Source organism: Hetaerina americana, unplaced genomic scaffold, assembly GCF_022747635.1.
Source record: "Hetaerina americana unplaced genomic scaffold, ioHetAmer1.1.p SCAF_11, whole genome shotgun sequence".
Lineage (NCBI taxonomy): Eukaryota > Metazoa > Arthropoda > Insecta > Odonata > Calopterygidae > Hetaerina > Hetaerina americana.
Genome location: NW_027286181.1, coordinates 37,118,604 through 37,406,961, shown reverse-complemented (window position 1 = coordinate 37,406,961; position 288,358 = coordinate 37,118,604). Strand labels below are relative to the sequence as shown.

At 37.2% G+C, this 288,358-nt stretch overlaps 6 protein-coding genes and 19 non-coding genes across 25 annotated transcripts; 12 read left to right on the top strand and 13 right to left on the bottom strand.

The window, feature by feature from the left end:
* The first annotated feature begins 21,799 nt into the window (after positions 1 to 21,799).
* On the top strand, positions 21,800 to 54,419 carry LOC139701131 (cuticle protein 19.8-like). Its single transcript, XM_071599708.1, has 5 exons — positions 21,800 to 21,821; positions 27,680 to 28,036; positions 50,408 to 50,581; positions 51,706 to 51,927; positions 54,258 to 54,419. Exons 1-5 carry the CDS (start codon positions 21,810 to 21,812, stop codon positions 54,417 to 54,419), a joined length of 927 nt encoding a protein of 308 aa, XP_071455809.1. The 5' UTR covers positions 21,800 to 21,809.
* Positions 54,420 to 59,024: 4,605 nt separating this feature from the next.
* Positions 59,025 to 59,098, bottom strand: TRNAT-AGU (transfer RNA threonine (anticodon AGU)). The gene has a single exon. It is a non-coding gene; the product is annotated as a tRNA-Thr (tRNA).
* A 21,951-nt stretch (positions 59,099 to 81,049) lies between these two features.
* LOC139701130 (uncharacterized) lies at positions 81,050 to 84,910 on the top strand. Its single transcript, XM_071599707.1, has one exon. It carries the CDS (start codon positions 81,050 to 81,052, stop codon positions 84,908 to 84,910), a length of 3,861 nt encoding a protein of 1,286 aa, XP_071455808.1.
* Positions 84,911 to 86,426: 1,516 nt separating this feature from the next.
* LOC139700859 (uncharacterized) lies at positions 86,427 to 95,949 on the bottom strand. Its single transcript, XM_071599291.1, has 8 exons — positions 95,816 to 95,949; positions 94,662 to 94,764; positions 93,870 to 93,957; positions 90,973 to 91,090; positions 89,270 to 89,335; positions 88,745 to 88,768; positions 87,398 to 87,655; positions 86,427 to 86,937 (listed from the first exon to the last, which is right to left on the bottom strand). Exons 1-8 carry the CDS (start codon positions 95,843 to 95,845, stop codon positions 86,782 to 86,784), a joined length of 843 nt encoding a protein of 280 aa, XP_071455392.1. The 5' UTR covers positions 95,846 to 95,949; the 3' UTR covers positions 86,427 to 86,781.
* Positions 95,950 to 103,027: 7,078 nt separating this feature from the next.
* TRNAV-AAC (transfer RNA valine (anticodon AAC)) lies at positions 103,028 to 103,100 on the bottom strand. The gene has a single exon. It is a non-coding gene; the product is annotated as a tRNA-Val (tRNA).
* Positions 103,101 to 114,435: 11,335 nt separating this feature from the next.
* Positions 114,436 to 114,508, top strand: TRNAV-AAC (transfer RNA valine (anticodon AAC)). Its single transcript has one exon. It is a non-coding gene; the product is annotated as a tRNA-Val (tRNA).
* Positions 114,509 to 115,472: 964 nt separating this feature from the next.
* On the top strand, positions 115,473 to 115,545 carry TRNAV-AAC (transfer RNA valine (anticodon AAC)). The gene has a single exon. It is a non-coding gene; the product is annotated as a tRNA-Val (tRNA).
* A 511-nt stretch (positions 115,546 to 116,056) lies between these two features.
* TRNAT-AGU (transfer RNA threonine (anticodon AGU)) lies at positions 116,057 to 116,130 on the top strand. Its single transcript has one exon. It is a non-coding gene; the product is annotated as a tRNA-Thr (tRNA).
* A 3,369-nt stretch (positions 116,131 to 119,499) lies between these two features.
* Positions 119,500 to 119,573, bottom strand: TRNAT-AGU (transfer RNA threonine (anticodon AGU)). The gene has a single exon. It is a non-coding gene; the product is annotated as a tRNA-Thr (tRNA).
* Positions 119,574 to 120,084: 511 nt separating this feature from the next.
* Positions 120,085 to 120,157, bottom strand: TRNAV-AAC (transfer RNA valine (anticodon AAC)). Its single transcript has one exon. It is a non-coding gene; the product is annotated as a tRNA-Val (tRNA).
* Positions 120,158 to 121,121: 964 nt separating this feature from the next.
* Positions 121,122 to 121,194, bottom strand: TRNAV-AAC (transfer RNA valine (anticodon AAC)). The gene has a single exon. It is a non-coding gene; the product is annotated as a tRNA-Val (tRNA).
* A 4,369-nt stretch (positions 121,195 to 125,563) lies between these two features.
* On the top strand, positions 125,564 to 125,637 carry TRNAT-AGU (transfer RNA threonine (anticodon AGU)). Its single transcript has one exon. It is a non-coding gene; the product is annotated as a tRNA-Thr (tRNA).
* Positions 125,638 to 127,112: 1,475 nt separating this feature from the next.
* Positions 127,113 to 127,186, top strand: TRNAT-AGU (transfer RNA threonine (anticodon AGU)). The gene has a single exon. It is a non-coding gene; the product is annotated as a tRNA-Thr (tRNA).
* Positions 127,187 to 128,750: 1,564 nt separating this feature from the next.
* On the bottom strand, positions 128,751 to 128,823 carry TRNAV-AAC (transfer RNA valine (anticodon AAC)). The gene has a single exon. It is a non-coding gene; the product is annotated as a tRNA-Val (tRNA).
* A 7,437-nt stretch (positions 128,824 to 136,260) lies between these two features.
* TRNAV-AAC (transfer RNA valine (anticodon AAC)) lies at positions 136,261 to 136,333 on the top strand. Its single transcript has one exon. It is a non-coding gene; the product is annotated as a tRNA-Val (tRNA).
* A 12,780-nt stretch (positions 136,334 to 149,113) lies between these two features.
* TRNAV-AAC (transfer RNA valine (anticodon AAC)) lies at positions 149,114 to 149,186 on the bottom strand. Its single transcript has one exon. It is a non-coding gene; the product is annotated as a tRNA-Val (tRNA).
* Positions 149,187 to 151,813: 2,627 nt separating this feature from the next.
* On the top strand, positions 151,814 to 151,886 carry TRNAV-AAC (transfer RNA valine (anticodon AAC)). Its single transcript has one exon. It is a non-coding gene; the product is annotated as a tRNA-Val (tRNA).
* Positions 151,887 to 159,574: 7,688 nt separating this feature from the next.
* TRNAV-AAC (transfer RNA valine (anticodon AAC)) lies at positions 159,575 to 159,647 on the top strand. The gene has a single exon. It is a non-coding gene; the product is annotated as a tRNA-Val (tRNA).
* A 4,122-nt stretch (positions 159,648 to 163,769) lies between these two features.
* TRNAV-AAC (transfer RNA valine (anticodon AAC)) lies at positions 163,770 to 163,842 on the bottom strand. The gene has a single exon. It is a non-coding gene; the product is annotated as a tRNA-Val (tRNA).
* Positions 163,843 to 165,472: 1,630 nt separating this feature from the next.
* TRNAV-UAC (transfer RNA valine (anticodon UAC)) lies at positions 165,473 to 165,545 on the top strand. Its single transcript has one exon. It is a non-coding gene; the product is annotated as a tRNA-Val (tRNA).
* Positions 165,546 to 166,880: 1,335 nt separating this feature from the next.
* Positions 166,881 to 166,953, bottom strand: TRNAV-AAC (transfer RNA valine (anticodon AAC)). Its single transcript has one exon. It is a non-coding gene; the product is annotated as a tRNA-Val (tRNA).
* A 4,145-nt stretch (positions 166,954 to 171,098) lies between these two features.
* On the bottom strand, positions 171,099 to 171,171 carry TRNAV-CAC (transfer RNA valine (anticodon CAC)). The gene has a single exon. It is a non-coding gene; the product is annotated as a tRNA-Val (tRNA).
* Positions 171,172 to 183,357: 12,186 nt separating this feature from the next.
* LOC139701028 (arrestin homolog) lies at positions 183,358 to 196,829 on the bottom strand. The gene is made up of 8 exons (XM_071599589.1): positions 196,547 to 196,829; positions 195,510 to 195,631; positions 194,452 to 194,583; positions 193,651 to 193,857; positions 189,696 to 189,884; positions 188,599 to 188,787; positions 188,015 to 188,183; positions 183,358 to 184,380 (listed from the first exon to the last, which is right to left on the bottom strand). The coding sequence occupies exons 1-8, from the start codon at positions 196,611 to 196,613 to the stop codon at positions 184,232 to 184,234; spliced, it is 1,224 nt and encodes a 407-aa protein (XP_071455690.1). The 5' UTR covers positions 196,614 to 196,829; the 3' UTR covers positions 183,358 to 184,231.
* Positions 196,830 to 205,628: 8,799 nt separating this feature from the next.
* Pex7 (Peroxin 7) lies at positions 205,629 to 216,941 on the top strand. Its single transcript, XM_071599587.1, has 8 exons — positions 205,629 to 205,759; positions 205,859 to 205,981; positions 206,068 to 206,243; positions 206,364 to 206,477; positions 206,664 to 206,772; positions 210,310 to 210,506; positions 212,633 to 212,718; positions 214,980 to 216,941. The coding sequence occupies exons 2-8, from the start codon at positions 205,876 to 205,878 to the stop codon at positions 215,152 to 215,154; spliced, it is 963 nt and encodes a 320-aa protein (XP_071455688.1). The 5' UTR covers positions 205,629 to 205,759; positions 205,859 to 205,875; the 3' UTR covers positions 215,155 to 216,941.
* Positions 216,942 to 217,954: 1,013 nt separating this feature from the next.
* LOC139701129 (probable tubulin polyglutamylase TTLL2) lies at positions 217,955 to 284,034 on the bottom strand. Its single transcript, XM_071599705.1, has 8 exons — positions 283,963 to 284,034; positions 234,662 to 234,793; positions 232,296 to 232,399; positions 226,562 to 226,681; positions 226,366 to 226,423; positions 224,316 to 224,592; positions 223,593 to 223,798; positions 217,955 to 218,782 (listed from the first exon to the last, which is right to left on the bottom strand). The coding sequence occupies exons 1-8, from the start codon at positions 284,032 to 284,034 to the stop codon at positions 217,955 to 217,957; spliced, it is 1,797 nt and encodes a 598-aa protein (XP_071455806.1).
* Positions 284,035 to 288,358: the final 4,324 nt, after the last annotated feature.

Here is a 288,358-nt window from a genome sequence, read left to right as displayed (position 1 = left end):
TGATTATTAAGGAGTTAATTCTATTTGTTTTTTGGTTCATAACAGTGATGAACAAGTGTCACGGCCGGACACTTGGGTCGTTTATCGATAGAGGCACGGAACGGTTGCCAATAAAAACCATATCACGTGGCATGGGCAAGCAGTTGAAGGGCGAGGAAGTTGGCAAACAAATAATGCTGGCTGCCACCTGAAAATCAGGGCTGGCCGCCAAAGTTCAAGGTTAACTACCAAATTTCACATCCAGTTGCAAAAATCTGAGCCGATTACACATATTCAGGTTCAATGCCAACAATTTAGGACCGTTTTCCAAAAATCAGGTCCGACTGCTATCCAGGGCTAAAATTTATCATCAAAGCTAATTTTATATACCACGTCACCTCAAATATCTTTAGAAACTTAATAATTAGGAATGAGTGGAGTTTTCACCTTCAACAATATAGATAATTGATTGAGAGTTAGTAGCAGTTGATTGAGATTAGTATCACTCAACTTTAGGCGAGAGGAATAATAGTCTACTTACTACTTTATATCAAACTAAATGCGTTACGTGGATATTTTGATGAATCATTTGTGAGTAAGATTTCAAAATAGGAGTTCTGACTATAACAATGCCGAAATGATATGCTAGACATTAGTATAACTACAAATATGCATTCGATAATTTTTGCAAACAGAAGTGTTTTAAAGTCATTTTTGATCTCGTCAGCACTACAAGTACATTAGTGTACCCTACAACATTTGTCACATCAGAGGGAGTCGGACTATATTTATGGAAATAGTTCATTAGACTTTAGAATATATATATAGTTTATATATATATATATATATATATATATATACACATATAAACTCGAAGTTAACCGCAATGAGTCAACAATGAGTCGACTGACCACGACTTAGCTAACTTCAAGCTATGCTTTTACGAATACCTATTTTCGGAGTTAATACACTTTTCCTCCCACCAATATTTCTATACTGAAGATAATCATCTTTGCTGAAATACAAGACTTACGGTATTCGAGTATTTTTACTACATGTTTAATCAGGTGTATTTATTTTTAATTTATGCCATAATTACCTTGAAATCCACAACAGTATTTTTAGAGATCTTTAAAAAGTCATAAAAATATATTCATATTAAAGATTTGAATATGCAATCATACACTTCCTAAACCTCACAGTTAGTTGAGAGAAGAGGATCAGAGTAAAATGCAGGCTTTTGAGATTTGGTTATGGATAATAATGAGGAAAAGAATTGGTCTAAAGAGGAAGATAGGCGATGAAATTTATACATAGACAGGAAAACGGGAAAATTTGTTAGACAAATTAGAGTAAGGGTTGATGCAGGAGCTTCTGATGCTTAGTGTGATGCTGAAGGTCTTGATAGAAGGAAGAATGTTCGGTGAGGGGATAAGAGCTATGGAAAGCTTTTCTGATGGCAGGTCGTTTGTCAGAAAGTATGAAAAATTTAATAGAGCAATAGGAATTACGAGGATGGGAGGAACTGATTTAGACACTCAAAATAACGTGGAACAGCTTTCACATACCGTCGATAACGTACCCCTTATTGGTCTTGTCCTCAACAAGGCTCGTTCGCGTGCATTTTATTCGCTTTAATAGCATGTATATTAATATTATAGTATATTAATAGTATATATATATATGTATATATTAGTTATAATATTCTGAATTTTACTAGAATTTATCACAGGTACAAAGATAATAATGTGCTAATTGAAAATACAAAAATTAAACTGACTAGCATACAGCTTGTATTATGACAAAAACTATAAGAAAATGCGTCTTCTACCCAGATTAAAACTAACTAATCATTCTTAGCCACTTTATGTAATATGTAACTAATATTTTGGAATTCATTAGGAAAGATATTTTATAAATAAGGAAACTTCGATTAATATCTCTTAATGAAACTAAAAAAACTAAACCTAATTAATAAACTAATTAAACTGAGAAAAACCTTAATCAAGCTAAAGTAACTAGTCCAGGCAACAATTTCGAAAAAAATATTTCCAATTCGAGTCTAATACCCTCGGATGTATTTTTCCTACGAGTGAGATGCACAACTTCATGAATGCTATATCAGGATCATTTTGGAATGTGTACTGTAATCACAGCCATTGGTATGAAGAGATCGAGAAAGGAACTGAAAAGATACGCGTCTCACGTAGACGTGAGACCCTCGCGAGCGGTGTGTACGTATAGTTGTCATGAAGTAATCTTATAGATCAAACTATGAGTCGGAAAAAATCTTAATTACCCTTATCCAAGAATAAACTCTTGAGGAATAATAATATATTTATTCTCTCGTGATTGCAGTCACGCTATTACTTAGCAAATAATTCTTCATTCACTTTCTCCAGGTTACGCGACTCTCACATTTCTCAAGCGGTCCATTCACGGTGCGAGTAAGGAAAATGTTTCCAGTTATGTGAAAAAACAGATACCTTTCAGATACCCTTCCACAATAGGAGGAATGTGACTAAATCTGCCGTTCTAAGGTATTTGTGACGCTGATACAATATGCCAGACCAACACCTCGTGATTGAATGCTCCTTGTAGACTATTTTTATTAATGGAGTCATTGTAGAAGCCATAATGGCGTTGGCAATGTAAAGCTTGACCACCATAGTTGAGGGATGTATAAAAATGGAGTAAACAATTGGAAGCCTCAGAGATACTAGAAATAAATTAAACCATAAGCAGTTGAATAAATTTGAAACATTATAAGAGTGGAAACATGTCGTCCTATCATTTTATTTAATATTTGCACAATTTCATGCGTTTTTTAAAATGGATGGTACAGGGTGTTTTGAGTTTAGAAAAACTGCACACATAGGTGATTTTATTATATATTGTATCAACTTTATTGAATATTATTAACTCAATTTTAAAAGAGATATGGACAGGTAGTGACATGTTGAAGGTTTCAATTAATGACAAAAGTTTCGATATTATCGGTATATATTGGTAAGAAAGAAAAACTGAATGAAATAGTAAGCGTTCGGGAGTAACAAACGGGATGAGAAAGTATGAAGGACTTCTGAAAGAAATATTGCAGAGAAAAAAGGTTTATCTTACTTAGAAATGCTTAAAACTCATTGACAATTTTTTATTTTATAGAGAGCATCCATAAATTTAATTCTAATTTGTAAAATATCTATGATAACAAATGAGTATTATAATTAACTTAATAAATAAGAGCTTGAAAGCTTGCCTTCATTTTACTTTTGACTTTTCCAGCCAAAGCTGGGGAACATTCTTTTTATTTCTAAAATCCTCGATATCTTCATGCCCAAAGGGATTATTTATTATTAACCCTTATTAAAATTCCGTTACACTAGACTCAAGCAAATTACTTTGCTCCATATTTTACAGCATTTTTCCTAACTTTAGTCAGAGATTAAGGAGTCTCAATTTAACTTGAAATTAGTACATTAAAGAGCAGGGAACTCGTAGTTTAGTCGCTCTGCATCTATGATTCCGTTGTCATGCAGGAAACACTTTTAAGTTATTCTTTTGCATTCATCATCATAACTGAACAGTATCGCGTATTTTCACATGGAAATTCATGGTTTAAAGATCAAGTACTCATTTATTTTTATTTTTCATGCTATTATCAAACTCTCATACTAAGAATGGGCTTTAGCAAACCACCTCCAGCATGAAGTAGTACATATTGAAACAACTGAAAAAACTGAAAAAACCTTTGTGGAGAAAATGAGTCTTAACGGCACTTTAAAAGACGGTTTGAAATTCGGAATAAAATCTTGCATTGATTTAATAATTTTGTTATTGTGGTCAAATATGATATTTCAATATTCAATATAAAACAAATACAGAGCCAAATACCATAGAAAAACTTAGAAACCATTTGACTGAGTTTGAATACAATTGCTCAGATAACTTATTGTAAACAGTTTTGAATAGCTGCGAGAAACTATGGATAGCAATGTTAATGTTTGATCGCTGTTAATTTTGATAAAATATTTTATAATACGGATTTTAAATTAATAATGTGACTTGAGAGTTTTGAAACCCTGGCGAGGTTTTAACTTTAAATGCAATATTTATCTGCTAAATAAATCATAGCGATTTCCATCTACGATTGTACAAGAAGGATGAATATTTTATCTCGAACGACGGTGCTAAAAGGTTCAGCAGTTGTAATTTTTGCAGAATTACTGCTTATCTTTAGATAATTAAAAAAATGCTTAAGTCCCCTCTGCTTATAAACAACTTGTATTTTGGATGTCAAATTGGCGTCCTTGTTTCGATGAAAGTTTTCAGGGATGCCAAGACAAAAAGGATACGTCACTCCTGCCCATTCTTTCGTCTGCATGGAGGAAAATAATGATACCTTATGGGGATTTAAAATAATCGACTGAGTCCCATGTACTTTTATATAAATTTCCATATCGGGTAGAATCCAATTAAGAAAAGCGCCAAGTCCGTTGGATCATGGTGTAATTTTCGATTTCAAAATATGAGTTTGCGAAGTTCACCTAAGGGAAATACGACACGGATTGATGAACACCGGTGTATTAAGTCTGGTCTTGAATTGTCTTGGAATAAAGTAGATCTGGAATCAAAAACGTTTTTATATTTTTGTGCATCCAAGTTTGTTGGCTCGCATTCATTTTAAGCCAAGTTATGAGAGCGTAAAGGAGAAAAGTGAACATGTATATTTATTATTTGTATACATAACAGAATCTCGTTTAAGTAACATTTCAACTATGGACATGCTTACAGCTCTGTTCATGACAATGGATGTTGATTCATTTGGTTAAATGTTAATTTTGGAACCTTTTAACATTTCTATCTGTAAAGATGAAATTTTCAAAAAGAATTTTCCGTAATGTGTTTTCTGTTATTTTCATTGATTAAAAAAATTATGCAATAATGAAAAATTAACGACACTCACTCCAAGATACTAAAATTTGAATCAGAATTGATAGATGAGGTACAGTACTAACACCGTCAGCAAAAAGACCTCTGTTCTTCATTCAACCACAGTTAATTAATGTGATTATTCGCGAAGAAATAGCAATTTCTAGGCCCAATGTAGAAGCAACAATTGCCTCCTCCTAATTAATTTTAGGAGCCAGATTTCATTCCATGTCTGAGAAAACTGCATTATTTCATTAAAAAACCGCTTTATCCGTTCACGCAAAAACTGTAATATTTCTATTAAATAAACTCCTCGTTATAATAACATTTTATTTTTGCATAAAGCTTTTCAATTGCAGATAAAATACTTGATTTGTGTTGACTTAATGCCACTTTGCACATTTTTTGTGAAACTATAGCCTTATTCAAATGTTTATTATTTATAATCACTGATGTGCTGAAAGGTTTGCAAAATTAACAGAGAAAATACAGTCACGAGAGTGAAGGTTATTAATTATACAACTGCATAACTGTCCACACAAGGGGAAACTTTTCCCCAGAGAATGCCGATCTATATGAGCTTCCATTTTGATGCAATTGAAATAATGAGCTTTCTCTCGCATAGAATATTATCATCAAAACTTTCAGAGGGAACCTCGGCACATCTCTCTATTTTGTTTTTGATTGGAACGTCAGTGGTACTCTTGAATTTTGAGTAAAATTTTTCCACCCAATTCCATCAAACTGAAAGTGAATTATTCCCATGTCATGGTTAATATCACATATAAATGCATTACACCTTTGTTCCTAGCGCACAAATGTTAACTAACACGGTGAAACACTTTGCAAAATTTGATTTTTTCGTGAAGTTTCTAAGTCCATGACTATGCATTTTAGTAAATCGATTTTCAATTCTTCTATCTGCCTTACGAATTGAGTTAAAATTATAAAAAATACATATCCTGTTTATCCGTTATTATCATGAAAAGGGGCTGTGTAGTAATCGCTTTGCGTGGAAATGCTATTTACTCAAGTTAGGAAATCGTGTTTGTCAGCTCACCATTTTCTCATGGTATTGATACATTTTTATCCTTTCCCTGGGGATTAAGCTCGGTCTGCATCAATGCTGAAATAAAAGAAAGCGGGATAAGTAACGCAATACGAAGTTAAGTAGGCATGTAAAGTAAAATATTATACTCCATAAAGTTAAGGGCCAATATTTTAAGTTTGGAATGATCAGGATACTCTTTGAAAGGTTCAGTTTTAGTTTGATTTCAACAAATTAGTTTATTCAAAATCACAGTGGCACAGTGATTTGCAAATATTTGAATTCGGCTCTTCGGAGTGTTGGCTTTTCAAAAAGAAGAAAAAATGAAAAAAAATTAAAATTCGAATATTTTTATGAAATTTCATATCCAAGGGCGATTGTCAATAGACTGTTATATATTTGGCGAGTGCTTTTCCTTGTTTAATATTCTAAATCTAATTGTTCTGGTGTGAATTTTATATTTCATTATTAGTTTTATTGCCTATGTATGCCTACATTCATAAACATTAATAAATCCTTATAAACTATTCCATAGCACTAATTAACAATTGGGATGAGATACGCAGTTGAGGCTGAAAATTAGAGAAACTCCGTATGTAATGACAAGAATGTAAATTAATATCCAGGCTTGCGTTTCATGGAAAATAAATTCATACTTTAACCAGTTCCTCTACGCTGTAGTATCTTCTAGGATGAATATTCTGTTGAAGAAATATACTACCACGCCTTAGAGTATCACAGTGTAGTTGGAGTAAGTATTGTAGTGTCATTTTATTACTTTCCCCTTACCTGTATGGAGTGCACCATTTGGAGAGGAGTGGTTTAAAACTCCTTCTTTGGTATTCTGTTGAAATTCTACGAAAGAAAGGGATTCAAAGTTCGAAATTCTTATACAAAAACATAATTTCTTTGCTTTCATTACATGAATACATCCTCTGATGCTTCTCGAGTTTGATACGTTTCTTTGTTAATGACAGTTCTTTTCTGTAAGCCGTTCATTTTCCGATGGACTTTGTCCTTCGAAAAATATTTGTGAATTTTTCGAAATAAATTATGTGATGTGATCCTTCGCTCTCAATCCCTTTCCCTTCTTCCGTATGATTTTATTAATAACTTCAAGCAATCTTGAAATTATGTTTCTTTTTCAGAACGGTTTATATTGAGTTTGTGAATTAGGCACTATTTGTAGTTGTGGATTTCAGTAGTATTGAATTGGTACTCAGTGATATTATGAGACTGATACCTTTGTACGTGCTGATGGTTCTACGCAATGTCAGATTACATTAATTATGGATTAGGGTAGATGAGGTAGGTGCAATAGGGTAGCCTTTTTAGGTAATTGAATGTTAACTTATGAAGAGGACTGTTTTAGGAAACTGGACAAAATTCTCTCCCCCACTCCAAGATTTCCATTAGCAGCTAAGTTCACCTATTGTAGGCCGATCTATGAAATTCAAGCGAAGGGGAAAATTTCAAACGATTCAGTTGACGGGTAAACTGTGCCAAGTTTCGAAACAAAAAATCGTTTGAATTTCTGAATTTTAATTTTAAATTTGGGAAAACCTTTTTATCCTCAAGTTTTGGAGGAGATTTCGGTCAATTAAGACTTATTTAGCATCTCAAGCAATTTGAAACACTCGCTCGATTTTTTTTCGTTTCGTCACTTTCAAATATCACCGCCTTACTGGCGCATGCTATTTAATCGAGCGTGAATAGTTGGTATCCGCCTCTATCTATCGTCCCCGCAGTTGCTCCCGCTGACTGAATAGGTAGATCTGAATTGTCCTAGTTTGATAATCAGTGCTCTCGGAAGATAAATTAATGCCAGGCAATAAGTCAGTATTCTAAAACCTACTTGAAAAAGTGAAGCTTTACTTTCTATCTTTCAAAACGGATGATTTGATATAAATCGCTCTTGATCAAAATTTGTATGAGGATTTTTCATAAAAATTGGACTCGGTCACATAAACGATCATGGAGCATGTTTTAATGCTCCATTTGTTTCCAAGATTTCTCCACACTTGCTAATATAAGGGATGGGGTGAAAATCGTGATTGAAGGCAAATACCCGCATCTTTATTATAGTTCATCATGTTTATTCTATGAACCCCCGAGCTGGGTCATAAGATAATATCTGATGGAAGGTCTTGCTAGCGAAGGGTCAGCGGTTTGAATCCTCAGTCGAGCATTGCTCTTCATTCGTCATTCTTAGACTTTTCTAAGATGAACTCAAAGGGACTGAGCAAGGTGTGTCTAACAAATAATGGGAATTGAGATTTGTAGAAAGAATTTTACGAGTTTTACGATCTTTTCTCGTATTTATTCGTCCATGTTATCCCTTTCAAAGTAGTCCCCATTTGATATTAAACCGTTTACGCCAGCGCTTTTTCCAATCCTCGGAACACTTCTGGAACTTGATCTTTGCCTCTAGCTCTCTCAACGATGCGTTTTAAATCTAATCTATACTTGTGAAACAGCGTCCCTTTAAAGGTTCTCTTTATTTTTGGAAAAATAAAAAAAGTCATACTTGTCATAAACCATGTCAGACGAATATGGAGGATGGGACATCATTACAGTGCTGTCCAGTGCTGTGCAGTGTTTTTCGTGATTTTTTTGGCCAAAAAAATCACGAAAAATTGGTGAGCAATGTGAATAGTTGTATTATTGAGGTGAAAAAGTCGTGAATTGTTTTACTAAATATACGGGCGTTTTTTCGTATTACTTCACACAAAATGTGTAAAAATTGTAAGCAGTATTACAAGAAACTGGGGGAGATGCCGCGACAGTAACTTTTTGACGGTCATCCGCTAATATGCATTGTAAGTAGTACTTTTTATTGGTCATTTGACCTTGTGGCAAGAGCTCATGGTGCACTATGCCGTGCACTATGCGAAATTACAAAATTCCCGTTACGTTTTGGATACACCTCGTATGGTTTTGGTCGCCAGTGAGCCTCAGGAAGACACTGCTTTTGCCAAAGGTTGATTAGAAGCAGCTCTTCATTCTAATCTTTCTTCTGTTAATTTATTCATTCATTTATCGTTTACCTCATGGATTTAACCTGGCCAGTGCACCTTCCAAAACTCTCTTGGTCTCATTTTATTTTTCAACCATCATAGTATCGCTTTAGGCAATTTAAAAGAAAATTTGACCCTCATTCCATATAAATAATTAAACATTTATGTGGAGTTAAAACTATGTTTTCTTTAAACTGTATGCCTTTTTCCCGTTGCCTCCAAGTTACTCGTGAATGAGTGAATTCTTTCTTCAGTTAGCCGTTTCTCTTGAGAATACTTATGGCTTCCCTTCTGTGAAATTCAAACAACCGTTATTTTTTCCTCTATTCAAATAATGACATTAGAGAGGCGGGTTGTCAATGGCGCGTTAGTTGATAACTTGCCTAATCTTATTTACAATTGGCCCATTCAGATTTATTCGAATAATGGTGGACATTTTTCGAGCTGTCTTTTTGAGAATTAAAAAATCATTCTTAAACAAAGTGATGAAAATTAATTTAATTAAATTCTTCAAATGATTGATTAGTACGCCACGGGTTAACTGACGTTGCGAAATTTTCTTGCACACATTCTTACATGGTCTAATATGTATGTAGAGCTGGAGCAGGATGGGGAAGGAGAGAGGTTACGGAAGTTTTACAGTTGACTAGAAAGTGGGCTAGAGGAAATTTGTTCTTCTTCAGTACATTTCCATTTCCTCTAGCCCATTTTCTAGCCAACTGTACACCTCCCTTCTACCTCCTCCAGTTCTCTCTATGTATGTACGTGTACTATGCTACGTCAGAAGATGTCACGATCTGATGAAACCCGAGTCGTGTCCATAAATAATTAAGTGAATTCAACTAAGTTTTCTTTCATTATCTCCGTGAAGGATAACCTCCACAAAATAAGCCTGAAGCAGTTTCCTCCATCATTCCTAAACTCTTAAACCGTCTAAATTTATGAAAGCATTTCATTTATGCCGACACTTAGCTCTTTAAAAACTATGAAATTTCGAAGTCAGCCGCCTTTCTATTTCCGAGGGGATGTATCTCGTGCAGCCACATAACTGATCCCTCTACTGTGCCCTTGAAGAAATGACACTGTTATTAGTCCCTATATTTCTAAGCGCCAGTCATAAACGCGTTCGTACACTTCACTCCGTAGGAGTAGATGATTTTTTTCGGTCACAATAACACCTTTCCCTTCACCCCTCGCGGTGGAGATCGAGTCGATTAGAATTTCCCCCACTTATGTCTCACAAAACTGCCCGTCGTGGTGGACGTATCCATCGCCAACCGTTCCTCTCCCTTCGGAAATTCGACCTCGGAACCATGGCGGGCCGCTCGGATCCGAAGGGGTAGGAATTAACCCCGTGAAAGAGTAGTCTCTTTCAGGGCCACACGGGTCCCGCTCCCTCTCCCCCCAACCGTCACTTCCCCACCCCTTCTCCTCGACTGCTGCCGCGGCCCACACCGAAGGCGGCACGAGGTGCGGTCACGGCAGGGGTGGCGGCGACCTGCCTGGCTCTCACTCTCTCGCCCGCTCTCTCCGCTCGGTCGGCCATCTGTCCGCGGAGTCTGCATGCACGCTACTTAACCCCTCCCCCCCGTGCTTTTCTCCTCGCCTCTCTCTCTGCCCGCTCACATCTACCGTTTCCTTCTCCCTCCCCATTTCTTTCCCTCGCGTAAGTCGAGCCCATTTGGAAAAAAAAGATCGCTTTCTTGACGTCCACCCTCAAAGGTTTGACCCTTTGAATGTAGGTAGGGGGTAACGGGGGCAAGTGGGGGGGATGAAAGGATGTTGAGGGTACCCCCAAGAGCAGTTTTGTCTCACACTCTCTTCTTTGAAAATGGTGAGTTATTGGTTTTTTGTTCATTATTTTCTTTATTTGGTCTTACTCTTCCTCTCCGTGGTGTGCTCGTAGTGGTAGGGTGTTTTGAATATATAAATAAACCAGCGTGAAATTTGTTTTATTATTTTCAGTCTTCTTGAAACGCTTTATTTCCTGCGTGACATCTTTGAAATCGAGAGTTTAGACCATAATATTGGCATTAAAGAATATCTTTATGTGCCTTATCAGTAAAAAGATACTTTTCAAAGATTAGTTTTTTTAAGAAATTGAAAAGAAATATAAAGATTAATGAGTTTACTTTCTTTTCTTTGTCAATTTCCTTCTCTTGACATTTTTTGTCAAAAATATCTAATTCAGTGCTTCAGTACTTTACAGAAATGATAGTTTTTGGGGGCGTAAATAACGTGATTCAGAATTTATTTGGAGCAAATTACCATCCTCAGTATACTATATATTACCTTTCCGGGATATATTACTGTTCCAACAACTGCATTGTGCCTAAATAAATACGAAATTGATACTAGGGACAATTATGTTATCGTTAACATTAATTTATTTTTTTCAGGATGTGTAGTAAAAAGCTGAACCCTTTTATCTTCTATCACATAAAATAAGCATAGATTATTTTTGACGTAATTATTGTTCTATTTAGGTAAATTTTTTAACTCTCAGCCTAGTAATAAAAAAAGAATTTCAGGTTTTGAAAACAAAGATAAGCCAAATAATCCGAGAAATATCATTGGAAAAAGCAAGGTTTACTCCCTTCATTTTCCTCTGAAAAACAAATTGAACACCATCATTCCAAAACATCCCCATGGTGCCTAAGAACTGTTATCATTGGTCGTTCAATCATAATATTGGTTGACTGCAGCCCTCCATCCTATCATATCTGATGCTAATTGGCTTAATTCCTGGTATTTTTTGCAATGCACTTTCTTCTTTATTTGTCCCATGTGTTTATCCCTTAGCTTATTTTTCTCTTGGGACATTTCCCTCTATTTTTCCTTTTATTATATTCTTTACGAATCGATTGTGCCTCAGGGTGTGGCCAATCCATCTGGTTCTTTTTTTCTCAATGGTGTTTCATAAGGTCCGTTCTTCGTCTACTCTTGTGTGTACTTCTTCATTTCTTATTTTATACGCCCATTCGATCTTAATTATCCTCCTCCAGCACCAGGTTTCGAAGGCTTCTAGTCTTTTCTGGTCTACTTTTCCGATGGTCCATGCTCTGATCCATAGAGTGCCACACTCCATACGAATATTTTCACGTATTGTTTCCTCGTCTGTAGTTCTACCTTCTTTGAACATAGCAGTTGTCTTTTCATTATGAATGCTCTTTTAGCTTGAGCAATCTTTCTCTTGATGTCTGTAGCACTTCTTCCGTCCCATGTGCCTCATTTTTCTACGAACTGTAATTAATATTTAATCTGACCATTATCAGTAATAAACTCAAAGGTTGGTTTAATAGATAGATGGGCACTTGGTGCTAAGCTCTGCGGTATTAGAAATTCACATATCAGGTTAGGATGGCCAAATTCTTTTCCTGTGCCGGCTGAAGTTTTGTAGAAAGATCGCGCACTGAAGAAAGATCACGCGATCGAAATAACTCAGACTGAGCAACATTGAGGATTATTTGGATTCATCCGGTTTTTAACTAGGGCCATCCGGTCATAAGCTGCAAGCTCGACTTCTGCGAATGTAATTCCCTTTTAAACATTGTTTTCTAGACATTTATATCTTCATATTAGTGACAGATTTTTTTGTGATCGCGATGGTAGAATGCACAATGGTCTTATTTTCATAGCCAATGGAATATTAAATAGCCGTCCGTTGTTCACGAACGTACGATACTCATTGCAACGTGGGCTATGGGCAGCGAAAAACCTCCTTATTTGGTTGGGCGACTAGCAGAATAACAAATAAACAAAATATGTGTCACATGAAACCATTATAATTCCGAATAAGTAAAAATGGACCCTTTCCTCTCGGTACTCCATACGCATCTGAGTACTCAACCATATTCAAGCTAATTAGGGAAATTGCTTACTGTTCAATCCAGCTGATGTTTACTGCTTAGCTAGTTAGATGCATGACGATACCTTCTGCATTTATCTTACATTCAAAGAGTGGGGTAATTAATTTTATATTTCTGGATAATTTAGCGTAAAGATGTTTTAATTTCCTTTAGTGTATCACAGAAATAATTGAATATTGCACCTTGCTGTAATTTATAGTAGTTTTTTAGATATCTTGCTTTAGTTTCATTGCGGGAAAGATATTACTACCCTTTTGTCAATCAACATATAACATTATTTCGATAGATTTAGAACCAAAATATCAGAGAAAATTGAGAATATTAGGTTACAGAAATCTAGGAAGGCCAGGGAAATCGATAAATTCCTATCTCCATTAACCTATCCTCGAAAGCATTTGAACACCTCAGCAAAGGCCAGAATATTGGATGAAAGTCATTTTGCACTGATTTTGTTCCTTTAAATGTATGCTAGTTATCGATTCCCATAAAAAAGTGAACGCTGTCAATCTGATGGTTACCTCACTTACCCGCCCACTCGGCGATACTAGTTCGAGTCCTAGCTCTATTATGGAGTTTGGCTAGTCAGGTCATGATAGCCATCTGTCCGAAGGTTGTATTGAGGGGCGGGTTATGGAATTGACCTCGAAGGAAGCTCACCGGCGCGTGAAATCATGCATCCAGGCTACAGGGGTAGACTGTGATTCGCCTTTCCCTGAGGTGCCTTTGGCTTTCCACAAATACGTGGTGCGCAAGAAATTGTGCCGAAGCTAAAAAACTGAATGATTTAAAATCCTGAGGCACCGCCAAGATTTTTGCCTGGTATTTCTAGCAGGAAGCCTAGTGCTGCATTCCCCTAGCCTGGGTGATACTTCCCAACGTATTGATCCAATTGTGTTTACCACCTTTTCATTCGAGCTGCAAGCTTTCTGCAGGTACGTGGTAAATCGTCGTACAAATAGTAAAAAATGCTGATACATTAGTTTTTAAATTTTAAATTAATATTAATATTTGTGTAAAAATATAGAAATATAGTAATGTGTGCATATTATATATAACTATGATTGTATGTATATATATATATATATATATATATATATATATATATATATATATATATATATATATATATATATATATATATATATATATATATATATATATATATGTTTATATACACGCAAGCATTATTGAATTTGTTGTATAATTGTAAATAAAGAAAACACCATAAATACTAATCAAACCGTAGGTCATTTTGGTTGGTGATGGTAGAGTTCACCCAGTCCTAACCCCGATGACGTGTGAAATTCACGCATCAGGGTAGTGGGGCCGTTTCCTTTCCCTGTGCCGGTTATGGTTTCCCACGAAGATCTGGTATCCGAAATATCACATAGCTTGGGTGGAGCTGCTGGTGCCTAGAGAGTTCTACCCGGGAATCAAACCCCGGCCCTCAGGTCAGTGGTCCTATGTATATATATACGCATATATGGTTATAATTATTTATGTATAAATATGCAAATATACATATATATAATATTTATATATGTATGTTTTTGTGTGCTTAAATACTTCTTTCTTTTCTCTCTCACAAATGTTGAAGTTTTGCTAAATATCCGTCAGTGATTTTGAACGATAGTGCTTCATTGTTTCAAATATTTTCTTGTTGTAGATTTCCCCATGAGGAAAAACTACGTTCAAATAACACAGCGCTCTTGCCCTAGGCTTGCTTCGAGTCGATGCCGACGGACGCGATGCCTCCCGGAAAAACCCCACACTTGCTGCGCTACCTACATTCTTCAGGCAGTTGCTCAAGAGGGAAAGATTATGGTAAACCAGTACCTGCCTAAAGATCATGGGTTGAACTTTTCCAAGGAAGGCAATAAAATTTCGGCATTTTCAGAAGACGCATACAAAAAGGTTTGCGAGCAGTTTGTGCGCTCGTGCTTTGACCGAGGGCTGAATCCGTGAGGTGACACTTGGACACGATCCATTAAGCATAACATTAACGGCTTTTTTGTAATGTCACAGGGGTCATTTCATAAAGAATATGTGTGGTAAGCCTAATTTTCTGCCTAATTCTGTCTACTCTCGCTAACTTCCGCTGTTAGATGTTGCCATTTTTTTCTTTGAAAAGCAGAATTATCCTCCATCCCGTCTACATTTTGGATCTACATATTAATTAACCTCTTGAGAATTTCCCAGGTGAATACCTCAATAATAATGAAATATTTTTTAAAGAGGAATTAGGGAATAGTTTTGGTTTGAATAAATGAATTAATTAAAATGAATATTACTTAAATGCTCATCACTACTTGTGAATACCTCTTGCCTACCGAACATGAAATTATCCACCGTAGGTTACGTCTCGGTCTATAAATTATTAAAAATTGAACATGACTTGCAACTTTATTCGTCGGAAAAAGGTTATAAAATTAATTTTGTTCAGTTATGATAGTTTTTTCCCGCCCTTAGAGGTTTTCTGGATTCACTTCTGACTGGAGCTGGTCATTATTTTTTATGATTATCTTAGAAAATGTGAAATAGATCGGTATCGGTAGTGTCATCTGCATGATCGGATTTGATAATAGCCGCATGATCATCGGAGAACGTGGATCGATAAATGCTACGGCACGGAACTTGATTTTAAAGATATCAAAATAATAATTATTTGGATAATTTTACAATCTGACTGTCTTTTGACTTAATTTTAACGTAGGAAAAACTAACACACATTGCCAGGTTGAAAATGAACTCATAGGGTTTAGTCAAGAGGATATCGAGTCATTGACGCAGGAAAGTCTTTGGATTGATGCCGAAGAGATAACTCTTGCCTCCATAGGGTTCCTGCCCTTTCACGTCCTTACCTCTCGCTCGGTACATCTAATTTTTTTTATGGAATACATTCTGATGATATCGCGAAAGAAAAAAAGGGAGATTCGAATTGGAGAAGTGATGCACATTTTATTTCTATCCTGCACTTAGCCTATTTCTTATGCGATCCTTTTCCGATATCCCATCCCCTTTCTTTCTTCAATATGCTTTCCACTTCACCGTGACCTTTCGAATGCTCACCATTTACATCCATCGAGGTTTAACCTTGGAGTTATAACCGATAGTTGCTTTCCCGTTACAAAACGCTAAACTCATCCCTCCCTAGCATTCAGTCGAGCGGAATTAATTAGACTTCTAGCATATAGCCGGGAAAAAAATGGCACAAAAAACCTTTTCATTATTGTAAGTTACGTGTTTTTACGAATTTAATATTATATTTTGATCCGCGATTTGAATGGCTGATTCCTCACACTGTATTAATGTACAACTTGTAATTCTAGCTACCCATTTGTGACTATGAGGAGAATCAAAAGGTTATCGTACAAATATATTCAAATAAAGTTTTTATCATTACAATTAAATTTACCATTGAAACGATATTTTGAGCGCCACTATAAAAAAATATTAGTGCCTGGTTTTGGAGTTATAGGGAAGATGTTTCGATGAATATTCAAAATCTCTAATCTAAAGTCATAGTTTCTAGAAATGAAGATTTTATCTTCCGATGGAAATATGAAAACCTTTCACTAAACCAATTGGTTAAGCAGTGAAATTAAAACAAAACCATGGTTCTGCAGCCGTTACCAGCAGAATTTGCTGAAAAAACCCAAATGCTTTGAATTCCAGAAACAGGCAGTCTTTACTGTTACAGGTTTTCATTACATTGATCAATAAGTACATTTTAAATTAAAAAAATGAATATAACTTCCTTGGCTCTTTAAAGGTATTTATTTGTCATATCATATAGGTATTCCTATTTTGCCATGATTTAAAAAATATTGAACGTAAACTTTTTTACTGGAGTATTTCATTTAATCTTCAACAACCGCGTGGACGTTAATTGCAATTCCAACAATGTTTCGTACTTCTATTCCTTTTCTTACTTTTCCTGGCCTTCTCAGTTTAATTTTTTCTGTGGTATGATAGTTAATAATATACAGAACTCATATTTTGGGCATTTTATGGAAGCTGTCACCACTAATTATATACCATCAGTGCTAAACTCTTGGCATCAGGCAGTTATGACACTATTATTATTCCAGTTCCGAAGTAAAATATTGTTAAATTTGTGAGCTACTGCCAGACTCAGGTTAACAAATCAATTTTCGTTTATCTTCAAAATCCCACAACCTCGATCGATTCGGATGTTTTTCAGCCACATCATGCTTAATTCTATATTTATGAGGACAAATAAAGTATAAAAAATCATAAGGACACATTTTTTATGCAGATTAATGTGGAGTATTGAAAAATTTGAAAACAGCTCTAATTACGCCTGGGCAATTACTTGAAAAGGATGACTACAAAGGCAAATTTTACAGAGTGAAGCAAGCATTATCATGCTAGGATTTCTTCAGGCTGATAATTTATTTTCGTTTCTTTAATTTTTCCGCGCACAGCATTTGCCAAAAATAATGTGTTAGGCTCTTAATCAAATCTTAGTAAGTGCCATATTTTTGAAATTAACTTTTTGTTAAGGTTGAGGCATATATCTTTATGGACAGTCCCTGGAAATCACTCAGTCACTTGGGAATCGTGTTTAGAATGGGAATTTAAAGAAAGAATATGCATATATTCTGCCTACCAGCACTTTGTTGGAAATTGAATCGGGGTTGGAAATACACTAGTCCCCCTCGGTGAATGCTATTTTTAAACACTAGGGCTTAGTGGACAGTGAAATTAACTCTGCACTGCTCTGCAACTAATCTTCGGGAAGTCAGTGTCCGTATTAGTTTGAGTATTAAAACATTCATGATAATATGTGCTAAAATTTTTGAGATAGATAAACAATCCAACATTTTACCTCTGTGATCTGGCACTTCCATTCCATTGGCCACTATTTTAACTACGTGATAATGCGTTTTCTGGTGCGCTATTTCGTACGGATGTCGCAATATACTAGGCTCGGAATATATTTTATAAATTTGGCTGCTCGGGATTTTACGTTTGCGAATTTGAAGATTATCATTCGTATTGCAGCTTGTGAAGATTGTTTCTTAGGATATGTATAATTAGACAAGTCCCTCGTTCCATGGCGCTGCATCCTATATTAAACACGAAAGTTTTACATCCTTTGGATTTTTAATTCGTTTATTGGACGTTGTTGTTAGAATAATTTTCCGGACTAGAGTCGGAGTAAGAACCCAAAATAAGTTTGAAAGGTTATTATGAAAAAAACATTTCTAACGTAAGCGCAAATAAAACTATGTCAAAATATTGCGCAGATGAAATTAACGATACGGAAATAATTAATAAGTCGAACTGTAAAATGAAATAGAAAAACGAATTTTGCTATTCAGATTTATGAGAAATCGAAAAAGCTTAAAGAATCTTCCAATCGATTGAGCAGCCAAAAAGTGGAAAGGGGCATTATTTGTTCACTTTTTCGTTCATTACGTACAAGTTTCCCAGGTCTTGCAATGCAAAGTGAACTGTTTAGTGGTGGTAAAAAGTAAAAATTGGGATATATGGAAGTGTAGTACAATTGAAAATTACAGAAGAAAATGAAGGAATTTTGTGGAGTAAATGCACCTACGTAGCCACAGTAAAAATAATACTTCCCATTATTTACTCTATAATTCCGATGTATTGGTTATTTCGCTGCAATACTATACCAATTAATAAGATTTTTTTGGTAAAAAAGCGTTCTACTGGGATATCTTCCATTCATGGGCGTTGCTTGCTCAAGAGAACTATGGTGATTGCCTCTGAATAAATCGCGTGTGACAAAACCTGTGACCTGTTGTCGTCATAAAAATCAATTGTCGGTGTAGTTGGATTCTCCTTAACCCTTCATTGCCTCTGTGTCTCTCCCTGTGTTCATGACACGCCCTATATTATTTGCAGCGAAAGTTTGCCTCTGGCCATTACACACCTGATCTTCAGCGATAGATTTCAAAAAGAGATCAGAATGCGTTTCCATTAAATCTTCAAGAAAAGAAAGCTTCTTACATCGTGTATTTACGTACTAAGGTATCTCATTTATGAGTACATAAGAATTATTTAGGTATTTATGTCGTCACAGATCGACCTGTAGAAAAGTGACTGCAATTTATACCATCGCAGTGTACATATATTAGATAAAAAACTTGTTCATACAAATGGAATTTGTGAGGAATATGGTGAATCTGTCTTTAAAAAATTCAGTTATAAAATCACCAAAAAGCACAATAAGGAAACATAATATCGATTTGTTGGGTGAAGGTAGATTTCATCTGTTGAAAGGCCCTACGATGTGTACGATCCATGCTTCATAGAATCCTTGATAGTTCCTTTTCTCATGTCGTCTGATGTGCCACAAGGAAGTTGTTGTACACATATACCGCTCAATAGTGGTACGCTCTACTATTTGAGCTGCCATGTCTCCCATACATGTATTATTTTAAATAGGTAATCTAAATGTATGGGTGTTAATTTTTGACGCTCCCAAGATACTGATGCATTCATTAGGACCTCTTTAATGCATATTTGAAGAACAGTAACTTCGATGAATGACTCAGAGATTGAGTTTAGAGTTGATCTTACTGTTCAACCAATGTAACCCTAGCATGCAAAAAACAGATTTGACTTTGAATTGACATCTTGACGCTGTCATAGCAGTAAAAAAAAACAAAAATGCCTTCTTAAATTCCTGTTAATATACAAATACAAATCTTTCTTCCTGATTGCCTGCTTTCCCTTCTACGCTAGATTTCAATCACACACAAACGCTATCTATTTATATGCATGCGCATCTTCATCATGTTATTATACCCCAAAGCTGTGCTATCGGGAGCAACGGTAATTGCCCCTGGTTACTCATGTCAGTTAGATCGAAGGGTAGGAGCCAGACGAAAGGTAGTCCCCCCAGTGTCTGCCCCTCAGTAAGGTGATTGTAAAGAATGCAACAATTTAGAGTGTAAAAACCATCAAGGCGAATGATTTTTACATTATGAAAATGTTGCATTGAAATGCATATTAGTATAAGTTACTGTTGCGGCATGTCCCGCAGTTTCTTGGAATTCGGTTGTAAAGACTTCTCACCTCAGCGGGGTGGCCTTTTCCTTGATGGAATCCCATTAAAAATATCATTGAGGCAAGCAATGGGTAGCTACCTCAATTATTTATCATACGACAATGAAAAGTAAAGTTTGTTTTAGCGAGAGGCTCAGGGTGTCTAGTCAGAGGAAGTTAAGAAAAGTAGTGATGTTCAGTCTGTGTCCACTCAAAGCCTAACTCAAAAGGAAGACTACCAAATAATGATACTCAAAACATCAACGTCAATACAACGGAATTCTTCTAAAGTAGTCAAGGCTATCTACACTATTACATTGGATTTCTTAATGCCTTGAGTGAACGAAGGCGTACGTTTTTCCGACGTGCACGGGAAAAAATGCTAACTAATGCTTTCGCTCGCATTCCAAAAGCCTCTCTTGATAGGTATTAAGTCGATGAGTATAAATGAAAAATTCTCCCCCGTTATTTCGGTAGGGTGGACGTGCCCAACTAGGTTGGCCTACATTCATCATCAATTTCTTGTTGCACCTAAACCAAATCACAAGTACACTTTGCGCCGGGATTTCCGATGAGAGTGGACACGTATTTGATTCGTTTTCCTCAGCGAGGACAGCGGGCCCACTATGAACGTATTCGTATAATGCATTCAGCCAAACGAAATCTGTAACCATATTCTACTTTTTCCGATAACACTTGCGTAATTTTCATGAAGGCTGGACTTAGAGCGGATGGGCTCACATCTGGGGTGCAATCAGTTATATACGTGTACCTTAATCCTAAAGCTATAGGTATTTGAAAATTTGAAACGAAACGGAGCGCTAGGGATAAATATGGTGAAACTAATATGTACGCTTAAGAACACATAATCACACAAGCGAACGAGATAGCTCCGAGTTTTCCCTTTATATTCACACTCCTTTACCATCACTTTTGTTTCTTCCAACCGATGCTTTGAACCGTTGGGTGGCTAGCCTGAGAGCAGGAATTGTAAAAGACAATATGCTATTCCGTTCGCGGTAAACAATATTCGTCTTCGCATAGTTTTTCCACGGATGCTTCGTTACCCATTGTTACAGGAATGTAAATTTTACTAGCCCAATTGAGGGATCACGCACGAAAGAGTCCTTGATAACGAGATTTTAATGTAGATGTAGTCGAGTATCAGAGGGTCACCAAAGCTCCGTAGCCGTTCTGATTGCCGAACAGAGAATTTTCCTTTTCTTTTACCCTTTCTCTCTCTCTCTCCATATTCAATCTCACACCTGTAAATTCACTCCCCTCCACCTTCCCTCTTCGAACCTTCCCCGAAACCCTCGAGTCCGGACCACCTCCTCCACTTTCCAGCCCTCCCTCCCCGCCCCAACCACCCACACTCCCCCCCCATCCCGCGAGAATACCCCTCTCCGCACACGAATTATTTACCTCCCCGCCCTCCCACTCACCTCTCCCCACTCCGTCATCATCATCATCGTCCTATACCCCCATCCCCCTTCCTTCCTCCCCCCTAGAGCTCCATCAACCCTCCACACGCACGCCTTCCCCTGAACTCCCCTCCTCCCATCACTAACTGGCTGTCTTGCTCCCCTCGCTCTCCCCCGCCGCTACACCTTTCTCACCCCCACACGCCTTCCCTTTTCAACTCCTCCGTCTCCCCCCCCCTTTCATCCCCAACCTCTTCCGCGGCACGGGTTAAGGCGGGACCACCTATATAAGACGCCGCTCCCTACCAGGACTTTCAGTCAGCTAAACTCCGGGCTCGTTCGAGGCGCCCAAACGTAAAAATTTAAAGGGACTTCGTTCGCAAGAGATTTTTTTAAAGAGGGTAGAGCTCTCTTCTCCACCTGCAGTGCCTGAGAGGTTGAGATAAGAGAGGCCCAGTCAGAATCTTTCTTTGTACGGTCCAAGGAGGAATCTACACTTAAAATGTTTTTCAAGGTAGGTTTGACAAGCGTTATTTACTTCCACTTTTGCTCACTGGCGTATTTTTTGATGTAACACAAACTGAAACTGGGGGTTATGAATATTTATGACAGTGATAATTCAGGCGCGTTAAAATTGAACATCCGGCCATAAGTAAATATTTCCGTCTCTTGTATTGATGACAATATGAATTTCATCAACTTATATGGGCCGTAACTTTATTTATTTTTTGGAATGAAAGTCATTTATCATTGGGTGAGAGTGTTTATTTTATCATCCTAATTCATTGTTAAGAAATGAGTCTGAACTATGTAAATTTAATTGCTTTAGTGCTTTTTTTGCTACTAATACTTTTTCTAAGTACTTGAATTGGCTATCATCATGAAAAATTGAGCCGTTGTCAATTAGTATGCCTATAACTATAGAAAAAGCAAAAAATCTTTTATTTTTACTCTCAATTATTGGTGCGGGAAGCGAGTGATAAGCTCACAATTTTTTACTTCCTTTTCTTTTTCCAATGACTTCCACAAGTAGAACGTTCCCTTCTTATGCCAGAATCACTGTTCCTCTCCAATATTTTTTTCCAATGCATGAATAAATCTGCTTCTCTTTAAACTCTCAATTCAATTTGACTTTCACAAACTTTTTACTCCTAACGGACGCGATGTTTTCACCATGGGGTGAAATGAGCGTATGCATGAGCTATTTTAGCTTAAGGGGCTTTAAAAATTCCAACTATTTTCATAGCGAATCTGTAAACACTTTATAGTCCACGTTTTATTGGAAAGAGGAAGAGTAATGATTTATTGAGTTCACTTTACGCAGTAAGGAATCCAGCCCACATGAGCAAGTTCATTGTGCATGATATCGGATTCATCTTCTGATGTACTTCGCTTAGCACGATATTTATCCTGTCCATCAATTTAGTCATTAAAAATTAGTGTTTTTCGTTGTATTACATTTTTTATTGTATCAAAGAATATCCATGTGGTGATTTTCGAATTTTCTACTTTTGGAGGAGACGCAGTCAAGATCAACCTCAGAACCGTTGAAAAAGGCCTAAAGCTAGTAATCCCTAAGCAGCTTTTACTTATTTTTGTTTCCCAATTATTCACACATACACATATTTGAGTCAGAAGAATTGAAGATTCCTGATTATTGAATGTTATTTCTTCAAAGCATATATTTGAGAGTTTTAGATTGGCGTAGACGGTCCAACCCCCATTTGCGTGTTCACTGTTCATCGGTAATCCGGTTCTCTCCCGGACGAAAGTAGTCCTCTGTCCTCTGCTATGAGATCTCCAGTGCAATAGAACGTAGTGCGAAGGACATTCACTTCTCACGAGGGAGAAGAACGACGAGTGGGGGACCACTCCTCATAGGAAGCCCCGTTTCACGCGAATGGACCTATGATAATTTTCCCGGATGTCCCAATTAATCTCTCCATGTTATTCGAAAATCCTTTCGCACGAGGCGTCGACTACCACGCGAAATCAAGGGACGCGTTTACAAGTATGAATGTCAGTATGATGTACCGCTTACCTAAATGTACAAGCATTTCGCTAGTCCGCTACTCCATAGGTCACAGGATCGAGTCTCGCCTCGGGCGTGGGCGTTGTGTAAACTCTGGTGTCCCTCCTGGCTCCACTCTCTAGGGAAACTAGTAGTTCAAAAAGAAAAATATATGGACGAGTAAAGAGCAGACACAGTGATATCACTGTGTATTAAGAAGTGGTGGTTTAATAACAAATACATCACCGAGACTTGCGTGAATTTTTGGACGCGCGATAGAAGTCCGCTCTTGTGAAAGTAACTCAAGGGCTCACATTTTAAGATAGCATAATACGACTTCAAAAAAGTGACATTTGAGGATATATTTAGTTTTTTCGGGAAAAAATCCGATTTTTCTAGTATCTCTATAGGAGGAGCGACAAAAAATATTTAGGAACCGTTTAATACAAAAATAGTAGGTCACCGGAAATTTTCGTCTCAGACGTCCGCGTAGATGTGATCATTTTCCATTGTATCATTGATTTATTATTTGTCTATTTTTTAGTTTATTTTTTGTTCATCCCGATCAGAGACTCAGATTTTCAACCGTGCGTTTGATCGCGATGGGTTGGGAGGAAAAGTTCGATATAAAAAAAACCACAACGGAACGTTTGACGGGCCCAGTTTTCGACATCAAGGGGGCTAGAAATTTCCCGTGGGTGAATTTCTCTCTCCGGATCCTGTCCCTTTTTTCCAAACGACCTTACCGGAAGTCCAATAGTCCGGGCAGGAAGTAGAATTAATCGCATCGGGCGGGTTGGGGAGGAAAAGAGAGGGAGAGAGAGGGAGAGAGAGAGAGAGAAAAAAAAGGAGGCTGCGAGTCGGCGAGAATGTGGGGTGGTTGGTCATCCGCTGAAAGTTTTTCGTGGGCAACCGGAAAGGAGTGTTAGCCGTCCCTCCCCTTCTCTCGCTCACTCACTCGACGAGAGAGAAATGTAGGTTATTGCACTCGGGGGGCAGCCGCTCTCGTCTTGGGGGAGGGAACAATAGCAGGGTCGGCGATTTTCCCGATTTTTCGTGCGGCCAAGGAGGCGAAAGTGAAAAAAAAATCCTCTGGCGGCCTCGTGTTGACACGCAGCTCGTGTTTCCGCACGTCCTTTCCGCAGCTTGTGGTGACCACGACGTGCGTCACGAACCCCATCCTTTCCCGCCGCGCGGCTCTCCGTCGCCCCACTCCGTCTCCTCGAGGCCGCTTCGTCGCCGTAATGATATCGCTTGGATGGGTCGGGCGTTAAGCTCACTCATCCAAGGTTGCAACGGTCTTGTTTTCAGTGGTCGGGCGCGTGTCGAAAGATTTTGATTTTTGGGTGAGTTTGCGAGGGAAAACCATTGTTTGTTTCTTCACCGCGGAAACAGCTGTGACATCGTGCATTATCATGCAAACATTTAACGAGAGCTGTGATGAAAAAAATCATTGCGAAGACACGTGTCTGGAACCTTCCAAATTCGTTTCTGATGACCTGGTTCCCACTGAGCTCAACTGGCCCCATACACAGTTTCTCGAAGGGCTTCATATTCTAATAGTCTCGCCGATGTTTTTTACCGAGTAGATCTCCGGAAGTAAGATATGAAAAATATTGTTTGTGGAGAAATTTGTCATCGGTTTACATCAAGACTTGGAAAAATGCTCGTTTGCATACCCGTGGCATGTGAAAATGTTTGGTCGGCAATATGTTCAACACTAAATAAAAGTTGAAGTTTTTCTTCTAGTTTTGAGGGGACAGTAAATACTGTATCTATCAGGTCATAGTTTGTAATGTCGTTGTCCCACAATGTGGTGTTTCACATTTTTTAGGCCGTGAATACCAAGTCAAATACCACGTCAAATGGAAATTTGAATTTATTTAGTCTTCCATTATTCTTTTATTAAGTTCGAGTGCTCTAATGCACCAGTGTAGGGTAAGCGATTGCTTTATGTAAACTCAAATTTAAACTCCTGCTCAGCTTTTACATTTGGGTATCAGTTTTCCAGGCCTAACAAACTCCTTAAGTTTAATAAACAAGCCGTCAAAGAGCATCTTTTAACTATGGCATAACCAGTTAGTAGTCGCCATTGTTTGTATTTAATACATTCTTTAATACCCCTTAAGTTGTCCAGAATGTAGCACTTTATTCAATGAATAGTCTCTCTTTTACTCACAATATTAGTCGCATTAATGGTAGTGCAACTTTTAAGTTTTTTTGATGAGACCCGTGACTAAACTTAATGTGTCAATACTTCCAGAGGAGAATTTGATTCTAATTCGCAGTATTTGTAGCAATAGAATATCTGATTATAAGTCTCGAAAATAAATCACGACGTCTCTTGGACAAATTATATGCGTTGCACAACAATTTGAATCCATGGTATTGCATTCTTCTTAGGAGCTCTCTCGGAAGAACATTTGTTGGAAGTTGCTTACAAATCTGCCAAAGTAGAGAGAGAACTTTAGAACGCACATTCAACTGGAATCTGCATCGTGAAATTCAACGTCTTCCCCATAAAATTTGACGCAAGGGAACGTTGTGAGTTAATATTATACTGCCTGAAACTAGGCTTTAGTGAGACGCAGAAAAATTCGTAAGCAATTGGAACTACCAATTTGAAACGCCCCTGGCTTGCGGAATTTCATCACATGCAGAAGTTAGTGAATAAGGGTAAAAAAAACCCAAATTTTTCCATTGCACTCATAAATAACTTTAATTATTTATTAGTCAAAATAAGTAATCACTAATGAGGGCAGATGACAAGGCCACGAAAATAAATATTTCATGGGTGTCTCCTTATATCACTATAGAATCCTGTGGAATATTGACTACATTTGTATTCATTTTTAAATTATGAAGTAAAAAATAAATATCATAAATTTTATGCATGTCTTTTTATGTAAAACTTTTACAAAGTCGAAAAATTTGCGATCCCTGTTCTTGGTAGTTCTCGTTGCTGTTCTACTCGAATCAAATTTACTATCTTTCTACTCACGTATTTGGAAATTGTTACAGTATGCAAAGAACGAGTAAACCTTTCATGCAGCATTATATCGAGTTATTTGCAACTTCGAATAAATATCATGTGCCAAATCCAACAACGAAGAAATATTTTATGATACTTTCAGCAAAATAAATGTTAACTGAAATTCATTTGGAAGAAGAAAGGAATTTTTTTTGAGAGATATTCATCCGTTTGGCGAAAACAAAATTATCTGTGCTCAAAACCCCTGGAATGTGGAGAGGAAGATAGTAATTAACGGGCTGCATATTTATCAGTTCCACGTGGCATCCTCCGTGATCTCATTTCTTTAAGTGATTGTTTTCTCTTTTTTTCGGATTCTTCCATTGAACATGTCCGCATGTTTCATTGAATTCATTGTGCTCACTTGCTTGCAGCGAAAGAAAGGGAGAATGGAATTCTCGCAACTGACTAGAAAGTAACTCGCACTTTGTTCCGGCTCTTCATGAATTTACGTAATAGGCCAGGCAAATTAAGGTTTTGCCTCTCACTGCTCACCACCCACATCAATCACTTCCGGATGAATATGTGGCGGGAAGGAAAGGAAAGTAGTGATAGAATTGATTGGTCAGCAAAGGGGATGAGGGAGGGGAAACCATTAGCCTCAATCCGAAATACACCCACGTATATTTGTTATTGGTCGTTGTTACGATTTAATCAACTCAAACAACCGGGCAGTGCGATCATTACACTCAATGTTGGGACTTATATTTAAAAGCAAGCCTATTAAACAATAAAACAATCATTTTGTAAACTTCGCACAATTTATTAAGGCATATACTATCGTTTTCAACTCATGAACATTATCCCCCAGCATTTTTTTTTATCCTGATACACGTGCATTAAGATTATTGATAACTTTAGATTCTTAGAATGACTAACTTAGATTTAATCAAAAAGAGACTTTATTTATCCACTGTTGTTTCGAAGTTTGGTTTGATAGGAGAGGATAAAGGTATTAGAAAAATCTCGGCATTCGAAATCCACTTATCAGGGTAGGGGGCCTAGTCACGGGGCCAGTTCCCTGTGCCGCCTATGGTTTCTCAGTAATATACAACACGGCACCCAAAAAACGCAGATGTAGTGAATCTGAGGGTGACGGGAGGTTTGACCAAAAATCAAACCCGGGCCCTCCAGTCTAGCGGGCTACTTTATTGCAATACCACGCACTAGAAATCGGCAGTACCTACATAAAATGTGTGAAATATAGAGAATGATATTTTTTAATTATTCAAAATAGAATTTCACAAGTTTATCCGGAAACTATCGGTCGACGGAGCCTAAATTTTTACTGTGCATCTTAAGGAACCATGACTGTCTTTTCATCCCGCAGGTCGCATCTCTTGTGCTCCCGTGGCTGGCGATAGCCTCCGCCGTCTCCCTAACTCAACAACAGCAGCAGCAACTCGCATACGCGGCGGCCTCTCAACAGCAGGCCCAGCAGTTCCAGCCTCAACCCCAGTATTACACAGCTGTTGCTCCCGGACAAGGCCAGTACGTTGACCAAAGGGCTACGATCGCCGCTTACCAGCCAGCCCCGCAGGCCGCCGCATACCAGCATCAGCCGAGGCCAGCGCCCATCGCCTTGGCTCCTCAGCAGTATCAGCAAATCCCTCAACAGCCGTCGAGGAAGGCTCCTCGCCCCATCAATCCCAACTCCCAGCAGCCTCTTCAGGAGGAAGACTATGACGTGAGTTTTAGAATTATATTCTAGCATGCTTCTAAGATAGGGTTCGTGCGACAACATTTTACGGTGGAGACTATTTTTTGTGGATAAGCCAAAGTCCCGAGGATGCTAGTATTGCGAAATCATTTTTATAACGAGCTCCATGGTTCATGTGCCACCCATGGTAGTATTTGAGCGTTCGATAAACTCTTTTGATGTACAATTCTTCATTAAAGATAATTATTTTAATGATCCATCATGGAATACTGTAAGCTTTGTGCCTTTACTTAGGAATCGTTGATTTAACGTTGCGCGTATTTTTTCGTTACGTATGCACGTAGAATGATTAGATGTTGACTTATTCGAGCTACTCCAAGCAATGAAGATGCGTAAGATAAAAGGAATTTCGAAGGTTAATAAAATTATTATTTAAATAGAAGCACCCAAACTCGGTTCATATTTCAGGTCTATAAAACTATTGCGTTCATTTTGAAAATATTATTGATGTATCTTTTGAATAAATTTTTCGCTCAACCTTATAAACGATATTGTCTTCAACTTCGTTGGCTATATCCTGTCAAAAGGCATTGATACTAATTCCATGCTATTATAATGATTATATTTACGGTTATGTTTCCTTCAAGACGCCACGCAATCTGAATAATAATATAACGGTATATTATCTTCATCAAAGACGTTGATAAGTGGTTATGGATTTCCCTATCATGGATCACGATGCATTATCTCATCTGAAAGTGAAAGGTCGGGTTATTCCGAGAGCATGGCTCATCCTTCTTCTTAACTGATGAATGATTCAAGGTGTTCTTGCCGAGAAAAGAAAGAATCGTACTGCAATTGTTGCCCACAAATACGACTTGCTACCCACGATAACTCCTCACAAACGGCTTTCGCAGTCGTATTCCGTTCTATAGAAAGCATTCTTTATGTATTTATCCACTCGTAAAAGGTAGGGATGCCCGCGAACAAGTAAATACAAGTATTTGCCAATAAATTTGTTGGAGAAAATTTGCTGGGGAATGCCTATGCTTGTGCACTTAAAGTTCATAGAAAATGTTGTTATCCTGGCTCATTTTTCCCACTATCCATTTCATATGAATCGATTGAGATTCTACCATCATCCAAAAGTCATACAAATACAACGCATTTCCCAGGATTGAGGCTCTTGGGGATCGAGATGGTGCGGGGGCTAACGTACTGGCTTCCCACCCTGAGGGCGCGGGTTCAAATCCCGGCGGTGTTGAATATTTTTCAGAGGTATCTCGATCCCTACTTGAGGTGCTTTGTGGAGGGCACTTTGAGTGAGTACGGCGTCCGTCGGATGGGACGTTAAGCTGCGGACCCCTTGGCGCCTTTCGTAAAGAGTAGGCTAATGCCGACGCCGGGTTTCTCTCCACCCTTCATCCTTTCCTGTCCATCCCCTATGGCGCAAATGACCTTAGCTGTCGGTCGCCTCCCCTCAAAACTACTACTTGAGGCTCTTTTCATTTGAAAATTAGGTGGTATTCCTGAGGATTTTAGACCCTTAGCTTTTGCATTAATATGCATCGTATAAGGGTTAAATGCATATAAAAATCCTCTCCCGCTGGAAGAACGTAGTGATACCCATCTATACCCAAGCATATTAAAGATAAAAGCTCGAAGATAAAATGGAAGAAAGTATAATTCCGATTGCATCAGGCGAATGCAAATATTTCCATTCTAAAGATGAAACCGTGCGATACTTTCATATGCTAAAAATCTATCTGTCCTGAAATTACATGCGCTTATAAGCTCTCTTATTTGGACGCCTGTTGGAATCAGCTCGACGTGGCCGAAGAAAGGAGAAAGTATCTCCTATCAACTTGCTCAATGGAGGAAGAGGCCGAGCGACAACCTGAGCCCAAAATAATTTGAAAATGAAAGTCATTCATGGGAGTGGTTTGGCAAATGGAAGTGTAGGGCATTTTATAAGTTTTTTTCTGTGAGAACATTTCGATTACAAATTCGGCCGGCGATCACATACAAAAAAAAGACTGCCTTCTTGGGTGAGGCAGTAAAAAAATCATCATTCTTGTTTTCTGCCGAGTAAGCACGTGTTATGCGAGATGGAATGCGACTAGTCCTCGAGTGTTTTGAGCACGAAAATGGCATAATCATTGGCTGGAAGTTTTGAAGTGAAATTTTAACCTCAAGATTTACCTGATTATCCATGTATATCCAAAGAAAATACTTTTATACATTCCCAATTACATTCGCTATTGGAATAGGAATCCGTCATGATGGAAACTGTCAATTATTATAAATAAAAGTGAGATCTATTTCTCCAAACTATCAATACTAAGCATCAGATATCAGAAGTAGAATCAGAGACCAATTTTATTTCTTTGCAGTTTATTTGTTTATCTATATAACATCCTAATAAAAAACCTTACTTAGGGTTTCGATATTCCACTGTCTAGCTGATGCCTGGGATACTTACGAAGACGGTTCTGTAGTCACAGAGCCATAACAGCATCGACTAGGGGAATTTTTCATGTATGTTTTATAGTTATTTTCTCATTTTTAACTTAAAAATGGACATAATGTATTATTACTCTTAATATTAATAGCGACAACACTATTTAAAGTTTTATAATCATGATTTATTGCTGTCTATCTGTCCTCCATTTAATGTCCAGCATTTCTGTATAAGTAACCGCCTTGGTTCCCGCGGTCGGAGAACGTTGAGAAATTCAAAGTTTCTGGTCCTAAGTCCGTGTCGTCCACAAGATCTAAGGGATTCTTTCTCGCAAATGGTGGAGCGACCTTCGTTACCGTACGCGTACGTTAAATGAAAGCTTACACACGGTCGGGATCAGCGCATTAGCCGATAGCTGAAGTACCACTCCGCTCCTCGTCAGAGGCCGTTTACGGTTACCCTGTTACGGAGCCGGGCACTGTGGAGGAAGGGGCAGTAGCGGGCTGTGTGAGAGGAAATAAATGTGGAAAAAAACACTCTCACCTTCAAAGATATGGACGGCAACGTAACTTTCCCCCGTCGTCCATCTCTGGACCATCCCCCAAGCTGGAGGCGAAGGATGAAAGGGAGAGGTAGTTTGTGAAAGGGGAAGGAATCGACGGTTTATGTTCAACTGGGAAGGTTGAAGGATGGAAGGGAATGTTGCCTTGTACGAAGTTGGGCTCTTACACGCGTAACCCGTTTATTCATTCGGAAAACTAGAATCATGGGCGACGCGTTGTTTTATTTTTCGTTGGCGCGTGATCGAAAGGTAGAGCTTCAGTCGTTGCCTCGCGAAGTTAATGTTCTCCTGTCTAAACGAACTACAATTATTTACGACAACATTAATCAGTACTTGGGTTTCCGTTCTCGCGGACTGAGGAATGGAAAGTTTTCCTTGTCTTGGAAGAGTTTTCAGGATTTGTGGATTAAGGTGTACAAATACCAATTTACACCCCTTCTGCGTTCTCCATTTTCAGGTAGTAGTTCTAGACTTTCTATGGATTGACAAGAACTAGACTCAGAGCAAAAATGACCCAAATGTCAACTTTTTTCAGTTCATACACAAACCTGTGAAATGATAAAAAGATTGTTCTTAGGGTTTTCATTAAAAATTAGGTCGACAACATGATGAGTACTGTCGTTTGCATAGATTGGTCGGGTAGGTTTTTTAAACGACGTGAGCTGTTCTACGTTGATGAATCCCAATCTAGCAATCGGCGCAAGCGTGGAAAAAAATTAGAATCTAAATAAAAAATCTCAATTAACTTTTCCTTCCCCTTTACCAATCATACGTTCACTATAAATTTTGTTGCATCTAAGATAAAAAGACATATTTAGTAGTGTGAATTCTCCTGATCTTTATAATTTTTAACAAGTTTATCCGTTATACTTTTACGTTTCTGCTGAATCGAATGATGAAATTTACCATTGTTCAGAAAATATATTTGCATGGTAATATTTTATTGAAATCATAAAGTAATCATCAAATTGATATTCAATAAAGGTTTCAGAAGAATGATGGATTGTCTAAGAGGGGACCCGTCATCCAATGGACGAAGCGTAACTCGTTGACATCTTAAATGGATTTGAAATGCTTGCACGAGAGAGATTTTTCTTCAACTTCTCTCCAGTCAAACATATCCTAATTTTTATGAGGTGGATACCGAAATATTTCCAATGCCCCAGAAAGGTTAGCGGATATGTCTTTCTTAGATCCAAGGAACGGAAAGACAACATCCTTCCAGACCACCCCGGAGCCTCGATGAGCCAACGGAAACACTTTTTTGCGGTCAAAGCAATCACCTATAGCTGTGAAACATGAATGTTAGGAAAGATTTGTGGGGAACACAATGGAAACAATTTGGATGCAATGATCTGAGCGTGACTTTTTCGTCTGCGAGAAGGTCAGACCCAAGAAAGAGAAAGATCGCAGACGAGTCTTCCGGGATCCATCACAACGGGGTGGTCGTGGAAGGGCAAAGGTCCATTACTGACTTCATCCTTTTCATCCCTGCCAATGGGGCAAGTAGAAATGAATCACTTGCTCTCTCATCCGTGATCGGCTCTGTTGCTGTTAGGGACGGGAGGCTTCTTCTCGCGGTTGCACAATCAACCTCGTTGTTGTAGGCATACTATTAAATGAAGTCACGTTTATCGAGCTTGATAGACATCAGAACGCACATTTATGTTAATGTGCTGTTAAAAAAAGGGCTTATACATCTTGATGTTTGGAAGAATAATTTTAACTTAAATGAGTGAGCGGTGGACCTTAATGTATCTTTGGAAGCGTATAATTTCAAAATTCGTTGTTTTAACTAGAAAGGAGACTGAAGTTTTTGCATTGTGACGACAATTTCGTGGAGCATGAAACAACTTATCGATGAATCTCAAGGAGCTTTATTAATGCTATCACTGTGAAGTTACTTCATCTGAAGCAAAATATTGAAGGAATCGTGTACGTGGAGAATTTGCGAGTCGGACGGATTTTCATAAATGGTAAGGAAGATACTCGTAGTTTCCCTTGGGTGTGATGATTTATTTTTCAAAGCTAAACTGATGGTATGATCAACTTTTAAAACTTTATTCATATTAGGCGTTTGACGTGGTAGTCCAGTGGGTATAGTGCTGGGATGCTTACCGGAGAGCCCTAGTTCGAATCCTTGGGACGACTCTGAGAACCCTCAGCTTCTCCAAATCTACGTGATTTTTCAAGTAGGAAATCTTTCTAGGAGACCTTAGGTGGCGCAGAGCGAGTAACTGCGACCCCAACCCTGATGAATGAATTTCACACATCGTTTAGCTTAGCTTTCTTCTCCTATCAAACAAGTCTTTGATTTTATGACTGTGGCGGTGCATTAAGCGTTTGTAAACCAGCATTAATGTGAATTCGTACATTTCTATTCGTACTTAGAAAAAAACATTTCATAGCTATACCTCACGAGAACCTACGAAGTTACTTTTATGAAAAATAGATTTTTTAGATACTTAGTGTAATAAAGAAAATATTGGCTCCTTTATACCATCAGTAATACGTTAAAAACACATTTACAGTCCAAACGTTTGTTAGGCCGACTGAAGGAATTGGTGTAGCCAAGTTTTTTAAGTTTATGTTTTGAGTAAATGTGTGATTTGATGACAGAATATGGCAGGGTGGAAGTGGAATTAAATCAATCGGATGATTGTTTATTTCTTTCAATTACATTTTACGAGCTGTATTTTTCAGCTTACCACTGCTTTACGCATTTATAGACTTAATTGGAGATCCGCAGGAAGCGCTTCAACGAAATTTTCGAGATGTTCTGTAGCCGGAGTGGAGCTGGATAGAATGCGAAAGTTTTGAATAGTAAAGGCATCGGGTCTCAGTAAGGCATACATATTTCGTCATCATAGCTAGTTTTTCTGGAGTGAATTTTTGTGGTAAAATATGAAGGTTGAAGGAACAGAGATGATATTTCCAAAAGTATTTTAATATTTATCGAATTTATTTTTCTGAAATTTTATATTTTATTGTGATGTCTTAGGAATCAAAACATTTTGGACCCTTTGAGGACACCATCCGTCCTCCATATACGTTGCTAAAAATCTACCTTCTATCAAACATGATTTGCAATTGATGAAAAAATAAACTCTGAGAACTCCTAGTAGTAGTAGTTTTGAGGGGAGGCGACCGACAGCTAAGGTCATTTGCGCCATAGGGGATGGACAGGAAAGGATGAAGGGTGGAGAGAAACCCGGCGTCGGCATTAGCCTACTCTTTACGAAAGGCGCCAAGGGGTCCGCGGCTTAACGTCCCATCCGACGGACGGCGTACTCACTCAAAGTGCCCTCCACAAAGCACCTCAAGTAGGGATCGAGATACCTCTGAAAAATATTCAACACCGCCGGGATTTGAACCCGCGCCCTCAGGGTGGGAAGCCAGTACGTTAGCCCCCGCACCATCTCGATCCCCCTGAGAACTCCTGTCAATTTCTTAAATCTCCCTGGATGGTTGGAGGTGTCGGGATTTTCAACTGTCCCACCCTTCCTGTGCTTCTCGTCATCCATATTCTCGCAAAATTTGTCGACTTCTCTTTTCTTGCCGAGGAATTGGCCTCATTACACGTGGGTGGGATCGAGAAGTTTTCCAAATGCCACCTTGACGGCGTGGGAAAGGATACATGAGTCGGCTCGCCCTAGTGAAATCTACCCTGAGAGCTCAATTAATTTTTTTATGCCCGTTGGTCCCGAATTGCGCAAGGTTTCTTATTTCATACTGCCTCGTTCCTCATCCTTTGGTATATAAATAACAGGAGAAGGTGAAAGTTTTCTTCCAATATCGGTGATAGAGAGGTAAGGTGGGATGAGTGACAGGGGGGAAAGGAGTTCTTGGAAGGAAAATATAACGTTGAAGAGAGGGAAGGTGCTGAATCCTTTTTCCGTGTTTGTCTCAAAACCAAAATTTGTGAACAAAGATTCCAGGCCCTCAGCAAACAGTAGGTTCTTTTCTCGTGTTAATTACAGTCTCTTTCCAATATCTTAGTTCAATTTTCTCAACAGACTTTGTTTATTTTTTTCTAGGGAATCCAAGTTTAGTGAAACATTCTTCCAATTTTCAAGCATTCTGTTGACACTACCAATAAACATTACCATAAGTTGTCACTACCAATAGATAGATTTTTTAGAGCTAAATCTGAAACTTGTATTGTAGTTATTTCTATATTAGATGAATTAGGTTTAACATTCTCAATATAACGGTATGTAAGGTAACGACATAAAGATCCTTTTCAACCAAAATTAAAATAATCAATGATATTACCTTGGGAAAGATTCATCGGATTCTTTGTTAGTTTAATATTCTCAAATCATTACAACAAATAGTATGTCTAATCAGTCACACAAAAATCAATATTGAGTTGATTGCGTTATTTCATTGAGTGTGCCTCTAACCATTTCAAAAAATTTTCACTTGATTCTGTTTTCTGCATTTAGTTTACATGATTTTATTTTGCCCTTGCGTGAGTCTGTTAAATTCATAATTTAAAAGTCTTGAAAGAGAAAATGAAATAATCTGTGAAACTAAAGAATTATTTTATAAAAATGTTCCCATCAGTCAATCACGAGACTCAGGGCTAATGCAGTTTTACTCTTCCCATTTTTAACGCCAAAAATGCAATCACGTATAAGAATGATCCACCCGATAGCATCCGTAGTAAAGCTTGTAATTACTAGTTTAATCGTGTTCGCAGAAATAGCGGATGAACTATAAAAAAATTCGATTGCATTTGCATGCCCTAGATTCTCAATTCTGTTATCCGAGAGAAACAGCTCAAGTTTATTGACCCGAACGGTCATCACCTGCATAAACGGCACTGGTAATGACCGTGAGAGCTAGTGAGAGAAAACCAACTTCTACATCCTTTGGGAACACCGACTTCTCACTTTGAAACATCTGTCGCGCGGCAGAAGAGGTTTTTCCCACCTCTGTGTGTACCCGAACAATTATATTTTGGGAAATCATCTTCTTTTTGTCCTAAAGCCTAAAATAAAATAGCCTGTTAATTTGAAGAGAGACTGAAACTTGAAGTAGGAGGAGTGGAAAGTGTCCCTACCTGATTTTAGGGAAAGTTTAACTTCGGTGATTTCTAAAAGATACACGTGGGATCATATCACTTCGTAATATTAGAATTTCATTTATTAAAACATGTAATGAGTATTCTCTACGTAAAGAAAGGCATTACGATGCCTTGACACCAAATGTCAGGGCACGGCAAAAGGAGTTGTTTGGGTCATGGAAACGAAAATAAATGTGTAAATTGTGATTTAATTCCTCAAAATGAACTAAAATGAAATGGTCAGTGACATTCAGAAGACCCTTTGAAAGACGGGAAAACTTGAAAAATTATCCGGCCCAAATTTTTAGTCTTAATATTCCGAATAAAATTACCAAACTAAAGATGGATTATCTAATCAATCGTGAATGATACAGAGCGGGCAATTATTCTAATAGTTATTCGTGGAAAAAAGCTGTGTAAATTCAATGGAAATAAAAGAAAGAAATACAGAGGAAGATCACGGGAGAAGGTCACGAAGCAGACAATTACAAACGTGAAATAGAAAATCTGCATGAAGGGGTTAATCGAAAACATAAATTGTGACAACCTATTCTAGAATTGACTACCTTCGATATTGTTGCTGTCTGTTAACAATTTAGAATTCATATATTTAATTATTATTTGGTATTCTACCGGTGAAGGTAGGATTTGAATGGACGCTGCCTGTAAAATTGCATTATGGTATCCATCCTAACGGTAATGGGATGAATTATTTAAGGTGGTTTCCCATTGTCTTCCTCAGCAGTGTTTCTAACTTTACCCCATCATTCAGTGACCACCCCACTGGGATCAGGCGCCTTTGCATGCGCCTTACTGAGGGACAGACGCTGCGCCGACTTGCAAATCGTCTGGCCACTACCCTTCGACCTATACATGGGTGACCCTACTAGCAAATATTATTGCTTCCCCTGGAAGGCTTTGTGCGTTCTGATGACCCCTCTAGGGGGTCATCAGAACGCACAAAGCCTTCCACCTCATCAAGCCTATTGTCCGTATCATATATAATGCGATTAAACAAATACCGAATATTTTAAGTTCGGTGCGTATCGCAATGGAAAGAGAGATTTCTAGTTAATGTTTGAGTTTTGTAAAATTTAAAGGTATTAATTTCCCTCGCTTGACCCCTCAGGCTTGCCTCCGTCCATGACAGCTAATACATTCATGACAAATGATAACAGTGCTTTGACATTTATGGCAATGGTTATAAGTGCTTTCGCAAGAGGGTTTCGAGAAGCCAGAGAGTATAAAGGTTATCAGATCATCCCGGAGAAACGGTCATCGTGTCCCCGAGTGAAAGGGTGTTTGCAATTTGAACAGGAAAGGAGACATTGAGAATAAAAAGACGAAAGTGGTTCGAAATTCGATGCGGCCGTGGCTTTTCCCATGCACCACCGCACGCCCGGCTCACTTTTTAGCCTTGGCCATCGGAGAAGGCCATGGCTTGGAAAGTCATCCTTCCAGAAGCCACTGCTGGACGAAGCGTTGCTACGGTCAACGAAGCGTTGCTAAAAGACGACGGTGATTACGAACAGTCTTTTCTCCAAAGGTCGTCGTACTTTGGTGCAGTTTCCTGCGAAATTGAGTCAACCGGGTCAACCACCAATCCTTGACCGAGAGAGGAAATGACGAATGGCCGTTTGAATGGGAATTTTCCACCAAAGATTAGTCCAACTAATCCGAGGAAATTAAACTGATTTACTGTCCTTTCATATTCTCCAATTAATTCTATTTCTGCACCGCAATTTAAGCATAATTTAATTTTCTATGCTATTCAGAGACAAAAAATGGAAGTCAATTACAGAATCACGTTTGTATCATGATGGCTTTATTAGAAAAACATTTCAATTAATTTAAACGAATATCTGAAAAGAATTTTGAATACTTTTAGCTTGAATACTTTTATTTTTTTAAAGTTTTTATTTTATCTCCGATTTAAAGTTTAACGTATGCTTACTCAATATAGAAAATTATTGCTACTGATTCACTTCAGTCTTTTGTACAAAGTATACTTATGTACGAGTATAGGTTTTAGTTTTTCTGTTGAGAACGATTTTGTATTAGTGACTTGTTATATTAACAGCATTTTTTAAAATAAAAAGCACTATATTCAAATAAGGCTAAAAAAAATATCTTCATAAAATTCCCTAAATATATTTATCGCCAAAATACTTAACTATTTTAACCAGCCGTAAGTAAGAGTGGTTATGATGCGAAATACTCTTTGCTTTTTTGCCTGCTAAAAACCTATTGAAATGCATTTATGCTCACGTTAATGCGAAAATATGTAACATTATATTCGGTAATATTTTCATGTCAGGTTCGTACATCATAATATATTCGGTAATATTTGACTTACGTCTTTGAGATACTATATTTTTTCCTTTTTGGTGGTCACAAGCAAAAGAAGTCAATTAGTAACCATGGTTTACTTTGACGATTAATAAATCAGTCGGCTAGATTTATGAACGCTGAGACAGACATTGTAGTATTTAAACGTATTTTGATGTATATTAACCATAAATACGGAAATGATTTCGAGTCATCCAGCTGAAAATGTGGATTTTCAAATATAATACGCCGCCTTTGTACCAGGAACCATCAATAGGTTTCTGAAGCATTTTTTTGCTGATGATTTTGTTCGGTCGAAAGACTGAATTATAGTTGTGTTCCGGTCTAATACTGATGTTAGAACTCGGTTTTTATTCGAAATTTGTGCTCGCTTTCTTATTCCGGAATCCGCAGAAAAATGCTGTAACACAGAAAAACCTTTGAGGTGGATTTGAAACAAAAAGTGATTACAAAAGCACTCGGATAATACTGATATTACGTATTTGCGTCGATACAGAAGAATGGACTTTGAATGAGAGCTACTGAACTATGAAATATCAGCTTCGGATTCAATTACCCCTTTTTTGCAAAAAATCTATTCTATTATAATGGAAGTTTGAATTTCCATCAATATTGACATCTTGTTCAAGTACCTTGTGACTGTTGAATTGATGAATTAAACAATTATACAAATACTCAAGTTAATATTACATATATATGTAATATTATATATATATATATATATATATATATATATATATATATATATATATATATATATGTTTCGCCGAAGTTCTTGCGAGCTTCTTCAGGTTGGCAGTCAAAGGACCGTAAGTCTGACTTGAAGCCTAACCCCATATGGTTCTAGTAAAACTATGAAGTCATTTTTACGACACCGAGGAAGCCTTATTTGCAAATAATCGAAATTATTGTGATTTTCATTTCTTATATTTCCATGGTTCCATTTTGATTAATTTTTAAAAATGAAACGGAGAATGTGTGATGATTTTCTAATTGAAAACACCACTTTTTACAAGTGTATCTGTATCATAGAACACATCCAGTACCTCACTTTTCACTCATTTATCTTGAGTATTTAATGAATTACTATCGGCGTTAATTGATACATTCTTACTTAAGAGTCCAGTCGACCTTACATGACCTCGAGACAGATTCGAGGGCATCAATTCCTTTAAAAACTATAATTCCTCGCTTCCTGCCTCCAATTTCTCGCTTTCGCAGGCCATTAATTACTTTTTAACCAAATGTGCTGCTGAAATTAACGTAACTTCTTTTTTAAGAGCATGGCAGCGTGAATAATTGAAAGTATGGGGAGTACGAGCTCGCAAACCAATGACAGCGACTCATGTGTTTTCAAGAAGAACAAAAATATATGGTAGGATATTCAGTCCAGTGGAGTGATCATATGATTCCTACAAAATTTGTTTCATATCGAAGTTAAAAAATTGATTCCTCATCCCGGTTAAAAATTCCTTATTACTCGTGGGGGTGTTTCAATTTGATAATGAATCGTACTTTCTCAAACTTGCGACCCCATACTGGGATAAGTAACGGAACGGTGTTTAGTCGCACACACAAATTAACATCAGAGAGTCTTTGTAAATCGACGCAGAAATTGCTTCGTGTGATTCTCGCTGTAGTAGCATTTTACCAATGCGGTTTTATGACCATTGGGTAGATTTATTATTGCTCGATTTTTTCAAATACATTGGTTTATCTTGAGCATTCAAAACTCGAAAAGAGGTTAAAAATTTGACCGATAACTGTATAAATGCAGACTTTTAGCCCTGACCCTTCGCCACCAAGAGTTACCAACAAAGATATTGGTACATCAGATTATCAAAGTATAAAAAATATTCCTCATTAATGACGAAAGTGGCTCCGGAATGGGATAGACGTACGCATCTTTGGCAGACATGATAACACAAAGGTGAGAAATTCAGTTTTAATGATGCTTAATATTTTAATCGGAAATAGTTTCAATAACATTAACTTGGCAATGATCGGTATTTAGGGGCAGGAGAGCATAACTGAAATACGTCATAAAAACAAAGACTTATTGGTAATATTTCACACATTTTCTTATGGTACTACTAATGTCGACGTCATTTGACTTTCATCATCAAGGTGCAATAATAAATGTTACCATGATAATGACAGTGGAAACGTGCGGTTGATTACTACATACAGTATATTCGTTTCTATGATGTGTGGCGATTCCACAATATTAATCCCGATTCCGTTAATTTTGCACCTAAATATAATGAGTTCGCTTCATGGGGAATTACCAAACGAAGACCCTTCCACGTGAATTGTGGGGTGGTGGTGGTGGAAGCCCTATCTCTCCGCTTAGTATCATTCTTTCGATTGGGCTATCCTCGTGGTCCACCACTCTCACCAGCAAGTCTCGCGGTTGCGTCACGATTAGCAAGTCACGAAGTCCGCCTCTGCAAACGGAATAGGCTCCCATGCACCCGAAGTAAAAAGCAAAAGTCAAAGCTTGTATCTAGTATAGATCTCTGTGGCGACACACTTGGCCTATTGTCGCGGGGGCCAAACGAACCGTGAGAATTTCTTGCCGCTAAGTGGTTGCCTTTCCCCTCAAGTCTTTATTTTTTTTCATCTTTTCGGAACGCTCGATTTCTTATCGCAAATTCTTTTACTTGGATTGGCCACGCGGTGAAATTTCTGTAGGCGTTGTCGTAAGCCATTGCAAAATCCGGGAGCGAAATATCCTCTTTATGATCTTGTAGTTTGGGCGATTGCGCTCATTGTGGTTTCTAGTGGACCGGAAGAAATTGACCCAAAATTGATGGTGGCAGGACATTAGCAGAAGGAAATTCGTTTAGCCCTTACTCTTGCTGTTGCATTAGTTGTGTCCATTCATCGAAAATATTGAACTCAGTTTAACGCACTGTTTGATACACCCGCGTTTTTACTTAGTTGTTGGTATCCCGATCAATATCTCATAGAAATAATACATGGAAATTTTATTACAAAAGTGTAGTGTTCGGTGGAGAAATTGTATGATATTTTGAATTAAATACTCGAGGAATGTTAGAGTAGCTCGCAGAATTGTTGTTGTCGGAATATTTGGTCATTTTAAATCACACCGATTTTTATGATGATTCTTCGACCGCCTTTGATTCCTTCGTTGATTTTATCGTTTCAATATAAATCATCTACATTGCCGGCACATCTTGTGCAATTATTGTGAAAGTATCCGATCTCATTATTTCTGGCGTTTAGTCTCGGATTCCTTTGTTTCTGATCAAACGTGTGATTTTTTCTATGACATTTTGAAAGAGAGGCTGAATCAAATGTATTTTACAAAGGAAATCCGCCCAAAATTCTATATTAAATTCCCAACCAAACCATAGGAAATGCTTTTTGAAAACTTAAAGTTTAATTTTTATATTCTTTCACAAGTTTCGATTTGACTTCCAGGTTATTGACCAAGTTAATTCAGCTCAAGACTCGAACAAAATTTTTCATACAGTATCCAGGTCAATAGGTATCGACACCCACTCCCCAGCTGCCCTGGATTTTGGGTCAAGACCGCCCGTCCAACCGCTCCCGAGTTCTCCCAAAGCTCTTGCAACGAAATTTCGCAAAGTGTGATTTATTTGACCGAGTACGTGGACGCACTTTATTAATTGACTTGGGTCACTGAGGCGTCGATATTCTTGTCTGACTGGTTCCGCTTTATTGTCACTGGTAAATACATTTGTGGTTGCAAAATGTTGAGAAATAATTTATGCACCCTTTTAGTCGCATTGGAAAGCATGCCAAAATGTGATCCCAAGCGGAAAGGTTGCTCATGCAACACAATTCTTCTATTTTATCTAGTGTTCATCGATATGGAAAGCAATGCCTAGTCTTCCAATCTCTCTATGGATTACTGACTTCGGGGGCGTGGTTCCAATCGCCCGTTGTCAGACCAAAAGTCATTGACGGATGGCCAATAATAGTAACAGGGAATTGGAAGAAGTTACGCCTTAAATTTGTGGGATAGGTCGTGTTCCACAACAAAATTGACTTCTACATGCACAGCGATATGTGCTGCTTGTACAACCAATTCCCCACCAAACTAGAATTAATAGAACAAGAGTCAACAGTGACTTTTTTATTGCAAATGTATCTAGTGCAATGAAATTAAAGCAAAGCAAGTATTTAAGCAAAGGCATGTATTTATTTCAATAAATTTTAATCAATTTCTTTTTCATAGAAGATAATTAAAAAAAATTATCTCCAGAGTTGCAAAAAACAACCCTACTCAGCTGGTTTTTGCGAACACTCAATGGAAAAGCTCATTACTTTTGATCGATCAACAACAAACATAAATGCATTTAGAGGTCAATATTTTGTAGCTAGAAATAGAGTTTATAATTTCCGCTAGCCATTCATGGTTTCAAGTTAATTCTCTAAAAGAGGTCGTTAAAGTGACGTTATACTTTGAATTTCTGACCCTTGAAGATTGGCGTTTATGCAATAATTAGTTTCTGACGAGAAGATTGTGCGCTAAAATAAACGAATCATCCCACTTTTTTCTCAATGTAGTTTACATTAGAGAGGATACATTTTCCAAATATGTCATTTTCGGTGAATCTGAACGCAATTCTTTCGGAATCTGGATGGTTCTGTTAATTGAATCCTGTAATCATCAATAATAAGTATATTGCATCGATACTGGATAAAAGTTTCAACAACCGTAGTTTGAGTAATGGTATGAAACAATAAAATCAATTTTAATAATTTAAAATGATCCTTAGTTTGGAACTCTTTACGACAACTCTGATATGAGTCGACCACTACTATTCTATAGTCACTACTACCTATTCTACCCGACCACTACTATTCTATTTATTTTCTGGCTCGTATGGAAAATACTGGGGCGTAACTTTTTCGCTTAATGAGCCTCCTCGCTTGAGTACATTTTGAATAGTCTAAGACAGGGGAATTATCTTGTAATTACGTATTTGGTGCCTTCGCAGCCTTTCGTGTTGAGTTAATGAGCGCTGTCGTTATAATACAATTCCGCACATCATCGTTATATATATATATATATATATATATATATATATATATATATATATATAGTACATTACACAGTAACACACAATATAGAAACACAAAAAAAGGAACACTCACTCGTTATTTCTTGATAATTTCGACGGAATTCTACTCATTACTTCTTTTTCTTCCGATGAAGACGGAGTAGAATTCCGTCGAAATTATCAAAAAATAAAGTGTGAGTGTTCCTTTTTTGTGTGTTACTGTGTAATGTACTATTCGGCACTTCCGTGTTACGTCTACGAAAGCATATATATGTATATATATATATATATATATATATATATATACACAAATAATTGTAACCGTATCACTCGATACTCATGTATCAGAGGCGTTATGAAACCACTCCTAGGTCGTGGACGTGGACGTGTTCCGTCGGTCAGAGAAGCCGGCTCACCTACACAGCAGTCTGTTACCTCCACCCCCGCAGGGCAGGGTCCCTCCTCATGTCGGCATCCCATGGAAATGTGAAAGGGATATAAGAGGATCCAGCAGGTAAGGGCGGGGCTGAGGCATTCAGGTCGGAATCGGGGCGGCTGGGACCCGGGGCGCAGGCGGGTCAGACGGGGCGGGGGTGGGCGTGGCGTGGGCGGAAACCGTCGCCCGGCCCAGAGTATGGTGGCCCATTTATCCTTGCGCTCCGGAGGGGGTGGTTTGAGGAGTTAGTGCTCTCGGGTACCCGATGACTTTAGCCGTCGCGTTGAATATACTCGGTGCGATGGGCACACCTTGTAGCCACGCCGATTCAGTGGCTTTCCAATTTTTTTTATCCTTCTCCCCGCCCCCCCCCCTCACGCTCTCGAAACTGGATTGTTAAATTCTCCCCGTGATATTTTGGTCGTACCCGCTTTTACGGAGCATGTTCTATGGAAAGTGGCCGAGCAAGTCGCAGGGCAATTGCTATTCCATTTTAATTTCGTATTCCTGCTACTGATATTCCCACTTTAAGTGTTGGGTTTTATTGGAAATAATACGCACTCGTATAGCCTGTATTTAAATGTAAATGAAATGAAAAATCTACAAGGTTGTCATTGTAGACCATGTCCCTTAATGCCTCACGGGTTACGACAATTCGTATCACTCAGCTCGTTCCGGCGTGGGAAGTGTTTGAACATTTAATTTTGGCTGTCCCTTTCATAGTCTGGATGATTTTAGTTTTCATCATTCTAGAGATTATTTTATTCTGTACTAAAGTTCACTGAAAGATAAACAGGGGTAAATAAGAAAATTGTCTTGAATTAAGAGATAGTGGTGGCGATTTAATTGAGAAAATTAATTATTTTCTCCAAACCAAGATCATACGAATATTGTTCTGTGCAATTTTGTTCAGATTTTTTAAATTTAAATAGTAAATTGTTTAAACAATAGTTAAGTGTCATAATTAATACTTCTTCAAATGAAAACATTCCTCATTTGAGTTCTATATGGTTTGCGGTGACTTTTTTCTTTACCTAGTCAAAATCAACATTTACTTTTCACTTTGATGATGTCCTCGAGAGCGAGATGAAAGCATAGATATCTTCGAACAGCTTTGGCAACACCACGGGTAAGAGGTTTTGGCGTCAAGAGTGTAACTACCGCCATAAGCCTTGGGCAGTTTCCTTATTGAGATGACCCAAGATCATAGCTTTTCCGACGCTATATGGATAGAAACAGATCGCGGGCACTTCAGTATTAACTCCACACGGAAGCAATCTGTCTTTGGAACTTCTATCTGGATAGTCATGCCGTCGATCGTAAGTAGTACAGCGGTGCAAATGATAAAACCGTTCACTCTCGGCTCATGTACTTTCCATCGGTGTAGTAAACAATCTTACTTGCAGTTCTCAGAGTACTGTTAGACTCTATTTCTTAATAATATTTGGAAAATTAATCATTAACATATATTAAAACTTACGTGGACAGTCAGTATGGTACACCTTGCCGCGACGGTAGGTCTTACTATCAAACTTAAGGATGAAGATAGTCTAATGTTAATGAGTACCTTTAGCACACATTTTGGGTGAAGCTAAATGTGTTCAAAGTGACCAGGACTCGAACTCGAGCCCTCTTGTCAGAAGCTGGGCGTTCTACAGCGGGTATAGTAAACCCCGGGCCAGAAAATTAATTAGAGGGAATAGGGCGTCCATACTATTGATATCAACGTTTTTGATCGCTAATTATCAACGTATTGTGACTGACTTTACCGATACATAAAACATAAAATAATACATATAATATCTAAATTCATAAAATTGGGTCCAAAAGTAAAATTTGAATCTACTATTAAAACGGCATTTGAATCGATTCTTCATTATTCCTAAATTACCCTTCCATTATTTCCTAAATTCTATTCTCAATTTTCCGGAGAGCGCAAAAGCATATGTGCGGTGTGCCATGCCATTCCAGTTTTTAATACTGATGGTCCTAGGGAAGTGCTCATAGTCCTGTCAAAGAACGGTGATATTTGACTTAGTTATTTTTTATAGAGAGGAAAAGTGTTAATTTGCCAGGGGCGATCTTAGATTCAGGGAGGGGAGAAAGGTATCCTAAGGCTTGAGCAGGGGGTCAATCTCTCATATTATTTAACTACAGGTAGCATATGAATAAGTTTTTTCTGGTTATTTCAGTACTATTTTTACCTTTAACTAAACAAAAACCGCTTGCGATGAGGCTTAAACCGCTTAACCAACTGGTACGGAACGGGACTCTCCTTCCGGGAGTTAACACTCATATCTTGGAAACGATTTAGAAAAAAAGTAGCGAGAAATAAGCCAGTTTCTTTTATGGACCTTAGCAAATACTATATTTGTGTTTAGTTATGACCGTTTCACTTATATTGGAGTTATAATCATGACAAACCGGTCTTATAACCTCTATCTCGTTAAACTCCATAAAAGACCCACGAATCCTCTGAATTTGGCGATAAATAACTTTTAAAATGGTCAAAAATTTACTTTGATGTATCAGTAAAAGATATCGTTTTAAATATTTTTTTTTAAATACTAAGCGGATTCTTAATATACTGAGTCGGAAATAGAACTATATTAAACGAGTTTGAAACGTGGATTAAATCTCAATTAGTGGAAACCCACTATTTAATTTCCTTGCTGTATTAATTTTTAAATTTTCGTGGATAATCGATTTAATCGATATTTTGAGTATCCATAAGCGGAATTCCAGGTCAGCTGATCTGGAAAGGAATGGCAATTATCATTCTTCCGGGCTTTATACCGTTTCACCGGGGAAAAATACGCTTCTGATAGGACAACCTCTCGTCTCGTGTTACCGCCAATACGCTTGCAAATGTGCCTCGTGATCATCGAATTCAATATCCACTGATAGGATGATTCAACGAGAGATTTGCGGATTCAAACGGATGAACCTCCTCCATCACACTTCACGATCTCCGCGATCGCGGTCAGGAGACACGTCAGACACTCCCTTGGAGTAACGTGCGTGGGCAGAAACGGTTTGGAGGGGGGTGGGTGGAGGGGAGGCGCGGATTACGGTTCAAGTGAGAGTGAGGCGATGCCTGAATAAGTAACGAATCGAGGATGTGAAAAAAAAATCAAAAGACGCCCGTGTGCCCACATATTCGTGCCGAGCCGGTTTTGAAAGAGTTCGGAGCGGTGAAAGTGGTGAAATTGCCCTTCACTCCCATTTCACTCTGGTCAACTCCCATTTGGTCGATCTCGCCGCTCTCCCCCTCCCCCTCCCTCTTCCCGCCGCCTTTGTTGGCTTCGTCCCACAAGCCCAACGCCCCCGATGTGAAAACGAGAGTGATCTTACTCCCCCAAAGTCGGTCGGTTGGGATGGCTATTAAATAGTGCGTGGATATCTTATTACTTGATGAAAGGTGATGAAAAAAATATTGTCACTCTGGCTCCATTCCAGTCCACATGGGAATTGGGCATAATCAGTCCTTATTGACAATGCACACCTGAGTTCTTTTGAAAGGTTGTGTTTAAGCTTTCGAATAGAACAATGGGGCAAAAAACTGACGTACTGCATTGCTTGGAAATAGTCGTGACAATCTTAAACGTGCTAATAAGTCGAACTGAGAGTGAGAGTTTGTTTCTTAGTCACAAACTTTAAGCCTGTAGTTAATTGTAACCTACACCGAGTATTTAAGTTTTTTGTTTCATCTAAATATACAGTCATCTTTCAGTAACGAAACAATATATTTTTGCTTGGCTTTTGAAAGAGGTTCAAATGTCCAATAGTTCTGCAGAAATGTCATAAATATTATATAAAATATAATAAATTTCACATCCATTGTTCCCTTTTGGTTATTAATTGATTTTTTCGACTGGTATTTTCTCATTTTATTCAAATGTTTATATTTATGCCCATATGATGGAGTTATTAATTGCAACGAATACTGTAATTTTAATGACATAAATCTATTTAGGAACGAAAATTGACATCTTATTTTTATTATGTTTTGTTTAAAAAGTTTCATAAGTTTTGAGGCTGATACTACCGAGTTATTGGATGCACTAAATCTACTAAATGTTCTTATATATTTCTCCCTCGTGCTAATTGTAATGCATGGCTGGGATGGGTAAATATGGAATGAAAGAACCCTCTCATGATTTCATCACATCCTAAGGATCTTAGATGGCTATATCATTTGCATTTATGTTTTGGAATTTCATGCATTAAGAGTTTGGAATGCATGCATTGGTAAGGATGAAAATCACTGGAAGGCTGCGCAGTAAACTTAAATTAAAGGAAACTTCGGATTATAATTGATTGAAATTCTGCTTCCAAAATAACATCAATACGTTTCATGGAGAAATGCCCAAGAAAACTTACTATTGACAGAATTATATCAATGTTCGGGAGGTTCAAGCACGATCCATTTTGTCAGGCAGACGGAAGGTATAACTTTCCAGTTAACTAGTACCATCTCAATCTTTGAATGTTCATTGCATTTTTCGAGCAATAGATCTATTTCACAAAGCTCAGCTGTTTTTTTAAACTATTGTTTAAAGGCCATTGAAATATATTTCAAATAGAGGATGGTTTTTTTCGTTCTGCTCTGTTCCATTTTTCAACTATGAGAAATTGATTTTTTAAATATTACTCGTTCTGGAAAAGAGTAGAACGTAACTCATTCTCATTTAAAAATTTTCAAAATTTGGTTTGTTTCTGTGTATTTGTATTTACGTACGATGGCTTCGTTTGTGTGAGGAAGAGTTGATTTTTCCGTAAGTAAAAGAGTTATAATTACTCTGAACGCAGTTATTTCAATGTTTCATTACAAAATCTGGCTAGTTATATATAAATGACTAATGTTCTCTTTCCTGTCGTCAGGGCCTTTTTTTCTTCATCTCCAACCGTTCGATTTCCGATGATGCTTAATACTTTCTCTTTTGGCATTAGGTAAGAAAACATTATAAGAACCTCTTAGATCGTGATGACTTTATTTGAAGATACCGCTTGAGTGACTAAGGCTTTTTTTCTCACCGCCGGATGAGCTCGTTTTGACATACCAAGCCCAAGCGACGTAACGATCGGAGAATAAAAAATTTATCGCCGCCCTTCTTAGTCATATCTCTCTCAACCCGTTAACTTTCAGTTTTCTCACTCCTTGACGGATCGGCTTCATCCCTTACGTTTTTATATGGCTGTGCAAAGCGGTACGCTTTACTCTAAACGTGTTCAGAATTCTCTTAGATCCCTTTGGATTGCAGGGCTTCAATGAATGCATTCCGCTTTCTCACTTCTTGGAAATGAAGTCTACTCACGTATTTATATATTACGTAAAAGACTAGCTCCTTATATTCACATTTCCTTCTACAATGAGTGGAATGAACTCCAGATCCTTTGGATCATTGGAGCGGATACTATATGTATAAACTGAAAAGTGGAACATGCATGTTGTATTTTTATCCTTAAAATTATAGGTGAAAAGTCAAAATGGCTCTGCTGATAAATGGATGTGTCGTGGAACAAATTGGAGCCAACGTTATGCTATACAGCATGTGATGTTTATCAAATAATAGTTTTCGGAGTTCGGAAACGAACTGAATAATAATTTATTAAGACAAAATACTACTCTTTAAGGTTTAATTTGAAAGGTGTCAACAATTTTTGGAAAAAAACTATTTTTCCCCCTCCGTCGTGCTCATAAAAAGTTTGGTATTTTTTACACACTTTGTCTGTTGGCGAGAGCTAAAAAATCCTCTCAATATGGTGTGTAGCACAGGAGTACATATCAAGGGTAGTGATATAAAATTATTTATGGCATCATTACGCATATGACATGCCGTTATACAAAAATTCAAGTAAATATAAATTTCAAAATAAATATGTTTCATCATGATCTTGAAAAATGTTACCTTAAAAACTGTAATTAAAAGCAGTTGAAAGGTCGTGAAGAGGTGAAGTAATAAAATAAAATACGGAACGGAGTCTTAAATACATACAGCTTTGCTTCATGTATTATTTATTCACTTATTACTTACTTCACTAATTATACTTTCATCATTTTTTTTCTCATCCCCACAGATTTCTTAAAATTTTGATGTTTGTTAATGTTAAGAAATGTTGAAAATAAAATTAAGATTATTGATTTAAGCTCCCGGATAAAGAACCGAGACAATGGATATTCTAAGTTGATTTTATCTTTAAATATTTGACAGTATACGTGCAATTAATGGAGACATTAATTATCTATAAGTAGGTATTTTGTACCAAGAGTCATCACTAATCAATTAAAGTTATTTTCATTATCTGTTTCTTAAAATGACACGCATGGTATCAATTTTTGTTTTTCTGAACTGTTATGAAGCCTTAAATTAGTTTATCGTGGTGTTTTTATTCTGCTGATCATTTTATGACAGAGACCGAAATACATTTCTTTCTCTTCTCTCTTCCTGAACGATATAGCCAAATCCAGCATACAACTTCTCGTTCGATGTAAAGGACGACACCTTCACGAACTACCAGAACAGGAAAGAACAGAGGGAAGGAGATAAGATCACCGGTTCCTATAGCGTGGTCGATTCCGACGGTTTTATTAGGACGGTGACATATACTGCTGACCCTCTGCAAGGATTCAAGGTAAGAAACATACTGGGTCATACCTTTTACGCTGTTATGTGAAGAAAATGTTGAAAGGCGTACTCTGGTCAGCGTCTTAATTTTTGCTTCGAAAGACGTGCGATACATTGTTGTCCGACAAAGTAAAGAGTACATTTTAAACTCAAAAATTTACATCCTCCTTGAAGAATGTTCTTTACCTATCCCCGATTGCTTCTATTAATTTGCAAAGCTTTCGTTGTCAAGGGTAGATAATGTATTCATTTACTTGGTCACTATTTTGATAGTGGTACGCTCCTCTTATTACACTTTTTAAATAATGGTTTTTCCGCAGAAATATTAATAATTGAAATTATTCAACCCTTGTGTGTTAATGGAAAATTTGGAGTAGAATTTCCCCGATATAAGAATCAACTTTTATGAATTCATTTCCCTGGTGGGCTATTAATTAATATTATGGCTATGATTTTCGGTAGCTTGGTATTTATCACGTCTATTTTTATTTCCCATTGTATCTCGTTAAATCCTTATGACTAACTAAACTATTAATTTTTATTTTAACGTTAATTCGAAGGCCTTAACGATTCAGTGTATTTCTATTAGAGAAGGATTTTGAATATCCATTTCCTTTTTTTCATACACATACATAAGCGTATGTGTAGCAGAATGCAATTGATCTGTTGCTCAAATTATTTCTCGGTGTGCGGCCTACATACCTGTAAGTTTACAAAAAATGGCAATTATTACGTAAAACTTTGAAGTGTAAAAACCAAAACTTGGAATATTCTATCAAAAATGACAAAGTTTCAACGGTCTCTCCGAGTACCAATGCCTACAGTGAAATAATGTCTATTGTATAACGTGAGGGAAATTTTTTTCTAGACATGATGAAAAATGTTACGGAATAAGAAATATGAACACATTATGAAATTCATCCATGGTGAATCCATGGCCTTTTTTTTAATTAACATGGAACGATTCTAAAGCTTAATTCCGCACTACAAGTAGAATACAAGTAGGAGTTCACATTTTAAGACTTTTAATTCCCCAGAATGGCACACGATACTTATGCGCGTAAATGATAGGGCAAGGCGAATCCCTTTTTACCCTCGACTGTTATTTACACGTTCTTATTCTTAAAACAGGCTGAGGTCGTGAGGGAGCCAACTGACATTGTGGTCAAGCTGCCGACCCCCGCCCCGCCCACCGGCGGCCTTCGCTCCGTCCCCAACGGTGCCTTCGCCTCTCAGCCTGCACCCCAGCAGCATAGACAGCAGTATGTCGCCATCCCCTCTCCTGCACCCCAGGTGAAGCAGCGCCAGCAGGAACCCGCACCCCAGTACGTTCAGGCGGTACCCCAGCAACAGGTGAGTGGATACACATCTCCTGGTTCTATCGAGTTCACAGAATTTGCTGCGAAAATAAATTACGGCTCCTAAAGTTACATAGTGATGCTCATCATTTGTCTACATCAGTATTCGCTAGTTTCAGGATTGAAACTTGAAGCTTTCAATTTGTTTTCATAAAAATTGAAAGCAAACTTATATGCATGAATTAAAGTAACAGTTCAAAGTATCACACTACATCAACACAATAGCCCGCAAGCCAACTCAAGGGTGTGTGGCGGTAGGGTTAGTGCACCAACCATTCATGCATAAAATGCGCTTACATATACATAAATAAATAAATATATTATATATACATAAATATGTGCACATAAACGCACCCGCGTACCCTTATACGTACAGGTATATGCAACTTTTATGTGTTGAATGTCCGAGAACATCATGCAATAATGGGTGTGTTCGAGGGACAATTAAGAATGTTCTTTTTGAATTAAGAAGTAGGCGTGTCTGATTTAGTTATGATTATGCATCGTGCGATTGAATCTGCCATGGGTAACTTAATCTTATGTTATCCTGGTGGTCCATGACGGAATCTCTTTTCTTGTTCGTGCTATTTTTTCATTTTTCTTCGCTTACTTGCAGTAGCGGCTCCACTTGGAGGATAAGAAATTGTGAAAATTGATATTGATAACCATTATCATTGTTGACACGGTACATTTATAGAATAGAGATTTCCGTATTTACAAAAACCTTTATATTTGACTCCCGAAAGAGGTATGAAAAATAAACAACTTTTCCCCTTTCAATACCTTCCTAAGTTTCTAATAGTTTCGTTGTTTCTGCACCCCACGACCGATCCCATTCATATCCGTCCTTGGGCTGTAGGGGTACTGGAAGTTGGAAATATGAACGCGGGGTTCGGTTTTGTGACTTCACCCATAATCCCGATACATTATTCCTGTTTCTCCTTCGATATTTTTCTTTGTAATCAAGGGGAGGTAAGAAGTGACTAACGAAAACTGCAATTTTCAGAAAGGAAAATATATGTGGAACATTTTCATTAATTAGCAAAACTAACTTGGTCAGCAAGTTGAAAAAATATTTTTTCAAATGGCAAACTACACTAAAGAGGAATTTACTTCATGTAACTGTATCCTCGGTCCAAAGAAAATTTCGGAGTGTAAAAAAACTGTCTAAAGCACTTGACCGGATATCGAGGAATCCGGGTTTACCCTGAAGCTGAATTATTTTTACACTATGAAATTTTAGCATTTCATATCTTCCCTTTAAAATAAATCAAAATATCTTTCTCCATTTCTTCGAAGAACGTCTGCGTCATGTCACATGAATCGGCCAATTACGTTTTAATACAAATATTTGCTATTAAAGGAAGGTGGGATAAACTTTTTATCTGTGTAATGTCTGTTCCTATCTCGTACTGTTTCAGTATGCACTTGCATCCTATTCACCGCTCATGAAACCATGTACAGTCTTATTTGCAAAATTATATATTCCGATATGTTCTAATAGAAGCAACAACAAATTTAGATTCGAATGAATTCAGACTCACCAAACCGTGTTTTTAGAAACTAATGGATCTTTTAGTAAATTTAACTTTTTGATAGAATTCGGTGTTGTTTGAATAGTATTCCTGTTCATTTTGCTTTGAAATTTAAACGTTTTCTTTTTTTTCATAAAGAATATCCATCATAATGCTATTAAGTTAACGAAATCCCTTTAAAATTGGAATAAAAGGTATAGGATTAACAGTAAGCGTGCATTAAAATACCAATCGTTCTTTAAATATATTTTGGTCGGGTTTCTGTACATTTAATGAATAAATAATTGCCTTAAATTTTATTTTTATTGAAAAAATGATAACCTAATGGTCTTTACGAGATTAATTATCTATCACAAGTAGTAAATTTTATCAGTTTAGTATTACGGCTGTGAAAAAAATATTATGTGACATTAGATTGCGCTTTAAATGAATTATGTAACATATTCAATTACTTTACTGTAGAGGTTGGAAAATTACACGTATAGTGGCTATTCGACGGTTAATAAAACTGGTTTACGTTACGTGCATAGAGCAAGCTTTCTAGAAATCATCCACTTTCATTTTCAACTTCCTGTTTTAATTCATTTTGATCTGTTGATACAAAAATATTCTTCCTGGTACTCTGCGACGCTTATTTGTCGTAATTTTCAATTTTTTTTTGAAGGAAGAAAATTTTTATGTTTCTTAAATTTATTTCAATTTATTTGTGTTTTTTAATTTTTAATTTTACTTTTCATTACTTTTATGTTACTTGTGTTCTGAATTCTTGGTTTCAATTTTCCCGCAATAGTACACATTGGCTCGCCAAGCCCAACAGCTCCAGCAGGCCCAACTCCTTCAGGGCGCTTACCGACCTAGTTCCGGAAAGGCCGCTGCGCGCGTTGCAGTCCCCGTTTCTGGTGGCCTCCTCTTCCAGCCCCAGCACCAACTACAGCAGGTGTATCAGCAATAGATTTCGCACTGCAAGGACGTGTGGTGGAAAATACGAAAACCAGCGCATCGAAAGCGATAATTTCCTAGACTTCGTCGTTCTCATTGGAGGAAGTCTCGCTTAATTGATTCCATTGGTCGCCATCAGATCGTCGACATTTCAGAAATTCCACAATTTGGTTATTTATCGCGTCCATCCTTAATTTATTCTTCATTGTCTATCGTTTCAGCTTTGGCCCTTCAAAAGTATTATTTCTAAAAAGCTTGTGCTGGATTACATACTTATTTACACGGGTGAATATTGATCTAACTAATGCTTTTAATCACAAATCTTCTTCTTAATGCTTCCACTTTCTTTTAACTATGTCAACGCACTTAAAATACTTCCTTCCTGAGCTTTTTGAACAATCTGTAACCTTATCAATGATGTGACACCATCGTCGAACGAATTTAAACTCAAAAGATTCAATCAAACATTCCAGTGGTTGATATCTCTTGAATATCAGCACTAATATTTAAGGCTGAATGTACAGGACACTTTTGATAAAACATTATTTAATTTACCGAAATAAGAGTAGTTTTTGCTGTCAAGAGTTCTTAATCATTCTCAAAACAGTTTCATTCTAGTTACAGTGCCGTTTTGGACTGTTATAAACACGAAATACAACATTAATAATCTTAAATTTATTTTTAAAATGACATTTTTATTTTTATAAACCGTTTTTCTAAAAAATTCCATATCTCTTACGACAGAGATGCGATCAAGTGAATTTCTTACCTAAAAATATAATTTATTTCATCCCCTCCTGTCTTGGTCTATTTTTGCAAGCACTGTTCTACGCTTCAGTAAAGAAATTTAAAATCATTGTATAATTCCAATATCATATGATAGATGCTGCTGGAATGTATCCCCATTGAAGTCTTCAATGCGTGTTAACCCGACTATTACGATGATGGCGCATCATTTGCACACAATACTTTAACCTCATATTTTTTCTTCATATTAAATCTACTTAAGCTTCTTTGCACTTATGCTCCCATTTGATAATTTAAAAGTGTAGGTTTCTCTATTGCTTTTGATTTTCGTAAACATTGCACTTGCTTCGCCAGAAGTGGTACTAATTGCCTCTGGTCACCATTTCTTAGAGCTTTCACTTGAATCTGCTTTTTTTCAATTCTTACACATTTTTTTCATTCTATGAATTGTTTTTCCAATATTCCTTGCGTACTGTGATGATATTTCTAAGATATGAAAGCAATTCATGACTTGTACGATATCTACAATATTCTATGTTATTTTACACTCGATTGTTATCTTGACGAATACATTCGTCTACCTGTACAAAATAAGTTAAATCTTCCATATTAAAAAAAAGTCGTTATATCCTAGGGTAGCCTAACTGATTGGTCACTCTATGGTTATAATTATAATAATTTTACAACTCACGCTTGTTGGGTAACTAAATCTGGCAAATACTTCCTCGGATAGGTGTCAACTATGTTATGACACCCCCACTGTTACATGTATTTTATTTTGTGTAAATCAGGCAAGACACAAAAGTGGTGTCTACGGCCGAATTTTAGCGGCTGATATCGCATGTATTTTTTGTAGCTTGATTGAATTCATAAATACAAGCATTCAATCAACCATAAATATTTTATTATTCCTTCTCTGGAACATACCTGGGACTCTGCAAGGTTTGTTCATGTCGTTACCTGTTGTAACTACATATTGACAAAATAGCAGCACTTTTCCACCAGTGAAAAATTTATTAGTGACCAGGTTTGGATGCACTTCTTCATCTTCAGGTCCTACAGTGTTCGTTAATATTTCTCTCCTTGCACTTCTCACTCCTTCCAATACTATTCTGTTCATCATTCCAGAATTAAAATTTTGATACATATATTAAAAAACGCTTTTAGGTACCAAAAACAGCTAGGTCTTGTAATAATGTGGCCGAAAAAAAATTATTTGCAATAAACTAACGAAAGTTCATCTAAACTCTTAAATAATAGGAGAATCTGGAATGAATGAAGCTGATAGTTCTACAGACATCTCACAGGTTCGGAAATATTTACAGTTTATGCAGCCGATGATAGGGTACATATTCGCTGACTGCGTGAACAAAATTACCCGTAGAAAATTATTATTTGATAATTCGACTTAATAATAGTAGATGTTTTTCGGATTTCATGAATGTTTATATGTACGAGAGATTTGTGATAAAGGTAGTAAAATACTCGTATGGAGGATGGACGTCTAAAATAAAATACTCGTGAAGAATTGTTTTTGAAAGAGTTGCACTGTAAACAATATTCTGAGAAGGTAATTCTTGATAATTAAAAAAAATGTGCTACAGAAGCGTGATGCTGCTCATGGGTCTTCATCTCTTCACAATATGAAAAAATATGCATTAATAACAAATAAACATGAATGGAACATTATTTACACATCGAGCTGCTTAATATGGTTGCAATTGATCTTGAATGAATTAATTTTAATCAATGTCAAATCAAAGAGTAAAAACTATGCACCAGGAGTAAAGATTGATATAAATATCAGCTGAAGGAGTTCTATTAATGTATAAGAAAACTTTTCCACTTATCATCGGATTTCTTTCAAACAGTCCTTGAGCAATTTACTTCTTATATTCCTTTGAAGCTTCGAGTGTGTATGGAGCAGTATGTCTGTTATTAACTGTCAAGAGAAATATTTACGTGTTCGAAATCCCATTTAATTTATTCTTCAATGAAAAAGAATTGAAACAGGGAATCCCTGGATCAAAGTTCGCCTTCAACTTCAGAGTAAAAAATGCAAACCTTCACCCGTGATACCCTGTCTAGGACGGATTAAAAAAATGGCCCCAAAATTGGTTGTTTTTATTATTTACCATAAGAAATACCTAAGAAATTTATCATAGGCCATTACCTCTATTAAACAATTATTTAAATGCTATAACAATGAGAAACTGACTCGGGACAATGCCACAATTAGGAACATAAAACCACCTCTCGAGCATCATTGAATAAATGTACGTTAATTACTAGCTTTCCCTAGGATTAGAATATCAATGTTAATGTAAATACAAGTGAAATTGTGGATGAACTAAAGGTATAATACCTGATAAGGTAGGTATTGGATGTTCCTTCAACATTATTTCCTACATATAACGATAACTTTATGCTTACCGTAAACACTTTTTTCTTAATTTCTTTGTAACTTCATGATGACTAAAAAGTAGGCCTATTCTTTTCCCTCCTCTATCTTGCTTACACAGGCTTCCTCCCAGTATCATTACCTTCAATATTCCACCATCTATCTTTATTTTCTACGTTGACTTTATATGCCTTTCCCTTCCCCCCCTAGCAACCTTTTTTTCTCATCCACCAATTTTATAACTTCAGCGTTTGTCCTCCTCTCCGTCAACTTAATATTCACCAATCTTCGCCACCCCAGCATCTCAAAAACGTCCACTCCACACTAATCCTCGTCTCAAAGACCAGGTATCGCATCCATACAGCGCTAGACTACAAATTTTTATGCATATGTTTCTACTAATCTTTTCTTAACGTATTTATTTTATCTACCTGTTATCAATGTTCTTTCTCGTACATAATTTTTAGCTGACTCAATGTTTCTCCTAATTTATCCATCATAACGCTCCTTTCTCTAAAATATTTAACAAATATACGAGATGTTTAACATCCTTTGTTTTATCCCCTCCTACTTGATTATTTAACTTAGATTCCTACTTCTCTGTTGAATCTCATTTCTTGTGGCATACTCATCCCGGTTTTACTTTCTCATTTATCTGAAATTTTTCCTAAGGAGTCAGATAATGCCCTTCCTCTTTGGCGCAGGAAAAGTAAAAAATAATTTATTTCGAGCTATTTCAGCAAATATAATTATTTATTTCTTGTGTGATATGGCATATTTATTTTACTGCTGCCATATTCATAAATTAATTCGTATAAGTTTTTCATTTCGGAGACTTCTAGTTTTCCTTTCCTGAAAGACTAAATTTTCCCCTGGGTTTCTTGTTCCACTCCTTCTAAATACATAAACTCTGCTCTCTTAGAACTAACTCTTAGGAAATTCGATTCTCATTCACTATCTTAAAATGAGAAAAGTAGTGCAAAAAAACTGTTTCACATTGGTCACTTGTTAGTCCAACCGACACGTTCCCTTCACCCACTCATTACTTCTAAACTGGCCGGACTAATATCTTCACTCTTAAGCTTTTCTACGGTTAAAGTCTTATCCATGTCTTCTATTTTCAGAACAGCTATTCATCCCCCATACACATGATCCTGATAATAGGCTTGCATTGAAATATTTGGTTTTTAACTTCCATGATACTCATAAAAGAAAAAAAAAGACGAATTCTAGTCAATGTTTTCCTGAAAATTATAAGGTCCTCCAGAACTTCACCAAGAATTTGAAATAGTATATCTTTATATAGGTGTCTAAATTTCCTAACGTATTCTCAGTTTGGAAAAGTTTCCCTGGTATTCTCCCTGGCAAAGTTTACAAAAACTTACCAAATTTATATCGCTATGTTACGTGATCAATTATTTCGGAGAAAAGCTATACATTTAAAATGACCACGCCCGAAAAAAAATCGGTAGGCACCGGGGAGATTCGAACTCCCGATCTCCTGTTTACTAGACAGGCGCTTTACCCAACTAAGCCACGGCGCCACATTTACCTCTCTGAAACATAAAATGGTTCATTGCAACGGAATGAAATGACATCAGTTCATACGCACCCAAAGTAGGTCACCCAGTGAAATCTTGGTACCCTTTGTATTTAATTGACGTCATTATACTCTCCTGCTTATGAGAAACTGATTATTTTGCTGAATTATTAATTTATTCGTTCCAATAAAGATCAAATGACTTCCAAGACTATAAAGACGGTAGCTAAATTTATCTTTTTGCGAATCAAATAAATCATTCTACTGGTCGGGTAGCATTTACGTCACCCCACACCACATTCCGTTCCCTGAGAATTAATGCTCACTGAGAAAGACCGAGTGTAACCAATTGGAGGGATAATAGAAAATGATCTGTTTTCTTTATGTAGGCAAACGACTTAACATATAGTAAAATAATACGGTGTTTTAGACAACTCCTCATTGTTTTTAATTGAACTTGTCGAAATTATGCTAGAATGCCAAAAGACACTAATCGCTGCATGCAAGTGGATGAACTAATGGCAGTAGAGATATTTACAAGGGCAACTTTGATACATGAACATAAATAATCTTAAGTGATACAAACTGTTAGACCGTCTATGCGTGTTCGACGACGAATTTATCAAAAATGCGTTTTAACTGTGTTGAGTTCTTCCTAAATGAATCTGTGAGTTTCCGCTGATAGTAAGGCAGGATAGTATACAAATATATTCGATGAACATTTGAAATGCCTAAACTTTTTAGGCCTATTTATGGGAAATATTTATTTGATGTTTTTAGACATCCACATCATACACTGATAAGTGCACAAGGATGTAAATATAGAAGACCCCGCAGATAATGGGACTTCACCAAACTGTGATTACTACCTATTTTACCATATACTTCAACTTGGAATTCATTAATCAAGTCAATATGATTAGGGACCCGATTTAAAGTCTTTTGAATTTTATTATCATTTAATTTATTTTAATTAACCATTAAATGCTGCTTGAGAGAAAAATAGGGCGATACCACAATATTCAAAATCGGTGGCTCAAAACTGGGTTATTCCAAGAAATCTCTAATTACATGTATGATATAATATTTTATATGAAATCTCTTATATTAATAATATAATATCTCTTATTAATATTATCTCTTCGCTTGATCACTACTTGAATTAATTTAACGTGCGTTGACCAGGAGTACGCCTTCGATTAATTCAAGTCACGAAAGAAAATTCATCACAAATTATACTCTGCATTATTGTATATTTTCAAGATCCGCAAGTCCAACTATGTATTTTTGTTACTTGCAGGATGATGTGGTTAATACATTTTCCTCCCGAAGGGATTTTAAAACAGTCTACAGGGAGAGGTTTCTTAGTTAAGACCTGGCATCATTCCCCGGATATTTTGCAGCGGTCCCTTGATATGCTCAATGTGTGTGATATCGGCACTCTACGACGATGAGATTTATAGCCAGACATGATTGGCACTCTAGACAAGATAAAAGTTCCTTATCATAAGCGAAGAGATAAGAGTGAGTCCAGGCGTTGTGGCCCAACCTCACCCGCGTGACTACAACTTCCTCTTGTCGGACATTCCTCATCGACGAATTACAAGATAATACATCACCTTTTATGAACCGAAGTTTGTTATGAGATATATACCACAATGACGTATCACTAGTTTAAGGAATATCTCCTCCTAAACTGCATCCGAGATCATGGCAGACTATAATTTGGAGGTCCATATCGTGCAGATTCAGTTGGTTTCAAATGCTGTACAAGAATTTGGACGCACTTTAATTGATTAATTTGCTCTACAATTTTATGGCATTTAGTCCATCTTTGATAATGAACAACTCCACAGCGCATAATGTAAATATTGGATTTAGCTTAAATGCGGGGTTTCATCTGCATACAAACTCTGTTTTGGATCTGTCAGAATAAATTTTGATATTACTGTTGAAACTAGTTCGCGTCTCCAAGTTTCCAAGCCACTAAATAAGCTCTATAACATAACTCTTAGAGTTGTATTCCGATTGATTCATAGAACAACATATCTGAGTCATCTCTCACACGCCGCTTCTCTAACACCTTCAACCTTACTGACACAAGAATTTGTGCAGCAAGCGTGTATAAGTTAAAACAGGAATCGCTGTTGTGCGGAGACAGGACGATATAGGACCACAAGAAAGGCAGTTTTTTGCATCTCACAGACGCCGATAGAAGGCGACATCTCATTGATTGTGATCCGTGTAGCAGTTCGCGCGTAGAAAACCAGTCTCATCTTTTTTTACACTGACTATGTATGTTAGAGAACTGGATATAGAAGATATTGACCCAAGTTTTCTCATATTTAAATGAGATAATTCACTAAAAATCTTCCTAAAGGTTCCTATTTCTATAACAATCACACATCATTAAATTGGAAATTATTGAAGTCGATCGATAGTACGAATGACCCGAAGAAATGCCTAAATGGGTTCTCAAGATCCTCCTTATTTAATGGGGCTTAATTACTTTGAGTTTTTTATTACAACAATTAATCGCCTATGGAGTGGCGATGGTCACCACTATTATACTATATAGCTTTCAACTGCTTCTGCAGGTCCACCGGGTAGGTGGAGAGACTCGCGAACACTGAGCCACTCCGCGACGGTCTAATACCAATGAGATCATCTTCACGGTACTTCCTAAAGTTATATGAAACTACTTTCTGAAATGCAAGTGACAAAAAATTCAGCCAAAAATATATTTTACGTTACCAAAGTTTTAAGATTTGCCGTTGTTTTATTTCAAATAGATAATGTTGCAAAGATCGCACTAAAGATTTTGGGGCCCTTGAAAACCTCCTTCGAAGGACATAAAAATGCACACTTAAAGACTGCGCACTTCTCCCTTTCGCATTGGACCCGACTCAATTCAAACGGTTTTAGCGTTGAAGTAGCCCTTAAAATCAAGGAAATAGCCTATGCGCGCAGAAATGCCAATCACCTGCGTCGCTTCAAGAAGACTTTATAATGTTCCATAAATTGAATTACTCAGCGAAATATTGGCTGGACCATGAGTATTTTGCTTTTGTGAGATGTAAAAAAATATTCATGACTACAAAATGAAGTGAGTGAAAATGAGGGCACCGCCTTAATACTACACACACTGCGTCATCGTGGTGAACAGATCAGACAAATACCTCCAGATCAACGACTCTTTATTCGAAAAAAAAGTAAGAAAAGGCAACAAAAAACTTAACGAAAAAGCTGAAACAAAACAAATTTAACATATAAGCAGCATAGGTACTCTAGAGAGCGCACTTCCCATACAATTGACGGGCCCATCGCTTCGGGAGAGAGGGGAGCGGCGATCACAGTGTGGTACGGTGAGGGAATGGTCTCATTCGATGAAGCGAAGATCCCTTCGTCCAATATCTAGGCACATCCGTTTTAGTCTTCGCTGCCGCGGGTTCGAATCCCACTCGATCCTCTCTGGCCTAGGGATCCGTCCTCGATACGGCTCGCTCCACCACCGCCACTGCCCATCTGCGTTCCATGCGGCGTCCACTTCGGTCCACGGTCGGTCCCAATCCCTTAACCGGCGTAGTGATGTCCCACGTGATGACGGACTCCCCACTTGAAGTTAGCGTGCTTGTCTGTCTTGACATAGGTGTGAACTGGTCCCGTCACCCCGTGCCCGCCTCCGTCTCTACGGACCCGGGCCTCGGAACCGGCGACGGCAGCGTCGTCCACAACGGTGATAGGGCGCGAAGGCACTATAGAATGGGAAATTGCATTGGAATGAGGAGAGATGTGGTAATTTATGCATACAACTGAGAGTAATTCTGTCAGATTTTCCGACAACGTTTTGGAGATGAGCAGCAATTTACAATTTGCGATAACACCCAGGATTTATGATTCGATACGACACTGAATACATCGAATTCGGCTCTCACCAGTTAAGTTAGTTATTCCTAAACTGCATTTCAACGTCATAGAGAGGCTTTTAGTTACACAAAAACAATTAGTAGGAGGAAAGTTTAATTGAAGACTTCTGAGATGTGGGTCTGCAGAAGAATGGAAAAAATGGACGGAAAGGATAAAAACATAGCACTAGGCATGGTATATGAAGAGAGAAGAATGTTGGGAGAAATTCAAAGTTGGCACCACAAATGGATATATGTATAGGGGATAACAAGGGGCTCGACGTTAATAAAGGGAAGAATGTTGGTGAAGCGAGGTGGAGAGAGAAAAAAAGAGGCTTTTTAGTTTGAATCAATGGAAGTAAAAAGTATGTAGAACTACAGAACCAGGAATGAAAAACCAGAAGTTTTCATGTTTTTAACAGATTTCAATTACTAAAAGACTGCCGAGATAATTATTTTTGTTGAACTTTAATATAAGTCATATAGCACCCCATTTAAACTTTAATATTCAGCGTTTTTCCCCAATATTAATGAGAAAGATTTACATTTACCTTATTCTAATAACCTTACAATTAGAAATTTTCTTTCCTATGATTGAATTTCTTTTAGGGTTCACGAAATTTTTTTATAGTTAAAATTGGCGCAAAAAAAGAGCTTAGTAGCTATGATTACCGTAAGACTTAGTGGCGCACCATGGTCTAGCGAGAGTTTCTGGGACCTGGGGCAAATACTAATTTGGTGCTTCAGGCAGAATTTTTAAACGGAGCTTACCGATTAACAATTTTTGCCACCCCGGTGATCCATGTCAAATTGTATCGGACGCGAGATATTTTGGAGAAGATTTTATGAACAGGATTATTCATTGAGACCGTTTAGTGCTGCGATAACAAACAGGTTCTCGCAGCGTTTAAAATAACTTTAAATTTATATATTATGGCGGGATATTAATCCACGACCTTGCATTTAGCTTTACTAGTTATTGAAGATAATTCTGGCAGTGATTACAAAAGTTTGATCGAAATTGATTAGGTGCTAAACATATGAAGGATAATATTCTTAGGACACTAGGAACCTCCACAAAACCTTCAACACCAAAATCCAGAGAAGCATTCTAAGACCCTCAAGCATGCCGCTACTTACTATAGGTTGGGATTGATGTTTCAGAAAAGTGCGCTGCTCTGTTCTCTAATCATTGTCGCCTCCGAGCCATTCCTTACTTCTTTAGTCGGGACTTAGGTACTATCAGTTGTTCCCTCGTCCGCCGTCGGAGTCACTCCCTGTCCGTCAGTGGTGGCGCACGACGGCGTGACGCACGCCCCACTTGAAATGTCCGTGCTTGTCCGTTTTGACGTAAGTGTAAACGGGCCCGGAAGCGTGGTGGCCATGTTCGTTGCCCCCCGAGGCTTCAGCCCGGCCCCCCTGGTGCTCTTCCTCCTCCTCCTCTTCCTCCACCTTGTGAGCATGCCCGCGACGCTGGCGCGGCGGGGGTGGCGGGACCAGTCCCGTCAGCGGGGGCGGGGGTTGGCGGAACACTGTAACCAACCGACGACGGTATGACCAGTCTAGTTCCACCCCAGGTCCGAGTCAAAATTGCATTAGCATGGCATTTTTTAGTCGACTGGAATTGTGTCTTCTGGAGCACTTCAGGTCTTTCGGTTAGGAATGAGTTTAAAGTCTCTATAATCCTGTTTAATCACCTGAGATAAAATGGGATTCATCTACTAATCCAGATGATCCACCTTGAGACTCAGTATATTTATCCTTTAATGGGAAATGTAATGCCTCTATTGTTCAAAACAATGAGATTGGGTCGATGTGGTGGGCTGCGTACGAGTACTGGCTCCCCAACCAGAAGACCCGAGTTTGAATTCCGGGAGGGCAGAATTTTTATAAACATCCTGATCCCTACTTGGGGTGACATGTGGAGAGAACTTCAAGTGGAGTATACCGTCCGTCGAATGGAACATTAAACGCCTTTCGTCGCATGGGACGTTAAACTGTGAACCCCTTGGAGCCTATCGTAAGGAGAAGTCTAATAACGACGCCGACGACCCTTCATCCATTCCCTTGATATCTTAGCCCAACCAAATCATCCACTTACCCCTCGTGTTGCTGATGGCCGCCACTGGTGGAAGTGCAACGCCTCCATTCCTTAATCAATATGGGTATTAGGTTGTTACTAACATCCTACCTCGAGGGTTTGAGTTTGAATCCCGGCGTCGGCATACATTTCACGGATATCAAGATCACCTCTTGGTTTCTTTGTGGAGAGTACTTTAAAGTGGAGAACACCGTCCTTCGAATGGGACATTAAATTGTGGACCCCTTGGCATATTTATTTTAGAATAATTTAATGACGACGCTGTGTTTCTCTCCTTCAAATTCCTGCCCCTACCAAATTACTCACCCATCCATAAAAGATTTAAAACCAGCTAGGATGCCGGTCCTCGCCCTCAATAACTGGTACTACAACTAATCAATGCAATTAGCTATTTCAAAATTTCTATTAAGGGAGATAGTGAAAATTACTTAGCATGGCTAGGATCATCCAAACTATCTCCCCTTTGCCTACTTTGTGGCAATAAAGGCGCCCTATGATTTTGGCAGATTGTCACGGCCCCATATATTTCCAAAAGGCCCCATGATTGAAGAGGTAAAAACCTCCGTGGATTATTCTTCCTCCAAAAAAAAAAGGATAAGCTAGGAGAAGTGTGGCCTTGGTGTGTGTGTAATGTCCATTTGCAACGATTTGAATAGCAGTACTTTCACGGACAATTGGGTTAGTTTTTACTCATCTTTAAAATTTACAGTTAAACTCGCGAAAGTCCTCCAACGGTCTGGTCTACGTAAGAGGAACCCCTTCTCAAATTATTCCAGTAGTTTTTCTCTGACAATGTTTCCTTAAACATCTTATTAATATTCTATCACCTTTCATAAGTCTAAAATGATTATTCTATTTCTTCTTCTCCTTTAATCAACCCCATTTATTTTATTTTTATCCGCATCATTCTGATGCCCAGTTTTTCCAACCTCTTCCACGTACTCAAAATTCCTCCGATCTACGTTTACGAGGGTTCCCTAAAACTTGAATGCACAATGTGTACTTCTATTTAGAGCTCTTTTTCTTTGAGCAATCTCATGAAAATCTTCCTAAATTTTTCATGTTAATACTTTTGCGTAGCGAACTAATTTCCTTATGTCATTTGTGAGTCGAATATTTCGCATCAGATACGATTTTTACATGATCCGTTTAATAATTTCACATGCTGATTTTAAAATCATACATGTATTCTCGAATTCTTTCCTCGAATGTCAAAGTAGAACCATACACTTATTTTAGTACACGTTATCAGTTTGCGCGGCTAAGGTTTGCTAACAAAGTGGTCTAATAAACAATTTTTAGACTATCTCCTCGGAAAAATTTAAGTGCATAAAATTAACATAGCAAATATTTACCCAGGTGCTAACAGTTCTACTAATGTCTGTATAAAGTTAAAATGCTCACACGAGAAATTTGTGCACACCTAAAGGCACTGTTGGACTTAACTTTAGCCTTTTCCTTACTTATTTTATTCATTTAAACTTAATTTAAATTTCTATATTTTTGAAATGAAACTGTTAATTGTCCTACAGCATTCCTTAATGACTGCAAGCGGTTTGTAAAACTAATATGTATATACGCGAAGACTCGGATTTAATAATTGTAAAACCTAAATAAAAGCAAGAAGAGAGCTATTGACCTAGTGGCCACAAAGATTTGAAAGTCAGTCTAGTCTAGATGTGCAAGAACCGTTTCCGAATCACCTAAAAACACCAATTCACTTAGGCAATGCCTCTTACTGGAAGCATTGACTTAGAAATGTCTTTTACTCGATAAAAGAATCATGTTTGGATGCTCCACTTTTCGGGAAGTTCCATTTTCACATGAGGTAGATGTTGTTTGAGAGATTAGGGTTTATAAATTTATAATATTCCGTATGAACAAGAGAAGGGTGCTCGCGTGTCATCGCATTGTACAGAAATTTCGCAAGACCTATGATATCCGAGGGAAAAAACTAAGATCCAACTAATCACCAACTATTCACTAAATCACCCCATTCCAAATGCTGTTTGAGTAACATACAGTGACTATTTGTATATTATAAGCCATTAACGAATACATGCACGAAATAATTCCAATATAGAACATCAAAATTGTACTAACTTTCTTGGACTTCCCGGTCATCGAGGATGTAAAGCCTTCCCAGTGCTGGAGCCACTGTAGCCAGGATCAGCAGAGCACATACAGATGCCTGGAAGACAAAATTCAATTTGATGTCAAATAATTCGCATAATACTCCGCCCAGGGTATTCTCCCATGTCTAGGTTAATATCGATATCTGTGCATTTATGATAAAGTTTACTCGTGAAGTATGATTTTCAAAATAACTGTAGGAAATAATGCGAGATCAAAGAATAAACGAATTTCATCATACGGTAAATAAATCAGGAATTCAAGCTCTAATTCTCATGCTTATGCTGAAAAGAGCTAATCAAAAAAACTACTGATCACCGGAAAATAAAACATTTGATTCTTTCATGCACAGTGTAATTGGGTAAGATAAAGCTGTTCGTAGTAGTATTTGTAAAATAAACATGCTTTACCAAGTAATTAAACTCCCAAATGTCGCCTATATTAATGAACCTAATGATATGGAAAATTGAGGTTAGAAATAAATATGCGAAGAGTGGATTCGTTAACCACAGTTGTCGGTTACAACTCAAACCCTCCTGATAAGAATTGATCTGGGGGAAAGAAGGAAATGCTAAGGTGATAAGAAGACTAAAGGCGAAAAGGATGCCTTAAGATAAATAATATAAGTATTAAGAAGGAATTACAATCTAAAAAATGATAGAAAGGAAAATACAGGGATGCGGATGGAGGATAAGGGCGCGAGCGTTAGATTAACTCAAAGGACTAAAAGTATAGCATATTGGGGGAATGACTTAGCGATCGAAGTTTGGCTGGCAAGTTGATCCATCAAAATTCTAGTATCTCTCACGAGGCAGAAAATAAAACTAGCCTAAGGTGAAGAGTATTGGAAAATCATCCACTAGGACTTACAGTTTTCACGGACACCATCTTAGCCAAATCTTCGTTTCTTGCAAAATTGAGTATAAACGAACCGGAGCTCACTTGGAACTGGATTGATATCCTTCCCTACCTAAGCCAGTGCTTTTATAGATCCCCCTCAAGTCCCCATCCACACCCCACTTCTGCGGTGCCGGCAAGCGATGGAGAAGGGATGAGGGGTGGAGAGGGGCCGGGTCCGGGAAAGGTTATGCCTTGGGATACCCCTCGGGACAACGCCTTGGGACACCTCATCGGCGGCGGCACCTTGCGGGGAGGTCACGGAAGCCGAAAGTTTCTCGGCGGGAGAGAGTGAAGTTGTGGCATGCGTGCACTGTTTTGTTTGGTTGGGCGTGAAGAAAGAAAAAATGGGGAGCAGATGGGAGGGGGGAGGAAGAGAGATGATTGTGGTGGGGAAGGTAATCGACCAGGAGACCAGAGAAAAAATTGATGCACGTTAATGTCAGCCCCGGGGATAAAAACTTCGGGAAGAAGAAAATAAGAACTTCCACTGAATCATAAAGAGTTCAGGCCTTAGTTATTTGGGTGACTGTTACTCTAAAACAGTATAACAATATTATTGCATTATATATTTTTCCTAAGTAAGGATTTTAAAAAAAAGTTCATTGAACACTCTAATAAATAATTATTTTATAGGAAACTCAGTCGTTGAAGTAAAATGATAGCTATCAGAGGCTTTTGAAATAGGGTGTTTGGAAGGGTGTGAAAAAGTAAACTGAAGTAAAAGGAAAACAAACGAAGGAAGAATGGAAATTCAGTCTTATTTAGCACTTAAGAACTTATGACAAGAAATGAAAATCTTAAGTTGGAAGAAAAATGAACGTTTTGTGAGGTATGCAATAAGAATTTGAAAAATAAAATAGACAATCAATGGTAATACCATGGAAGTTTTAATTAGAACTAGGAACCGATATACCTTAAATACAGAGAAAAAAGAATAAAGTGGGTAAATTCAGGGCCATGTACTAAGAGGATCATCAGGCAAAAGATTGGTTGTAGCTGCAGAGGGATGGAGAGACAGAATGAGAAGAGGCAGACAAAAAACAGAATAAATGGACAATATTAAAGAATTAGGAAACATAAGGGGCTAATATCTCATAAAGAAGCTAACCCAGCGTAGAACACCATTAAGATTCATGAAGTCAAGTACCGAAACGGATGTGATACTTGATGATGGCGATACGAGTTAGTTTGTGAAGCCGTATGCAGCTTTATAGTCGCAGGACCCAAGTGATCAACCTGAAGACTGGCTTAGGAACTGAAGTTTCTCGTAGTATCACTAAGGCGGGAGAGAATCACACCCTAGGCTGGCAGGGGAAGTTACTTTCTGCACCGCATTTTGCAGTTTATGCGCCACATAATGCAAATAGACTACTTGACATACTTTTAATAATCATTCTATCATCATAACCGAAAACATTTTCGACTAAATTTAAAAGTATGCTTTCAATAATTACCATATCATTTTCTGGTTATAAATCTACAAATTCAACATTTTTGGCAATACATTTTGAAGGAATGAGTTCAATTGTTTTATTTTCCGTAAAATTTGAACGATAAACAACAATTCTTAAGAGTATTATGATGGATTTCGGATGAGTATATAAGTGTTCGATGAATCGGAAAACAGTCGGACAAGGCCAACTTAATTTTCAGTGAGAGGAAGTTAAAGGGACATAAATGAGCAATGAGGAGGAAACGTAGTGAATGATCCATTAAGCATCTAGAGCTTCCCTTGAACGGAATTTAGTGCAGTATACTTATGGGAAGTAAAAATTATAAATGCATCTTACTCCTATTACTTAAAACTTAAATTTCGACTTGTTTCCTTGAAAATCCAACGTACCACTATACGTCTACTATTTATAATGCCACATTGGTAGTAAATAAACCACGAATGAAAAAATTTTATGATACATTTATTGTTACATATTCATTTCAGTATGATCAAGAGTTCATTTAACAGTCAATCAAATTCTATTTGTGTTTTTAAATTTTAATTAAAATACATAAATTTGTGCCGACCCGTGACAACGATTTTCTTAAATTGCTGAACTGGTAAAATTTTTGGCGAAGTCGTAAATCTCATCAGGATATAAGGAAAAAACCAAGAGCATCTGGATATTCGCAACTTTTTTACAATTTATTACTTTAGGAAATAATGATCGGCTATTCATAATAAGTGTATGCTTACTATCGAGGTCGAAATTAGTTAAGGCGATATATGTTAAGTCAAAAGAAACTTAATATATACAACCCCAAGATAATCTAAAGTATTTAAAATTATCTTAAGAGACAATATTTCGATCGGTGAGACGTGGGCAAGCAAGGCCTCGTCTGATATTTTCACACTCGACGGTGATTAGAAATGAGCTACTTGAAAATCAACATTTTTATGATCTCCTAGAAGCAGATACTTCAGGTATTACACCTTGTCCTCGTACTTTTCTGTTATACCTGTATGTATTTTACCTAAGAAGTTGAAGTCATCTGTAAATCCCACCCTGAATGCAATGGAGCAGTAACTCTCGAAGCGTGAACCAAAGGGCCCAAAGAGGAGGTCATTTTTTTCATCACTGAATGGATTAGTCAACTGAAGAAACAAACTTCAGGTTACAGTTTAGTGTAATAAAATAAAACATGCGACATCGTACAGGATCGAATGTCTCTGTGTAGTTGGTATTTTTTGGCTATTTTTCCTTAATCGGTATGTTATACCCTTGCATATATTTTTATTATCTCACCAACTGTGAATCTACTGTGTTTCTTAAATTTAGTTCATCTTTGCGAGATCATTCAAATCCGGATGACACTCTGGATAAATTCAAACCCATCTGCAATTTTTTGGTCAATAGATCTTCCTGGGAAACCACAGGGAATCAAGGGAATGGATCATCTCCATTAACTTTGATCAGTGAATTTAACACGCCATAGGACTTAGTATGGGATGAGCTCTGCCGTCACCTAACTCTAAAAAGTTCGGCGGCGGTGGAGCGTTTATTCTTAATACATCAATTCCTATTCGTTTTTCCTCTACTCTTTCTACTTTCGTCGCTAGTAGACCTAGAATATTGTATCTCTGTAGAACCCATTCAGTTTTTAAGGTTAAGCTATCGTAAGTTTCAATGAAATATATTTGTGAACCCGTGCAATAGAGGATTAAAGGGAATAAGATGGCACACGCAAGGCAAGAATGTGCACGGACGGGCGGATGGAAAGGAGGTAGGGAGAAGAACGATGCCCTGCGCCGGTGAATGGCCCCGTTTCCTTCGAAGCCGCCGTGACTACTCGCGATGTGCTCCGCCAAAAGGACCGTGACGGAAGTTTTTTCCTCATCCTTCTCTCACCGCATCAACGAAAAAATGCCAGTTTGATTTTTTTGGAGGCACCAACAGTGATGGCTGATATCTTTGTGACACATGAGGAAAGAGAAGTTCGCACCATTAATCTCTCTTATGATACCAATCATTCCTAATTATTCCTTGACTTGTAATTAATGGATGACTGAATAGCTTGGCTAAAGTTATCGTGCATATAAAAGCTTTCATTCAATTCCATTGTGTCATGCATCGTCTAACCGAAAGGTTCTGGGAGTTCAGTATGCCTTTGATCAAGGAGATTATTACAGCATAATATACATTCTTTTTGCATGACATATTGATAGTTTCTTTCCAGAGAAAACATGCGTAGGTGTAGCTTAACAGTTGTACGCGTACTCGTTTTAGAAAAGGATTGTGGAGAAACCAGTAAGTTTTGCTGCGGAGCAACTTAGATTGATGTTGAATACCCCAGCGGAAATTGAAATGAGGTTTACGAAAGCAGTAGGTGGTTTCCGGTGTTACTTCGCCGAGAGTATTTGGTACGTATATGGAAGAATATTAGCCAGGCATTCTTTATAACGGTACCCTTAGAGAAGACCTTGAGCAATCGGTAATTGTGTCGCATATTGTAAAGTGATACTGAAAAGCCACAATGAATACCGAGCCATCGGAGGGAACCGAATACCGTCTCTTACCTTATTTAATAAAGAAAAATATAAGTCGCAATTTATATCCCATTCTCCTAATGCTAATTTTAATCCTAATAATCTATAAAGCTGAAAATGAATGTGTTTGTTTGCTTGGGGACCAGTTTTTGGAAAAAAATGAATCCTGTTACAAACAAATGCTTCAACACATGCTTCACTTAGAATTAGGATTCCAATTCATTCACTTCAACGAGGAACGATAATTAAACTGTCGTATCGTTTATCTAGCTAGTACATCATTTACGGATGCATATTACGGATGCACCAAACCGACCTTCTGGTTGATTACTATATTTATGGTTTTTTATTATGATCTATGAAGACCGCTGGAATGACGCTTCTTACACTGTAAACAGCTACCACTAAGTTTGATAGACCCGGAATATTTCATATAAAGTTGACTTTAAAATTGTACATATTTTCGGTTAACTGCTGCAGCGAAATTTGATGGCCCAAAACTATTTCTTTAAGGGATGACTTTTAAAGCGTATCAGTTTGAATTTTTTAAAGTCAGTGGTCAATATGATTGGAAGAATCTACGTATCTATCTATATATCTGGTATCCGCTAGTCACCTCTAGGGTGTGTGGCCGGAGATGATTGCACACCAGATATTCACCATTTAAAATTAAGTATTTTTTAACTTTTAGTATCAATATTGTTTCGTAAAATAATTCAGTTAAGATCGATCCTGTTGACTACAGATACATGCACTATGGTATCTAAGTTGGAGCTTAGAACTCTAGGGTTCATGAGAGCGTAAAAGGCCTTCCACCACATCAAGACTGTAGTGCATTCGGAGGAGGTTCACTTAACCTGGTAGATTATATTTCTATCACCTATTCTTCAAAACAAATTCGTTGCTTTGTAAACAGTCTTAAGATACCTTCCTTTGAAGAAGAAATTTAAGTTTAACTTTAGTCCAGCTTAATGCAAAGTAAAAAGATACAAAAAAAGGTTAAAGATTAGGATATCCTGAATGGTTTCAAGAATATTCATAACTTTAACATACAGGTACACCATTGGTAAGAAATGCTGTACGGGTGAAGTCTGTTTTCCATTTTTAAAGCTTAAAGACTATCGATATTCTGTGACTATTTTCGAGTTTGCTTTAATTCCTAATAATTTATTTGCATCAACAATCCATTTGAGACAAATGGATTGATGACGGACAAATGGACTCAAGGCATATGAGTTAGACAGCATGCACAAAGAAATAAACATACTTGAGATCACCTCTCCTATCATCTCTTCTAGCTTTTTAATAAAGCTTCAGTAATCGTCTTCCGCCATACATACTAGATCATCTACTACAAATGCGATCTTATAAGGAAACAAATATCATAACTCTTTTAACTTTTATTCGATTGAAAAAACACTTTTCTTACTCCGAATAGTTCCCTTATCTGTTAACACCGCAAAATATCTTAGGCAAAGGTAACATATTAAAATTTCGAGATTTTCACTAAGGATATGGTAATAGATGTTTAATAGTTATTAATATTTTTAGGCTTAATGCACATTTGTTTTGGTATTATGGTGAAGATATAATGTTCATTTTGTAATTACTTGTTATTCGAGCTAATTTTAAGATGAAATATCGGAAAATACCTCATGATCCTATAATTTAATTCAAAATAAATCTATCAATTACAATATTCAACAAATTTCATTGGATAATATTGGGCTTGCAATATTTTTTTAATATCTTAATAAATATGATAATGGCAGATTATTTAGTTAGACTAATCATGTTACTGCTTATCATCCATGAATGTATATGTTGCTCACAGAATCAATTGGCATGTACATTTGATTAGTTCGTCAACTTCTTTTTGCGACTTTTTTGTCCGTCCTTAGTTTCTCGTTCACTTCATGGGAGTGCACGTAGATACATAGGCCCATAGTGAAAGTTTCACTGAACGGAAACAAGATTTTTTCGGAATACCTTTCGCTTTCAAAGCTTAAACAATGCCATGGATTCTTAATTTGCTAGTGAGAAAAAAACAAAATGGGCATAAAATAGACTCAAGATCTCGCCTGTTCACATTTACCCTATTTCTTCTTTTTCATCAATTTTTTCATATTATTAAAAAATATGGGGATAATTACTGATTGTATTCAGACTTATGCTGAAGTTACGAAGTAATTATAACAATGCTATTGGAAAGAAAATCGTTATGAAGTTTATTATAATAGTTGATACAGCTTGTGAAAGAATCAATCGCGTAACAAAATGGTGTCTGAGTGGTAACCTCTTAAGTATTTATTCCTTCAGTGCATCACCTTAAAATGCTGATATTTAAGTCTAATTGCTTCGTATGTACATAATTATCATGCAAATCTACCCCCGTCACGGCGAAGTTATATTTCAAATGCACTTTAAATTGCGTGACACAATTATTGAGGATTTCTGGAGTGGAATATGTCAAATGATTGTATTTTGTGATTATAAATTGTGGATGCACTACTATTGCTCTTTGAATAATATTTGTTTGCGTAACTTAATCTAAGTAAATGATACTTATGCAATACTTGTGAACAAAAATGTACGCAACATGACTACTGCCACGCCTGAGGCCTGCGTGCTATGCTAGCTAGAACTCTTAGAGTCAGGAAGGAGCATGAGAGTTCGATGGACCGCAAAGTATATATCTAAGGATCGTGAAAAATGAATTCACAGGCATAAGAATGATGTACCCGCATTATTTCACCTCGGATACCCTATTAACTCTTTCACTATGAAGAATATATAACGAGATCTATGAATCTATTTAAATCCCTATTTTTTATATGGTTTTTCATATACTCACAGGGTAACAGAAAATTCTAGAGTTTGCAAGCAGCAAAACCAGAAAGACCCTTTTAGCACTGTTACCAGGTCAGAGATAAAAAAGCGATAGCGATAAAAAAATCTTCATAGAAATTATTATTTCGACCGTGCTTTTTCAAAGGAAAAATTCGCAGGCTATCTTTTGAATATCTTCCATTTCGTTTTTTCAATTTGATATTATTAAATTGAAAGAGTTTGGTAAAATCAGTACGAGGATATCTTAAACTTGTTTAAATTTGTAAATGATTTATTTTGATAGTATATTGCATGAATCTACTCATACATTCCAGCAAGGAGATTACTATGACATCGGGAAATAAATATAAATTATTGTTATAACATTCCTTTGACTTAGAAACGACAATATTTTGGTGTGTTCGTTGGCTGAAACATATGCTTGGGTTGATAATTTTAAGTTTTTCATTCCTAATCACTGAGTTGCTGTTTCGAAGGTTGCAAATGTGCACTGCTCTGAAGCTAGTTTATGACTAAGCATTAAGTTTGTATCCATTAAGCTAAAATTCGCGTTAAATTGGAGATCATTGGTTGGCTTATGATAATTTCTAAATTTATGGACACCATTTTGGATGTTTTAATGACAAGGCTAGTTAGATACAGTAGCTCTTATAAAGGTTACCGTGTCGAGACTCAGGAATCATTTTAATTTTTGTAAACTTATTTATATCAATTTATGGGTAATTTTTGTATTTACGGAGTTATTGAGGCTCTCAAAAATATGAAGTTACTAGCATGTGAAAATCGTTTTAGTCGTCATTTCACTACATTCGTCTGTCAGATATGCTGACTTCTACCATTTTTGACTTGATATTTAGCTTATTAATGCTTTCCTGATGGATTCTGCAGATTTTCTTAGACATAACCTTGTTTGATTTGAATGCCCAATGAATTGACTAAGTTAATTTATTGCCCCTTGTGACTACTAAGAGATAGAAAGATGAGGACGGTAGAGATGGAAAACAGTTAGGAAGAGGCTTGGCTTCCAGTGAAATAATGAGGCTGTTCTGATTATCATCCTTAAGTTACTGAGCACCTAACGTTATCTGGAGTCCACAGAAATATTTTCCGAAACGTTAACACAAGTGCTGAATTTTTAAAAATGGAACTCTTCCACGAAAATAAATGTAAGCAGACACACTTACATTCCTTAACTTCCCTAGATTCTCACACTTTTGAAACCCGCGGTGTGACTTCACTTTGTGTCGGGCTACAGAAACATTCCCGACCGCAAAAATAAATTTCATTCTTTCCCCCAGGTGGGAAGGAGTAGAGATTTTTGTTATTGAATTGGGATAACGGGGGTTCGGGAGGTAACATCACAGGTAATGAGGGAGAAGGAGAGATGAGAGAGGAAAAGAGAGCGGGGATGCGAGCGCTGAGCACTTACTTTTTTTTACCTCGTCGACCCGTTTCCATTGACTGAGTTTGTATTCATTGGGTCTGAAAAGCCGGCGATCCGTGGAGGAAGCCGGTGAAGACAAAAGAAACGGACGGAGGAGATGTTTTTCTTCGGAGATGATGGAGCATTTCTGCAAAATTATTTGTGCCAGAGTTTCCTTCCCTCGCTTGAAAGTTTACGTCACAGAGCGTTTGTAACCTGCGCAAACTATTGTCTCTCTCTCTCTCGAATTCAACGGATTATTTTAAGATTATTTGAGGTTGGTATTGTGCCAATGCCACATCAATTGGATGGTAACACCAATGAATCATCAAGAATTTTGCACTCCAATTTCGTCACTCCAATTCTCGAAAATATTTAGCATGAAAATTGCGGAAATAAGCACAATATTTGGTACTTTCTGTGAAAGACTAGCACCCATGGCTACATAATATTAGTTTTAAACCAAGGAAATCTCTATAAAATTACAGCACGGAAGCAAAGAAAATCAATGAACAACCTAATTAGTCATTTAGGGAGAAAATAATCCAGTCAGTACATCAAGCAATGAGGGAGACTGAGCATAGCTGTACTATGCCTTAATGTGATTCCTCCGGCCCTCTAATTATTACTAAATGGGAATCAGATGTTATTACGGTCATAGTTTACTGTGGAGTCAATTTACCACGTTCCCGCAAATCTCTTTTCCATTTAATAATACATCTGTACATTGGGAACCATTGAAATTGCAAAGAAACTAATGACTTTATCACTTCCATACATTTATTTATTTAATCCTTCATAGTTCTGTTAATAATGTTTTCCTGTTTTTGATAAATCTTGTCATATCATGAGTATGAAAAACAGAAGATAGCAATTATTCTGTACATTAAAGTCTTTCCGTTATCTACTGTATTGATAGTCAATGCTTTGAGCAGAAAAATATTATGCTGTATCAAAATGTCTCCATATACGAGTAGAGAGAGAAAGATAACAATTGTGAACCACTGTAATTTTATTCCAAACAAATTTAAGCACATATGACTAACTAATTTGTTTTTGTCATTGAATAAACTATTTAAATGCGAAATATTTTAAATTTAAGCCAGTTAGTCTGAGTGAACATACTTTCTTGTATTTGATATTTCATTGATGTGAAGACAATACTGTGCGAAGTGCCGTTGTCTCACGGACTTGATCTTGCGAAATGGTAATGTGAATCTCAAAATTTCATTTAAATTGAAGAAGATAAATTTCATGCAAAACTCTAACGAGATTTCTTAGCGGGGGCCTTCATATTTCACAGGAAAGTCACTCGCCCGAAAGTAGAACGAACTACGTATTTCTCGAAGAAAGACTAAGTTTATGACAGGACCATAGGGTAAGCGTGAGCCAATGTGAATATTACGGTTATATGCGTCGACTTTATTAATGTAGTTTTTAAAATGTTAATTTTTTTGAGATTTTGCTCTCGGAATTATGTTAATTTACTCGGTGGAAGTCAAACGTAATACTCAGTGGTGTTTCCGACAAAAATAGTAAATTTTCTGTTAAATCGATTTTAGTTTTTAGGGAGAAATAGAAGCCCTGAAGACTGACTCAATTTATTATTCCGGTTACCTTTCTTTGATTTTACCTTTTCTATTGAGCTTAGGGTATTAACTCTTTTTTTATTTTTCTTATGAACGTTAGACCTTGAAGTCATGGATTCCGCATCGATGAAATGCGATTGCACAGCGTCGAACCCAGATATAAGACAGGCCCTCATAAAATTTTAGCTTTCAAAACGGCTGAAACCTATACTTAGTCCTCATAAATATATGTTTATGACCAAAAAAGAACACCTCCACTATTTAACAAATTTACCACCAACCAGGTTTACTACATCATCGTCAGGAGTTGAAGATGATTTAATATATCGGAAACTATACAACATCTTACGCGTAAAAATGATTCAATGCACATACCCTTCCCACCCGAAGATGATGCAGTGAATCGAAACCTTTCGATATTCACTAATTTCACCAAATAAAGCTTAAAGATGCGCAATTCGATCAGAGGAAGAAAGAATTTCACAATTTACCCATCCATTTATTTAGGAAATTTTATGATACACAATCGAGAAAGGGAACATTATACCCTAGTAGATGAGGCGTTTGACAAATGGTGAATCTGGACTCTGAAATTCTGGTGATACCTTGGAGAATACTGCCTAAAAATTCTACTCATGATAATTTTCAATGATACAGTTCTGCGGAAAACCGAATAGTAATCAAGAGGAATAAATCCTACTCTGTGTGGGTGAATTTCAGACTTCTCAAGTTTATTTTTAAGTGAGTTCTATCGTTATCAAAACCAATCTTTGGTTTTTTTAATATAGTGAATAGATACCGGCCAGCGATTTTCAAACATTATTACCTTTATCTTTATCATTTACACGATGTAATGTGTGAATACATTAGTATGAATATCGATTTCGTTTTTCTCATGCTAATAATAAGTAAATTGTACTACGTGCATGCTTAAGTCGACTTTGATAGACAGTAAGCTTGAATATCTCAGTGGCGGAGAAATAATTATGTTATCTGAGGAGGAGGAAATGTTACAATTACTCTCGCTTTACTTTTCATAATCCTGAGAAATATTAGTTTTGAAACCTCGTCTTTGATTTTGGCGTAATTTATTTTTATTTACGAATTTATTTGGCTCATTGACTACGAGTCAAAATCATGTGACGACTTGGTGATAAATTCGCTAAATTGATTACCATAATATTATTTTCTGTGTACAAATTGAATCACAGTCTACGCTCCCTCTTTGCCATCAATTTTTCCGTGTATCATAGGAACGAAGCCAGAAAATGCCGAATTATTTAGTTCCCATTCATGAACTAACCCTGCTACCCTCGATGAAACCTTGTTCTATCACGAAATACGGACGAAGGATAAACTTGAGAGGGACCTGTTGGGCCGTAAATAAATCTTTTACTCGGAGTTAAATCATACAAATTAATGATTGATATTTTTAGGTTGTACATATACGGAAAGCAATGAAGCAATGATAGAATTCGTTCATAAATATGGATATCTGATGGTGTCCAATCCAACATTCAATTTTCATTGTGTTTGGGATGCAAGCCTAATTTTGTAATCGATTTTCCAACCGATATCGCCATTTCATTTAAAAGAAAATATTCTCGTGAGGACACATTTCCCTCAAAATACGCAAGATATTTGACCACGATCAGTCAGGAGAAAGTGAAGGTTAAGAAAGGTAAGGGATGAAGAGTGGGACTTGGGGAAAAGGGTGACAGGCATATGTACCTGAAAAACGTCCTAATCATTTATGCAAACTCGAAGTTCACGAGCGCGAAAGAGAGAACACACCGCGGGACAGAAGATAAGCGGAAGTGTGTGGTGGGGTAGTCATTTTCGACTCAGAACTCATCGGGACAACAAGATAAGGATGCAAGTGCTTTGAAGATATCTGGTCTAATACCCATTTCTGGATCCTTTGCCATGGTGAGTTGAAAATTTTTTCAATAATAATTAAAGCGCAGAAATCTCTGGGAAAAGTTTCTCGCAACTGTGTTCTGGTCATTGTAGAGGATAGATGAGCGTACTTTGTTAAAAACTTACCTTAGGGGTTAAAAGAACGAAGAGAAAATTAAATAGCCAAAAGGTTATGTTCAAATGTTTCTGAAGGGAGAATGAAGCTGAGCACACGGTTTTAGGTTTTACTTTGTGGAATTTCTCCATTATTGAAGATGATAAGTGAGGCTATTTCATAGAACAAAGAATATTTTTCTGTGGACGTATTAAGACATATTTACCGCGGGGTAGGGTTTAACACTTTATGTCACATTCATCTGTGTCCTCCATCTCGGAGGAGTTATAGTCTAATAATCTTAACTGGTAAAGACTCGTTCTGAATCAATATTCCTCAGGATTTAATGACTTATAAATGACATTATTTATTGGAATTAATACAAATTACTACGCGTTCGCTGTGAGTGCTGATATCTCAGGATTTTTTTTGTCAGAAGGGAGCGTAAGACGTATCAATATGTTTGATCTTGAGTTTTATTTGTAAACGGTATAAATATTGAGAAATACGTATAGAATGAAGTCGATCTGAGCTTCATTAAAGTTACTTTTAATTTGATCAGATAGTGTTATCCATTTTACATTCACACAGAACGGTTGCTAATACATTCAAGGCAAAATAAATGTTCCTATGTTTACTTAAGACACATTTAGAATTAATTTGGGTGCTCATTTATAGTTATGTATTTCATTCAGTGTAGCAAAAAGGGAATACTTTCAACCATGGGTTAGACTTAGTTTATGCGAATCTTTCCACTCGTTGAGAAAACATACGAGTAATGATATCATGTTCTAGTGCGTGTGTTTCAGACGATGAATATCTTTCTGCTGACACTGCGTAGTAAAAAAACAAATAGGCAATATTACATTTTCTATAGAACTTGTATAACCTTCAGCCGCCTGCTTATCCGGAACAAGTATACTGAGAACAAAATATTTCAAGTATTACATTTGAGGATGTTTAGAGTGAATGTAATTGTTATGCTCATACATTTGTAATTCACTATCTACAAATATTATTCTGAGTCATAATTCAAATTTCTTTTTAAGGAACCGAGGATGTTCAAGTCTCTGTGGACAGCGCACGTTTGGGCGGCCATCATCTGCTGTATCGCCATCGGTGCCCTTCCCGTCGATGCCTTTTTCTACTTCCCACCACCCATCCTTTACAACCACTTCCTGTCCAAGACGACCACAACTACTACAACGACTACGCCTGCCCCCAAAATGACGTACCCTCCGCTCCACGGCTACGGATACTTCTTCCATGGCGACTACTCCCACGGCTCCGGTCCATGGGAAGGCGAAGAAGTGTGGCCTGATCATTATGACGGCTATCCCAAGAAACCTCCACCGACAACAAAACCTCCCCCTCCTCCAACTACCACGACGCCGGCTCCCACACCCCCACCGACCACAACCCCTCCCCACTACCCGATCAACCCAAGGATCAAATACAAGCCATACGGTTATAACCACAAGGGTTACAGTGGTCCTCACTCAGAGTACGAACCCTGGGAAGACGAAGACGTTTGGGAAGAGTATCACGAGGGTTACCCGACAGAGGCACCGCCAACGACTCCGGCACCAACACCGCCTCCTACGAAACCTCCTCCGCCGACAACCCCATCTCCTCCTTCGACCCCTCCTCCCCATTACTCGATAGGAAAGTACTCGTACCCACGGGTCAGGTACAGCCCTTACGCATCCTACCACAAGGGATACGGGCCCCCTTATCCTCCACCGCCTACGACCCCCAAACCGCCCCCTCCTACAACCACTACCACCACCACTACGCCTCCTCCGCCTCCACCACCCCCGAAGTACAATCGTCACCCTGGGCCTTCATATGGGAACTATAGGTTTCCTCCACCTCCCATGCCTCCACCATTCGGATACAGTCGCCCATATGGGAGAAAGCCGCCGTACCGCCCACATAGTCGTCCAGGTTACGGTTATCAACGCAGGCCGATGAAGTACCATCCTTACCAGCTGGGCGGTAAACCGTCAACGGGGCCTAAGCCGATGTTGAAACCGGTTCCGTTACCACCGTGGCTGTCTCCGGACAGGGAACCCAAAAGGACTCCAGTTTCCGAGGACATGGTCCCACCAAAGTATCAGCAAGAGTACGATTCCCCGCCTGCGAATGGTAATGGAGACGAAGATTACGGGAATACGCAGGCATACTTTTCACAGGAGGCAAAAGCACCTCCTGCCCCTCCTCCAAAGGTGCAGGTAACATCGTCTCTGCATCAGTATGGATCTCCATGGCAGACGCAGAGTTATGGACCCCCGAAACCGAACCCACCACCTCAAGTTCCGCCAGCGACGTCACCTCCATCAGTAAATGCATACCCTCCACAGCAATCATCATACCAAGCACTTATTCCGCCCCCGTCTCCTCAACCTTCTCCAAAACCTCCAAGTTCATACCAAAACCAATATTTACTTCCTCAGCAGTATAATTCTCCCGTTGCTCAACCACAGCCTCAATCAAATCTCCCTCAATCTTCTCCGAATCAATACTTACCACCACAATATAATAGTCCCCCACAAACGCCAGTGCAGGTTCCACAAAATACGTATTCATCACCACCCCAGTCTCCACCCGTTCCTGCAAAGCCTTTGGCAGTACAGTCGAATCAATACCTTCCTCCACAGTTCTATGATCCTCCTAAAACTTCCGCTCAAACTTCCCAAAATCACCCCATACCACCCCCATCTCAGTACATTCCACCCCAGCCACCTTCAATCCCAACAAAACCTCCAGTAGTACAATCAAATCAATACATTTCGCCTCAATCTTATGTTCAACCACAAACTTCTTTCAACCAATATTTGCCTCCTCAGTTTTACATTCATCAAACAACTGCCCCACCTTCAACTACTACTGCAAAATCAGTGACACCGCCTGCAAACCAGTATCTACCTCCTCAATTCTACGCTCCTCCAAATAATTCACCAACCCAAGAATTATATCCCCTGCAGCCGAATAGGTATTTGCCTCCTGAATCTAAAATTTCACCCTCCACTCCTCCACCACTATCAGCTACAGCTCCACCGTCCCCTACAAAATCTAGCCCTACACAAAATCAGTACTTACCTCCTCAATTCTATTCTCCTCCTCAGCAACCCGCTCAAGCTATTTCCAAACCCTCAGTAATAGCACAAAACCAATATTTACCTCCTCAGTTTTATAGCCCACCCGATCTTCCTGTACAGCCTACACCCTCTCCCCAAGCAGCATCTACACCATCGCCTGCTCCTTCACCGTCTTTGCTTCCAAAGTCTCCTGCACCGCAGCACAGTCAATACCTTCCTCCTCAGTTGCATAGTTCTCCAGCAGCTTTACCTCCATCACCTCCTTCAACAACTCAGGCGCCGGTTCCCTCAAAATCCCCCATTCAGCCACCAAATCAATACCTGCCACCACAGTTCTACTACGGTCCTCAATCTCCTACACATGCTGCTCCTAAACCCGTTCAAATACCTTTCCAGTATCCTCAACATTTCAATTCTGACCAGTCACCTTCTCATTCTCTTCCTACCTCCACTCCTTCACCACCTCCTACAAAATCTCCCGCTCTTCCACCAAATCAATATCTGCCACCTCAGCCCCCTCCTTCACAAACCCAGTCTCCATCAGCACCACCGAATTCCCCTCCGTCACAAAGCCAATATTTATTTTCTCAATTATATAATCCTCCCCAGATTTGGTCACAACATTCATCCATTTCTCACCCTCCGCCAAGAATACCTCCCAATCCAGAGCCTATTCAGTATCTAACTCCTCAGTTCTATAATCCTCCACAGACACCCCCTAATCATTCCACTCCCGCACCAACCCCTACCACTATCAGTCCTCCACCACCACCACCACCACCATTAAATCCCTCTCCTCCAGCAAACAACCAGTACTTACCACCAGAGATTTATAATCCCTCGAATTATATTCCACCTGCACTTAAGGGTATATCTAAAGGAGAAAATCCTCCGACGTTTGTTACCTCCTCACTAACGCCCTCTTTAAATCAAAACCCTTCTAAGACAAGCGGCTCGCTGCAAAATACCAATGGCTCCACCCCGTCGTCGCCCGAATCGCCATTGCAAGTTCCATCGTCAGAGTTCAGACCCCCTTTTGAGCACCTCACTTATGAATTGGGTTTAAAACTGCAGGAACAACGCAGCAACGAAAGGCCAAGTGATAACACCCCCGATTTTGAGATAATCAAGAGCGAAGAATACGATTTCACGGACACAACCAAACGATATCCTCCGTGGTTGACTCAGTCTTACGTTCCCCCTGTTGGAGAAGATAACCTAAGGGATAAGATATCCCAAGGTGAAGTACCCGTTGATACCCTCATACCGTCCCCTTTCACTGCAGCCGCTGATAGCTCCCGACCAAAACCCCAGCAAAACGGTGGACAAAGAGGATCATACGATGAGCAAAATCAATATCTTCCTCCAGAGTCCACCAAGAAAGAAGACTCGTCAAAGGTTACGACGACGACAGCACGACCAGCTGATTCATCCCCTAAAAACAGGGTTAGGAATTATCGAACTCGAGACGATAGTATATCTCTGACACCCCCTCCAAATGCCCAAAAAGAGGATCAGATCTCCAACGTTGAGTCGAGTGGACCTCCTGCTGTCCCTCCACTTCGTCCTGTGCCTTCCCTACTAAATTACGTCGGGAAGTCAAAGGATTTCCCTCCGCTTCCGGACAGGGTGAACCCTGAAGATATTGAAGGAATCGAAGGCGAGCGGGTGAGGAATCTGCGGGACAATACGCTTTACCCCGGTTTGGAGAAAGCGGGTATTAAAGGGCTGTCACCAATAGGCATACAGTATATTAGTGCAGCTGCGGAGGCATTCGTCAGATTAGCGCATCATAATAAAGAAGAAGGTACTGAGTGACATATGTGGGTATAATACATTTTTGAAGGTCTATGCGCTTCCTTTGTAACAAACTATGAACGGCATTGTGCAAAGGTCCATTCAGAAATTTATTCCCCAAGACGGGTATGCACTTCAGTGCTATGCATGAGTATCAGCAAGGTCAGAATTCTTTCTAAGTAATAATTTTGATACCGTCATATCGCCGTATTCCAACGCCTTATGGTTTTGTCCACTGGTTGTAATCTGGATTAACCGTTTGAAAAGAAAGGGTTGAGGGAATAAATTCTAATGGAAATTTGTTTGATAAATGGAATTATTAGGAGAAAAGAAGAATTTGGGACGATAACTGAGAAGCCCTTCGAAAATTTAGCTTACTTCCACAGAAAAATCTTGAGTCCTCAATAACAGCGAAACCGGGATTTGAATTGCTGCAATTGATGAAATTAAATGATTATTTTAAGGGAAAAACATTACAACAGTTTAGTGATACTTCTTTTCAAGGAAGTATAGGTGGAAGGAAAAATAAATTCCAATTGTAAGACGGAAAAAATGATCAGAGTAAATGAAACCTAAGTAAATTTAGATACATTCAATCAAAATCTTATTGTTTTTTGTGTTAATTCTTAGTGTGATTTGTTTTAATTTCATCCAGTACGGTTACATTATATCGCTACTATGATTTGACAAAATAAATATTAAATTAACTGCTAAAATTAAGCGAGTTACGGAAACATTTGTAGAGGTTTACGATGAGAAGATCCTTGAAAATTAGGAAAGAATGGAACCAATTGTGATCATTTTCTGTTGAATGAAGTTCGCTGTTTGCGATGTGCCACCAAGTATATGGATTGTGTGTGTAGCCGTAAACTCTTTGAATGGAGTGTGCATCTAGTCATTAAAAGGGAATGCTTAAAACTCCCTACATGTAAATACCTTTGTAATGTGTGTGTTCCATGTTAAAAAAAGTGATATTATGTGGTGGTATTTCAAGACCTTAGCACTGATTTTTAGGGTCTTTACGTTATTTTAATGAAAAATATTTTTACAATTGTATTTTATTCTGAATATAGATCATATTAGTGTAAGCACAAGTATTGTATATGCTACTACTTTGTTGAATTAAATTTTTATCGAGCATTTTACGATGATCATCTACATTTTTTCATTGATTGGTTTCCTTTCTAAATTCAGCAAAAGATACTATAACATGTTTTGATGAATAGAATTGACCAAAATGGCTACTTATATAAAATAGAGCGAAGAAAGTCATCAATGAGCATGAATTCTGCAGGATTCTGTTAAATAAAAGCGCATTATCTAAATAAATTCATTACGAATGACTACAAGGTAGCTTTCATATGGAGTAGAATTGTTGTAGAGGATTTACTTTGTGGATGTGGGAACAAATAAGATGATAGTTTTTTTGGGTAACAATAACACTTTATTTAAAACAACTGTAACTCAAAAGTGTACATTGAGATTCACCAGCTGGAAGTAACAAATACAACAACAATAACAACGTAAAAAACAACAGTTAAAATGAAAACATTTATTAAGAAAATGAAAAGAAAAATCGTTCAAATTGACAGTTTGTGTTTAGAAATATTCAAAATAAAAAATACAATCACATGCATAAAAAAAGAATTATAAAACTTCACAATCACAAAGTGCTTTTAGACAACCAAAGTAGACAACAATTTAAGTATCTTCGCGACTCAGCAATTCTTCCAATGGAGTTGTTTTTTTCCACGCGATTGGCGCGCGGAATTAGGAATCGAAAATCAGCTTATTTGCTTCGGCTTCTTCAGCTCAGCCGGATAAGGTAACATTTTCACCGGCCCAAGTATTTCAAAATTTCAATAATCCCCTCGTGTTCCGACCATAGCATTCTAGCTAATCGGATGCAAGACGTAAGTCTTACCGGTGACTTCGTCAATAACGCGACCAGAAGACATGTCGAAGACCAATTGAGGCGATGAGGCTTCTCCTTCTGGCTCTGCAGCCGCCGCCCCTACAGGGTTCCTTTTCACCAATCGTGCAACGTCCTGTTGTAAGTGATAAACATTATTTTAACATGTAGGCATAATTACGGCATGGAATATTTTTATGACGCCCAAACGAACGTTATATTTCAAGCCAAGTTGCTTCTTAATTGCCGAATGATGAATGTCTTTCATTATAACAGTGTAATCAGCATTATTACAATCAAGAATAATATAAATAGCTCGAATTTTAAGTTATTGACATTATTTCATTCAAATTGAAAATGAAATTAAATGCCAATCCGAAATGAACTCCCTATAGGAGAATGCTATTAGTCAGTTAAGTACAATTTTAGTCAGAGACAATATTCATTAAATAACAATTATACGATTATGCAAATATAATACTTTAAAAATACAATACTGACTTAGATCACAATATATACTATTATTATTCATTTTCTCCACATATATTGTGGTTACATATATTGTGTATCAGTGGGGTGTAATCCCCTTGACGTACCTGCGAGAATACCCTTGCGCTCTCCGCCGCTATTGCCTCCGCTTCGTCGCTGTATTCAGGCTCCGCGGCCTCCAAATGGCGCTTGGCGGTCACCTTGAAGCTTGGCGCTTGAGGGTAATAAGAGAGGGGTTCGCTTGGGCTGGCGGCCGCCCTTAGAGCTGGAGCCTTCTTGTAAACTGGAACTTGCTCGCTGGGATTGGCAGTTACCTTATAACCGGGAGCCGGGTTGTAGGCAGGGACTGGTTCGCTGTGGTGTCCCTGGAGTCGCAAATTGCTCGTATGAGGTATTCATCATCCACAAGAAACAAATTTTTCTAAATTACGAATCGCAAGATGTTAATGCACAGCAATAATATGTTTGGGAAGTAAATATATTGGCTTAGTTATAATTAGAAGTCCAGTAAAAAAGAAACCAATAATAAAAAAGCGAATTTAGATGGGAATGATATTTAAATTATTTCTAAAAATATTTAAATGTGTCCAGAGGGCTCTGAACTTCTCGCATTGATATCCAAATGCAGTGAAAGTAAGATGACCCAATAGTAAGCTTCATGCAACCATGGGGCCAAATACCCATCTGTTTACACTATCAATTCAAGTGCAAGCTTTCCCTTCCCTCTGCCTTCACGCTAACTTGTTCTCTCACGACGTATTTGGGAAAGTGGAATTTCATTGATTTTGCAGTTGAAATCACTACTGTGTATTCTTCAAGTGGAGCTCACGTGTCTCTCACCTAATTAATAATTCTATCCAATGATACCATTAGATAATCATTCAAATCGGATTGAATATTACTGAAGATTTGGTCTTTTATCAAAGATGTTTCTTTTATTTGCCTACGCTTATATAAGAGCATTGTCAATTATTTGTCAATATTATGTCAATTATGATACTCTCACAGTATTATATCATAATTGAACGCAAAAATATCACGCATGGAAGTTTTTATCAGTCTCAGAGATAATTGAAAAATTATACGGTAGCATAACCTTAAGAAGCTCTCAGGCAATCGTAATTGCTGTGCACTTAGACAGGAACCATTCTAAGCCAATTGTGTCCTAATGCTCAAAAGATTCTCGGCTTATTTAAATAAGTGTATGAGTTAAAACAATTTGAGATCTCCGCAACAAGTATTCTTGTTACTTGGAAAATTTTCCATTATGACTCTAGCGCCAAAAATTCAATGTTTTCCTTATTTCGGGCGTTAACTAATAAACCCTCAGTACTTATACTATATAATGTTGAAAAATGCTCATCGAACTCAATTTGTTTGAATAAAGTTTAGAAAATTTTCCTAGGATTATATATTTAGCATGAATCCAAATAAAAATTAATTGTGGTACTTACATCACCCTCATCATCAGCACCCTCCTGAAATATAGAAAATTAAATTAGATATAGAGTATAAGATGAATCAAAACAAATTTACAAAAGGGAATCCACGAAAATTGTTTGGTTATTTTTGCTTAAAACTCAAATTGATTCTCAAAATATTTAATTATTAATTAAATATTTATTATGTATTAAATTTGAAATACGAAATTTTTGTTACTACTTTCTAATACTTAATGCAGAAGACCTATAGGAGAAGAATATAGATATTTGGAGTACGTAAGGTCCTCTGAATACCAAGCAAACATTAGTACAACGCAAATTTAGCATAAGCGAAGTTTTGACCAAATTTGAAAAAAGTTACTAGATAAGGTAGTCTCAACTCAGAAATAACTTAATAACAACTATTTTAAAATCTGTACGCCTCCCAAACATAACTCCCAAAAAACAGAAAATGCGATGAAAAGATAGAGATATGCCTGAGGAGTAATATATTTCATTTAAGTAATACTTTTCTATGCTTCATGCGCGGACACTTACGTGTCCTCCGTGGTTATAATCGTAGTAATGCTCTCCATACCCTCCGTGCTTGTCACCCCAGCGGACCTGAAATGTAATGTGAACATTTTCAATTGTTTTCTTATATTTCGATAAAATGAATTCATTTCAATATTATCTTACATCATTGATCAACAAATATTTAAATTGGTGAGTATTATAGTTTTTTTTAGTTTCAAAACCTGTAATGAATTACTTTAAAAAATCTATAAGTGGTTTTGGCTCCACTTTGTTTGAAATTCTAATGAGAGGGTACAGTATTCCCATTGCGTGCTCCTAATTAAAAGGCAGAGCATGCTTATTACTCTCTGTACAACTTCTTTAGTAAATTTTCTTTCAAGAGGAAACATTATATGGTATGAAATATGCATGATTGTACTCAGATTGTGATTATAATGCATGACTTAAAAACTGTACCGTTTCTCTCTGTCGTATTCATTTTTATTTGGTATATTCTTTAACGGGTAACATAAAATAATCGAATTAATAGCCCTGCCCTCATCGCAATAGGTAGCTTAGCTTGCACCTGTATTAGGCATTTACGAAAGAGATACTACTTCAACAGTCAACATTCTTCATTAAAAATCGAATACATGCATGAGCCGTATATTTCTTTAGGCAAGCTGTTAATAAGTAGCTCAGACTCAGATGCAATTCATGCAATTTATTATTTTTACTCATTAGTCTTTCGTAGAAATTGCAGGTAGTGATGCTATTCAACATACTTGTATGTGAAGAATTTATCGGGTACAAAACTAGTTAGGGAAGCAAGCGTGGTTGTGGAAGCATAATAAGCTTGGAAATATATAACAATACTTATTAACAGTTTAATCATACTAAACAATTAATAATGATAGAGGAAAGACAGAAGTAATTATTAGTTTTGTTACAGAAAATGTTTTCATATTTTTTATTTACAAGAGCAACCGTAACCAGGTTACTAGTTTTCCCTTATCGCTTTCACATTGACGTAATTTTGACTTGTTTTCTCTTTGGCATTGATGTAAGACATCTGCAAGTTATTATGAAGAGTTGGGGTAAAGAAGTGAGCTTCATAAATTTACTGAAATATTTATCGATTTAAATGCTTCCAAAATAGACTGCTGTTAAAGGTTTATTTATTTTACGAGATGCATAAAATATTGAAGAAATGTGAGCTACTTAGAATTCACTCCATCATTGTAAAAATAATTTGATGGATGTAAAATGAATATTTAAACAAACAAAAAGTTGAATTAAGTTGCGGAATTGCAGTACACATGGGAAAATTCCCCAAAAAAATGATAAGGATCATATGTAAACATTTTTTGAACAAATATACGGTTAACTGAACTGATTAACTATGAGGTCAACTAACGGAAATTGGAAGGTTAATTATTAAGCCCAGGGAGTTTTTAGTTGTTCCTGCTGAGGTTACATAAAACAATCTATCCCCTGGGGTAAAAGAAATAGTCCAATTTTCTTAGCACCACCAGTACCGAATTTAAGGGATAATATTTAGGAGTGCTGGGATATTCTAGGGGAAGGATTTTGGCTCCTTCTACCCTATCTGCCGTTCCCACACTTGGCCCCACCCTTGCCCTTATGGGTGGCAGGGTATGCTAAGTTTTACTCGCACTTGACAAGGGCCTTTCGAAAACTCGCCTGCCCCGAAAGAGGGGTGAAGAGGCACAGGGGGTCCTTACTTTTGTCTTGAAGAGTCCGTCGTGTGGTGCGGCCTTCTCGTACCTCTCCTGGAAATGGTGCTCGTTGCCTCTCCGGTGACCATGCTCATAGTGATCGTGCTCTGGCTGGTGAGCGTACCTGGTAGCCGCGCAACCAAGTTTCATTCGGCCCCGGGTCATTTTTTTTCGTGTTCCGCGACAAGTGTCGATAGAAATGGTTCAGAAGAGGGTTCGTTTCATGTGAGCATTTAGGGAAGAGTCGAAAGATTTCGCGTGAGCAGGGCGAAGCCACACGTGGCGCCAAGTGACATCGGCAGGCGTGTTAAAAAGGCAGTGAGAGAGACAGAGAAGAGAAAAGAGAGAAAAAATGGAAGACACGAAATGAGAGGCGGTTAACCATGCAGCAGCATCATGCAACACAAATAAACAAGGAAATCAACACAAAACCAAAGAAACGCCCTTCTATTAGTAAAGACGGGCAAAGCTTTGAAGTGACCACTTCCTTTGGCTTCGAATAAATTACAGTCTGATTATCACCACGTGAGGTGAGTAATATCCTCGCATAACGACTCTAAATAAAAAAGATGGAAGCTTGTTGACCGGAAGGTCACTAATTTCATTATTCACTGTTCATTTCCCTGTGAAATTGCCAGCGTACGACAGCATAAATCAATGGCAGACAGGAAGATATATTCATCATATCTTGCTCTTAATCGCGAATGGAATGATACTATTATTTTTTTAATAAGTGACATTTTTTTCAAAGCGTTGGGATCATTATGTTAGCTCATATAAAATTAATCTGAAAGCCCAAGATATGGCAGCGCATTTCATATTACAAGTCTGCGTCAGGGTTAATGAACTAAATTAATATTGCCAGGAAAAAAACGCAATTAGAGATTTTTAAATGTTGACTACTCGTACCAATTGATGCAATGCAAGTCATATTTTGTTAAAAAAATTGTGATTATTAATCATTACGTCTAAAAGAAACAACTTTCTATCTTTATAATAAATCTAATATTAAATAGCAATTTTCGAAAAATTGGCTATTCATCTTCAAATATTATACCCTGGGATTATTTTAGAGTGACACGTATGGGTGCGATGAATTATTTTTACAAAGATACCCATAGGCTATTGAAACTCTCAATCATATATTTATAGACTTTATGTAAAGAAAGTCGTTATGCGAGGTACCTAATTAAACCTTTCATCTCTCTGAAATGGTTTCACTGATCAGTTCTCTAGTGAATGGGGACAGTCGGAGTCGTAAATGCCATGTATCGATTTGAACCTGTTGAAGAAATTATGTAACCCAGTCAACAACCGAAGGATTAAACCAACCAACATCAATCAAACCCCCTACAGGAAGGAGAAGCCCCGAGATTTAAGGGAGAGTGAATCAACTCTGGGGAAAAGCCTTTCCGATACCTTCCCAAGTCTCCGATGTCCGTCCTTCCTCTCGAAGCGCTGTTCCCACTCCTTCGGGTTCTCGCACACGTGACCGAACTCGATCTGATCAGGGCCGTACTTGTGCACGTAGATATCCCTGTACCCCGGCGGTGGTTAATGACGGGGTAGGAAACGAAAAGAGGGGGGAAACCGCGGCAGTACAAAATACAATAGGAATATGGTGTTGTGACTCAGTTTATCTGCATTCCCGGAATTTCATTGTCCAATTATCCTGACCCGATTAAAGGACAGCATTTCTGCTGAAACCTTTCGCAGTGCTAAAGATGAATGAAGGTTCTGGATTCTCGGGTTCTGCTGCTGCTTTGGACCAACTTTCCACCGATGACGTTTCGTTCTGAGATACCTCGTCAGCATGATGATGGACCAATGTAGCTAAAGAATCCGAAAATCCACAGCCTCCTTGCAAATAAAGCTTATTTGCCGAGGGCTTTAGTTTGATTTACTACGCTTGTGGTCGTTATTTCGAATAGTCTCGTTTTTATGCCTTTGAAATTTAACTGAGTTGTAAAAAAATGTTCCCATTAATTCAGTTGAGTCGTTTTGTTTGCCCTATTTCATTTAGAATAATACCTAAAGCATTATACGACTACGATCTTGGAGCAATTTTTATATTCCCTGATTTCCCATAGGAATAAGATAAATCATAGCTCGAGTATTATCTGTTAAATGCGTTAAATCAACGAATTCGAAGCGATTTTATTGATTAGAAGCAGCATCCCAAAAATTGGACAACAATCATTCCATTGACGATCCTAATAAAGTTCAAACATATCTATGTTACTGTATATTTTTCACGGAATTTCCTGAGATTGAATTAAATGCATTACTCACGATGAAACCAGTTCTTTGACGAATAATTCTTTAAAGTTTTCTTGTAAAATATTTCAGAGATAATATTATATAATTTAATAGTTAAGGGTCTACCGCTTTCAGTATATTCTGTAATTAGTATTATTCACAAAACAATGCAAAAGAAAAAATTGGATTCCTCAACGAGATTGGAATATGCTTGGATTCGTGGACCTACCATTAAGATATATTTTGTGCAGTTATCTGTATAATACATACGTGATGTTTTTAGTACGAACGTGATGTTAAACAGGTATTCCAATATACTTCAGGCGTGTAAAAAATCAATTTTCCCATATTCATACCTTCAATTATTTGTACTCTTTGATGATGCATGAAATAGTAAGAAATAAAATTATATTTTTTTTAAATTTGTGTGCGGCATTCCATTGAAGTACGAGGAAAAGTGCTAAAATATATTTTAAGAATTATGTAATCATTATAATTATGCTCAATATTTTTAATACTAAACTCGCATTAGATACTGATTTGCATCGTTGGCAGTGAAGCTCACAACGAGTCTCTACTCCTGAGAGGAATTCATGTCCTCTTTTATACCGTATATAACGTAAGACGTGTGCTCTGTTACTCACTGGAAGTATTTTCCGTTGACTCCAATACTTGCTCCTCCGAAACCTGTCTCTGATGCCTTGTGATCATCTTCAGAACTTATTATGGAGGCTGTAAAGAATTATACCATAATTAAGTATAAACCATTCTCATTCACATTGCAGTTTGATCATTTGATTTGTGATGTCAATACACAATAAATTTACAATGTCAATACAATAAATAAAGTTAAATTTGTTCCTTCAACCTCATTGACAATAATTTGAATATTTTCCTTATTTTCCATGGGGCCAATCAATAAATGTTGTGATGATCATTGATCATCACAACATTTATTGATTGGCCCCATGGAAAATAAGGAAAATATTCAAATTATTGTCAATGAGGTTGAAGGAACAAATTTAACTTTATTTTAATTAAAAGTATTTTTTCTAGTGTATTGCAAAAAAAAGTCCGCTATTCATCGTTCTTATTATCTCTAAATGAGTTCAATTTGACTCTAATTACGTTCAATAGTTCAAATTGAAATTACAGATGTGAACATTCAATTAATCAATTAATATATATAGATTCGTAAAGTACTAATCACTTTGTATCATTTAGTATATTTACTCGTGAATATGTTGCATAATTTTACAAATAGACGTAAAAAGCTCTATGAAAAATGAAGCCATGATGATTGACACGTAACAGTTTGGAAAACTTATGAATATATTTTTATGCCATATTAAATATCAGTGCACATTTGGCACAATTAGCGTTTCCCCTTTGGGCTTTTATTTTCAAAATTTATTGATCAACCCCTCAATTCTTACCTTTACTATGTATTTGCTTAGGGACCCTCTTGAGGGCGCCGTCTGGAACTTTAGAGGTGGCGTACGGATGCGCGCATGCGGCGAAACACAGCAGCGCAACGGCCTAGGGAGTAAATTCCAAAGTAATTCGCTTTAAAACAGGTCCAGCTCTATGATGAGAGGTGAGGGTTGGTTAGGTCACATAGGCAGTTGTGATACATGCACCTGTATAATATTGCTTCAATAAACCTAGTCATATGAATATTGATTACATTGGAACTAGCATTAACATTATAGGTAATTTTAATAATTGGGAGCAACATTTAATATTATGTGTATGTTTGGAGCAGTATGAAAAAATGAGATTCTCGGATGATAGAAAATAGAATAAAAGCTTTTTTAGTAAATTAAAATGCGATAAATAAAATTTAATATTCGTATCCGTGTTAGTGTGTGCAATATTTTGTCTTTTGTTAATTTGTGGCGCTAATGTTTTGATTTAATGAAAGTGTTGAGAATGACTGAACATGGAATAAACACTTTAGCAAATTGAATTACATTTATGGTGGTTCGAACCAAACATCAGTCGTTTTAATAAATATTTACTCGTAGAATGGTACACCATTGAAGCATGATTGCTCTTTTCCTCTCCCTGACTTCAATTACGACTGTTTTTTCTGATTTTCGTTGATAGGAGTGCAGATTTTTTTCTTCATTTTTTCCTATCAGCTAAGGTCAAACTTGATAAGCATTATCAATAACACTTCAGAAAAAAATTATTTAGATTTAAATATGAGGTTTCTTTTATGCTATTCTGAATTATCAATTGCAGCAGATTGAAGTAACTAGCTGACGTCATGTATATTTGAATTTTCTCTGAAATTAACTACCAAATTCTGCTTTATTTTTCCTATTCCTCCTAAGTACTCCAGAGAATAATTTGAAAAGTAAAAAATATATTCTGATTGATCACCCTGTTGATGCTAATATATTATTAAAAGTTTTACTGGACAATTTGTAGGATATTTTCAAGGATTTACCTGTACTGTTAACGGCAATATTTAATAGTCTATTCATATTTATAAGTTAGTTACACCTGACTAAATATTCCCAATCCAAAAATGTCTCTCGTAGCTGTTTCGCAGGGGCTGTATCTGAGAGTGATGAAGACTCACCTTGGCGACCAGTTCCCTTCCTGCAACCATTTTGGAGAATCCGGGTCAGGTGCAGCGAAACCAAGTGCTTGGCTTGATAAAACTTCTTTGTTTGATCACCTGTTTCGGAATGTATCCTCGAGTGATCCACAAGGGAGGCAAGATTCGACTGATGATCAGATCACCCGAGACCAACCACTTTTATACTCGAGAGAAAAGCAGCGGAGGTTTCTTTGTGTTGAGCGCCCGTGTGTCGGTGAGTGAGCACGACCTTCCCCTCCCAGTCTCCCACCGTTCGTCCCCTCCCCCTCTTTCCGACCGATCTCCTTTTTCCGAACCCCTCCCCCCCTTCCCATCTCCGGCGCCCGATTTCTCCTACCCTCCGTTCATACCTCTTCTCCCCTCCCTACTACATCTCCCCGTAATCCGTTCGTTCCCTGCACCGGCGCTCACGCCACACCTTACTTCCCCCCGCTCGTCCTACCCCAGCCAGCGGCAGCGTTCCTGTTCACGCGCCTCCGGGTTCCCCTTTTCGTGCCATTCAGTCGTTCAAATCTTCGTGCTGTCGGGGACTCCTCAGCGTGACGGTCGACCGCTGAAATCTCCGCGGTGTGCGGAGGGGTGTATCGAGCGATCGGATCCACGGACGCGTGCGGTACTCTTAAACACCAATGAGACCATGCTGTGTTTATGAAGGTTGAGAGAAGAAGAGAATAAATAAGGAGATCAGAGTGAGAATTGCGCATGATGGTACTTATCATTAGACCATTGTGAAAGTGAAATGGTATGCCATTATTTAGGGATCTGTAGCGATATTTGGAGTTTAAGCTGCTTCACTGTCAAAAGCCATGCTGCAAACCGTTACTCATCTTCTTGAGGGAACCTTTTAAAGGCAGGGCAAAGACCGAAGCCGTATTCAAACCCAAGTTTCGCATAATCGACGACCGCGCTTTCAACTTACATAGTATTTTTTAGCTCTGAGTCTACGTCAGTGGCAATTAAAAGATTAGGTGTTCTTAAAAAGTGGTCAGTGATGTTTATTTGACAATTAATATTTTTATTAGAGTCAAATTTTAAAAGTAAATCCCGTTCTTTAGCTCAGTGGTAGAATATATGCTTATAGGCTAGCGTAGCTAAATACTCCTTTGTCTTTTGGGTATATAGACTCCAGTCCTTAACCTAAGATGTGAGGAGAATCTTTTGCAGGGCGTATTTTTGGAGGAGTTAATATTCACAAAATTGCAACGTCGGAAATCGTCATATCATATTACTAATTACTGTTTTTCTATCGTACCAAATGTGGTTTTCGTTTCTTCTTTTTCCTTCTATTTTCCTAGTACTCCAAATTCAGGCTAATAGCCCAAATAGCTTGCATTAATATACATTTCAACGTACGCAATAATTTGTTGCCAATTCTGACTAATGTAATCATCGTGTTTACATTTTAAAATGTTACAATATTCTCTTTTGAATGACGATGCCAGTCTAAGGTATTCATCGCTCCCCAAGGAAACTGTCTATATTCAATGAATTAGCATGAATTACCCTATTTACATCAATCTGCAGAAGAAGGAGGACAGTTTGGATTTAAGGGTTTCACGGTTGCATTCGGTATTATAACTAATAAAATAAACCAATTGACTGGTCTGAAAAAGATAAAAGTTCACAAGGATAATATTTGTTCACCTTTTAATAGAAAATTCCAATTGAAGGCGGAAGTTTAGATTGTGCCAACTGATTATTATCCTCTACGTATCGCGAGACTTCCTTATACATGCCCAACATTATTCCGTTTCATCAATTCGTTTATGCCTTTATGCTATCTAAAGCCCTTCTCCTTTACCTCACCCATCACTCTTTCCTTTATCTCGGCCCTTATCATAACTCATTTTATTTCCTTGAACCTAAAGCATCGGATTCAAGATTGCATGCTCCCAGAATAATTCGTCCCAAAGTTTTAAAATACATAATGAATGAAACTGTGGTTTGGTATGATAACTTGCCGTAATAACTATACCCATAGCTGAAATTGAAGACCAACGGATGGAATATCGGTTCGAACTATTAGCAATAAACTGAAGTGGAAATCTTGCGCCAAAAGATGCTGGGTTAGTGTATCTGAAACGTGATTTCAGTGAATATTTTGGTAGATCTATTGTGTCCATGCTGCATATTAGGAGACGTGTTTGAAACATATATTACATTGGGAATAATTGGCCTGTCCTGGGATTGTGACAGCTTTTTTATGGGAGCTCCATCTATCGTGGTTTACTATCTGCGTCCACAGTCAAAGCAAAAGAAACACAATTACCACCACTCACAAATGTTTTGACCTAGAAACATCCACGCGACAGGAAATACGATACTTATTCTCAAAAGGGTCGCAAATTCACGCGAGGGAGCTATCACCATCATCATCACCTCTGGGTGGGTGACCAATTTAATGAAGTTAGGTGGGGAAGCCACGTAGCGTTGAAATCTCTGGTGGGAGGGTTGGGGACACCCTTTAAGGGTGTGGTGACGTACGGGAAGGGGAAAAGGGTTTGGAGTGGGGTGCGACGAGTCCCAGCAGAAGGAAATGAAAAGGATAGGTTGAAAAAAATTTGAAGGGGCCGACTTTGGGGTTGGGTTTTGTGCGTGCGGGGGTTAGATAGGAGGAGATAAGGAAGGCCTAAGGGGTGCACCGCGGAGGGGCTTGGGTGTGGTTGGGGTGGGAGGTCGGGGGTTTTGGAGTAGGCCGATGGTTGAGGGTGCTGCGGCACGGTCTGGTTGGATGCGAATAAAAAAAATCATCCATGAAGAGCATTCAACCACACCCTAAAGCACCTCGGGGGTCTCATTTCCCTCACTTAAATCCCACATATTGCCGATAATCTGATTTATTTCTTTAAAATAATATTGAGGGCATTAAATGTATTTATGTAAAATATGCCTAACGTATATTTTTTCCAGCAGAAATTTGTTCATTTCAAAACGTAATGGATTAAATGGTAATACAAGAGCCGTTATGTTGAACTTTGGTTAATATAATATGGTGAAAGTTATCATATGAGGTTTTCTACGGATCGTTGATGGCGATTGTTTTCAAGATTGGCTGCGTCTTGAGCAAAGTGATCCGAGCGTAAAATTATCATTAAAGCCTTAAAATTCCCTCAGTTAAATGCAAAATAATGTGAAAACATGCAATTAATTTTCATTAATGCAAGATACGGAGGATAAATCACAGGGAAAAATCCAAAAGAGGCATAAAAAGTGGGTGGAGGGAATATTGAAAAATAGTTAGATGCTGAAGCTCGTGATGGACGGGAAAATGTTGGGTAAGTGGGACAGAGGAAGGAAGTTTCGAATGAATGTGAAAGAAAATGTGCTGGGCAAACAAATAGAATTTTTGGTCATACGCAGAAGATAATAATGATTAGATACTCCTATACCTCCAATTTTAATAATTCGATTACTTTGAACGAAATAATTAACGTATGAATTATTACTATACAGGTATGTACATACATAATTTACGAGAAATTGATTTTCATTTGTATTGGGCTGGTTAAGGAAAAATATTCCGTATTTTAAATTTGTCTATCAAAGTCACACTCGGAGAGGGATGAGTGCGGTCGGGTGGGGATGAGAGGATTCAGTAGTTTCAGCCTAGGCCGAGGGGGAAGAAGGCGAAGTGAGACCGTGAGGGAATCCCAGGATAGAAATGAAAAAAAATATCCGTGGAGTCAGGAGGTGCAACTGGTCACACCCCGAAGCGCATAAGGGTTCCCTACCCCACCCATAACCACCTCAACAGTCCCACTCTCAGTTCTCCCTTGGCGGAGGAGGAGAGGAGCTAGGGCTGCCGCCATGCGTGACAATGTCGGGGCAAGGCGGGGAAAGGCATGAGCGACGTGAATGAAGCTGCGGGATAAGCGGAGAGGGGGTGAAGAACCCCCAGCTTTTGGTCCCCAGTCTCCCGATTCCGGATCTCTCCCTTAACCCCCCCCTCCCTCTCACATTATTCTTCTCCAGCGATCGGTCGGTGTGGAAAAAAAATGGCACGGGTCTGCCGCACGCAATAATATACATATCCATCCGACCGTCCGCTTGTGTATGCGTGCCGGCATTATCACTCTCTTCTATTTTTTTTCCTTGTACACAAGCAGAACCATGCACACTCCCTCACCCGGGTTCGCGTAAGACCTTTTACATTTTTTTTTGACGGGACCACACCCTTTTTCCAGAGGGGTGCCCGCCGGCCGGTCTCCAGCGCATTCATACATGTATGTATATAGTATGTATGCGTTCTTTTTGTCCGCGTCGCCCCTGCGTGAGCGCTTAAACACACGTCCGTGCGTGTGCACTGGTTGTGGAGGAGGAGGGATGTGCGGGGCCGAGAGCTCTCTCAAATCCGTTTCCGCGGGCCGCTCACAAAAGGTGGAATCATCGTCTGTGGGATCGTGTTCCTCAATCCCAATGGATTGTGTTACGGGGGCAAGGACTTGTTGTAGCTGCGGGGAGGAAAAACATTTCCTTTTGTCGGGTGTGCGTTTCTCTGAATTGGCCCGGAAGGATGTCTTTTTGCGCGGTCACTCCAAGTAGGTCGGCGGCGCGTTTGCCGTCATTGTTAATCGAGGTCTCTTGACGAGATTCCTTTGCTTCGGGGAGAAATGGTCTGGCCGCGATTTCATGTAACCGGAATAAAGGAATCCTCACCTCCAACAACGCCTTGGGGTCGGACGCTCGTAATCATTAGGAGCGTTCATCTTCTTCCCAAAAGGTATCTAAACTATTATTTTTATTATTATTATTATTACTCTAATTGTCAAGATAGGATTTTTTTACGAAATTAATTCTTAAGTTCTGCTAAATCTCTAATCCCCAACCTTGCATAACACTAGTTGAATGCTCTAAAACCATCATCATAATAACACATGCTTCAAATTTACATACTTCATGCCTTCTTTCATTCCGTCGCACATATCTTTTGTTTTCCTCGTGAACGCCGGAGCAACTGTTGTCCCATCAACATGAACCGACGCGGAGTAGATCCCGGAAGACCTGGATCTTCAATTACTATTTTTCCCTTGCGTCCACTTCCTCTAATCAACATTCCACCTTCTATCATATTCTTTAACTGTCCATTACAACCCAGATTATATTATCTAAATCATCAAGACCATTCAAATATCTAAATTTTGTCCAGTTTACTAAAACCTGAAATAAAATATGGAGCAAAGTCTACTTACGAATCAATGAAAAATTTGAAGAAACCTTTTTTCTATTACAACAATGAAACGGAATATCAGATCCCCGCCTTTTTCAAGAAAGGAAACCGAGAACTAAAGTTAACAATTATTACATTTCTCTGCATCTAATTATATCCAAACTGAGCGGTTTTTTTGTGTAGTGAGCTTCAGATTTTTTCCATTGTTGCTTTTATTAATTAATGGGAATGACAACCCCTCTTTCCTTCCATGCTAAGTCCAAACTTCTTTGTCTTCAGAGAGATTTATCCATTATTTTATTAGCTAATTAATGGAAACCCTCCGTTTTCTTACGTACATTTTCCTTAGCATTCATATTTTCGATACTCACATACATAAAATATAAACCACAAATACCATTGTTTTCTCTGCATTGCACTAACTCATCTTCTAAATCCCTGCTCAAGAGGTATTCTTTAATCCATTCCCCTTCAAGTATTCCTTTCACTTTTATGAGTCAAGTCTTTAAGAAAATGCATTCGTATTAACTATTGCAAACGTAAAAAGCTCTATATTGTACGTAACATATTATTCAACAACAGGAAAAATTAAACAACCTTATTAAACAACCAACAATAAATTATGAATAAATAGATAAAATTAAAAAAATTTCGACATAATTTAAAAAAATATACCATATTTATAATCGATTCAATCATAAATGAGTCACAAAAATATATTCTATTCATAGGAAAACAATTAAAATTTCCATAAACTAAAAAAGGAATGAATGGCATATGAATTGAATAGTAAAATCAGAGAATTATTAATTTTCGATATTTGCTATTAATATTTCATTCGTATTATAAGTTTTTAGGATAATTAATTGGCATCCAATTTATTCCTAATCATTTGATAATCATATAACGATTACGAGTTAGTTAATCGTCCTAGAACTATCATCATATTCTTATGAAAGAATTGACCCGTCGGTCTAAGAAAATATTCCAACATTTTGCTCCTATAAATATGAATAGAATATTTTCTCTAAGTAACTTCTTACCCATAAAATGCGTCATGAAAATATTGTCGATGTCTATGTTAGTATTTAACATTAGCACCTCCTACCCGAAGAATGCCGAATATTTCTCTGATAGATAAAATTATTAGGAGCTCAACTTCTGCCCTTGACCAAGAAATACCCACCGGAATTTTATATAATTATGATAAAGTATATGTGGGGGTGGAAACCTCTATTAAAGAGAATATCTATTTTAGCTTGTCTGAAACGAAATACCTTAAAAGTTTAATTACAATATAGGATGAAACTTTGGTCTCAGGTTCGAAGCATTATGTTTATATGTTCCTCTGATGATCCCTAGACCGGTGGTGGTCAGATTTGATAAGATTGTTGACTAAGATATGTTACATATCCTGGAATAACGATATTTTAGGTCATAATGATTATTTCATCTCATATTGGACATAAGGAGTTTAAAATAAACATAATAATCCACAAAATATAATTCACAAAGAGCACGTGTAATTTTGTGGTGTTACCAGCAGATATCAGAACCTGCTGCTTTGATATGGTTGAGTAATTATAATGTAGGCTCCTAATGAAATAACTTACAAAACTTTCTAAGGTATAGTGCTAGTCCGACGTACTAAAGGTAGGGGTTAATTAGGGTATGAAATTCTACTTCCATAAATGACGTTTAAGGCATCGTAATTCTATAATTTTCGTGTTTTTTGCCGTTCTTGAGCTAATTTTTTACATTGCTTAAGAAATTATTGCTTAAAGAACGCAATCAAGACAAATATGATAACGATAAAAGTTCGTGTGTTTCTCTCTTGCAGACCTCTCGAGCTATGACAACCGAAGAGAAAACCACTCACAACTAAGGAAAGATGAATATGAGTCTTGTATAAAGCAATTATTCTGTAACATCTGCAGGGAATTGATAATATTGATGAGAGCAAATTGATGGTGAAATTAGGTCCGCCGTTCCCAAAAAAAGGTAAATGATAGCATGACAAAAAATGTTTCCGCCAGGGATCGAACCTGGGACCTTCCGCGTGTTAGGCGGATGTGATAACCACTACACCACGGAAACACGAGCACTAGGCAAACATTTACTTAATCAAAAGAAAAATATTTAATACCCACTTATTTGAACACTTGACATCATACACATTTAATTTGATCATGAATGAATGAATATGTATTCCTTTCATCATAGGTGGCGATTATTTGTGAAAAGGTATGCCAATACTTAGATGAAACGACTACTAGATCTACTTGATTAATTCAGTGTTTATGGGGAATGGTCATCACCCACCCATCATGGCCTGTTATGGCCGTAATTGTTTACATAGTTTTGACTTTTTCATTTCAATACTTGGTTATCCACCCGTGAGAATATTTTTCATTTGCAAATTACAATCATAGTTTTCCACAAAGATATAAATGAGTTGTATACCCGTCGTATTATGTCTTTTAATTTATGTTAAATGTAGGACTGCTACATTCTACATCTCCGTAATCCTTCGCAGATTAATTATACTTCATTTAAGTAAAGCCAAATTTCAGTGACAGAAATACATGTTCTCAATTAAATGAGAAAATTGAAAAAATTCAAAGGCGAATGACTTAAATATTTTCAAAATATAGTCACCATTTACTGTACACAATATTCGCACCATTAATCAAAGCATTCCATAGTATACAAATAATGATACAGAGATTCTAATAATTAATCATTTTACATCTCCTTTGCTTCTTCAAAGCAAGTCTAACAGTAATAATCACTCATGTATTCACTAAAGTTCGCACGTCACAGAGCAAAGAATCTTCAGCATCTTCATTGATCGTCCGCTTGTTTGTCTTTCTTCATGCGGAAAATATTTCTTCTGCTTAGCCACCAGATACATACTCGTAGTGCACTTTTTGCTGTTGCTGAAAGATTCCCATAAAATCCTCGCCTTGGTGTTCCACTTGCCTTTGGGGCCGAGACATTGATTATTGTGCGGAAGCAGAAATTTCATGTCGCTACAAAATAATATTTCTTGATATAGAATTCATAAGAATAATTGGTACAATCTTATTCTTAGATTTTATTCGCTTTTCATGCTGCTTATCAGTATGAATTTTCAAACGACGTTACAAATATTGATATCCTCCACTAATTCATTTGACTTTTCTTCAGCAAATTACACAATAAAATTGGAAGCTACCTTATTGGAATAAAAAGAATACATTTGTGGAAATTGATATTGTTCGTTTGATTTCAGTACGGAGCAATTCCACCAATTGACACCGGATGCCTTTAATTTTGGAAAATTTTCATTATTAATATCGTCTAAAAAGCTGCTATAATAACTATTGTATCAATTATGGAGCATCAAATAACCTCTGTGCTCAGCTAATGCGCACCCTTGTGATTTTGCTGTTCTCTAGAGGCTATTCAGATATAATCATTGAATTTTTTTGTGTAGTAGTTACTCACTTGATAACGATTATGCTAAGATTTTAACAATTAAAATAAATTTAAAAGTAAATTTGATGGACCCAAAGACAAATCACTGCTAGACTTATGGGTCCCCCCAAAAGAAAACTAAATACCCCATAAGACAGCGTTACGATAAATCATTTTTCAACTCCAAATATTTTTTAATGTCACATTCATTCAAATATCTAATCTTGTCCTCCCTTGTCTATCCTTATCTATCTTGCATATCTACCTTGCATATCTACCTTGCATATCCTCGCTAAGTCGGAGTTATACAAATATATGTACTATAGAAATATAATGTATGCTAAATATTTATTGAACAATAGAAAAATACTGATACCTGTTAAATAGATGAGTATCACAGCTGGTATGATACGATTACAGTTGTTTTTGAGGATGGCTCCGCATTAATTTACCAAATTTCATTTCAAATATTAATCCATTAATTTAAATATATTATTATTTAAAAGGGTTATCTACCGTTTAATATAAGTTTTGGATGGACACTGACGGAAAAACAATATGCTTCTTTTTCTCTTCTAACAAAAAACAACATGATACCTGATACTGCAATAAACTCTTCTTCAATGTCGTAAACTTTCCAACTCATTTAATTCCGCCTAATATGCAAATTTTCCTACCCCTTCTTCGTTCACCAAATGTTTTACCCTCTATCACAGCCTTAATGAAAAGTATTCTGCATCTATATTTTTTCAGTCGCCTTCATGTCAATGGACCGCTCGCAGAGAATGACGTGATCTAGCTGTAAAGGGATATCACAGCTCAGTATCTAACTAGTGTCGTCTCAATCGCAAGAATTTCTAGAGTCCTTTTCCCTTAACAGACTTCTTCCGCAGTTCCATCCACGGGGATCCCATCCCAATGTGAAGGCAGGGACACAGTCATCCGTGGAAGGGGCTGCAGTACTTTCCTCGACGACGGAGAAAAGTGAAATTTGCCACGGGCACCTTATTTTTTCAGTGTCGAATGGTTTTTCGTTGGTATCGTCTAATGGTATGGACGAGGTCTGGTTCCCGTCGACAAAAAAAGATTCCTCCATTCATGCGGGTCCACTCCAAAATTCACTTTTACCGGGGCAGCTTTTCAGCCTCAGAAAAAAATTTTTATTCGTGGCCTTGGTGCTTGATACATTCGCGATATTTTCCCCAAATTTCAAGTTTTGTTTATGAGATTCCTCTACATCTGCGTCGTACCTTGTGAGTCGTATTGTGGACAAAAGGTAGGGGTACCATGACAATTAAGTCTTCATGAAAGAATGACATCGCACGATGGTTAATTTAATGAAGGGATTTACCTTTTTGAATATATATTGCATTGATCATTAACGAACTCAAGTGTTTACCACTGACTCGAGAATGTGATATACCGTCTTTCATAACTTCAGCCCCAACCATTTCATCGGTGGATATACATTAACGATGTAGCAAAGGACAAGAAAACGTCATGATTTTAGTGCTTGGAGATTTAGGTGGCGCAACTACATGAGAATTTTTCTGCAACACTGCAATCACTCTACATGCGTGGAGCCTAAAATTGGTAATTGCACTAAAGTATCTTCGCTTATGCTAAGTAAACTGTGCGTTATTAGAGTCTTTTGTCCCAAATACTATATTTATTTATTTTGTTACAATTTCTCCTAACTGTAAATTCTGTTACAGACGCTCTATATTATTTTCTTTTAACCACGATAACAGTAAAAATGAAAATTGATATATTCTCAAAGACGGAAGTACTTGTTGTCAATTGCTGACTACTATCATTGTTTATTGATTCCGTTTGTAACTGAAATCATACCATGTATCTTAGAGATATTATTACAGAGAAAATACTTTTGCATAGACGAATACCAGAAATAGTTGATAAATATTTTCAACATTAATTAAAGGAACAAAAAAATTTAATTAGCACTGGTTAATCTTACGCCAGGCAAGGAAGGTAGATAGATATTGAGCTAAAACAAATTCGAAGTATGATAGTCTAAATCCTTGGAAGGTAATGGAAATACATGATGAGCAGCTAATGGGTGTGACTGCTAGAGGACGAAATATGTACATGTTAGTCTTCGATTTTTTCTGGGGCACTCGGATTTGGAATGAAGTATTAGTAACGGGGAAACGGGTAAATAAGTCAATTTAAGTTGTTAGCAATACGGTTAGAAAATAGTGCATCAGTTTTACACTGCTATACGGGAATTTCCTGACTGAATTAATAATAGAGGAACTTGAAGTGAGAAATATACAAGGAAAAAAACTTAATCCTTATCAATATAAACAGCACAGCGGAGTAATTTCTTCCTGGGAACGGAACGGTGTTGTTTTACCTTGAATAGGGTTATCTTTTATGTCTGGCAGTTTTAACTAAGTTGTCATTTCCGTTCGCATGAGGAGACTTTTCTATGTTGTTATTTATTATTTATGTTATTATTCTTCAATTTAAATTAATGAAGACTGCTTTCTTAGAGTATATTTTTTGTGGACTCTGTACTCCTAAGGCCTAAACTAAAATGACTACGTATTTTAAAATATCTGATTATAATAACTCATTTTTAAGCTCCGAATACTTTCTACCTCTCTTAATTCCTTCTAAAACGTCTATTCTATTCCTCCCTTTACCTCAGTTTCCTAGCATACCTAGCACATAACGGTCTTCAACGCTCCATTTTCTGTCCTCCCTGGATCCATATTCCCTGCCTTCTTCAAATTTCTCCCAACAACCCTCCTCCTTCTCCTCCATTTTTGGTCATTATATTTTTTGCATATTACACCACACCTAAATTTTAAAATTCCCCAAGTTACGCTTGGCCTTCTGCCTCGACGACCAAGTATCCGAGCTACACAAAACTACCTTCCAAATTAAAGATTTCACTAGTATTATCTTAACATGTTCGAAATTTGTTGTCTCTGGCGTAACTTAAGGGAATTCACATAACATATTGAAATGAAATAATTGACTTCCCGATTCCACACACTCTCCAAAAAGTTACTAAGTCAATAATTTCATTTCAATATATTTACATTTTCACTTTAAATTTCCTTGTCTTCAACTCCCACCTTTTTTGTAGACGCTTCATAAACTAATACAATTTATTTTTTTATGCCTCTATTACTCTGAAAATCCCCCCCAAAATACGCAATAAATAAGTATTTTTCCTGGTCTATCTCGTGTCCAACTTATTATTTATCTTAGACTTCTCATTCCTTGCCAACGTTTGTTTTCTATTGATTAATTCTCGTCTCATACCGATCACACTAATTATTCAAGGCGCTAAGCGATTAATGCAGCACTTTGGCTTTCAAAGAGATTTAATTTAAAAATTGGAAATAATGATTCACATTTTTAAAATTCAAAACGTCCAAAAGCAGAAAATTTAGTATTTATCAAATTCAATTTTTAAACAATTTGATAAACGCTTAGAACATTGTTTTAATTTTTTGAATCGATGACACTTAAACGTGAATTAATTGATGTCATGTTAACTAGATTACACGAGTCGATGTCGAATGCTGTTGAATTATTCAAGAGGAGGTTTCATAACGCTGCGGATCTGATTCATTGGGGCGTATGATTTACTTTCAGGGGATTATCCTTCGCTCCCCTCGCCGAAGTGGCGGGGCAATCCTGTTATGTGAAGATGTAAAAGGCAGTAAGCATGTAGCTTGCTCACGAGGACATGAGCATTCGAGCGTAAACCGAATAAAATATGAGAATCGAGTAACTAATGAAGGGGAATGACCTCTTAGGGTTCAAATTTTTTTGATAACATGGCAAATTGTGCCTAGTAGTCCGAGAAAGAGAATGACGCAGTATTCCCTTATATTTTCATTCTAGCCACGTTAAAAAATGACGATCCATTTGTTGAAAATCCATTTCATTTAAATATATCTAATGACGGCAAATTAAGGAGCAATTAATATTACCGATTTTATTTAGAATTTCTCTTCCTTTACTACCTGTATGTCTGTAACTTCATATTTAGTTTTCCTTTCGTCCATTTTATTGTCTACGTTCTTCTCCAACCCTGCATCACAAAAATCCTTAATCTACGCTTCTCCTCTTACTGCAACAACCAAGTAGCCGAGCTTTACAAATCTGTGCTCAATATTTAAGCATTAACTGGTATTGTTTTGATACCTTCGTTTAAATGTGTCAAAAACTTCTGTTATTTTGTTAAAGCTGTATTATATATACTAAAAAAAAATTTATTCTCATCTGAAAATGACAATGCCAAATTTGGTCGTGAAATGAAAATTGAGCGAAAATTACTTGGTTGGTATCATTTCTTCCTTTTCTTTTCCACTGCAGCCATTATCCTTGCTTCAACGTCCCTCCCTCGTGCCACTCTATTGAGGTGCTTTCCAGCGTAATATACAGATGTAAATCATGCAGAAGCACCTTGCAGGTCTGCTACATTCAAAAGCTTCCTTACTTCCAGGCTTACGTCGTAGGGTGTGATTATTTTTCCTCTGGCAGGATGCCTTTTTTAAATGGGTTATTCTACTTATTAATTACTTCTTGCTTTTTTACTCATTCTGATTCTGGAGTAATGACTTTTCCTCCTCTTCTGGGTTTTCATTTGAAAGTTTAATATCTTTGCTGTTTTTCTTAGTTTGGATCTTATCTCCAGCTGTTACTCCTTCATAAGGTTCTTTAAGTTGGTAAGCGTCTCCGTCTCTCCTTCTCCTCAGTGCTCGAAAGAGTGCATTATTTTTATTTCGTATGCTCCTTTCAAGTTTTTGTCTTACTTTGTAACTGCAAAATATCTGCTTATTTGGTATTATATAATATATATATATATATATATATAAATGTCCTTTTAAATGTTGCTATTCTATTCTATTTGTGTTATATTGTGTCAACCCATTATATATATATATATATATATATATATATATATATATATATATATATTCTTATTTTAATTTATCTATGCCCCATCTACTCAGTGACCCGAATCACTTTACCGTTCAACTCAGCTTTTCATTTCTCATTGTCCACAGTTTATCACGATGGCATCAAATTTATTTTTTCTGAAACGAGGAAATGCACCCTAAAAACTTTGGGGAAGACGTAAAAAAATGAAACAATCGGTACTTGGGGTTCACATCTGTTGGCTCTTACGAGAGGATTAGTCGAGCAGGAAGCGTTTTACCGGTGGGAAAAAGAGGTAATCGACCGTTGAGGAGCTAATCGCAACCGTTGCTGTATTCATTCGTTATTTTGTTGTTACTTGGTCTCAAAGCAACGCTATTTGATACGTTCCGGTTTATTAGAAGATTTTTGAAATAAAAACAGTTCTGCTCTTTATGTGGATCTAATCGCTTGCACAAGAGAGGGATTAACTGACGCAATGGCCTTAGAAAGCAAGGGTTATTCCATGTCTTGCTTGATCGCAAATATCAACAAGCAGGTTTATTATCTCCAAGTTACCGCCTTTTGCACTTTCATTTATGGGACTGAAGTATTATTTGCTGTCCTTAGCGTCGTCTCCCGAGTATAAGCTGTGGTCATGATGAAGGGCAGGGAATTTGGCATTCATATATAGTAAATCTACACAACACTTTATAAGCCAAAGCATGGGTGTGTGGCAGGAGGTATTAAGGTGACAGATATATATATATATATGTATATATATATATATATATATATATATATATATATATATATATATATATATATATATATATGAATGTATATACACATACATACATACACACACACATATATGTATATATTTATATCTTTATATTTATACATATATAAATATCCATAAACACAGTAATCAACCCGAAGGTCGGTTTGGTAGGTGATGATAGAGTTCAACCAGTACTTAGCCTGACGGCGTGTGAAATTCACGCACCAGGGTAGGGGGGCCAGTTCCTTTCCCTGTGCCAGGTATGGTTTCCCTGGAAGATCTGGTACCTGAAATATCATAAAGCTAGGGTTGAGTTGCAGGCCACAAAGCCAGATAAATTTCTAAATCTCGCCTAACAAGGAGCAACCTGACATCTCACACTGCAATAAACCCTGCATTCTTCCATTCCATACACTTTCTACCGCCTTTAATTCCGTCTAATATGTCTATTCCTTTCCTTTCACAACATTGGTGGCCTAACGCTCTCCCTTCTATCAAAGTCTTCAACATTCAATCGCCAGTTCAAATGCTCTGTATCCACCTTTAATGTATTCTTAATTTAACAAAGGTGATAGTTGCTTAACAAATTTTTAAATATGATAATATCTTCGCTTCATGAATGATCAAGCTAAGGGAGCTTAGAAATTCACTGCCACAAAGCCTGACATCCGAAATATAATTTACTGCACTCCTCCAATCTTTAATACTAACTCATATACGAACTCATTGACGCCTTATGATTCTCTCTGAAAAATATAACAACAGAATGAAATGGCTAAAATTAACAAATACTTAAAAATTTAGCTTTCTTTAAATTAGATTAGTTCGTTGCTTCATTTTTCCTAAGTTATTGCTCCTTGGTACTCCTCTTTAACACTTCCGTATTATTTTATCTCCCCTTATGTTTTTCACAGTTTTTTATCTCGCAGCGTATTCCATATATTTCTTCGATCTTTTTTATCCTCTGATCTATTTTTCTTCATTCACTTAACTGAGGAAAGCCACAGCAAGCATTATGCTTCAAAATCTCATAAAGTCCAAAAGTGATTTAACAATTTTCCACTTGATGCCAAACTCAACCCGATGGAGTTCACGCAGTGATTGCCCAATCGGCCCAATGACCACGGATCCTGCCTTATTGTCATAAAAAAATTATTTGCACTTGTATTTTGCAGCGATCTCTAATGGCTCAATAATGGCGAACATATTGCATGGTTTGTGGAACCGCAACAAAGTAATTTGCATGTAAAATATCAGTATAACTAAAATATTTAAAGAAAAAAATGAGATCCAATGTCGGTGATTGAATGAATACTCATCTTGCTCAAAGTAGTAAAGGGATTTGCAAATGTGAGGCTTGCTCCACATTTTAGTGAACATTGTTTATATGTTGACAGTTCATTCCTACTCGCGAGAAATAGTGAATTTCGGGAAGCTATGCAATAGTGAATAGTGAATTATGGGAAGCTAGCATCGTTCCCGCCGGTATGGACGAGTCAGGCTGTGACAGGGTTGAATGTTCTAACTTCCTAACGGAAAAAAGGAAAGCCTTCCTATTTCGACGCACTTCCTGCTTTACGCGAGTCTCCTTTTTTGCGGCATTCAATTTGACGACTTTGATGACGAGGCATTCTGTGTCAAACTGTTTCCGACAGCGATGCGATCCACGAAAAGCAATCGCGTAACGAATCAACCATCGCAATGTGCCTACAGCCCGAAAAGCAGCAGCGAAACTATTCCTCCATTCCACCGCCGTGAAGAAATATAAGTACAGCTCTTCAAAGCAATTCATCCCGGTTTCAATTCCCATCTCTGTCTCCCTATGGTTGGTCTAAGCTTAGCTTATATTTACGCTTTCATTTAGCAGATTGATCGACAACAAGACCATCTTCTTTCCTATTCAGCGATATTTTTTTTACTTCCTGGTAGTTCTCGCTCTATCTGGATTTGATGTATATCCCTTAATCTTTTCAGTATGACCTTCAATTCTATTAAGTCTCAGGGAAATTGAATATGCTTCAATATGTGCCCAGTCTGTATGGTTATTCTTTTACCTAGAGTTCTCTATGGTTTTTTCTTTTCTTATGTCACACTATGCTTACACTTTGTTTACCTTGTTACACCATATTTTTATTTTTTACCAAACTTATTCGTTTATTTGATATCCTGCACTTCCTCATGATACATTTTAATATTAATGTTTTCTGGAGAAATTTTACCTTTTCATCAAACTTTTGTATTTATTTCAGTTTCAAATGTTCTTTATTTTCATACTCATGCATTACACTTGTTATTGGCAAACTCGGACAACTTATAACATCTAAAATTAGACACACTTTGTAGCACTGTATTGTCTCTTTTAACATTTAAAATGTCTGCCTCTTCTCAAACCAATTAACTTGCTTGTAATTTTTCTCACGACTAGCTAATCAATAAAATTTTCTCCACCATGGTCTTCAAATTTTATGCGTACTTCAGCACAGAATTTCTTCCTTTACCGATTTTCCTCTTTATCTTTCCCATAAACTCCAACATAACATTACATTCTCTCTTATGCCATTTCCTCAAGCCAACTTCTATTCATAATCATTTTTGTTTGAACTTAAAAAACTTCATCCGTTAAAAGGACTAGTGGGAAAGGTAGAAAAATATTTTTTGAAAAGATTGATGGACGGAAATGGAATCATTTGGAATGTAGTATAAAAAAATAATGGGTTCGACGGTTGACATAATTTTTACGTACGAAAATTAGGAAAATACTTTTTGATTGAAAATAAAAACATTTTATCCTGAATATATGTTTCCGCCAGTACAACAGGAGCTTTTCAATTAGGGAAAATTTAATTGTTATTCCATGGAATTTTTAAAACATAAATAAATTTCTGGATCTATTAATTCATTAAAAAGACGCCAGGCGGAGCCAAAATGGGTTGATATTAATCCGCGTGGTATATTGTGAGATTCATCCCTCGTTTCGATTTCATGGAAGTTTTATGACGACAGTCGGTAGCTGAACACTGATGAAAATGCACAATGGCCTCCCTGCCTGCAGCCCTTCCTTCTTTTCTTCTGTATAACACTACAGGATATCTTTAAATCTAATCACTCTATTCAGATTTCTTACGCTTCACATCCACGTTCCATTTCGAAAACTTCTTCTGAAGAGAACTCTGGTTTTGAGGTAAACAAATGAATTTAAGAAAGGTAGTTTTGGGGAGAGAAAATTAGACATTGGGGTACAGATGTTGAATGTTGTAATAGAATCATGCATATTAGTTAAGAAGAAATTAAAGAAAACAATGCTCTCTTAGCATAGTATCAGTGGATGTTAAAAATATGAGAAACTGTGAAAAACTGCATGAGAGCATAGACATCTGTTGCTTAAATTAGAAACCTACGGCGATATGCCGACCTGTGATTTTAGGAGTCAATGTAAATTTATTTCTGCAAGTGAAAGAAGTGATATTTATATTTTATTCAGACGTCTGACTCTAACTTATACGAAATGGACCACCGCAGATTTCTGCTGGACTCTCCCTTGGCATCACCGATCAGAGGTTAACATCCCCGCACATCCATTTACTCTATTTTCAATTGATTTAATTGGAAATGTTTATAAACACAGATAGAGGGCCACAAAGTTAAAAGTCATTCACTTTCAAACAGAGGATTCCAATTTACATTCATGCCAAATTTTGGGTATCGGCCTCTTTTTATTTCGTTTTCCGATGATATAGATCTAGGAAGTAGCCATTTTTTTGACAATTAAGTGTCTCCTTTTCTGACTGTCAATGTCTCTGGAGAGATATAATATATTTCCTCTTATCTCTTTCAAATATTAGCGATCATGCTATCGATTGGTTCGTACGACGGGATTAATTTTGAGAATAACCTTAATTATGATTATCGAATTACCTCAACGCAAAGGTGACATCATTAGGATATTTTTCGCTTTTCATAAGACCTTAAATTATTTAACCCCCGATACACGAATAGGTGTCAAAAATGGCCACGGTGTTTGTCCAAAGGATGTATGATACCAAAACACCGCAATTTATATCCAGAAAGATAGATGTATGGAGAAGAAAAGCAAAGACAAGAAATAGCTTTTAAATTTTTTTAGCTTTTAGGGAAACGGTGAAAAGAGGTAGTATGATAACAAAACACCGCAATTTATATACAGAAAGATAGATGTATGGGGAAGAAAAGAAAAGACGTAGCTTTTAAATGGTAATAGTAGGTCGTACTTATGTTCATTATATCTTGATTAATGGTTAATATGGCGTTTCCGTGGTGTAGTGGTTATCACATCCGCCTAACACGCGGAAGGTCCCAGGTTCGATCCCTGGCGGAAACATTTTTTTCTCTCTCTCTAACATCCGCCTTAGTGGCCCACATGAAATTGTTTGTATCATTCGTTTAATGATTTAAATAAGAAAGGTAAAGATTTCTTTATTTGGCATTATATTGAATCTTAACCATTTTTTTTGTTTTTGAAGTTTTTGAGGAGTTGAGATTTCGTCCATAAGACTATAATTATTGTTATTTACTGAGACGCATTACATCGGTATTCACCCATGAGTTGAAAACTGATAAACTAAAATCACGAAAAAAAATTGAAACCATTGTCACGAAAAAATTAACACAAGAGAACATTTACCTATAATATGTATATTTAATTTCTTGTGTTGTCGTTGCAGGAATATTTGAGTTCCTAAAAGATCCATCAATCTCACTGGCAAAGCAATAATATTTGGTTTTCAAATTAAGCTTCAGTAATCCAACTAAAACATTATTTCATAAGTGAGGAAAATTCCGATTGAATAAAGTGCTAAATAATACAGTTAACCTACGCTAAATTCATTAGGAGTACCCTAAGTTGGTAAAATTGTGATAGCGTATTTTGAATACAAAATATGTGCATAAATTATGAAAAATTCTTCTTGCTAGGGATCGAACGTGAAATCTTCTTCAGGTCAAACGGGTATTCAAAGAACTTAAGTTTTTTTCTTTAAAGAGACGAATTATTCCGAAATTGATCAGACACATAAATAATGTGACAAAAAGGTCTATGGGTAAAATACGAATCAGGACTTCATTTTTCTATTTTTCTTAAGAGATCCGGATGCAAATACAGGCAATGAGAGTTTTCTTACCTTTGGGAGTCAGAATTCGAAGAAAGACGGCAGGCTGGCGAGAGAGAGCCCGCAAAAATCCAATGCTGGCGGATTGGGCGTGCGATGAAGTGACCACACCCTCCACGCCCCACTTTATTTGAAAGTCTAAATTTGTTCTTTGGCTACTTTGATCATGAACAACATGTTTCCGTGGTGTAGTGGTTATCACATCCGCCTAACACGCGGAAGGTCCCAGGTTCGATCCCTGGCGGAAACATTTTTTTACCCTCTCGAATAACCGCCATAGCCGCCCATATGAAAATGGTTATAGCATTCGTTTAATGATTTAAAGGAGGAAGGTAAAGATATCTTTCTTTGTTTTTATTTGGCATAAATATTCAATCTGAACTATTTTTCTTCTTTTTTCATTTGAAAGAGTCCATGTATCATGTAAGTAGATCACCCGAAAAAAGAAGCATATACTAGAGAAAAAGTATTTTGTTTGTATATACACTGCTTGCGCACTTTAGCCCCATATTCCATAGCATTAAACCACGGAAATATCATATGGAAACTACAAAAAACAGATACAATACAAAACACCGTCTTAAGTTTTACACTCCTATGAAATGAAAGACTTACTACAGGAAGAATCCATATTCGGTCACTCACATGATAAATTACGGACTGCTAAAGTTGGCGGGAGAACTTCTCAAGCGTTCTAACGAAGCATTGGCCAACTGAAAAGTTAAAACTAATAACATATGCAAATGGCTTGACATACAAGTGGCGCCGTGGCTTAGTTGGTTAAAGCGCCTGTCTAGTAAACAGGAGATCGGGAGTTCGAATCTCCCCGGGGCCTAATTTTTACTCGTCATCAGAATGTATTATTTCGAAGTGCGTGATCGAACTTTGATACGACTGATCACATTCAGTCTTTTAGTCCCCTATAAATAAACTTTTGACCCTATTTAACTACAGCATCTTTCCTAGTGCATGTGTCAAAAGGTCATTAGCATAACCCCTTCAATTAGTATTTATTAGTTTCATGACCACTGGAATTGAGAGCTTAACGATTGCAGTTGAAGATTGACGACTATTTACGGAAATGGCAATGGGTTGGGATAGCAGGGCTCTCTGCTATCTGTTTGGACGATACTTCGTCCATCCATGACACAAAATACACATTCCCGGCGATCATCAACTGCTTTAATCTGACAACGTCACCTCATTCAGCATCGATTCGACTTGGACAAATGCTTTCTTTTTACACATTCTTCAGGGACAAAGTGATTTGGTCTACACATGATGTATCGATGAAGAATAGCAAAGATAAAACCAGCCATTTAGGAATAATTTCAAATGGGATCAACGGAGGGTACTGAGTTGTTTTTTACCACTTGGAACTTCTAATATTGAGATATTGCATGCGATCGTGAGGACTTCTAGTAAATTTGTGATTGATAGTCGCTTTTACGATAACCATTTAATTACTCATTTTCACCCCAACTTTTTGCCATGTATTAATTCAATGACATTTTCACCGCCTGCGGTTCTGGGATGTTTCTTCCAAATTCGGGGAAAATCACTAATGAAACATATTTGTCCATCAGCTTGAAAAATTTGAAGGGTTTTGGTGCAAATAAAAATAAGTATACAAATCGCAGATATGTAAATATACGCTTAGTGCCTCTACATCTACATCTACATAATACCCGGCAAGCCGCCGCAAGGGCGTGTGGCGGGGGGTGTTAGGTCACCAACCGTAAAAAGGAACAATACCACATGCAAAAAAGCAACACGGAAAATTACACCCATAGCAGCGCACACACTCATGCAAAAATCCCTTCATCCAACACTCATGCAAACACATTTACCGCAAAACAACAAAAAACTGCACCATAGGATGCAGCACGAAAGCCATTCTACAACACGCAAGCCAGGACACAAGCAAGAATGTGAAACGTCACTACCACATGAATATGCATCACAAAACACTCTAATCCCCGAAGAGACTGTAAAAGGCAGGGAATGCGACCCAACGTTGCGGGTAGCAAGAATTTCCCCCCGCGGAGAGGGACGAGGGATCGAAGGGGAAACTTAGAAACAGATGAACAGAACACAAATGAGGTCATACGGAAAGAATGGGTTTTTTAACAAAACACATAAGGTTAGTGGAAGAGTATGCATTTCAGTAGAACTAATTATTTTTTGGACGCTGAGGGTGGCAAGTGGAATTTTTGCTATCTATAACCCTGCAGTCGCTATCCCGTATTGTCCGTGGGAAGAAGGAGTTCTTGAGTCGGCTAGTTCTGGCATCTATTTCCCGAATTTTATATGCATGATCCAAGCGACCAATGTATGTAGGAGTACGAATAATTTGCGAGACCTCGGTGCTGAAACATGCGGATCTGAATTTATTTAATAATTTCAATCTAGCATTGAATCGTCTCTCTGCCAATGATTCCCACCCCAAATCCATGAGCATTTCGGTGACGCTTTGCGTTTTATCGTAAGAATTTTTTGCAAAACGGGCTGCCCGGCGTTGAACCTTCTCAATTTCCCGAATGAGATCTTTTTCACTCGGATCCCACACACTACATGCGTATTCTAAATGTGGCCTTACAAGAGCGTGGTAACGTTCCTTGACCTTCGAGTCACTTTTTCCGACAATGCGTCTAATGAATCCCAATTTTTTATGTGTTTGACCGCAGACTTTACGTATGTGAGTGCCCCAAGTTAAGCCTTTTGTGAATGTAAAACCTAGGTATTTTACCGTATCAACTACTACTAGGTCACCTCCAGCTAATTTAAAAGCAAATCCCGTTGATCTTTTAAAGAAATTTACCACCGAACATTTATTATAATTTAGTGTCAATCCCCAGTTAGAACACCATTTAGTAATGCAATCTAAATCCTGCGCTAGCATAAAACGATCCTCATCCCCAGATATCTCCCGATAGATCACCGTTTCATCCGCGAACATCCTAATTTTACTTTTCACTTCGCGGTTCAAATCGTTAACAAAAATCAAGAAAAGCAACGGCCCGATTACACTTCCCTTAGGTACCCCCGACGTGATTCGAACGCTGTCGGAACTAGCGCCATCATGGACTACCCTCTGTTCCCGCTCTGAAAGAAAATGTGTCCTGTCCCCTTTAATTCCATTCTATCCATTATTGAAATATATTTGTATCAGAAACTATATTTTAAATATAATTATTATGAGTCGGGATCTATTTAAGAAACCAAGATAAAGCCAAGGATTTCACTGGGCCGGCATTACTGCAGCATATTAGTTGAACTATTGCCAATTCGATGATAAATTTAAATCGTAGTTTTATGTGCCTGTGCTTAGTATGTACAATAATAATAGTTTTTATTTCCCTGAGGAGATGACTACAGGTACTAGTACAATGGTTGTGAATGCTATTGTTTTGGCATATAATTAAATATGGCGTTTAGCATAAAAAATAGCTTTAAACATATTCATACAGGGAAGGGGGAGAAAACAAAGTTTTTTGAAGAGAGGGCGACATGGACCTCTAAAGGGTGCATTGCACATTCGGCTTAGTATTCTCATTTGGATTTAAAATACAACATGAGCACAGAGTAATGGGCCCCAAAAAGAATACTAAAATATGCATGGGCGTAAAACTCACGATTGACATGAGTACTTCATTACTGACAGTTAGCCTGATAGAACGTACAAAAAAGCACACTAGCAGAGAGCCCTGCTATCCCAACCCATTGCCATTTCCGTGAATAGTTCTTCATCGATACATCATGTGTAGACCAAATCACTTTGTCCCTGAAGAATGTGTAAAAAGAAAGCATTTGTCCAAGTCGAATCGATGCTGAATGAGGTGACGTTGTCAGATTAAAGCAGTTGATGATCGCCGGGAATGTGTATTTTGTGTCATGGATGGACGAAGTATCGTCCAAACAGATAGCAGAGAGCCCTGCTATCCCAACCCATTGCCATTTCCGTAAATAGTCGTCAATCTTCAACTGCAATCGTTAAGCTCTCAATTCCAGTGGTCATGAAACTAATAAATACTAATTGAAGGGGTTATGCTAATGACCTTTTGACACATGCACTAGGAAAGATGCTGTAGTTAAATAGGGTCAAAAGTTTATTTATAGGGGACTAAAAGACTGAATGTGATCAGTCGTATCAAAGTTCGATCACGCACTTCGAAATAATACATTCTGATGACGAGTAAAAATTAGGCCCCGGGGAGATTCGAACTCCCGATCTCCTGTTTACTAGACAGGCGCTTTAACCAACTAAGCCACGGCGCCACTTGTATGTCAAGCCATTTGCATATGTTATTAGTTTTAACTTTTCAGTTGGCCAATGCTTCGTTAGAACGCTTGAGAAGTTCTCCCGCCAACTTTAGCAGTCCGTAATTTATCATGTGAGTGACCGAATATGGATTCTTCCTGTAGTAAGTCTTTCATTTCATAGGAGTGTAAAACTTAAGACGGTGTTTTGTATTGTATCTGTTTTTTGTAGTTTCCATATGATATTTCCGTGGTTTAATGCTATGGAATATGGGGCTAAAGTGCGCAAGCAGTGTATATACAAACAAAATACTTTTTCTCTAGTATATGCTTCTTTTTTCGGGTGATCTACTTACATGATACATGGACTCTTTCAAATGAAAAAAGAAGAAAAATAGTTCAGATTGAATATTTATGCCAAATAAAAACAAAGAAAGATATCTTTACCTTCCTCCTTTAAATCATTAAACGAATGCTATAACCATTTTCATATGGGCGGCTATGGCGGTTATTCGAGAGGGTAAAAAAATGTTTCCGCCAGGGATCGAACCTGGGACCTTCCGCGTGTTAGGCGGATGTGATAACCACTACACCACGGAAACATGTTGTTCATGATCAAAGTAGCCAAAGAACAAATTTAGACTTTCAAATAAAGTGGGGCGTGGAGGGTGTGGTCACTTCATCGCACGCCCAATCCGCCAGCATTGGATTTTTGCGGGCTCTCTCTCGCCAGCCTGCCGTCTTTCTTCGAATTCTGACTCCCAAAGGTAAGAAAACTCTCATTGCCTGTATTTGCATCCGGATCTCTTAAGAAAAATAGAAAAATGAAGTCCTGATTCGTATTTTACCCATAGACCTTTTTGTCACATTATTTATGTGTCTGATCAATTTCGGAATAATTCGTCTCTTTAAAGAAAAAAACTTAAGTTCTTTGAATACCCGTTTGACCTGAAGAAGATTTCACGTTCGATCCCTAGCAAGAAGAATTTTTCATAATTTATGCACATATTTTGTATTCAAAATACGCTATCACAATTTTACCAACTTAGGGTACTCCTAATGAATTTAGCGTAGGTTAACTGTATTATTTAGCACTTTATTCAATCGGAATTTTCCTCACTTATGAAATAATGTTTTAGTTGGATTACTGAAGCTTAATTTGAAAACCAAATATTATTGCTTTGCCAGTGAGATTGATGGATCTTTTAGGAACTCAAATATTCCTGCAACGACAACACAAGAAATTAAATATACATATTATAGGTAAATGTTCTCTTGTGTTAATTTTTTCGTGACAATGGTTTCAATTTTTTTTCGTGATTTTAGTTTATCAGTTTTCAACTCATGGGTGAATACCGATGTAATGCGTCTCAGTAAATAACAATAATTATAGTCTTATGGACGAAATCTCAACTCCTCAAAAACTTCAAAAACAAAAAAAATGGTTAAGATTCAATATAATGCCAAATAAAGAAATCTTTACCTTTCTTATTTAAATCATTAAACGAATGATACAAACAATTTCATGTGGGCCACTAAGGCGGATGTTAGAGAGAGAGAAAAAAATGTTTCCGCCAGGGATCGAACCTGGGACCTTCCGCGTGTTAGGCGGATGTGATAACCACTACACCACGGAAACGCCATATTAACCATTAATCAAGATATAATGAACATAAGTACGACCTACTATTACCATTTAAAAGCTACGTCTTGTCTTTGCTTTTCTTCCCCTTCCCCGGTAATAGTTGTAATATATTTTTGTGAAAACCGAAAGGATGATGAAAAGAAGTTGAATTTTAGGAAATGACATAGGAGTGAATATAATTTTTTTGGAAATGATGGGAACGAGGCGGAGGAAAATCAGTGGCGATCGTGGGTGGGTAATTCTTAAAATCATTTAGTTTGCTAATGATCAAGCTTTAATTTGGCAGTCAGGCAAGGGTTTGTGTGCATTGCTGAATGAACTGGCATGTCAGCACGATAGTTATGGAATGAGAGTAAATTTTAACAAAACGGAGGTTTACCCAGTTTTCCAGAAAGGGAAGTTCTAATTCAAATATCAAAGAGCAACAAACACCAGAGCAGCTGTAACAAGTTACACTATATTTGTTTAACTCATAAGTAATCTGGACCAAAATGGTCAAAATAGTAGGGACATAATACGAAGAATGACGTTCGGCAAAGAAGACTTCATAAGGTTGAAGGTTAATGACAGTGACAGTACGTAAGGATTTTAATAAATGGTCTACATTTTGATGTGGAGCGTGATATTGTGAAGGGGAGGAAACATGGTCATTGAAGCTGGATGATAGGCATGCGATATAGGCTCATATATAGGAGGCTTTTAAAATGTGGGTGTGGAAAAGGATGGAAATAAAGGATTGAACTGAAAGGAAAATAAACGAGGAAGAGCTATGAGGAATGGTGGGGAGGATAGGGGATTATTGGGATACATCAAAAATCAAAAGGTGGCAGGAAAAATGGATGCAGAGGATTTTGATTGGTAATGGGAAGTTGAAGACTAGAATGGATAGGAAAATGTTAGGCAAGCGAGTAACGGGTAAAAACAGGAGAGGCATGTTGGACGGAATGAAGGGAGGAAGGAGCTTTTCTGAATTGAAGAGGGGTTTGTTGTAAGGCTGGATGATATGTTAAGGTTGTTAAAAGAGGCAAGGGAATTGCCGCTCTGCCGTACCCATAAAAAAAACCTGACTTAGCCAGTAGGTTACCGACAAAAAGAAAAAATTAACAAATAGCAAATAACAGCACCACACAAAACATGAAGTTTGATTTTCATGAATGAGGGAGACGAAATGAGTAGTAAGGAGGTCCGATGAAAATTAGGCCACGCACGAAAGGGATGGACGGCATGAGGAAACCAAATATCATTTGATGCACATTTTTGTTCCGTAACCTAAAGGTATAACTTTTAGGAATTATTCATCAAGAAATAAATGATAGGTGCAACCATTTTGATCTCATTATTAATATGTTAATAGTGAATCCCTTATTATATTCACATAATTATTAGGATACAATGGCGATTTCTATTTGTGGTATAACTTAACTGAAAATGTCAAAAAACAAAAATTTATATGTTTAGCTCTCATTCATCTACAGGAAAGAATGAGATTCCGTATTTAAAAGTCGTTTTTTCTACCACTTTCTTTAATATTTATACAAATTTGATAATAACGTTCTCAAATTTTACCTTGAAAAATCAGCCCTCGTAATATTTGAATTTTGCCGGTACTAAAAACGATATATGATTAAGATGCATTTTATTGCTACATGCCTGTATAAATGAGTCCTATGAAGGTAACCTGCCTCCATGCTATTCAAGGCACAAGATAAATATTTCCAGCAGTGAAGATGAAGGTAGTCTGAAGAAAGTCTAGAGTGTGTACGAAGATCCCAAAGCACTTTCCTAAAAGATTGAGACTGATCGTAAAATTTATATTTTCGAAACAGTTGTTTTATTCTTTCCCGTTGAATTGCAGGAACATAAAAATTTCACCAAATTTAACATGGTTTACGTCTATTTATTGTTATTATCATGAATAGAATCTACAGTTCTTACCGTCTTACTTAGCTCTTCGGGTAAACTTTATTCCTGTCCATTGAATATCTCCCGTCGTTATATAAACGATGGAATTAGACATGGATAAACACTTTTGAAATGGTAAAACAAGATGACATATTTGCATGTGTACTTGTCGTACCCTTTATAAGGATGAATTTGACGTGTTACGCAATTCTACCGCGCCTCCTTACAGTTAGGTTAATGGATCACAGTGAAAGTCGCGCCCGTTATTTAATTTTGTACTTCACCATGATTTTACACATTTTGGACTTATTGACTAAAATTGAAGATTCTTCCTGACAGCCAGCTGCCCACAAATTGTCAAGTTTTCCTGATATTCTTTCTGCTCTAGGTTGGGGAAGAAAGTGAAGGAAAGTCAATGGCACAAGATAAAGGAGGTGAATCATTGTTGGGATCAAGGAAGGATTTATTTCTTGGGGAATACAGATGACTATCATCGACAAAACGAAATAATAAATAATGAACTCCGTAAACTCGACACCATATCGAAGTTACTGGTACATCGTTTAGTTTGAGGGACTGGAATAAAATCGTTCCTGCACGCAAATTTCAATTCTAAAACGATGCTTATCCTCACATTCACCGTAAATTTCCACCAAGCACTAAGCTCAGTTTATGCATGCACTTTCTCTGTAAAGCTTCCCTTCTTCGATTCCTTGATGGTTTTCAGCAATAGCTCTAGATGCATCCAATCAGCTTGCGTCTTCTTCTTGTCACTGCCATGTCTTCTTTTGCCTCCCATGTCATGCACCCGCAAAAAAACTAGGTTCCAATCATAAATTTTAACGAATGCTTAGGTTAAGACGAGCATTACTTGCAGTTATTAATTGTACCTTCTGATGGAAAGAATTATTTGACTTAACTATTCAACTAACTCTACCCCTCTAGCTTTGTCCTCGCTTGCGGATGAATGATCAAATCTAGATTAAGTCAATTCTCATGTGTGATGCTGTTTTCGTAGGCTTTCAATAAGCTTTAGATTTTGTTTGATGACCTTGGCCTCTGACACCAGTGGTGGCGCGGTCGAGAAGTGAACTGCTCGATAAGGAGATGAATTGAGAAAATAGATTACATTGAAACCGGGAGAGGGCTGTCTGGGGAGAGGGCTGTATTAGAGTGAGTGAGTAGTGCAGGGAAATGAACATGTTCCAACACTGAAAACGTAAATCCTTTCGAGACTGATCATAAATTAATGGAATATTATAATTAAAAAGCACTTAAGTCGCATCTAATTGTCCGGGATCATCTGACTCATGGAATCGAAAGCCACGCGGCTGGATCATCAAGTAAAGGCACTTAATTGGAGGGGGGACCGACACCACTCCTTCCTATTGTTACAAGTGTAGCCAGATAGTGTGAAGCCGCGGGGCGAGGAGAATCACCATATCTTTTAATCCATGAATACAAATAAGTATTCCTGAACGGCTCAAACCGTATAAATGATCGAAAGAAGACTCAATGGTAATGAATTTTTTACATTTTAACATGCTACCACATACTTTGGCAAAATTAAATGGCTGTGCTACGATAATTAGCAATTGAGCAGGACACCAGCAAACACATTCGGCTAATCCTTGACCACATCTGCCTTAACACCAGTTTAACCCTTAGGTATAGATTTAAGTATAAATGCATGATTGGAGTTCATGAGAAAAAATTATATACCTATGTTAAAATTTTTGTAGGGACATATCATAAAACTCCTATAACTTTATCCATGAATCATTGAGAATTTTCCGGAAATAAATTGAATAATATTTTTCCAAGCTTATTTTCAGCAATGGATGAAATGTCAACAAGTTGAGATGATTCAAAATGTATAATTTCATTCAAAAGTACTTGTTTCAAAATTCCGCATTATATGCATGAAAAACAAACATTACCTATACTATATATTTTCTCACCATAGGTGCAGTAATGAATAGATTGCAAATTTATACCTAAGGACACGGTATTGGGAGATGAAATCTCCACATACTTATAAGATATGATAGATCGACGATCGCGTTCCATCGCAGTAATTAAAATCCAGATACATTCAAGTCTTTGTGGAGAACTAGAAGTTTGCATTTGTGAAATGTAACATTTCCGTTCGAAATCGGCCGGTCTCGAAAGAGAAATCAGGGCCAACGTTTAAGGAGGTCACCTTTTTTTCTGAATGTCGGGGAAAGAGAGCCTCAAGATCGTATCGGTAATGGTCCGGTATGGGAATGTACATGTTCAGTGAAATAATGACATTTTTTACTGTCGGTAATCCACTGGAGATATTACTTAAAGAGAATTATTACTTAATCCCTCAAGCTTTTACATGCAAGAACCCAATACCATTTAAAATTACGAAAGATTGTCAAGGTAGAAGTGTGAATTTATTATGAGATACTTTTCAAAAGCGAAATCAAAGTGTGGCGCCGTGGCTTAGTTGGTTAAAGCGCCTGTCTAGTAAACAGGAGATCGGGAGTTCGAATCTCCCCGGTGCCTTTTATATTTTTGTTCTTCATAATGCCATGGCTTGGCATTTCTTGAAGAAATTGCCATTTCTTCTATTATGTTTTAGAAACATATTTGTGATGTAAACGTTGATTAACTTTTAGAAATGCACTTAATTCGCTAATGAAGATTTGAGTCTTCATTCACAACACTCTGTTCCTGTGAAGCTCTCAGTCCTGGTTCGCATTGCAAACAAGACGATCCTCTCGTTATTTTGTATATGATGTTCATATGCTCAATATTTGCAAAAGTTAATATACTCTGCGAAGCATCCATGAAAAGGCACAAACGTCAATAGAGATCTTTTTTACCCCTAATCTCTGGAAGGTTATTTGTCGTTGTCGCAGTTTTATTGTTGCTTCGCGATGTTTAAGAAAAACAAAACCCAAAACCCAGCAACCCGTTTTCCCTTTGGGGACAAAAAATAGAGAAACGTAAACGATACCTACTTTAAAAAAACAGCATATTATGGAAATGAATGGGACAGAATCCTCGGAATGAAGACGTCAGGCATTCGTAGGTATGTCCCTCCAGACGTTGATCGAACTCTCTCTGAGCGGCCGTAGGCCGTAACAACAATGTGACACTGCCCTAGAAAAAAATGCCTGAATTCACCCGGGTTGGTCTGATATTTCAACCTGTCTAACTTAATGAAAGTCGGTGGGACACAACCCTAGCGGGGTTCTGGAGAACATTCATGTCGTGCAGAACCTTTTTAGGCTCCATTAGTATCGGACACTCTTTACCGTTTCGTTGAGGGAGCGTTTGGGGCCTCGCTAGGTTCTAATTAATTGCGAAACTTGATCATTATTAATTGATAACTATGTCAGTATTCCCGGGTGGAATACAGCAAGGGGCGAGAATGCCACCCTTTGGTCCCATCACCCCTCATTTGCAATACGGCTATTAATCCATGGTGTTACGCTTGAAAATATTTTTCTCATGAGTAGGGTTGCTCGATTAGCATAGGGGAGGGAAGAAGAGCTTGAAGAAAGTTTACATCAGTGGGTAACCTTCGTTTAAAAGCTAGATAAACGAACTAACGACCTATTTCGATGTGATTATTTAAACTTGTTATACGGCAATTTTTCTGTTTGCTACTCTTTACATTTTCTATCTGAGACAATGAATATAATTTTCTTTCAGCCGATGTGATAGTTGACGAGAAAGGCAACAGAAATATATGATTAACTCCAATTTTCAAATGGGTTGATAATAGGGGTTAATCAAATTTAGCAATGATTCAGGTAAGAGACATACATGTAAGTATAAATTTGGATCATATTCTAAATGTGCCATTCAGCCTTTTAAAAAGGTCTAAAAAAACGTAACAAAATACGTTTGGCGTTTTCTATTTTAAAAGCGTATCTCTAAGTATTTTAGCTGCTATTTTAGCAAATAATAGCAACTTTAGCTAATAGTTGCAAAATTACAGAATTCAAATAAAAATAAACCTTAAGTATCACGGCGCCGTGGCTTAGCTGGGTAAAGCGCCTGTCTAGTAAACAGGAGATCGGGAGTTCGAATGTCCCCGGTGCCTAATATTTTATGCATTCTATCGGTAAGTTACTATGTTGATTTTTTAACCGTATCAATAATATTTTGGGTTCATTGGTGAGATATATGATTACCTTTTGCCGTATCATTCGGCTGAGTCAAATATTTTAGAAACAGATTTATGTTTCAATGAGATTCTCGTATTCTCAGGGAGCGTGAATTTTCAGGCGCGTACTTCTACCTCAATCATAGAGACAATGGTATTTAATTTATTAAACTGCAAGAAGTTAACTTGTATGTATTTATAATCAAAACATCGACATGTTGGCTTTAAATTCACGCATTCAAGTCAGTCTTTAAACTATTGTGAAGAAAATTGAAAAGTGCAAATGGGCAGAAAGGAAAACAAACGAAAAGTAAAAGGCATGATGGGGGAGGATGAATCCAAAGAGGGCAGGGAAATGCAGAGTATTTGGATTGGAGAAGGTATGCTGAAGACGCGATAGAGGATAGAACGTTAGGTTGGCGAGGTAAGGGCAGGAAAAGGATTGACATATTGAACGGAATGAAGGGAGGAAAGAAGAATGCTGAGTTGAAGAGTTTATTAACATATCGGATGACAGATTATGTTTTGCTACGAGATGCAGAGAAATTTATCATGGTTCCATCTAAGCCCATCTATAATCTACCCAACTTTAGCCTGGTTAACAATAATATACACATACATACAAGTGCATTATAATTACTCATACTTTTGTAAAGACTTTCCACGTTTATTCTTTCAAGACAATTTTCATGTGCTAATAAATTCGAAATTTAATTGATAGAATTTTTAATTTCAGATCTGGCACTCTCCCGGCGTATCTGACGAGGGAAATCTTCTCAGGTCTCCCACCGAGTTAGTATCTCCATTGCTGTCAACGCTTCATTAACCGACTCAGTCATCTGCACTCGGTACTCCCGGGGACAATATCCTTGTCGCCAGCAATGGAGACACTAACACCACGACGAACCGAGAGGATTTCATTTTATTTTACGAGCTTAGAATGAATTACCTGAACACAATCTACATTTTTCAGATTGTAAATCTCAATACATAGACTAGATTAGTATTCTACAATTCCTGTACTATTTATAGAAATTAAATGGCTTGACCCAGTTGGAAAAAATACGAAAGTGGTCAAGTGAAAAAAGTGGATGCAGAAAAAATATTGTTTATATAATTGTTATTAAAATTAATTAATTATTTATTTTTATTAATTATTTAAAATTATTACTAATTATATAATTTACTGTTTAAAAAATATTTAATTTAATTGATAAAATATTTCCTTCTAAATTCTTCTGGATATCCTCTAAGTTCCCATTAAAATATTCCTATTTATCCTATGGTACCCTTTATTTTCATGATGATGAAATAAAGTCTTGATTTCGACCAAAAGGATACCAAAACCACTAATTATGATAAACTATAACGATAACAAATTCACTTAGCTACGATTTTAAATAGACTTTTTCAAATAGGATTCCTTAAATTTGCCGAATCATGGAAAAGACACAAAATACTTTCGAATGCACATCTGAATGCCCTCTGAAGAAAAAAAATCTGTTTCCGCCAGGGATCGAACCTGGGACCTTCCGCGTGTTAGGCGGATGTGATAACCACTACACCACGGAAACGCTGTAGGAGTGGAGAGTTTTTCAATTGTAATTTTTAATGCTGGATTATTCATGGCTTTATTATGACCATAATCTTTAAATTTCGGAATGTGTTTTGCATCCATGCCAGAGATCAATAAACGTATTTTCTCCAAATTATGAATCTGCGCATTTAAGGCGACTGTTCAACTCACATGCTTCAATGTGGCATTTAGGTGCAACGTAAAGAATTGGAATGGCATAGGTCATGGTTAATGCTGACGGTCCAATACAAAACCGCGGTGTAAGGAATATTATTTTGTGATACGTAGCACATATTGAAAATGAGTCTCCAGCCATGGCTCGATTTGTTAGCCTTGAATTTCGTTCACTTACGACTTTGCCATTTCTTTTCACAGACGATTAATTGTTGAAAAGCTATATTTATCCTCTGTTGATTAGCAATCCTGTCGAGCAATACCAAATCCTAAACTAAACATTTGTTTAGTAACAATCAGTATAAATTAAATATTTTTTTGCAAATAAAACAAAGCAGAAAGTCACTAAAGAACCTTATGTAAATAATTATATTTTTTTAGTTTGAAGAATATTAAATTTGGCAACTCTACGGAAAATTTTGTAAAAAATTACCCAAGGTCCGATGTTCATAATTATCAACGTCCTAAAGACGTGCAGAAATCCCGGTCTTTTTTTTTAATAATGTATAATTTAACTACTAAGTTACCGCATATCATTCGGAATTGAGTAGATTCCAGAAAAGTAATCTTACGCCACTGATCATTTTTTTCCATCCAACCGGGCTAAGGAATGCAATTTTATTTTTCTAATGCTACAACGTAAAATATTGTCACCTGATAGTATCTTACTTGTGATCCATTTAAAATACATACTTAAGGAGTTAATCTCTCTCCGACGCTGCTTTCATAGTTTACCCACTCAACCCATTCTACATCGAAAAGATAAAGATGTTTAATTTTTAAGTAATGATAACTCAAAACCGACCTATTTTAAATGCTTACGAGCAGCTAATGGTGGGCTAACCATGGCTAACGGCCAACGGCGCGACGCGACGTTGGCAACTAGTTTGCTCAAAATTCAATCTGAGCTATCTCACGCGTTGGGGGTGAGATTTTTTTCTACGAGCCATCAGTTTGAATTTTCGAATGGCCGTCTACATTAGATCGTGGTCGGTCGTTCAAACCGAGAGAATGGATTCACCAGGCTACTTCCATGGGTCCTCCAGGAATGCATTGGCCATCCCGTTTGCCGATGGGTATGAGCCCTTGCTAGACAACTAGCATTGATATTACGGCAGGGTATCGAGTTTTTTTGTCCCACAAACAGATGTAGTCCCCTCAGGCTGTACGCATGTATTTTTTATGTTCCCTCTCCTTCCGTCACCAATCACAATCATTCCACCGCGCCGGCCAGTAGTCACCCCCCTATCCCCATCTTTACGCATGGACAGCCACTAACCCTTTCCGTCCCTTGCCGTAAACCTGGTCTATTGCAACAAGTCCCGCTAGGCTATTTACCCGTCGAAGCCCTCAAGAATATATTCTAGCAAGAACATTTGTGTGGATCTGGAATGCCATCTTTACTTTTAAGAGGTGAATACTCGTAAATAAACGAATGAGAAATGCAATCGGACATGCTAGATCTCTGCTCCATTCCTTAAAATTAAGACGCCCGTTTCACGGAAAAATGCACCCATTTACAATTCCTATTAAAATATTGCTAATGGTAGTATAAAACTTCGTAATCAGCAGTACATAAGAGTTTTAATGCATCAATTTCAGAGTGTAATAACCATTCGCCTTGACCGGGATCCCCTTTACTATATGAGAGCATTATAATTGCCACTGCCTATGAAAAAACTACATTGATTTTTAATTTGATTTCTAGCTGTGAGCTATGAGGTATTTTTACTGGTTCTTTTTACTAATCGTCTTCATCTATAATAAGTAAGAGAAAATGAAGTATGAATGTTCAATTATGATGAACAGGAAAAATCTCTCTAAATCTAAAAATCTCACTTTTACTATTTTCCAATTTTTTTTAAATTACGAAATTACTCTCCAAATAACCGTACCTGAATCGAAAATTTCCATCTGACAATCCTCTTCAATCTATGACTGACTTATTTTTATAAACTTGCCTTTTTCAAAATTTAACTTTTCTTCCAAAAATATGAAATGGAAATGGAAATGAAACGTGAAATGCTTTCATATCCCCATTCCGCGATTCAACGAAACCATTTGGTATAAATTCTAATTCATATTGTATGAGGTTTTTCAAAATTCGGAAAGTCGAACGAAATATTATTTTAAATACCTCAGATGTAATGTCTTGAAAATGAATATATGTGATGCGTAGCATAATTGAGGGGTGGAAATATTTTGTAAAATATGTTGTCATTCATATAAGTGTACAATTAAAAGAAAATTAATAAAATTCTGCCATAATTTAATCTCTTTTGTCACATTTGTGATGAAAAATATTTAGCATCCTCCTTTTTTAAACGACCTTTAGGTCGTTTAAATCCGGTTATGTTCTCATATAATAAGTCTGTAAAGCTGCACTTTGAAAAGCTCTCCGTTTATACCGTTGGGGCAAAAGGAACGGTATCTGTTATTGTAGCCAGCGTCCATTGATGCCTTGACCAATGTACATCCACCGTGAGAGTCCCGCGTACCGAGAAATACAATAATGAAATCCCCCTCGTCCCTATGCCGAAATTCGCCCCGTAGTATCCCAGGTGGTCTTTGAAGGAGTGGGTCAGAACCCATCAACTCTACCGGATTCCTTCAACCTTCCCAGGACATCATTAACGTGGGCACCCATTTGATATGATTTTTTCAGGGTCCTCCTGCACCTTCCTATTACCCCCACCGGCACAGCTAGCCAAGGTCCATCCTCGGAACCACAAGGTCCAACCCGGGGAAATATAAAGGATATCCTTCACAGATTAGGGTATCCTTGTGGATACGGGAGGACGGAGTGGACCTTGGTCTACGGCCCGATATTCCCGAAGCTCTACCCGCCATCGAGTCCAAACCCTTTCACCAGTCAGTCTACCCCCTGCGTGCTCACTTTTTTTCACCCTTTGCGACGACCATCGCTATTTTCCCTTCCCTTACCCCTGCTATCAACAACTGCGGTCCGTTTTTCCGGAGGGGAAAGCAATCATCCCTCGAGATTAAAAGGGGTGAAGGAAGGCCCTACCCCCTGCCGATTCCGGGTATGAATCCAGGAGCCGGGTGATCTGACAGCGGCCCTCGACGAATCGGATTTTGACCCCATTCCTACGAGGTGAAGGAAAAGGGGCAGAGGGAGGGGAAAGGGTTAAAAAGAGGGGGGAGGGTGGGCGAAAAGGGTGAAAGTGGGGACGGGGGTATGCAATTAATCCCTTTATTTAGGTTTCGGATGTGATGGCGTACCCATGGTAAACGTTTTTGGGGCGTATATCCAAAACTAACCTGCGCGGAATACGGATTTTCGATTTACTTTCATCTTTTATCGTTGAAGGTGATGCAAGTCCCGACTTCCTGTGGTTCGCATTGCTTGCTTCCGAGCATGACATATTTACTCGTTTCCTGAATTGTCCTTTGAAATATGATTGATGGTAATATTTGAAAAAAAATGAACTTTTCCATTGGCAAAAAATGTAGAGCTACTGGGAGTCTTACATTAAATACAAATTGAGAATGCTCAATTACTAACTGTAATTATATGTCTTCGACACCTTTTAGCTCTTCGTAGATGTGCTCGTTGTAATGAAAATGATAAAATATTTAATTAATTTCCTGGCAAGTTTTCAAAAGCTTCACCTGAAAATAACTGTGTACGCTGAGCTGGAATAATTCAGCGAGCGAATATTTTTTCACTAGATATTAAACTAAAGGCATATTTACTTCATCTTACGGTCAACCTAATTACGGCACCTAGATATGCACCGTTTGATTGCTTTTTTGATTCTAGAAATAACATTCGATAAAGCTAATGGGAATAAAATGCTTCATTTAATGCAGCAAATAAAAGTTTCTTAAAATGGTAGATCAGTGACCCACAACGTTTAGAAAAAACATGCGATTGTTAGCGAATTTGATTTCAGTAGTGAAGAAGCAAATTTAAAGAAATGTGTCAGAAATATGCAGTCGAATTCCTTTTTCCCATCCCTCTAATCCCAAAGAGAAAATTCTCGTGATACGGAGAATTAAATAGTCATCGGAGACCGTTCAAATCGTAGCTTTAAATAGATAGAACACCTTAAACCATGTCGCCAAAGGAATCAATGAAAGTAACGGAAATACAGCTACACCTTGCCACGAAACGCCCATGAAGAGTTGTGGTAGGTTCGCAAGTCCGAGTAATTTTATTTTCGGGTCGTTCAAAATGCCCCCATGCCGGTTTCGACAGTAGTGTCCACAAATTGTGCGAAGGAAATTCCTGACATTGGAGGAAATTATAATTCTAAATATAAAAATTAGGTGGTTTTGACCCGGTCATGGGAAAACTTCGGTCTGATAGGAGAGGATGGAGCTCCCATAATATTAAAACCTACACACCGCGTGGAATTTTGACATCGTATTAGGAAGGCAGGTTCCATTTCTTCTGTCACCTGCGATTTTGCGGGAAGATCTGAGTCAGAAAACTCACTGACAGCTTGGGTGAATCTCAGCGTGCTCAGAATCGTCGCATGGAATTGAACCCGGATAATTTCATCCGTAGCCCAGCGTTCTACTATCTGGTCTCATTTTTCATACCCTTCTTTGTTTCCTTAGAAAATATATCAATTTATCATACATTATTACCATACTGATTAATAGTAATCTACTAATCTTTGTCGAAGGTAGATTTTTGATGGACAAACTTTGTATCACTACATTTCATAGCTTCGCCTTACAAGACAACCAGGCACCTAACATTGCAATAAATTTCTCTTCAATTCCGCACATTTCCTGTGTCCCTTCATTCTCCCTCCCACTGACACAGATTTCGGCATTATCTCCTCGGATAAAATTCTCTAAATCCATCTTTCCCGGCTTCTTTGAATTCCTTCAAGCAACCCCCTCTCCTTCCCGTTTCGAATTTAAACATGTCGAACAGACATTTTTGGCATTTATTAGTAATTAATTTTAAATACTGGAAATTTAAAATCTACCAAGACAGGAGCGATGTGCTTTCATCTTTTTGTTCAAATTTCAGCTTCCTTGTTGGTCGGTGAAAATGACGATCAAACAAACGAGTAATTCAAACTATTATACATTTATTAATAGTAACCTCTACTTTTTGCCGTCAACCCTCAAGGGTATGAATACTTTCACAGAAGACAACCATGTAATGTAACACAAGGTCGCATGCCTGCGACACAACCTAGTGGTGGTTTGCTGGGTGCTATGCCATTACTCTTTTCAGGAGATTGAATAACTGATAATAGCACTTTTCCACAGGATAAAATTAATTTTAACGTTTCGATGCATTACATCATCATCAGGTCCACATTCACGTGTTCGATGTATTACATCATCATCACCCGATGATGATGCAATACATCGAAACCCGATCGTAAAATTAATTTTCTCCAGTGGAAAAGTACAAGTACTACCATAAGCTGTTCATAATGTTCGATTATCACCCCATCTCGCCTGTAGCTACTCTGTTCTTTTCAGGAGTTTTGAGTACGGCTTCCTAATAAGAATCGGAAACATTAACATACATTAAACTAATAGCAATAAACATTAACGATCATAAACGAATGCAGTACCGTGACATGTCATTGGCTAGAGAAGAATGTGAAACACGGTCGTTTCGATGGGCTGCATTCATTTCACTTGAGGAGGTTACGACCGCAGCCGTAGTGAGAATACACGGCATCCAAATGATTGATACAATGCTATATAAGTGTTTTTTTGAAGGAAAAGACTTCTCTTAAGATCAATAGACTGCTGAAAAATTAAATAGCCTCTTTTCGGATGAATAAAATAATTTATTGCGACCTTAGTTTCGATGTTTTGCATCACCATCATCAGGCATATGTTAAACGTTGAGATGCCATCGTGATAAATCGCGTATAGGAAACTAAATCGAAGTATGTTAATTTAGTCCTGAGAACGGGGAATTTTTCATCCATCCAGTTACACCACATCACGCCTTACTGTTTTCACTTTGCTGCCAGTAGATTAATTTCAATTGAATTTGGAGACGTACTATGTTACTAATCATACGATGATAAGGAGGCAACGACCTCACATAAAGAGACAATTCATGAAAAGGAGCCTTCCTAGGCATAATCCTCTTACGACTGACTCTTCCTGCTTACTCATAAAATGAATGAATTATCACGCGGACAAATTTTTAAGCAAAATACCACGGCTGGTCAAGGAAAGAGTTGAACTCTAATTCTAAGGATTTCGCTAGCATTTTCCGTTTTAAAAGAGAATGAAGGGGGCACATTGCGCAGCTACGTGGGGCTTTGAGAATGCGAAAAACTCCCCTACACTGGGAACAGGATGATAGAAAACTGACGGGAATAAAAAACTCGAAGCAAGCCGATGTGACCCGCCTAGCAGGAGGTGAAGAGAAAGAATGGATTATGGTACAGGCGGCTGGGGCTAAATTTAGCCTGAGGGAAGGGGATCCGTGAGCGCGGGACTTGTAGGCTTATTTCCGGTGTCGGTAGGGACACGGCTATTAGCAAGTTTAATTCCGATTCACTTGAGTACTTATGCAGTGTTTGCTTAGATACAGGATTCCTCGGGTTTGCGGCTGTAATCGAGATGCACTCTTAAGATTTAATGCAAGTATAAAAGGATGATTCGGAGGAATATAATATAGGTGTCGATATATTGAAACGGTATTCATAGCTTAGCACAATGTGGATCTTTATGCGGATCACTATAGTGTAATGGCATAATGAACTTCATTTAAAAATTTGAAGATCCCGCAAACTATAATGGTGCCAAGTAGCGAGAGGCATGGTCTAAATTATATGGAACCCATATTACATAGCTAAATATGCATTTAAAAAGTATATGTACATGCATTCGTAAAAAAGTAAGTCATCTGAATTTCATTAAAGGGACAAAAGTTCTTTCTTATGAAGGATTCCTTGAAGGCCCATTTTTTCACATAAAATGGCCATACTAGTATTTCCTATCATTGGCGTATAATCAGCTGATTCAAGAATCTCTGATTTCCTATACTTCTTCCTATTCCCGATTTTATATATAACATTCATTTGTATTATTATCTGGAGCTTTAGAGACCAGCTTACTCTGCAAATGATATAACGTCGATCTTCTCGAAAAAGGTACTCGCGAACCCATTGAATGCCTACCCTGACGTCACAGCAGTCTGTCCTCCTCCAACGTGTTTAAAAGGTTTCAGCTCTGGTGGCAGAAAAACGAGGTCAACTCTCTAAAAGAAATTCTTACAAATTGCCATTTGCAAACATGTGTTTCCGTGGTGTAGTGGTTATCACATCCGCCTAACACGCGGAAGGTCCCAGGTTCGATCCCTGGCGGAAACATCTTTTTATTTTTTTCTACATTAAAAAAATTGTGCACTTCCTTTTGGCCACCTGATCATAATTCCTCACCGTGGTCACTTTTCACAACGAACATTAATCTTGACTGCCAACGATGTGGCTTTGCTAAGTTAAGTTTTCTAAGACCATTTTTAACATCTTTGTTACTATTTAGTTTCATTAATCAATTAAATTTATAAAAGGAAATTACTACAAGTCTGCATACAGGTGGTAACATACATTCAATGTATAGTTATGCTAAATATTTCACTTTACATTTATCACACCCATTCATAAAATTTCACATGTACGAGTAATGTGGACTCTGACTGTCGATTAAATATCAAGATGGTTTCCAATGAACTGAACTTGTCGTCTACTCTTGTGTTTCGCATTCTTACTGAAGATGTAGCAATGACGTAAGTGTGCTCCAAGCTCGTGCTCAAGGTGATTGCCATAACGCGCGAGGAGTCCGCGAGTTCCTGGCCAAACCCCAGGTGCTAACGTTGCCCCACCCCCCTATAGTCCTGACGTCGCCCCAGCAGATTTCTTTTTGTCCCGTCGGATTAAGGCAACTCTGCAAGGAACCTGCTGTTCGTCCATTGAAGAGATCCAATCAGCCGTGACGAAGACCTTGCGAGAGGTCCCCGAAGACGCCTTCCAGGGCGCGTACCGGCCATGGCAAACTCGCTGGAAAAAATGTGTAGAGGTCCAAGGACAGGACTTTGAAGAATTTTAAGTGTTTGCGCAAATCCACTCAGTAAATTCAATTCAATAAATGAGATGCACATGTTCATCTCTATTTCGTGTTCACTCTTCTTTAATTTAAGTACCTCTTTCTTCGTCAGTTATTCATGGACACCTTCAATTCTCTTCTTGCACTAACCTGCATCGTCCTTTTGCACTAAAACGTATTTGCTGCTTGTAAGGAGGATATATGCAAAAAAATCGATAATTAATCGATAATCCTCTAAATCATTGAGATAAGATAAACTAAACAATAGGAAATATTACTTTTTACCATAGTAGAGTTAAACGACGCGATTCGAAAAACATGAAATGAAGGCAGTTAAATATTGATCATTAGGTGTTTTTCTATAAACTCGATGGTTTCAGGCTTCACTTTGTGGAAATCCATTCTAATAAATCAAAAGAGAGATGGTACTTTTTTCCACACTTTATTTTACAAGTCGACCGGTTTCGTCGCATAGGCGACATCATCAGGCACCTGATGATGTCGCCTATGCGACGAAACCGGTCGACTTGTAAAATAAAGTGTGGAAAAAAGTACCATCTCTCTTTTGATTTATTAGGTGTTTTTCTGTTAAATTTTTGCGTCAATTGATTGTTTATGAAAAAATGAAAGAAAATCAATAAGATTAAGGTATGGCTCAAGTTTATTGACTCGATTTAAGGTCGTATATTAGTATTTTAATTTAAAATATAATGAATAAACATTATGAAAAATTAGAAAAACTACTACTCAATGTACTCGAATCCATCCGTTCATTAATGAAATTACTTTTAATGCTCTGAAAATCACTTTGAGTCCCAATGTAGAAGTAAATCCATAACAGGTAAGTAATCTGTAAAAGTAATTGATCATTTCATATTATTCATCCATCCCTATCAGTTGGTAATTATAAATCCGAGTGCTTTTTGGACGCAGCGCTGCGCTTGGCCCTGATATTTTCTGATAGTATCTTTGTACCTCCAAATTCCTTCGATTTTAATTTCTTCTCCTACAAATTCCTTGTGCTTTAATAGTATGAAGCTGTTGGGAAATCTCAAAATTCGTGCCATCTTAGATACGAGTTAAATAAACCAAAACTAGCTGGTATCAGTGTGGTTATTTTTTACATACTTCCGTAATCCTTGCACACCATGAAATGGAGTAATAGTCTTAAGTCTAAGCGAACCCGGATCGGGAACCTCTTACTCACCGCAACAAATTGGGTAGACACTAGCTCTTGAAGATTAATTTTATGTTCCCGGTGAGTGGGGAGGTAAAAAAAATATGAGTTATGCGCCGATGCCGAATCCGGGACCCTTTCGAGGAAGGCCGTTACTGTCGCTCGTAAGCCCATAGAATATTTGACTAACGCACCGCGTGACTAAATGCATGGATTTAAAAGGTTTCTCCTCGTCGCTTGCTTTCCCTCCCTCTCTGGTCTTCCTTTCTCTTTCTCTCACATCCTCTGAACTTTGGCAGTTTATTATTTTCATCTACTACGGATCGTACTTAATTAAACAGTCTGTGTACAACAATAGTAAATTATAACATATTAATCCATTCAGATGACAATGACACCTAATCACGCACGTTGTAATTCATTTGAACATGAAGAAACGCCATCTTTTAACACTTGCCTTACCTAAGTGAACGTAAGTCCACATAAGTGCGATTCGAAGCAATGAACTCCGGGTGAGCAAGTGAGGATTAGTTACCACTAGAGCAAGGAAAATCAATCTTCAAAAATTTCGATCTGACCCAGAATTGAAAAGAAATTGAAAAGTTTTCTCGGCAATACCTGACCTCCATCATAGAAATCATTTGTTTTTTAATGATTCTTTCCATCGCTCCGTATACATTTTCGAGATTAATTTGTAAACCCTTAAAATATTATTTTTTTCACTTCAAACAACTGAAAATATTTTAAATCCAGGCTCTTTCATGTAATGCATATGCTGAATCGATTTTACATTGATATATGGTTCATTAAAGGTAGAATGGTTACTTATATTTTTCAACATGCATCTTGCATACCACATGAAAAGCAAAGGCCGAGTTTTATGACTGCAGACGATTGATTGTCATGTCGTGTCCAAAGAAAACAGGTAAACCAAATATAAAGGTCATATAGCTCAACACAATAAAAACATTCGATGAAAAATTATATACACTAATGAAAATTGAGTGGGGAAAAGTTGAATCGGCGACAAGCAATGCTGGATCGCCATAAGCAAGTTAGATTACTATCTCCCAATTCTTAACATTATCAGGTAAATGTGAAAGGTAGGTGAGGTAGGAGAAGATAAATATTAAATATTAGAAATGATATTTTGCATATTTCCTTATGGGAGCTGGCCACATTTTGCGTGCGGATATTTTTACCATCAAATATTAAGGAAGCATGTTAATATCACGCCGCTTTATATTTTACCGCCACAGAGTAGTGAAAATATTCTGTATCCTAACACTGAAGAAGGGGATTTGATAGGTTTAATCCTTATATGGTGCACTATAAATTTGGTTAAAAGCTAATGCATTTTGCGATAAGATTATGAAATCTAATCCTCAGTCACATATTTTTTAATATAGGTATTCTATCTTTAGGGGTAGATTATCACTGGATATATGTAGAAAACAACTATAGATATCCTTGTTTGTCGGTTTATGGCGTATGTGTTTGCAAGAGTGTTAGATTAAGGGATTTTTGCATGAGTGTGTACGCCGCTGTGGGTGTAGTTTTGCATGTGTGTTGATTTTGCATGTGGTATTGTTCCTTGTTACGGGTGGTGACCTAACACACCCCGCCACACGCCCTTGCGACGGCTTAAGGGGTATTATGTACATGTAGATGTCCTAACAAACACAACCTCTCATCCGATACTAGAATAAATTCTTCTATTCTCTCCAATTTCGCGTAATTTCTTCCTTTATTTTGTCCTAGATTCATATCCTTTCCCTAGCCCTTCCTCATTTGCCTAACGTCCTCTGCAGTCTTCAACATTTCATCCCCAATCAAAATACATTTATTCTGTATCCTTACAGAATCCCCCATCACCATATCAAATGTTTCCTTACAGGAACATACGCGTAATAATTCCTCTATTTGTTCGTATTCCCTGTCGACTTCTTCCCCCTATTATTGCGTGATGGCATGGAGCCCTGAACAAAAACCAAGTTCATTTTGTCAGGTTTTAGTACTAACTATAATATTCTGTCTGTCTCATACTCTATGTTTACAACGCTTACCTCTAGCTTTTTATTCAATTATATGCCATTTGGTAATTCTATTGTCACCTCTTTTTGTATTTTCTCTTGTTGGGCTTCATCCAATCCTCTGTACTATAATCTATAACTATCGCTCCAGTGATCACCGCTACCCTTTCGTCTCACCTTGCACTCCCTTAAAATACCTATATTTCTTCTCCCCAACTTCGACTTCATATTTTATAATTTCCCTGTCTGCAACATCGTGCTGACATTCGAAATTCCTATTTTTGCTGCTTCGGCCCTCTCCTGTTTCTCTTTTTTGTTATTGCTAAAAGTTTTGGCTCAATTTTCTGTGACACCATCAGAGAAAAGGCCACCCCACTGATAGTCCGACGCTGTGGTAGCCCCCTCACTGAAGAACAGACTGCGGGGATTACCTCCCGTCTGGCTCCTACCCTTTAGCCTTTCTCGCATAGGTTACCCTCCCAGGTAAAATTATCGTTACTTCCGCCAGCGGGTCCTCTGAACGCAAAAGCCTTCCCATCACACCTAGGTTTTGATCCATGGGGAAGGCACATGCAAGTTATAAAATTAAAGGCCCGCATTGGTATATGCATGTATTAGAGTTGTCATAGTGGCCCACTTGCGCCTCAAAACCGAACTAAATTGGTATAGTCAATTTATGCACCTTTTATTATTTGGCAGTTCACCGTTTAAGGAAGGTTTTGGAGGTTAACAGACATGCCATACACTCCAATATTCCTTAGCCTCGACTAATAGGACAAAAGCTGTTACCTCACATTAAAAATAATTTTCTTTCAATTCTGCGTACTTCCTATCGCACTTCATTCCTTCCAGCATCCTTATCCTGCCCCTTCCTGACTTTCCTAACATCTTAACTTTCTATTAAAATCTTCATCACTTCAGCGCCAATCAAGATGCATTTCTTACATCGTTGCCGTCTTCTATGGGTTTATGCCAACCGTCCCGTCTTCTCCTCCACTCTGCTTAATACTTGATCGATTGAAATCGTGAATACCTGCTACTTCTTTGTTTGATCTCTTATCCGACAATTTCAACTTTTCTATCCTCCACAATCGCAGCTCAAATACCTCCAATCTATATATGCCTTTTATATTATTCCCTTTGTCTGTCCCTTTGTTTGTCCCTACGTGAATCATAACTAATCTTTTTTCTCCTTTGCTAGAAATAGTTATTATTAGCTATAGATCAACTCCTATTAGTACACCTAAATTAATTAAAACGACTGAAAGGCGTCAGGATGTATTGTATTCCAATACAGTTAAATCTGTGAAATTAAGGAATCTATTTTCACACTTGGAATTGTAGAAGAGGTTTTCATTTTGTTTAGTATGTTTAGTATCTTTTACTTGCTGTTTTTTTAAAAGTATTTTCTGACGATTTTTGTCTTGAATAGAAAGAATTAATTCTTATCAGATGAAAAACTGATGTTCCCAAATATTTTTATACCGATGATCACCCTCAAATGGTTCTACTTTGAGATTACTTCAGACTAAATGGGTACGTATGTGTCTAATTGTAAGTATGTCTACAGGAGCTAGATTTGTAAAACGTTGTTATGATAAACTTAGTAGCGTAAAAATAAGCTCTTGCATAAATTGAAAGGAGGTCTCTGTAGCAGTGATGTTGGAGATGTATTATTATCCTAATTGTACTACGGTTGGAGAGCAATGCTAGTAAAATTAGAGAGATTAAGTGTAGAACATATAGATTTAAGACGTCATTTTTTCGACGAGCAATAGGGGATCATAATAACATTGTTAGACCGCGGTAGGGTCATGTCGGGTAAAGTTATTCTGGTGTGTATTCACCCCCTGCACTACACCCTGGGGGTGCATTGCAGGGTGTGTAAATAAATAAAAATAAATAAATATATACAAATAAAAAATAACCTTCAAGTTCACATTTATCCATAAAATGCTGGTGGCCTAACATCCCCTGCCACGCACTCTTCTAGCAGCATGTGGGTTAATGTGTGGATGCATTTTTTGCCAGAAGATCCATTTTGGTCCTGGTTCATCATTATCTAGTAACATAGTTTGTGCCTAGGACAAAAGAGAATATTTATTATCTAAGTTACGGCATTCCCATGAGAAATGCGACGATGGAATAAAACAAGATGAAAGTTTCCTGGAAGGGATTTAACGTTCTTCGTCACGCGCGTGAGATTCAGCTAAGGCGTAGCCTACCGATTGCACTCTCTCCGCTCGTATTTCCGCACGCATTGTACTAGTAGTATCCGTCATTTCAAACATCATGGCGGTATCTAAATACCCTTCCGATGGTAGACCGTGATATCTCGCGTCATTTAACTAGTGGAGCGCGACGGGTATGAGGTGATGGGAATAAAAGGAGAGAGGACGAAGAAAACTTCTGTCCTATTCACAAGGCGGTGACGCCCCATCCCCCAACATGCCCATATTTCCATACACTATACACCAGTCCGTTCCAATACCTATTACGAATTCAGGATAGAAGTATGGCAATTACAATTGAAAGGAAAACATTTTATTTAAAAAGATAGGCGTTTGTGCGAGGACCATTTATAAAATTTGTGGGACTAGCTTGAAAGCGGTTGATTTTATTAATACAGTATGTTAGGGTAAGTATTATTCTTAATATAGCTTAAATTCATGCAGGAAATTGTACACAAATTTGTTTCTCTTCTATGCAGCGTTATTTGGATAAATAAACCTGCTAGTAAACATTGTTATCCTGCTCTTTTCAGATCCTATTTAGTATGGATTCCCAATACGGTCGGTCGAAAGCTTTTCATTAATAAGGTCGGGGTGATTCAACTTAGGATATCCCAAGTTGTTAAAATTGTTCAGATGCATTTACAAACTCATTCAGGACTAGTTTGTTGGTCGCTATAATAAAAGTTTCATTCCAATGAAAATCATCACGAAAGTTTATAGCAATGTTTAATACTCAATTTGCAAGCATTTACTCGTGGACTAAATATAGTCATGTCTAAATCGGATGATAAAAATAACATTTTTGAAATAAATTAAGAGCAAATAATCAATACTCACAATGTTTACCTAGTGCGAAATAGTAGCTGTTCAATTTCCACCATCTCTCAATACATCATCCAACATGATTTTCTAGTCTTTTCGACTACCTCATACCTACTTACTCTTTCAAGGGCATACCTTTATAAAACTTCTCTTTTTCCACATATCTTTCCAGTTTATTTTCTTTCTCATTCAGGTTTATTTGTCATCCCCCTCCCTCGGGGATTATTTTTAAATTTTATAAAACTCAAAATTAATATTATTTTCGTCACCACTTGCATGCCTATCGTTCCATGAGGATAAAATTATATTTTGCAGTGTTTGCGGTCCCCATAGTAGTGCAATTATGTTCAATCTTAGTATGATTCTCAAATTTGTTGGTAGATAGTTCACATATAAACTCTTTACCACCAAAATTCGATTACTGTTCTAGTATATATTATATATGACCTCCTAATTTGATGTTTAGCTTTGTCTCCTAACCTAATAAGAATCCTATAACTTTGTTTACTGTAGACTTACCTTGACTTTATACTTCCCACACCTATCCTTTGAGATGCGCTTAAAACTGAGCACTATCCTTTGGCAAACTATCTTAAGTTTGATTATTCGCAAATCCAACTGATTTGTAAATTCTCCTCCTTTCCTTTCTTCTTCCATCCCTTATCATATCTCTATTATAGTTTACTCGGAGCATTAGTTAAAATCATTGGCCATGAAGTAAACCCCGTAAGTATTATTTCCATCCTGAATCTTCTTCCTCGGAATTTACGTCTACTTGCGAAGTATAATTAAAATAAGGCTTCCTGATCCTAATTCCTGCCCTCTACTCCTCCATGTACATGCCATCATTTTATTAGCTTTTCATATTCCGTCAAAATTGACTAGAAATCTACGAAGCAAGAAAATACACCATGGTTGTTCTCTTTATTTCTTTCAGCAGGTATACAAGTAGACAATGAGGCCAGTGATTTATCCCCCGTCCCAAAGCTTTAGCGCCATGCGAATTTTTTTTCTTCATTGGCGGAGACGTCGTCGGGAGGACTTCATAAAAGAACTCGGGAGTCTGTGGAATCCCACTTCGACGTCACAGATTCGATCCACTCCGAGATTTATGGGACCGTCCATGTTTTTTTTTTTCAATTTCCGTCCTCTTCACTTTCTTGTGTTTTTGGATTCTTTCCCCTCGATTCCTGGCCGTTCGGTTCCGCCTCGTTTGGTCATTGAATGCGGACGGGAGTGAGACCGTGTGCGTTGTCGCGGTTTGTTGTAGGGAGAACTCTCTTTTCTTTCACCAAACAGCGAAAGTGGTGACCGATTTGACGGTGCCGAGGGATGCCTGCCGCCCGGAACAGCGGGCCTGATTCCAACTCGGCAAAACCGCACAGGATTGCCGAAAAAGAAGAGAAAGGTAATTGAACGAAAGAGATTTGTAATTTGTACAACTACCTCCTAGCCATCCGAAAGGTTGAGTGAGACATTTAAAATAAGTATGACCAAATGGTGCACGCTGGTTTCAATTTCACTCGAATAAAGGTGTTCGTCAGTTTACGTCTACATGATAATCCCAATGCACCGATAGTGTGAGTGATAGGTGGGGGATCCAGCGCCATAAATACAAAGCCGAAATGAAATGCCCTTAAATTTCAGGCCGAAATGTCGACAAATTTAAATGATGGAAATAATTTTATCCAGATACCATGAGATCTGCTACGGGGGAGTATGTCAGAGGCCGTCATGAAATCTCCCATCATCAAGTTTGGTTTAATGCGATGTGTTCATTACTTGAATGCTACATTGCGGTTAGGTTTTTAGGCTGCTTATGTCTTCATTCAACTTTTTTTAGCAAGAAAAGGAAGAGATAGCAATTAAAACTATCCTTTTTATTTTATTTTATCATTCGAGTGTTCTAATCTACATATAAAACACAGGTTTCTAATAATTCCCACCATGACACAAGTTAGTTCTCGTACCTTTCTGTCTCGGTGCAGTTCACTCTGTGCTGAGTGGGTTATCATCTAGTGTTTCCAATAACCCTGGAATTTTTATATCGTCTTCTCGTAGCAATTTCGACTGGGAAATTTTAGAATTTTAACTACTTTTTTGATTGACATTTATCCAAATATTCATATAATTAATTTAATCCATAGGTATTATAAATATTTTTCTATGCATTCCTATGAATACACTAAACTATTAACATTTACATTTACTGTATGCTGATGATTTTTCTGGATGGCCAAAATGAATATTCATTGTTAGTTTCCATCCATGGTATGATGATACTAATAAATTTGTCCATTCATTCGCGAGATCTATTAAAATTATTTCAGCAGAAGGAATATCTGGACAAATGAGCTAATATATTTACATTAAATGAGTAATATATTTATCGGCTGGTATCCAAAACCGATCTGGGTCTTTAATGAGATCGCATCTGACTGGGGGTAAAGTCGTAGAGCATCTATGTGTACATAATAGAATTATCTATCCAATTACTGTATCAGTATTTTATACAATTTTTGCATGATAAGACGTAATGTAGAATTAAATTTGTTTATTTTTTATATTTAGGAAGGAATGTCGCATGTCAGGTTGTGTTTTGTTAATAGAGACAAGGGAATTGTCGGTGTATCGTTTGGTAGCATGTCTCCATCCAAAACCTACCTTAAATGTTAGATTACCAACGGCAATAATAATTTAGGCAGTGAACTGAAATAATTTGGCAAATTCTTGTAGTAGGAATAGCTACGTATACACCTTAATGTATGAGAATTTGTAATTTTTTCCGCAGAGGAGGAAAGGACGCATCACGGGCAAGGTGGCGGGGATCACACGGGGGATGGTGGCCAGCGGAGGGAAAGGGTTAGTGCGGCGGCGGAGAACGACATGACCCCACTTGGAAGCAATAAATCACTGGCATTTTGTTGTGTCATCTTTGAGGGGAAGGTGGCGGTGAGGGGATAAGGGGGAAGAGAGGGAATTTGCAGGGTACGGACGAAACTAAAAGAAAAAAAATTACCCGACAAGTGAATAAAGCTTGCGGGGTCTGCAAAGGAGGACGGTAGACCGACGGGGTCTGCGTGCACTCTTGATGCTTGCATTTGGGTGGGGAGGGGAGAAAGTGAGGGGGGGCAAGTATATGCATGTGTGGGGTGGGCATTGTTTAGTCAGGGGTCTCACTCTCTCTTCCTCTCTCGGAGGGGAACGGAGCATGGGCGGGATGCCTTGGTGACGGAAGGGTTTTTCCCTTTGGGTTCGCGCCGCGGGGGGTAAACTCTAGGACCTCTACCCGTACTCTCCACCAGTCTGGGACTGGAGAGGGTGAGTTTTGATAGCTCCCCCGAGTCTCCTTTCCGGGAGGGGGAATTTTAGGGGATGCTCTCGCTTCTTTATGCATCCTTGTCCTCTCCCTCTTGTTCACCCCCTGTTTTTTTTCCATTCCCTCCGCAAACTCTTTTCGGTCTTCCGAGACGCGCGAGGTGTCCCCGCCAAAATCTCGCGGGAGGGAGTGAGAGGGAAACCGGTTTGGCGAGTTGGTCAACCTTTTTACAAGGGGTTTGGGGATTGTAATAAGTCCGGGCCTCTCACCGAAGGTAACCCGCGTGCGTGTCTCGGGGGGGTTATGGCGATTATGAGGGTGTTGTACCCCTCCTGACCTGACCTAAACTCCCCGCGTCTTCCCTGACCCCGATGGTAATGGCTCTCGGAATGGACACGGTCCTCCTTTTCCCAGCTTCTTATCCGGGAGGTGGGCGGGGGTCTTCCGTAACGATGGTGACTGAACCTCCCACCATTTACGATCGGCGGAAGGACCGACGAGGTCGAGGGAAAAAAAATCAACGTACTGGAGTTCCTTCGACGGCGAGGAAGGCTCCCGAGGTCTCTTGCGACAACACCATTAAGCATTTTTTTCTTCGTCTCCCGATATTCAAACATGGGGCGAAATTTATTTTCGAGTGCGCGGACTAGACCCTCTCGCTTCGCCGGGATTTCTCGCCGGTTTTGACGATTAGTACTCCTGGTTTTTTTTCTTCACAACGGTGCAAGAAATCGGGGCCGGTCGTTCACCAAAAGTTTATTGCTCCTGGTTTTTGTTTTTTCCTCCACGCTCGTAAGTCAGCGCAAAAGGTCCTTTTTAGCGGTTTCTCGAGAGTGAGACACTTCCCCCTACCCTCTCCGAACACTTTCTTTCATTGAGTTTTATGTACCGTCTCCGGTGCCCATCTCAACGCTCCGTTGAACCCGTGGAAATCCGAGTGTAAAATTTAAATTTCAGGTCGGAGAAGCGATTGCGGGCTTCATAAAGCCACGAGATGCTGCGATGATTGCTCGAATTGAATCATCACGAGGTTACCGTAAGCCGCAAGATCTCACCTCGTAACAATTATATTCCATATATAGGTATGGAATGTTCGTCTCGCTGTCTTCTGTGTAATTTTTTTAATGGGAAATATTTCTTCGTTTTCTCATCGCTCGGAGACGTAAAAGCTATTGTGTTACAGTTAAATGCATTTTAGCCTTATAGACAAAATTGTATCTGATATTCTAGCATAAGCAATGTTTGTTTAAATTAACATCGATCCTGATTTTGACGCCGGTTAAATCTAATTACATAAAAGTTATGTAAAGAATCATTATTGTTAATGGTCGTACCGCAATTCATTTTGGTTAAATCTACAAAGACAACTTTGATTTTTCAATCAATCCATATACACAAGTTGAGCCTAAAACCATTGAATTGAAAACACATGGAATTATTTATGGAAGACCGTGGTAGGGGATGCTAAAAACACGAAGATTTCGCGCGCGACCTGAACATTTGAAAATGTACAAATAATTCGACTTTAACGAGGGTACAGAAGGCTCCTGAATGTGCCTTACATTGGCGGATCTGACTACAATAAGATGTTATGGGCAGAACAGATCGATACATGATTCATTTTTCCCGATTCGGGATCAAAGCAGTAGGAAACCTAATTTACGATTGTTCAATCAATAATTACGCTAATTGGTGGTGACCCAAAAGCCCCTGTCACACGCTCTCGTGGTAGCTTGCTTTTAAGTTTTTGATGTTGTTATCGCATACATACATACACTAAGTATTTAATATGTACTTATCGCTTTCAGGCTACACTTCGTGGAATTGTATCACGTGCATATTAAAGGAGTTTTTAATTTTCCACCATTTAAGTCACCAGTGTGGCGTTTGGAGATAGCTGTTTCTAGTCGATGTGCTGTACAAATAATTATAACATGTTATTTAGTCTTTGGGAAATTCTGCATGCCATTCGTGATGAAAACTAACTATTAGAAGAGACTCCATAGTCTCAGTCTCGCCTTGTAATAAAGACGACTATCTATCTAACTATTAGGCGGACTATCAATGCATGCATTAACTCCAACGTAATTTCACCTGATACTTTTGATTTTGTTCGACTTTAAGGTAAATTAATTAAATTGAAAGAAATTTGAAGCTGTGAGAGGAAAAAAAAATTGGAGAAGTATTCGCGGTTTTTCCACCGGACCAGGGATTCATTTGCCGACGTTTCGATGACAAATTCCGACGTCGTACTCAGGGTGTTGGGATAATCCTCAGTGCAATTTTAACAGAGGGAAATTAAAAGAACATTTGAATAGGTATCAGAATTATCCAATCAAACTAACGGTGATGTTAAAACAATTTTCTCTTCGAAAAATTCAGCAGTGAATTGATAACTGAAAAGAACAAAACTTATTTACCCGCTTAACTGACGCAAAATAAGTGAGTACACCATAAAAAAATGTTTCCGCCAGGGATCGAACCTGGGACCTTCCGCGTGTTAGGCGGATGTGATAACCACTACACCACGGAAACACACATTCAATAGCAAGTTATAAGATTGTTAAATCAAAAGAAAGTTCTTCTGCCCTACTTAAAACGTTGGGCAACTCATGGGCGTTGGCCGCTCTTGGAATCGTGGGACTGGATACTATGTATCAACATACCATCGCAAGTATCATAGGACATTTAATGAAATGTTCGCTCTACTAATGGCTCTTGCCTAAGTTTATTGAAACAAATACATGGTTATTTTCGGGAAACGCTCTACTGTTGCAAAAGTATACGCATGACAATGATGATGGTATCGATCAACATCTTCAATTCTGCAAGTTTTAAGACATGCATTTATTTTTTTGCACCTTAATGTAACTAGCCCAAATGAAACTTTGTTCAAGTTTTTTCTCGTATCTGGTGCGTGTTTCAATGGTGGCTCTCCTCATCCGACAAAAATGTAGAAGGTTCCAGGTTCGTTTCCTGGAGGAAATAGTCCGTTTTTCTTAAGTAAATAGCAGGCAAAATATCTTAAAATCACGGTCAATGAAGTGAGGTAGGTAAAATAGCCGCGGAAGGTTTTTATCGAGGAAAATTACCCAGACGAGAAGTTTGCAATTAAAAATTTGAAATGTTTTGCATGCTCAAATCCTTTAGTTGTATTTGCATATGTTGTCGCAAAGCTGGAATATATTGATAAACATCAGGATAGATAATTTCCTGGTATATAATAAAAGTAATTCTTGTTTATCTATCCATACCATTCATCCATACTATCATTAGTCGTCATTAATTCCTGCAGCTCTATTTGAAACTGCAGACTGACTCCGGTGACTAACGGGGCCGGGCCAACCTTACCATATCAAGAGGAAAATGACTCATTTAACTTTAATTCAATTAGTTATTAAGTGGTAAGAATCTTAAAATTCCTTTCGGAATACCTCTGTCAAATGCCACGCCCAGCTTTATTCTTCAAACTTCGACTGACCATGCTCAAGGGAGCAGTATTGAAATTACTATCGAATGACTCGACCTTGTGGAAGCCTTTGGGTCGCTCCCCCTCATCCTCACTTACGGCAAGAGATACGGAACTATGGGATGTTCATGCAACTGCTTGTTATCCTGCGCCTCTCGTTTCGCAGTGTATATGTAATGAATGTGGAAGCATCTCGAGAACCCACGGGAGGACGTCAAACAAGGATTTGAAAAAAGTTCATCGAAAATCCCCAAGGTTTGTCAAAATTGTTTCGTCAAAAAATTAATCGTGACGGTTATCCTGGAGGACAGTATTGGAGCTCCTAGAGTCACGAAGAGAACAAGCAAGACTTTATCTTTTGGCAAGACACAGAATTACAGTTTATTGGTGTCACCGTGGCATTCACCATAGCCCTACTTTACATTTGCAGATTGGAACACCAGGATAGAACAAGAGAGGTAAGTACGAGTATATACCATCACTGAAGGTTTAACTACTCCTTTTTCCCTCGCAAGATGCATAATCATAATAAATTTCCAGCTCATCATAATAGTATCCTGCAAGCTGCCATAAGGGCGTGTGGCGGGTGGTGTTATGATGCCATCCGTAAAATAGAATGCCACTACATGCAAAACAAATAAGAAACATGCTAATTGGCACCTACACATACATTATTTTAACTTACCTACCTATAATCAACCTATTGTAACTTACCTACATGCAAATACATATACAAGCATCTAATATACGCAAGCACATGCACCTGCGAATATTTCCGCTTGTGATCCTTTTTTGCTATGACTTCCATTTTACGAGTCGAATCACTATTGTGATTCTTATTGCTCGAGGAAAGAACGAATATTTATATCTATCTGTACTGAAGTCTTATCTACCTTATATTACCTTTGTGTTTTAACCTTTTCAAATATTTTGGATCCTTAATAATTCCCTTTTTGTCATAGTTAAACTCCTGTCTTCTGAACCTTGCTAAAAGTCTAAGTCTCTTGTTCTCTTCGCGTCGCAAGCATCTCCTAACTAATCCCTCTAAAACTAGCTTCTAATTCATCCAAAAGACCTGTCACGCTCGTTTCCTCACTGTCACAACTTTTGACGAATCTAACGGATTTTATCTGTAATGTATTTAATTGTTTTCAATGAGTTCTCCCAAGGATCTCATTTACTTGCGGCGTGTTCGAAATGGGGTCTAACTAAAGCGAAGTAGCAGCTCTCTTTAACTTTCCCATTATATTTCCCCAGCACCCGTTTAATGAAGTCCAGACTCTGTAAGGCGGCTCCGCTTTAAAGATACGATATGTACTTGCGTATTACTGAACTTTAACAAAAAAGCCTAGTGTCATAACACCCCTCACCAAACGCTCTTGTCGCGGCTTGCGGGATGTTGTGTGGATGTACTATGCAAGGTGCTTACAAACAATTTATGCGTTATGTGCGTTGTCAGTCATGGTGTTTCCAATGCTCGTCGGGACCAACGTATGTCAGCTGCGCTTTATACTATTGACGTTTGAGGAGGTGGAATTGTAGAATGAGACTTCGACCAGAAAATAGGTGTGAACTAGAAATAATTATGAAGAAAAGAATGGCGTTAGATTTTTTTGTCGAGGAAAGAAATTCGATGCACATTATTTTCGCCAGCTCTCATGAAATTTTCTTAAATATTTTACAGTGACTAAGCGTTTCCGTGGTGTAGTGGTTATCACATCCGCCTAACACGCGGAAGGTCCCAGGTTCGATCCCTGGCGGAAACAGATTTTTTTCTTCGGAGGGCATTATGTACTTTCGAAATTATTTGGTATCTTTTCCATGATTCGGCAAATTTAAGGAATCCTATTTGAAAAACTCTTTTTAAAATCATAGCTAAGTGGCTTTGTTATAGCTATAGTTTATCATAGTTAGTGGTTTTGGAATCCTTTTAGTGGAAATCAAGACTTTATTTCATCATCATGAAAAGTAAAGGGTACCATAGGATAATTAGAAATATTTTAATGGGAACTTAGAAGAGATCCTGAAGAATTTAGAAGAATATATTTTATCAATTAAATTAAATATTTCATGAAATATTCCTTAAGCAATCGGTTTCGGACCACATGCATCGCGAAAACAATATTTATATCACCATTTAATTGACCATTGGCTGTACGAAAGAATGAAAAGAATTTGAAAAATTTTTACTTTTTTATCATTAATTATTTATGCTTACTTTTCCAGTTTGCACTTTTTGAATGGTTCGTGATATCAGATAATTTCTGAACATTGGGAATTGTTATTCAGGACTGGGAAGTTTATTATTCTATTTTAAATCGGTCAGCTATCTGAAAAACAATTTGATAAGGCAACATTTCACTTTCATTTGCTTCTGCTTCCCCAATTTGAACACTAATACTGAGTAGCAGAAATATTTTTTTAGGGAACACTTATTGACATAATAAAGAAAAGTTGTGTTAATCAGTTCCTTTTTTTGCTATCAATCTGCATGAGGCACCGAAACCGAGAAGAAATGCATTATCTTTTTATCACTTTCTGTCGGTGACTTCCTTTGAGATCCCTTCCGTAAAATTATATTTCCTTAACGATTACCAGGAAAATATAATAATGATTATGATATTGATTTTCGCTAACTCTCACTTGGCACATTTACGTCTAATTACTATTTAGGAGGTGTTTTAAAAAAGGAGTGAGGATGAATTAAACTGTCTTTGTCATTACTTCCGATTGGTTGATCGTAGTCTATATATAATCAGTTCATCTACTCTTGAATACGTTTTTTCTGCTGTTGAGGTTAATAAACTTATGTAGCTTTTGTGAGTACGTAATCAGAGTCATTCATACCCACTCACGCAAACAGACAGCCATAATTGGGAAAATCGGCCAAGATGCGTTCATTTGACCTCGAAATGTATTTCCGTAGAAATTCCGGAGTCTGTTTTTATCGTGACCATAACACTTTCCCTTATACTAAGACTGGAGAAAGTAACGAGTTAAGTTGTCTACGATTGTGTTTCCACCGGTTTCGCTCAGTGGCTATGGGCAGCGGGAAAGTAGCAATCATGGTGTTGGTGCTTCGTCGATCGAATCATTTTCATGCACCGCCGATAGAATTCAAGAAATACCGTAACATCTAAGTTAAAAGAAACATCTGTGGGTAAGACGGCATCGCAACCCACATGATTCTGTTTTATTCTCCCCTGTCTATTACTCTAAAGGCCTTCTGAAAAACATTTCAGTGATTAGGATCATTAAGATCGATATAATATTAACAGGGATGAAGACAAAAGAAATAATAGGAGTGAGAGGACGAAGAAAATATTTTGACAAATTTTTACTGAATTTGGACTGAATAACCGTACCAGTATAAATTCAAATTATTTTTCGCTTATTAAATTAAAGATTGTCTTTATGAACAATTGAGAATCTAGAATATAATCTTAGAAATTTATCCATTCCAAACGATTAATTAATTACTAAATTCTTGGAAAAAGTGGAATTTTAATTTAAAACAAGATCATTAAAACGGTTTTTTCGGCGCGATTAACTTGGTGTACCTTCTCATGTTTTAACTTACTCCGGCTCCTTGATCTCTGAATTATATAGTCGTAACACTAGTCCCTGTGTATTTCATATTCATATTTGTACAAAAGTGGTTCAGATGAAATTAGACACAATGATATTCCAGCACAGTGGACACAAGTTTCATTTAAAGATACAGGTTTCCTTTCCATTCCCGAATTTTTCATGATATTCGAAAACTAATACTAACCTCATTCGGTGGAATGGTGAGAGTACTTGGATTGATGATTTTGTCAATAATGATACTATCCCTGACTATGATGGCTCCCAAATATATCTCAACGTGGAATGCACGTTACAGTTGTCGTCAGCATAATATAGAAAGGTAAAGAATACAATCTAAAGAAAAATAACATTTTTTGAATCATGCAATGTCAAAAATAATCTAGATTATGCTAAATTTTATCTGAAGAATGTGATTGAAGAAAAAATATTCAGATTTACATGCTAGAATTTTGTATTTTCAATTCTCATTCACACTGCTAAAAGAATGAAGAGATTTTGCACAAGATAAATACTGGTACAGCATCTCCCACGAATCGCGAAAGGGAGTGTGGAATGGGGAATTGAAGCACCAGGCATAAATATAAATTAATAATTATAGAAGTATACGAAAGGAAAAACATTAATTAATTAGCATATCACTCTTTGTGTCGTGATGTTCAGTTGCGCAAGAAAGAAACCTGTGTACTTGACCCAATCTGTTTGACAGGATATCTCACTAATGTAATATCATCTGGCGTTACTTGGTGGAAATAGTGGATATTTATAATTATAAAATAACTTAGTATTTTACTAACTTTTATTGGCAAGTGGTAGTTATTTTATGCACATGCATGGTATAGTGAAGTGCAGCGCGTTGTTTCACGTGCCAATAAAAGTGTGAAATGGACAAAGTTACTTTTTAACTCTTTATTTCTCTAATTTTGCAATTATTGTCTAACTTACCGATGTAGAGCGGATTCTTGGATTATTTTCATGTCCCTATATGTAAAATCCCACTATCGCTTCATGTTTTCATCGAGTGATCACTCTCGAAGACCCTAGACTAATTCCTATCCCAGGTTATGCTACTGGATGGGACGTTTAGTTTTCTTGGGTCGTACGTATACCTTTTCGAGCCGAGAAAATTCCCTCACTTTATATTCAAATCTCATTTCATTGGTTTCTAAGATGAGTCGAAATTCTCGCAGCTTATTCTCGCAGGGTCTAGCAAACGAAAAAGCACATTTCCCTACCATTAATTTCTAAAATGTTATTATTCTTTTCAAGGCGCCACCGTGCCTTCGCTTCGAATCTGCTCCTCAAGTTGAGCAATGGCGATTTCCAAATATTTTACGCGATCAAAAATTCTCTTTTTGATTTTACCTCAGAGTGCAAATTCAGGCATGCGTGTTTTTTTTCTGTTCTTCATTTTATGAAATGCATCACCGTACCTATATCTTAAATGTCGACCTCCAGAACTGAGAAATTGAGAAAACTCAGAAAGAACTGAGAAATTCGTGAAAGATGCGCAAATTAGTTGTAAGTATTTAACGATCTTTCTGATTTGTTATTTGTTTGTGAAAATCTATACTTTCAGAAAAATTTATAATTTCCTACGATCTTCGGGATTTGCTTGCTTTAATACTAAGAATTCGTTGAATTATTCCCTTACGTGATCTGTTGTCATTCATTTCTGCTTGCTCGTGTCGAATGTATAAACGCTTTGGAAGGAAGTTCATCAAATAATTGCCTTTTAGCGCCATCTATGGTTATATCAATGTGGGCTTACCGGTGGGATTAAAAAACTAGCGTTTAAGCTTTGCACCCCTGACGTAGAGCGCTTATTTATGGTATTTTCTTTTCGGAGCTTCACAGGGAGGATCGCATGATTTTTTCGATCCCGTTTTTATTTCTGAGTCTTCAGGTATATTTCATATATTGACTGAAGCTATGAGAATGCTTTAACCTTACCGATATGTATATTTGAATGCTGAAGTCGCCTATTTACCCTATCCCCAGTGAGATAGGGAGGGGTACAATATTTTGGAATGAATTTCATATCCATATTTATTAGTAGGAAACAATTTTTATGATTTTAGTAATATTTTAAAGTAATATGTCGTGTAAAATAATTGTTATCTTTAGTGTCAAGTGAATCCAAATATTCCTCAGGAAAATACCATAGCACTTTGTAGGATTGTAGGACACATACCACACTGTAGGATTATAGATAGTAAAAATTCCACTTGCCACCCTCAGTGTCTAAAAAATAATTAGTTCTACTTAAATGCATGCTCCTCCACTAACCTTATGTGTTTTGTTATAATAACCAATTCTTTCCGCATGATATCATTCGTGTTCTGTTCATCTGTTTTTAAGTTTCCCTTTCAGTCCCTCTTCCCTCCCGGCGGGGGGAAATTCCTGCTACCTGCAACGTTGGGTCGAATTCCCTTCCTTTTACTGTCTCTTTGGGGGGTTGAGTGTTTTGTGGTGCATTTTCATGTGGTAGTGATGTTTCACATTCTTGCTTGTTGTGTCCTGGCTTGCGTGTTTTAGGATGGCTTTCGTGCTGTATCCTGGGGTGCAGTTTTTTGTTGTTTTGCGGTGTATGTGTTTGCATGAGTATTGGATGGAGGGAGTTTTGCATGAGTGTGTGCGCTGCTGGGGTGTAATTTTCCGTGTTGTTTTTTGCATGTGGTATTTTTCGTTTTTACGGTTGGTGACCTAACACCCCCCGCCACACGCCCTTGCGGCGGCTTGCGGGGTATTATGTAGATGTAGAAGCACTTCATGCATGCACTTTGTGCCTCCGTGACATCAGTAGCCAGCTAGAGTAGGCATAAACTTTATAGTAGGGTTACCTACAACTAATAATATCTCAAATTCTATTTTTCCGTAAATCCATCCATTAAGGATAACTCAGGAAAATATGATTGTGTGTTTCCAAAAGGTACTCAGGGTGATATCGGATGACAAACACGATACAGTAGCAACTAATCAAATACTTTTTGTTTTCGGCGTATAAATATTAAGCCTTGGCCAAGCTGTGGCATTTATTAGGATACCAGATCTTCCTGGCAAAAAGCAGGCCACACATTGTCAGGTACTGGATTCCTTACGCCTTGGCGTGACAGATTTACTACGAGGTTAGCAGTTCTATTACGCATTAAACTAAATTTGGCTTAATTTCAGTTGTTTTTATAACAGGAAGCAATACAGTAATAGCATCATCTGTTTAGCAATTATATATATTTATGATCCTCGGACCGTTAATTTCTCATCGAAGGACAATCTCAGAAATACCTGTAAGTGCATGTTGACACATTTTAATTATTTTAGCCAGAATTAAAACTAACGACTGTCGGGTCATGCGTCAGGATTGCTACTATGTCAATGTAGCCAGAAACTTTGTGTTCTCCAGTCAGGGCTACAAAAACTCTAGTCTTCCATTGGAAACCATTTTAAATAATTATGATAACCTACCATATTAGCTTTTATATTATTAGGTTCATAGGAAATTCATGAATCAACATAAACATTTAAAAGCGGGGAAAACATGCATAGACGGGCGTAAAGAATAAATAACTTGTATGGGATAATTTTTTAGAAATTATTTACAAGACTTATTTTTGTTTAACGAGAACACCGTAAAGGGTGTGAACGTGTGAACATTAGCATTTATTAAACTTTGATTTCGGGCGTACATAAAATGGCCCCGAGTAGAAGGGATATCATACTCCACCCTCGATATCTGTTATTCTAAACGTGGGCTATTTGTTTTCAAACGAAGTAATCTTTCGAGAGTAGATGGAGCTATTGTCTGAATAGTCTTCCCGATCGAATCGACTCGATTTTTTCGTCACCGACGCGGTCACGCAGACGAAAAAAAAGGCCAAACCTGAAGAGTCCCAACGGACGGATCGATGATTTGCCGCCGCGAGGATTTCAATGGCCAAATGTCCCAACAGTCTCGCCGCTTCACCCTCCGGGGGTGGGCGTGCTTTCCAGGGCTAAGACCCTGGGTTCTCTCAGGCAGAGGCGGCCGATAGCTTCGCCATCGCCGCACACCCCCTACCCCCTACGACTGGTTCTCGCGGTAATCCACGGAAGGGAGGGGGAAGCCCCATCTCCCCCCCCTCTCTCTCGCCGGGCACTAGCCATGGGAATGTAAGGGGAGGCCAGAGGAGACGGGACGAGAGGGAAGACAGAAAAAAATTCTCAAAAACGCCGAACGCCTTGACGACCGCCCCAATCCGTTTTGATGCCTCATAATGAGTTAACTGCCCCCAACTCGGCCCTGGGTCCGTGGAGAACTTCAAGAGAAAAAAAATAAATGGCGTGAGGAGGATGCCGAATCCATTCATTCATTCACCCCTTCGCCTCCCAAGTCCCACTCGGTCAGTGGTCACGCCGGAAGTCCTTCGACCATCGGGAAGCGCGGGGGGTGGGAAGGGGGGTTGAGCTCTCGAAGGGATGAAAAAAATAGTAGAGATAGATAAATATGTCTGAGGGGGTTAGGCATATGCATATGGGTCGAGCTTATGGGGTGGGCAATGTTTGAATAGTTTTGGGTGGGAGAGGGGAGGAAGCGATGCGGGGGTAAGGGAGTTCCGGAGTAATATTGGGACTCAAAGGGGTGTCAGGGTGAGGGAGGGGTTTGGGACTTTTCTTATGGGCGGCAAAATCGCCCGTGGTGGACCCATCCAACGCCCCGTCAAAGGACCTCACCATTATTATCCGCATGGCCGTTCAACCCTTTTCCCTCCGCCCCCCGATTCGTACGTGCCAGCGGAAGACAGCCTTCCTCCCTCTATCGAGGAAAACGGTATTTTTTCCACTTCCCCTCGGACCAGACGGGTACCACTAGCCACGCTCGGACATTAGACGTTCGATTTTCTCGCACCCCTACAGTGGAAGGAGAGTCCCTCGCATTTTTTTTTCACCTTTTTCAACCAGAACGAGACTCCGGAGTCTCTGGAAGGGAAAGAGTGAAGTGAGGGGCTTTGCAGTCGGTTAAGGGAGAAGAGAAAGGGGTAGAGAAATGAGGTATATGCGAGGGGAAAGGAGAATGGAGTGTTAGAGAGAGATAGGGTTGAGTAGAAATATGAAACGGAAAATTTTCAAAAACTGCGATACCGTTTTACATGAGATTATAAAAATCTTTACTTCGAGTTGTTATGCTCAATGTATTAAACACCAGTAATGTTATATATTTAAGTGGTAACAACGGTACAGGATGGATCTTAAGCAACAATCGATTATTGTGATCTATGTTTAGTTCATATTTACCGTTATTAGCTCAACAAGGAGTATAATTTGATATTTAATAAGTGAAAATGAAGCGTATGCTAATATGCAAAACAGCGTAAACGAAAGCCATTGTTTGTCGAAAAGCTATAAAGATACCTCGCAGACTGTAATGGATAGGAGAACGACGAAATTGTGTTTTGTCAGGCGTAATAAGAGAGAGACCAGTACTCAAGCACCGTCGGTTGTGCTACATGAAAATGTAGTTTCTTCAATTGTGGTCTAAATTATTCCTTACATATCACTTCGATTTTCCTAAATTTTGAGAATGCAATCTTAAGTCTCTGAGGGTTAGTGGAGTGGCTATCACGTATATTTTTGCACGATACGTAAAATTGAAATTTCTCGGATCTTCCTATTTTCTAGTCCTCGATTGAGAATTCATCTTGGTTACTTTAATGTAAATGTTTACGTCGTCTTCAAATTCAAACATAACATAGCGCTGTTGAAAGAGCAGACCGAGAAACAAGTAATCAGCGAGTAGGCTCGTGCGTGATCTTAAATTTCGCGCCGTCTATTTAGGTCAGAAAACTTTTCTTAACATTCTAACTGCGTAGTGAATTGATTTTTAACAAGTGTTTCCGTGGTGTAGTGGTTATCACATCCGCCTAACACGCGGAAGGTCCCAGGTTCGATCCCTGGCGGAAACAAGTTTTTTGTCGTCTCTTTTCCACTTTATGCTAAAGAATAACGCTGAATCTCATAGAATTTTTTCTATTTTACTTCAAATACTCCATAATTATTAAAGCTAAATCACAGACTATTTTTAGTTTATTTAAACATTTGATATTAGTCAAATGCCATTTTTACAGTAGTGTATGCTCCATTGGAATCTAACTAATAGCTTTATCTAACTAACTAATAGCTTTAGCTAACCAACTGGGTAACTTTATTACGGAACATACCTGTAAATATAAACCATTGACATTATAAAATGCACAAATATTATTCCCGGAGAGGCTGGGGGCAAATATCAGAGAAACACGTGACCACCAGATTAATAATAAACTAGGGCTTTATTTAGTACATGACCGAGGTCAAATTAGGGAAAAACACGAAACTTTTTGAACAAGTTGCAAAAGATCTGTTGCGGAGGGTAAGGGACCAATATCACGTTGTGTACGATAGCGGAAATGGGGTTTGAAACTGGTAAAAGTTTTATAACGTAGTTTATAGATGAACCATGCGACATGCTAATACAATATTTAAAGTGTTAGTCAGCATGCTGCGAGCATTTCCGCCCTCCACTGTTGCGGAAAAAATATTTTCCCACTGTGCATTTTTCATGCATCACTTTCGTATAGTTGAAAGAGAAAGCACTCGATATCAGAGAGCAACCACGAGCGATGTGACACTTTTAATAACTGAAGTCTAGTTGAAAACCGCAATGGAATGGCACACAATATGCCTTCTATTCAAGCTCGCGAAAAAAATTTCCATTGCGTCATATCAGCAAGAACGCCAGCGCATCGTAACCATTTACGTTCGCGAGTGTAAGATATTGCTCGCATAACTTCATCTTTCACGTTATTCTTTATGACTTCAATGTTTTTCGGAAATTATCAGTTACCGACAACTGCCCGTGAGGTTGCTGTCACGGAATGGCACGCGGAGGACTTAAAAACTTTTACGAGCGGCTCTTTAACACCGAGATACAAATCGAAGCGTACCAACGTGGAATTTCTCTCAGGCGCAAGAAAAGAAAATTAAAAACATTTCAAGAATGATGAAGCGGGATTCATCACCCTCGAGTCCTCCTCGTTCTCCCCTGTATCGTTCTACGAGGAAGAAATCGTTTTTACGTGAAGGAGGGAAGAGAAAGTGAGCGCCGGGTGGGTGGAGAAAGCGAGAAGAATCGATCGAAAGCCGTCAAATGACCGAAGCAGTAAGGTAGGCACCCACCTAAATGCGGCAAAACATCGTAAGAGTGTAACAGCGCGGGCGATTCATTTTGCTGTGTCTCCTCCAAATTGCTGACAGTAATTATTTGTGCGAGCGGTCGTACATGTGGACGAGCGCGCGTGCCTGACACGACCAGGCGGCGAATAGTAAGAGACGCGGTTGTAGGGGAAGAAGGCGACTGCACTAGAATGTAACTGAATTGGAGACCCGAAAGGGAAAAATGTTCTCGCCAAAATACTAAATTAGTTTTCCTAGACTGTTGGCATGAAATACTGATAGGCGATGGGATGCTGAAGATGATAATAGAGGGCAGAATACTGGAGAAACAAAGAATTAAGGGAGGTAGAGAGTATGTATAAGAGCTAAAGAACGAGTTAAAGGCTTAAGGAAAGTTTGCGGTTTGTTAGTTTGAGTTTAGGAGTATCGTGGTGATTCGCCCAATGGGTGCGCACTGATCCCGTAGAATACTACTAATAAACCAACTACTGAGTTATGATTAAATTTCTCGACTACACTTGGAGTTCTACTCCCTTTATAAGTTTTCACCCGCAAAGTACAGGAGACGATTTGAGGGATAAGTGAGTAATGGGCATCCATAACATATACGTAAAAGCTAAATGAAAATGTGAAAAGATAAAAATACCAAGTAAAATGTCACATTTAATTCATAAATACAATGCGTGTACATAAATATATTGTAAAAATTTGCTTCATATTTTTATGCTTCTACATTAAAACGTAAATTCTTTAGTTAAATTTGAATAAAAAAAATGAGTGTTGTCAATTCCATTTTTTAGAGAAGTGGTATTAAGGTAGGGGAACGCTTCTTAAAGTTGTCTCAAGGGAATTATTTAAGCAGGTAAATGTAGCCCGGTCTAGAAAAATTCAATTCGCGACTGCGGAAGATTTCAAATCAGGAGGGTCCGACTTAAAATTTATTATTTGCGGAAGAATAATACCGCCACATTGTTTTCATTAGCTCCTAGGATCACCGCAAACCGAGATAAATACTGTATCATACGGTGTCCCGCACGCGGTCACACCTGAAAGTCACCCCTGCACGATTGATGCCTCATAACACTTTTATCCACTTATCAAGTGTGTCACATACCATGTTCTTTTCTCAACACGTTCTCTCTTTCACGTGTTACATGCTTATAATAGATTAAATCAGGAGTGGTGTTAAAATACGTTTCTCCCAGATGGCATTCCACCGATTTAGGGATAAATTAGCAAGGATAGTGTTCCAATTCTCATATTTTCCATCCCGTCACTAAAAATGCGAAAGAAAAAGTTTGATAAAAAAAATCACTTCCGACTCTCTATGCGCTAAGCACACACCGTTCTGAAAACAGAAGAATTTTGTCATCACCATCATAACTGGCAACCAATGTGGAATTATGGGATGCCTTAGTTTGCAATTCTTCTAGAAATGGAACCATTAACCATATAATACCATAATGACCGTTTACGTAATGCATTGTATTACTTCCGTCGAATGTACAGATGGCAGTTTGAATCCGGGTCGAAGTGCTTTCGTTTATCCTTTTTCTTCCAATGAGCATTTATTTAAGAATAACTTGAAAGAGGATTTGTTGCTGCTGAATATTTTCACAAGTGATTAGAAAATATTGAATTTTTATCAAATATTTCTACCGATTAATTTAGAATATCTTAGACTGATGCAATCTATTGTAAGAGGAAGCTTGAGTTTTGTTGCTCGATGGAAAACAACCTCAATACTTTCCATCAAATATTCTATTGTCATTTTAAAAATGGAGTTACGAAGAAATAGTTTCGTTGGCCTTCGAAAATAATATAATTTTTATTAAACCAGTTGTGTGGGAGTACCTTTCACTAGGCATACCAACAATTACATAGTTGCTAAACCTAGGACGTTCTATTTAAACTCGTCTAAAGCTTGCATGCTATTTTAATACTACGCCGTACTACTCACCAACACGAGACAAACATTTACTCCATTTAACACAATTGTAAGCAATTAATCTTTGAGGCATACTAGAAAATTGTGAATACTCGTACTGTTTAGGTATATTACATATCAATATGGGGATAATGTGTTAGTTAGTTAAATAACTGTCAAAATCCTTCCAATGAAACCTTTGATTAGCTGCATTCTTTAAAAGTTAGCAAGAGCAGTCACGATTATTATACGCTTATATGCAATTATATCTTGTTAGTGATGTATTAATTTCTGCAATGAATGAATCCATAAAGTGCGAAAATCATGGTTAGATGAAATGCTAAATGTCCCTAAAGAATGTACACAAGCTGTACTAACCACAAAAGGTACGATAAAGCCGTTGTTAGGTTAATGAATGAAACTAATAATTGTGTATGTTTTGAAAAATAGGAAATTCATTGAAAAATTAAATCAATAACACCATCCTCAAGTCGAATTTTCGATTAATGTTCCACATTATGCAAAATTAGCAAATAAGTTATCTCTTGTAGCCTGATTCGTAGTGTAGTGTGAATATGTTTTTAAGAAATATTGTTCATTATTAATGAAGGAAAAGAATTGAGGATGCAATCGTTGTGGCACTCAGTCGCAGAATCAATATTATAAATGTTGTATTCTGTCTTTACCACATAGTTCAGTTAATTATTTTAAACTGCCATTTGAATTGTCCGATTAACGTGAATCTCATAAGCTTCCATGGGTAAGTATTCACCAATATTTCAATGATTGAAATATTGCAAAGCACTTTTGTTACATACCTGCATGTAGATGTATGGGATACAAAACAGCTATGTACATGAATGCATGTAAAACACTTTTGAAAAGCTCAAAATATAAATTCACCCAGTAACATTGTCTTACCTCCGCCTTAAATATAAAAAAAAAATGTTTCCGCCAGGGATCGAACCTGGGACCTTCCGCGTGTTAGGCGGATGTGATAACCACTACACCACGGAAACATGTTATTCGCACTTTGATTCGCCAAAGAACAAATTTAAACTTTCAAATAAAGTGGAGCGTGGAGGGTGTGGTCAGTTCATCATACGCCCAATCCGCCTGCAATGGATTTTTGCGAGCAGTTTCTCGCCAGCCTGCAGTCTTTATTCGAATTCTGACTCCAAAGGTATGAAAAATCTCATTGCTTACTTACCAGTAGTTACAGATGACTCGATTAAGAATAACAGAAAAATGAAATCCTGATTCGTATTTTACCTCTTGTCCTTTTTATCACATTATTTATGTCTGATTAATTTCGGAATAATTCTTCTCTTTAAAGAAAAAAACATAAGTTCATTGAATGCCCGTTTGACTTGCAGAAGATTTTACGTTCGATCCCTAGCAAGAATATTCTTTCGTAAGTCATGCACATTTTGTATTTAAATTGCGCTATTAAAATTTTACGATATAAGTAGCGACTTGGGGTTCTCCCGATAAATTTGGCTTAGGTTAACTTAAAAATTTAACACTTAATTAAATCCTCACTTATGAAATAATATTTTAGTTGGATAACTGAAGCTTAATTAAAAAAAAACAAATATTATTGCTTTGCCTATGTAATTGATGGATCTGTTAGGAACTTAAATATTCCTACTACGATAGCATAACGAAATTAAAAATACATATTATAGGTAAAGTTAATTACATGTTCTCTTTGCATTTATTTGGTGACAATAGTAATAATACTTTAATGTTCCTAGGTTACATCTTTAATGAAATAAGAACCCATTTGTATTTACGGAACAAATTATAAGACTCATTTCCTAACATAATAAATGATGTAGTCAATTCTGACTCTTGAGCATTTGGTGGAAGATGAGGTAATAAATAACTCTGTGTGTTCAGGACTCATACCAAAATTGTGGAAAGGTCACCAGTTAGTTTAAACCGAGGAGAAACATGTACCACATTTGGCGTCAAACAAGAGATCGGAAAAATGGCTCCTACTTTTGAAGCGCGTTACCTTGGGAAATGGCTAGCAATACAAAAGAGGCATTGAACACGTCACGTTTTTATGGTGTGATAACACTAGAATATGTATTACTTTATAAGCTATGCACACAAGCTATTCGAAACCAGTCTCATCCGTGTTGATACAAAAGCTCCAAACAAATTTTTTTAAAGTCGAGGGAATATTTTTTAAATTATTTATAAAGAAAAATGTTTATCATACGAAAGCGTTGGTCCAGGGATCATGATTAAAAATGTAACAATCTCCTCTTCAGGGATGTGCTATTATACTTTGTGGTTCTGTATGATTACCTTCATAGTATTATGATTTGCAGTATTGCTGGGTGACCATTTTGTTTAAAGCATTCCGTTTATTAACGACATTTCTCAGGATCAATGTCAGACTAAAATAAGGATTGCATCTGCCCTACTGCGTAAACTTGGTCTTTCCTGACCGCAACCGACTGACCTCTCGTCCCTAGGGAACGCTCTATATAGTTTCTCCCCAGGGGGGAGCTCTGTTTTGCGACATCTTTTGCGACTCGTGGGTTATCTAAATACGTAAGCATTGCCCGCGAGATTCGGCCAACTGAGTCGTAACGCTGCCGCCATTGATTGTATTTCATAATTATCTTAACAACAGTTTCCGTAGTGTAGTGGTTATCACGTCCGCTTTACACGCGGAAGGTCCTCGGTTCGAGCCCGGGCGGAAACAAATTTTTTATTCTTGTTTCTAACTTGGGATATGAGCATGAGCTATGTTTAGGTTTTATGGAAATGTGTTGGTGAAACGGACTTATAGCTGTACTTCCCAAACATATTCTTAAATATTATATGGAGAATGTTTCTATGTTACACATGTAATTTAAAATTCTGATGGGTAATGAAAATTCTACTATTGCTCAAAATGAGTTATTGGACGTAATAATGAACTAACACTACACAAGTAAGTAAGGTACTATGCAGTGCCGTTGTCCGATTTTGGCTAGGAGCCTTAACTTTTATTCTTTCAAAAATCGAGGTTTAAAGTAAATTTATTTTTTTAGAAAGAAATTTGTTGCCACTAGAAATAATGTTACTATTTGGCCTATATTCTAATTGACAATTACTACATGTATACATAAATAAATTCAAATTCTTGTCTTAGCGTCCACAACGATGAGAACGGTTAGTTCTTGATGTTGTGATAGAAATTTCTCGTTCCGTCTCGTACGTCAATTTGAAAAACTAACTATTACTTTAAGATAGAGATGGTTTCCGTACTTCATTGCCTTGATTACAATATATCAAGTGAATATCGTTTAGATATATTACGTGCTACGCAAATAAGTTGCAGGTATTTGGTAATTATTTATGCGCCGAAATTACTTATATCATTAGCTATTGGTTAAATCTGTTTTTGATTACATGGATTATTCCAAATTAGTAACTACACCCAATCAAAGTAAAAATTAATGGATACCCAAATTTATCAAGGAGATTTGATCCAAGAAATAAATGGATTCAGACAGTGCGGACAGATTTCTAACTTAAAAATGATACCAGTGGCTCAAATATCTGCGCATATTAGTACAATGGACAAGGATAAAGGGAAACATGGCTATTGTTCTGACGGTTACCCAGTCTTAAATTCTTTTTGGCTATTCTTTGGAATTAAAAAAAATTATAATTTTCCCGTCCAAACTATAAACAGTTTATTTTTTTTAACTCTTTGGCTAATAATTGATACATATCGACTTTAATTTTTCAATCGACACGATTAGCCGAGTAATTGACAATGTAATTTAATGTCCATTGCAGTGTGCTAACAAATATACTTATCATAATTTTTTATGCAATATTTAGCATCAGTTTGCAGTATATTGAATGATCTAATTTTAAGTTGCAATTTGTTTCACAATCTTCGGACTTTTAGTTGGGTTTGACAACTATATTTTCGTAATGGTTAATTTTTCGAGCATCTATCTGTATGGAAAAAATAATTTATTTCAAGATATCTACGACTCGATGGATTAATCCATATCAACAAATGGACCCGATGCAAAAAAACTGTTTCCGCCAGGGATCGAACCTGGGACCTTCCGCGTGTTAGGCGGATGTGATAACCACTACACCACGGAAACCGATGATAAAGCCGTTGATTGCCAAAAGTCAAATTGAAACTTTCAAAGAAAGTAGGACGCTGGGGTGTGGTCATTGGTTGATCAGTCCACCGCAAAGCCATTCCCAATTCGAGTGGACTTTCCGGGGTCGCCTAATGCCCAGCCGCGTGGAACTTCGATCAAAATTGTCCCTACTAAGAAATTGTTTGGGATCCTATCGCTCGCTTAACTATCGGCATTAGGACTCAGTAACGTAAGATGCTAGTGATCTGTATTTGGAAGGTCCTTTACGTCTTTTGATGATTAAGTATTACAAAAGAGATTTCGTCTATATTTCAGTTTCACTTATTGGTTAGTGACTTTAGTTGCAATATCCAGTGTATAATCTATGATACGAAATCCAGTGATTTTGTCTAAAAGTTGTCATTCGCTGCATGTCAACCCAGAGGTGTTTGAATATGGCGGTTATTATAAAGGCAAAATATTATCTCTTCCTATTACTGCATATTTCCTAGGAACGTAGGGCAATCGAGCGTAGCAGCCGGATACTATATGTGGTCCGAACTGCCTTCTTTTCTAATATATGCACTCCCATGAACATTCTTACCAATCACTGATTCTCCCCGGGTAATTGGGTTGGCGCTTAAATGCAATATTTGAAGCATTAAATATTGTATGCTGAATTTGTTGTTGTTGTTGTTCTAAAATTGTTGTCACTCGCATTAATTACTACTTTTTATACGTTTGGATAGATTGAAGGACTTTGAAATGTCTTAAAGGCTTCGTTATATTTCAAAGCAAAACATTCGTCGGTTTCATCTTTATATTATTAGCAACAGTCTACCGGGTTAGGGTAGGCTTTCGACTACTCACTACTGTACTTCTAAGCCCTGATTAACACAACACAAAATACCCTTTAACCCTGTAATAAACTCGTATAGTATTACAGTAACTCGTTATTTTGTTCTTTATACTTTCTATTTTCGTTAATTCCATTTAAAATGCCTTATCTATCCTCTCTTCCTCGCTTTTCCAGCGTTCTGCTCTATATAAGATGCAGTTTAAGAATCCAATTGTTGCGAAATAATCCTAAATTCACTTATCCTGCCTTCCTGCTAGTTTTCACAAAAATCCTCTCTTATACACCTTCAAGGAATGATCTTCATTGTTAGTTTTCATTTTCGCCCATTTTATTTTCTTCATTCTCCAGAACCAAACTTCAAACGCCTCAATTCTACACATGCTTATCGTCTTCCCTCAACAACCAAGTTTAAGAGTCAATCAAAACTATGTTCACATTTACATTTTCACTAGTCTTTTCTTAATGACTTTACTTTAAGTGCCTGTCGTCAACTTCTGCTTTTTAGAGAAACCTTCTTCACTTAACGGTATACTTCTTTCTACTTTGCCCAGCCTCCTCCGAAACACTTCGCAAATATGTGAACGGTCCCACTTGTTTTAGCTGATAGTGTTTCATCCAACCATTCTCATTACTATGTTGAACTTCAGGCTCTGGTCGGAGAAAAGATTTCATTGGACCACTTTCAATTCATTGCAATTAATAATTTACTATACGCAGATCAAATTAAAATTGTATAGGACATATAGTGCTAAATGAGATTACAATTAGGCATGCTTTTGCATCACCCTACTGCATAGAAGGGTGTTCATTGAAAGATGGAATGCCCATTTAAATATTACCATTGTTAAAGAGTGGTCTTTCCAACTTAGGCGAGGTCAATATAATAATTGGATATAGAATTAAAAGGAATTATGGACCTTAGATAATACCAAATTCATTAATAAGTAATCATTCAATAATATTTATATGTTTCCATGGTGTAGTGGTTATCACGTCCGCCTCACGCGCGGAAGGTCCCAGGTTCGATCCCAGTCTACAAAGTGCCGCCACATTAAAGTGAGCCACTGATATTTCAAGTCCATCAGCTATAGTCACTACCTCTCGACCATGCTTCGGCTGATCAAGAGACATTATACTAACAGGTTCGATCCCTGGTGGAAACTTTATTTTCCTGACAGCATTATAATATTTTAGAGCTATCCCACCCATGCGGTCCATCTATATTTTATTAAAAATATTCTTAATTCGGATGTTTTTGGCAATGTTATTATGTCAATCTACTACTCCACCTACCCGCCTCAAAAATACTGCACAAATAGGTGAACTGTCCCTCCTATTTCAGCTTATACGGTTTCATCTAACCGTGCTTAATACTTTTGTCACAATTTGGCTTTAGCAGAAGGAAATATTTCCGTTCAAGTATAGCTGATGGGAACCCGGCGATGGGGGTATTTATATTTTATAAGAATCATTCACATCTAGTATATAGTTCATTTTATATTATTCGTATATGTTTATTTTGCTTATTCCACGACTCATTTAAAATCTACCATTGCTACTAGTCTATTTCTTTTAAATTTATTTCCGGGTGGTAGATTTTGTTTTTAATTTTTTTTGTGACATTACATTTTCTTAGCCATTTAGTCATCGAAAAATAGTACGACTCTGTGTTATTTGTTCACCTTCTTAACGGCCGTAGGTAACGCAGTAAAGCACAATATCGAAAGTGCCATGCACCCAAAAAATTTTCGAAACTTGGATGAAAAGTGAATAAAAATAAAAAAGTTCAAATCTACATCTAAAGATCCACATTTACACAATCGTCTTGGATACTACACCAGTTGCATACACGTTTCTTTTACTAGGGTCGTTGAATATATTGGGTGGCAACAAACTTGACTATGCGAACTGTGCTCAAGATCCTTGAAATCTCGATACCGAATAAATTGAACAATTTGACACCCGCAGATCGACAGGATACTGTCCACTTTCCACAATCCCGCTCGTCCCTCCGTCAACCCTTCGTAACCGAACTCTCCCCCCCCCCCCCCCCCAGGGTTGGTCTACACCGGAAGACCTTCCCTTCCCTCCCTGAGGACCCCCAACCCACACCGCACTCGCCTGCCGTCCTGCCCGCATTACAAATCTTCCCCTCACATAACTCTCCCTAATCTCATCCCCTTCCCCTTCTACCCTTTACCCAACCCCTCTCTACGGCCGAGCCACCCTCCCGAATGTGGGTACGAACGAACTCCGACCCTCTTGAGGATCAGGGGTATCGTGAGGTGACCTGTGAGGAGGTGTGACTTCCTCGCCTAATACGCCAGCAGATTAAGAATCATTCACTCAGGGTGACGACCAATCAGCAATTTTGGTATGTTTATTATTCGATTTCGCATCCCAATGAGGCATAAGGGAATAAAAAGTCCTCAAATTATTGAAACCAGTGTCAGTTTAATGGAAATTAGGCCACAAAATTTATATGAAACCTGTTTCATGGTGATGAAATCGAAGTTTCATTCAAGCAAGGGACTGTTATAAATTTGACACTGATATATTTGAGGCAGAGAACCATGACCACGTCTCAAGTTTACATCTTCTGGGTAGATGAAAATTTCATTCATTGTGAAAATAGAAATACCAATCAGCATTTCGTTAAGTCAAGGAATTTACATATTAATAAATTATAGTCTTTTGAAGGCTGAGGAAAAGTCCCTTCGAACTTCATTTCTAACAATACAGGTATTCCGAACTTTTCATTAATGAAATTTCGTGAGTATATGCAATAAAAACCGACAGTATTATTTCTCTATTTCACCGCCGTATTTTCTACCATATGTGACTAGTGATGAATTCATGTATTAAATAAAATACATCCAGTTCATGAATTAATTTAAGGGAATTTATGTTTAAAAATCAACTGAGACTGAAGGCTCTATCTTTATTATGCAGCTATATTTTTATTCATATACATCCAATTCCCATCCCTGGTTATTTTCATAAAACGTCCAATAATCAACCTCTTTGATAATGAGGAGGAGAATAATCAATTTATGAAAACGTATCATCATCATAAATCGTCCATACAGTTGGAACTGTTACAATAAAGTTCTCCACTGAGAATTCTTATGCAAATAATGTTAACGATATTAACAGGTTATGAGCGTTTAGACTTCATTCAATGATAATATTAGTCCAAATGTCTTGGGTCGTATTCCAGGACTGACAATTTTTGATGTTAAATTGAGCACCGTGGCACCGTGTGCCCCATGGAGCTGTAAAAATATGTTCCGTAAAATAAATATGTTTCCGCCAGGGATCGAACCTGGGACCTTCCGCGTGTGAGGCGGACGTGATAACCACTACACTACGGAAACGACGACAGGGAAATTCATTTATTCATGAATTATCTTTCCATGAATTAAAAGTTTAAGATTCGCAATCCCTTTTAATTCGAAATGCAATAATTTTATTGACTTCGCTTACGTTGGAAAGAGCAACCTTAGACAATAGCAAATTTTCCAAGAACACCCTTCTACAGTAGTGATGCAAAAACATAGCTAATCGTAATCTCAGTAAGCCATAGAGGGCATTATCATTTTCAATCCAACCCCAACGTCTTATTATTATATGCCCTAAATACTTGTTATTTGTTCCGCGTATAATAAATAATTAGTTGCAATGAATCGAAAGTGACAAAATGAAATATTTTCTCCTACCAAAGCCAAAATTTTGGCACAAGTATTGGGCATGATAAAATGAAACACAATACAAGGTCTGTCCCAAAAGTGTTCGGACTCAGTTGATTATAAAACATTTTTTTGCCAAAATTGATACATTTACTCAAAAGTCTTCGAAGTAGCACCCTTTTGCGTCCACACACCGCTGACAGCCGCTTTTTCACGCCTCTTACGCCTTCTGGAAGGCGGCACCCAGAATACTGCTAAACTTCCTCGTCACGGCCTATTGTAACGTTTCCACCGAGCCGTGGGGACGTCCTTTAAGCACGGAGTTCAGACGGGGGAAGAGGAAAGAAGTCTGGGTGGGGAATTGTCTAAAAAATTTGGATCCTCATTCACATGGTCGAGAAGCTCAAGGCAGATGAGCGTGCGAGTTTCCTTTTGTTAGTCCGAGAATACTCGCAGCACCAACTTCGCACACACCTTACCCTTTCTCATGCCCATGTTTTTGGTCACAAGTCTATGCACATCAATTTTAGGGATGCCCATTTCATCAGAAACTATGCGAATACTTAATATGCGATCACTGTCCAACAGAGCCTTCACTAATGCAAGAGTTTCGTCTTTTTTGAGATCTAAGGGCTTCCTGACAGTTCTGCGTCTTCAACATCTTCTCTGTCCTCCCGAAACAACTTGTGCCACTCAAAAACGTCTGATCTACTCCTGGCGTTATCACCATAGGCTAAATTGAGCATATCATGAGTCTCTTTCCCGGCTTTTCCCAGTTTAACGCAAAATTTGACGGCGTAGCGCTAATTCAATGACCGGTTCATTACTGAGCGTTACGAGGTCACGTTATAGAGGTTTCGCAAACGAACGATCAGCACAAAAAAAATCCAACTGCCACCAGTCTTCAGCCTTTCCTGAGACTTCCAGACCTTGTATGCTGGAACAGCTGGGGCAGTTTACAATTTGTGAAATGTTTTGGAGGAGGTTGGGCAGAGTAGAAAGAAGAATATCGTTAAGTGAAGAAGGCTTCTCAAAGAAGCGACTGTTGATGACAGGCACGCTAAGTAAAGTTTTTGAGAGAAGGCTAGTGAAAACCTAAATATTGGACATAGTTTTGTATTACTTGGAAACCTGATCGTGGAGGCAAGAGATTAGGCAGAGCATGGAGTCGTTTGAGGTATGGGTGTGGAGAAGAATGGAGTAGATTATATGGACGGAAATGAAAACTAAAAATTAAAGTCTAGGTATAGAGATATTTCATAGCGAGACTGAAAATCGTGGATGATGGTCATTTATCTCCTCAGTCATCCTTACGTGAGTGTTAGCCTATTATAAAAATTATTTTTGTATAAATTGAATTATGAGGATAGAAGTTTTATAGAAGCATTCATTAACTTTATGGCATTACTAAGCACCTTAAAGTCATGAAGTTTGAGGTGCTTAGTTTTCAGGTGCTTAGTATTTCTTCTCGGAGGAATGTTAAAATACGAGAGAGGTGACTCGTAGAAGTGACTCACAACAATGTGAAACCAATCAAGATGGTGCAAAAGGGCACTAGATTTACATCGTTTATGTGCGCAATTCTTTGATACTTCTGCTTAGTGTGGGTTACCGCCGGAAGTGCAAATGTAGACGTAGGAGTTCCGCCATGCCGAGGTTTATTCTTTCAGGACGCATGAACGTGATCTCAATTTGAAACGCTGAAAATGCATTATTTTTACCTGTGTATCTGTGTTTTTTTATTCGTAGAAGGAGTGCACTCGCGCCTAACTGCCGATAACAGTTTGGACGTGAGGGTAATTGGGCAGAGAGGATGGTGGAGGTGGAGGAATTTTGGCGAGCAACCCGAGAGGAAACTACTCTGCTCCCATTGAAATCCATCAGAGGAGTCGTTGAATTCAAGCACCCTCTCCTTAGGGAGGCGCAATGCACTTGAAACCTTATCCACGTAATAAGGAGGAATTTGGAATGCTAATTAATCTTTGCCGCCGAACCAGGCGTCCACTCAGGAACTTCCAAGAGGAAAGTCGATGTTACCGTGCGTCATCAACGTCAACATGAATCCCTCGAATCTGTGACTGTGTGTAAATAAATGTTGACGCATATTGAACCTCTGCGATGCCCCGTGTAATTCATTGCTAGCTGCAGCCAACTTTGTAAGGGGCATTAGCATTGGTAAGAAATGAAAATTTAAGCACCGTAAGGTGTGCCAAAACCAGAAGAAAAAACTTTATTCACACCATGATCAATGACAAATTAAATACTTATACGAACATTTATAATGAAATAAACTAGAGATAGCTTCATTATCCATAGCTGCTTCTTGTTCTTGGTTTTAAATTTAATATGTTTTCAGTCAATCCATTTAGGGACTATAAACTATGTAAACGTTTTTCTAAAGATTAAAAATGCACGCGTAGGTAAGAGATAGGGTAAATGCCAATGAACGAGTGTTTCATTTTCCGCGAAAGCAAGCTATCACCAAAATTGCAATCTTCGTACTTACTTCCTACCGCTTAACGGATAGATATACCGAAAAGTGATGCAAAGTCATTTCAATGCCGGCTAAGTTCAGTTCTAATTAACAGCAGTTTCAACATGGACAATTTCAGGCGGTGTTTAGGGCATAGATATTTAATGTTTTGAGGGTTCTTATATTTTATTCTGAGTAAATGTTAAGACGTTAAAGTTTCCTTAACGCTACCACCAAATCATCCGATTTTTCAAAAACTCGGAAAAAGCTTGCACATTCGGAATATTTACTCACCGGACATCGGAGTGGGTTATCCCATAGATTAGTACGTTGTCCACTTCCTTGGAGGGGTTGGTGAGTATATCTATACAAATATATATATACAAATATATATATATATATATATATATATATATATATATATATATATATATATATATATATATATATATATATATATAAGGATAAAAGGGACAGTACGTTTTTGTCGTGCCGTCAAAGAAAAAATTTTGCATTATGGCTTCAAGGCAGAATCACAGAAAATGGTATCCATTAAGTTACGCATTGGATCTAAATCTGGTAAAGTGAGAATGAATTATGCTCATACTTGTTTTTATTGCAATGAGGTCTCTGTGTAGCGAATTTCTCCTTGACCACATTTCTGAGAATCACATTTCCCCCAATAAACTGAGTGTTCTTAAGCTAATGGCCGCGGTATTTTCTGCAGTTTCTTAGATGGCTTTACTGAATTGGTTGAAGAAAATGACTCTTTATTTACTCGCATAAATAAATAACGGGAATTCGATTTTATGGAAAGAATTTTATTTATTTATCCTCATAAATGTTATCCCCTTCGAAGTAATTCCATTAGATATCCACTTATGCCTTCTTTTTTTTCTAATCCTCGAAACTCTTCTGGAACTCGATTTTAGGTTTATCTTTTAGCTTTCTCAGCGATGAACTTTTAATTCTATCTCTGCTTGTATAACGACTGATAGGGTTCTCTCAATTTTTGGGAATAGAAAGAAGTCACACGGGGCCACATCTGGCAAATGGTGGCTTGAGCGTCATCACAGTGTAGTTTTTGGCAAAAAATTCACGAACAAGCATGGAGAAGTGTCAGCAGGTGCATTATCTCCTGGTGCAAAAGCCATGAATTGTTTCACCAAAAAAAATGTGTTCTTTTCGTGTCGCTTCACGCAAGCGGCGTTGAACTTGTAAATACTTCTAATTGATCTTTTATACTTGTGGCAAGAACTCACAGTGTACTATCCACAATGTGAAATAACAAAATCGTCACATTGCTGTTTTTGGCCATACATTCACGAACAATCAGTGAGCAGTGTGAGCTGATTCGTTATCTCGTGGTGCAAAAGTCATAACTTGTTTCGCCACACACATAAGGGTGTTTTTTTCGAATTGATTTATGCAAACGGCGTTGAACTTGTAAGTAGTTGAGTAGCAAGAACTCATGGCGCAATATGCATTATGCGAAATTACGAAATTACCCTTTTTGAGCACACCTCGTACACTCTAAAAGCCTACTTCCTTTCTTCCTCTAACCCGCTTATCAAAATTTCTTCCTTCTGCCATTACCTTTAACATTCCTCTATTTATCAATGTTTTCTCCACCCACTTTCTCCGTTTTTTGCGGAATTCTCCCTTTTGCCTACCATATTTCAAACTTCACAGTTTGTCTTTCTCTCGGTTATTCTTATTTTCTCTGTTATTCGCCAGACCCACATTTCAGAAGCTTCCAATCTACTCTCACCTTCCGGCCTCAAAGACCAGAATTGAAATCCATGACTTTAATATTGACTGTAAGGCTTGATGGCTTAAATCTGAATTAGTAAGCAATACCTCAGTGCTATTTTTGACGAATTTAAAATATAGATAATATTTCATCATTATAATTCATAGAAGCCTACCGTTTTTTAAGCTCACATTAATCTTATAATATGTACGTTAATTGATAACCATAGAATAGTTAGTTCCATGGTCGAATCACATTCTCTTATTAGTCATAAATTGCCTAATCATTATATTGATTGATAAAAACGGTTACACCCTCAGAAAGTGAGTACATCCCTGCCTTTATACACAAAATATCTGCATCAATGTTTAAACAAAACTTTAAATTTCCTCTTTCAGGTGTCGTTTTATGTCCAATACTAATTATCTAATAATCCTAGTAACCTTTATAAAATAGCTTAAAGAAATCAAAATAAAAATGAAAAATTGACTTAAAAATCAATTGGTATAATATGCATAATGCTGTATAAGTTATGGTAACTTTAAAATATACCTCAACTGAACCTACCAACTTGAAAGTTTTCCTGTTTGGACTCTGTTTATGTGAATGGACAGAGGTTTGATTCAATATTATTGTGAGGATTATTATATTTTTTTTAAAAAACCTTGGAGTTCTATATCATAATTCTATTATTACTAATCGCTTCAGAACAAGCACTTATACAAGCTTTTATACAAATGTGAAGTACCCGTTACCTTAGGAGCAACTTGGGGAAAGGTACGCTCTTACGTTAGACTGAATCTATGATGAAAGGGAAAATTTGTCTTCACCAATGAAGCTGTGGGACCACTGAACGCCTCAACCAATCGCAATGATCCTCTCCCAGGGAACTCATCCTCTTGATCTATTTTGTAAATCCTAGAGGCGGAGGTCACTGGAAGGAGCAGAGCGTCCACTCGAAAAACGGCAGCCAATGGGAGAAGGAGAACGAGAACGAGTCTATGGAGGGTTGTAGGCATGGACGAGATGGAGGCGGTATAGATAAAAAACTTGGTCAATGCAAGGGGGAGGGGACCTGGTAATCACCGGACATAACAATCGCTAGAGGCGTGTTAAGGAAACTAAAAAGACGGAGGGTGGGACGGTACTTAGTGATGGGAAATGAAAGGTAGGAGGAGGAAAGAGAAAACTTGTAGAAAAGGATGGTGGGAGAGAAGAAAAAATACCAGATGGGATGAGGGAGATGAAGCAGGGGGATGTCCAAGCAGGAAAAATAGAGGAGACCTCTCGGGGTATTATTATTTTTTTACTCTTACGTAAATCGGAATGGGCCCAGGCGGTGACCATGCGGTACCCTCGCTGGATATTTTTTTTCCCGGAACCTCTCCCATCCCGCGGAGCTAAGTCCTGGTATCGTTCCCTTGGAGAGGGAAGTGCTGCCAGTTTGGTCAGAGCGTATGCTTACGCGTTGCAAGGAAGGGTGGAGAAGGAGATAGAGAGAGGGAAAAGGTCTGGGCGGCGGCAGAAAAAAGTGAAGGGTTTTAAGGGGCGAAGATAAATGATGGACACTCTTTTGCATGCATATGATTAAGCCCCCCCCCCACATCCCTCCTCTGCCATCCTCGTCCCGTACCCTCGCCTTGTTCGCCTCACCACACGTACGTGCCTTCATCGGATGCAGGTGGACACCGGTGGAGGCTTAGGGGACGAAAGACCCAAAGCCTGGGATCCCTTAGGGTGGGAGGACGTATGCAAAAAAGCCGGGGGACCTATATGCATCGGCGTTATGGGTCCGAAGAAATATTCACACGCACGCTCGGCTCTGTGGAGTGAGAAGGAAATATTTGGAGGTTTTTTTAAAGCATATCCATGTTGGTGGGGGGTCTCTGGGGGAGTGCTGGAAAAATTGAAGGAGTAAATGGCGTCTGATTTTTTCGCGCACATATTTTCCATGCGCATGTTTTTTCTCTTCTTCTTTCTGGGCACTCCGATGTGGTCTTCCTATTGGCTTTTCCTGCGCAGTCATTGCCTTTGCAATAGGTGATGGTGTGGTGTCTTTTGGGTCGGGAGGAAATAGCTGAGGACGGGATTGGCTGGAGGGGGGTACTCACGATGCCTCTATATCGGCGCAGGGGGGAGTGGGCAAACTGGTCCGTTTCGCGGTGGTCATCGAAGTCCGTTGGTAAAAGGGGTGGCATCCCATCCCTTCCGATTTTTACCTTCACCAGTATTCACGACGACTTACCTCTCCTTTTCATCCTAATGAGCTAGACGCAAGTGTCGGTCCATCCAGCACTGGCATAAGACTCCGAGCATTCCTCCAGTTGACACGTTCTTATACACAACCACTTTGCTGCCTCTGGAGGGAAGACTTTAGGAGATATTCACCAGTCTACAAAGTGCCGCCACATTAAAGTGAGCCACTGATATTTCTAGTCCATCAGCTATAGTTACTACCTATCGACCATACTTCGGCTGTTCAAGAGACATTATACTAACAGGAGTTAGACTGCTGTGTATTTTTGCGGAAGAATAGAGTCTGTGATATGTAAACTTGTAGGAAAAGATTTGCAGCGTGGTCGATTTAATTGGATACTCGCACTGCAAGTGTCAATCAGTTCCAACTATCCAAGTCGTCGAATTCTTCGGCCTGTTTCCTGCACAGTGAGTGTCGCTGCGCGGCACTTGTCTGAGGATAGTTTCCAGGGGTCATTCCAGCCAACGGAGGGGACGGCGAAGGTCATCGGACCGTCCTTCCTGTCACACCATACCGGATCACTCCCACCGCCGTCAGTCGCCCGTGCAGCTGTTGTAAGTACCCAATTTTCTCCTTCTAACACCTGGGCTGAACCCGGGGGGTCACTCACCCGCACCTAATTATTCCCGCGCTGGATTTCTTTAGCGCTTACCCTCTTCTCTCATTGTCGATCACCCCTTCCTCTCTGGTGGATTGGTGGTCATCCTCCCCATTACCCTGATTTTTTCGTGTCTTTTGACCCTTATGGACCGACTTTTTCTGAGTCGGAAGTGAATCGCTTATGTCGGCCATGAATTTCCCACCATTTCTTGCGGATTAGCAAACAATAATTTTGGTTACAATGATTGTGCTAACGTCAGAGTCAAAACACTGCCACAGGTACGTCAGCAAAAATATATAGTATAATGGTTGAGGATTTTCCGATTTCAATTATTTTCCGTTTTGTACCCATCGATGCATCTTTATATTAATTTTTTGTTCATCATTAATACCATTAGCTGGTTTCTTACATGACTTTCGACTAATTTGGGTCTCGTATGCAATTTTTCTTAGGACTTATAACATTTTCGATACACTATGAGGTGATAATCATAGCTATTTGTGCATAGAAACTTCATCAATTGCTTATTGTATTGCCTGAGAAAGAATTGCACAGAGGAAATCAATCGAGAAAAATAATCATAAAATAGTTCAACAAATGTTCAGTCTACTAATGGCTCATGCTTTAACTAAATACCTCCATAGAATGAGATTATTTTGGATAGTTGTCATCAAACCATCGTATTTTCCAACTAATTTCGGGAAAAAAACTCTCGTCTATTTTTTATCAATGATAATGGGTAAGGTGATTGCATCAAAGCCAACTGAATAACTATGACTAGATGTAAAGGGTAATACCTTGACCTACCATCAAAAAACATCTGTTTCTCAAACGAACTACCTTTACTACCCAAAACGACTAACGAAAATGAGATAACATTTGAAAACTAAAAATTAATTACTCCAGATTTGGAAACATCCGAATACGGGAAGAAACAATGGAAACTAATATTTTTCACTTGGCTAATGATGTAATGTAAGGCGGAATTCTTGGTCTTTGGAGTAGTTGAATGATAAAATTTCATTAAAATGAATATTTTTGGTAACCCCCGAAATAATAATTATATTTTATTTTAGCCTAGGTTTTCGGTCTAGTTAGATGTTTAATGAGTTCACTACCTAAGCACTGCTACATCTCCAAGCCTCACAAAACACGAACCTAAATTAATGCTCTAAACCATGTTATAAAGGCTGTATTTTAAAATGCACGTATTTCATACTTTGCAATGCAATGATTTTTCAAATATTCTTACTTCCTTGCACTGCGAGCAATGTGCCTTTCCTTATTTCTACTTCCATAATGAATGGGTATTATACTCGAAATAAAATAGCAAAATAATAATATTACAATGTTTAATAAGAATAATATGTGGCGTAAGAATTGCACTCACAGTAATTAATGATATGACGCAGGCAAAAGCAGAGGCTATAGATTAAATGGTATCTTATTGAGTTTATAATAGTCTCTGAGTATATCTAGAGATTAAATTTGTATTAAATGACTCCAGGAAGCGTGCATAAACCTTGAAGTTTCCGCAAAGGTGAATTCTTTATTAGAGTTTGATAAAGCCAGGCTACTACGAGTGTTTTGGAACATTAGAAATTCTTAGTATCTTCCAACTCATTTGATTTGCCTCAGGGAACTCTCTCAGCCAGTGGCATGTGTCCTTTCGTAGAATGCTTAAACGAATACACACTTGAAAACTAATAGTGTGGTTGAGCCCTTATTTTCGTCTTTACCCTGCGCGAATAATGGAGTGACGATTTAGGAGGAGCAAATTACAGGGTGCAAACCATTCACCAATCTGAAGTTAAAGAGCCCATGCATATGGATTTTCTAACGTTCTCCTATTGCTAAGGGTATTAATATTTCCTCCTGTTCTCTATGCCATCCAATGGCTGAGACATCGAATTTATGATTTTGCGCATTGTCTTACTAAATATTTGAATATGGTTAAAATTCATTTAAACTGTCACGAAGAGTGAGAGTCAAGGGGAGTAATCGTTGATTTTGTGATAGACACGCCCATAATAACTCACGGGCGTGTATGTCCCAGTTACTTGAACGATAGCTGAAGAAAATCAAAAGCTGCTCTTAAAATTTCACAATGGTGATCTCAATAAAGCGCGATTCTTAGCGCAACTGCATATTATTGGAGGAGAGTAGCTTGCTTCACGATAGTGCTCGAGGTCTCTTACATCCAGGGAACGTAACAAATCTCTCACACATAATGGAGTCTGATGAGTTCACATTATGTACCTAATACTAGTAATATCCTACGGAATTACGAATAATTAGTCATCTGCAATTAATTAATGACGTTAAGTACCATTCATATATTTGGGAGTGAAATTAGATTAGAATAAAGGGCTGGATTTACAATTGACTGAAATTTTTTCCAGACCAATTATGCGACATAAAATACTTTTATATTATATATATGTATTTATAAAATATAAATAATATTTAATATTATATATAATTTACTACATATGTTTTATTATATTTAATTATTTATTACACTCCTGGTAAGTTACCATCGATTGGTTTAATCTGAAAGTTCTATCGAAAGGGCTACGGCCTAACTTTCATTGCTTTCCCTTTTTCCCTTGGAGAGTCAATTCTGTTTTTTTTAAACTTCATCTTCAAAAACTCAATCATCCGTCGAGATAGATTAAGGTTACCCATTTCATCGAAAAGGTAGGGATTTTTGAAGAATGCAAACAATGGATTTAATTGATGCTGGCGCTCTGGTGGTAACATTACTTTCCATTGCTAATATCCTAACGATCCAGATTTATCAAGCGACACAGTGTCCTTTTTAGATCAAGGTTAAACTAGTCTCCAATAGGGTTTTCCGCAGTTGGATGAAACATGGCAGGCGAGTTTCAGAAGCGTCTGCTAGGCTCTGATAGGAACCGGAATATAAGTGTATAACTTCCACCACATTTGGAATTTTAACTCAGCCGTGAAGTGAGAAATAAAAAGAAAAATCTTTCGGAGAGCATCAGAGAGCTTTGGGATCTAAAATTATCATGCCCTGCGAATTATAGGAAATAAGATAATGTTCTTCCGTATGACTTGAGAGATGAATAGATTGATTCATACAACCAATTTTCTTAGTGAAAGCAGATGCTTTGCTGACAGTTTGATATCTCGTTTCTCTTGAGTGATCGAGCCGCAAATACCTACGGACAATGTATCGCCGCGGGAAAATTTCATTGTAAAAACCGCGCACAATGGAATTAAGGATTGGGTCAACTTTCCACCGAAAGCCTATCCATATGACGGTTCACCGCACCTGTTGGCAATCAATGATTTCGAGAAATTTTCGTCTCAAGGACCGATTTTCCCTCGGACGTAGGAAAGTCAATCTAATGTCAAACCGCATGGGACTTACGTGGCGGAACCGCCCTACACGAATATTCGGGTGGGATATTTTCGAGAAAGTTTTGGAAAGCGACAGTTAAATGATGACCATCAATTTATACTATTGGGCTTCCCTTAGCTTTAACTCTGGCATTTTTTTCTTGGCTGCTTTCATATCATCCTAATGCAGGATGACAGCTGGGAGACTAAGGTGGCAATGGTCCCACAAATCGATGATGCCTTCTTGAAGCTTTTCTGTATTTAATAATCGGCCGCTTCTTTATGCTCCCTCAGCACTCTTCACTTTGGCCATCTACCAGAAAAGAATACACCAAAAACCATATGAGTACAGTACATCGTATGGTAATGCATTGCTTTAACGTTTTGCTTTCTCCAAATTTTCCTGCTCTCCTATTTTCAGCTATCTTTAAAAGCTTTACTCCTTCTATATCAATTCCCTGGAGCGCACTCCTGTGCCCAGCTCTTACCTAGATGTTAGAAAACGTACGCTTTAGATATTCGAGCCATTAAAACTTTCATGAGTTTAAATTTCAGGTATCGACGGGATGAGTTATCATACCTTCATGCAGTCCACCCATGGTGAAGGTTGTTCGGGCCAATCAGGGTCATTTCTATCGCACCGTACGCATACTTGAATACAATACCCTGATTGATCGGAGGATCGCACTGCCCATATGCATAAAAACGTACGAAATTATGGTCGTTAAATTGCGTTACTTTTCGTTACTTTAATTCCCTAGTGATATAGCGGGGCGATTGAAGATTAAATGGTGACAGCGTTTATTTTCTTTTTCCAAAATGTATAGTCTTGTATTCCAAGTGGTTCAATGAATTTTATTAAAAGCCCTACGAAGCACGTGATAAGTAAGCACGAACGCGCAAGAACAAACCTGTTGAGTGACTTCAATTTCAGATCAATGGAACTTTTGGAGAAATACGGGAACTAGTTGAGTACTGATTTTCTTCAGTTTTTATTATGAGTCAGGTGTTATTTCTGTAAAATATTTTTGCTATACTCCTGCTCATAAATTAATGAAATGATTGGCCACGCTTCGGCAAAGGAATTATAAAATGTATTATTTACTGTAATTTTATTCAAATGTCCATACATTGACGCTTCCAAAAGTTGTGAGGAAATGTCATATGCTCACAGCGTTAGATTTGTAACCGTCCTTTTCATTCGAAAGCCTAGAATTAATGGCCTTTTAAAATTTCCAGTGGATATTATAGTTTCAATAATATTGCTAGTTTAAGAAATAATATGCATTTGGTGTTTGTTTTATATCATGGCTGACGTCAGGATGTGAACTATAATTCATTTTAGGTACATAAACTACTTTCAGGTTACGCACGTTCGTAAGGATGGGAGTACATATTAAGCTCCTGAGTTAATATTTCGCTTCACTGAGAACATAGTTTATTAATAATTCATTCTTTTTTGGTTTACAAACTCATTGTGTAAAGAGATCATTCAATCAGGTATAACGGTAATTAAAAGACATGTCAAATTAATCCACACACCACATGTTATAATCATATACAGATAAATATATCCACAAAATACATCAAAACCAATCAAATTGTAAAACGTAGACTGCGTAAAAATTTAATTTTTACATTTTTTTGTGGAAATCAGATAGCCCAGTGGGTTGTTTACTGCAATAAAGCACAATTAAACTTATTTGAGAAGCCATTCATTCGTTTTAACATGATTTTAAAGCAAAGCTTCCTATTCCAGCCACTAAAAGTGTGCTTCATCATATTTATAAGGCTTTCTGCTCACCGCATCAACTTATTTACCATTGCAGTAATATTAGAAAAATAACTGTCCAGCATATGCAAACAAAAGAATTCCATAGAAGACGTAAAAAATAAAATATTACCAGTTAAACTCACTTGCTCGAAAATTATAAAGCAATTAAAACAACCTACGAATATTTGCTTGCTTCTATTGAATTGAAGCCACGTAATGTGTGGTGGGTTTTTAATACACACTCCTAGCTCATTTGAAAACTTTCATAAATTTTGAAATTAAATAGTGTAGAATATGATAGCACCCTGGCTACTAATTTCCTTTTGATGGTTTCTAATTTCTTTTTTTGGATGACCCGAAGGTAAAGGAGATGAGTCGAAATTTCTCGCAAGTGCTATCTTATTTCTAGGTCTTCGTGGTAGGGTGAGTAATGACTTGTTTGCTTGACTATGCGAGTTCCTTTTCCCATCTTCCTTCGCCTCTCGCATTGGGCCTCCGTTCATTTTTCCATTACCTGCACTTTATTCTGGTTCATTTAGACGCAGGCGGGCAAAGTCTTCGAAGACAATGTTGTCTTCATCGTCGTCAGCGTAGCACGAGTTCTCATAGCGTGATCTTTCTATGGACTTGGCTTTTCTTTCAGCGTTCAGCTTCTGCTTCTCCATAGAGCCTAAGGGTAGAGAATATTTACATTTTACCATGTCAAAACAAGCACATCACGTAAAACTCCCCATTTCTAACTGCAAGTCATCGGGACGAACAGGTGTGAGTTTCAAGAAATGAGCAACACTTCCTTGGCGTAGAAATAAGGACGTGACGTGACAGAACACTTAGGCAGTCTACTTTGCTTATGAAGCGTGACTTCCCTCTAAATGACTGATTCCCTATGCAGATAGAAAGTGTATAGTAGGACTAATGCTCGCAAAATAGTCCACTTCCAAATAATCATTGAATTTTGTACAGTGTATGAATTTTCATTGAACTGTCCAAAGAAATTACCCGGAGACAGTATTTGGCTCAGCAACCATTTTACCAAGGACCCGTTTCAAAATTTTAATTCCAGCAATGGAATTGTCTTCTTTAACCGATCCTCTGGTGTAAGATTTCCTTTGTAAAATTAATTTTACTCGGACTAGTTGTTATTTACAAAAATTATTCAAAATATAACAGTGAATTTTTCATTTTATGGACTAAATCTCGCAAAATCAGCTACCATGATGATCAGAAATATAACCCCTTATCGTGTATTCAATATGTACATGTATTGGATGCTGTTAATTCATTATACCTCTGATGAAAGCCTACTATGTGAATAAAATCTACTATTATATAAATATTTCCTTTTGATGACAATCATTTACAGACATTTTAGGATATTGGTTATAATTGCCCCAATATAAGTACGCAAAGGTGTTTTTTTTGCTATTATCGTAATAAATCTATTCACTACAAAGGTTATCTCTTTGTTTGTGAGTTTTGTACATGCACACGTATATACACGCACACACTTACATCATGCATACATCCGTATGTGTCTGTCTTGGGTGAATTTAATTGATAAATTCATAAAATAATCTAATTTTATTGATAAAAAATGAAAGAAGAGACACTGCTACAATTCGGAATCAGTAATGCTGATGGCTAAGCTATAATCATAATATTTTATTTTTGACCAAAATTCACAAAGCAAAACCAAATGGATAGATATAAAGACAAGTGACAGGGAATGGAATAAATATAAATTGATTTAAAGTCATATTATGACCCTATTCTAGTGACGGTGGTACGATATTTATCTATTTTAATGAGCAAACAGTCACATTAATTATACCAAAACTATTTATATATATATACTTTGATAATATCCCATAATTTTGGAAAAAAGTAACTTCACACCAGTTAACCGGTTTTTGTTGACGCTCTGCATAAGCTTTCATCGGCCACATGAATGCAAAATTTCTTGCCCAGCTTGTGACCGGAAATTGCTGGAAGCACTTCAACTGAAACCATCACGAACGGTGCAGGATCCCTCGGCACGAGATTATCTACGGTGTGGGTATTCATGGAAGGTGTTTCGTCGCAACCGGTCTCCACATTGAATCACGGTCGTGAACCTCGAAAAAAAGGGTTAACCCTCCACGTGAGATTAGCAGCTGTGATCTCCCAGGACGCCCGGGCAAATTTTTTCAGAGGGAAAAAATATTTCATTTCATTACATACACATTGCTCCTATAAAAGAGTCACGGAATTTCGATTCCAACCAACTACGCTGTTTGGTTTTTTTACTCAATTTTTTATAGGCACCATCCGACCCGTGACTATATTTCACAGTTTTCATATACGGCCCGTAATATTTCATTGAGTATCGAGAAAGATACTCGTATGACCGACGTTTCATTAACATCCCTACTACTTCAGTTTTTGCCCCAACTGTTCGCATTGTTTGTGCTGTACCATTGGCTGGTATATAGTCTCACTATTTAATTCTGCCCGTGGAATGAAAAGCAGTCGTTGAAGTCTCTGTGGTGTGGAAGCAAGCTTCCAATCCTACTCACTTGCACCTCGGCCAGGAACCTGAGTGCTTCGTTTCTCTTCATCTCTTATTCCGGTGTTTCGCTTGACTCACAAGACGGTAAGTTTACCCTTTTGTTTTCTACAACTTTATGTTTTTTCCGGGTGCGCGATATTATTATTATTTTCCCTAGAATAGAACCATCATCATACGGCCATTCTGTGAATACATCGCTGATTATTCCGTATCAAAGAGCATTTTTCATCAGTATGATCAAAGGTCGGTTCAACGATAAGGTCGACAACAATAACACGGGCAAATTTTGATGACTGACGAGTTAATACTTCCTGAGGATAAATCGTGATGAGTATAAAAGATGTTTTCATTCAAAAGCGCTAGATAACGTAGGCTGTTAATATAATAATTCATTGACTTTTTAAAATAATTTAGTTCTGTGTCGTTTTCCATTTAGGTGTAACGTCAATTTTTTCAGCAGTTTTAATAATGTTTATCTCATCTTGCTTCTCGTCATAAACATTGGCGATTTAGATATCTCGAGAAAAAACCTAATTTTTTTCTCTCTCTCCCTACATCATTGATTAAAAAACTTCTTTCTGAATAGGCAACACGCAATTGTGAAAAGTAATACGGAAATATAATTAGGTCGAGCTGGAAACTATCTATTGCACTATCGTATATGCACTTGCAATAATGATAAATTTGAATTACGAATTGGACGGAAAAAATTTTGAATGAAACTTGGTCTACATTTAATCTGTATAGAGAACAAATTTTATTTGAATGTTAACTGAACATCCATTACCCCTATGATTTTCAGTTCAACTCTATTTGTGGTAATTTAGTCAGCTTCTGCAGTGCACTATAAGTGACGCCCGGGGCAGTTCTCTGCCCCCTCTGCCCTCTAGATAAGTGATGATCACAAAACTGGAAATCTCTAAATATATCGAGAAAAATCTTACTAAAAATTAGTTAACACATTAAACTGATTAAGAATTGGTAATGCATGCATAAAACCGTACTTATTACGATAACTACTAAATATAGGCATTAAGTTAATCTTATGGAAAGCGCTAGTGACTGGAGATAGACGTATACTGAAATGATGGAAATGAAATTCTAACCAGTATAGCTACTTTACTGATATTTAAAGTAACAGATAAAGGATATGTTCTTAAAGAACTGATGTCCGCCCTTTAGAGATCCATTATCTATTCCCACTTCGAGTGCAAATCCAATGCCCTAATTTTGGCAATTTTTTTGTACACGTGCCTGAATATGTTAATATTGTATTAAACATTTTTCATGACTAAAAGTCATTAAACAGTCTGTTTTAGTTTTATTATTCTTCTTAATAACAAATTTCGTACAATGGTTTACGATTTAAGTCTGGCGACGGAAAACTAAGAAGCAAGATATTTATTTTTAAATGGAAATAATACGAGGAGTATACTCAAAATAAACGTAAATATACTCAAATGCCTTATTAGGATATAAAAATGGATTTTTATGATAAAATGTTGAAAATAATTCCCCGATGTTTTCAGTTATCACTCATGCTTAGAAAAAACAAATTACCCATTCATCCCGGAGTCCGTATTCTAATTTCTTATTTCGGGTTAATTATGACTCGCTAATTCTGACACTCGTCCATTGACCCCACCGAGCGAGTCAAGTCGGGCAATGCTATGAACTCAACAAAGGCTTCGGTTAAATTATGCCCGCATTCAACTCTACCTCGTTGCATGTAATTCACTTCGCTCATCTCATTTACCTGGGGCTGGGTGCAGTAGCTTGAAGGGTACATCGGTCTGGAGTTCTCCTCCAAGGGTGCCACAGTTGAGCTTCACTCGGACGGAATATGAAATGACAATACCCAAAGCTTCGGAAGGCGCCTTGCCCTCGCCCACGAGTGTGGAGGAAGCTAGGTTAACGTCATCATCCTAAAGTGCAGGAAAACGAAGAGATTTTTCAGTATATTTTACTTAACTAATAGCAAATCATAGTATACCCATTATATGAAACCAAAAACAATTTTTCCTCAGCGTGTAAGCGATGAAAGAAATGAAGGGTTTCAGATGGTTCTTCTTTTAGAATGCCTCGTGTAAGGCTCCAATTTTTTAGTATTTTTTCATTCCGCATGCTAAAAAGTTATTATTTTTAAAATATCTGAATGTATTCATATTTCATAAAATCAGTACCTAAGACTTCCTTCGGTTGAACATACAGGCCTTTAGCCTCAGTTCTTTGAGTGATCGATTTTATTCAAGCTACCTTTTAAATACTTTCCAGTTGCAATGAGATAGAATGTTGTGCGTTTTGAGAATTTTGGGTCCCTTTCGGCATGATAGACCATACCTTGAGGTGTCCATCTAGGGCGATTCCTCTCCGGTCCTTGTTAGAGGCGGCCAGGGGCACCAAATAAAATGCTTTGCTGAGTGATGCCCCCGGGGTGATGGGGCAGCCTTCCCTGGTCTCCAGACAGGCCACATGCTTGGAGAACTGGGAGTTCACCATGGTTACTTCGCAGTGCTGTACCACAAAAACCTTTTACGAGGAAATAATTGGAAGTCAGTTTGGAGAATGGATCGATCGATCACAAAAATTATTTAAAAAGCAATACAGTCAAGCTATGAATATCTTCGAGAGTCGTGGAAGGTGTTTTTGAGAAAAACGTTAACCAAATAAGATGGCAATGTTTTCGTTTACAAGTGTGTTTACGAGAAGGCATTTTGCATGTAATTCAAATATGGTGACTTAAAAATACATTATTTTGATGATAAATTGAAAAATTACTAACAATAGATGAAATAAATAAAAATATCAACTTGCCAAATGTGTGAAGTATTCATAGATTTAAGTCAGACTGAGTTTGCTGGAGAGTCGAGATATTATTTGGCGATTTCAATTGATTTTTCGGGGTAGAGAATAATGAACTTATAGAAATTGTCTTTCATGGCAGGATAATACCTCTACGAGGGAGTCGAAATATCCAGGTTGAATTTTTCACGCTGGATTGTTGAACAGAGTTATACACGCATATAAGCGTAAACTAACATTGCGTGTCAGTGCGTAACTGTGACTGCTGTAACTTTACTATTATTATCTACTTAACATCATAAAGAAATAATCAGGATCAACTTTTATCACGTATCTCATTATTTTGTTTTTTCCAGACAATAACTTCAAAGTTTAAATCATAAAAATATTCGCAATATCCGTTGAAATTTAATACTCTGATTAATTTTAATACAAAAATTACACATTACGCACACACACTATTTTGTATCTTCTTTCCTCCATTCATTGACTTTGCGGCCGACGAATATTTAACAGAAGGCCCTGTTAAAATACTTCGATTGCCAGAGCATTGGTTTGGCATTGATATTATAATTATTCGCTATTATAATTATTCACTGGGAAAAGTTAATAGATTTAAGATTCGAAATCCTCACCTTGATATTTTTCACTGATTTTCGTGAGTTATTGGTTACGATGATGTTGGCGCAGATCTTCTCGCCGTGATAGTATATCTCTCGATCCAATGTGACCTCGAGGTTGAGTTTACCCTGAGAGAATGTGAACCCCTTGGATACGAGGGAGCTGGGAAGACGGCGACCACGGCTGACCGGAGCATATTGGAGCTGAATAAAAAGAGGACGGCGGGTTAGCAACATAGGTCTGATTAAGTGGGAAATTACAGACTACGTCTCTAATCAAGTGATTACATTTCTATGCTGATTAGAATTACTTTTTAAGAAACCCATATTTATTCCAAAATAAGATGCTTTGTTTTCTTCGATAAAAATATATTATATTACATTACTACAACTTTATGTTCTGTCACCATAAAATTGTGGGAGGATAGTTATGATGAGAAAAATTAAAAATTGTTTTAAAAATGGCATTTTATTAATGACGAATGCAATAAATGACCTGGCGTAAATTTGCAGATGAAAACAAAGGATTTGAAAATTTTCTACTGAAATGGTAGGCCTACCTACATTTAAAATCTATTCTTGACACGACCTTCAAACCTCGATGAATAGGTTTCATACGTCAGTTTATAGTATCACTCAGAGGAAAAAAATGTAGAATATCTATATTTTAATCATTACAAAATGAAAATACTGATAACCGATTTTTTGTGCAATTTCAGTTCACGGCGTTCATTTAACCGTGCGTGTTTTCATGAAAGCGATCTCTGATATCTTTCACAACTGATTAACAAACGTATTCTATCTCAGTGCGCCTTATCATGAGAGGTCTAAATACGAATTTGGACATTTTATCGATAATCTGAAGATGCAAGATCAGAATACATTATGTATTAATCAGCGGAAATTGAAACGAGCTGGCTTTTGAACCATCAACGCGTGCAACTGATATGCAATGCATACTGTAACCTGAAATCGTCAACTGAAAAAATAAGGTAAAAATCTGAGATTATCAGAAGATTTTCCAATGGAAATATTTGTTTGCTGATTTCAAAGTAGGTTAAGGATAATTAGTCCGAAGATTTTAGATAAACACAGGAGACGGGAGTAGTGGAAAGTAGAAAAGGTAAAGTTTAAAAGGTCGTCTTTGTTGTAGTAGCGTTGATAATAGCTGTTAAGTGATGACATTGAAGAACGAATATGTGAAGAATTGATACCAAATATGAGACGATATGTGGATAGCCACATGAAGATGAAGAATAGCTGGATGAAGTGAATTATAAAAGGGGAAAAAGAGAGAGGGTATAAATAAAATGACTTCCGTAGTCCCTTCGATATCGGCTGGTTCGTTAGGGAAGAGGTTATCACTATCTTTCAAAACCCAGATATAGTTAGTGGAGCTTGAAGATGGTGGGAATGTATGGGGTAAATGGGAAGTGGGGTGTTGGAACGATGAGTACTTATGGAAGTAGTTGAATATGTACATTAATTTGGTGCGAGAAGGCTAGAAGGAAATAAGCCAACATTGAAAATCATGACATGTACATATATATTTAATTTAAAGTATCCATAGGCCAACGTGAATTCCATACCGGTATGCAGCGATAAAGTTACCTTGATAAAACTTTTGTAAATTTCCCCATTATAAATACAAAATAGGTTTAAGTTGATCTCTATCAAATAGATTAATTCAACTATTCATTTTTTTCTCAAAAAGAAAAGGGTTTTATGGGACTGCATGTAAGGTATGTCAGTAGAATTCTGCTCATATCCCAATCTAACCCAAGATAACCTTTGTGTTTTAAATATTTTTTTCCTCTATGTTCTTTGTATTAGATTTCAATAAAATGAGACATTGATTTTATGTATCTTAATGTTAAATATATATTTTAAGTTCAATTTTTTAAATCCAGAATGCCTTTTCGCCAAATAAATGATTAAAAAAAAAATCGGTAAGCGAGTGAATGTTATCATACAGATTTATTAGATAGGGTTGAAAACGCATTGGCTATCTTTTAGTCCATCGCGATAGATGGACAGAATTGTGGGTATCGAATTACTTTTAGCAACTGGCAGAACGATTACACGAATACTGTCGGATCGCCAGGTATCTTTTCGGGAAAAAACGAAATCCTTTCGACAATGCAGTAGGTACTTGTGTATTATGATCGTGTGACCATATTCTGCCCCGTGATCATGCTTGCTCCAGACGATCCACGTCGTGGATGTGGAAACCGGTTGCCCAGAGCAAATATTCTTTTTCCGGTAGATAGTTACTCTGCGGCCGTTCATTTTTTTCGGGTACGGCGTGTCTGTAACTCCAAGTTGAAGGTAGGTAACCTGCTAATAATTCTGTCGAACGCGCTCAACGGAGCGTCACAGTTGAGACATCGACGGCCGTTTTAGAGCTTCTCTCCCAAGTCCCCTTATCCTGTTGTTAGAATTAGGAAGACCCGAAGATGCGACTTTGGGGGTTCCTCGATAGGGAGCGATATATTCCGATATAAAGGTCAGGAGGGATGAACATTTTCACTTTGAACTGATGCATTAGTTTTCTGACACCATAATTACAAAAAAAATACCTAAAAGATTTACCGTCAAGGTAAACTCTGCTCGTTTTACCCCTGACGTCAGCATGTTAGTTGCTCTCTTCTAAACTAAGTTTGTAGCATACTTTTCACACAATTTTTGGTAAAATTAATTGGCTCAGAGATGCATGAAAATCTTCACTGAGAATCAATGAGCATAATATCTTTCATTCTGACGTTGGGAAGGTTGAAAACGTGATCAAGCTCAGCGCCGAAGGCCGCAGGCTCGAGACTTTTTCTCGGGTGGGGAAACATGATAAAAACCTCAGAGTGATATTCTGGGATTAGTGTGTTTACATGGGTAACTAGAAACGTTCAATAAGAAAAACAAAACAAGAACACTATGTAATATCAACGCTACGATGGACAAAATGAGAGGATTAAACGGATCAAACCATTTTAGCACCACTTAACGATCCTTTTATTCCTTTCCAATTCAATATTTCATTATTTGGCTTAAATTAGGATGATTCTAGGGAAATTTGTTCCACGTAGTGATTATTATTATTACATATTAGACAACCTGCGGGACAAATTTTATTCTCTCTCATTTCTCAATTTGCTCCCCTGCCTTTTCCCGACAAAAATTCATTACACGACTTGGCCATGCGTACAAATTTGGTCGGTTAAAAAAAAAGAAGGGATGATATTAGGCGACTTATTTCTCTTTCCTCCCCTTTTTCAGCCGCTTTCGATCAACCGCGATTCGATAGCAGACCGCTCTCCCAAGACAGGCTCGCTAGGTTAAACGAAGCTCCTTGATTCAAAACAAATAAATCGACTTGTTTATTTAAGGTTACCCTCGTTATTCAAAATTTGATAAGATATTTAAGTGTATTTAAGTCTGTGAGTATCAATTAATATATAGCTAAGGATTTATGGTGAAATCACAATCAGTGTTTTATGCTTTCAAAAAAAGCACACTAATTTTCTGTGTGCGTTTGGGCTAATTAGGAATTTTAATTTTACCATGCTAAGATGATTAACTTAGAGTTACGCATACGGAATGTGTGGAAATTGATAGCATTTTGTTTGAAAATTCCGGAATAAGGAAAAATACAAGATCACCTTGATACGCTTACGTCTGAATTAGCGGGCTTAGTTGATGAGAAAGTGAGCCGGAGCGGAGTGGGATTTCCGGCGTAATTTTTACAAGAAATCACCCAAAATAATTTTTTCTTATAACAATCGCAGTAAAGGTGAATTTGACATTAATTCGATCCAACTCGTAAATAGAACCAGTAGAGAAATTTCAAGAGAAACCAATCCTTAATTTTCAAAACACTAGCAACGGAACCTATAACTTGAATGTTGACGTGCCATAGAACGGCACGTCCAACCATCAGAAAACCGTTGGCTACCCTCCTCATCCCACAAATACACACCTTCTTGATGGCCAGGCTGACGGAAGATCTCTTATGGCTCCTGTCCTCCTCACTCTCACCCACATAAGTCCTGACGGAGTACTCCACACCGAGAGGTTTTCCGTTGTCGTCCTCTCCTGCCTGGAGCGTCACGGAGGAGGGAGCATTGGGTGGGAATTTGAATGTGAATGGATATGCATTTTGGCCGAGCTTCTTGAGCAGACGCTCCTGTTGAAATGGGAAAGATAAAGTGTTGGTAATCAAAAGAAAGGTAGGATGCACGGAAACTTAATCACAGGGGTTAGCAATATCCGTATGGAACGGTGTTAAAAAAAAGTGGGGAAGTTTGAAATGCCGGAGGGTTCAAGAATAAAGTTATTTTTTTGGATCGGGATGAATTTTTTAGTCCCATGTTTACCCTCCAAAATGAGACGCATAGGAGTTAAAGTTCGACATTTAATTTTTTCATCAAGAAAATATTCAATTTTCATTATTTGTGGAAATTTTTCTTTTATTTCATAAAAGCTATAAGAAGGTTTCAAATATAGTTTTTAAATTAAAACGGAGCAGTCAATGAAAAGATAAAAATATTGGTAGTTATAATTTTCAATTCGATTTTACGCTTAATCGGGAAAAATTGTAAATGATGACTCAGCGTATTCGAACTTGTAATATTTAGTTAATGCACGTTATGGACAGGGTTTTCTTCCTCATATTCTGTTTTTGCGATTGATGGCCACTGCTTATTTTTTCATTCTCTATGTATTCTTTCCGAGAATTATAGCGAATTTCCGATAGTAACCAATTAGTTAGGCATAATACCTGAATGGGAGTGAGTTCCTGCTTTTCTTGAACTGGTGGTACTAATTGTCCTGTGGCGATGATCAGTTCTTTGCTGAATTTCACTCCCATCACCTCATCTTCCTCGCGCCCATAGCGGTATGTGGTGGTCACCTGAAGACAGGAAAAGAAAGAGAGTGTAACCATGAACAGTAATCCGTAGCACCTAAGGAATTCATCGTCCTTCATTATTCCGTAGTCTAACACCGAGGGATCCTTAACAGTAAGATATTTAACTGTCTTATCATCAATGTAAATTTCGCGATTGAAATATATTACATTGTGTAATAATATTAACGTAATTCTACTATTTGTTAGCATTTTCACCGCCGAGAAAATTAAACCCATAATTATCGCATAAAAACGCTCACATGCGTAGATAAGGCTGTACTTATTATTTCTGAAAAGTAATACACCTGGCGCATTGGCTGCCTCGGAAATAGTGATGCTTTGAGCAGAAAAAGTTAGCATGTAAATTGTCATAATAAATGTAAAAGATAGATGAAAGAAAACAGGGAGGCCTTAGTACTCAATTTATCATCGCGAAGTCATAATTTAGAAATTTTTTTTGAAATTATTTTCTAACAGCTGATAATTTTTTCAAGACATCTAGACTCTTTTGTAAAAGGGCAATTAAATTATTTTTTTCATAAGGTAGTTGATCTCCCGGGTAATGATCTCCACCATTAAAAGTTTATTTTCAATCTGTGATGTAATTCGCGCAGTTTTGCTAGAGTGAAATAATGATAAAGTAATGAGCTTATGAATCTTTTTGAATTTATAACTTCAGTGTACTTGAAGGATATGCAACTCATATCAAATTTTACATTAAAAAAATCCGGGTATCATACAATTATAAATTACTTCTTGCAAGTCTTTCCAAATCTATGGTAGAAAAAATAATGACTACGACAGTTACTAAGAGGCTCGAACTAAATATTTATTACTTCAGTTGGCAAACGATCTTTTCATCAAACAAATAAGATAAACTTAAATTGGTGTGCTGGGTAATTATTAGGCTACATATTAATTGCACTGACCTGTCCAAAGACTTTCCGCCCTTTAAGGTAATCACTTTCCACCACAATGATTCCATCGATAGGTTCGACGTGGTCAACATGGTCTGTGAAATCCCGCTTTCCTAAGTATACAGTGATTTTACCTATCGGAGAAAAAAGGTTGAAAGGAAAAAGAACAAATTATGAAATTGGAATTGTAAAGGTTAAATAAGATATATTGATCATATAATTAGAAATAAGTTATTTTTGCCATGAAATAAACTCAGCCTTCTCACTATGTCTGTAGTAGTTAATGAGAGATAAATTGATGCATTTTAGTTCCACTGACTTAACGACTATGGTTTGAATCACAACAATCAAAGATGCACTAAGGAATCAATAGACTGTAGAATTTTCTCGTTAAAATTGAAAAGAACGAGTATAGAATGTATTTTATGACATATTTCACAAATATTTGACATTAATTCCTTTAAAGAAGGGGGAAAAACTTTTTCAAATAGTTGACAGTCACAGGTGATGTCACAATTAAAATATTTACACGTTTATCTTTTATATTGTACTATATACCATCTATAAATGTAGGAAAGTTAATACCACACTAACTATGAAGCTTTTTAAGTTTTTTCTATTGAATTCCCTTATAAATGAGGTATTTTTATCAATAATTAAATATCAGCAACTACACAGCACGCGTTTTCATTAATTGGAATACGCTATAATTTTCATTTAACTCAGAGTCTAGGGTAATAAAAATCGTCACCAATATTTTTCGTATTACGTTTAATACTTTAACAACTGCCAATCAATATAATAAACAATGACCTCATGCAACTTTTCACTAATTGCTTACGTAATTATCCATGTCTTTTCAAGATGTAGGCAATTACAAATAAAAAAAATGCTGGAATAAGGATATAAATTAATGAAATGTAATTACTTCATAGTTTTGAAAGGATAAGTAAATTATTAATGCATAAGGTAATTGATTACTTAATTTTAATTAATTGTGTAACTAAGTTATGTTATAAATGTTATGGGAAAGATAAACATGCACTTACCATTTGGAGTGGTTTTCTTGAATACCTTTACGGCGACGACGAACACCAAGAATAATAATGGTATCATTGATATACAATTCGGCTGATTAGTGACTTAAATACGGGCTCCTCTTTGTTTTCTTCTCTAAGATCTCTTTGCTGTCCGTCAAAAATATCTGCAGCTAGGGAGAAGGAAGAGTGTCTTTTCTTTCTAGAAATCGCCGATCCGCCGTGTGATTGATAGATTTGGAGTCTCCTCCTACCTCCTCTCAGTTTGCAAGCTCACACCCTACGAAAGGGTATGGGTCCCGGAGAGGGGCTTTATATATCCTTTTCTGGCACATGTCCGGCTTTCTGTCTTCCTTCGCGATTCCTTTCCGTCATCCCCTCTCGGACCCCTCCCTTCCTCCCTTACTACCCTGATTCCCAATCGCAAAGCCGCACCCCTTCTCCTCCTCGCTGGGAGAGGAATAGCGGAGGACGTCAGCAAACCTGCCTGCCTCCCAAGGCACCTGCTATTTTATCGAAACAATTTGCGTGGAATTCCGCGTCAGGGTGAGGAAGAGAGGATGTTTTTCTCGCCGATGGCCGGGGATGTAGGTGGGGAGGGGGTGTTATTGATTAGAGCACCGGAAGAAGAGGGGGTATGTGAGGATGTAGGTGAGTTCAGCGATGCCGGTAATCGAGTATAGCTAATCCATTTATCGGTAACGATTATGTAGTTTTTACCCACAATCGCTTCCCCAAAAATTTAAATTTAAATTGCACTGTGCTCCTCAATTTCTCTGAGAAATGGCTCGATTTTTGTAATGAATACATAAGGGAAACTCAACTTTTTTGCGGTGTATACTCATATTTTAACTATTTTCTTCCATTTCATAGTATGCGTTCGAATAAACTCGTATGGCATAATTGTAATAGTCTGTGCCCTTGAACCATTAGCAACCAGAGTTTGAATCAGGATGGGATGGCAGTCGAAGACCCAGAAGTCCGTTTTCAGGCTATACAAAATACATTTATTTTCAGTGGATGTGTATGTGCAGATGGAGTTTCCACACAATTAATTAAAACATATATTTGATTTATGATTAGATTAATTAATTATTATATTATTCGATTAATTAATGCTGGAAAAGTACTAAAACGAAGTTATCTTGATACATGTAGTTATAGATACTCTATATTATCTCTCCATTCCAGTTTCTTTCGCAAAACTGGGTGATTAAGATCTATGTAGCCGAACATTAATTGTTTGTAATATTAATTTATTGATAAAAAATATTCTTAATTCAAGCACATATAAATCAGAATTTTAAACGCCACCTTAGAGCGAAAGTACAGAAATTAAAGTAGAAAATGAAGAAAACCACTCTGTCGCCAATGGCGAATTTTTAATGATAACCAACTCATATTTCAGTCAGTGTTCAAGAAAGGCTGAAAGTCCAGTGATGGCTCTTTTTAATCTTGACCATCGTTTTATGCAGAACAAGTTGATCTTGAAACTAATAAAAAGGTCATGTTAGTCCGTTTTCTTTTAACTGATTGAAATGTGAAATAATCCAAAATCCCGTAGGAGTCCGGCAAATGTTGGCATCTCATAAACAATTAACATTTTGAATTTATCTAGTTCTTACTCTCCGTCCGTCGACTGTAGTCAATCACGTACTTGAAGAGTAATTACAAGATAAGTGAAACGTAATTAATAAATGGTCAAACATTTTTGTTCAAGGAGTCAATAGACAGGAGAGAGTTTGACCCGATGGACATCATAGCCAGAAAGAGTAAGTGGGTGGGCGGGGCGACGTCCGCGTGGCAATTGGATTAGTTTCGGCCATGCAGAGAAGAGGGGGACAGGGGAGGTGTTTTCTGGGTGTCATTCCATCAGTTTCGTATTGCGGCGAGGGGCGGGAGGGGAGAGAAACTTGGTTAGGTCGTCTTTAGCCCCTTTTGTCCCCTTCTCTCCCCCCCCCCAACAGGTCTCCTTCCCATTTCGGAAGCTATGAGAATCCTTAGGTCAGTGGTTCCCAACCCTCCCGTGTTGCGACGCAAAAGTTTATCGAGGATGAATGGAAAGCGTGACGCCATTGCTAATATAATATAACTAATCACATACACAAAACGATGACGAGTTAAGTTCTAATTTTTTTCTCCGAAATCGAGCTCCGGAATAATCTCTCACATTCAGGTGGGAACAAAATGTTTTCATACATATACTACCGAAACGGGAAATTGCTTAGATTTCCTAAACTCGCGTGTAGACACGCGCGTAGCTGTTCCGTCGTGACATAGTGCGGTATTCAAAACACTAATTGGGTTAATGTTTAAGTATTACGTTGCCATTCAATCAGTATTGGCCATTGGAGTTCTTCATTTTTGTTTTTACATTCCGTCTCCTACGCGGTCATGCTATTTTTTTCAATCTCACGGCACTCATTTCGGTTTTCTGTTATCAATTGCCTTGGTTACTCTCTAACTGCATCTCTTGTTATTTAAAATCATACATTTGCGATATGGGACGTGGCAATCCGGGAATAGTTGGGCTATTGCCGGTGTGAACGGGTTCGATTCCCGGGCAGGATTTTGGGTACCCCCAGCTGTGTGATTTTCCGGGTACCAGATCTTCTTGGGAAACCAATTGGCAGCCCAAGAAAAGGAACTAGCTACCCTGCTCTGAATTCAAATGCCGTTGGGCTTAGTATAGGGTGAGCTCTACACTCATCTATCTATCAGACCATCGGGTTGATAACTGTTTTTTTTACTTTTGCGATTTCGGTTGCTATTGAGTATGCTTCTAGATGTTGTTTTGAGGGAGTAGTAAGAGTTATAAGCCAAAATAAGCCAAGCCAAGATAATGGTATATGTTGTGGCTTCAAATGCCATTGGAGCCTAATACTATATTTTTGTTTTTGTAAATTATAGAAACATAGGTGAATAAAAAACCTTTCATTGGTTAGTCCTGGTCTTTATAGATTGTTTACAATGCCATTCCCTACATTTTCCAATTTTTGCTCACTTTTTTCATCCATTTTACGCTTACAGGATTCTCACTCATTTAGAATCTCTTATAGGTTTTCTAAGTTCATTCATCTTTCTTTAAGACTTCTCTACCTTGAAGAAACATGCTGAGCATTTATTAAGCATTTATCTTAGGTCAGGAATTTTATATTCTCGATGGAATTTCTAGACTAGATGCGCACTTCTTCAATCAAGTGGTGTTCATGAAATGGTAAGCATCTCCACGAAATTTCAATCAGAGAGTGAGTGAAAATTATATCAGAAAGTGAAGGAGTAAATATATGGTTGACAAGCTTTAAATTCATGCTTCGGAATAACTTGAACTCTGCAATCTACAAATATCTATTGAAGAATAAGGTTATTACTTGTAAATGAAGAAGAAAACTACAAACATTCATTGGTGCCTTAAGATTACTTTTGTTCCCGTGTTTTTTCAGCATAACAGTGCAATATCATTTTAACGGTATAGAACCGTTGATCAATTTATTTTTAATGCATTGCTCTCACTTTTGAACTAAAATAATATTCTGAGGGGTGGAATGGCATACAGGTAAATAGGGTAATTTTCGGGTTTAAAACCTCCTCAAAGGTTGTTCTTGATAATTAAAAAAATATTACATGTTTGTCGTTGTTTCCCTGGGAAAATCAACTACTATTATTAGTTTATTTTTTTCTCAAAGAATGATTATTGAGTGAAAATAAAGTCCTATGTGCGCCTATAAGAGAAATACTATTATTAAGTTGATTTCATTCATAAATGTACCGAAAACCGTAATGTAGATAAAATACTTCTTAAAAGGGTTTACGAATAAATTGTAACATCGCTACAGCATATTTTAATACGTATGCAGCGTGATAAATACTGAGATTTTAACTATCAGTTCCCATTAAAATATTGAAAATTAAAAAAAAAGAAATATTTACGTCCGTGTTTACTTAAAACCTGCCTTCGGTCGTATAGGCGTGTGGTAAGAATATTGTGATGCTAGTTATTATTCGCTTAAATTCCCCTTGACTAACCCTGCTAATAGGTCCTCAAAATTAGGTAAGTTGTAAGAGAGAACATAGTCGAAATGGTAGATGAAGTGTGTAGTAACCAGTAAAATATTGTGTTAAATAAATAGCGTTTTAATCCTATAGGTTACTCATTCGGCTGCTTGCCCATCTTGTTTGGATTCACGATGATTGTTACTTATGTGTGCCATCCATAGAATGTTGGGATGGAAAATTTAACTCGACGTAAAAGAGTTCTTTGTGTGCGTACTGTGCTTGCAAATTCTAAAATTAATAAATTAGCTGTTTTTTCTAATTTCATCATGCTTGGGAAAATTTCATTTTACTAGGGATAATCGGGTTGCAAAACTCATCATCTTCACGGTACATACGGCTATCAATATTATAAATTTTCAAAGTAAACAATTGGAGGAGACTTTTTAAAATACGCCATCGGAATGCGATTTGTAGATGTGAAATTTCGATTCACTCCCAATTGAATAAACCATTAACCTAACTACAAAAGCTTTTGTAGCAACTAGTAATCTTTCTCGAAATGGGGTAATTAATAATAAACTTCGGTAAACTTCCCATTAAATTAGAAAGTGATCTAGTTGCGCTGTAACAAACTTATTCCGTCAGTGAGCGTGCACTCAGTCACTTAGTCTTTTGATTCCGTGCTATCCGTGAATGATGCTTTTACTAAAAATTATGTTATTTCCATTTTACATTTAATTGAAATTCATTCGCGTGCTTTTACTTGAAATTGAAACAACTTTGGCGTATTTCCATCCTTCTAGAATTTATATAAGTAATTAGTTTGCTGTTGTTTCTGTGAAATAGTAATGTAAGGAATTAATTTCGTGCCCTATCGTAGAACATTTTGTAAAACTTAAATTAAATAACTTACATGTTAAATATCTCTTCCCTAAATTTAAAGTTATCTATACGCAGTGAATGTGTAAATGACGCTGTCCAAAAATCATTTCTTCGTCTGCGCCACTATTCACCCTACCAAAAGATACAACCTTTCTCTGGTCTAAAAAATAATGCATGCGTATGCAAGCCTCTTTATCCCCTGCTCTACCCTAGACAAATCTCAAAGGAAAACAAAGCAAATCGGAATTTGCAAGGTTTCCATCTGAATAGGGAGAAGGTCAGATAGTGTCCGAAGGGACGCTAATAACCCAATTATGACACCCTTCCACAATTCGTGAAATATCATGGTAAGGGTCTCTTCCTCGTATCACCGTGTTGATTTACGTTTAACGTTATTTTATCTCACAAAATTACATGACTGTCCTGGAGACCTGCAAGAAGATTTCCATTTCAAATTTCCAGTGCCAAACTGACAAATACTTTTCGAACAAAGTTGCAAAAATATCAAATTTACGAAGAAAAGTAATATTATTTTCAGAGCAAACAGTATCGTTATCGGGATTGTGAACTAGTCTCCTTGAGAAGCCTCAATAGTTAAGAAAAAGAACAAATATTTTGATAGTATCCGGCATTATCCGGGTTTCATCTTTGAGAAAAGTTTTTCGCTTCTCCTGTTCGATCCTTAGCGAAATATTTTGGAGTCAAGATCCACATCAATTTATATCTAAGGAATAATAGTTTACAGTCAATTTAGAAATTGCATGATCATGTATAACCTTAACACCTATGAAACCATTGCCTCAATGTATTCCGCAAAATACTTCAACTATTAATATTCATTCATATGACATACTCATGAAGATACGAACTAGGCTAATTAAAATACTTTGACGGATGTTAACAGCTTATTTTTATACTAGATCCGTATTTGTTTACTAATTGTTTATACATTAAATGTAACCATGTGTTTGTAGTCAGATCTGGTGCTTTCCCGACGTACCTGCTAGATGAAGTTTTCTCGGGTCTGAACCTCTGACCCGGTGTAAGACCCGAGAAAACTTCATCAAACCATGTGTTTGGTTTATCCCCGTTTTTCAGGGCTTTTTCTTCGGTCCAAACGGGATTGTGGTAGTTATTCCGAATTTCCGTGCAATATATCGAAGATATCACGCGCAAATTAAATTAACCCCAAGGTAAGGATCCTGAAAGAAATACAGTGTTTGCTGGGTCCTATTCAGGTCCTTGTGTGCGCTGTATTTGGTTTACTCGTCTCTTATTTGAGCCCAGAATGAGACAATTATTTAATGCTGTGTTGTGACGGTGTTCAGTAAATTTTGATCACCGTAAAACAGGCTCCAGTTTTCATAATACCCAAAGACCTAAATGGTGGAATCACGGCCATTTGAAGACTTTTTTCAGCTATTTGAAGACAAAACAGCTTTTAAGAGAGAAGAAGAAAAAAGAAGCTTTTAACTTTCGAAGTGGCTAGGAGTGGAGGTTTTGTGTGTTACCTTGCATAAACTCCCGTGGTCAGATTAGACGTAGGTAGGCTGACAAGAAAAATTACCAGCGATCGGTTAAAAACGTATCATGTTTTCAGTTTAAGATGATACGCAAATGAAATATTTGTTTTCACTTCGGATGGACTTTTTGGTGACGTGATTGCCCAGAATTTGCATGGAGACGACGCCCTTGGCATCGTAATGAGATCATACACTGACTGCGCAGCTCAGAAGCTTCATTCGCATTATGCGGCTTTCTGACGCCCATGGGCGAAGACTAATCTAAAATCCGGCCAGTCATTACTTTCTATTTGGAGACTCTTTTGGTTTCCCTGAATCGGACCCACAGAAGTCCTAGATTCTTCACTTCTCCTTTGCAATGTAAAAAGTCATTCATGTTTTATAAAATAACGCGATTAGAAAGTGGTTTTTTCTTCTCCCTACAACAGTCTGCTAGACATAACGTTATTAGTTCCATTCGTTATTCTTTCCATTTAATCAGGAATAGCCCTCGAAATGTTTTCCATGAATTTTGGCACCCCCTTTAAAATTCATCGCAAAATCATTCTGGCGGCATTACATTTACACCCTAACCCCCTTATGATATTTATTAATTTAGAATTAATCCAAAAAATAATATTTTATGCTAATTCACACCGCGGTATTTCGAAATCAAACTCACTTCTCGAAAAGTAAGTATCGTATGTCGGTGTTAACGTGTCACCGTTTTCATTTAATTTACTATCCATTTTTGTCGTCAGAGTTGTCACTTTATTCTATTTGAGCTTTTAAAAACTGTGTAGAGGATATGATTCGATAGGATGGATTGGCTAATCCAGAACCCGTATGTCTCAGATCGCACAGGCGCTGATATCGAATGGAGAGTCGGATTAGGGAGTTATTTTTAGACATTTCCATTATCATGTGTTTTTCTTAATATTTATGCAGAAAAAAGTAAGAATACATGAGAAGCTGTGTCAATGAGAGGTAACCGTGAAGAGTTCCGCACCTACTTATCTGCGGAACACTTCAAAACTGTTAGATTTGCGTATGACCGAGGGTTAGTTAGCCGAAGTAGAAATAAAGTGAAAGCCGTGCAATCCCCATTTATTTCTACTACCCGGTCAGCGAAATGGTTACAATCAGTACAGTGTTTTAAAGAATCATTGTGATAGGTATGGGCTGAAATTTAATCATAAAGAACGAAGGTGTTGAGATTTTCAATAAATACGTCGGCTGAGATAAACACTATAGTTGGGGGACATAAACTAGAACGGATAGAACAATAAACTTATTTAGAAAGTGTTTTACCTGGGAAGCGGGCAGAATATTAGAGGCATAAAAAGAAATACTTTAGCCACATTACTCGTCATAAAGTGGCGGAAGTTAATGACAAGAAAACTTAAGCGTAGATATAAAATAAAGGCAAGTGGAAATTATCATAAGGTGCGTGGTTTGTTATGCTCGGAAACCTGGTATTTAGGGTGATGGGATAAGCGTAAAATGGAGACTTTCGAAATGCGAGTGTTAAGTAGAATTGAGGAAATCAAATAGATGGGAAGAAAAACAAATAACGAGGTTCTAGGCATTGTAGAGGAAGAGAGAAGGTTGGTGGTAATTAGAAGAAGGCAGAACAAGTAGATGCCGGAAATACTGAGAGGTAATGGGTTGCTGAATAGAAGGGAAATTGAGGTTAATGGAGGAAAAGGATAAGCATTTTGAATTAAATTAAGGGAGGTAAAAGGCATGCAGAGCTAAATAATGAATTATCTTAAAATGAAGTAGATGTGGTGGGGTTTAATAATATTTTATATCATGTTAATTAGGAAATAGGCGTTCAAAAGTTTGTAGTGCCATCCACCAAGATCCATTGCCTGCCGTCTACTGCCATTAATAATATTTATTTGAGCGTACGATCAATCTATGCATATAATATGGATCAAATCCATGTTTTAACCAAAATACCAATAGCCTCTGCTAAATATCCACTACTAGCTTGAAATCCTTTTACTGCCCTTTGTCTTCGATACCGTTTCGAGTAATTTTTGAGCACATACTTCTAAATTTTCTACGTCATTTAAGAGGAGTGGAATGAAGATAATACACGTTCTTCATTACACGATATCATCCATTTGCGACGGTCTCATGATCATTTGTTGTCTAAAGATTATAAGTTTGTCGTATAATTTGAGTTTGATGTAATCTAGCAATGATGATGTATTCAGGTACTTTCAAGTTCAAATTAGAAAATTTACAATGCTTAGAAAAACCAAGGCTTTACATACATCATCATATAAAGGGCTCAATACCTCATTCTCTTGCCAATTCGTCCATTTAAATTATTAATCGGTTGTACATTAAAACGTAATATCATATAATAATAAAATATTCCTCATATTCAATACCACTGAAATTTCAGGGCACAAATGGATGGCAGGTGAACGTCGAAAGAATTCCCGAAAGCGGTGTGATTGAAAGATTAAATTTGGCGCCCTACCGTGGTTACAGTAGAAGGTCGGTTATTTTGATGTGTGGCCATTTTTGTTATTTGCTTCCTAAGGTTCTTTGGTGCAGGTATTACCATGTTTTTGGCATTAATCGATTCAGAAAATGCCCCATGAAATTTAGTAAGCATAAATATTTACCTTTTTAACCGGTTAAGATTGCTTTTCTAATAGCATTTGTTTTTCTCAGCTGATTCCATTATTGTCACCAGAGTTGGCGCTGACATACGCAAATTATTATTATGGTCAGGTAGGGAGTGTATTTGTAGAAATGATGCTTAGTGAGTGAATATTAATAGTGTGAAAGGAAAATGATTGTGGGAATCCGTTAAAAGTTTAAGGTAACCTACGTAATAATTAACCTTTTTGAGTGTGTATCCATCTTGTAGTTGATTGTTTAAACCAAATATACTGAAGTGCTTGGTTTGTTTTTGCTGCAGGAATCATCAAAACAATAATGCCTACCTTCCTGACACCTAATCGCCATGGGTACTCCGTACGATTTTCACCTTTCCAGCCGGATCGAATTGTATGCGCTACATCGCAGTACTTCGGATTGGCTGGTAAATATTTTGCATGATTTTTATTTTGTTATTTTTTGGTTGGCTCTCCTTAGAGGAGTACCACTTATATCGTCTTATATTTGCAGGAGGCGGTACATTATTTCTTCTCGAACTAACTCCGGAAGGGGGTATCATCGAAATATCAACATTCCAGTGGACTGATGGCTTATTTGACGTTGTTTGGAGTGAAACTGATGCAAATGTTGTCGTCAGTGCAAGTGGAGACGGAATATTGCAGTTATGGAACGTGACCTGCCCTCAGGTTAGAGATGCTGGGTCACATTACGAGATAAAAATGCTCACCTTTCTTTCTCTAGTATGTTAATTAAACTTATTTTTATTGTATATTTCTCTAAAGCGGATATTATTTTTTTAATTTTAGCTTCCACCACAAACGTTCAGGGAACACAAGAAAGAAGTATATTCAGTTGATTGGAGTCAAACGAGGCAGGAGCAGTACATCTTATCAGCATCATGGGACTGTAGTGTAAAGCTTGTAAGAAAGTTAATCAGTGAATTTTTTATTCTTTGTCAGCGTCAGTTTTTTGTTATTAAATAGTTATTTTCTCAATTTTGTTATTGCGCCTCTTTTATTTTAAAGAGTTTAAGGTGTGGATGTTCTATTGTTATTTTGAAATGTAATTTGCTGATATGTTTGTTTCTTTCCTGAATAATTTTACAGTGGGACCCAAACAGACCCAGCTCTTTGGCTACATTTCTTGGGCATTCTCAACTTGTGTACAATGCTATGTGGTCTCCGCATGTGCCAGCATGTTTTGCTTCCGTCTCAGGTATTTATGAAACGTTTATGTATATTATTGTGAAAATGAGGTAGGTATATACTATAGACTCTTTCAATGCAATACAAATACAACAGTTTTTCATGATTCATATTGATTACTAAATATTTCAGTGCTTGAAAAATTGGAGGAAATCTTAATTATGTTCATATTGCCCTCAATGAGTCTTTATTTCAATGGAATACAACTTAATTAGGGGTTTTCATGGTCTGGGAATCTTTTGGGAATTGTGAGCTGTTAAACTTGTATTAAAAGAAGAATTAAGGATATAAATAGAATGAGCCAATATGAAAATGAGGGAGGATAATTATTATTTGCTTTCAAGCCATGTCCAAAAGATTCTCCAGTCATCCTAGTTTATCCAGAGTTCGTTTTCTATATTCATCTTGCACATCCAGAATACAGGTAGCCTTCATTATCTCAGGTGTGACTTAATGGAAATTCTTGACTTATGATATTTTACTTTCATCTTAAAAAGGTGTGCTTCCTTTTCCCAGTGAATATGTGTCCAGAAAAGTATCCAAGCCACATAGGGTTTTCGATAATCCTGATTTAATGATTTAAAAAATAGTGTGATATCGAACAGTTTTTGGATGCTACTACCGGCCCATGGTGAAATGAATCTCTGTTTTCATGAGTGAAATGTGAAAATGATCTTCTCGCTATGTAAAACTAGCACTTAGTTATCAAAGTGCTTACTTGCCCAATTTTAGTCCTGATTTCCTGACGAGATGGCTCTATTTGAGGGAACCCTTCTGTGCCTACATGCATTTTTCTGCATATTTTGTGTGCAGAAAATACACTCCTCACATTCTAGTTACCAAGATATTCCATCTTTCATCAATTGTATGAGGAATTTAGCATTTTTAATCTGTAATTCTTCCTCTGTTTTACTGAAGTGACACTTAAATTTGTTTTTGCAAAAGAAAATGCCTCAATTATCAAGATAAATGATATCCATGTATTAAATATTGCCACCACTGAAGAATGGGGTAAGGAGTAGGGCAAGGCTATATTTATTACTTTTCTCTCCCCTCTTTGTTAGCCAGAGGAATAGCCCAAGTTATGCTAAAAAAATGGTTAAAATATTTTGTCTTTAAATGAGATAGCCCATTGTTTTGGGTATGAAGCTATTGATTGATTTCAATTGATGAAGATCGACTCTGAATTCTTCCTCCTGTGCTCCTAGAAGCCTGTCATGTGCACATCAGATTTCTTTCTACGAGCTTGAAGTATGACTTATCTTTGGAATGCAAGATTTAGAATCATGGCGATCAAATCATACAGCTTCCCGGGAGCAGATGCAGACTCTGATCACAATTTAGTTGTTCTGAAGTGTAGCATCCAATTCAAAAAGATTAGGCTGGGGAGGAAGGTTAGGAAATGGACTGTAGAGGTATTGACTGAATTGATGAGGAAGGAGTATCAACAGGCTGTAGAGAATATCATGAGTATGGGAAAGGAGCTGGGTACTATCAATGAAAAATGGGAATATATTAAAAGTGGGATATCGAAAGCCACAAAAGAAACTATAGGAACTGTTAATGGAAAAAGGGCAAGTAAATCATGGACCATGGATGAGATGATTACAAAGATGGATGAGAGAAGAAAATGGAAAAATGTAAACACAGAGTTAGGCAAAGTGAAGTACAAAGAGTTAAATAATAAATTGAAATGTGTAACAAATAAAAGGAAAGAAATGTGGTAGAAGACTCAGTGCTGGAAGGGTGGGCAGTGTTAGGAAGAGGAGTAAGGCAGGGTTGTCCGTGTCACCTGTACTGTTCAACGTGTATGTGGAGGAAATGATTGAAGAAACATGGGAGGAACTGGAGAAAAGATATGAAAGTCGGTGGGGAATTCATAAAATCCATTAAATTTGCTGATGATCAAGCTTTAGTTTGTCAGTCAACCAAGGGATTGCTAGCATCGCTGAGTACATGGGAAATTTGGTGTGATAGGTATGGGATGCAAATAAAACTAAGGTTATGTGCTCTTCGAGGAAGAGAAAGGCTAAGCTTAACATTAAAATAGGAGGGCAAGCTTTAGTTTGTCAGTCAACCAAGGGATTGCTAGCATCGCTGAGTACATGGGAAATTTGGTGTGATAGGTATGGGATGCAAATAAAACTAAGGTTATGTGCTTTTCGAGGAAGAGAAAGGCTAAGCTTAACATTAAAATAGGAGGGCAACAACTAGAGCTGGTTGAAGGTTGCTGAGGGAGTGAATCATTTTGAGGAAAGGAAGATGATGGAAAATAAAAGGAGTGGAAGTTGGGAACCATTTTTCATTACAAAGAGAAATAAGTATAAGGTTCTTTAGACATTTTAAGAAATTTCAAGCTGCTCTGATGCATTTGTTTCAAAACCTTTTGGTAAGGAGTGTATGTAGAACTCTAGATTGGAATTTGCTGCCCTGAGTATGGAGTAAATGTTTGGAGAACATGAGGATATGATTGGCTTTAGAGGAAGAATAATGAGATGTTATTACACCAAAAATACAAATTTCAATATGTACATTTACATAAAATGAAAAAATAAGTCATTTAGAACAAACCATCTATAATGTTGAAGTCTAAAACCATGGAAAGATTGTTTAATGTAAGATGAGAGTGACACTGATGAAGACCATGGGTGCCTAAATATTTTAAGAGGTGATTTGGATAGAGCAGTGAAATAAAAGAATCAGCGCAATAAACTCAAAGAAGATAAAGTTGTTGAAGAAATTATCAAGATGCTACTGGGGCAGAGCTAAAGAGATAGTTACTGTATTAGGTCATCAAGAAAATTTGGTGAAGTTGATGATTACTGAAGGACTTAAGATATGCATGCTGGTGATGTTGTCATATTATTATAACTAATGAATGGTCTATGAGCATTGAGTAGCATTGAACCTTTATTCAATATTTGTGCGTTTAGAATGCAAGCACAAAACGTTGGCTACAAATTAGGGTAGAAAATCAATAGCTAGCTATTTGAATACTAAATGAGGCTCAGAAAGAACAGAGAAAATAATGGAATCCAAACTCAGTGTAAATATACTGTTAGAAGAATGATCTGAATCAAAAAAGTAGTTGAAAATGATATTATAATAAATGAATGACCTGGAAAATAATATAACTTCTCTGTATAAATGTTTAATATATAGCAGATGGCATAAGTTAACATATTACCTAGAATGGCAATCAAAGAAATTAAAAGTGTGAAGAGAAAAGCATGCTCGTTCTGGTAGGTGTCATCACAATCATGACATAAATTGAGAAGACCTACTTAGAGTAAGTAAATGACTGCAGCAGTGAAAGGCAGTTATCCCTCATAAGGGAAAAGAACTAATAAGCTGAAGTATTAGATATGGAAAAATGGGAGGTGGCATTCAACCAATCTTTGGGTGGAAAGAATAATGATATTAGGTTTTATTTACGGTGTAATAATAGAAATTGGTTATAAATATGTTTACTCAGGTATTGATTCTTGTCACACATGTTTGTGGGATGTGCTCTAAGTAAGATTATCATTTTTTTATTGCCCTGAAGGTGATGGAACTTTAAGAATATGGAATTCCCTCATGCCACAACGAGCAACTATGACTGTTCGTGCTCATGATGCAGCTGAAGTTCTCAGCTGTGACTGGTGCAAATATGACCAGAATATAATTGCCACCGGTGGATCTGATGGATTAATAAGAGGCTGGGACTTACGTAGCCTTGCCTCACCAATATTTGAGCAGAAGGTAGGTTTCTGAGTTTTTCATTCAAAATGTGGTTATATTAGGGAGTCATTGAAAGTGATTCCATTTTCCTTGTAATTAATGTTTCTTGTTTTTTAAGTATTGTCTTAAATGTAGTCCCCACTTAAAAGAAATTGGATGTGCGTGTATTGATAGAATAATGCAATGTATCATCATCAATCAAGTGGTGAGGTTAAATAAAAAATTTTTTTTGACTATGCACTGAAGTTCCATTCATATTAATCAGTTGATATGCCAAATATTATGCTCTGCTGAAACTAATGAATGAAATACTTACTCATATTCTGTCTGTTAATAATGAGATAGCATCTCATTGCTTCCTTGTAATATCCAAAACTATGCATTTATGTATGTATGAAGAATCATTCGCCCTATACAGTAGTACAGTGCATTTACAGACACTCAATTCACAAAATCCTATAGTTTACATTAATTAATTATTAAACATTTGATTATATTGAATTAATTAAAGCTTTTCATTTAAGAATCCAGTCAAAACCTCTTTATTAAAAATTTGTTTCTGATACCTAGAATTAAGGTAAAATCTCATTGATCTGTGGAAATGATTAGTCAGTTTTATTTAATTTTTCAAGGTTTGTTCATAATTGTACATTTTTGTGTAATGTATATTGGTTAATGACAATTACATTGAGTTAAGAAGTTGTTTATTAATGTGGTATGTTAGTGAATTTCTGAAATCTCCAGATTAGTTATCTGCCAGGTCAGTAGTCCGAACGGTGAAAAATGTAAGGAATTTGTTTTGTGGCGAGAGAAAGTTGTTTTAATCATTTTAAATAGCACCATAACTGTTGACTGAGCAAATTTTTCATGTTTCATTGTAATATTGATTAATAATGCTTTAAAAAGATGTAAATGAAATGAAAGTCAAGCAGAAACTGGTAATTCTGCAGGAATTTAATTACATGCAAAAATGTAATAAATATGGGAACTCATTCTTTTAATTTTTTAGACTTGTCTTTTTATTTATATTAATTGCAAATTTTATTTATATTCCTGTTAATATTAAAGGGTAAAGGACATCCTTTGGTGTTTGGTAGGATATCTTTGATTTTTATGTACTATTTTATGTGTCCATAATTGTTCTTTTTGAAGAATTTTGGAAATCTGTACATGTGTGTGTAGTGGAAGGAATTATGATGTACCCTGCTGGCTTAGTGTGTAACTGTAGGCTTCTATCATTTTGATGCATGAGGGAGCAGGGAAAGTATGGAAGAGAGGGCATGGAAGGAGTAGAATGAAAGGGTAATAAGAGAGGCAAAGACAAGCAAGTGGTAGGTTAACCAACCTGAGTAACCCTTGCTGGTACCCATGCTCATTCACTTCTCACATCTGCAGTGCTCTCTGAATTAAATCACTGCTCATCTGAAATCATAATCTAGAGTGTCTGCTGTATTCTCCTGACAATTAGTTTTCTTCACCTGTGCAATGCAATGGAGCTGTCAAGTTGGTCACATAGGATGCCTTTTTCGACGAGATGTCTGCCCAAATAAACCACCCTTTAAATCATTTTTAAGTGGCTTTGATTCTTCATTCCAAAATGGACCAGCTGCACTAGTGCCTCTACCTTTGGTTGGCCTGAAGACATTGTTTTAAAAAATATGTTTGAGCTAATTAAAAATTTATTTTTGAAAGCATATCCTAGGTGTTCCTTATCAATGTCAATATTTTTTCTAATAATTAGTCATTGAATATCTGAAGGATTAGTTCCATTGGTGAAGAAAGATTGGCAATGTAGTTGTGTCAAATCTTCACACACTTGAGGAGGCAGATTGAAATCTAAACAATGGTTAATTTTTCCCCTGTATTCTGATCCAATTTTGGTTGTTTAATGGAAAATATGTCAAGATCAGTATTTCTTGGTATCAGTTAAAACAAAATTATTATCTCCTTGGCGCCTTTGGTTGGTGCGCTCAAAAGAGTAAGCATAAGCAAGGTTTCTTAATTTTCATTCATTACAAATGTACAAATTAAGGTACATGTTTCAGCATTACAAATGATTTTTTTCATTTATGCTGTTTACAACATTGAATGCATGTGTCCATACTTTGAAGTTTGAACTAATTCATTGTGTGTGTATTAATCTACAGGGCTGTGAATATGCAGTGAGGAGAGTGCAGTTTTCCCCCCACCACCTATCTGTGCTTGGATCTGTGTCATATGATTTTACTACACGGTATGTATAAATTCTTGCTTTTGGTAATGGTTTTTAGAAAACAATAAAAATCCTCTTCTGATGTATCTGTGGACTGCCCATGACTCTGATCCTAAATGTTTTGATTCCAATGGGCGAGTATTGAAGCTGGGAACTATATTTTTTAGGAGAGGCAAACGATGCCTCTTAATTTATAACAATCCAACAAATTTTTTAGTCTAATCCCAAATGACTAAGGTTGCGATTGTTGCGCAGAGTGGTGCTTCCAATTTCATTGTGTGTCTTGTACAAAAATGGCCATATTTCATTGCCTATTTTTTGTATGTGGATTATCTATTACTAAACGTAGTGCAATGATCCTATGTATTTTTCTATTCAATGATCAAATAGTGACACTATGATTAAGGAAGAAGATATTTTTGGAGGGGCAAATGCTGGGGCACATAACCTGTATATATTCAAACCAGGATTGGGGTTAGCATCAAGTTCAAGTACAATGCCATTTTGGCATCGAAATGGCCATTAAGTGGACAGGCAGGTAATTTCGTGTAGGAGGGTTCAATGTGTGACCATTTAGAATAGGGAAATGGTAAATTGTGCAGTGGGGGCTTAATGGCTATGGTATGACACAAGTGATTGAAGAAAGTCATACAGGGAGGGGTGGGGGAAGAGGAGGGAGGGTGTGTACTTTTTCAAGGTCATTTGTGCTGCGAGTAATGGAAATGGGTGGGGAAAAATTAGTTTATTGTGTAGACATGCATTTACATCCATTATTAATCAAGTTATTTTCTCTCTATTCCAGTTTTTTCCATCTTAAAACCCATAGGAATTACATGTATTGCTTTTGGTTTAAAGTTATCTTTGGGGTTGTGTGTTTGGCAAAATGCAAAGTAACAGCTGAAATTAATAGTTATTCTTTGGAAAATGCATTTTTACTTCTATTGTAATGGATATATTCAACTTCCATGAGGTGAAACCATAAAGTTTATTGACCTTGTTATTGTAGCTATCAATTATTGTCTATTTCCTGGGAAAAATTTGCAAAAGTGTAATGATTATGATAAAAACAATTGCATTGGCTATATATGATGATGGGACATGAGGATTATCTCACTGATTTTGATTGATTAAAAGAATTATACAAGTAACATTACTTTTCAATGTGGAATTTTATTTACTGTGCTCTTTATATTCATGGGATAAAAGAATTTTCTAATAATGTTTTTCTTCGATGAATGTGCTTAGAGTAAAAATACGTGCACACATTTTATTTCAAATGGCATTTGAAAATCGCAAGTGTTGGCCATTACTAATCAAATTCTGTTTCTTCTTCAGTATGCACATTCTCTTCCCTCCTAAAGCTTTAATAAAAATGTGTTTGTGGAAGTAAAAAAATAAAATAGTAAATTATGTGCACTTAAATATGTACTGAATTTGGTTCTTGCCTCAAACGCATGCAGTCAACTCTCGATTATCCATGTGTGGATTGTCTGTTTTGTGGATTATCTGAGCTATTCTCTCTTCCCAATACCTCAAAACTTTAATTGAATTACAATCATAAAGATAATTAAATGCTTTGAAACTTCGATATACCTGTAAAAAAATACAAAATTGAAATACCTCAGGTTGATAGTATTTAATTTTTATCATAAAATTAAAGTTGCCAATGGTATTTAATATTTTAATTTAAACATTTTTGTACTATCCATACTTTCCCATTATCATTTTCCTCACATTCGTAAGCCCTGAAAATTCTATATTCACCTTTAAGACAAGTAAATACATAGTTTTAAATACTATGCAAGTAAGCTATCCACACTGCATGATTTTAATCAGTAGCATATGATGCATATGAAACCATATCAGCTGTCTTTTGTCAATCATTTATTTTTTCCTGGTTTATTTTTGGTTTTGCTTTCTGAAGAAAATATGTTCTCCTATTCCCTTGATGATAGTTCTGTGTTCTTGTAAAACTCTAATTCCACCCTTATTTATATGGTTGAAAAGTGTAAAAAATTATATTTTTCATTGCTAAAAATCTCAAATTAATTGCATGGAATGAAAAAGAAGGGTCACCACGTGCAACTGTTGACATCACATGTATAAATTTCACATATTATGGTTATCAGTTTTATTCGATTATCCATGCTTCATTGAGATAATATTTATTGTACCAAGTCACGTCATTTTTTGTAGAGTGATTTTGTTCTAGAGAAAATTTTCACTTTAATATAAAAGGTGCCTTAAAGGTAATATACTAAATGCTTACTTTTAATTTTTAGGATATGGGATTTTAAGGCTTCATCTGATCCTGTAGAGACAGTGAAACATCATTCGGAATTCGTGTATGGCTTGGATTTCAATAATCACGTTCAGGGCCAAATAGCAGACTGTGGCTGGGATTCTTTAGTGCACGTCTTCACCCCAAGATCTCTTGGAATGGCTGGAGTGAAATGACTGAGTGAAAGCTGGAATGAATTGGCTGGCTTCTCCCACCATTATTTTTGTTGTCTGATACCCAATTGTTTTCTTGCCCAGGTTATATTTTTAATTAACCAACACATTATGAAAGCATTTTTTTATGAATAAGTGTTTGACACTCATTCCAAAGTAATTCTGCTGTAAGCAGATGCAATGGAATGCTGTAAAAATGTGGTGTTGGTTTTCCTTGGAAAGTATTCTTTCCATGCATAACTCATTTGGAGATATATACATATGTACATATGTGTGTGTGCCAACTTCATTACACAGATCTCATTCCTGAATTTTAAAAAGGAACGAGTTGTAAAAAAAAACAAGTTTGATTAAAATCTCAAGACGACATATTTGCTTCTTCCATTACTGTGCATTATGAGAAGAATTGAGCGGTTAAATATTTCACTGCAACAGTGGCCAACTTGGTGTTAATTAGAATTGATAATAGTATTTGGTCATTCGGTGTTTTGCTGTTTAGTTGACTATTGCATTCATATAAATGTAGATATGTACTTTACCTGTTGAGTGATGACATTTACTATTTATTTTGGATTAATTTTTAAACACTTGGGGGGATGCAATTGTTAAATGGAGTTTGAGAAATTAATTTGTACTTGGTCAGGGACAAAAAGTAAGGTTCTGAATTCATTTATGGAAAGACTACAGATTTTGCTCTGTCATATATATTTAATCATAATACCATTTTAGTCTTATGAATGATTAATTTTCTACAATTCAGTAGTTGGATTTGGTATTCAACACCTTCACATCTTTGAAAACCTTCCTTTATATGTGTATATTACTGTGAATATATTTGAAATGGAATTTAAACATCAATTTACAGATGAATCTTCCATTAGTGGTTCTAATGTTTTGCATTTGCTCACCCATTTGTGGCACAAATATTTTAATTCATTCGTCTTCTGTGAATTCATGTTTTTCAATATAATATCAACTTTCAATGGCATTGAAAATTTAGTGATTTCCTATCAATACATTGTTTATTCTTAAATGTTTTGATTTTTGTCTGAGGCCAACAATATGTTAAACATAAGCCGTTTTAAGTGAAAACCAATGAGTAGGGCTTAATGCAATTTACATAATTTAATAGTGAAATGGCATTCTGATTATTTATTGCAAATGGAAAATGTGAATGGGCAAAGAACAATTGGAGTTGTGATTTAATTTTAAAATGTGAGCATTTTAAGAGAGGAATTAAAATTTCTCTCTTTCACTTAAGTTGTGCTTCAGAAGCAAGCTCCCATTTTGGGTTCTGTAATTTGTGAGCAATGTGTGTGTTGGGCTATGGAGAAATTGTGAGTGTGAGTGTATTTAGAAGGCTGTGTCAGAGCATTTTGTCATGTTAAAGAGCCAGTCGGTAAGAATGGATTAATTTCTTAGAGTTGCCCTTAATGTATGGTTTTGTGGACTTATCGAATGACAGCTATGCAAACACGAGGGCAGATGTGTGATTGTTGAAGAATTTTATGTTTAATAGTTGGCTAAAAGTTCAGCATCCCAAACATAAATACACATGCTCTCTGCCAGTAGCCTTTTTTTTTAGGTGTATGTAAGTGAAATTTGTTGAAATTGTTGAATTTTTTAATGGCATAGTTGAAGATATTACCTCAATTGTTTCTGTACATTGCTGCCTAATAAGGCAGGGTTTTGTTTATTTTTTGATTAATGTTGGTGCTTCAGCTTTGGTGAACGTGTGTTTTTAAATTTGCATTGTATAAAATATATTAATAAACAAATTTTTGATGGTATTTCATTGTATTGCTTGTTATTTTCGGCATCAGAAAATATGGCTGTGCATAATTATCAAGGAAAAGGCAAGGTAATTTGACTCATTATGGCATATCAGTTTACCTCAATTAAATAGAAATTTTATGTGTTGCATCTAATATGCATGACACAGTTTCTCTCATACTTCATACTACACAAAGTTCTGGTTCATTTGCTCTAATACTAATATGCATTAGGATTTAATTTTTTTCATGAAAATGGCGGTCATGTATCCCATAGCATATTATGACAATTACCAAGTAACAATTTTGAAAGAGAAATGTTGTCATTAATGAGAGTAAATGTGTTTAACAACATATTGCTGTCTTAGTATGAATTATTCTGTATCTTCTATACCTTCTGTCTTTAATCTGGGTGTCTAGTAGTGCCTTAGGGTATTTTTGTATGGTAAGCTTTTTCTTTCATTGAAGGAATTGAATCCATGTTCTATGTTCAACTTGCTCGCAGGATATATTGAACTTAGGGTGAGTAGTATGAAAGGGAGAAAGTATAGTTAGAATGGTTTCTAGTTTCATTATCATCCTACCCTTTCATAAGAGCCAAAAGATGCCCACAGCTTGATGCTCTATAAGGACAGGGGGCAGTTTTCTCCACATGGAAGTAACTTAGTGATTGAAAAATGAATGCACTTAGATGAACTAGAGGAGAGTGAAATGGTGAAGCACCACACTAATTGTCTCCCTAACAATCCAGATTTAAAAAAAATAATGTTTTGACAAAAATACAGGGAGTGAAATTGTAAAAGATTTATTCTTTTTCAATTATGAATACGTGAACATCAGTCTAATCCATATAATTATTTGAGATGAGTTTTAAAAGATAAAATCATGTTTATGAATAGGCACCCAAAACATCATTGTTATATTTCATTGTTATTTACATCTTACTGAGAATACTTTTAAAAGGACTCAGAAAAAACATCACAATTAATGAGCGTTGAGAGGGCAGTTTGATGGCTAGCATGGCAATTTATTTACTTCTTTGGCTTCCATAAAGTACCGCTCATGCCCAATTTCTTCTTCAGGAGCATGTCACAGTAGTGGTCAGGTTTGTCAGAGTGATTTCTCCAAACATCCCTGGATGCTTTCCAGAAACGTTGGACTTCCAGGACGGTGAGCCTGACCTCTTGCTGGTGCCCCCTTGACCTAGCTCCATTCTCTGGTCCCACAGCACCCGGATAAGGGGATGGGGGCCTCGGGGGTGGGAGGCCAAAGGGATAAATCCTGACCCAGCCACCCTCCCGAGGTGTGGCAGCACCCCAGTCCTTTCCATTCCCCCAGATAGCTGCAGTCGGTCTGGGTGGATCTTCTGAGTGTGATCGATGATGTTGGTGCCCACGGAAGCCTCTCCTGGTCATTGTTGGGTTCACCCCAGTACACTTGACCCATGGCATGTCTTCATCTCCCCCACTCCCCACCATCACAACCTCAGTGGTCTTGCATGCACGGATATTACGGGTGTGTGAGGGCTTGCCCTTGAGATTGGGCTTCTGCCAAATCTCACCAACAGTTTTCCTCCTCCTCCGGGCCTTTGATGCACCCTCTCCCTGGCCCTCCATGGGAAAGCCATCCTCGTCTATGTCCCCATCTCTTTCCAACTTTGTTGATTTGGCAGAGGATGGCTTCTTGTTCTCATCCTCAACTTGGTTATTTTGGTCCAAGTTGGAATCCCATAGAGTGAACAGATTCAATCCAGTGTTGCAAACTGGGAAACCCAAGAGGTCAAATAAGTCATGGAGCATTGGCTTTTTTACGGAGGCATCAGCGTCACAGTCAGTTCCAAGAGCAGGACTAACATTCACCTGTAATAATGATTTGATCAAGACAGTAAATTATTTTTGTGATATTAAATATGATTTATTTCATATTGTGTAACTCCCAGTCATGAACAGTATGTTAATCTTTGAATAAGACTTTCCTATTGAATTTTGGAAGGTCTTTGAGGAAAATGTGACATTGTGAAAATGTATTTCTACTTGTCCTAGTGACATACAGCATTTAACTGTCGTAGTCTTCAGGAGGACTTTAACCTGAGAATGGAAACTTAAATGGAGAAACTAACCTCTAATCAACATGATACAGTTGCAATATGATGAAAGAACTATTCATATTATATTTGTGAAAAGTAGACAAGCATTAAAAATATGAACCTCTACACTTGAGATAACTCATGTCAAAAATAGTCTGGCTTCATTTATTTAAATTTCACATGTATAAATCCTATTAAACTGCTTGGAAACTTGAGTTCACCAAGTAACATTGAGTTGAAGTAATTGGCAAGTTTCACTTGTTATTAATTGTGGTTGCCAATTGAGTGCCTTAAGTTTTAAAAATGGAAAATACTTATTCCATTGAGACTGCATTGTGGGGATAAAGTGATAGAAATGAAGAAATATACCACATATAAGAATCAGTAATTGTTTATTCGGGATGCCAATATTCAATTGTTCCCGGCTCAACCTGGTGGAAATTCATTTAATTATACAAATATTTGTTCAGTTGTGATAGACCCATAGAATAATGCAACTCCAAGTGCATTTGAGCTAAACACGTTTATTCCTCATCCCACTTAGGCCTTCCCAGCTTAATTTTTTTTCATGTCAAGAAAGCCATTGTGATGAGAAATCCACTTTTATATTTAATAGATATATATTTAATAGATATATATTTAATAGATATATATTTAATAGATATATATTTAAAGATATCATAAGTCTCTGATTCTTACCACTTATTGAAGGTATCAAGTTCTCACTGAATCTCTTCATTTCACAATTTCTTGTGCTGAAGTTTTCTATCACTTGCTCTTATGAACTTAATCTTGGCCTTCCTTTTCAATTCTGCTCTTCTGTGACTCTCAGGAAGAACTTATTCCATCAAATGAACCATTTGCTCTTGTATTGCTTCTGATAGAGATTGTTCATCTCTTATACTTCTAGATATTTCAATGTTTCCTTTACCAGCCCTGGTGATGATACTGCTACCTGAGCAGCGAAATTCTTATATTTGTTCTTTTGCCCTAGTTGCCTTAGTTTTACCTTAACATAACCTTCTTCTCTGGCTGCAGAATATTCTGTTTTAATTTGTTTATCCAGAAATGGTACTCTTATTTAATAAAAAAATATTATGGTAATCCTGTTTCCAATTATGTGCACACCATCTTTTAACCTTTCCTTTATCATAATATTTCCCTTCTTAATCAACACTTTAAAGAACAGTTAATATGATAAAGATAATACCCTTATTACTACACTTTCTTTATTTTACCCATGGTGAGCATTCATGTGGAAAAATGTTTTAGAGTGAAAGAAGGCAGATCCCTCCTCGCAACTTCAAAGTGGACATCATGCTGTGTGCTTTCAAATCTCTTCTTTGTGTGCAAGGAAAAATCCAGCTTCCCAGGACACAGAAAAGAATCCTAGCTTCGACTAGGTTAAATCATCACTGTATGATTTGTCAAACCAATTAACAAAGCCAAATTGAAGCCAAGGAATGAGCAAAACAAATGCACAATATATACCCAGGAGAGCGTACATTGATAACAGAAAGCATTTTTAAAACTGGAAATAATATTAATATAATGCTGTTTAGAGAGGAACACAGAAGAATGGGGGTAACTCCCCTGTTGGAGAGTGAACATGTCATTACTGTAGAGGTGTTTTCCAGGGAGAAAATGCTATAGAGTGTTTAGGTCTTCACCATAGGACCCAGATTCACATTCAGGTCACTGCCTCTGGAAACCACTAGCTGAACTCAAGTTGAGTGATTTTTTAGGTATCCACTAAGTCTTCCAGAGAAACTTCAGGCATCACAGAGAGAGAAACCAACCCCCACTTGTGACTTCGCACATCATGGTGCTTTTTTAATATTATATTTCAAACCAGCTTTTGAGTTAATTCATATCTAGTATCTCATCTCAATAAAGATCATGTAATCAGTGTAATTTAGTTTTGTTTCTTTCAGAAATTTTAGAATTGGCTTTCTTCTAATATGCAAGAGCAATAAGGTTAGTTGGTCTTTTTTTATATATTCTTTGCAGAGATTATAAAAGCAATTATCTTACATATATGCTGTTTACTCAGTTCCAAATTCACTTCACTTCAGCTCTCTAACACTTTCCATTTATCACCAAGTACTTTTGATGAAAAATTACTCAAAATTTGTCATTTTTTTCATTTTTAGTTTGTGAAATATATAATAGAGTCCTCTGAAAACCCATTGGTGGATATTTCCTCTCACATCTAGATTACAGAGATTTGTTTGTTTTTCTACTGCAGAGTGTTGTCAGAAATGATAATGGTTTTGGAGCAGATATATTTAATTTGATGTATAATTCATTCCTAGTATCTAGTCTCCTTTTTTATCTCCATCGGCAAAATTTTCATCTTTAAGTATTTTTCATGTTTTTCCTTATTGATATAAATTTGATCTAAATATTCTTTCCATGTAATTCTCAACTTAAATAAGTATTTCACTGATGCCAGCTCCAATGCATTGCTACTAAAACTACAGGGGCTTCTCACATTTTTGTAAGCCTTAAACATAAGCCTTCACCCTTAAAAAATTAGGTTGCACTATATAACTGGCTCTTTATCGATTTTCCTTTTTTGCCTTTGACTATTTACTATGTTCTTCTTTTGTGATGAAGTAACATGCATGTATTTCCATGTTTACTTTTTCCCTTCCCCATTAAGCCAGTAGACATCACTAATCCATGTTTTCCTTTTCATCAGCTTGCTGCGGTCATCTCACTTCTTTTAAAATTCTAATATTTTTTCTTATTATTATAGCATTTTTCCTAAATATATTCTGTGGTGTAAGACTTCCATTTCTCTCCCAAGTTGCTAGAATGTTAGAGTACTAGTCACAGTTCAGTTTTCTTCAGCCTTCCTTTGTGCTCTGGCCTCATCCAAGTGCCTTTGCCCAGGTAATTTTGATAGATTGAGGTTAGCAGAATTAATTTGTATCATGTAAAGAATTATTATAACCTTTGTCATCTTTTTTCCAAAAATGTAATTTCCTAATCTCATATTGCTAGGGCTCATCTAATTATTGAGATACAGTTAGTTACCTAGGATTACAAGTTTGGTTTTAATCACTTTTTACAAAAATTGGTATGCCAACAGAAATATTTCCACTCTTTTTATTTAACATATGATTTCCTGTTTGTGAAATATTTATAGAGTCCTAAAAAGTACTATATGATTTCAATGCTATACTTCTATCATATATACGGTTAATATTTCGATTTATGATTATAATGGATATCAAAGTTTCCCAGCAAATTAATTAGCACCACACTTGCCAGGCTGGAGAGTTTTAATCCTAAACACTTTGTGTACGATTTTTGGAATAGATTCCTGTGATGAGGAAAAATCAAATACTTCGGAATCAGGTATATTTATTGCCTAAATCTGTGCTGATTGTTTGGTCTGGCCTGGAGAGGTTAAGAAACAGACTGGCAAACACCTTGCATAATAAATGTTCTTTTATTGATGGAACTCTTTTCCTGACTTTTATTTTACCTACTTTTCTCTTCCCTGACATATACATTCTAATTGACACTTTCCTGGGACATTCTCTTGTGCCTGCTACTGGTTTTTATCTATCCATAAAATTTTGGAGAGAATCTTACAGTTTTTTTTGTGCAAATAGCTGAATACTTATAAATATTTACTTAGAATGCATCCTAAAACTAATAATGAAGCATAAATAATAGTAAATATTAAATATTCCTTACAATAATAGTGATATTTTTCTGGAAAATATGAAAATGCATGTCTTTGATATCAAACTTGATATTCAAAGATTAAAACAAAAGATGGGTATTTGGAGGATCCTTCAGAGCACACTCAAGAGACAATGCAAAAGGGCAAAAAATTAGAAGATGTAAGAGAACAGAAATGGAGAGAATGATGTTAAATGGAGGAGTACTATAAAATAAGCTGAATGCAAGGAGTCTATAGGTATGATCTTTGATTTCACAAGGTTGGAGAAAAGAGGTCTCTGGAATAGTAACCAGGTGATTGCCCTATGCTGCATTATGCAATAAATATGCTGTTTTTATTTAATGTTGTTGCTGCAGTTGTAACCCAGCAATCATGCACAAACAATTGGGATTAAAACTCTCCTGCCCATGCGGAAGACGCAACACTTACTTTGCTGGGGAAGTTGCAAGCCATACGTCTTGTGTGCCAGCAAATTAAAACTTTTTCTCTTAAATCAATTAATTATTAAATGGTGCCTACATCTTGCAATCATCAGTACCTAGTGACTGGAAATTCTATGAGTGCACATTACGTTTTAAGATTTGCTTATTTAAATACCTAAGAATTTTAAATGGAAAAATGGTAGCTTGATGACATTTGTTTTTAACAACTATTTTCTTTAGTTTTCCTCATGGACAAAAACACCAAACCCCTGCAACCTCAATCGAAATTGAATTCAATGATCATAGGATTAGTAGGTGGGTGTATTACCCATCCAACCAACCTAGAGCTGCTTACAAAATATTTTGCCAATGATGTATCAACCGATTTGCAAAAAAACTACATTTTCCTCCTTGTAAACTCTCTCAAGAGAATACTATAGACAGTTAAATATGCTACCAACCTCTAGTAGCCATGGCCGTAGAGATGAGTCAATAAGTACATCGAAACCAAAGAACTCGAAGCAGTTTGCTGGGCTGCTTGGAACTCCCGCCACTTGACTTAGCACAGTTAGCACCACTAGGACAGACACTTGCTGCCAGAGAAACCAGTCAGCCACTCCTGTCTGATGAAAATAATGTCTTAACTGTTTCAAAGTCCATTTGCAACCTAGCAGAAAAAGAATCAAAAGTATCATTGCTAAATTTTTACGTCCATTAGTGGTGTTTCATCATAAATACTTATAATTTTTGTTATTTAATAGGCCATTCTTTTTCATAAAGGTTTGAACAAAATGAGAACCATATATCTTGTTTATTTTATAGATAGCCATGTACAAAATAAGTATTTTTGTAATATTTTGCTGTTGATAAAATAGTTCAATTCGTAAACCAATTTCTTCACATTCATATTATAGATAATAATCCTTGGACTATACATTAATTTCTATTACTAACTTTTGAAAACATACCAAATAATTAGTCACATTCCATTTCAGAATGGTTTCCTGAACTATGTAAGTGCATCCTGTATATTCATTATATGACTTATTATCATAGTGACACTTATTCTTTGTATATTGATAAAAATAAAACATCCTTATGTGAATAAATAATTATTTTCCTTTCAATTTTGATAATGTATATGACTTGAACTGAAAATTCAGAAAAATTAATTTTTCTTGTACCTGCACCCACTCTTTCCTTTTTTTCTGTATAGCCAGGACCAAGCTTGTTGAGTGAAGAGTTTGTGAGATGCCGGAAGACGTTAGATAGATCACCTAATGCAAACTTGTCAGTTGCAAAGCGAGCAAGTCCATCTTGATACAAATACACCACCAACGGATGAAATGATGGCACACATACATAAAGTCTCAGGTCAAACTTGTAACCCCCTATAAGTAGGGGATTTGGGATGTATCGCTGTACTACAGCATTTGAGTCATAACACAGTTCACTTGGCTCCTGTTCAAAAGTAAAAATCATTATATTAGATTTCCATCATCATGAAAATTTTAGACCCAAGAATTTTTTACTTTAAAATGGCCTGGTAAAATATTTTAGATAGGCTTCTTTTGGGTATGGATTTTCATTGCATAGATTTCAATAGCCCTCATGATCCTCAGTGCCCTGAGGGGTATCAATGGGTGGGCTATCAGAAAATTAGCCACAAAAAACTTGACCTGTTTGAGAATATGAAAGAAAGGAAGAGGGTATGAACTAGGCATTGGCTGTAAGTTTGTAAGGTGACAGTGCTATAGCCAATATTGATTCTTTGCGAAACTCTCTACTGATATTTCGGTCAATTAGGTGACAGTCACTTGACCATGAACAGTACTTTGTTATCATTGTCTTTCCTTGTTGGATGACTCATTTATTGGCAGTTGAATAATTTTATCCTGATTTTTCACTTCAGCTGTGAAAATTACTGCCTTGAGGACAGTAGTGGAACTTTTCATGTGCTCAGTCAGGAAAGTATTGGGAAAAATTCTGCAATGGCTGAAATGTTGCATAATATGGTAAGTTTAAATAAGATATTCTTTCGGCATAGTATATTTCTTTAAATTTAAGTTTTAAGAGAAAAGTTCCCTAATTTTGGTATTCACTAAAAAATCTCACTATTAGGCATTCATGATTTGGTCTAATCTACTTCAGATTTGTGACGTGAGGTGCTCAACATTGGTATGAATATATTAATGGATTATTGAAGTACTGAGCATGGAAGTACCGTCTATTAGGAAGGTTAACGTTTATGCAGCTGAAATTTTAATCATTGAAACTGAGTGAACAGGAATGCTGAAGTGATCCCAAACATCTTCACATTCTACACGTGATCCACACTATTCATTGGTTGGTAAGCTTTTCACTGTTTCATTCACATGCCAATTGCATTTTGGTATCACTGGAGCCTTCTTTTGATTCTATCTTTGATATGAATTCTTGTTAATAAGCCAATCAGAGATCTAATAATCATGTGGAAAGAATCCTTGGAGGTTGACACTTACAGGAGACATTTTGAAATACATGAAGCTAAAATGTTGACACTTTGTGGATTTTTATGCTGATGTGCTTTATTTATTTTATGTATATTGAAGATTAGCAGTAAGAAGCTCAGAGCAGTTTGAGAATACTTTTCCTCCTTACTCTTCTCTTTTTGTGGTCAAATTAAAGTTTAGCAATAAGAATACATTGTCATATTGGTTGTGGGTTCATGTATACATGAGAGAGCAATTTAAACACTTTAAGTGCTGAATGTTATTTTGCATACTTTGTGCCAATCATTTACACTACAATAACGTTTCATTTAACTAATCCAAAATATTAACTACATGTGAATGGATAACATCAGGTACAAGAACGATTAATAATAAATCCCAGAATAAAATATGGACTAAATTGACATGACCAATTGGATTCAAGATACATCCATGAGGCTTTGAAATTATAAAGGTAAACAGCTCCATAAGGGTGTTATAACTACAAAGCTACTGATATCTCCTGCTTTTCAGTCTTCTGTACTTTCTTTGAACCAGTTTCAGGCATGATAATTTGGTTTCACTATTTTCATGAACTATGCAACTTAAACTTAAGACAAGGTATGCTTAAACTACAACTATATTGAAAAAACAACCCTACTCTAAACTTATCAATAAACAATAAAATATAGCTCTCTTTATTCATAATATTTTAAACCCAAGTGTTTATCATTTACACTTATCAGAAGAATCAGCTTTTTACCCTGAACAAGAATATTCCTCTTCCTTGACTTTGGCCAACTGGCTTACATATCCAGACATCTTCCCAGGGATTTCCAGTACCAAAGAAACTCCAGGGAATACGTGGAGGATTGTCAATCATATTGGCAATGGAAGCAGTACACGCAGATGAGGAGCATTTGGAAGAAGAGGGTGAATGGCGGGTGGAGTGGAATGGAGGCACCATTGGTGGAAGGGCCAGATAAGGAGGATAGCCTCTGCTTGTGAGTGATCCTTTCCGGCGGCTACACTCAGCAACAAGTTTGGTGTACTCCAGTGGCAGGTTGTATCCAGGAGGACTTGAAAGGCAAGCAGAAATTGATTATTTTGCAATGCAAGAAAATTCAAAATTACTGAATCACATTATCAAAAAAATTTTCACAAAGTAAAATGCAATTCATATTTCATTCATTCAAATTCAATATATATCATTTGAGGAATAAACCAAATATTTTTGGTATATTCTTCATTGAATGACAAATAAGCAATGCCAAATTGGGAAAGAATGCCTTAAAGAATATAGAATGCATAGTAAATGGAGAGTGGTACCATATAATCTATATGTTCTGACTATTTATTTGTCAGTCTGTCTTGGTTACATTATTTTGACTCAGACATGTTACTGCATCAGTTTTTAAAGATTTAATTTCTTGTAAATGATGAAACCCTGACTTAAATGCTAACATTAACTCATAATTTCAGAATACTAATGGGGATTATGCCCATGCAGGTGCTAGCAGTTATTATCAGGAGGCTCAGACACTGATAAAAATGTATTTTTATTAAATATTTCCAATCTATGCTATATACTATTCATATTTATTACTTTTCTTAATGGGAAGCTAGCTAACTCAATTATTATGAACAGATGTATCCAAAAACTTCAATCTAGCCAATTATTATCCACCATCCAACATTGTGATGTAATAAATTACATGAAGGTATTCCTTTGAGTAATTTGATTTTCCTATTAACTCTATGGCATAGACTTGAGTTTGACCTTAGAAATTTCCAACTTATAAACCAACCCTCAGTCCCTTCTAAGTGAATATATATGGTAATACCTGTACTTATATTTGTTGCCCTGAATAAATCAAAGGGTCAGAATACTAATTGAATACAACAGGCTTTTACAAATTGTTTGGCTGTCTTCCTGAATTCAAATCACCAATATTTGATATTTTCACAGTGTACAGAAATGACACACTAACATGCTATGGATTATCTGGATGCTTACACAAATGTAATTTATATGAAAAATAACCTTTTTTCTCAAACATGATTGATACGCATTTAACATATGATGTGAGCCAATTTTTTTATATTTAAAAGCAGTGGTATTGATTAACTTTTAAATTCTTTTTTTATTTCAACATGTTATTTCACAATGGTAAAATATAAGATACATATGTCACACAAAACAAAAATATCTACATGCATATATATATATGAGAAATGATTATAATCAAAAACCACTTTTCATTCATGGACAAAAAATACTCATTTTAGATCTTAAAAGCAATTCTTGATCAAAAAACATTTAAATTTAAATTTGACGACCAGGCGTGAGCTGGCAACTTTAATACCTGTGGTTAAATGAATATAAACTTTTATGCCAGTAAAAGGGAGTCCTTTTAGAAACAATGAATAGGAATGCTGTATCACATGCACTTCATTTCTTGCCTTGTGATATAATCATGGGTACTCTCATTTTTTTTAAATAGGCACATGCTTTCTCGAACATGCACACACACACACATGATCTATGTACAAATATATTACAGGTAAGATTTTGAGATTTGTAAAATGAGGTCTACATGATTCTCTTTTGGGAATTTCAGCCATATATCTTAATGTATTACTATTTTTTTGCATGATAAATACTTTGTCAACACCAGTAGCAGAGCCTCAAAGTATGATTCCTTAGCACACTAGAGGTGGGAAATGACCGAAGTAGGCTGTTTTTAAAACTGCTGGTTCTACAACCTTCACTTGGTTTCTTAGGGCATAGGGAATTCTGAAAAGTTTACTACATTAATGCCTGATATGTTCATTCAAGTTTTAGCTTTCATCAATTATTAAACCTAGAAATTTGGTACTACTAACTTGCTTCAGAAATTATAAATTTTTGTGAACTAATCTCTTGAGACTGCTAGGGAATTATTAACAATATATTCCAGCAATTATTTGTTCTTGTAATGAGAATTAAAGTCATATCATCTACATATCTACATAATACCCCGCAAGCCGCCACAAGGGCGTGTGGCGGGGGAATCATCTGCACAAAGAATTATTTCTCCACTTAAATAATTAACAAACATCAAGAACAGTATGAAACATAGGATACCTTCTTATGGCACACCAGTATTTACTGTTTGTATAGAGTATAAGAAACTGCTTCATGTATTGCTGGAGTAGGTACCAATTAAGTCGTTCTGTTTTTGAGTTAGGGTTTAAGCCATCTATTTGCTATTCCTGTTATTCCACAATGTTCTGTATTTTTTAGTTACTAAGGGTGGTCCACACAGTCAAAGGTTCAAGAGAGATCATTAAAGAGTCCAACTGTGAATTCATTATTATCAAAAGCTGCCACAATTTTATTAATCAGAAAATCTGAAGCAGACTTGGTGCTTTTTCTCTCTTGGAAACCATGTTGGGCTGGATTTGAAACTTTTGACTTATTCAAAAAAATGTTGCCTTCTTTCATGAAATATTCAATATTTTTTGAGAAATCATTCAAACTGATATTGGCTGATATTTTCCAACAATTGGAAGGATTGGTAGCCATGGTTGTGATTTTTCATTTAGATGAGTGTATCAAGGATTTTAAACCATAACATTGTAATAGTGGCTCAGTTTGTTCAAAACATCACCGTGTATTAACACATCAATGTTAAGATCACCAAAGATAATTCAGCTTTTGTTCTTTTTTTATGATGAATTGGAAAAGTTGATTAAAGCCTTAGATAGATCTATTTTGATTAAATCTCTTGTGAAATTGGCCTTGTTACTTACTCGTGGGATAAATTGTATCCTAATTACTACAGAAAATTGCCCAAATGGTATGGTGGAGAAAAAAACCTTCTTAGTCACTGCTGCATCAGGTGGGCTTGGAGTCAAAACTAAATGGGTGATCTTAGATTATGTCATTACGCGTATTAGTTTGTTGTGTGAGGAATTGCATTGCAGTCAAAAATTTATACTGTTACCCTTATAAGCAGGGGTGTTTATGAGTCATCACCTCAACTGTGCTAGTGAGAGGATGGGTGTTGTTCAAGATAAACAATTGATCTAAAAGTTTTTAGGTTAAGGAAAGTACAATTGAAATTAACCTATTTATTGAAGTGAATGATGGAATGAAATTTTCATCATTGACCACATTTTATATCAATGCAAGGCACTGTGTATCATCCTCTAGCGTACATTTTACATATGCGATGATACTGCTTGCACCATACCTTTAGACTCAGTTCGCATTTATTTAACATATATATTATGGATTAATTTTTAAAAATGACAATAAAATATAATATAAGATAATAATAAGAGTATTAGATGCTCGATAAGATTAGGTCTTATTTTAGTAGGGGCATAGCCTTGATGATGAGCTATGAGTATTACAGTTCTGTGGAAGGTGGAACTATGAAATAATCCAGAGCAAGAAAAGTTTTCCGAGAACTCCATTTTTTGGACTTCCTAAAGTTGAAATGGCACTGATATCTAAAATTTGAGCAAATACATATTTTTTCAAAAAAACAACGCAGGAAAACTCCCTGTAATCTTTCTTAACTCAAAATTTCAGAATCTAAAGCCAAAACTCCAAAGTTTGTCATATTAATAATTAATTTGGCAAATAATTTGAGCTTCATCCACATGATCTGATATAGAAAACAGCCAATGGATTAATTATTTGTGGAGCTTGTGTTGTACTGAAAAAACTGCTGACCTTTCACCCCTGGGATCCACCATTGGGAGTATCTGTCTAAGAAATCCACTATTGTCACTAACATTGACCATATCGCAATAAACTTTCCACTTAAGTTCTGGGACCCGAAAGAACATGGAGGGTACTCTGAGCATATTTTTTCACCCCAAAACATTTCTGTATTGTATCTCTAACATACTTCAGGATCGATTTGTCCTTCTTGAAAGCTTGCTGAAATGAAGGCCATTGCATATGCATATCTTCAGTGATCTACAGAAGATTCAATGTTATTGAAGCTCTATTGATGCTGAATCACTATTCACTTATTTACTCATACAGTCATGTAGTTCGTAGGGGAGGGGAGAGATGGGGAAATGTAGGTTGGGCATAGAGAGAGTTCAAGGAAAGGGTTCATCTTTCTCTTTATTGGGGTAGTGTAGTATTGCTGATTTTTGGTAAGGATATTGATAGCCATGGTATTAAAATGTACTGGTAGAATTTGGCTAAAGGTACAGAAGTTAAGGTTGTCTTTTAATTTTATTGGTGGAAAATTAAAGAGGAGCAGCATTCTGATTGTGTAGATAAATGACGAGTCTGAGTTTTATTGCCTGAAGATGTGAGGTATTCTGGAATGTAATTATAAAGAAAGGAATAAGGCTATTATTTCTACTGATTAATGTTTTATTAAATCTGTTTGTGAATGTGTAATCAAAGGAATCTCAAAAGTACTTGTACGCTCGCTAAGCTAAATTTATCACATCTTGCATATTTGTGATTTTCACTTTCTCAATGAATCTTATTTGTAAGCTTTCATCGTTTTCCAATTTAGATGCCATAATAATGTTTATAACAGGAATTTTAACTGACAAAAGTTTAGTAGTTTTAACCCAACTGTAATATTTGGGAATGCTTGTATTTTCTGATGATTTGCAGATTGTTATGCAAGTAAACTGTAGCTCCAGTGTTGGGGCAAATTGTACAAACAGAGACTTAAACTAGTACCGTGAAATCTAACATTAAAGGCTTTTAAGAAAAATAAATCATTTATAACTAATATCCTAGAAATGACTAACTGGAGAAAGGTAGATTATAAAAATTATGATAGGAGGTGAAAGAGGAGGAATAAAACACTACTTGGATACGATGGGAAAACTTAGGGAACGAGTGGTAAACATTTGATTCCATTATGCCACGTGAAGTTGGCATGATATTGCAGGTTGAAATGTCATACAAAAAATGTTCTAAACATTGAGTGTAGTTCTTTTCCAGTTATAATGAAATCATTATTTCAAGCTTTATTTAGTTAGTTCAAAAATTTTTACCCATGAAAATGATGCACTGCAGTCAAGACAGTAATATTCCATGTGGCACATTACAACATTTTTAGTTATCATTATGGAAACATTCAGCCAAATTAAACCTGCAGGGTATAAAGTATCATTCATGGATCTCGAAATAGATCTCTCCACAACTAAGGAACCAATGATGCCAAATACATAATCTGGGAAGCAGTTGTCAGGAACTTTGGGATTCTACGTGCGGGACTCTCAGAACATTTTCATGTTCTGAGAGTCACGTGTATTTGGTGGGATTACTGACTATTCCTAACATTGTTACACTATGAATAAACGGCTTGAAATTTCCTGCCATTATGTGATTAATATTCCCCAATGAAAGGAGTGGAAGGGCTATCTTCTATCTTTTAAATTGTCAATTAAGGATTGTTTATTATTACTTAGTAATTAATCAATTAAATTAGATTGTTGCTTGATGATTGATAATGAATATCATGCTACCCTTGAGGTTACATGTTGTGATAAGTGCTTTACTGTATGTAACTTAAATGAAAGGTACACAGCATAGGTTATGTTCAGCACATTGGCCATTAGACTTTTACTTATAAGTACATGGAATGATTCTTAATCACATCCTTTAAGGTCGGTCGGTCTTGAACTAAAAATTGAAACATATTTTCAACTTCTATTTACCTGAAGTCGTATATGGAGCCATAAACCTTCTTCATGCATCGCAAATATCTGGCAAGGCTGTCTTTTCTGCATATTGATGAACCCTTTGGCACATGATTTGTGAACTAGAAGTAAAAGTTGGCAGAAGAAATCATATGAATTACTAATGAAATAAATTTCAGTGGCCAAATACAGACAAAAATGAAGATCCTGTTATAATGTGAAGGGTTGTGAAACATGGCGGGTTAAACATGGAAATTACAGATATAAATATATATGTATGTATGTATGTATATATACATATATGTACCTGTGTATATATATATATATATATATATATATATATATATATATATATATATATATATATATATATATATATATATATATATATATACTATATATATTCTTTTTTTAGGTAATCTACCGGTTAAGGTAGGTTTTTGGATGGACACAACTACCTAACACACATTTCATTACTCCTAACAAAACACAAAATCCATCATCCTACTCTATATCAGGTCCCTCTTCATCTCTGAGTACTTTCTTCCTCCCTTCATCCCGTCCAACATCCCTATCCTGTTCCTTCCCTTTCCTCTTTTGCCCAATATTCTCCCCTCTATCACAGTCTTCAACATCCCACTACCGGTCAACACCCCCTTCATCCACTTTTCCTGCCTCCATAGGATTTCTCCCAACAAACCCCTCTCTTTGCCCGCCATACCAAGTACTTCCTCATTTGTTTTCTTCTCTGTTCATTTCACCTTCTTAATTCTTCTCCACACCCACATTTCAAAAGCCTCCAGTCTACGTCTATCCTTCTGCTTCAATGACCATGTTTCCGCACCGTACATAGTTATACTCCATATCAAAGTTTTTACAAGTCTTTTCTTAATATCCTTACTCAACGTCCCCGTCATCAACTCCCTCCTCCTCGTGAAAGCCTCTTTGCCTAGCGCAATTCTTCTCCTTACGTCCCTACTACTTTGTCCAAAACACTACCGAGATACGTAAACTGTTCTACCTGCTCTAGTTTTTGCCCTCCTATTTTAATGTTTTGTTTAGCCTTTTTCTTTCTAGAAAATCGCATAACCTTTGTTTTATTAATATTGATTCTCATCCCATACCTGTCGCACTGAATTTCGAATTCACTAAGCAATGCTTGCAGCCCCTTGGCTGACTGACAAACTAAGGCTTGGTCATCAGCAAACCTAACTGATTTTACGAATTCCCCGCCCACTTTCATTCCTACCTCCAGTTCTTACCTCTTTGATCATTTCCTCTGCATACAGGTTGAACAGCAACGGTGATAATGGGCAACCCTGCCTTACACCTCTTCCTAACACTGCCCATCCGGACTCCCCGTTTCCCACCCGCACCTGAGCAGTCTGAGACATGTACAGGTTGCGGATTAGCCTCCTTTCCCTCCAATCTATTCCTATTTTCTGCAATATACTCATTAGTTTTTCCCAATTCACTCTATCAAACGCTTTTTCGAAATCTACGAAACAGGCAAATACCTCCTGGTTGTGTTCTATATTCCTCTCGAATAATAATCTCATTACTGCAATGGCATCACGCGTACCTCTCCCCTTCCTAAACCCAAACTGATCATCCCCTAAGTAATCATTTGCACTACTCTCTATCCTTTTGTTTATGATTCTGAGAACAACTTTAGCTGCGTTGGATATCAAACTTATTGTCCTGTAGTCCTCACATGATGTAGCCTTTACCTTTTTCGGAATAGGAGCTAAAACGGATCTCGCAAAGTCTTCCGGCCAGATTCCGACCTTACGTTTCTTACGGTACACAGCTCGCGGGATTTCCTATTGCAGCGCACATTTTTACATTTCGCAGTGAGCTAAGTAGAAAAAACACAGTCTGCATACTACCACAGCAGGATATGCACTGAGTGCAGGGACGTTTAAACACCAAGATGGTGGCTCTAACCCACTACCACGCTAGGCCGAAACGTGTTACTTTCTGGTCATCCCTTGCAAAGGAAAACGGGAAGTTATCTATTACCTTTCCCTAAACTTTTGAGTACTCTCGCAATCGGGGTAAGAGTTATTAACCGTAAATAAACATCTATTTCAACGCCAAAATCTCGGGAGTAACTAATCCTACGTAATCACCTAAATAATTCTACGTAATTGACGAGTGGAGGGTAATGAAGTCGAAGATGTCATAGTGATGATTATAATCTTAAATGTGTTGCCATGCTATAAATTTAATTAGGTTATCGGTGAGTATAAATTTAATATTTTACAATAGAGTGTGAATTGAATAGATTTATCCAGTGAGGAAGGGTGTACACATGCGACGTGGGGTAAACAAAAATTTATGAAATTTGTTAACCGACGAGTACCTTTCGTGTCTTGCCTTACCTGCCATGGCTTGAGCTGTTTGTACTGAGACAGAGGGAAGCCGGAGGTCCTCCACCAAAGATTCCACTTGTCCCGAAAAGAACTACTCTCACTATGGTCTCTCCATCCCCGCTCCAAGCAAACCTGCCCGAGAAGAATAAGGGAAAAATCAGACAAGAGCGTTCAGTTCAGCTCCTACCAAACAAAACAGAAAATGAACACCTACCGGAACGAACCAGAGCAACCATCATATATTTTGAAAATTTCTATTCAGGTTAACTGGAGCTTTACAAATTTACTTTTATGTACTTCATGTAGAAAAAAACAAAGGAGTAAGTGAAATCCATGCTTTAAGACGAGAATAGAAAAAAGTCTTCCCACCCACGATGAGCGATGCTCCTCCTACTATAAATGATTCCGTATTGAATGTATATCTATTACTTTTATTGGGGAAAGTGTTCAACTAGAGAAACATTTTTGTTTTCAAATGAGATCGTCATCACTAACCCTTCTGAAATGAGAATTGAATACTACAAGTATATAAACATGTTACACTTCATTCATCCGTAAATCAATTCAGTCTTCAATTGAAAACTATTATTATTAATTTTAAAAGTAAAGTAAAAAAATATTAAATATCCTCATCGGGCTATTTGAAAAAATATTACTATAGAAACTTCTTTGTTCTCAGGTTGTCTACAGCAGTTACCGGTACAGAAATAGTTTGAGGATAAATGTATGGTTTTCATAATTATAATGAGTCTAAAAATCGTTTTACATTATGCTTATTTAATTAGCTGAAATCAGGATATTCAATGCTGGATGAAAACTTGGTGCTAAGTCGTGGATAAATCCTTACACCCGATCCAACTCTCCATTCGATATTTAATACTTCCGGACGCGCGAAATCTTTGTTTTTGATCTCGTCGATGACAGTACAAGCATTCACAAGCATTGAATTACAAGCACTTAGCGTTCGTTATGTCAGATTCCATTCATAGTTCTGACGAGGAAACGACTGTTTCATTAATGGGCAAAGTCATTGCCAAAATATTAGAAACCCGAAGATGATAAAGAGAAATTGGAACAAAGGGTTGAATTTTTTTGTTGAAATTAAGAAAAAAGGGAATTATTGCAAAATAAATTCGATTCTGATGTAACAATCATTATTCCATAGAAACGGGCATCTGTGATTGTTGCATCCAGTTTGATATCTGAATGGGATAGAAAATAAATATCGTCCTTATTTCTGTTTTCAGTACTGAATATTTAATTCAACTCATTTATTGAATGCGATTCCCATTTTTTACACGATAAGATTTTAAGTATCCTGATTTTAATGCTGAAATAAACCTCGTGTAAATCGATTTATTTTACAATAACAAAAGACTATATGGCACAATAGCAAAAATATGTGAGCTAGTTAGCATTTATAATAGAATTCAGTGATACTGTAACTTAAGTATTTCATTTCGCTTATTTTGTAAGTATTTTTTCTTAAAACTCGGCACCCACTTATCCGTTGAAATTCTCTGGACATCGGTAGGTACACTGCGAAAAAAAGTCAGAATTGGAAAATCCTTGGCGGCTATAGCGAAGTTAATTAGTGAGAGATATTTTCATTCCTGAAGCCTGACTGGGACGGGTTTAAACATTCCCCTCCGAAATCTGATTTGTTCGATTTTCTCAATTGAGTTTAATGGATTTTTCACATGCCCTCCTTGTATGGGTATTTTCCCGCTGGGAGTTTCTTTCAAGGATTAAAATCGAATATTGAATATATTTCCACAAAATAAATATTTTTTATTATTTATCGATCATTAGTGCATTTCCACATATTTTATCATCACTATCCTATTTATTATGTCAACTTTGCATATGATATGTACTACTCTTCATTAATATGAGCTAAAAATTGAAGCCACTTGTATTTATTTATTTTTTATTCGTTTATGCTTGCGTAAATATTTAATGTTCAACCTTTTGAATTTATAATTTCATTATATATAATTATTAAACTCTCAACCTCACCCCAAATAAAATACGATTATCTAGCCATCCATCCTTCTGAGGAGTGCGTTACATTCCGCCGGAGATGGGCTCGTCCTAGATGCAACGTAAACAAGTAGGGCTTCGCATTCCCGACATCTCGTGCGGTCTTGACGTTTTGCGTTCTCTGTCTGCCGCACCGCAGTTTCGCCGTTACTCATTCTTCGCGAGGCCCTCGCGTTGAGGGTGGAGGCGAGGGGCAGGATACGGGAGGGAGGGAGCCGGGGGTGATTTAATAAGCGAACGAACAACTATCATGAGTACATTCTTCCATCGGAGAATGGTGGAACGGTGGCATCTCTCGACGCGGAGTTTATGCACGTTTTGGCTCACGGAACGAAATAATTACTTCGTACTCTCGTCCAGTCATAAATAAGGCGCCCCACTCTCGCTGTTCTCATCCGTACGTCACCTCCCCCTTCTTCTTGATAAATGAACCCACCCACACATGTAGGTCTCAGTGAGAGTAGTAAAAACTTTTCTAAAGAGTTCATTTGCTAAAAGCCAGTTTCCTCTAATGAAGCAGCTATAACCGATGCTTCTTCTATTCTGTTGTCGGTTTACAGCCATTAATATTCTTAACCAAAAGCTGTGTGTTGAACACACCGTACTTGAAACACGCTATATTGTTTATTTAGAATTCTCTTTACTCTTGTTGCTATTTACGCCAATGGGATAAACTATTATCAAACAAATAAAGACTTTATTAATGGAAAAGCAGCTCGAATGCCATCAAGAAAGTCAAATTGTTGGGAGAAACTATGGATTGGAAACATTTATTTAATTTTTTTATTTTATGAGTAAGAATACCGAAACATTCTACGAAATCATATGTGAATTGGAGCCAACATGGCACGCAAATTACGGGTTGATTGTTCTTAAAAACCCCTAGAGTAGCAGACGTGAGATAATGTTGATAGCTGTAGCTCCAGGGACAATATTTTACAGTATAAAATTAGGTAAAATATTGGCTAATGCTTTAAAAAGGATCTCCTTGTACCAATCTTATCCTGTTATTGCATCATAAATGGGATTGGGGAGGTGAGTTGGATATGGGGCGGAGACCGCAGCAGTTAGTAAGATACCACATAAAAGTTCTTTTTAGGTTTACCCTCAAGTAAGAAAGGAAAACTCAATGGAAGCTATTGAAATATTAAAACTTTGTACGAAAATATTTAAAACTGTTAATCTTCATCATAATGTGCTTGTTTTGTTTGCGGCTGGTCTCTAAACTATCCGTCACATACAAGTCTTTTCATCTGTTAGTAGTTCCTGTAGCCGACACCGTCGGTCATCTGCGCCCGTAAATTAATTCTTGACCTTCCTCTCTAATTTTTTCCTTCTATATTTTTCTTCGCTTGCGTTCTTCACGAATTCATCACGCTGCAGGGTGTAGCCGATTAGTTTCCCTCTACTCATTACAAATTCTCTCCATAAGTTTCTCTCTTCACCTACTCTTCCGAAAACTTCTTAATTTGTTGCTCTTGGAACTCTTAAATTGCAAAAAATGAGGATTTGAATGCAATTGGAACGACTCAGAACTATGGCGGATTTATATCCTTGAGTCGGGGAAATATTTGGATGCTCGCGACGGGGAAGTCGCCGCTCACAAATCCACGCCACTGGAAAGCTCACGGTGGAATTTCCGCCCCTGCCTCGCGGGTTATGATTTCGAAGCATTTCCAGTGCGTGACGGTCTTGACGGTTCTACGCCATCAATCCTCATGCGCTTTGACATCGCGCACGAAGTCATGAGAATAATTATCCCAATTAACTCGACGCTGCCGCTTTGTGCCAATCCCCGGGTGACCCTTGACCCGGGAAAACTAAGAACCTTCGTCATTTTGTTTTTTATTTTCATGGTCGCGAGGGGAAAATCCTTTAGGGACGTGACGGTGACACAGCGCGTAACGACCCTTGAGTCGCGACAGTCATCCTCACCTTTACGGGGCGTGCCAAGTACAGGGTTACACCCTTCCCTTTGCATGAGAAGTCGAATGGTATTAGTTCAACGTTGCGTCGCTACCAATGACCACCTCTGAGGCATAGGTATCCTAGGTAAGTTTGGCCGTATTTACTTGCACATAGGTTTGAAAAATGAGTGCTATTATGTACTTTTTGATAACCCTATTGTGATCTGAGATATTTAATGGACCAAAAATATCGGCTTCGTATAATTTTACGTCGTTGCTGATTCGTGCTCCAGAATCATTAATACATTGTATAATATTTTTAAGCATGCAGAAGATCTTTTTTGCCAAAACATCCACTCTTTTTAAATAACCCCAGATGCCAACGGCGAGGTGTTTCGTTGTTGGGCGACTCTAATACTATTTTACCACCTCCTTTATACCTAATATTAGTGGGTGCTAAGGAAACCTCATGCAAAGTTCATCAAAGAAATTGTACTATATTTCTTTCTGATGTTGCAGATTCAATGAGATTTTAGTAACCTTTTCAGCTGTAAATTAGCGATATCTCTCTGGGGAAGGCTTTCCCTACTGGAATGGAAATTTGTAAAGACTTAGCAAAACAAAGTAGTTGTTAGTGTTTCAACCAGTGTTTAGCCATATTTTGAAGTTCCTTCATAAAATATTTGTGTATAAACTTTACGTTTGGTAACTAAAGACAGAATACTACTTCAAAAGAAATTAATTTCAGGCTATAGTCTGCGTGGACAGTCAACCGTTTAGGACCAATTCGGGAACGAAATTCTACAAGAACCAGATACAGATATTTATTTTAACATAATTACTATTTTAAGCGTTAGGGACCAAAAGAATTAGTCTGACGCTTATCGAAAGTTTCATAAATTCTAAAATATCAGAAACAATGTCTTTTTAAGCGAACTCTCCTGGGTGAAACATAATAGGGAATACGTCAACAAGCTGGAAAAAGTCAGTATTTATTAGGGAAGAATATTGGGGAATTGTAAGGAAAAAGTTAAATAAAAATGTTATCCTTCGCTAGTTATGCCTCATTTAGAACTTGCTGCTAGTTTATGGAATCCTCATGAAGTTAGATTGATTGCCGAATTAGATAGCGTGCAGCTCAGAGGAGCTTGATTTGTAAAAGTTTGTTATGACGAACTGAGTAGCGTATCAAAATATTAGAGGAACTAGGTTGGGAAATACTCTCGGAGCAGAGTTTAAATTACGGATTAAATCTCTTGCATGAATTCGAAGGATGTCCCTTTAGCGGCGATGTTGAAAATGTATTATTAGACCCATCGTATTTCGGTAGGAGAGATCATGCTAGTAAAATGAGAGAGAATAAGTGTAGAACGCATATATTTAAAATGTCGTTTTTCTCACGAGCGATCAAGGACCAGAATAATGTCCGACCAAGCCAGGTGGGGAAAGTATTTTGGGTCAAAAATATTATGATGGGTAATCACACCTTGCCAAACACTCTGACGGTGGCTTGGTGGATGTTAAATGAAATGAAAATGTACCCGTATGTAATATATAATGTAGTATATAGAGGTATCATTTCTTCTTGTGCAACATAATTGCACTTATTTAACATAACAAGAAGTACATATAATGTACGAGGGCTGTTAAATATAAAGTGTTCATAAATTTTTCTCGCATAATTTTATTGTTTGAACATTTAATTTTATATTATATTGTTGGCGTATTGATGAACCAATAAGTTTATCGGATTTTACTTCATTACTGCGTCAGCGACGCCCTCTGCAATTTTTCATGTTCAGTTGGTCTACACCTGTTTCTGATGATGAAAAACACTTTCCACGAAGGTGTTTATTCACAACAGGGAACAGGAAAAAGTCACGTGAGACTAGTTTATGGGCTATAGGGACGGAGAGTAACACACTTCACATTGAATTTTGCGAGATAATTGCGATTTGGCTATGTGCTTCACGGAACCCACCGCGCAGAAACACGTCTCATGTGCAATCGCGTTGTTACCTGCGTGTATGTGACACACAATTCAATTTTCACTGTGCGAGTATTTCATAAAGCTCTTAACGCGATTAGGGTGCCTCTCACAATGGCGGCAGTGGTGTTAATGTTGGAACAGTGACTGGAACTCACGGTTCACCGTCCTTTGAAGTTGTGTCTCCTCTTTAAATATTGAAATTCGTCTTATAGCTGTGTTATAGGAGAGAGATTCTTCATATGTCTTCAGTAGCATTTAATATATCTCAGCTCACAATTTGTTCAGACGGAAGGCAAATTTAATTTCAGCGTTACCTTTTATCACCATCGTTGCGGTAGGCAAACGTAATGTTTCGAATTTCAACGGCTGCTGCCGATGCAATATGGGAGTCAAATCAATTAAACTCGCACCCTACAGAAATCACACATTAGGCAAAAATTATTTTATAAAATTAAAATTTTTACAATAAATTATGCAAATAAAAGGTTATGTTCACTCTATATTGAAAAGTCCTTGTAAAAATTGTTAATAATATCTTAGAAGTTACCACTTATCAAATAACTATGGAAACTGTGCAGGTGCTTTATTTTAAATATGTATACATTTTATAATAAGAATATGGATATTTTTGTGCGGCGGTCCTATCAAAGAAAATATTAAGGACTTCATAACTACCCGCTGTCAACCCTTAGGTCGATTTGAAAGGAGAAGCCAAAACTCATATCTTACCAAACTCCAAGGCGCGTGAAATCACGCACTCTTGAGAAGAAGGAGGAACTGTTTATTTCCTCCCTCTATCAATAAATTCCCAGAAATATCTCATCAAATGTTCCCTCTGAATGGAGTTATACTAACATGATGAAAGAAAATCACTAAGGTCCCTTTCTGGAAAAGTGGCAATGGGAAGGGGATGGGTTTTGACCGCGAAGTTTTGGTTCTGTTTGCCGCAGTGCTACTTACAGAGATAGGGTAGATATGATGGTTCAGTATCAATCAAAACTTACCAGTTCAAGAAGGACTGTAGGTAGTTTCATCAGTTTAAGAATTATCTTGAAAAAGAGTGGTATTCGAAAAGTGCTACCTACGGAGTTCAGAATCCGGACTCAGAAATGATCGATTTACCGAAACGGATTCATTTGACCGACATTGGAAATGGGCTGCAGTTACAGTGGTTGTTTTTCAGAGCAAAATTATGATAATTACGGAGCTGATTTTTCGAAAAGTTGAAAACAGTCATGTGTGACACGATACTTTTACCCGATTTATAGTCGAAATAATTTTTCGTAAAGCATGCGATAAGACACTACAGTATTTATTAGTGGCTATTAAGGGGAGTAATCGACTGCTGAGGTGATGGATAGTTGGGTAATTTAGTGGTACGTTGGAATTTCAGGGAACGAAGGAAGGGTCGAGAGAAATCAGCTGTCACCATTATTGGATTCTCGACGAAAGTTGCCAGTGGGCCCACAATTTAGTATTCTCTCTCGTGGGTGGTATCATTCAGTCCGTGCTCTCCACATGACACAGAAGATGAATTGAGGTCATAGGTTGTCTACTATATAGTGTTAGGTCTTGCATGACCCTTGAAAATGATTACACTTTCACACGAGCTCCTAAATGCTTCCTTCTAAGTCATTCTAGGCGTTATTTACTTATTCTGTATCTGCGCCGTACCCTGTAATCCGCCAAAGAGGATTGTGGCAGAGGATGTTAGGCCATCAGCTTTCCGTTACTGAATGGATGAGTATCGAGGTTAGTGATTCGCACCTAAGTTCATCGGCCGTAATTTTCCCTCATTTAACTTTGTTTTTGTTGGATCGTGAATTGTACGTGGAAAGAATGTCCCTGAATCTATTCGTGCTACAGTTTATGCCCCTTTTCTTATCTGACTGGTATAATCTGCCGAAGTATGTCGGGTCTAAAGGGTTTGTTCGACGATATAAGTTAAATCAAGCGTCCTGCACCTTTTTAATAGCCTTAGTCTCGCCTACTCCCCTCGTGCTTCGAGGAATCTAATCCTAGTTCCTCTATTATATTCTCCACTTCTTAATATTTTCTATCCCCATTCATGCAGTCCAGAATTTATTTTCCCTATAGTTATCTTTCCAGCGTGCACAACATTTTCTCTATTGTCAAGACCTTCAGCATTCCACTACGTATAGTCCATGTAGAATACGCTGACCCTCACTGGCAATGTTCAGACCTCACAGGTGATCTTTATGACTCTGATTATTGATGATAACGGTACATTTTACACTGTATGTAATTTTGTACATAGGTATAACTTATCTATTGAATCAGAATGTAAGCAACTTGTTTGTTCCTGAAGAAATCGAATAGGAAGTCAAGATTATCGGGGCTGTAATTTCTATGGCTTGCCACGAAATGGGGTTCGCGAAACAAAATTGAAAGAGTCAAACTATCATATTACAGGGTCCAATTAAAACTATTAATAAAGATGACTGCAGATCAATTCGTATACTTCTGAGCTGGCATTACGGCCAAATTCTAAAGACTTTTTATGTATGAAAAGAATTTTAGGTGTGCAACTTTTCTACAATAATGCTACTTTTTTCTCTGGTTGTAGTGATATTATAGAGCTTACAATGAAAAAATGAGAACTGGATATTGATCATCAACTGCATTTAAACGCTTCGGAAGAGATTGTTTGAATCGTTTGCTCTTTGTTTATTCTCTTTGTCTCAATCTCAGTTGCGGTCCTCGAAAGATTCAACAGTTGGACGTTACCCTGTAATTCCGAAGATCGAAATGCCTTTATCTTCAAAATATTCTTATAGCATTTTTCTTTAAGAGTTGCCATAGTGGATTGCATATTTTTTCTAGTTTGGGCGCGTTACTTTGCATATTTTTTTGTGAGATTTGTTGTCTATTATAACTCTTTGACCCAAATATTTTTGTATTTGAAATGTAGTTTTCCCTATTACCGTAAGGCTCCAATAAATTCAACTAGACACAATCGCAGGTACTAATTAACACGTTTTGGTTTGTTCGGAATGCTCTGGTAGTTTCATAAGTTTACTTAATGTAACTAGAAATGACTTTATCAAGTTTTTAGTGTCTACTTTACGTATTTTCTATATTTATTCTTTCCGATTGCTCCTAATAAAATCACAAAATTTCTTGAAGTTATCTTCATTGGATAAATATATCTTTCATTTTGGGTTTCAGTTATTTGTCTGTAAGTTCGCAGCTTAGCGATAGTTAGTTCAGAATCACTAATTTATTTATTTGGTGTGTAAATATTTCTAGGGTTTTGGTGCTCATTTCTACAATATTAATTTCCATGGTTAGCATTTTCTCTAGATGGTGCAATAAGTAGCTGGTGACCATGTTGAGCCTGATCGTAAGATGTATTTTTTTAACAACTTCAATCAGTTGATGGGCGTTAAAATTAGCTGTCCACATTTATAAGGCTATTGATATTATACTGGAGGTTTTTTTATATAGCTAGAATTCAATAGCAAATCACGGCTGTGAGTTAAAATAGGTAAAACTGCAGAAGTAAATAGCTGATACACTTATGAATTATTCAGTTATTCAAATTATTCAAATAGTGATAAGATATAACATTCAAACTTCATTTAATTTAAAAATTTTAATCATTACGGCATAAAAAATAGGGCAATTCCTTTGTGCTCACCGAATCTTCAGGGAAATGGAACGAAAAAATGGCTTTTGAAAACTAACTATTACACAAGAGAAATAGCTTTTGTTTTGTATCAAATTTGCATACATTTGCTTTCATATCATCTAATCCTAAAATAAGAAAGTGACGGTCTGGATTGGATAGAATGGGAAAAACTCCGAAAATTGATTTATCAACTACCTGATCTTTTGAAGCATTAAGAAGAATTACTATTATTATAAATTTAGCAACTACAAGGGAAACAGGGGAGTATTAGTGGAGTGTCAAATCTGAGTACCCACCAGACCGTGTTGGTTTGTCATTTTAGAACTTGTATAACAAGTTATCAGCAATTAAGGTGTGCATTAGCTTGTAACCAGCTCGCTTCTTTCCTGCACGGCACAGGGAATTAGTTTAATTTATTTTTAGCATTTGATTACCTCGAAAAAATTAAACATAATTAAGGAAACAGTATTGTAAGCAGACTTAAGGAAAAGTAAGCAGAGTTTTTTTATCCAAATGTAATTCTCCTTAAAGGAGCTAAACAGGCCCTGCGTTTTGTGCCCGGTATATTTTATCCGCCCAGTCCTAGATACATATACAAATCTGAGTACCCACCAGACCGTGTTGGTTTGTCATTTTAGAACTTGTATAACAAGTTATCAGCAATTAAGGTGTGCATTAGCTTGTAACCAGCTCGCTTCTTTCCTGCACGGCACAGGGAATTAGTTTAATTTATTTTTAGCATTTGATTACCTCGAAAAAATTAAACATAATTAAGGAAACAGTATTGTAAGCAGACTTAAGGAAAAGTAAGCAGAGTTTTTTTATCCAAATGTAATTCTCCTTAAAGGAGCTAAACAGGCCCTGCGTTTTGTGCCCGGTATATTTTATCCGCCCAGTCCTAGATACATATTTTTTCAAAAGAACTTCATTACCGCTTGGCTACTCCCTTTCATAGCTTAGCTTGCTTTGTCGAACGTTGTGGTATGTATTTCGTCGTGGTGAACTTATTGACGAGAATTTTAAGCTTCCTTTTGACGCAGGAACGGAGCGCCGTTACCATAAACAACCAAGGTTGCGCTCGATTCTGTGGCCCATTCGATCCATGAGGAGCGGGTACACCTGTTGTATTCTCCTCCTGGTTCGTGCTCTGGGGGCGTTACAATCTCGGGTCGGGAAAGACGCCACTAGTTATTGTACGAACCTTGTTCGATCCTCTTCCACAGAGAAACGGCCGATCACTTTGATTTCAGTAACACTCATCTTTTCCGGATGTCTCAGGGGCATCCATGTAACATATTTGCGATCAGTTGATAACAGATAATGGAGGTAGAAGACGATACCACAAGAGTCGATTATTTTTCGGTGAATAGGTTTCTGTACGATAAAAAAATTCGATTCGATTATAAGAAATAAATAGTTCCGAAATTTATTCTCCTTCCCGAATACAAGATTTGACCAAAAGGAGAGGGGGTATGTATTTATATGGGAGAGAATATGTATTTATTCTGCTCTGAGTATCAACTATCGACCAATTACGCATAAATAATGTTTAGGTAAAAGATCTTACAATTTCCCCTAAGATTCATACGAATAACCCAGTTTTTTAAGGTTATGGGGCAAGGAATTTAGTAGTTTAGAGGCTGTAATTAGAAAGGGTTTTTGATATAGATTTTTCCTAGATATTAGATAATGCAAAGAAAGCGGGACGGTACGGGATGCCTTACCACTGACCTTTTAAAAATGTAAAACATTTCAAGAAGATAGTTTGGAATACCCTTGAAAATTAGTGTAAAAAGAAAAGCACCTAAAAGGCATTTTTTAGCGTTGCAAATGTTTAGATAGCCTAATCAAAGCAAGTTCAGAGACATTAAGTAGAAAAATGGTATTATGAATGACCTTTTAAAGCGAGAGTAAAAAGATTTTATGAAGCGAGTGGTAGAGAGGAGTGTTTCACCTTTAATTTTCGATGCTTACGCAAGGAACAACATGCTTCTATTTAAAATACGTACATACACACATGTTATTGTGTAGTTAAACATTTAAACCAATCAAACCCACGATTGCGACCGAATCGAGGAAGGACTAGATTAAAATTCATTTTACAGAGTATGATTATGATTTATTTTTTACGTTTTAGTACAGCATTAATGGCAAAAAAACTCACAAATGCGATAATACGGAAATAAAAGTCATTGAAAGCCATCATTTGAGCGGTCTTGAAAAGTATTATCTTTGGCTTGTTATTTTTTTGTGTTTTATTCATATAGCTCGTGGCATAGAATCTCAAGGCACTTCTTAAGGAAAAGCTCAAGGCACTTGACAGAAATAAAGATTTAGCAATGAAAATAGCTGGTTTGATAACAACAAACATAATAAAGAATATGATTCATAATGAATAAGAAATACTTAGTTTTTCCACACAAACTTTATTTTAAAAATAAAAGGTAAAAATAAAGTTTGTGTGGAAAAACTAAGTATTTCTTATTCATTATGAATCGTTTCCACAAAGTGACGGCGGATACTATACAGAATATGATTCATCTTAAGGCAGCCGCTACCGTCAATTGTGTAGCAATTTCTCAACTTTTCTTAATGTAAGTATTTATTACGTTTTAAAACTATTTATTTCCCATCAAGAGAGGACCACTTGCATGTTAAGCTTCCAATCAAGCATTTGAAACAAAAACTTAGCTAGGTACAATTCTCTCGTAGTAGTAGTAGTATTTAGGGGAGGCGACCGACACCTGAGGTCATTTGCGTCATAGGGGATGGACAGGAAAAGATGAAGGGTGGAGAGAAACCCAGCGTTGGCATTAGCCTACTCTTAACGAAAGGCACCAAGGCTTAACGTTCCATCCGACGGACGGACAACTCACTTAAAGTGACCTCCACAAAGCACCTCGAATAGGGATCGAGATACCTCTGAAAAATATTCAAAAATATTCACCCGGGCCCTCTGGGTGGGAAGCCGGTACGATAGCCACCGCCCATCTCGATCTCGACAATCACCTCTTTGCTTGTTCCTACGTTAAGGGGTGTAAAGCGAAAGCGCACGTACAGGGGTTTTTAATTAAGCAAACGGTTGAGTTCTTCAAATACGACTGAATTAGATCCATCCAGATTCATTTCAACAGCGTTCGTGGAACCTCCCGAATTCGATTGGTCACCGTTTAAGGTCCCATACATAGCAGGGTCTTGGAGAAGGAAGTAGTGTATAAGATGTCTTTCGCCGTAAGTACGTTAAGTAGGGTGTATGCTGTTCTGTGTGCATTATTTAAACAACCCTATTTGATCGAACAATATGGTTTTTCTCGCAGCATATGCGATCGTCTCAGGTTTAAGAATGATTCGTTGATCCCAGTACCTCTTATTCAAGAATTATCCAAGCATAAACTCTCCTATTCTAAAATATATCTTCAACGAAGGGATATTTTAAATTATTGATTTTAATGGCATGGAGATTTCCCCTTCTTTACGACCATTTTTGTGATGAGTCGATTGATGAGTATGATTGGACTGCTCGCCCAATGATTTTGTGCAATGCAATTATGCGATGTGTCATTGTTGTTTGTCTCCAGGGTGATTCACTCATGTGGGGCTTATAAATATCAGGTTTAAATAGCAAGGATGAGAACATTCATTATTCCTTGTTGCCCGACATGTCCATGGTTCGCGCATGACTGACAGGAATTCATTAAAACTGATATGCATTTTGTAGTTTTTATTTATGTTTCTCATGCTATTTTTTCTTTAACGGCATCCTCAAATTCGTACTTCCATTGATTTATTTACTACAGAAGTAGAAAATCTTCAAATTAAATTAAAAGATTAACTTTTTGAATTTATTTACTTTGAGTTATTGAATAAATTTTGCCATTGCAAATGCTTAAAATGCATGTATCAGAGCAACTTACCTGATTTCTGGCATATTTTCGAATTTATGATAATATCAAATAGAAAAAACCGTCTCTCTCTCTTTTTTAACACATTATGAAATCTTCCTCATGCCGGTGTACAATGGGTGACGTTCACCAATTTTTGTTACGCAAGAATGACGCATACCTTTTATTACGATTTAATCAAATGTGTGCTCAGTGCTACGCTTGGTAAATGTTCTCTAGCCGTTCTCCGAGTAAAGAGATGCATTCATTTGAGCCGAAACACGTTAATAATTCTTTCCAATTATTTAATAGTTCATCAAGGTAAGTAATGTGAATTTCTATCCATTTCATCACCTTGTTTTGTAGAATGAGGGTTTAGGAAACGATACCTTAATCCTCAAAAGAATCGCTTTTAAAAACCATGTGGCAAACTTGAACGAGCATAATTGGCATGGATATATGGGAAAATTATTAAGTTTAAGGAAAGTTGGCCTGAAAAATTAACAAATGTAGGCAATAATAGAAATACATTTCTCAAGAGATAATTTGGACGATTAAAAATAGGAAGTCAAAAGAAAAGAACATAACATATTTAAATCAATCCTGCAAACTTTCTTAATATTTTTAATATTGCAATCAACCGCCGCATTTATTTGATGTCTTATTATCATTTTCTTATCTTGAAATATTTCCTACCTTTCTTCACTTTCCCGACTGCTTGAGAACTGATGATCTGGCTGGTACTGCAGACGAATGGGAAGCTTTTTTGTGAGAGATTCTCTTTGTAAACGCTACCAATAACCATTTCACCGTCATATTGGATATTCGTGTATTATTTTCGCTTTAAAAAATTGGCCATTCACGCATTTAGCCTAACTCTTTCTAGTAACGTGTGGTATATGGACATGATGATTTATTTGGAAGGTTTTTATAAAAATAATTCTGTTGTAATGTTCATGTTCTTCCTACTTCACAATTTTGTACATTATCAGGTAGTTCTAATTACTTTTTTGTGAATTAGCTTTGTTTGCAATTTGTTTGCTGATAACAGGGGGTATTTTATGAAGAAAACTCTCCATTCTGTTGGCATAATCGTTTCATGTTTTTGACATGGTATTCATGACATTACTCCTACAGCTTATCCTTTATCCCTCCATAATGCTGTCATCGAATAAATACACTTATTAGTTATTTTTTCTATGAACATGACCCAAAAGATCTATTAATTCCCTCTCACATGTATAATCCTAGTTTTAATCATAAGCAATAACTAAATCTGTGAAACTATTATTGAACATTATGCTAATATTATCATTATTCACGTTTATTATGTACAAACATTGTCTTCAGTGCAACGATTTCAGAGTGTAGAAATCTTACGCTTTGACCGGAATTCGAATCCGGATCCCTCGATATCCCGCCGTGTGTTTTATCCAGTTAAGCCACCGAGGCGTCTTGTTACACTCCAAAATTTTGGGGGCTTTATAGAAACAAGATGTTATAAACTGGCTAAAGCACTCGGCCGGTCATCCAGGGATTCGGGTTCGAATCTCGGGCTAGGTGAATGATTTTTGCACTCTGAAATTGTTGCATTGTAATGGACACTTAGCGGATCCCGGTCTCTCCCGCAGTTTCTTGGAATCGTATTCAATTTTTGAAACTTTAAAGGTTATTTTAACTTTTATTTATCTCCTATTATATTCTATTATAAGCTTCTTTCACAAAGCGGAGAGCATTTAAGTAAACAGTCAGTAGTCAGTCTGTGTGGAAGGACGTTGTGAAATCTAAGCTTCATCCATCAAGTACTGGGCAATGTCAAAATTTACTTCGTCTTCACGAAACTTGTTATTACTCCTACGCGTTAATTTACGAACTCACAATGAAAATTTAATCATTCGCGTGTAGGACTTAATGCATTGAATTGGTGACATTTTCAATCGAAGTGACAACCAGCATACCTTGGAACCCAAAATCAAAAGTTAGTTTATTATGCCTTGAACAGCAGTCTTATGCATAATATTAAACTTTGTCCATTGCCCACTACAAAATACAGAGAGACGGTTATTTATTTTGACAATTTTATGGGCATAAGAATGTAATGTACATACATAACCGACGGGGACTCAAAAATTGACTTTTAGCTTTGAGAAACGGACCCTTGTTCTAAAGAAATTTCCGTGTGCGACTATGCTGAAGTAAATATGAATGGTGACTTTAAGTGCTTGGTTTCACCTTGAGATTTCTGGAGTCAATGTCATAGAAAGGACTTCCGTAATCTTTTATTAATGTGTGTTCCGATGCATTTGGGTCAATGTCACCACGGAGACTCCCGTTGTCTCTGCATGTTGTGATTGATGCATAAAAAAATAGAACTAGATATCTCGAAATTCTAGGGAACTTGCCATTTGACATGCATCGGATGGCCTTCGGTATAGGGCTTTGAGATATTACTGAAGTATGATGAAATGCAACGAAAATTCATGAAATTAAACTTCCTCCTTTGGTTTCCTTTCCTTATATTCGAAAATTTCCGTATTACCTATGATAGCGAATTTTATCTACAGTAATTCTGGCATGTTGAGGCTTATTTATTAATTACATTCGGCAACTTGTCTCATGAAGAGAATGTACATACAGTTCTCCGATTAGAGTCCGGATACGTGCGAAAGTATTATTTACTTTTCTATGTTCAGCTAAATTAATTTTAAAATATACCACACGGACTAATTATCTTCTCCATCTATTCCCATATAATCTTCGCTCGCTGGTTAACTTCCTTGCTATTTTACTACTTCCATTCTCTATTAAACCCATATCTCGAAAATCTCCAAACAGCGTTCAACTTCTGTCTTCGAGTTAAAGAGTTTTGGTTCGGGTTATGGAGATATTTGCTCGAAAAAAACGACCCGATACCAAAAATACAAGAAGAGCTAAAGGAGGACAGTGTTGCATTGCATTGAAATTCAACTGCCAGCGGAACTACAGGTATGTCGATCATTCCGCAAACAATTGAAATTCAACACGAACAATTTATTTCAGTTCTTCTTATGTATTTGGAATGGTGTTTTTTATTGGCGTAAATGACGACCATACCCGAACCTAAATTCTTTAATTCGAAGAGAGAAGTTCAGTGCTTCTATCTCAACTCAGTACTATTTTTTCAAAGATAACTTTTTAGCTTCTCGCTAGCATATTGTTTCTGGAAATCAGTGAATAGCAATTGGGGCAAACATGCATTTCCACATTGAATTCGACACCAACATCTTATTTTCGCTGAGATAGGCTGACTCAAAATTAGCCCCTGTGCCTCATTCAAAAGTGTAAACATGTATAGGAAGTAGGATACAGGACAAGGTATTTATTTAAATTCCAAGACTTTCTTTCACCTGGAAGAAAGTAAGCATCAACAATAATGAGAAATAACCCAGGACTTACGGCAGAAAAGGGAGCAGCATAATCCAATTTGGCGATGAAATTTTTAAAGTTTAACAAACAAAATGCGATTAATTTAAAATCAGCACTAAAGCTTTTTATGGACAACTATTAATATCATAGAGATCCCTTCAGTGTGATCTGTGACTAAGTACACAATTCAAATTATAGATCTGGTCTAGGATTTTCTCTTAGCTAGCGGTTTATCTTTGTTTCCCATCAACGAGGGGAGGGCAACTACTCATTGGTTACGAATGTTTAAGATGTGCTCTATCATTAAGCGTTGCACCTTGACCTACATTTCTAGCTCAATCTTCCTCTCCTAAAAGTATTTCATATTTGAAAATCAACGACATCGCCAACACTTCGCTGCTCTTTTCTGCAGGCGGTGCATCGCTACGGCGGAGACCTCGTAGCTATGCATGGTCCGAAAGATATATTTCCTCCAGTCACGAATTCAAGAAGTACTGGAAATAAGAAGGGGCTGGAAAGGAAAATATTTATCCATTTTTCTTAAGGTTAAGAACTTTGCGCCCTACATCATTCACTTTAATTCCGTATATTACAGATTTGATAATTTGCTTTCATCCTGGGGAAACCTCGCGAGTTAAATTCAATCCTGCCTTAACCTTTTTCTTAGGCACCTTATGTAAAGAAATCATTTGTCATCGTGTTAACGGTGATCAGTAAACAATGAGGCTCTCTGCATGCTACTTGGGGAGGAATTCTTCTGAGGTGAGTTATGTATACCGTTTTGGGTCATAAAGAAGGGAAAAAGGCTCACTGAGTCGTGCATTTAATCATTTCAACGGCGTCGTTTGGCTTTAAAGATTTTATTCTCTGTTTTATTTATTTAAGTGATGGAAGTCCGTACATTTCAGGGTCATCAGAGCATTTAGGAGCTTTAGCGCCTAAGCTTAATACAAATTAGAGGTTTTTTGATAAAACCGTGCACGTAAAGCTTACCTCATGACAATATTTTTAGACTTTTCGTTCGGTTTTGAAGCACCTAAAGGAAGATATTTCCGATTCTATTTTGGAAGTCGTTATTGAATTCAGAATTTCTTTCTGTCAAAATAGCAATCGATTATCTAGCAAAGTATACTAGGTGTGCTCGATAAACAACGGGAAAAGAGTTTTTTGGAAAGAATTTTATTAATTTGTCTTTACCATACCTTTCGAAGTAGTCCCCATTAGATATTATACCATTTATGCCAGTGCTTATTCCAATCCTCCAAACAATTCTGGACTCAATCTTTGGTGTAGCTTTTGGCTCTCTCGGCGATGCATTTTTAATCACACAAAGGCTCCAAAACGTTCTCTTTATATTTGGCAACAGAAAAAAGTCGAACGGGGCTATGTCTGGCAAATATGGAGGCTGGAACATAGTTACAGTGCTGTGTTTGGCTAAAAACTCACGATGACCCTAGCAGTGAAGTGTCGACTGATGTATTACCTCGTGGTGCAAAAGCCATGCACTGTTTCGCCACAAATAAGGCCGTTCTTTTCGCATAGCTTCTCGAATAAGTCAACAAACTTGTAGTAGTATTCTCACGAGCAAGTGATTGTATGACCTTGGGGCAATAACTCATGGCGCACTATGCACTATGCGAAATTTCAAAATGTCCGTTACTTTTTTAACACTCCTCAACAAGAAAAAAGAAACTCTCACTTATTCCAAATTTTCGGTGGCGATACCATCCGTGAGACGTTTACACAAGGATTATATATATATATATATATATATATATATATATATATATATATATATATATATATATATATATATATATGTATAACGATTGTACGGAAAAACTCACACCTCACACGAGCGCCACAATAATGGGCTGGCACAATATAGCATAGCAACATTTAAAAGGACAATCACACGGTAAATTGTTCGAGCTTTCGGCCCTCTCAGAGGCCTTCTTCAAGTCTTTAAGAAGGTCTCGAACAATTTACCGTGTGAATGTCCTTTTAAATGTTGCTATACTATTTGTGTTATATTGTGCCAGCCCATTATATATATATATATACAGGATATGAATGGTGAAGAAGGCTTTTTGCTTCTGGCTGTCTCCATACCGAATGGCTATCAATAAAATGGTTATAGAGGTTAAACTACATTAAATTTTGGTGCAACTATGCAGCAAATATTTGATAGTAAAATCAGTGCAATTTCCCAATGCATTAGGATTTCATTAAAAGTTTTATTTATTTATATTATAGACTTTTTAAATGTGGCTCTCAGCAAACCGACTGTCCCTAATCGTTATGAGTCTCCGTTTGTATATTTGTGTTACCATAAGTCCTTATTTCACTTCTCACGAATGGGTGTTAGCGAATTTGATCAGCAGCTTCTTTTAAGTTATCAGGACTCATCTGCAATAGGAATGAACTCTACACACTCATTTTTTGGACTCAGTTTGTACTCCAAAGGTTATTTTTAGCGTTTATGCTTATAAGGTGATGAATTGGTATCTATTTTTCTAATGATGAGATATTTTGAAGAAAACGAGCTTTAGATGACAAAATCACGAGAATTGCTTTAATGCAATATATTTCCAATGCCATATAGCTCAAAAGAAGTGTCCGAATGACTAATGAAGTTCACTGTCATAGGAGTGTTGAGTAGGTGATGACTAAAGAATACAATGCCAAAACACAGGAAAAAAAGAGACAGCAGAAAGATCCATGGGAGAAAATGGCCAAGAGGTAGTCACAATTATAGTCATAGAAATTTTATTTTTTCAATTTTAAGATTTCATTTATAATATCTTGATTTAAAATTCACCAGAATAAAATTTGAAATCGTGGAGCTCGACCAGTTACAGCGATTATCTTCATCGTCTGATCACATTAAGTTTTTAAAAATACCAAACGCAAGTTTTTCCATGGAAGTCTTATAAGTATCGACCTCATCCTTGAGTTCTATCCACGATAATAGTGATAAGGGAAATTAAAGAAAATATGAAGAGATTCCTGGAGAACAGACCAGCATGGAGAGCTGGTACAAACCCGTCCTTGTATCTTTTATCAATGATAACGATGGGCAAAGGTCCCACGCAGTGAGTGTTTCATGGCGTCACCAGCCGTCCAAGTATGCGGCACCCGCGAACTATTTTCAGCAAGTTCCAGTATCACATCGGTGGGATCTCGCAAACCCTAAGACTAAGAATGGAAATGTGATTATTGCTAAACTTAAATCTCCCTTAAATAACCCAGCAAAACGCCTTACAGTAGAAGTCACCGGGTGATAGAATTACAACGATATCCCTCAGACCCTAATGGTATATTTTTAAGGTCTGATTAGGTCTTTTAAGAGGTTAAAAATAGATCTCCATCGATCGCGGATCCGGCTTAAGGCTTTGCAAGCGAAATGAAGAATACCGTTTGACAGGGTCAAAACGCCCATTTTGACGGGTTTATTATGACGCTAAATCAATGAAAAGCCTTAAAATAGCTCCTCTTGATTGTCCAAGGGAACAAAACTATGGAAGTGGCTTCTTCGTAAATAAACAGGCGGGTTAAGGGTACATTTTTATGTTCGCACATGGATATTCTCATTGAAAACAAGTGAAGTTATATTGACGTTTATATATAACCACAGAATGGTTATATTATTAGATGTCTTAAATAGAATAAAAGCATTGAATCAAATCATTGTTCATAAAGTGAAATAATGTATAATCTATACAGTAATTAATGAAAAATGACATTTTCAGTGTATACGGGTGATATAATTCAGATGGTGAATAGTTCGCGTAAGGTTATGCGTATTATAAAATTGACTTATTATTTGAAGTAATACGGGAATTTTCTATTGAAAGAACGTTGGAATTTAAAATGATTGTAGTGCATTGAAGTATCAAGTGAAATAAATGAAAATCAATTACCCGTAGTACAGTTTAAAGGTTATAATAATATGTGCTATTACATCCGCCAATAACTACACGAAGGGTATATACAGGGTCGCACCCAATGGTGGTAGCACTGATTTTCTCTGGCGCGAACGGAGCGGTGAAGGGGGGTCTGCCTGGCAGGGTAAGGTGGAGGGGGCTTTTAGCAACAGACCGACACCAACTTTAGTCGCCTGCGGGCTGTCGTTGAGTGAGGACACCGTTTTTAGCGAAGCAAGTTTTTTGTCCGCGTCGAAAAACAAAATGAATCTGAATTTAGAGCAACGTTATTCCGTGAAGTTTTGTGCGAAACTCGGGAAGACGGCAACTGAGACCCTCGATATGATCTAGCAGGCTTATGGGGACACTGCCTTAAGCCGTTCCACAGTATTTGAGTGGCACATGTTGTTTAAAGAGGGTAGGGATCTCGTTGAAGACGACCATCGCTCCGGACGGCCATCGACGGCAAGAACCGACACGAATGTGGACAGAGTGAGGACACTGCTGAACACAGACCGACGCTTAACCAGTGAAGAAATTGCAAACCAGTTGAATCTGTCTGCATCCAACGTCCAGCGCATTATTTCACAGGATTTGGCCATGCGCAAGGCGTGCGCCAAGATGGTGCCGAAAATTCTGCCATGGCGCGCTCGTCGTCAGACAGTTCCTGGCCAAATACGGCGTTGCCACGTTGCCGCACCCGCCCTATTCTCCCGATCTGGCACCACCGGACTTCTTCTTCTTCCCCCTGATGAAAAGACAGCTAAAGGGACGACGTTTTGACTCGATAAAGGCCGTTCAAGAGGCTTCGACGAGGGTCATCAACGGCATTACCAAAGAAAATTTCCAGCGGGCGTACGGGGAATGGGAGCAACGTTATACTAGGTGTGTAGCAGCTCAAGGAGCATACTTTGAAGATTATTAAGTCGATGTAAGTATATTGTCAGTAAAATTCTTGTAAAAAAATCAGTCCTACCACTTTTGGGTGCGACCCTGTACATTGGTAGGTCAGTTTGAAGTTAGATAGAGCTCAACTCGTGCTGTGAATTACAAGCACCAAGTTAGGTAGGAAATCTCCTTATCCTTAACCGCCAGTGGTTCCCCAGGAAGACCCAGTAACTGGAAAAATACACGCCTTGGGTGAAGTTGAGCGTGCCCAGAGGCGTCACCTGGAATCTAACTCGGACCCTCCGGTCAGTAGACCGGCGTTATAGCCATTGGAACACTATGCCTAAAAATATGCTCAGTGTAATTGACTAAATAAAATATAAGTTCTTGAATGGCTCTAAGAAGGCACTGAAATTTCAAGATTTATCCAAATCCAGTTGACAAATCTACGGGAAATGTCAAAAGTAAATACGCAGATTGATATTGTACGCAGTTATGGGCAATGAGCTTATTGCTAGTTGAGGCAATGAGGCGAAGAACATTTCCGTGAAAAATGAGATTGATGAGATACGAATCATCATCTCGCAACTCTTATCAGGTTTGCTGATTGAAGCGATAACGCAAATATTAATGAACTCACATGAACAGCATTTGGAAGATTCGTTTACGAATTCCAGTTATCTTGAATGATTTTTTCATGGGGAACGTTTTGTACATTTCAGTCATCTATTCCATTAATTTTCCAAGGCACCCATCATACAGGGTTCGTCCGGAAAATAAGTGTACTGAGCTCAAGAAAAAAAATTTATTACACTTTTACATACCTTAAGCTAATATTCCTCAAAATAGGACCCTTGTGAGTCGATACACTTGTTCCAGCGGCGTTCCCATTCCTGGAACGCTCCCGCGAAGGCATCATCGGGAACCTCTCGAAGACACGTCGTCACGGCCTCTTTGACGACGTCCAAAGTCCCGTATCGCGTTCCTTTCAAACTCCTCTTTATCTTCGGGAACAGAAAGAAGTCCGGTGGTGCCAAGTCCGGGCTGTAGGGCGGGTGCGGCAGCGTTGCCACGCCGTGCTTGGCCAAGAAGTCCGACACGACAAGCGCGGTGTGAGACGGCGCATTGTCGTGATGCAGCCGCCAGATGTTTTTGATCGCTGGCCGGACGCGGGCGACTCGTTTTCGAAGCCTGCCGAGCATTACACTGCTCTGCTATCATCCGAACACTAAGACGACGATCAGAGTTCAGTACATCGCGAACTTTTCGCACATTTTCGTCGGTGAGTGTCGTTGATGGGCGTCCAGGCCGTGGTTCGTCGTCGACCTCTTCTCTGCCCTCCACGAACATCTTGTACCACCGAAAGATCATGTTTCTGGACATGGCTGACTCCCCGTAAGCCTGGTTAATCATGCCGACAGTTTTGGTAGACGATTTCCCAAGCTTTACCGCAAATTTGATGGAATAACGCTGCTCCAAAAACGCGTTCCGTGACGTGGGTCGAGCGTGGAGGTTCGCGTTAACAGAGCTCCTAACTACACCACAGCTCAGAGCCGACTGCCTTTTTCAGCGTCGCTTGCCAACATACCCCCCTCCAATCGCAGCCCATCAGAGCGGTGCTGGGCGCGCCTGGAGCGGCGGGAAAAAATCAGTACACTTATTTTCCGGACGAACCCTGTATTATAGCAGCCGGGTTCAATCAATAGGTTTCAGATCCTATCAAAAATAGCAAAGTGAGATACGATTGGTCGTAAAGAGGCCAACCTAAATGAAATAACACCTTTCAAACATGGCGAAATGATGAGAACCTTCTGCCCAGCGTTGAATTTTGCTAAGTGTTTATTTAAAAACAGCAGAGGTGATTTAATTCAAATGAGCACGTACCGTAGTTGAAAGAAGTTACAAATTGATTCATGATAACAGGTTAAATTACAAAACCCATTTCCTACTATATATTTGCGTTTTAATAGTTCAACGAATTGATGGAGACAGCAAGTCGACCGATATCTGAAATCAGCCTCCTTGGCCGTCGATAGAATCATAATTATATTGAGATTTCTCGGGTACCGATTCAAATAAAGCCCTGAATTTAAGTTTTTCCACGCGCTACTAGAAATTGAAATCAATAGAGTCGCATAAAAAACTTAATGAAATGAGTTGACCGAGAATAATGTCATCAAGTTGCTTCTTTGATGCCACGTTGTGCCTATTGAATATGATTGGCGGAAAGGAGCACCCTTACCTTTACCTTTGACCTTAAGAGACGAAAATTTGGAAGAAAAATCGATCCTGGTTGAAAAAATGGGGAGTTAATTGTAAGTTTAATCCGTGATTATGAACTGCAAGCTTTAGTCCAGAAACAGTGTTCCAAATTCCGCTTTTGCCGGCGTAATGACGTCATTAAACACTTGTTAACTTCTAGAAAAAGTTGTACTTTTCCGTAGATTTTTTCCACAGAGTTTTCACAGATTTTTACACATTTTTTTCCACAAAAATCTGAAGAAAAGTGCAAAGTCATTTTAGTATGGATACTAAATACTTACACGACATTAAGCCTGAAATAGTAGAATATATCTAGAAGAAGTGTTAGCAGCGTACTTATCATCTCATTCCAATGGAAAATTCAGCCAGTCAGTCAAATATGAGAAACTGGCAAATTGAAGAAGATCAGAGCGGATTGTAAACAGACCAGAGCGATCAATGAGAGTAAGGACTCACGATTGTTATACGTCAAAAAGAAGCTCTGTATTTCCTCTTTGCGTGGCGATTTCCCGCCGACTTTTAGATACCGGAGTGTAGCCAATTTCGTGATATTCACTTTCTCTCTCGGAGAAAAAAGCAAAATTCGGTTCGGTCAACAGTGGTGGTGCCATCAGTTTCCTCGGAGGCTTAATTTCATGCGAGCTCGTGAAAAAATTAAAAAATTTTTTTTTCAGCTTTTGGTATTACGTAAACGTGTAGAAGTCATCATCATTGACGCTTATTGACACAATCATCAGCAATTCAAAAATTAAAAGCATTTCTTCTGAAATGTTTAAATGGACGTACTTAGGCATTTTTTCCATGGATAACATCTCAGCAGTAGATCCATGGAAGAATGCCCGCACACTTGTCCTTTCACTTTTAAGTCAGTACTTGATCTTCATTTTCCGTTTGAACTAATTGCCCTCCAGATATGAGCGAATGAAAATTAATCTAAAAATTCTTCATTTTTTCAAATTTTCGATAAAAATGTTGGCCCTGTAGCCTTATTTTTAACTCACTCATTAATCCTTTTCCATCTATCTCGTTATCAAGTATACCAAAAATTTCAGTATAACTTTGCAAACACTCAATGCATATTGTGGGAATAATCATCATTATTGATTTGAAAACCAAAGTTCTCGAACCTGTAGTTTCCGAGGGACCAAGACTAAGAAATATAAGAAAGGTAAATGAAATCAGAGTTTTCTTACAACACCGAGGGAATTATTATGGCACCGAATTACATGCATATCAGTGGATTCGACCAGTGAAATAAATTTAGAGAGATAGACACCGTAACAAGAGTTGATGGCACTCTTTCTTCCTTTGCAAGATACGCATTAATAACATAATACGTGTAGAACTGAAGCCTTAAAGATAAAAATTTAATGGTTTTGTAAATTATTGTATGATGTATATTAATATAGACATGTATGCGTACGAGTTTTCGTACAATGTTTTCCCCTTGACTTCTTCATTTGGCCTACGAGCATCTTCAAAAGTGAATTCAACTTTTGCTGGAACAAAGCGAGTTACTGACGGAGAAGGCGTACGAGAAGTGAGAAAAGAAGGCAGTTTATACAAAAAACACCAAAAGAGAGAATAGAAAAACTCAGCAAGTATCGCAAAAATTTTCAAAATAATTCGCCTTGATCGGGTTTCAAACATGAATCCCTCGATTTAGTTTTAGTCAAGTGGCGCTTTAAACTCTTTCGTCGATCAAAGCGAATAATTATTAGACTTTGAGAATTTTTACATCGTAATGCGCATTTTCGGATGACTCCTGTAAAAGTTACTGTTGTGGCATCTCCTGCAGTTTCTTTGAATTCAGCAAACATGTTTCGGGTTCGTTAAGGAAAGGAGCGGGAGGGAAAGTGTCCAGAAGAAACTGCAGAGGAATGAGGTGAATTGTAAAGGTAATGGCGAACGTAAAAGCAAAGAAATAGGACAACATAAACACGTTATCAGATAGGATGATCAAGCGAAGAGCGACGCCAGCCCTCACCATTCCTATGGTCGATGACCGTTTTTAATGAATTGCTAGATACCTTTACTCAAATCTAATGATGAACTACTATCAGATTCAGTATTTAAACCCCATGATGGCTTGTGAAACAACGAAAAGAGAAATAACAGAAGCAATCCGAATTTCTCATTTTAATTTAAAAAATAATAATTTTTCATCAATAAGTTAAATATCCGGATGATGAATATTTTTGATTAAAACATTCATTTAGTATGGTGGGCCCATTTTATCGATTTAGTTGGCCGATGACTTACATGCTATAATCATACACTAATAACTTATGAAATGCATATTTTATTTGTAATTATTTCTTAATCATTACATCTAACCGTATGATAAGTAAGCCATCTATAAAACATTACGATAGCGAAATCACTGTACGAGTCTTTCTCACGAGAATTGCGGAAAAAGCTTGTACCGTTCGTTGGGGATTAAGCGAAATTCATATTATAATGTTGTCTTTTGCCGTCCAATTACCGAGTCAATCACAATTTTCTTGCCCAGTCAAGAATGCAGAACCCACGACCATTGCCCCTTCTCTAGGAGCATAATCTCAGGAGGACATGGAAAACAATGGGGATTGGGAAGGGGAAATAGTTTTACAAAAAGAATGCTTAGGAAATTCTGCGGTGACGTCATCACGTTCGGCTATTGTGTTTCCGTGCTTCGTGAGTGAGTGTCTCTTTCTTTTCCCCCCCTCTCTCTCTCTGACGACACGAAACCAACTTCCCATCATCCCCTAGGATGCCTTTCATGTCCGACTGCCGTGATTCCCTGGAGTAAAAAATGAAATTAAAAAAAAAGAAATGAGTGGGGTTTCTTCTGCTGTTTGAGGCACGCTTGCTTTCTCCGTGGGTATGAATGAGAATGGTTCCTTCTCTTCATTCGGAGTAGGGGAGGGGGGAATTCGTGATTGTGGTGGGGAAGGGGGAACGGTGGAAGAGGAGAGGGGATTGATGAGGACACTGTAGGCCGATGGGCTAGGACTTATATGAGGTGTTTCAGGGGAGACTTTCCTAGGAGTATTTGCGAGATATGTGCTGCATCAGGTTTTGCCGGATGCCGGGAAGTGATGTCAAACGATCCATTTACACAAGCATATATATATGTATATATATATATATATATATATATATATATATATATATATATATATATATGTATATGTACTCATTCACTGGGAGATAGATATAACGAAAGGGGATAGGAACACATATAAAACACGAACAGAAGAGATCCATGATTCAAAGATTCAAAGATCCGTGGTTCAAGCCCCGGTCAAGTAAATATTTTTACGCTTGTGATCTGCTCGATTCCGCCTTCCCCACCTCTCCTGTGTTCGTCTTTCATGTGTGTACCTTCGTACGTTCGTTCCGTTTTCGTGTTTGAATTGATATATATATATATATATATATATATATATATATATATATATATATATATATATATATATACACACACACACACAGGGTACGGCGCTTAAATCCGGACAAGCATGTGTTTCCTCGAATGAGAGTTTCTCGCCGGGTTAGCGAAACCTTCCCCAGACTTTTCCGAAGCATTATACTTAGCCACAATATCGTAAACAGCTGATCTGGGGTACCAGAAGAATCTATCTATTACGAAATATTACGCCCAGCGCGAACTTTTTCGAAAACACCGGCTCTTCGATTGTACTCCGTACTTGGACGTAACACATCGGCCATTTTGAGGGTATGACTGTTTACTAGATGCCTTTATGTGTGTGTGTGTGTAAGTATATATATCATGGCAAATTGGGAGAGCTCATGTGTCACATCGATAGAGCAAGTATGTCCGTTCCAGAGTGTAGTGGCTCATTTTTTATCATTCCTTGTCCCCTGCTTGATATTCAACCTCTTCCCCTCACTGCAGCACTCTTGAGGGATTTCTTCAGAAAATATAAAAAATTCTCGTCAGGATGTAAGAATTGTCCACCATTACATTCTAAAACGACAATTTAAGGATATCCCGAGATATTATTTCCTCGTTTTCTCCGGGGTTCCTAGAAAAATTGTCTGACTCGGTGCTTCCAGGGAACAATCTCTCAGCCGCGGACACTCACTCAAAAGAATAAAGGGATTTGATGAGGCCTGCGCGAGGCTAATTTTGCGGGAACTGGAACAATAAATAAAGGGAGACAAAGTGTATTCCAACCTATAAATGGTGGGTACGTCCAGATAAAATATCGGCGATAGCAATCGTGAGGGGAAAAATCGAGGTCCTTAGGGATAATTTCGACCGTGCCTTTAAGTTCTCGAGATCGACTTGCTGATATCATTTAGAAAGCCATGGAAATTGAATCGTTAGTTCAAAAATAGCCCACGGGGGGCGAAAATTTTTCCATCTTCTGCAAGACTCGGAAGAGCATGTTGTGGGATACTTCATTACGGTCGAAAATCTAGATTTCATGTTTATTCAATGAAAATTTGCGTGCAGTTTGAATGCATTTTCTGTTCTTGAAAAAAATAAAATATAAAAAAATTATTGAATAATATTAGGATATTTTTAGTACCATTCTGTAAACTTATTGAATAACATGAGGGTATTGATGCTACCATTCTGTCCTATAGAGTTTATTTTACTGCGTACATCAATCGATTTTGGCGCCAAACATGTTACGGCATAGTAGAAGGGTTGCCATGGAATTAAGGGCGATAGGTCGAAACAAAATCTTGTGACGCAAATAGTATCATCGCATTATACACTTATACAGATGCGTAGTATTTTTAGTCATTATTACAAATTCAACGTAGTAAACAGATAAATGGTTATGTAAATGGTATTGGAATTACCATAGTTTAATGTATTAAATTAATAAATAATATAATAAAATCCTTCTCTACTAATTAATTCCGAAAAGTGAATCAAAATGGCAATTTAATCAGAGAAAATTGTAATATCTAGGCTTTATTGGCCTCAATTTCCTTAGAAAGTGTTAATGTGAAGGCCTTACTTACATGTTCCCACGACTTTGCGAGGAGAGATAGTTTGAAATGAACTACTTTCTCTGTTTCTTCCGCAACTATAACTCAATTGGCTTCCTCTCAAATATGTACTTCTCCCCTTCTGCTTTTCAGACATTTGAATTCCCATTTGGATATTTTCTGTAATTTTTATTTCCTCACAAGAGTGATCATTACATTTATACTTTTTAGTGGCTCTCCTGAATTTTTTTCTTTGTTTTGATCGTTCATGCAAATTGTCAAACTGCTATTATAGTTTGTTAAATACGTTAATAAATTCCTTCTTCAGAGACAAAGTTATTAGGAATACCTATAAATATTTCAATTGTAACCAAGTGATATGCTTTCATAATTTTCAAACGAGCCATTTTTGTTAAAAATTTCATGGACTGTCATTTACAGAGTGTAATTGTTTATTAATGACCTAGTCTAATTATTTTTATTTTCAGTAATAACTTGAAAATTAGGCTATGAACGCCACTCTTTTGGCCATTATAGAAATTGAGACCTCATATTTTAGTTTTTCGTACATGAAAGTATGTGCTAAAATATCAGCATTCTCTTTCACGATGCTCAGAAATGAGAACCAATGGAAATTACCTTCGCCACATTTTCCAACTGTTTCCATGCGAAGTACTTGCAATATTACTGCCAAGTAACTTCTTTATATCGTGAAGTACGCCCAGTGTAGAATGGATTGTGTGATATAGCACACAACATTTACAACACGTGAGGTACGCTTTCGGGATTGTGCGAGTTGCGGTGTGAAAGTCATTCATGCCAAAAGGGAAATGAATTGATCTCGGCGGCCGGCATCTGAGCCAGGCGACCGTCCACAGGGAGGAAGTAATCCTCCGTGCGGTCGGATTTTGAAAAGATTTAACTTTCCCTGCATGCAAAAACTAAATCGGTCTTGACGCGCATTCCAGTATTTGACTTGGCGGGAAGGCAGTCAGTCAAAACCTGAGCTTTACTGGGGAAATCGATCCTCGCGTCATAAAACTATTCGTTGTCATGTGCCGATCAATTCTAAAAGAATTTCATGTATTTATGGAGTCATATAGTATAACTTGCGAAAATATTCTCGGAATTTGAGAGAAAATGTGACCGGATCAACATGAAGTTGGAGGCATTTCTTTAACTTTAATACTTTAAGGATATTTATGTAGCAAAATATTACGATTTCCTTTAGATTACGCTCCTCGACCAGCATTTATTTTTCCTACTTCCGTCTTCATGAAAACAATCTTTGATTCCTCGCATAAATATTATTAGACCCCACTCGTAATATAAAAACTAAACGATTTCCAAGATTCAGACGTAACGTATGTTGCATTTAAGTTCTAAATATAGAAATATATGCTTGAGCTTAAAAAAACGCAAGTACTCTTTCTGAATATAAACATGGTTGTCTACACTGTAAAACGCACGAGGTTTTGCATAGTAGCCACTAGAGTGAGAAAAGTTTTCAATACTTAAAGTGGCATCATTTAATATACAAGAACAGCATGACCATCCATTTTCTTCGCTTGCGTGATTTGAAATCCATCGAAATCCATTGTCAATTGAGTGATATATTCAGGGAAAGTGTTTTTTTAGGCGTGAAAAATTCGAGAGATGCTGAAAAGTAACAGAAAGAAAAACTTTCTCGAGCATGTTGTTTTTAAGAGAAAAATTAGGAGACATAAGATCTTAAAGCAACTCGTACTTTTATGGCTGGGACAGCAGCTATTCAAAATTAGTTGATGGCATATAATTAATATTAATTGTGAATTTTAATAAGTCCAAAAATATTCCGCAAGGGGGAGGTCGTGGATCCCCCTTCTTGAATCCTCCCTTGCATTATCGCATGCCTGCAACAGACCTTCTACCGTCGTGTCGACAATATCTTCTCCATAATCATGTGGTAGATAATTATCGACTCTCGATCAGTCGATTCCCCTCAAGTTAAAAGGTTCTCTGTGCCCGTTTATATACGAAAAAAATGATAATAATATCGGCCCGATGTCGATATATCGCGCAGCAGTGCATGCCTCACGCCACACTCGTCATGTGTCGCGTGTGCGTGCCCGAAAATTTACCCAAATTGGAGAACGATTCCACGATCCCTTGGGTCGGCATAAAAAGAAACCAACCACCGCCGGAGACGATGGGAGGCTTATCCCATACTTCCTCCCTCATGCCACAGTAAAATAAAAGGAAATATATAAATATGTACGGGTATAATAAAATTGTCTTCATGTGCTATAAATAAACCCGGGATGTAGTTTTAGAAATTCTAGGAGGGCGAGGGGTGGAAGAACGGGCATCCTCCTACCACCCCGGTCGAATTGGGAAAACTGTGGCAGCGAAAGGGAGAGAAATAGAGGGTCCGTTTGACGTTTTGACCGAATGGGAGAGGTGGGCCACCCTCCTCCTGGGAAGACGACAACGTCGACCCCCGCGATGGAGTGATGTGCGTGCGTTTGAGTTCGATTAATTCATATTCGCCCCGTGAGAACCGCTCCGAGCGATCGTGCTTCGGAGGTCCGCATCCTCTTTCACGTCCGCCGGGGGAAGAAACGTTTGGTTGTGAAAGAGAAAGAGAGTCAATCGGCCGCTCTTTCCCGCCGCGTGCTCTTTCCTTCCAAATTGTTCCCGGATCGCCGCACAGTGGATCGGATCTAGTTGCACTAAATTAATATTTCGAAATTTGTAATTAACAGATGACACCCATGCGATATCAGCACTAAAATGTTTAATCCATAAGCTACAACATTATTTCGCCTTCTTTTTGAATTAAATAATGGGATCTCAGAGCCAAAATTTGAGGCATAATCTTGAGTTATTTATGAATTGAAATTTTTTTCGTATTACTCGACCGTGAAAATATAGCGGCCAATATGCTGTGTCAAGCCGTTGACTTTGAGTGACTAAAGGGACTGAATTTGAGAATATTTCTTCTTATTGGAAATTATTTGATAAAGTCGTATCAAATTATAATTATAAATTTCCTCGATAACTCAAAAGGAACTTGATAGTGTATTATAAAAAATATACTGAACCACAAGGAGTTTTTCATTTTAAGTAATACGAGCTCACACCTTATGATACAAATAAAAATTTCCGAATGCAATTGGATTCGCGTAGCTCCGGATCGCTCGAGTAGCAAGGGAATCTTCAAAAATTGTGATATGAGTCAAGCATGGGGAAGACATCGGGCTTTGGTCGCTATTTACGATTGGAGCGGGAAGGGGGGCAGTGGCAGTAAAGGAGGTGGTGCACCGCCCTCTTACTGCTAGCGTCCCACGTCTCTTTGCCGTCTCCCCCCAATCTAACCCGTCCATCCCTCCGGAATCAGAGGGGTGCGTACCTACTCTTCACGCACTCCCCTTTTAGGCTGGGAAAAATCTGAAAAAAATCCTCTTATTATTAGTTAATAGAAGGTATAGAACGCCAGTACGACCGTGAAATCAGCAATTGGAATGATTCACCATTCTTTGGAGGGCGAGTGAACAGGAATATGCGGGAAAAAGTTGGAACACACAATTATGAACAATAATTGTACGCTCTCCCAATTGGTTTTGCGGAACATAGTGTCCCTTGTAATTCACAATCACACATGGTTTACGAGGAGGAACTCCTGCGGTAGTTCCCTCCAATCGTACTTACATAAATATTAATGAGAAAGAGAAACATAATAATAAAGAGGCGCACATACTCTCTCACTCAGCCTTTCATAGCAAAGTGGCCTTCGTGAGTCGTAATTATACGAGAAATTAAGGTTTTAGAGGAAATAATTGTACGCCAGTGACCCGCTAATGTACTGAAATTAATAAGATAATAAAAGGTAATAAACAAAAGGACTAAAATTGATTAACACATGCTCTCCTACTCAGATTTTTGAACCTCACTGATTCCCATGAATCTCGGCAACACGCACAAACTTCGCTTAGGATTACGATTTGGAGGACGAACGTAAGGCTTACGAGGAAGACTCCTTCTCAGTGACAGACCAATTATTCCGTCAGTTGAAATAAGAAGCACACAAAAGCATAGAGGAACAAATCATGGGTATATAACATAGACTCGACTTCACCTGGAGCTTTTAAATGGACAACATAGAAAAAAGTTCCAGACCTAACTTTGTCGTTTTGCCGTAATTTATTTCGTCATATTTTTTCAGCTAACGAACAGCAGGTTTTCGTATGGACTTGGCCATTTTTAGGCACGCTACAACTAACTAGGACAATTGAAACGATTGGTTGAATTGATCAATTTTATGAAAACCCCATTTTATGCGGGTAATGCTCAAATTTAAACGTTTATGATAAAGTGTTGGTTTTACTCTGTACAGCTACAGTTCACGTACACACCCTTCACGTCACTCTCTTTCGGGGTAGGCAAATTCATAATGGAACATATTATGCCGTCTTTTCTTAATTTCTTCATTACTTCCTTAACCCTGCAAACTAATTTCGAATGTCGTATCCGTATATTGTCTAATGAACACTTTCATGTTACAGAGATCCATAATATTCCTCGTTTTGAGGGTCTCTTCCATCACATTTACCCAAGGCTTTCGCCGTCTGCCCGTTTCTCTAAAATAATTTGCTCTTCTGTCATATATTTGTTTGTTTATTTGTTGATTCAAATCACGTCTATTCTCTCGTAATGGCTAAACCGTTCGTTTTACACTTTTTCACCGTCGTCTATTTCTGGTGACTTTATTGCATATTATTTCGTGACCTACTAGTATCTCACCCTGTCTTACTCCATACTCACCGAGATCAGTCGATATTCAAGCTTATTCACGCACACCCAAGGTCAATTTCATAGAATAGTGAGGAGAGTGGTAAGCTCTTACACGTATCATTTACATTAGCCGTGTACCATTAAGTTCCCAAGAAAAAAAACATTTTATTGCAACACCGGAAATTGTATTCCCAAGAAATATATACGCGTAGGTGGATACATCTGCTGTATCGCATCATAACTTGCGAGTTGGTTATTGGGTGGCAGGAAAACAACCTTTAATTGCGTGAACGTAGGAAGATTTGTTTCGTGAGGTTTTCCATAAAAAGGCCTGGATTTGGATGGATAACTATGGTTTTGTATTTAACAAAAATTCTGTTTGGGTAAAATAGTATTTGTTACGGTAGAAAGGTCTAATATACTCCTCATAAAAATTAATTGAATTTCTCCTCAAAAATCCTTCACTTACGATCACGCACAAAGTATTTGTTTTACTCCACGTGAAATTACTTAGAATGCTCCTATCAGAATGCTTGGCTTGTTTTCCAAGGAATATTAATATAATCCACTCCGTTAAAAATAATTCGTATATAAAAAAATAAAAATCTATAAACATTTAATTTTCGTTTCAAATTTCAACTGCTAAGCCATTATTACCTGTAAAACAGTCTGAGTGGTTTGAAAATATAGATTTTTGCTTTTTAAAACAAGGATAATCTTTTTAATAGTTGTTGAGGGTTTAGAGCAATGACGCCTGGCACTTTGAGTACTTAAATCTATCATTAGTTTGAAAGTGCACTTCTCTTATTGCAGTCGATAAAATTAGTTCGGGCGCTTGATGAATCTCTCGGTTTCAGAAGTGCCCTTCTTTCTCCTTCTGGTGTAAATAATCTTTTCTAAAAATTCGTGCCACAAGTTTGCCGTTTATTGCTGAAGAATTGCCTATGATTACTGTTTCAATTCCATAAACTTTTCAATTTTTTATGCATCTATTGGCTGACCTTTATGCGATTTCTTCATTAACACTTTTTTCATGAGTTCAAAAACGTATATAATTTTCAATTCGCGTCATTTCTTATATGAAATGACAGGTTGTTATCTTTTCCTTGCCTTAAATACTCAGAAACCCAATTAATGAAACCAAGTTACTTATAAGGCAGAACTCGCTGTTCACATACCAGTGAAAAGATGAAAATGAGAATAACTTCCATAAAGAATTTGAATCTAAATATTAAAGCAAAAGAGCATGCTTCAGAGAAATTTCATGTGCTTATGAAGTATACAAAAGGAAAATGGATTGAATATAAAAGCAATAGGAGACGAATTACAATTGAGGAATAACAATTTACTGGAAGGGAAAGATGATGGACGAACCTTTCAGCAGAGACTTTAAAACTTAGTGAATATTTTATTATGGAACTTATGGTTCTAAAAATTATCTTTGAAAAAATATGACGAGTGAGATAGCCAACATTTTAATATTTCAAGATATGGAAATGAAAAAGGTTTGAAATGGTAACTTAAATAGAGATAAAGAGCTCTATATAAGTCATAAAATGATTAGTAAAGGGAAAGAAGTTAGTGGAAGGAATTCACTTTGGGTAGAAAACGTAGTTGAAAGAAAATGAGAGAGTTATAGTTAATGGTGTATTGGAGGTTTGAGTAGAAGGGTGAATGTATGGTAGGTGGAGTGTAGAGAAAAGAAAGAATACTTTTGGAGCACTATGGGCGAAATAGTAAGTGAACGGGAAAAATGACTACAATATTTAGTGGATAAAACGTGTTCACAGTTTTTAGGTAATTGACTCTCATTATAAATGTACATAAATTCTATGCGTCTTTCGACCCAAAATCAAGCAAAGGATCGAGTTTACTGACTTTCAGAACCCTAAAATTATTAACTACAAATGTGGAAGGTAGATTACTTCAATTATTTAAGAAAATGCAAAGGAAAGATTTTTATTAATTGCACCATCTCGCATTTTTGACAGGGATAACCCTCAATTAAAAGGCAAGTACCACCAGCCGTGTGCTACTTTGACAGGCAAAAGAAAACAAATTTCCAAAGTTTATAGAAATGTTTTAAATAAATATTACGTATATTAAATGTATTTCAAGTTTTCCGCTTTGTGGCATAGGAGGTAGTGATTAAACATTATTACAGAATTAATATGCTAAAAGTGATAATATATAATGGTGGTATGTATTGATGTTTTACTTTAGTTATTATCATGTACATGTAAGTACTTCTACTATTTTTGAAAACTACCTTTGAGAAATACCTTTTAGTTTGTCTCCTTTAAGCTTAAAACATATAGAATTTCTCGTAAACACAGATTTCCATATCTTTTAATCTTAGATGCTTTCACGAATAAACTATGGGAACCAGAGGCCCTTGGAAGAACTGAATCAACTTCATGGACTTACGCATTTTTTTATGAATGGTATATTTTCTCATATTTATGGATGAAATTTAGTGGATAACTGAGCAACCTTGAAAGCGTTTTATTTATGGATTTAATGGCTTTCTTCTTTATACCGCGTTCCTAAGGAGCAGCGTTTTTCCCATAAAATTCAAGACAAACCTGATGTATATACTTTACAAGTAGCATTTTTGGTGCAGTAATGCCAACGGAAATGAGATCCCACTGTTGTATCATTCATAATTAACTCAAATTTTTTAAACTCCGCGGAGAGTTAATATTTAATAAAATAACAGTATTTAAACATATAGTGTTGTAGGAAGCAATACCCTTTTTGCCGGTATGGGTTTAAGTAATACACTTAATTCAAAACATGGTATAATAATTTTGTTTGAATCATAAGAAGTTCATTTGAAGTTAATTGAGAATGACAGTTAAAATTAGTGCTCATTTACCATAGGGAAATCTTTAAGGCACCCATCTAAAAAATGTTACGGAATATAAATTAAAGCTGATAATTATCGTACCTGTATAATCCAAGTAAAACAACCGAATTAGTAATCTTCGTGAAGTTGTTATATTAAATATATTAATGATGAATTTTAGTCACCCAATATTGGTTCTTAATAAAAATACTCTATGTATTTAATTAGTTTCTCTTTATGGACTCACCAGAATCCTATCTTACGTTTGCATATTTAGCCTAGTAGAATTGTGAGGTTGTTTGTTAATGAGTTAGCCCAGCTCTCAATGTAGCTACCAAGCAAATGGTATAAGATGTGCATGATATGTAGTTCATTGAATTCTTACACATAAACGTATTTATGTAATACGACAGAAAGGTAGAGGATTACAATTGATGTATTACAAATTTTCATATCATTACTTTTATTTTATATTTTGCTAATATCAATATATTTCGCGAACAATAAATTTTCGAGGGCATATAAAGTCCTTCAGCCAGAATAGTAACGACTTAATTCTAATATTTACTATACTGACGCAAACAGTGACCTCGGGAGGAAATTTGTGTGCGTCGGTAGGCAGTGAGCTTATTCATCATTGAGGAAGGACACTGCCTGCTGCCTATGATTGTGCTTGATCATTACGAGCTAATTTTTTAGGGTTCAACTAATGAATCCTTTCAATCTCAAATGCTATCACTACTACCATTAGGTACTGAACCTTATTGAAAGCCATGGCATTGCATTACTTAAAAAATGGTAATTAGTGGAATCTATACAATTTCACAGTAGGAGAAGTAAGAAAGAGTACGGGAGTAATTGGAAGATGGCAGGATTAGTGAATGTTAGGGATACTGAGAGTCAATACAATGCTAAAGGTGGTAATTGAAGAGGGTATGCTGTTAGGAAGGAAAAGAATGGGCATTTTTGGATGAAATTAAAGGAAACTGGTAGTATACGAAGATAAAGAATGAGTTATTGAAATATTTAGCATGGGGTCTGAGTATTTTTTGTACTATGGTAGCTAGCTAACGACTGTAGTTATGTAGTCACGGGGACCTTCCATAATTCGGTAGAGTGCTAATAAAAATTACCATATTCATACTTGTATTTTCAGAGGTTATTTTGTGAATTATTTGCTTCAGTTATTCCGCTTGGATACATCATTTATATATATATATATATAATGTATTTTTGGTAGCATACCGTTAAAGGTAGAATTTCGATAGACCTTATATGGCTATATTTCTCAACTTCGCAAAACGAAGTACAACCTGACACCCCACTCTACAATAAAATGTTCTTCAATTCCACAAAATTTATTACATGTTAGAATGATTGAAATAATTATTTCGTATCTTAATTAGATTCATTAAGATTTCTATCCATATTTAGTTGACCTAATTATATCAGTAGTTTTTGCATTTGACAAACAATCGCCGAGCATATTAATTCCCTAAATATTATCGTGATTGTGAAAGTTTCACTGGATAATTTGTAATTCGATAGAAAAATATTTGAATTAAATTGACTAGAAATTAACTTTGTTAGAAGGAAATGGAACGAAATCATTGGCACCAGTTAGTTGCGAATAGCCGTAGACCACGAAATTATCGATTTCACTCCTTGGCTACAGAAATGTGGAAACGTGACACCTTTATAAATTTTAACCTTTTGCTGGAATTTCAGCCACAAAGTAGCAGGAGAAATGCTAAGCGTCGTCACCGGGAGAGTTTCTCGCGGCAATTGATTTAATAGAAGAAACTCGATTTCCCTCGAATGTCCTTCATTACTCGTCTCACCAACCCCGAGCATGGCATGCTTAAACATTTGGCGACCGCTGATACTGAAGAATTCTGGAGTGACTCGTACTCGGGTCATCAGATCCCCTGCCTGTTCACCGCTTTTCTCCCCTTCATTGGGGTTACCTTTAATCGATAGTGTATTTTTGGAGGAGCTCGAGGTAAAGTTCAATGTTCAACTAATTTTCGGATGAGCCGTTTCTTCATCGGTTCCAACCCTACGCTTCTCCCTTTCGCCCCTCCTTCAACTTACCTCCCCTCTCATCCCAATTCACCCCTTCATATAGTCCAACTGATCATACACCCTCCCGCCTCATTCTAAAACTTTACTGACTCTATTTCCCCTGACAACTCCCGAGTCTCGACTCCCTACACTGGCTCGCTTTTCTCAATCGATTAAGCAAATGGAATGTGATTAGCCTAATGGCTCCCCTAGAAGGACGGGATATGGGATGAGTATAGGTTCCTTTCGATTGAGACTACATGCGATGAGAAATATTCCCAATCGGTGGACCTCTCTCCGTTTACGAGCCCTGACCTACACACTGTATGCAAATCAATCGTTGAGATAGGATCCCATCGACGTGTTCTGTTTCATGGACCGGGGAGAGGTATTTGGTAGATAGTGGTGGCGACAAATTTAGTCAGAACTGAGCTCGTCAATGTAGTGTTTCACATCATGATAGCTGTCGAGGAAACTTCGAGACTACTAACTCTTAAACATGAGGGAAGAGTAATGGATCTTTCATAGGTGTACTGGCGTAGAGTAGCAATCCATCGGAGAAAATAATGTGTCGAGGTGTCGATTATATACTCCCGAGTTAAGTAACTCGAGCTCTGCGTTCCGTTATAGGCATCAAGGAGTTTAATTTTTTTAATCTATGATTAGATACATTTTTCAAATTTAGGGCATTGAAATCGTCAAATAATAACCACAGTCGTATTTATACACGACGTTATTGGAATTTTGGTATATTTTTCCCAGCAATATATACGGTTTGTTGGCTTGGAGAAGGATGGAAAGAGTTGGATGGGTAGATACGGGACAAGCGGAGAACTGTTGGATGGAGAGAGCGGAAGGATGGATTAGGTGGCAGAAATTTTAATCCTAGTGAAAATGTGATCCAAGAGCAAACAGAATATTGAATGATGTTATAGGAGGGCGAACGCCGGCAGAGAGCGAAAGGGAATTAGCTAGGGCCAAAGGAAGTGTGAGAATGCCATATCTGAAAAATGGAGTGTCCCAGGTGGAAATGTGTACTTCATTGTTTCACGAGTAATATAAACGTACTTGGAGGATTGATTGCCCAGTGGATGTAGACAAACACGTTTGATGCATTTGGATACCACCAACAAAGATATACTCCACATACCTATATTTTTCAATACCACTCGACGTGCCGTTTGTCTTAGCATAGTGTAAGCTTTACGCTCGCCTATCAAAATCAACCTCCGGGTTGATTACTGTGACTGTGTTATGATAGAACTTTTAGGGTGTGTATGCGTAATTTTCAGAATCCTTTGCCAGAGCCTCAATGATTTGAAAACATAAATAACTTTACAGACCCTCTAAAATGTACTATATTTACGATTTATCACAAGATAAAGAGCCTGATGTAGTCAAAAATTTATTTTTACAATGAATATATGCATGAGCAAGCTGTAAGGACTTGTAAGTTGAACTCTGACTTTCAAAATCGGCTTTCTGGTTTGATTAATGAATCCATTGTTATTATATAGCTCGAACCGTAATAATCTTATAATATTTATTCAATGAAATTAAATGCTTAATTGCAAATCAAAGAAGATTGGTGTAGGAAAAATTTGAAATTTGACTCGAGTATATCGAGGTTGCATTATCACAGCTTTTAAAAATTCCGGATTGGTGCTGTCTCATATCTAATTACTTTTCGTTTCATGTATTTTATTTTTTCTTTAAAATACTCAATTGGTCAATCTTACATTTATGGTGAGGTTAACAAGTTAACAGTTTCCGGCTTAACTTTGTGGAATTCCCTCATGATGAGGGAAAAACTAACAGAAACTTAACAATTCCACACAATTTTAATGTCCTATAACCATGGTTTCGTTGCTGCGCATCATCATCACCTGACGATGTAACCCGAAAAGTGTGTGAAAGTGTAAAGTTTCTATTATTTTTACCCTCATCGTGAGGTTACATTTTGCTATTTTGAGGACGTATACATATCCAAGTTTATAGTTAGTGATATTAATTTAATGATTTTTTGTTAAAATTGAAGAGGCAAAAATAGCATAGGATAACTATGTATCATCAAGCATATAATATTAAGAGGTCTAATGGACTGAAAGGAGAAAAATTCCAATGTGAATTTACACCATTTGCCTTTATCACAAAGTTTATTCATTTTTTACCCGTTTCCTCGGGTTTAATTGCATTGAGCTACCGAAAAGAATTGTAAACATTTTGTCAGATGCAACTTTGGAAAGGATATTTCCTCAAGGAGTTTACAGCTATTCAGTTAAAAAATTGCAATTATTCTCTACCATATTTTGCAAATGTATGTTATACCAATTGCATTCCGTGCTCATTTAAAGTTGGAACTCTAGGTGCCTCCACGTTAAATATAAACCATACAGATTGTCTTTCTTCACTTTTGATTTTGTGCGTGAGGATTGACAAGGTGGACTGTAAAGCTCTCACCTCCCGACGAATGTCATCACAACTCATGATTTTACGAGCGTTCTTTTGTACAAAATAGACAAATTAGTTTTCACGCCTTAGCCTGTTTACTGCCAATTTAAAGTTTCCATCGCGATACACACCCCAAGTGCAAGTTTTTATTATTTCTGAGAAATAGGTTGCATTCCTATTTTATGACGAAAATAGAGGGCAATTCCTTTGCACTTGTGGCACTATAGTTTGCTCTAATAGATGGTCTCAATTAAGGTGTAATCTACCTATAAACGTTAGCATTCATCTCTTACAACTAATATCTACCACGCATCAATTGGCGTTCCTCTTGTTTGCCGTTCATTGAGCTTGTAGAGTACTATGTATTATAATGTAATATGTAAATTTTATTTCCTTCTTCAGTTCTCTCAAGCATTAAACCTGCTTCTATGACGCCCATGAAAACTACCCTCTTCCTTCCTCTTACCAGCTAATCTAACGTTCTAACTGCTAACATGACCTTCGACGTGCCCTTTACCTCTAAGTGTTTCCTCTACCCATTGCTGCCTTCTTCGGATTTCACCGTACAACTTTGCCTTCTGCCATATCGACTTCAGTAACATTTTAAACTTCTTCGCAATTATTTTCCCCGTTAAATTAATTTTTTCAACTCTTTTCCATTCTCATTTAAAAATGGTCATTTTTTAATTAGCTTGCCTAAATTACTATTTTTCGAATTCAAATAGAGCTACGCCACTAATTTGAGCGTTTACTAATCTTTTACTTACTTAGCTTAGATATCATCATTTACACTCCAGCATACACTCTTTTGAACATATTAACTTTCCTTCTCTTTGAACTGCTCTTCTTTTCATTCTCTAAATCATATCTCTTGTAAACCATGTTCTTTCAACTGTTGCATATTTTCCGATGCCAATATATTATCTTCAGCTCTTGTTATCCAACTTTCACAAGTAGCTCTATCTAACTTTTCCATCCCTTTACCATCACTCATATGTTTTCTGAGACTTTCTTGGTTTTCTCTATAGCATTCTTTAAAGCTTCAATAATATCCATTTGCAAATTTAACAATAATCTTCAATCTGCTTGAATTTAAATAGAATTTCATATCAGCTAAATAATAAACGCATCTGCTTATGCTTCTGAGAAGATGTGCGAGTCAACGACGTTGCTCATATAATAATAACAACTCATGATGTGATATAGCTCGTGTTGATAGACGACTTTCTTGGCAAAACTTGCGTTTGGTCCGAATATACCTGTATAGCCCGCATTCAGGATAGAGCGGATGATTTTATGAGCAGTGGAAAAGGTATTGAGAATTGTAAAATAAATTAAATGGTTGAATTTGCTTAGAATAATTTAAGCTATTTTTCTGAAACATATTTTATGAAAAAAAGGGATCCTTGCGTCTCTTTATTTTGGCATTTCGTTCTCTAATAATTTTAGCATGCCGTGGAATATTTTTTGCCTATGCAAGACCCAAATATGTCGCAGGGAGCCACTTCATTTTACGTTAACTATTTTCAACAGAATGAGTTTATCTTAAGTGAAAGCTTTGACAAAGTGAATGTTTTCGAATGAAAATGTTCGCGCTAGTGTCCCGTTTGGCAACCACGTGCCCTGATCAAATGATACAGAAACATTCTCCCATTTTATACCATTATACATGAAAATCGTTCAGTAACAGATCTCTTTATCAAGATGCCCGCAAATTAGATATGGTTATCCTCTCCCCTGTAGATTGCAACTTATTTGTTTAGAAAGAATTCACTAGAATGATTTCAATATAATGAAATAGTAATTTTGAATCATGAGAAGATATAAAATTAAATTTATTTAATTTAACAGTGAAATATGATCTTATTCTCCTCTGTTGATCAATGTGTAATTTTAGACTTTATCAAGATGCCCGCAAATTAGATATGGTTATCCTCTCCCCTGTAGATTGCAACTTATTTGTTTAGAAAGAATTCACTAGAATGATTTCAATATAATGAAATAGTAATTTTGAATCATGAGAAGATATAAAATTAAATTTATTTAATTTAACAGTGAAATATGATCTTATTCCCCTCTGTTGATCAATGTGTAATTTTAGACTTTATCAAGATGCCCGCAAATTAGATATGGTTATCCTCTCCCCTGTAGATTGCAACTTATTTGTTTAGAAAGAATTCACTAGAATGATTTCAATATAATGAAATAGTAATTTTGAATCATGAGAAGATATAAAATTAAATTTATTTAATTTAACAGTGAAATATGATCTTATTCTCCTCTGTTGATCAATGTGTAATTTTAGAAAATAAAAATAGTTTCTGGTTTTTCGTATACCATGCAAACATCGGGAATTAAAACCGAATCCTAGAAACATGTAATAGTGTTCGTAATGATTCGAGGCTTATACAACCCTAAGTAATTAAAGCGATAATTTTCGTAAATAATAGCAATTCCGCTAACCGTTGGCGTAGTAAAAAGTCCCAAAGTTATATTTCGTGCATGCTAAATTATTTTCAATTTCTTTTTTAATTTTATTTCTTTATAAATACTTTTTCAATATCTTTCTCAATACATTTTTCCTTTTTTTATTTTTTCATATTTTCTCATGGTTTCAATTTTTCAATAACTTATTTCCTATCCTTTGATTGCTATACAATTGCTCCACGGTTTATTCAAATAACAATCATAGCTCATTCAGGGCACCATGAATTCAAAATATCAATTTCAAAAGAATTATTTATTGAAGACCTATTTTTAACTCCGAAGTGTTGACAAGAAGGAGGGAGCTGACAACAGAATTGTTAAATAAAGATGCGAAGAATGGATAATTAAAAACTATGATAAGGAGCATGGCTTTGGACGGCTCGGAAATATGGTTGTTAAAGCAAGATGACAGGCTTAGATCGGAAGCTTTTGAAATGTGGGTGAGGATAGGGATGAAAAGGTAAAATGAATGAAAAGGAATACTAAGGAGGACGTTCTACACATGCTGGTGGATTAGAGAGGGTTGCTAGGAGAAATCCAAAGGGCATAGGAAAGATCGATAAAAAGAATTTTTAATGGCCATGGAATGTTTGAGACTTTGATAGAGGGCGGAAATGTAAGCATGCAAGATAGCGGGAGGAAAAGGATCGGTATGTTAGACGAAATGAAGTGAGATAGAATATATGTGGAATCGAGGAAGTAGTACAGTTGGATGCTAGGTTGCCTTGCTAGGTGAGGCTTAGAAATGTAGCGGCGTTCAGTCTTTGCCCAACGAAGTACTGCCACAAGTATTAAACTACCATGTACTAGTATTAATACCCGTTAATAACGCAATATTTTTGGAATGGGTACGCTTTTATATTTGATTTAACGCATTCTAAAATTTTTCTTGATAAAAAAATTCGAGTTTTCAGTTAAAATCTCTTACAATTACGTAAAATATAAAAACTATATTCGGCACGGCAATGAATTCTATTGTTATGAGAGGTTAAACTTGATTGAAATTAAATAATACAAATTGTAGCATTTGAAACCAGACACCGTAATAATACACAATACTGCATAGTGCTTCTTGGCATTTATTAATTCCACAGTTACTGAAACTCTCCTTAAAGACTTTTCAGCAACATAAACCAGTGAATTTGTCACCTATCAAAATAATATTTGTCTCTCGGAAGCAGCCAATTCTGTTTCAAATAGCGGGCAGGGAAACCTAACTCAGATCATTTTCAATTGCAGTATAACCATGATGATTATTTCAGATTAAAGAGTGTTCTTTTAAAGATTGGCACTTACTAAGTCTGGCCATATGTCGTTAATAACAATATCGCTCCGACTCCCGCAACAGATGTTTTCAACTACTCTAATGGCGTCGACTATTTTGAATATCACTCAAAGCATTATTTATACGATGTTGAAGCGGCAGCTGCTGCATTCCATGGAGTTTGCGGTGAACGTTGCGTGCGATCCCCGTCTTATCCGATGGATCTGAAAAAAATTGGCGGCCAATCCATGAGATAGTCGGTCCTTTAGCCCGACCTATAGCCATCGCAACAACAACATCCATGTATATTGATTCCTCTTTTGAAAGAAGGAATCAAATTTGGGTTCGGAAAGACCATTAAGTCTGTCTGTGCTTTTTCTGCATTGTGAAGGTTCCCGAAATACGATCGTAGTAAGAATCGTCTGGTGATCTGAATTGAGAATGAAACCGTTGCTCTTCATTCGATAGAATGGAAGGGATATTGGATGTAGTTTCACATTTACATGAAATTCCACCATCGATTCCAAGGGTGTGTGGCAGGAGTAGGGACACCCGGCATGAAAACGGATGGGTAATCTTTAAAAGGGAATGAACTAGAGATACGTTTTGATATGGGTCTCCCTCTGTTTGTGCTGTGATCACGAATTGCTTGAGGAAAAAAGACCCTTTAAATTCGTGGGCCTGTCTCTTTTGGCGTGCTATCTGTGTGTATTGCCTGCTGATGTGGTAAGGATCTTGGATTAAATATTTCCTCCACATTGAAAGTAAATTCACAAGCTAAACATGTTTACAATGATGTATACTAGAATTAAATCTCTTATTTGAAGAGGCTCCATTATCAGATTTTTTTAGCAAGTGTGATTTCATATTTTTTTCGAATCAGCTTATTACACAAATTAAATGCGACATGAGCAAGCTGTAAACGTCCTTCATAAATGATGACGTTGAAGATGTATTTCATCTTTCTTATTACATATCCCCTCTGTTTTAATGAAGAAAAAGGAGGAGTTGTGTTTTTGATTGATATGTTTCCTCATTATAACTTCCAAAAAGTCAAAGGCCAGGAGTTGCTGAGTATTATAAAAAGTGAAACCGATGTACGATTTTTGAACCAAAAGTATCCTAAATTTTTTTCAACCCTTTTATTCGGAGGAAAATTTCTTTCTTTTGGTGGAAAATATTAAATAAATAAAAAACGCTTTTTGCCTGCCACTTATTTGTTAAAATGAGTGACATATTTCTAAAAATTAGTCGTCATCATGAAGATGGTACTTTTTCAAAACAATGATGTTGCACCGCGTCAAGCTCGAAACAGTTGAAAATACTCTAATTAAGGATGTATTTGTCTCTCGTAATGGATTTTAGTTGTAGTAGTAGTTTTTCGGGGAGACGACCGACAACTAAGGTCATTTGCGCCATTAGGAATAGATGGGAAAGGAAGGGTTGAGAGAAACCCGGCGTTGGCATCAGCCTACGCTTAACGAAAGGCGCTAGAGGTTCACAATTTAAAATCCTACCCGGACGTACTCAAGGCGTACTCACTCTAAGTACTCTCCACAAAGCACCCGGGATTGGGATACCACTGAAAAATACTTGTTGCCTCCAGAATTTGAACTCGGGCCCTCTTGGTGGGAAGCCTGTGCGTTTGCCACCACTCCATCACGAGTAACTATGGTTACACACATTTTTATATTAAATAAAGGATACATCTTAATTGGTACTCTTTGCATGCAAGCCAAGCTGTTTGAAATGATTATAATGCAATAAGTGTCTAATAAAAAGCCATCAGGAACTAAGAAACACGAACCTGTTTCTCAAAGCTACGAGCAAGATTTTTTGTCTTTGGAATTTAAATATATTGGAGTCTTCCGGTTGTGATCCATGGTGCAGCACTTATTATCGGTATAAAAAGCTCAGAACGCGAATTCGAACGTTTTTATTGCATTTAAGAATATTCAGAGGACTTGCAAACTAACTTGTAGCTTTGATAAATGGACCCCAGGTTGTGGCTAATATTTCCCTTTAGTACTTAGTAGAAAATCATTATGATCTCACATAATTCGTAGCAGAAGTGGCAACTATGGGAGACACGGAGGATTATTCTCCATGCCTGAAGAGACTCAAACATTGACATTTTTCGCTGTTTTCTATCCCATGATTAATTACTCCTTGTAAGTTAAACTTTAACTAAAACCTCATTTAATAATATAAATATTGTTGGTAAGAAGTAGATACATGCCTTCCTTTAACAAATTTCGTAGACATCCCACACTAACGTCTTCAATTCCATCCTCAAATATGGTATTTTTCCTTGCAAGAAAATATATTTGCCATCGGGAGTTTACTCGGGACAAACAATGGCTAATAGAATGCTCTATGCTGAAGCTTGAATATCCACAGGTGTCAAACGTAAACAGTAGTAGGGAGAATACGTAACAAAAATGAGATGCTGCCGAGGAAGGATAATCAAGTGAATGAAGTAGCTGTGAAGGATGGTCTAAAGGCTAATTATTGAGTGGACAATTAAGTTGAGTAGACAAGTAAGTAAGTAAAATAATGGTTTCGGTTTATTTATTGTTAATATTTTTTGAAGAAATTAACAAAAAGATTGAGAAAGCTAATTAAAAACATTTTGGGATACATTTGCAATATCTGAATATAAGGAAGGAGGGAAGGAAAGAATTTCAGGGGAAGGTCAAAGGTGATGCACGTAAAGCCAGCGATAGAAGACATATGTCAAGTTTAGAACTAGTTTTGTATTGTTGACGGATTAAATAGGGAAAAAAAATATTAAAAACTGCCACAAAATAAAGCTAGGATTGCCTGTCTGGGGTAATTTTTTAAAAGTTACTAGTTTGGTTTATTGAGAAATTCATTCTTGTAACAACACCACCTTCAGAAGTGGAAATTGATAGAGGACGTCCTTGTTTTTTTTACGAATACGATACACCGTAGGCTCAAATTTCTCCAGCTGTATAACACGGCATAACGCTGCGCTGGTCTTTTACATTGAGAAGATTGCAAAAAATTTCAGAAAAGGGTCAAAAAGTATTTTTCATTGATATATTCTGTAAGTTGAGGAGTATAAAAATATTCGTTATCTAAAAACACCTTTGTCTACCGTTGAGAATATACTACTTATTATTCACGACGCTTTGTCTGTTACAGTTACCACCGTCATGGTGTAAATGATCATCATGCTCCTTATTTGTAAAATAATTATGCTACAATAGTGAAAATTATCACACAGAATATTTTAGAAACATTTTTGTGGGATATTGGTTCTCAGTAACTTCACTGCAATGAAGAATAATTAAATTGCTTAGATATATATCAAACACGAAAGAGAAACGTCTTAATATGCATACACCGTGCTTCTCTCGTGTGTAACGACAAATGGTCGTTCAGTAAGTTCTTTTCTAATGCATGGGAGGTAAGTTAAAGCTTTGTTTTACCTTTCTTGAAATATTTGGAGGGAAAAAAATAATCTGTTGCAACGAAATTTTTACTTTCACTGCTCCCTATCTTAAACTAATCATCAATTAATTTCCTTCTGAAAAAAAACTTTCGATATCTTCACCAAACCACATTTTCTTTATTTCGAAGAACTATCTATCTTCATCTCCTACCAGTCCCAATACTTGATTTTCTTTCACTTCCGTTCAATTTGATATGATGGTGGCAATTGCTCTCTTTTATATCCCACTCAATCATGAGTTCCTGATTGGCTTTCAATCAATGCAATAAATTATGAAACTTTTCAAACTCTCCCAGCTTCTATTATCATATTTGCACGCTTAACGTCTTCACTATGCCATATACTCCATGCATGCTATTAAAAATCGTCTCTTCATGTTCCAGAATATGCTAGCATGAGTAATAAATGTTTTTTATTCTTCAGCTATCAAAATTGAATTTAAATACACCCATTTCTCGCAACATCACAATCAATGAAATGAGCAAATCACACATAAAACTCCGATTACGACCGCTTGTTGTTCCAAGACTACACGCATGATCCAACTTCTGGAAATTCACATTGATTTAAGTTAAATTCTTGCGTCGAGAAATCGCATTGGTAGGTAAGACCATATTGAGATAGTAGAAATAGGTAGTCGACACAACAAATAATTCAATTCCTTTTTCCTTCGAAACTATTCTTGGTCAATATTCTCATGCCCTTAAGATTTAACTTTTCCTTCGTGTATCTTAAGAATCTCGTTGCCTCCACATTTCAATACCATATCTCGATCTGGCAAAATGCTTGCTTATTTTGATACCTGTTTTCAATTTCTCGCCTAAACGATTCATTAAGGCTTTACCATTCAGCAAACCGCACAAAAGCCCAATCCACAGGTATCACTTAAAAGATCAACAACCCAGTCCAGCCAAAACCCTTACTCTTAACTAAACTTCTTTCTTTCTGTCCAAATTCACTTCTTCTACATTTCACTTTCGAATATGTCACACAAAAAAGGACAAGTACGTGATAGGTGGGAAGTTGCTTGCGACTCACCTGTACCAGTAGGTTGGGCCCTCCGCCGTTGTCGTTGATCTTGAACACGAAGGGACCGGTTCCGCCATCCATGTTGGCCGTGTGAGGAGCAGTGTGCAGATCGACCCTGTCTCAAAACTCTACCTCCTCGTGCGCCCGCTGCGCCTCCTCTGAGAGGTGGAGGCACGTGGGCCTTATACCAGCGGAGCTCCCATCCCCCCTTTCCGTGTATGCCCTCCTCCTCCAATTCCTCCCCACCCATCTCCTCACCTTACCCCTCTCCGCGACTTTATCCTTCCCTCTATTCTTCCCTCCGGAATTACACACGATCCCCTCCTCCTCTCCGACCCGCTCTCGCGTGATGTCTGCTTTGCCCGGAATCCACTCCCAAAGAATCCCCTCCTTTCTCTCTCTCTCTCCCAACTCCATCGTTCCAAAACCAACTTCCCCTCTCGAATTCCGCTCGGGTTTTCTTCTACTCAACGGAATATATCCGCGTGTGTGCCAGGATATGAATATTTAAGACGAAAAACGCAACAAAAAGGGATTCTCTCTATTTCTATGCCAATTTGCTAGTATGCATGTGCTTTTTGGAAAATTAAAATTTTAAATCACGGTAAAAATAAATGAACGCATTTTATTTATTTTTATATATTTTTAAAGATTATAAATAGCCTATACTCCCCGTAAACTCGTGGTTGAGTCCTTCAGTCAATATATAAGGCATAAACACCCACACTTTTACCTGCTTCCAGCTCGCTAACTAGCTCTCTCCTACCTCTCTCTCTTTCTCAATTACTCCCGATGCCCAAACCAAGCTGGCTATCGTTTATATTGTCTCACGCACCCGCTGAAGTAGTAGATCCTTACCGGATGCCATGAGGTGTTCCCTTCCGTTGTAAATATAAATGTCACTTGTTTAGTGCTTGAAATCCTTGATTATCTCCTCCGAATTTCTGCGATATAATGTGATTCCTAGATTTCCTTCCATAGATGTGTGTTTTTCATGAATTATGATGTTTCATGTCGACCAGTTTACTCACTGTTGATTTAAATTATGACTGCATATTGAGGTATTGTTGAGCTTGGGCAAAATTCCGTAACAAGTTCGAATTTTAATTGAGAAATATTTCAAAATGTTGGAACACCGAATACCATTTAGTACCATGGTAATCAATCCAGAGGTTTGTTGGATGGATAACATTAGATTTTCTCCCATACTTAACCCCAGACGATGCGTAAAATCACATCTCAAAGAAAGAGGGGAGCAGTTCCATTCCCTGTGCCGAATGAGGATTTACAAGAAGAACTAGCTCGTGAAAATTCATTACAGTTGTCTCGATCGCCTCCCTTAAATACTACTCCTACTTGGGTGAGACCGAGGGCGACCAGAGGTGACCTTAATTGAGCCCACGTCCTTCCAGTTCGTACCGAACGCTCATTGGGGTAACGTCAATTTTAATTCTAATATACCGTTTACTTCTGCCAAACAGTCTATCGTTTATTGTGGGTTTTAGATGGACTCTACCTCTAAATTTCCAAGCTTCGTCTAACAAGATACAACCTGACACCCGATGCCAGAGAACCTTTCTTCGATTCCGCATACTTAAAGCCTCGTCTTATTCCGTCCAAAGTTTTTATTATTTCACATACAGGGTTCGTCCGGAAAATAAGTGTACTGATTTTTTCCCGCCGCTCCAGGCGCGCCCAGCACCGCTCTGATGGGCTGCAATTGGAGGGGGGTATATTGGCAAGCGACGCTGAAAAATGCAGTCGGCTCTGAGCTGTGGTGTAGTGAGGAGCTCTGTTAACACGAACCTTCACGCTCGACCCACGTCACGGAACGCGATGCCGAAGTTTTTGGAGCAGCGTTATTCCATCAAATTTGCGGTAAAGCTTGGGAAATCGTCTACCGAAACTGTCGGTATGATTAACCAGGCTTACGGGGAGTCAGCCATGTCCAGAAACATGATCTTTCGGTGGCACAAGATGTTCGTGGAGGGCAGAGAAGAGGTCGACGACGAACCACGGCCTGGACGCCCATCAACGACACTCACCGACGAAAATGTGCAAAAAGTTCGCGATGTACTGAACTCTGATCGTCGTCTTAGTGTTCGGATGATAGCAGAGCAGTGTAATGTGCCAAAAACAATAGTGCACGAGATTATTAGGGAGCACTTACAGAGCAAAAACATCTGGCGGCTGCATCACGACAATGCGCCGTCTCACACCGCGCTTGTCGTGTCGGACTTCTTGGCCAAGCACGGCGTGGCAACGCTGCCGCACCCGCCCTACAGCCCGGACTTGGCACCACCGGACTTCTTTCTGTTCCCGAAGATAAAGAGGAGTTTGAAAGGAACGCGATACGGGACTTTGGACGCCGTCAAAGAGGCCGTGACGACGTGTCTTCGAGAGGTTCCCGATGATGCCTTCGCGGGAGCGTTCCAGGAATGGGAACGCCGCTGGAACAAGTGTATCGACTCACAAGGGTCCTATTTTGAGGAAAATTAGCTTAAGATATGTAAAAGTGTAATAAATTTTTTTTCTGAGCTCAGTACACTTATTTTCCGGACGAACCCTGTAGTTAACTCTAATGCAGAATATATAACTGTCAAAAACCTATTATGATATGCAATAAGTGAGCGAATTATATCACACTATTTTGAAATATAAGGTATGAAATGAATACCAGTTAACATTTATAAGCAAAATATTAATAACTATTTTAAAAATTATTTTGATTAACTTCTTAGAACTAAGAAAACAATTGAGATAAAAAAAGTTTAGGAAATTAAAATCAGTGGTGATACCTAAAAGTTTGGCCCAGTCTCAAATAACAACACTAGAACGTAAAAAGTAAAATTTTAAATACTTTGGAATTGAATACTTAACGTATTTGTATGGGCATGCAAGAAGTAAGATCAAATTAATGGGCATTAAATGATGATTTGTTGCATAGAGTTATCAAAAAGAGAGGAATTCTAGGCGCTTAGGGAAGATATGAACAATACATATCACCACAGGAGGCAGAGGCTCTTTACATGACAACTCTTATTTAATAATATGACACGTATTTGTGGCATACAACAAAATTTTACAAATGATAGAATAATAGTTTTAGAAACCAGAAACTAAGAATTCAGAAATAAATTTCACCTTGCTGGAAATATAATGTGCCGTTATCCGGGATCTTGAGTCGGAGTATATCCTTCATGTTTTAATGCTTTTCTAACTAGAACTATATCCTTCATGGAGAAAGTTTATTTTTGTTAGACAAACAACATTTTGAGCTCCACTTGATTTATTAATATTGCTATTATCAGCAGTTTCATTAATTTTAACTAGAGTTAATTTTAATGGGAAAAATACTTAATGCTAATTGTGCGTAGATATTATCATATTGTGCACGATTTCTGCGCACAATGTGGTGATTATTGAAGAAACCTACTATACTTACCATTATCAGAAAACATCAGAATCATGTTACATTTAACTTATCATGTGTAACAATAGTAGTACAATATTTCTGTGAGTAACACCAACTTTAAGTTTAGAAGCAAGAATAATATTTATTTTGTACTACTGTGTCTGAAAATCACAATGGAAGTGTTAGGAGGTCACTTTGAATGGTCATAAGCCATTAGGCCATAGGCTTAGGAGGTCATACGGCCTGCTACTTCCCTAAAATATACTTCGTCATGATATTTCCAGAGGAGTGGAATAACTTCAAGTTTCTGTCCTGAAACATCATCCTGATTTAAATTTCAAAGACACCGATGTGCGGTGCATACAATTTGAAATCGTTTGACATGAAATGCTTAACCATGCTCGTAAAAATTAACAAATTTTAATTTTAATTTTAATCCATAAGCAATAGAATTTAATCAGAATAACTTAACTTCATTCTGAAAAAAATCTGCAATGAATTTTCACGTACTGACTAAAATATTTTTTGTTGGATTGAAACACAATGATTATTGTTGAAATGTTTAAAGAAATTAATAACATCAGTAAAAATTGTTAATGCTATGCAACCAAATGAATTTTTCAAAAATCATACATTAAAAATTGGCTAAAATACTTAATGAAACTGTCTTGAAAAATGTAACGAAAAGAGGCTGTATTAAAATATGAAGAAATACTGAAATCGTGTTCATCAAGGACACGATATACAAAAGCTTCTTCAGTGATAACAATGTAAGATAAATATTTCTCAAAAGAAGAAAGAGGCAGAGAGCGATAGGGATAGAAAAAGACAAAAGTTGAAGCTTAAAAAGGACTGGAAATTATAAAAAATATATATGCGCTGCAAAAAAATTGGAACTACAGCCGTGAAACATGAAGAGATGGAGAAAAAAGAGCTGGTTGGAGAGCGGTGAAAAATATGACAGATAAAAATGGAATTTCAAACCCCCTT

Excerpts from the sequence above, each read along its gene's own strand:
- LOC139701131 (XM_071599708.1), top strand. Across the intron at positions 28,037-50,407 it reads TTCAGGAGGAAGACTATGAC|CCAAATCCAGCATACAACTT; the intron begins GTGAGTTTTAGA and ends TGAACGATATAG. Across the intron at positions 50,582-51,705 it reads ACCCTCTGCAAGGATTCAAG|GCTGAGGTCGTGAGGGAGCC; the intron begins GTAAGAAACATA and ends TTCTTAAAACAG.
- Pex7 (XM_071599587.1), top strand. The coding sequence starts at position 205,876 with ATGCCTACCTTCCTGACACCTAATCGCCATGGGTACTCCGTACGATTT. Across the intron at positions 205,982-206,067 it reads GCAGTACTTCGGATTGGCTG|GAGGCGGTACATTATTTCTT; the intron begins GTAAATATTTTG and ends TTATATTTGCAG. Across the intron at positions 206,244-206,363 it reads GGAACGTGACCTGCCCTCAG|CTTCCACCACAAACGTTCAG; the intron begins GTTAGAGATGCT and ends TTTTAATTTTAG.
- LOC139700859 (XM_071599291.1), bottom strand. The coding sequence starts at position 95,845 with ATGGTTGCAGGAAGGGAACTGGTCGCCAAG. Across the intron at positions 93,958-94,661 it reads TAAGCAAATACATAGTAAAG|CCTCCATAATAAGTTCTGAA; the intron begins GTAAGAATTGAG and ends AATTCTTTACAG. Across the intron at positions 89,336-90,972 it reads ACGGACTCTTCAAGACAAAA|GTCCGCTGGGGTGACAAGCA; the intron begins GTAAGGACCCCC and ends ATTACATTTCAG.
- LOC139701130 (XM_071599707.1), top strand. The coding sequence starts at position 81,050 with ATGTTCAAGTCTCTGTGGACAGCGCACGTTTGGGCGGCCATCATCTGC.
- LOC139701129 (XM_071599705.1), bottom strand. The coding sequence starts at position 284,034 with ATGGATGGCGGAACCGGTCCCTTCGTGTTCAAGATCAACGACAACGGC. Across the intron at positions 224,593-226,365 it reads GAGGAATATTCTTGTTCAGG|GAGCCAAGTGAACTGTGTTA; the intron begins GTAAAAAGCTGA and ends ACTTTTGAACAG. Across the intron at positions 218,783-223,592 it reads TACGGCCATGGCTACTAGAG|GTGAATGTTAGTCCTGCTCT; the intron begins GTTGGTAGCATA and ends TCATTATTACAG.
- LOC139701028 (XM_071599589.1), bottom strand. The coding sequence starts at position 196,613 with ATGATACCATTATTATTCTTGGTGTTCGTCGTCGCCGTAAAGGTATTC. Across the intron at positions 195,632-196,546 it reads CAAGAAAACCACTCCAAATG|GTAAAATCACTGTATACTTA; the intron begins GTAAGTGCATGT and ends TTTCTCCGATAG. Across the intron at positions 188,788-189,695 it reads AATCAGTGAAAAATATCAAG|GTTTTTGTGGTACAGCACTG; the intron begins GTGAGGATTTCG and ends TCCTCGTAAAAG.